Genomic DNA, 232,817 nt, shown 5'->3' on the forward strand with positions numbered 1-232,817 from the left:
AAGTTTCTCCCATCTCCACACCGGTTCTGCTGAGCTAAGCCAAAGTGTCCATTAGGTTTTTGGTCACCTCTCTTACAAGGCCCTTCTTCTACCACTGCTCAGGTCGCCAGCTCTAAGAATTTTGGAGGCCTCTGTGCTCTTGGGAAAATTTGAATCTGCAGAATTTTTGGAGCTTTCCCCAGATATGTTCCCCAACATGATCCTGTCTCTGAGGTCATTAGGCAATTCCTTTGACCTTGTGAATTGTTTTTTGTTCACTTGTGGGACTTTCCTAATCAGGGCTCTCCCAAGAAGATGTGGAAACATCTCAATGATGATCAATAGAATGGGATACACCTGAGCCGGCGAAAAGTCTGAATACTTGTGTCAGCGTGATATTGCAATTGAAATTTTCAAAGATTTCTGAACTCCTGATTTCACATTGTCATTCTGGGGTATTAAGTGTTGTTTGATGAGGGAAAATTTTATTTAAATTATTACACCATAAGACTGCAAGATAAAAAAATGTGAAGGGATCTGAATAATTTCTGAAGGCATTGCACACTTTAAAGTGCAAGTAATAAAGAAAAAAAGATGGGCTTTGCAAAACTGTAGCGATGAAACAGGGATTTTGTCCTTCTCTACTGTCTTTAAAATTGAATTCCTGACTTCTTTGATTTTCTCATAATTAAATAAAACCTTGTCAGTCAACCATTGCAAACTTTTTTTTTTTAAAATAATCTTTTAACCATTAAAGGCCCCCTCTTTTATGGGGTACTTCCTTAATCATACTTCCCTTTTTTCCAATTTCTCATTTTAGCATACCGTATTCAATACATAGAAAGTACATTGCCTTGTATGTTTACTTTATTATTGCATTCCATTGTCTCTTTTCCTTATTTTAGTTAAAATTAGCCTAAGGTTTGATGCTTATTTCATTTTTTTGTCCAGACTGACTGTTAGAAAGTTTTGTAGCCCAGCTCTCTTTTTTCATTTCTAGGTTTCGTAGTTCAACTGCTTAAAGTTCAAGTTCACCTTTATTTTATGGGCTTTGAATATTGCTGAACCATTTCTGACATAATGGATTTTTAGGCTGAGCTTAGCTAACCCTATCCCTGTCCCTACTCCTAACCCTAATTTCAGCTACCACAGCTCTGGAAATGTGCCCTCATTCCGGCTGGTGTTCGTGTGTGTGTATGTGTGTGTATATATATATATATATATATATAAATATATTATATATATATATGTATATATTGTGGAGGACTGCCGGCTTCCCATGCCGGTCCGCACCCCCAAGCCTGCCAGGAGGAGCTCCCCCGACAGCAGGATCGTGCCCCGAGGTCCAGCAGGGCCTTACGGATCTTGTAGTGTTTATACACCGCCCTGCTGGATACCTTGGGGGCCACCAGGAGTTGCTGTGGGGGGGCTTATGGGCTCTTTTGTGCCCTATGACCCGGGAGTACGTCACGGTCACGTGACAGGAAGGAACGACGTGCTCCTGGGTTGAAGAAAAGGACTGATTGCCCTGACCCAGAAGGAATAAGGAACTGTGGACTGTTGGGACAGAAACACCTCTGGGTAAGGGGCTATAAAAGGACGGTGCAAAAATATAAAAATATAAGTATAAATGAAAGCTGACATTTCTTACCAGTGGAGTGGCTCCGTATGCAAGGAGTTTTTCGACCATCATTAGGTCTCCATTGTGTACAGCAACATGCAGAGGAGTTGTCCCATTGTAATCACTTTGGTCAAAATTAACTCCAGCAAGGTGCCAGCTTTCCAGAGCCTTGAAATCCCTGTTTGCTACCAAACTGAATATAAGGAAGAACAATCATTATTTTCAAAAGTGTATTCAAATTCAGAAGACTAACAGAATGTTGGGTCATATAGCATGATGTGTAGAGTACAAGTCCAAGGGGGTTATACCTAAAGGATAAGTTTGGTATTTTTCAAGTCAAATTTATTTCTATATAAACATGCTATAGTATACATTTTACATGCACAATTGTGTTTGAAAGCTAAGCACTTTCTACACATTTATAGTAACATCTTGCCAACCTGGCCTTTTACAATGGAGGTTATAGAGCATGGAGGAAAAGCTTAGAAAGCTACCAGATACGTTAATTTTTCAATCCAAGTCAGCTGTCAAGCATTGATCCGTGCCTACCATGTTTCCGAGGCAAGTCAGATTGGATCTGAAAACAATTGTTTAATTGCATATCCCTGGTACTATTTTTCTTGTGTTAACCATACATTTTCTACTCACTTGTGCAAATTCTTAAAGATCTCAATTATAAAAAGGATTTCCAGATATTAGGGAGAGTTTAAAATAAAGTCACCACTGTAGCAATAGTGCCAAATGAGAAGAGACTTTGATGAAATGGAGTAAAAGACAGAGTAGGAAGATGTAAGAGAAGATAGATGAGCAGTGGGAGAGGGAAGTTTGAACACAGGTTTTTAAAGTTAGAGATGAAGGACCAGTACGGCTGGGGGCAATTTGAAAGCTTATGGATAATAGTGTTGGCAACTTACAGCATGTTCATCATTAGTCATTGATTCTATAGCTTTTGTTTCCTATATACAGTATATAAATATATATGTATACATTTAAAATAATTGATTCTACATATGGTCAGTTATTCAACTCCGATGATCAACTAAGCTTCAGACAGAAATTTTATCCTGCGGTGATTCCACACTTACCTGCAAAGTTCCAGTCCAATTCTCACAGGATGAATGGAGAGAACACCTCCATTCAGACGCAGAATTCTTACATTGGTGTTGTTCCTAAACAGAAGGAAACAAAAGTGTCCATTTTGTATTATCCTAACATGCTAGGTTAATGTTGCCTGAGGCTAATCAACGAGTTGTTGTGGTCAGTTAGCCCAGAGACTTTATCATTTTACACTCGTCATTAATATACTGTATATTGACAATTGAATAATTGAATGTTTTCTTTAAGTGCTTAACTTATTACTGAGAAAAAACATCTAGAGACTTTTTTGAATAAAATTAATGCATAATTGATTTTTAGTAGGCAAAGTATTACCAGGGGATTTGAAGACAATATTATATAGGGTGGTCCAGATCTAATTATGCAGATCCAGATCGTCTGGATGACTTTGATTTATGCGGGGACGATTCCAATTTGGCGCAAAGACGATTCTTCATGTCGTCAGTTTGCACACTTCTCGATGGTCCAGGATTTTTCGGGTGATTTTCTATTTGATAAACTTAATAATTTTTAGCGTAATGAAAATTGCATAATTAGATTTGGACCACCCTATAGTATCCTAAAGTTAATAGGATGCTGTCATCTGAAGGCAGGAGAGTTTGTCTTTGCTGCCATGTGCTGTATGTGGCTAAAGTTGCAGGGATGAGGGCCACTCGTCTACTTGGGTCTGAATATGCCGAGGACGGTGACTGCCTTTTTACAAGCAGTGCCACCTCCACATTAAGGTCAGTTGAGGTAAATTTACCACCATCTCTCAGCAGAAGGCACTGTAGTGCAGAAATTAAAAAAGAGAGTAAGCTTCCTTTCATCCACCAATCAATTTCCAAGCCTGGTTATCCCAATAGAGACCAGCTGCAGTCAGGACAGTTTTAGGCCTCGGACAGTTTCAGCGACCTGAGACATTCTGAGGCCCCTGTCAGCTGCGTCTCTCTTTTGACTCCACCCACTTTCCTCGACCCCACCCCGTGTTTGCGGTACACTTTTGTGCTAAATGTACTATTATAGTAATAGTGGCAAACTGAATGTGTGTATAAAAAAATATTTATTATAATAAAAAAAAAAAAGCTTCGCCAGGATAAACTGTTGTGCTAATGTAATAAATGTCTCTTGGTACTTGCTGCGAGGTCGCCAGCCATCACCAATGGGAATGCAAAGATGCTCGGCTATTAGCGAAGGTCTTAGTTGGGTGACTCAAGCGACTACTTTATGCCTGTTCATGCTTCTGAGGTTGAGTGCGCCATTCCTCTGGAACATAAACTCCGCCACAATTAATGCATCGTTAATATAAATATTCTGATTTTGTAATAATACAGTACTAGTGATATAACAAAGAGAGAACCACAAAGACAGTACTCTAAAGAGCTCCTAAATGTGCGGCACATATTATTGCATATTTTGACTGTTTACACAAATTATATGATTTATTCGATTCAGATTCTATAAGAAAATGTTGTGTTAATCGTAGCTGAGTGCAGCATATCATTTGTTCTTCTTCATCTTCTTCCATAGCATTTAACATTTTTATATGAAGTCAACCTTCTGATTGCCAGACTAAATCCTTAGCCACAGAGCCGCTTCTCCGTTGAGTTCAGCATATAACTAACGTATTAAAAAGTGCAGTCTCATGAATGAGACATGGCAAACGCAGATATAAAACGTATTATACAATAAAACAAAATGTTAAGAATTTTTGTTCAATTTGTTTCTAATATATACACCAAAACTTCTGCTTCGGATGCAGAACAGAAAGACCTCGATAGTTTAGAAGTTTAATAAATGTGGAATACAGGAACTAAAAGGAATTGAAATTGTCATGAGGGGAGTGTAATACAGACGTGAGTTCACCAGTGAAATAGGGGGAGTGGCTCAAGAAGGGGGTGTCAATTTATGGACCTCATAGTGTCTGAAGTGCTTGGATCTGTCCGAGGCCTAAAACTGTCCTGACTGCAGCTGGACACTTCTCGCTTATCCTGAAAAGGGTCACAGGGAAGTTGGAGGCTATCATCTCAATATTTTAACATGCATTAAACATTATACTAAAAAACTCTACTTAGACATCATACTCAAATTTTTTTCCAATTTTCCATAATATGCTCATTGTAATTTCTTATCTAGAAAAGGTTTCCGTTTGAAGTATGTGAAATTTTCGTTGTTTCTGGTTGCTTGGACAGACTCTTTAACCCTGCACTGTTCTCTCCATACCTTTCTCTTATGTATGCATGTGCAGTATGAACTTTTCAGCTTCATTTTGGCACCTAAAACCTATGGTCTTTTAAAGCTACCCATTTTTGGTGACACTCACTGTTTTGGAGTAGATGACAATTACTTATGTTAAATATGATTTAGCACTTTGCCTACTGAACAAAAATTGGAATTTTAAGAATATATTATATATTTGCATTTCTACTGTCTGTATCGAATATTTCATGTTGAATTTAAGATATTGTTTGATACTGCCCTCTGGTGATTGTACTTTGTTACAATATGATTATAGATCTTTGTGTGAAATTGTGTATGGCAAAATTCATTTGATATTCTGATATAATTAGTGCTGGTAACTTAATAGATTGTGAAACACCACGTCTCTCGCTTACGTCACAGTGCCAGTGATCTTTTATCTACTGAGCTCCCACCACACAACCAGCTCTGCTATGTGCTGCTCACTTGTGGTCAGAGGCAACACCATCTGGACTCGCTTTCCCCAACTTAGTATGCTGATCCAAGCCAGGATCCTTCCCAAGATTGCCAGTCATCACATAAACAGGCCAATGGATTGAAGCTGAGGAGCAGGTGTGTTTACATGCTTGATGATGTCTCTCATCCAACACATGAACACACACTGCACACCTTCTTAAGATGTCTCCACCCCTTCTGCATCTTCAGCATCTCTCCCGCACGCCTGTGTGGCTCCACCAGAATTTTCATCCCAAAAATGTCTCTGCTTACAAGTGTTAGTCAACTAGGAAATTCGTGAAACTTGATGCTTTTGCAATAACAACATGTCGGAAAATATAAAATCACTTATTGGTTTCACATTCAATAGGTAATCACTAAATTAGGACAAGGTAGCACTGACAAATCAATGTTTATCATTGCCTCATTTTGGGATATTCGGGCCACTTACTGAATGAATGTGCTCCTGCAAAAAAAAAAAAACGAGCGAGAGTGTCCTTCCTTAGAAAGCAACAGTCACAAAAGGCATACCATCAATAGTTCATGATAGATGAAGCAAACTAATCCTGAGGAGGATCATCCTCTGAGTAACGTAGCTTGATTTAAAATAGTACAGAGAATAACGTTTCACATTACCTAGTGTTAATAGCATATTGTAAGGGTGTTGCTCCAAAACGATCTGTCTGATTGATGTCAGCACTTCTTGCCAAAAGGAATTTTATAATATCACTGTGTCCGTTTCTTGTTGCAGCATGTAAAGAAGTAGTTTCATTATAGTCTGCATAATCAACGTCAACCTAGAAGCAAAAATACAGTAATCAAAAGTGAGGAAAGTGCTTGTGTTTACGTGAAGAAGCATTACGTCATAAAATAACTACTACTAATTATTCAGTAAAACCAAGAATGTTTTATTCATCTTCACAGGTCATTCTGGCAACATAAAGCACATGGCTGAGTCAACTGCAAGTGTAGTCATTTATTCCAGGGTAGGTTACAGCTGCCATGTTACCTAAACTGGTTTTCTTTGAACAGTGTGGGGGATACTGGTGAATGGTGATGTGTGAAATGATTGACACACAGTGACACAGTGGTAGCACTTCTGCCTCCTAGTAATAAGGAGACCAGAGTTTGTTTATCTATCTATCTATCTATCTATCTATCTATCTATCTATCTATCTATCTATCTATCTATCTATCTATCTATCTATCTATCTATCTATCTATCTATCTATCTATCTATCTATCTATCTATCTATCTATCTATCTATCTATCTATCTATCTATCTATCTATCGTCCCTGGTCCTCTCTGCATGGAGTTTGCATGTACCCCATGTATCTGCGTGGGTTTCTTCTCACTGTCCAAAGACATGCAGGTTAGGTTAACTGGCAATGCTAAATTGACCCTAGTGTGTGTTTGCCCCGTCCAAACTTTCGTCCTGACTTATGCCCTAGGCCAGCTGGGATAGGCTTGAGACTCTAACATGACAGGAGAAAATGACAGGACATGTATTATCTTGGAAAGAAACACAGAAGAAATCAAAATCATGCATTGTAATGCACTTAAGAATGTGGAAAAAATTTTGCAAAGTACGGTAGTGTGCATTATGTACTGTGAAATACGAGATTTCACAAAGTAGTTTACTACTTTATTCAAGAGAGGCATTGTTCATTCTAACATTATGGACACAGAGAGCAACAAAACAAGCAGGCGTTCGTAATTTTCAAAACTATAGATAAAGTTGTCACATACTGGAGCGTGTTAGTAGAAAGTACAGAAAAAAGTTGAAACTGAAGTTTGAAGCACTTAAAAGAATCTGAAACAAATTACCACAGCATGCAGCTGATAAATTACAAAGCACCTTAATGAGTTAACCACATTAACTTTGATGGCCTTCTGTCTTTTATCACAACTGCTTATGATTACCATGATTAATGTTTAAAAAAGAGGAAGATGAAAAAATTGGAACTATTTAAAATGTATCATTTCATCACCAGGAAAATCAAAACAATTCTCGCCAAGGTCACTTGCAACCATAAGTCACCAAACTGACTTGTTAAGCCCTAATCCTAATAAACCTAATCAGGTGCTATCAATGGACCTCCTTTTGTTTTACTATGGACAGATCTAATCATTTAGATACTGCAGAGAGAGAGAGACAGCAGAGACCTTAGCAGAGTATTGTTTTCCTAATATTGTTTTTTTTTTGCAATACAATCTAAAAGGAACCATAATAACACAATTGTCAAACCCATTCCAGGAGTTGTAGCAGCGACAACAAATGATTCTTCTTTGCACATTCAATGGTCAGTGATGCCAGAAGGTCATGTAGTAATCCTTTTTTCTCCTGTAGGGAAGAGAACAGTAACATAGATTATTATATATTTTATTTCTGTATGGGATAGCAAAACATAGCAATGCCTTTAGTAGCTCCAATTAACTTTGGCCCATGTTTTTAGGCTGCGGGAAAGCTTGAAGCCCAAATGACAAAAAGGAGAACACTTAAATGTCACATTAGATGACTTTTCCAGAGATGTTCAGCAGTTGTAGCCTTCATTTACATAAACTTAGTAAAATGGAGGCAGTGGACAGCACGCTTCAGTAATGGACTCGCGTGTCCAGCGAGTCAATCCAAATAGTCCACAACTTGCTCCGACAAAATCAGATTTAATGTTGTCTTTAGTTGCAGGGGTGGACATTTGTGCAGGAGAGCTGACAGTCAATGAGTTCTCATCCAGTAGTACGCTGCCATTCCAAAGTTAAGGGGTCACCCGGAAATTTTTATGCTACTGATAGAATTTGATAACCTTTTATTATCTACAGTAGATACTATTACATTGATTTAAAGATACAGATAGCCAAGGCATTACTAGTGTGTATAATGGCTGTTATTGCTTGAAATTAGACATTGTTTTTTTTTTAATTCATTTTTAACGGATGTCTGCAAGTCCCCATTTTCAGCAGCAGTTTCATCAGTGTCCTAATGGTCAACTTCTTTAACTTATCCTTAATTAGTCATGTGTACATTCTCATTGGGTATTAGAGAAACCTTTGCAATTGCATTAGCACTGCTGAAACCTATTTTTCGGTTCACTTAGGTTGCAAGATACTGCATTCCTAAAGCTCAGGTCTGGGTTCAAAAACTGCCAAAAAAATGAAAGAGCTTTCTCAAGAAATATGTCAGTCTATTATTTATCTTTGATAGAACGAAGGTTATTCCATGTGACAGATTGCCAAGCAACTAAAGATTTCATACAAACGTGTCTGTTCCTCTCTTGAGAGTAAAGGGTGAACTGATCTGACCAGGATAGAGAAAGAGGAGGAAGGTCCAGAGGGGCAACTGCATGCGAGGATAAGGACATCAGAGTCTGTAGTTTAAGAAACATTCGTCTTACTGCTCCTAAGTTAGCCTCTTTCTTAAACACACACCAAATCCCAATGGCATTTGCAACAGAAGAAAGGCGCCTCTGGGATACTAAGCATGATACATCTCTCCAGCCATCTTATGTCTGTGTTATTTTAACCATTTTAACATAAATCCATCCATTATCCAACCTGCCATATCCCAACCATAGGGTCACGAGGGGTCTGCCAGAGCCAATCCCAGGGTGCAAGGCAAGAAACAAACCCCGGGCAGGGTGCCAGCCCACTGCAGGGCACACATACCAAGCACACACTAGGGACAATTTTGGATTGCCAATGCACCTAACCTGCATGTCTTTGGACTGTGAGAGGAAACCGGAGTACCCGGATGAAACCCATGCAGACACTGGGAGAACATGCAAACTCCATGCAGGGAGGACCCGGGAATCAAACCCGGGTCTCCTAACTGTGAGGCAGCGGCGGTACCACTGCACCACCATGCCACCCTCCCCCCCCCCATTTTAACATATTCTTTTTATTTGCCAGTTTCTCTTGTGCCCTTTTCTTTGAAACACTTCCTCTACGGCCAGCATGCAGGAGTTGTCTTTTCTCTCTTGCAGATGACACTGCTGTTTGATGTTGACTTAACTGAGGACCTGTAAAGCAGTTGTTTCTCAGACCACAGGTTCTGCTGTCCTTCTCCTCTTATGTAGTTGCCCATCTGGACCTTCCCTTTGTTTTTCTATCCTGGTCAGATCCAGTCCGTCCCCTTCTCTCAAGACAGTAATAAACTCTTTTGTATGAAATCTTTGATTTCTTATTAATCTGTCACATACAAAAACCTTCATTCTGCAAAAAGATCAATAGATGGACATACTTTTTGAGAAAACTTTTTCATTTTGTCGATTTTTTTAACCCACAATTAAACTTTAGGAATGGCAGTACCTTGTAACCCAATCGAATAGAATAAGAGATTTCAGGGGTGCTAATGCAATTGGAAAGGTTTCTCTAATATCCAATTAGCATGTAAACACGGCTAATTAAGAATAAGCTAAGGGAGTTGACCTTTCAGTCGAGGGATTGCTGCTAAAAATTTTTTTTTTTTTTGTTATTTGTATGAAATGATATTTGTTATTAATAAAATCAATAAAATCCAAATAAAATTGCCTTTGGAGCCATATGTGAGTAATTAATTAAAAACTAGACATTTCAAGCAGCCATTATTAACACTGGTAATGTATTGGTTATATTTTAAAATCAATTTAATGGTATCTTGATAATAAAATGTTTCAGTTTCTATCAAAAACATGTAAAATGTCTGAAGGATGTGCAAATCATATATTGTAATGCAGAAACAAGAAATATGGAACACCGGTGCTTTGGACCACACAAATTAAAGAAAAGCTCATCTGTCTGATGGCTCATGTTTTACGTAACACAACAGCGTGGAAAAAAGAAGCAAAAGGGGCCAAGACTGACTGAACTATCCAAACCTGTTAACTCTTTGCACTGTGAACACTATGGCTGGCTGTCACTAAAGGGGCAATGCAGAACTGTGCTGGAAGGTCGGCACGGGATCACTAAATGTGACAAGTCCACTGATTTTCAGGCATGCAAATTGACATAAGCCGGTGACAAGGTTAGCAACTGCAAGTCTGACATACTCAACAATTAGAAATCGTGTAATGTGACATTGGCTTAAACTTCCCACAATTCACAAATGATTAAAGTGATCCTATAAAGCATTAATGAAACACTTACAGGAAATGTCTCTTAAATATTCTTTGCATAATACCATAAAAAGGTGTTTAAACACTCTCAGAAGAACAGTTAACTGTTTTTGATATTTTTTTAATGACATCAGGGCAAAGGTCAAGACCCCAAGCCATTTTTCCATCTTCTGTCTGTATAAAGGTATATATTTTAATAAACTAAAGCTCCCCACATCTAATGTCATAAACCATCGCTTGTGCTTTATAAACACACCTTGCTGCTTCTGTTGTAGTTGTAGGACCCTGAATATTGATAGGATTGAACCCCCCCCTCATAAATTATTACAGTATTTCAAAAGGCATTTATTGTTGTTCACATTTTGAAATGCATAATGAAATATCCGACTTTCAATGTGGGTTTTTATCTGGAAGTGACAAACCTGCCAAGATGTAATCTAGAGAACGGCTTCTTATTTCCTGTCTTGAAGACCAATAGTAAAAGATGCTGCTTTGTTCCATCTACTGTGGATATAAAAGAAAAAAAGGCTGAAGATGGTATTATAGAAAACTTATCCAGGAAAGAAGTAGGCCTTAAAAAAAGAAATTTAAAAAACTTATTTTTAATGTACTGTACTGGCAACATTTGATATATTATTAATAGCATGGTAGGTTAGATAGCCTCTTGCACACTTTAGTTCTCTTCAATAAATGAGCCTTTTTGACACAATATTGAAAAAAAAATTAAATGAAACAGATAGATATAAAAAATGGCTTAGGGTATCAACACAAGCCCTGTTTACTATTATAAAGGACCTCTTCCTTGAAAACTTTATTATTTGATGCCCACTGACATTTTGTTAACTCATTATTTTCCTTATCTTTATCTACACGTTATGTTGGTTTTGACTCTGCTGCTAGACTGGTATGAGTGGGTGGTCTTTTTGGGAGGGGCACTAAGCACCATTTAGGGTATATAACTTTCCCTTTATCATTTGATCTTTTGTATGTGTGAGTAAAATTCATTGAATTAACAAAAAATTGATAATGAAACACAAATCTCCCTATTTAAAACATGAATCAAGTATCACAAGACAACTTAACATTTATAGACCCTTTAAAATATCCGGAAATGTATTTAGGATATCATAAAATCATATCTCAATATGTGAAAATATGTTTATGTCAATGTATTTTACATGCATTTTGTGATTATCTCGAACAGATTTCAAGCAGGCCCGGTTCTGCCAGTCGTGCAAAGGGTACATGCATGAAGGCGGCCGAACATACCGCCCTCAACAAAACGCAGGCTCGGCGCGGGGCTCGTCTTTTCCCGTCGAATATCGATAACTTGCATCAAAGAAAAACGGGCAAGTCACAACATGTGAATTGTGGCAGCTTAAGTACGCAGCACATCATTCAAAAGTTTTTGTAGTGTTAATTGGAATTTTACTGATGAATTAATTAAACTTGTCGCTGATTTGTTAAATGCGTAAGTCAAGTTTTCTTCTGCCTACGAAGAAATTTTCTTACAATTTTTTTTGACATTAAGGAAATTGGAAAAAATTTTAATTTTAAATTCACTGGTTTAGAAAATGAGTGAAGGTATTCTAGGGTGAGGGGGCGGCTGAAATTAGATGGCATGATGGCAGCTTCGCCTCTAGAACCGGGCCTGATTTCAAGATATCTTGAGGTGTGACTGTGTTCATTCTTAGATATTACAGATGCATTGCAGATGCATACCTTTTGAGGTATCTCCAATACAATTTGAGATGGCTTAAATAGAGTCTGTAGACATTTTGATGTGCTGTATATACTCACATATAAGTCGGGTCTCGAAACCCGAAAAATCGATTATAAAATCAGGTCCCGACTTATACGCTTGTTCAAAAATGCGACACTTAATAATTTTTTTTTTTTTTTACATCTTCTTGCCTCCTCCAATCTCACACCAGTTTCTCAGACACATCAAATTTTGTTGCAGCAGCGCAGTTACCAATTTCTTTTGCCACTAAAACCAGCTTCATATTTTCTTCTGGTCCAACGCTCCATCGTAGATAAAGGATGCTCTTATGATAAAGGTGTATGAGGGTGTGAGGTACAAAAAACACAAATCAGTACAAACGTTGCTTCGGATATAGTTCAGGTATTACCGTGTGGTCACGTAGGCACAATACATAGAAAAAAAAAGGTAGTGTGCTCCGTGGTTACTCTCTCAGGTGGGCGTTAGCATATCAATCTCTTGGATCAATAGCGTGAGTTTTCTGCATTCGACTTATACGACCGACATTATAAAATACCGGAGGTTATACGGTAAAATCAAGCCCCGACTTATCCATGGGAGAACTTAAACGTGAGTATATACGGTAACTAAAATGCAATTCAAGATCTTATAAGAAGATATGTAAGGACACAAGAAATTTGATAAACGAGTGGAGATCACTCAGTCCATTAAGCTTGCTTATTTAACTCAAAGGTAAGCTGTCACAATATCTAATACAGATACTTTTTAAGGTTGTCAATGTTTCTGCTTCAACTCCTACAGTATGTCTCAGTAGTTTGTTCCAATGCACTTTCCCTTAATCTTCACTGACGTCCTTGTGTACGTGATTCACCATTCTGCTAGATCTACTTTGAGAATATTGAAGACCTGGATGAGGTCCCTATGCAGTCTCCTCTGCTCGAGCCTGTCAGAGTAGGAGATGTCCTTAAGTCTTGGGATGTATCTGATTGCTCTCCTCTGCACAGCTTCAAGTGCTGATACATCTTTCTTGTAGTGTGGTTGCCAGAATCACAAACAATACCCCAGATTCAGCCTCACCAGTACATTATACAGATAAGTATAATGTCCTGTGATTTGCATTTACTAAATTTTATGACAGAACCTTAAATTTTATTTGCCTTTCTAATTGCTTCTGGGCATTGCTTAGATGATAACATTGTGCCAACATAAATCCCTAAATCCTTTTGTGAAGTCTATTCCTGTACCTCAGTATTTTCCATCTTATATTTATAATTGACGTTACTTTAACCCATGTGTAGCTGTTTGCATGTTTCTGTGTTAAATTGAATTTTCCAAATGTTCACCCAGTTCTGAACTGGCTTCTTGTAAAAATGTCTGTTTTATAAATGGGATTTCTTGTCTTGCCTCACAGTTAGGAGACCCGGGTTCGCTTCCCGGGTCCTCCCTGAGAGGAGTTTGCATGTTCTCCCCGTGTCTGCGTGGGTTTCTCCTCCCACAGTCCAAAGACCTGCAGGTGAGATGCATTGGCGATTCTAAATTGTCTCTAGTGTGTGCTTGGTGTGTGTGTGTGCCCTGCGGTGGGCTGGCACCTGCCCGGGGTTTGTTTCCTGCCTTGCACCCTGTGTTGGCTGGGATTGGCTCTGGCAGACCCCCATGTCCCTCTAGTTAGGATATAATGGGTTGGATAATGGATGGATGGATTTCTTGTATGCTTTAAGATATTTTTACATAAATCTGGTATCTTCATATGAGCAGGAAGTCTCATGAGATATCTTAAAATGCATTTCAGATATCTACCTGTATATTAAGATCTCCTAAGTGCAACTGAATATGTTTTAGCTTACTGACTAGGTGGCTTTGGGTTTGTGGTCAACTTCTTCATATGAGGATTTCAAGCAGAGAAGGACAGGACCCTGAGCATTCCATCCCTGAGAACACTCTCCTGTCTTGGTCCTGCAAGTCATTAGTGGTTGAAGGGCTTTGATCCAACCACTGTCCACATTAGATGTTAGCTCCTGAAACAAGATCTTTTAATTTTCTGCCTTGTTAATGCTCTAATATTACTTGCTCAGAAATGTCTGCTATTTCAGGCTTTGCTTTTCTGACAGTATCATTAAGACAGGAGTCCTCTATCTCATTCCTGGATGTCCACAGTGCCTACTGGCTTTCATTTCATCTAACTATTGGATTGAAATTTCTGCTGTTATTTTAAAAATGCTTTGGATTTAACATGTATTAAAATAATTTCTTTACCTCTTTAGAGGGATGCAATTCTGCTTGATAAACCTCCTGCAAATAGCAAAGTAACTAGCAGCTCACCAACTAAGTTGGCCAAATTTGCGTCCTTGAGTCTTCATTATAAACTGACTTTTTTTTTTACTGGAGAACTTGGCAAAAAAAAAACAAAAAACATGAAAATAAGTGAACAACCATAAAGTACTAATCTGCTTTGTCCCACAAAACATTCAAAGCACATCACTTAAAGTACCTCTGGGCTCTTGCAGGCTAGCCATTCGAATTGCATTACTTCTTTGACCCAAGTCAGAAATGATTTCCCTCGGGTCACAAGTCCTTTGATTCCTCTGAGGGCAAAACCTCTCGATTCTTCTTTTGACGCATCCTCCATTGGCACGCTCCTCTCTTATCAGCTGTCACTGTCACTTATGATTTGGAAAATCAGATTGAAAACAAAAAAGGTCATTAAATTAGAAAGGGATGACAAAGATCAAGCAGCTAATAAAAGTAGAAGATGTTAATGTTTGGAGAACAAATCGTTGTTTTCCAAGATGGTTATAAAAAGCTTTTAAAAGGTGATAAACAAAGAAATTAAAAAGTTAAATGGATTCACTAGCAGGTGTAACACTGACAGTTCTACAGAATTGTTATGACCTGCCCAATAGCTCAGAGTAAATAAAACAATTTACTCCCCATACACCTCCAGTCAGGTGTCTTTTTACTTAATCCCCATCAATGGAAGTTACCACCTGTTTTTACACTCACTAGATACTGAGTTAGCCCATACCACACATACAGAAGAAGTATGACATTATGAACTGTGCCATGCAGATCTATTAAATATGGCATTTTTCTTCAAACTAACTTAGCATGAAAATGACATACGTTTATAAGAAAATCAGATTGTTGTCTCCGTTTAACTAACTCAATCAGGAAATCTTGCGATGGTCCTTTGTTTCATCTTAGCAGAATCGCTTTTCATGCTTCTCTTGTGAGTCGGGCCAGGAGCCTAAGAAGCCATTGCTTCCTTCTCCCAGGGCCACTAGTGCTGCAGTGATGACGGTTATCCTCTAGTGTAGGGTTAGAGAGGGGGGTAAAGCGAGAGAAGAGGAATGAGTGGTGAAAATAAAGATCACAGCAAACCAAAATAATTTATTTGACTAACTATATTTTATTTTATTTGTCTAATACCTGCAAAATATGTCAGATAGGTATTTTGAAGGGGTTCTTTTTAGTTTCCTTTTCTTTGAAATGGATTGCTCCGAGAAGAGACAGAACATCAAATCTCACGTTTTCTTACAGGTGGAAATTGCCTCTGAATGAACTCTTCTTGGATTAAATTAGTAAAATATCCATATAGGGTAAAGAAACAGACAGTGACGCTAGTGAATTTACTGTGTCAGCAAGGTGTGCTGGATAAACGAGGGACAAAAGCCACACAAACTAGAGGAAGAAAGGCATGCTGCACAAGTGAAGAGCACAAGCACTGGCAAGAAGAAGATGAAGACATTACATTTATATAACGTTTTTCTCACTACTCAAAGTGTTTTACATAGAGAGTGGGGAGCTACTTCATCCACCACCAATTTGTAGCATCCACTTGGATTATACTGGATGATGCGATGGGAGCCATTTTGTGCCAGTATGTTCACCACACATTAGCTATTAGGTAGTGAAGGGATGAGAGAGATAGTTAGCCAAGTAGGGACAGGACATGATTAAGGGGCCAGAATGACCAGGCTGAGGATAATTTAACCTGAACATTGGAAAACACACTACTCTTTTACAAAAGATGCCCAGTGATCTTTTGTGACCACAGAGAGTCGACCTTGGTTTTATGTCTCTCCCGAAGGACAGCACCATTTTTATAGCACAGTGATCCCATCACCGAGCTGAGGCATTGGGATCCTTCATCAGACCACAGGGTAAGCACCCCCTGCAGGCCTCACCAACACCTCTTCAAACAGCAACCCAAGCAGTATGGACACGCTGGGCAGTTGCCTGGGTACCCCATGCTAATCTATATACTGTATGTTGTGACTTGCTGAGTGGTTGAGTTGGTAGGGGCCCCAGTGCACTGCTTTGCCTGGGGGCCTATAATGCTGTTAAGACGGCCCTGAACCCAACATCTTCTTAGATGATCTCCCATCCAAGTACTGGCTAGGCCCGATCACACTTCGTTTCAGGTGGATTACCTGTCCTGAAGTGCATGTGGTACGGCAGCTGTTAACGCAGCAAAGTTACATGCTGTATTGCATTTGTCATTGTTCTTAAAAACATTTATTTATCAGTTGCAGACATTTCATAATCCGTAGCTATTATCTTCCTTTAGAGAAACTGCCTGCTCATCCAGTTCAGCTGGTGCTTATGCCAGCAACAGCCATGAGACAGACCCACGCCAACGATTAATTCTGAAATTAGAAGTTGTAGGTATTAGAGGTAACCTACAAAACTGGATCTCAAGTTGGTTAACCGGCAGGAGACGAAGAGTACAGATAAGAGGTGAATGCACCACATGGAGTGAGATTATCAGTGCTGTCCCTCAGAGGTTTGTCCTTGGACAGACCTCTTCTTCTAATTTATATTAATTACAGAATAGTTTGCAAACTTGTGAAATTCACAGATGACATAAAAACTGGAGGAATGGCAGACTTTGAACAGGCATTTAAAACAATTCAAGAAGACCTAGACAAGCTTCTGAACTAGGTAATTTAACTTAAGTTACCTGGTTTACAAAAACTGAACTATTCTTCGCGTAATTTCTATTTGTGTGCTACCCATATAGAAACCTCTTCTCTTTTCTCCACCTCCTTCTTTGTCTCTAACTCCCTTTCTAGTTTCCATACACCTTTTTACCATGACCACTGCCCTTCCCTATTCTTTGCTAATATTACCTATTATCTCAGTTTTTAAATGGCTACAAAGTAAAAAGGCAAATAAAATTTTACATTATAACAAACACTTTTGAATGTAAATCCTGAGACGTTCGACTATAAAATGCACCAGTGAGACCTCATCTGGGAGTATTGTGTGCAGTTCTGGTCACCACACAGCCAAAAAGACCTTGTAGCACTTGTGATGTTGAGAACATTGAGGTGAATCCCTGATCTTAAGGACATGTCCTCTTCTGACAGACACCAAGAATCAAATCGGTGTAGTCTCGAGCAGAGGAGACTGTGTGGGGACCTAATCCAGGTATGTAAAATCCTCAAAGGCACTGATAAAATAGATTCAGCAGAATTCTTTCAACTTCATGGTGATTCATGTACTCCATCCTCAGAGGAAATTAAGAGGACGTGAATTAAACGCCGGAGCCTGGAGCCACTTCTTTACTTAAAGAGGTGTGAGAACTTGGAACAAACTACCAAGACATGGAGTTGAAGCAGAACTCTTGACAATCTTTAGAAAGGATTTGGATGAGATTTGGGGGGCAGCTTAGTTATTAGCTAAACAAATGAGCTTAATGGACTGAATGGTCCATTTTCTAACCCTTATATCAGTCCATACTTTCACACTAGGTGTGCTACTTTGTTTATTCTTATTCTTTTGTCTTTTAAATATTATATTGTAGTAGGAAATGTATACCTTCAGTTCGGTGCTGCTTTTATTTCTGCCATGTTACTATGTCAATCACCATACATTCCTATCATGGAGTTGTTGGTAAGGGTGACCTTCCTATTTGGTATGTGCTGCAGTGTCCAACTTTCTCATTGCATCTTGTTGCCTAATCATATTGGCTTGACACTGAGTTGAGGTGGCAGCTCTTACCATAGGAAAATGTTACTTAATGTTATCTGTATAGTTCCTTTGGCCTTGTCTGTGTTGATGTTTGGGCCATAAAACTGTGTGATACGGGCCAATATCAAAGGGACCATTGGTGACCTTGGCGTCACTGTCAGCAAATATGGCGCTGTCATCCGAAAACATCAGGAGCCTCATGTATAAACGGTGCATACGCACAGAAATGTTGCGTAAGAACTTTTCCACGTTCAAATCGCGATGTATAAAACCTACACTTGCCGTAAAGCCACGCACTTTTCCACGGTACCTCATACCTTGTCGTACGCAAGTTCTCCGCTCGGTTTTGCAGACTGGCGGCACCCAGCGTCAAAGCAGTGCTACTGTTCCTGTGTGGTTACACCTTATTTTCCTGACGCGGCTTTATAAATACACTGAAACTAACCGCATATTGTTTATTAGTGTAACGCATCTGATTGTAATTCACTTGTAACAATATAATGGTCCAGGGAATAGCCATAGTATTCCAAATACCATAACTGTTTTAGCGTTGTTACTCTCACTGCACCTTCTTCTTCTTCTTTCAGATCCTCCCATTAGGAGTTGCCACAGCGGATCATCTTTTTCCATATTACTCTCACTGCACCACTCGGAGTATTTATATTATTGTATCTGAGTGTGACTCACAGCAGCAGCTGATCGGAAAGAGAATTATCGGTATACAGCTTCAAGGACACGCTGTCTCAGCCACGGCAAAACGTTTCAAAGCCTTTCTTGTACGGACCTCGCAGTTCAGACACAGTTACATCCCAAGAACTTTAAATGCACTCAATCAAGTGCTCCTTGTATAACTGTTTTTTACTTATAAGTACAATCACCCCACTGTAAACTTGCACTACAGTTATATCGCACAACCTGAGCCACTTTATAAAGAGCATATTTACATATGATGACGATATCATTTTTAAGGTGAAATGCATCAAAATATGTTTATTATATTATACAGATAAAACTTTAACTACATTTAAATAATCTATATTCTTCACTGGGAGTGTCGTGAAGGATAGAATAATTAAACATGTACTACGAAGATATTTCAATGTTCCTTAAACATTTTGAAGAATCGACGCTCTAAGCTTACAGATGTGTGTGTCTGTCCAGCCCGGAAGTGAGAAGTGGAGTCGGGTTTAGGGCTCAACCTCCAACCGAAGCCAGCATGTTGGCAAAAAGAAACATCCGAAGAGCGAGTCATTCGCTTAGCTGCTAATACAAAAGTGAGAGAAGCACATCGGCAAAACGGTATCCCTTTTACTTTTCCTCCCGCTGCTGAAACACTAGCAAGACGAGCGCGTCAGCAACACAAAGCCTCCTAGGAGAGAGATGCTCAGAGTAGTTCCTTTCAATTACCTGACATCTCTACATTTCAATTTTTTTTCTGACAGTTTCAATAGTTTCTAGGACACCCTGCTTTTTGCAGCACGGGCTTACACAGCTAGTGTTTTGTATAAAACAGCTTTAAAGAGTTTGTGCAAATTAAAATATCCTGAATTATTTTGATATTTACTAATTCATATGTTAATGACTTAATAATATTTAAACTTTTTAGTATATGATTTTAAGCAGTGTTTATTTTTCAATTAATGGACAGAAACTGCAAATGAATACAGTTAGTACGTGGACAAGATAAGATAAATTATGTAGTCTATGAAAATACCATTGTTTATAAACCCAACGCTTAAATTCCCCAAAGCCAATTAAAATGCCTCATTGTTATACTGTAGAACTGTGTGTGTTTATGTCTTTTATTGTTCTGTTTATTATTTTTAAGTTATTACATGGTATATCTGTATGTATTTTCTATTATGTGTATAGTAGTTATTCCTCCTTATTTTGTGTGTGGAGCCCCAGGAGGCGGGGCCACCCTGAAGCCTTTGCTCCTGAGCTTTCTCTCTCTGGCTATGTAAGTGAGCTGAGAAGGCTCAGGAGCAGCAGGTCACTCATTCACAGTGCAGTTAGTAAGTACTGTGTTTTCTTTGTTGTATTTTTCTGATTATTCTCACTCTGCTTTAAGGGTTCTCTTTATCTGGATATTGTACTGGGAATTGTTTGCTTTCTAAGGTGAACCTATTTTCCTTTATGTGGTGTTTTTAGTATTTTTACCTTATGTCCTCTTTTCATTAATAAATTATTGATGTATTAAAGATCTCTACTGACTATTTTCAATACAAGCCAAGGGTTTATGGACCCTTCACTGGAACCAAAGGGCCTAGCACACACCCTGACAAACAACTCCAGACCTCCTGGCACAGCCACCAAACCCAGATGTGCCCATCAGACGGTCAGATAGTGAAGAATGGTTATTCACTCCAGAGCTTCACATGCTTCCACTGCTCAAGAATTTAATGGTGGCATGCTTTATAGCACTGAACATTGTGATCTTAGGCTTGTGTGCGTGGAAACCCATTTCACGAGTCTCCTGGTGTACAGCTAATGTGCTGATGGTGCTTGCAGAGGCACTTTGGAACTCTGTTATGAGTAATACTACAGAGGATTTTAAAACTCGGTGGGCTTCAGCACTCTGAAGCCTAGCTCTGGAGTTTGTGTGGTTTTAAGATTTGATATTAAGCTTTTACAATTTGCTTTCGAGCTTTTGAAATCTGATACAGTATTTGGTTTGAGGTTGTTGATAGCAAATTTCAAAAGCATGACATCAAATGTTAAAAACTCTATCAAAAGCTTGATATTAAACTTGAAACGTGTCATTTCAGATTTTAAAAACTTGATAAAAATTTTCAAAAGCTCCATAACAAATTTCAAAAATGTGAAATCAGATTTCATAAAAAGGAAAATGGATTAAATGTTAAAACAACCTGCCATAATATACTGACATCTAAGCTCTCTTTTTTGAATTAAGTTTCAAAAGCACAATATCAAAACTCAAACCATTTCAAAAGCTCGATATCAAATTGTAAAAGCGTGATATCAAATTTAAAGCCAGACATGTAATCAGCGCAGGCTCCCAGCCTCTCTCACAGATCATCGTAACTACTGATATCAAGGAAAATGGATCAGATGTTAAAACGGCCTGCCATACGGAACGTATGCTTAGCAATTGATGTGGGGAGCTTGTAGACGTTACTGTTGTTAAACGATAATGACCTTTTCGAGCAGCTTTACCAGGTATGCAGCGGTCATCTGCCAGTAGATGCCGCCAATTAAGTGATCTGCAATACGGCGCAGGGAAGTTTAATTTATCAGGCTGCAGATGTAGGTTCCCACGCTTTTATTCATAAGCATCGGACTTACAATAGTTGTCGGGATCCTCCCGAATTCTAAATTAGTTTAAAATAAATAAATAAAAAATTGTAGAAATCGTGTGGATTTTTGCACATATTCTAAGAGACCAGAAAAGATATCTTGTCGGACCGTTGCAAAGGAAGACATTTGTACTTGTCTCCTGCAAGGAGTTTCTCAGAGATAGCTAAAAATCAACCAGACCTAAACTGACGTGTAAGGGTAAATGAATCAGAAGTTTAACCACATGCTATACATCAGGGGCTTCATATAATAATGAGAAAAGCCCTCACCGTATCGAATGCAAACGCAGGTGGTACACGTAAAATCGCATACGAGAAAAAGTAGGATACATAAATATAAAACGTCAGTCTGGAGATTAATTAAGCTCTTTATCAGATTAGATAGGTGGCTCTGAAAAGAGCCGTTGGTTTCTAGCAAACATTTCGCGGTTTACTTGGAACTGGTGTACTTGGTAACGGCCTTGGTGCCCTCCGACACGGCGTGCTTTGCAAGCTCTCCCGGTAGAAGGAGCTTTACAGCAGTCTGGATCTCCCGGGAAGAAATGGTGGAGCGCTTGTTGTAGTGCGCAAGGCGAGAAGCCTCACCGGCGATACGCTCGAAGATGTCATTCACAAACGAGTTCATAATGCCCATTGCTTTAGAAGAAATACCCGTATCGGGATGAACTTGCTTCAACACCTTGTACACGTAGATAGCATAGCTTTCCCTCCTGGACTTTCTACGTTTCTTTCCTCCCTTAGCTTGGTTCTTAGAAACGGCTTTTTTCGAGCCCTTCTTAGGAGCAGGCGCGGCTTTCGGCTCAGCCATATCTGTAGACTGTAACAACGAAAAACTGAATGTGGCAACTTCCCGGGTTTCTGGTTTTAAACTCAGTTATGCAAATGACCTGCATTTGAGTGTGAGGCGCAGCCACCAATGACGAATAAGCAGATGTTTCCCTCCCTTGTGCTGGGGAATGTGGGGGTGGGTTTCGTTAAGCTTGATTTTAGCGCGCGCGCACTTTTGTACTTGGCTTTCTGTTATCATATCATACAGTATATAGTTATCATATTAGTACATATCAATGGTATTTTTTTTCTCTAACACTACTGAGTATTTCCTCTTCCTTTTGAACAATAACTGGTTGGGGCGGATACATGTAATCAAATCATCAAAGGAGACAAAACACAGAAACGTTTACCTTGCACGTAATCGTAAAACATCAAATTCGCAGGGATTAAGGAAAGTAGCTCGGTAGTGCAATAGCACAGTAATTCGTATGCGAAGGGGATTCCGGTCATTTTGAGCAACGAAAATAAGAAAATGAATTTTCCGTATGGATCCTTACTCTTGTCGAGCTCTATATTGATAGATCACGAAAGTCGTAAACGTAGGGGGAACACAGAAATAAATGCAAGGTATGATCACAGTGCACACCGACCTTCGTGCTCAAAGTATCAAATCTTTTCTGCTCCGAATTACGCCTTAAACAACAAAGCCTATCAAATCGCCAGCGCAGTGTTTAAACGTTGAACTAATAAGTGCAAACGAATGAAGGAAGACAGGGGTAATGCACTAAAATGTCAGTACAATGAAATACAGAAAGAAGAGACGTAATGTGTAAAAATAAATAATATATATGTATGTATACATGAAGTACAAAGTTACAGTCAACATAATAAAAAGGCACGTTGCACTTTTTGTTCACGGCTGTTTTTTTTTTTAATTCGAAGCGTTGTGGGGGTCGAGCGCCGTGAGTTTGGACTTTCCGCTAGTCGAGTGACGTAGCAGCTCATGCAAATCAGCAGTCAGTTCGTTCAGGCCGTCACGCCCAAAGGGAGCCTTTATAAAAGCGCAAAACCGAGCTTCAGGACTATTTTATTGCAGAGTTTGGTTTGCTGTAATCAAAAATGTCTGGAAGAGGAAAAACCGGTGGTAAGGTACGTGCCAAGGCAAAGACTCGCTCTTCTCGAGCTGGTTTGCAGTTTCCTGTTGGCCGTGTTCACAGGCTTCTGAGGAAAGGCAACTATGCCGAGCGAGTAGGCGCTGGTGCTCCCGTTTATTTGGCTGCTGTGCTCGAGTACCTGACCGCTGAAATCCTTGAGTTAGCCGGTAATGCTGCTCGCGATAATAAGAAAACCAGAATCATTCCTCGTCATCTGCAGCTGGCTGTGCGTAACGATGAGGAGCTCAACAAATTGCTGGGTGGCGTGACCATCGCTCAGGGTGGTGTGTTGCCCAACATTCAGGCCGTGCTTCTGCCCAAGAAGACCGAGAAACCAGCCAAGAGCAAGTAAGCGGAGGAAAATACGATTTCTAACCCCAACGGCTCTTTTCAGGGCCACCTATCTGTTCAAGCGAGAGCTTTTTTTTCCATTAAATTGGGTGCACTTTGATCGAAAAATGCCTGTTAAAAGGCTCGGTTTCATTATGGATGAGGGAGACTGATGCTGTTAATTTTTAAGTTTTTTTTTATTTTGTGTGGAAGCCACCTTTTATTTAGGGGTAAATAAACCTGGCCGATGGGTCTGTAGTCTGTCTTGGACTGAGGTTTGGCTGCTGAGATGGCAGCTATGCTAGTAATTGCCTTGATATTCTCCCTCGGATAGCATAAACGTGGGGGTTTGCAGCGGGGTGAGAACAAGTGTAGACATTCATAAATATATTCTCGGGCGCTGCTATTGGTGACAAATGCACTCGGCACAGTTTCCTACAGTGAGGGGCAGCCACTAGGAGTGAATGGCTCAGTGTATTTAGAGGAAGGAGATGGGACATACTCCAGCAGCAGCATACTGATAAACAATATTAAATTAGAGTGATAAAGGTGCAGGTAAAACAGACTAATTTGTATAATAACGTTTAGGACTGGCATACCATCCATCTCATTTTCTTCTTGCCTTACCAGCAGTCTTTCCCAGCCTTTTTTCTTTGTTGCCACTCTTTGTGCAACCAAAACCATTTCAAGGCACACCACTGTTTTACTGATAAACACTTTTTTGTCTCATACATGTGCTGAACTGACCACAGGAGAAAGCAAATCTGAGGTCATTGTTCTCAGACATGACACTTACTGAGCACTTTGGTGGCATCTCCCAGCTGTTTTGTCCCTTTGCTTACCCCTCACTTTCTCAGAGGCAACTTATGCGCCCACTTTCAAACCAGCCTTTTTAGGTTTGCTGGCAACCACACACCCAGGCAGATGGACTCAAGTTGCCAGGATACAAGTGTGAAGTGCTCTAATGTAGTGATTGCAGAGCTGCTTTTAGGCCAGCTTCTCCAGACAGGTCTCGATCACCTACCGAGCTTGTCCCTCTCCTATTCAGACTCGGGTGTGCTACACTTTTTCTTCCATGGCACACCTGGGTAGCTCTCATGGTGCACCACTGTGCCGTGGCACACTGCTTGAACACATTGCTGCTATGATAATTATGGGGTCCCTGTGACCCTAAACTGGGTGGCTTTTACACCTCAGCATATGCAGAATTAAGTATATTCTTAAAAGATTAGTTCAGTTCTTGCAACTTGATTGCATGCTATGTACGTATTTAACCTCTTTCTTACCAGGTGTGACCAGACAGCCAGATCACATGCTTGCACAATGTTACCAAATAAACACAATACTTGTGTGAAATTACACATTCTTTTATTTTTTTTGTTTGCATTGTCAGGAATAAGCTAGCTTTGGTATTATATCTTTTTTTTTTGGTAACACAAATATTCTAATTTTAGGGCAGCAGTAGCTCAGTCGGTAGAGCGGGTGGTCCAGCAATCGGAGGGTCGCAGGTTCGATCCTGGCTCCCGGCATGAGAATGCAGCTGTTGTGTCCTTGGGCAAGACACTTAACCTACCTTGCCTGCTGGTGGTGGTCGGAAGGATTGGTGGCGCCAGTGTTCGGCAGCCTCACTTCTGTCAGTGTGCCCCAGGGCAGCTGTGGCTACATAGTAGCTTATCATCATCAGCGTGTGAATGGGTGAATGACTGTTGTGTTGTAAAGCGCCTAGGGGGGTTCTTGAACTCTAGTTAGGCGCTATATCAAATACAGGCCATTTACCATTTACCATTTAATAACATAAGTATTGTGTCAAGATATTCCTCACCTTAAAAAGTAATCTGACCATGTAACCCACATTACTTTAAGAACAGTACCCCCAACACTGACTCACAGATTAGATCATTCTAATCTGTAATTAATGTGAACCTCCAACTTCTTGAAGCAGTGCACCACCTCCACTTCCTGCACAGTCACCAGGTCTTTAGGAAAGCGAAAATCAATAAACAGGTTCCTTGGTTTTTGCTGAAAATCAGTAAAATGTAAAGTATCACACATTCTTCAAGTAAAAGACAAGATATGACTGTTCTTAAATTTCAAATAAACACCTGATACTTTAGCCCAATTCATGCCACACTCCTCTGTCGAATTGCGGGATGGTGAAGTGGCACACTGCTATGCTTCTTTCTAGGTTGACTGGGTTCAGATTTTGCACTAATCACTGTCGGTGCAGAGCTCACATATTTCCCTATTCCCTATTTGGTCCGCCGTTTCAGGTGGTCTTTTGGACTAGTCAACCTGCTACTGAAAATGGGCCCAACATGTCAATGAGTGTGGCCTGTAATTGCGTGGCTACATTTCGATCCATGCATTACACTTGAAGCTCGGCCATTGTCTTTATTATTTCCCAGGTTCTCAAGTTAGACTAAAGGTGGCTGGGAAACTGAAGTATGGATTATAATTGCTGAGAAACTGAACTGGATTGTGTGATTGTTTTCATTCCCTTGATTATACTTCATTATCTAAAATTTTAATTATACACACAGGAACCCGTAGGTAATATTTTGTTATCTCTATTTAAGAGTACAGACAGTGAAACCCAATAGGGATCCACCAGTATATCTGTCTAATGGAAAAGCTGAACAAAGAAGGAGAGTTTAATATGTAATGCAAGTCAGTGGGAATTTTGTGATGTCTTTCATTACTAAAGACGCATTATTGTGGTTTGCAATAATAGATAGGTGATATCTTAGACAAGCAGACTGGATCCTTCTAATACAGTCTTAAACATAGGATTGTTGAAAGTAAGTTGTTTCCTTTATATGTCTCTTTCAAGAAAACATGACAAAACTCAGATTCACACTGTTGCTTTGTGTGTTAATTTTAACTTGTAGAGAACTCAGATTTTCTATGGCTCTTTGGATCAAATATATACTTCTCGGCATCAGTTATGGACCGCTCTATTATTCACTGTGTTTCCACTGTCAAAGAAACTGCAGTTAGTGAGTATCTGTAACGAAATTCATGTTTGTCTTGTAACAAGTAACAGCCTGTCCTTTATGTGGCACCAAGTGCCAAGTTGCTTTGCCTGCCTAAGGTAAAGTCATCCCTTATGGAGGATCGCAGGAATCGTGAGAAAGAGGGGTCCTTTCATCGGATTACAACAACAACATTTATTTATATAGCACATTTTCATACAAACAGTAGCTCAAAGTGCTTTACATATTAAAGAATAGAAAAATGAAAGACACAATTATAAAACAAAATAAATCAACATTAATTAACATCGAATCAGAGTAAGGTTCAATGGCCAGGGGGGACAGAAAAAACAAAAAAACTCCAGACGGCTGGAGAAAAAATAAAATCTGTAGGGATTCCAGACCATGAGACCGCCCAGTCCCCTCTGGATTAGCACTATTTCAGCTGTGGAATGGCCAAATGGGGGAGGCAGCTTGGTGAATGAGGTCTCCAGGACTCAAAACAAATCCAAATCCTATTATGTGATATCATCTACTGTTAAATTCTGTTCCGTACTTCTAAAATTTTTACAATGTATTGTGTACTGTACTGTATTGTATTGACCCCCTTCTTTTTGACACCCACCCTACCTGGAAAGGGGTCTCTCTTTTTGAACTGCCTTTCCCAAGGTTTCTTCCATTTTTTTCCTACAAGGGAAAGTCAAGGCTGGGGGGCTGCCAAGAGGCAGGGCATTGTGGCACTTCCTGTGTGATTTTGGGCTATACAAAAAATAAATTGTATTGTATATACGTGGTGCCATTTACCCTTCTGGCCCTTAAGCGATACCTTTTTTAAGCGATGGCACGTGCCCTGTTTACAACATATCTCCTTCGAAATGTCTCGAGTTCAAAGCTTTGATTTCTACGTTCTTTCCTTCTGTAAAGGGGGATTTTGGGAGGACAGAAAGCACACTTGTCAGGTGTCTTGTGTATTTGCAGAGAGCTGGTTGAGTCTCTTCGGTTGTCACCAGTCTAATATGGGCGGCGGCTCGTTAATGAAACCTGTGAGAAATTCAAAACCCGTGTTTTCGAACCGCTCCAGCCAAGGCGCCGAAAAAGAAAGCGAGCTCAAAGCATAAGACGACCGGCCCTAGCGTGTCTGATTTGATAGTGAAGGTTGTGTCGGCTTCAAGGGATTGCCACGGGCTTTCTTTGGCTGGGCTCAAGAAGGCTTTGACTGCTGGCGGTTATGATGTGGAGAAGAAATGCCCGCGTGAAAAGCCTTGTGAGCAATGGCTCTCTCGTGTATACCAAAAGGTACCGGCGCCGCCGGGTCCTTTAAAATCAACAAGCAGCAATCGGCCAAGGAGAACTCGCATGTTTCCAGCCTTTTGGATAGTTGCTTACAGTGCAAAGTACCCGCAAGGTGGACATTCATTTGCGTACAATTTATACACGCTATAAAGATGTACAAAAATAGTGCGTATCTAAGCAAGTCCCGTCCAGTAATGGTTTTCAGGCTCGCCCTCTGCTACAGTAAGACGATTTTCTCAAAGGTCTCGTGGTAGTTTTCATAAGCCTATCCTTTAGGGATGTGTAAAATATCCTTATCCAGCTACCTGGACATTCCTGGGGACCGAGCACGTCTGTTCTTCGCCGAAGGCACAGAGCTCGTGCGCACTCTTAAATATTAGAAGAGATTGTGTGCTTAATTCTAATTGTGTAACTAAAATCAAACTATGGTACAGCGAGGATTTTATCCTTTGTAAGATTATATGGTGGCTCTGAAAAGAGCCTTTGTTCCCATGTAAATTACGTTAAAATTTCTTAAGCGCGTTCCCCACGAATACGACGAGCCAGCTGAATGTCCTTGGGCATAATGGTCACTCTCTTGGCGTGGATGGCGCACAAGTTTGTGTCTTCGAACAGACCCACCAAGTAAGCTTCACTGGCCTCCTGCAAAGCCATAACAGCGGAGCTCTGGAAACGGAGATCGGTCTTGAAATCCTGAGCGATTTCTCTCACCAGACGCTGGAAAGGCAGCTTACGAATAAGCAGCTCGGTGGACTTCTGGTAGCGACGGATCTCTCGCAAAGCTACAGTGCCGGGCCTGTAACGGTGAGGCTTCTTTACGCCACCGGTAGCGGGTGCGCTCTTACGAGCTGCTTTAGTGGCAAGCTGTTTTCGGGGAGCTTTGCCACCAGTAGATTTACGCGCTGTCTGCTTTGTTCTTGCCATCTCTAAACGTAGATACAAATGGTTTGCAACCAAACGAACGAATTGCAAAAAGAGCCAGGAATGCTCCTTATATTGAGGTCTTGACGCTTTCTGATTGGGCGAAAGGAAAAGGGTTGGGTATGGCAGTAGGCTCCTTGTGACTGTGCCGCTTAAAAAAAAAACAAAACTCTCGGCGCGCAATTTGACCGAAGCCTTTGTTTCTGTGCCCTCGCCGTCTAACGGTCGTTAACTATTCACAGAGAAGCAGCGCGTTATATACTTTTTACTCTCCTTTATTACAGTTTTGCGCTTCCCCCAAACACAATCAGTGTGGTGTCTCGACTTTCCCATAAATGTTGTATTATTGACATAACACACAGAAAAGGGGAAAAACTGAATGCTTTTTTTTTTAGACTATCAACACTTTCTTAAAATTAATTTAGGACAGAGCAAAGAAGTCAAGCAGAGTTACACCTTATATTGGTTAACTAAAAAGATTACAATATGAAGCTTTCAAGGCAGCTCAGATCCCTTCTTCAGGCAGAGGAAACATCTGACAGATGCATAAAGTACACAGTGTACTTTCTACTGTAATGGGTGGCTAAGGAAAGAAGAACCACCTAAAGTGCAAAACAATCAAGCACATTTTTAAACAGTAAGGAATGTAATCAGGAAATGGAAGACCACAGGCATAGTTGCTGTTAAACCAACCCAGGTCTCGCAGGCCAAGAAAAATAGAGGAGCAGCATATGCACAGGATTGTGAGAATGGTTACGTACAAAATCTATGGGATAATTTGAATCAGGCTGTCCATGCTTGGCAGCCATCAAATTTAACTGAACTGGAGAGATTTTGTATGGAAGAATGGACTACAATATCTCCATCCAGAATCCAGACAATCATCAAAGGCTATGGGAGGCATCGAGAGGCTGTTATATTTGCAAAAGGAGGCTCAACTAAGTATTGATGTCATATCTGTTGAGGTTCCCAAATTTATGCACCTGTCTAATTTTGTTATGATGCATACTTTTTGTTAATCCAATAAACTTAATTTCACTGATGAAATACTACTGTTTTCATGTCAAATATTAAAAGGAAGTTGCTACTTTATAAGCTCAGCCAATGATAACCAAAAATCCAAAGAATTAAGAGGGGTTCCCAAACTTTTTCATATGACTGTATATTTTCTTTCCAGCATGCTTTATAACAAGCATAATCGATGTGTTAGACTATTTCCAAAATAAATTTCAATTTCAATAAATTTCATCTTCTCTTGTAATGTGGTGGTCAATGAACAAAGAACCACCTAAAGTGCAAAACAATCAAGCAGATTTTTAAATGACAATAAATGTATATACTGTATATATACATTTTTTCATTCCTGCATGCTTTATAACAAGCATAATAAATGTGTTAGACTATTTCCAAAATAAATTTCAATAAGAGGAAGAACAACCATTCATCTTCCAAACTTGTTTAAGCAGGGCAAGGTTTGTGTGGTATATGGAACCTGTCCCAGCAGTCATCTGGCATAAGGCAGAAGTAACATCTGGAGAGGGCACCAGTCCATCACAGGGCAGACATACACACTCACTAGAGAAGCATTTCTCAACCTTTACGTATCTGCGACCTGAGTTTTCATAACAGTTTTAATTGCGTCCCCGTAACGTTTTTTTTGAAAGGAGCCCACTAATACCAATTTTGTCTTTTTTAATTAATGATATATCATAGATGTATATTTTATTATACCTACTTAACTTTTATCAACATTTATCTAACTTTAGATTTATTTTTCTAGTATCAGAATGTAGTTTAAGATAATTTGTTTTGGTCTCAATAGATGTATTTTTCATATTTTTGATTCTTGTTTTCTTTTTTTCACATCTTCAGATCCCCTTTTTGTTACTTCACGCCCCCTTAGGGGGGCCCGCCTCACAGTTTGAGAACCACTGCACTAGAGCCAGATTAGAGACTCCAGTTCTGTATCACTGTGTATCTTTGAGTTAGTGTTTCAAAATCATCTACAGAAAGAAAGAGCTGTGCTGACAGAAACAGGCTTTAACAACAGAGTTAATTTGTTTATTAAATTTAAGGGCATTATCAAAAAACACAAAAGATTTTTTGTGTAGGGTTTACAGTAGTTTGTCAAGGAGTCAAAATGAATTTCTTTACCACAAGTAAGATCAGAAGGTCCAAAGCATACAGTCTCCATTTTGTTGTCATTTAGATGAAGAAAATTAAGTAACAGCTCTGCAGTGGGCTGGCGCCCTGCCCGGGGTTTGTTTCCTGCCTTGTGCCCTGTGTTGGCTGGGATTGGCTCCAGCAGACCCCCGTGACCCTGTAGTTAGGATATAGCAGGTTGGATAATGAAAGGATGGAAATTAAGTGACATTTGAAATAAAGATTTAAGAGATTTTTGTTTCAATGGAAAATGATGCCCAGAATAGATTTTGAAGGACCCAACAGGGATAGGTGCTGAGGATGAGGAGAAATTCCTCAGACAGACTGGAAAGTTTCTGCCTCTGAGGTATGACCCGAACCATTCCAACGCTGGACTGCTAGCTGTAGGGCACACAAAGATAGAAATGTGTCCAACTTTGCAGAGTTGCCATTTTCATAGCTGCCCCTTTCATTGGTGATGTATTGCCACGTCATTCTTTTGGTAACTCATCCCTGACTGATACAACTTGTCCAGCACCATTGCAATATGGTTACTGTAAGGCCAGTTAGTAATTTTCTTGGTCCGACAGGAAAATACATTTAATATATTTGTGTTTACTTTAATTGTGTATATAGGGCTTATAAGTAGGGATGGGAAGATCGAAACCACAGTAATCGATACTTCGATACTCAAACTGTACCCATTTGGCATCGAGTACTATTCAAAAATACTGTTTACTACTTTTTTCCAAAAGATACAGTAGCAAGGTTCATGCAAAAGGCGTAGAATGCATTAACACACTTTCACGCTCACATACTGAAAGGAGCAGAGACGCTGTGACGCAACAGCACCATAAATCCACACCCCTTGCACAAGCGCAGACTGTACATCAATGGCTGGCCGAGATGTAAGTTGTATGCTGCTACTTTTTACAGATGGAAATGAAAACAGCCGCTTGATACAATATTTGTGAGAAGAATCAGGAATCAGCAGTACAGTATAGTAGCAAAACAATCAACCCATTTAAACAGTTAAAAAGCACACATGCTATCCAACAGAAAGACGCTTGTAAAACATGAAAGCAATGCAAATCTGAAGCCCGACGATTTAGCTGCAATCAGTGTCAGATAAAGGAGGTTGCAGGAGAGTGTTCAAAGATGCCCGACATGTTATTCAGGTAACTCTGCCGCTAGCAGGTTTATGTAGAAGGGGATTTACTGAAGACTTTTCAGTTGAGTAAAATATTTTACCGTTTACCACTTATTAATACTTATGAAACGGAAATCCAGTTGTTATCATAATGGGGTAAACACAAAATAGTGAAGCATAACGGTCAGAGCATTTTGTCACTGGTTCTGTCCATTTTGTTTTTCTAATTAAAACGAAGGGTACAGTACAACGAAATACATAAATAAGAATGTTAAATAGTCTTAACACTATGCAAAATACTTACTGGATATGCCTAATATGAAGATGAAAACTTTCAGTAAAGGTTGCTTTTCTTTCCGAAAAAATAAGTGCCTATGTAAATGTTAATCAAAATATTAATAATTTTGCAAGTTTAGTGGATGGCGGCACGGTGGTGGGTTCGCTTCCTGATGTTTGCATGTTCTCCCCGTGTCTGCGTGGGTTTCCTCCCACAGACCAAACACATGCAGGTTAGGTGCATTGGCGATTCTAAATTGTCCCGTGTGTGTGCTGGGTGTGTGTGTCCTGCGGTGGGCTGGCGCCCTGCCTCAGGTTTGTTTCCTGCCTTGTGCCCTGTGCTGGCTGGTATTGCCTCCAGCAGACCCCCGTGACCCTGTAGTTAGGATATAGTGGGATGGATAATGAACGGAAGTTTAGTGGATTTAAAAGTACTTTAATTACATTGTTAACAGCATCTAGTGTAATAAAATATTATTTTTCTGCTTAATTTTGTATTACATTATTAAAATTGTATTGTGCTCCTGTTTCCTCCCACAGTTCAAAGACAGGCAGGTTAGGTGGACTGATGATGTTAAACTGGCCCCTGCTCTGTGTGTGTGTTCACTCTGTGATGGTAAAATAGGATGAAGTATAAAAATGTCAGCATTATTTTTTCTAAATACAAATTTGAAACTTGACTAAATGTAAAGCTAATATGACAAAATCTTTCTCAGTAAAACAGAAGGGCAGAATATAATAGAAAATGCAAATGTGGGAATATTATTTTTTTTATAAGTGTTAGTGTTCTAAGAGGATCAGTTTAAGTACATTCGTGAATAACCAAATCTTTATAAAAGCATAAATGTTAATTTTATATTTATTATTGCGTTTTCCTTCTTTGCTACCCGGATCCACCCTGCGTGGAGTTTGCTTGTTGTCCCTATGGTTATGTAAGTTTCCTCCCACAGTCCAAAGATGTGCAGGTTAGGTGAACTAGCAAAGCTAACCTGGCCATAGTGGGTGTTTGCCCAATAATTGATGGGCATCCTGTCCAGAGTTTGCTCCAATCTTGTACCCTATGGCAGCTGGGATAGGCTCCGGCATCCCCCCATAATCCTGGTCTGGAGTAAGCGTGTTAGAAAATGACATGCCGTGTTCATTCTATTAATATAAATTTCTTAATAAATTTGTTATGGTGACCATAAGAGTGTATTGTGATATGAGTTAATTTAAATACAGACTAGCCCATTAATGTTAGTCATTCTAAACACTAGCATTATTTGAAAACAAATCCCAATGCTTTATTAAAAATACTCAGTATCGGTATCGAAAATCTAACACAAAATAATTGTATTAGTATCAATTTCAGAAACTGTGGTATTGCCCATCCCTACTTATAAGGCACTATAAGCGAAGAATAATTCAGTTCTTAATAACGTTTATAGTAGTTAAGTTTGTATTTTTATTAACCATGTAAAACACTACTGTAACGCGCTGCTTCTCTGTGAACAGTTAACGACCGTTAGACGGCGAGGGCACAGAAACAAAGCCTGGGTTCAAATTGCGCGCCGACAGTTGTTTTTTTTTTTTTAAGCAGTGCAGTCACAAAGAGCCTACTGCCGTACCCAACCCTTTTCCTTTCAGCCAATCAGAAAGCGTCAAAACTTCAATATAAGGAGCCTTCCTCGGTCATTTTGAAATTAGTTCGTTTGGCTGCAAACGATTTATATCTAATCGGAAAGATGGCAAGAACAAAGCAGACAGCGCGTAAGTCTACTGGCGGCAAAGCTCCCCGAAAACAGCTCGCTACTAAAGCAGCTCGTAAGAGCGCTCCTGCTACCGGTGGCGTAAAGAAGCCTCACCGTTACAGGCCTGGCACAGTAGCTCTGCGAGAGATCCGTCGCTACCAGAAGTCTACCGAGCTGCTTATTCGCAAGTTGCCTTTCCAGCGTCTGGTAAGAGAAATCGCTCAGGATTTCAAGACCGATCTCCGTTTCCAAAGCTCAGCCGTCATGGCTCTGCAGGAGTCCAGTGAAGCTTACTTGGTGGGCCTTTTCGAAGACACCAACCTGTGTGCCATCCACGCCAAGAGAGTGACCATCATGCCCAAGGACATTCAGCTGGCTCGCCGTATTCGTGGAGAACGTGCTTAAGGTCACGCGGTTTATTTAGCTTTGTAGAAAAAGGCTCTTTTTAGAGCCACCACATTTTCTCTTTCATGAGATGAAATCCTTTCGCATATTCTCAAAGGTAAATTTAGCACACCCTTGTCTCTAACCCTGCATATACCAAGTGTGTTCTGTATAGACTACCCGTGTATGTTTTCCCTAATAAATTGTCCAGCACCACTCTACTCGTATAGAAGGTAAACCGCGCATGGACAATATGCAAACTTAGGTGATGGGCATACCGTACAAAGGTGCGGCGCAGCGTTTCTAAAAACACTTGTCCATAAATGTAAACCTACTAAGCAACGGTTTCACGCGGAAACTGTGGCTACTGTATTAAATCTGTTACTTCTGCCAAGATGGGGCAAAGGGAATAAAAACATACACGTAAGCAATCGAATACAGTCAATAGCACACATTAACCATCTCCATCGCACTGATAAAGGCCAGACAATAGATTTGCTTCTTTTGATTTGGGTGGCTCTAAAAAGCAGTTTTTTTTTTTTTTTAAAGTAAACGTCAATTTACTATAGGATAATATAGCAGTAATCAATATGCGGAGCTAAAAATTGGGTTTAAGTATACTATTGCACCATCGTTCGGCTGTATTGCTCAAAACCGTTAATCTCAAACTTGAACTGTCTCACACTCACTGTGGCTACTGTATTGGAGATCGCGGCTACTTCTGCCAATATAGGCGAGGGAATTAAAAACAAAAAACGCACACACACACGAGATCAAATGCAGTCAGTTGCACGCAACCATTTACATCGCACTTACACAGCCCAGATAATAGATTTGCTCCTTTTGATTATTTGGTTGGCTCTGAAAAGAGCCGTTTGTTTAGGCAAACGTCAAATCAATTTACTTCTTTTTGGGTGCCGCTTTCTTTACGGTTTTAGGCTTGGTCACCTTAGCTTTAGGCGTTTTGGGCTTCTTCGGACTCTTGGCTGCCTTTTTAGGCTTTGCAGCCGGCTTAGCTTTCTTGGGACTCTTTGTGGCTTTCTTGGCTGCGGCAGGCTTCTTAGCCGCCTTCTTGGCAGCTGCAGGTTTCTTAGCGGCTGGCTTCTTTACTTTCTTGGCTGCTGCGGGCTTCTTCGCCGCTGGTTTCTTCTTCGGAGCCGCCTTTTTCTTTGCGACTTTTTCCTTAGTCTCTGCCTGCTTCTTGTTGATTTTAAATGATCCGGAGGCGCCAGTACCTTTAGTCTGAACGAGGGTGCCTTTGTTCACAAGACTTTTTACAGAAAGCTTCACGCGGGCATTATTCTTCTCCACATCGTAGCCGGCAGCCACAAGAGCCTTCTTGAGCCCAGCCAAAGAGAGTCCGTGTCGCTCCTTTGAAGCCGACACAGCCTTTACGATCAAATCAGATACACTAGGACCAGTCTTCTTGGGCTTGGAGCTAGCTTTCTTCTTTGGCGCCTTAGCCGGCGCTGAGGCGGGAGCTACTGGAGCGGTTTCTGCCATATCTAATGTTCTCGCTTCGATTCCTCGTAGATTTATCAGCGACAGCCGGCTCAGCCGTTGATATTAGACCGATGAGAACCGTGTAGACTCAATCAGCCTGTTACACCTACAAAGAGACCCGACGAGTGTGCTTTCTGTCTTTACGAAATCCCCTTGTTTTGGAGGAAGAAGTTTGAAAAATCAAATCGGTGAACTCGAGACATATCGAAGGAAACAATGTTGTTAACAGGGCACGTGCCAGCACGTAAAAGAAGGTGCCACTGAACGGCCAGAAAGAGATATGGCACCCCGTAAAAGACGGACTCTCACTCGTTACAAGACAAAAGCGAATTTCGTCACAAATACTCGGTGACTGCACTTTCCATCACACTGGAAGCCCACCGGACTAATAATAGAGGGGTCAGCCATTGATATTGAAAAGTATTTGTAACATTTATCCTCAAATCCACAGAAAATCCGAGCTCTCTACAAGTTCAAATTAACACACAGACTAGTGCAGAGTTTACCTAGTTTCTGTTAGACTTCCCGGAAGCACATATGTAAAATAAACAATTTCAATTTAAAAATCCTGTGCAGGAAACTGTCTTATGCCATTATTCCTATTAAAGTTGCCCATAAGAAATGTGTCATCAGACAGTTCCAGTCTGCTTTACTAAGATATCAAATAATGATAGAAGCCTGATTATTGCACACATCAAAATCTGTTTTTAGGATTCAGATATCCCAACATTCCCAAAGACTTACTTTATATGAATCTCTGCTTCCATTTTCAGCTTTTCCACCAGATAGACAGATTGATCAAACTCTACTTGCTGCATCTGTGTATACTTTTAACCTGAGATAACAAAGTGCAATGAGGGGAATAAAGACAGCCATCCAATCCGATTCCACTATAGAGCAGTTATAATTATCTACACATCAGTTTCCTGACCACCTTCAGGTCAACAACAGAGTAGAGGGGAAGCTTCAAGCGTGAGACAGGAATCGAAACTTCACTGTAAGCTACGCAATTGCTGGCCACCTTCACAGTGACACTGTGGGCCTATTTTGAGTAGGAGATGTTGAAGTAGTTTGACGCAGCATGGGCACCCCCAGCCCCAAAGAAGATGCTCGGAGTCTCAGGACAGGCAACAGAATTGAGATTTATGGTAAGATGTACAAACTGCTCAAGTTCTGCCCTTAATTCATTTCACCACTATCTCTCAGCTGGGTTGGTGTCAAACTCTTTGCTGTCCATCATAGCTGTCTGACAAGGCCTCCCTGCACTCCCCTCTTTCCCAGCGCTCATGACAAATTATTTACAACACAAGAGTTCACATTCCCCTTCTAATCAAGGGGCCAATCTCTTCTCAACTATCCTGCATGCCCAAATTTTATCTTGAGAGATAATGGTGGTCTTTGGCTTGTAAAGGGTAATTAAATATGCAGACATGAGCCTTTTAACTTCTAACTCTTGCATCTTAATGAAATATAGTGTCTGCTTTTCTCTTTAGCTTATAATCCTTTTCTAATACGTCGAAATAACCAAGTTTAAGAATACATTTTTCTACACAGGTTGTCCGACCCTAATGGACATCTGAAAAATAAGATCAACAAAATCATTAAGACATAAAGGACAAGTGTGAGTGCTGCGAGGACAGTGTTCTGAGGAAAATTTGAACCCAATCCTCTGCAACTGTGTTAGTGTACCGCTCCACAACCCCGCATGAGAGTGTTTCATGAATTGGACTAAGGTAGCCAGTTTTTTATTTGCAATTCTAAACATTATACCACTCCTCCGCAGTGCAGTAAAAAGGTGAAACAGAAAACAATGTGAAAGTAACATTTGTTTCAGTTACACACATCGATCGGGAGGCTTGCCAGTATGTTAGGTTACGAGTCCACCTCCAAATGGGAGGTCCTGTTTAATGGATTCTATGTGAGACAGAACGTAGTTTGTGAAACTGAAGAACGGTGTCTCTGGTGTGGATGTAGGGATCAGTGGAGCAGCAGAAGGAAGAGTCCTGTCTGCTTTTCACTTCTTCCTGGAAACTTTGAACAATAAATCTATCACCAGAGAGAATCGTTTGCAACTTGACATCAGTTAAACAAAGCAACTGTTTTTTGAAGTCGATCACACCAAAGAGGCTCTACGACACAAACCCTATTCAGGGAGTGGATGAGCAGGTGCTGCACATCTACAAGTACTTGGGGGTTCAAATTAATGACACTTGTGGACCGGTCTTGCAACACAGAGAGGAACTATATAAGCGAGGGCAAGGCAGAGCAGAATGTTTCTTCTTCGGAGGCCGTGTTTCTTTAATGTGGGCAATGACATCCTTCACATGTTCCATAACTGATGGACGACACAATGGCACAATTTCCGCACTGCTTGAGACTCAGGTTCAAAATGTGGTTGTTTCTGTTCCCTGTGTCGTGTTTGCATTTTCTCCGCATGTCTTCATGATTTTCGTTCGGATGCTTTAGTTTCCTCTCACAGTGCAAAGGCCTGCAGTTCCACTTAACTGGTGTGGTTTAATTGGTTCCACTAAATGGGTGAATTCCTCTGTTTGTCCAGAAATGGACTGGAACTCGGTCCAAGTGTTGTTCCTGCCTTGTAACAGAAGACTGCTGGGATAGAGTCAAGCTGCCCTGCCACCTTGAACTGAATATGAGAGTTAGGAGAGCGGATGGGTGGATTTATAGGAAGGCAGATAACTGTGATTGCCACTGCAATTCGCTTCAATGTTCAAAACTGATAAAGAGGCCCACCGAATCAACAGGCAGATTAAAAAAGCAGGCTCAGTTATGGGATGTACTATTAACCTACTGGAGACTGTGGCAGATGAGAGAATGAAGACAAAACTAAAGGCCATTATGAACATTGCTGCACACCCTCTCTCTATAACATACTGCCATTACGTATTTTCAGCCAATAAATTGTTCTGGAGAATTGTGTCAAGAAAGACTCATGCAGATATTTCATACTTACAGCAATATACTGTACCTTTATAATGCCATACCGTCACTGCAATTTAACGTTTAGCCAAGTCTCAAATTTCTATCCACCCATCCATCCATTATCCAAACCGCTATATCCTAACTACAGGGTCACGGGGTTCTGCTGGAGCCAATCCCAGCCAACACAGGGTGCAAGGCAGGTTATAAATCCCGGGCAGGGCGCCAGCCCACCGCAGGACACACACACCCACACACCAGGGTCAATTTAGAATCACCAATGCACCTAACCTGCATGTCTTGGGACTGTGGGAGAAAACCCACGCGAACACGGAGAACATGCAAACTCCACGCTACCCACTACGCCACCGTGCTGCCCCAAATTTCTATTCTTTTTTGTAATTCATATGTGTATTTGAGGAGGGTCACTCTATTCACCCACCAAGTTTGAAATGCATGAAGTGTGACTCCTATATATAAAATCAACTTGACTTTTGTAGATAACAAACGTACGACAGATCAGTTTTAGGTTTAGAACGTTCTGATCTGTATGGCTCTGCTCCTCTTGCCAAAATGCTGCAGAGAAAACACAGCTAATGACCAGAACGACTGCAGTCAATGATTGAGGGCAGCAGAGGACTTTTTCTTTGGCAAGTCATCTTTACCACAAAAGAAGAAACGTGAAAATCACGGCCACACTAAAACACGAAAAGCTACTTCTGCTGCATCTCTTAAGTCATTCACTGCAGTAAACAATAGAGAGAGAGAGAGAGAACAGAGACTTGCCTTTCTTATCATTTCCAAAGACAAGTGAATCCATCTTCTTGACCAAAGCTATATTTAATAGCAATGTTCCATCCAGGTGGAAAAAAGCAATGTTGTGTAGTAGCACGATACATTAGATAATCATCAGTTATCAACTGTTAGTGCTGCCATATCTTCACATGTGACAAAACTCCAGAAAAGACAGAGTACAGCCAACCCACATTGATTTTTTCCCTAATTGTATTGGTATCGTTTGAAGAAAACAGCATTCCATACAATCATATCAAACCATACTGAAAATTATACTGTAGTACGAGGGTGTTGTACCGTGTAATCCTTTCAGTTAGCCAATAAAAGGTGTCATTTTGCTTGGCTTTTCTCGAAACATATTGCATTTTATCCAAGGTGATCTTAAACTACGGGACATGGATTTATCCCCAAAAGATGCAAATAGGGATTGTACAGAAGAAGATCAATGTTCAGCTTGCTGTTTTGATTTCAGTTCCCACCCTCACCATCATGTGCATAACTCATTTTCTCGCTATAAAAAAATGCAATTGAAAATGTGATTGGGACCCTGGCAAACTTTAAAGTATTAGTTCAAGCCAGACTACCGTCCTACTATTTAGATTTCCGAAACTAGACCAAGAGACCCCTCAGATGAACCATTAAAATGACTCCAAAATCCGGGAGAATATTTTACATATCAAGGTAACATGCTGGAAGCGTCAGAGGTGGGCACTCACACATATGACAAGTTTCTCATAATTCGGAAACACGCAATACAGAGGTGTACGTTCAAGAAACAATATCTCAATGGAACAGGCTCTAGTTTGAACAGATGGGTGGCTCTGAAAAGAGCCGTTGGTTGTCATAAGCGCCTGAGCTTACTTGCTCTTAGCTGGTTTCTCGGTCTTCTTGGGCAGTAGCACAGCCTGAATGTTGGGCAGCACGCCACCCTGAGCGATGGTCACGCCACCCAACAACTTGTTGAGCTCTTCATCGTTACGCACAGCCAGCTGCAAATGGCGAGGAATGATTCTGGTCTTCTTGTTATCGCGGGCAGCATTGCCGGCTAACTCGAGAATTTCGGCAGTCAGGTATTCAAGCACAGCAGCCAAATAAACGGGAGCACCGGCACCCACCCGCTCGGCATAGTTGCCTTTCCTCAGAAGCCTGTGAACGCGGCCAACGGGGAACTGCAAACCAGCTCGAGAAGAGCGAGTCTTAGCCTTGGCGCGTGCTTTACCACCAGTCTTGCCTCTTCCAGACATCTCGAAATACTCAGAGCAATTCCTTGCAAGAGAATGATTAAGAAGGTCGGCGATGCGTTCTTATAAAGGCTTCCTTCGGGTGCCGCAAGCGACACAAACTGACTGCTGATTTGCATGTATTCTTACGTCACTCGACTGGCCGCGACTCCAAGGCGTGGCCTGCCTGCCAACCACATTGAACAATGCTTCAAGTTCAAAAATACAAATCTGAGCAAAAAGTACAAAGTGCCGTTTTATTATTTTCATCGTTTGAGTGTCCTACACGTATACATACACATATTCATTTGTATACTTTGACTCTTTTCCTGGATTGCATTGCACTGATATATTTTTAATTATACTGTATATTTAGTGTCATATTTATTTGTATACTTTATGACTCTTTTCCTGGATTGAATTGCACCGATATATTTTTAATTATATATTTATTACACCACACCTCTGTGCCATTGTCCTTTGTTTCATTGCACCGAATAGTCCGACGCATGAAGACTACAGTATTTGGCAAAAACGTTTCCTCTTTACAAGGTTTTGGTGTTCAAGGCGCTATACGGGGAAAACATAACTGTTTGAGCACGAAAGGCGGTATACACGGTGTCTCGTTCTGTATACAAACGTCTCGTTTTTTCCAAATGGCAGGACTCGCCTGCGCAAAAGGATTTCCGAGCTTCTGCAGGTTCTTTCCTTCAGCCCTGCGAATTTCATCTCGTGCAGGTTACTTTGTTAAATCTCATTTGATGAGCTGGTATCATACGTTGTATTCAGCACGCGTAGTAACTGTTCTACAGCACATAGAGGTGGTGGGCGGTAAAAGAAAAAAAGCCCCTGAAATATATTTTCGTGCCAATTTTGTCCAATTCAGTTACGCCAAGGTCGCTGGTGGCCACGCCTAACGCTGCAGCGTGTGTCATTTGCACGGCTGCCTTTAAAAGGGGGAAGCTGGGAAGTGTTGCTTTTCAGTTTTCTAAACTAGAACTTACACAGCAATGCCTGAGCCGAAAGCCGCCCCTGCCCCCAAGAAGGGGTCCAAGAAAGCCGTTTCTAAGAGCCAAGCCAAAGGTGGGAAGAAACGCAGAAAGACCAGGAAAGAAAGCTATTCCATCTATGTGTACAAGGTACTGAAGCAAGTGCACCCCGATACGGGCATCTCCTCTAAGGCGATGGGCATCATGAACTCCTTTGTGAATGATATCTTTGAGCGTATCGCCGGTGAGGCTTCTCGCCTTGCGCACTACAACAAGCGCTCCACCATTTCTTCCCGGGAGATCCAGACTGCTGTAAGGCTCCTGCTACCGGGAGAGCTTGCAAAGCACGCCGTGTCGGAGGGCACCAAGGCCGTTACCAAGTACACCAGCTCCAAGTAAAGGGCAAAACTACTTCAGCTAGAAACCAACGGCTCTTTTCAGAGCCACTTACCTAATCTGAAAAGAGCTCTAACACCCTGAAAACCGTTTTTCTGCAATGTTTGTGAAGCGTATTTGAGTACACTGCTGTGCTCTGTCTGCGTTCCACGGGTTTGCATTTGGCAGCAGAACCACTGACACCCCATTTCATGGCTGCAAGTACTTTCGGTTTTATTAGCAGAAACTTGTGCTTCTATCAAGCGAGTATAAAAAAATGGGTCGGTTACATAAACCTGAAAAGCAAAACCCCGCTTAGGACAAATTAGGCACGAAGACCCTCAACATTTCTACAAACTTACCTGTGGCACTTCAGAAATCGACAGGACCGCTGCTACCACAAGTCAAAATGCCTCTCACCCAGGAAACCTAAATCTTCTGTTCTATAGTAAATTCAGCTTCACTACTAAAGTAGTATGCAATGCAGCTCGAGGATTGCTGGAGACCAGTCGGTTCGTAAAACCGCTCGTGAAGGTCAAATTCTGTCAAGCGAACCCATACCGCTCTAATATTCCCCCAATGCACGGAAAATCAGTTTATAACGCTTTGCTGAGCAAACATTCCGATCAGTTGGTTTATGTACTATCGAGTCAACTGCTTTTAAGTGTCAGGATACAAGGAAAGCTCTCCAAACAGAAAACGTGGGCGGCTCTTAAAAGAGCCTTTGGGTGATGAGATTTACAACGTTTCACAGAAAGATTAACCGCCAAAGCCATACAAAGTACGACCCTGTCTCTTCAACGCGTATACCACATCCATGGCAGTCACGGTCTTTCTCTTAGCGTGCTCCGTATAAGTGACAGCATCTCGGATGACATTCTCCAGAAACACTTTGAGCACTCCGCGAGTTTCCTCATAGATCAAGCCAGAAATTCGCTTTACTCCACCTCGTCGAGCTAAACGGCGAATAGCTGGCTTTGTAATACCTTGGATGTTGTCTCGCAACACTTTACGATGACGCTTAGCGCCACCCTTTCCAAGCCCTTTACCTCCTTTTCCTCGTCCAGACATTATACCGTTTGCTCAGCTCACAAGTCGTGCGAATAATAACCAAAACGGCACATTTCCTTCCTGATATGGGTAAAACGACGACCTGCTTGAACACAGCATAGGAGATGTCTGCGCGGGCTTTCAGCAACTCGGGTTTTGAATTCTGTCTTCAGTTTCCGAGCGCAAATCCCGCGAACAAAGAATCTAATCCACCATGTGGAACCGAATTGGAAGAAGAGGCCTGGAAGCTGCTAATTGCGCGATACACTTAGGATTTCTTGAGTCATACATTTTTCCTATGCTTGCTCCTTGGTGTGAATATTAACTCTCACCGTTTAAGCCGCTTGTGCGTTGGGGTCGGTTTACAGTGCGGGCAAAGCTTCTATTTGCCCTATTTGCTTCTGATGAGAAAATGACAACTGCCCCAAAGGATTTTCTTATATATCCCCATTCACTCCGCTTGCCCTTACATGAACAACAATTTCTTTGTGCCGCTTCATTCACAATACAATCAAGTCATGGTTGTTAATTCTGAGGGTTGATTTCCACATCCTCGTGAAAACACAGAAAGGAATAATGATTTCCTTCGTTGTGACAGCTTTCTCACATAATTTCAACAATTGCATTTTCCATTTCCTTTGCCCACTTTTGCTTAAAGGGGTATTTCACCAAAAATGAGTGACTTTTTACAGTTTTTCTCAATTGCTAAAACACAATTTCTGAAACCTTGCTCCATTTTCTGAAACCATTAAATGCAAAACCTTATCTTCAAGCACTATTTACAAAACCTCTGACTCCTCTTGCAAAACGAAACTTTCGCCTAAAAACAGTTTTACCTGTGTTCAAAATCAAGCACTGCTCTCAAATCAAAAACAAAGTGATCAAAATGATATGCGCTATCAAGCAGTCAGTAAACGATACAACAAAAAACAGAAAACACATTGTTCAAAACATATAGTTCTCAGGAGAAGCAAATTTTAATCTCAATGTTTTGGGCCATACAATTTGTTCATTGTACAGTAAACAGCATACAATGCAATGCACTGTACTACAGTATACAATACTAAAAGGGACAAAAATCAAAGGAGTAAACGTGATCAATTTGCTTCTTCTCGTCTTTGGGCTGGGTTAGGCCAGAGCACTTCGTCAACATCACAAGCAATATTGTCCCTCCTGAGGCAACGGGGGAAGAAGCCTCTTGTGTGCCGTATCCAGCCCTGACAGGATTCCTCACCTATATCACCACAAGCTAAATCCATGGCTTGCAGAAGACTTACTCTGGTGTAGGGTTGCCTATTATACACTTTCCATCTCCAAGAGGAGAAAAACTCCTCAATCGGATTCAGGAAAGGCGAGTATGGAGGGAGGTACAAGTTCTTAAACTGCTCATTGATGTTAAACAATTCCCTTACGGAGCAGCTCGGTGGAAACTGACATTGTCCCACACTATCACATAGGTGGGAATGGGATTCTCATTTAGCTCTTGACCCTGATGGTGTTGAACCTGCAGCTCAAATAAAATCTCTTAGATTGGCAATAAATCTTAGAAGGTGCTGGGTGTTATATGGCCCGAGTGTAACATGGTGATGTAGAACACCATGGTTGCCAATAGCAGCACAGATGGTGACATTGCCACCTCGTTGACCAGGGACTTCAACAATGGCCCGCTGTCCAATGATGTTTCGGCCTCTCCGTCTCCTCTTTGTTAGATTGAAGCCTGCTTCATCTACAAAGATGAAGTCAGGGGTCTGTCCAAGGATTCCAAGTCAAATATTGTCTGTGTAGAAATACAATATACTGCATTTAGATTTTTGTAACTCGTACAGAGACAGTGCTATACTGTAGAGTACAATTAAGCCTACTGTATGCACTTCTGATTCAAATACATTGTATGTAATGAAGAGTAATGTCATTCACATAGTATGTGTTAGTACTGTAGAAAATCTGGATTACAGTAAATGTTTCTGAATGTACACTTACTTGCACATACTGAGTTCGCAGTTCTTTCACCCTTGGTGAGTTGCGCTCAAAGGGTACTTTGTATACTTGTTTCATTCGCATCCTGTTACGATGGAGGACACAGTCAATTGTGGAAATGCTCACACTGTTGATTCCCTGGAAGTGTGTGTTGTCTTGTATCACTCGTTCCTGGATTACTCTGAGTCGTATTACATTATCTTGAAGGACCATGCCCACTATAACGGCCTCTTGCTCTTGAGTGAATAAAGCCATCCTTCCACCTGCATGTGACAGCCTCGCAATTCTACAAAAAGTAGATGTGCAATCACAACAAATATTCATGCAGTACTATACATACAGTGATGAACTTTACAAATGTCTATTGAAACAGTTGCATATAGTGTAGTACAGTAAATTTGCAATTACAAAAATAGAGTAGTATACTGTACCTGTTCTCTTCTCTGAACGTCCTTACTATGGTGGACACAGAAAATCGGCTCAAATTGGGTTGCACTCTTAGTCCTGCTTCCCTCATTGTCAGTCCATGGACAAGAACATGGTCTATGACTGTTGCTTGAATTTCATCAGATACTTCAACTCTTTGTCTTCCTCCTCCTCTTCCTTGCCGCCCTCCTCCTCTTCCTCGCCCTCCTCTTCTTCCTCTTCCTCGCCCACTTCCTCTTTCTTGTCGTCGTCATCCTCGTCGTCGTCGTCGCCCACCTCGCATACGCACTCGTCCTCTCACATTGTTTCTTCTATCCATGCTCAGACTTTCTCCTTTCTACCTTCAACAACCTTTTTGCTCTCTGAACTGGCTTATATTGGTTGTGTCACATCATTTGAAACAGGTGACATCAATTTTGAGTGGTTGTGTTCAATCAATGACATGTTTTCTCTAATTGTATTTGAGCGTTGCTACTTGTGTTCACCAGCATGGATGACGTGTGCATTAGAGTGTAGAATGTGTTTTGAGAATGAGAATGTGTTTAGAGTTTTGTCTGAAAAGTCTAAGTAAGATCTGCATATTGTGTTTTACCATGTGAAATGGTTTAAGGTATTGACCACAGACTGCACAATTAGCTAAATGAGGTCAGGCAACTGAGAACTTTCTTCAGCCAATGGGTTTTAGTGTTTCAGCAATTGAGAAAAACTGTAATACTCAAAGTACACAAAAGAAAAATGGTTAACATGTTGCAAATTCTTAATTGGCATTAATAGACGCTAAGTTGCAATACTGAAGTCAGTCACAAGATGCCACTATTGCTACAAATGCACAATAGAGTAGTGTATATACTGTACCTTCTATTCACTGTATGGTATGATGTTTTAAAGGGAACCAAGCTGAATGCAGTTTTAGACTATCAACAGTTTCTTAAAATAAATTTAGAAAAGAGCAATGAAGTCAAGCAAAATGACACAATTTATTGGTTAACTAAAAAGATACAATATAAAAATTTCGAGGCAGCTCAGGCCCTTCTTTAGGCAGAGGAAACGACCGACAGATACATAAAATACAAAGCGTACTTTCTCTTGTAATGTGGTGGTCAATGAACAAAGAACCACCTAAAGTGCAAAACAATCAAGCAGATTTTTAAATGACAATAAATGCATATACTGTATATATACATTTTTCATTCCTGCATGCTTTATAACAAGCATAATACTGTAAATGTGTTAGACTATTGCCAAAATAAATTTCAATAAGAGGAAGAACAACCATTCATCTTCCAAACCTGTTTAAGCAGGGCAAGGTTTGTGCGGTTTTTGGAACCTGTTCCAGCAGTCATCTGCCAATAAGGCAGGAGTAACATCTGGTGAGGGCACCAGTCCATCACAGGGCAAACATACTGTGAGATGTGGCTGGCTTGTCATCCCGGCCAATACCCCCAGGCCGCCAGATGGAGACCTCCCTGCAGTATGGAGGTGCCCCGAAGACCAGCAGGGAGTAATGGGACACGTAGTTTTACACAAGACCCTAGGGATTGGAACACTTCCGGGTCAGGGAATATAAAAGGACTATGGAGTGGAGTGGAGGATTGTTTATTATTGTAGTTATTGTTATTTAATGAGTATAGTGGAGGAGAGGGTGCTTTGTGCACTGTGGCAATTTAATAAAGTCAGCATTTGGACTTTTACCTGGTGTCTGGAGTCGTGGACAGGGGTTGAAGGGAGCGAGAGCGCCCCCAATCTGTCACAGTGGCGTAGCCGGCAGGATACTCTAGCATCATTTGCAGAGGACCTGTATACAAATTTTCTGTGGGCAGAGAACCCCGAGAAGACAACGGCGTCAGGAATCACCACAACATCGCCAAAACCCGAATTACATACTCACTAGAGCCAGTTTAAAGGCTCCAGTTCTGTAACACTGCGTGTCTTTGCACTGGGGCCTACATGAACTTGTGTAGTACATGCAAGCTGAATGCAGGGAACACTCTGGAAAACGAAACCCCTGTCTCTATCTGCGAGGTAGCAGTGCTACCACTTTGCCATCCTGACACCACAGGGGAACATACAACCTTTAATTTTTGTTTTTTGTTCTTTGTCTTTCTTTTTTGTTGTCTTTTTCTATTTTTCATAGCCAATATGACATCTATTATACTAGAGAAAATCTACTTTAGAATACTTCAGGCAATCCATCATTTGGAAATTGTAGAGAGTCCTCAGCCACCTCAAGGTATGATTAAACAGGTTAATAGATTAGCATTGTTTATAAAACCTTCATCACCTAGTCTGGAAACTGCTTTAAAAATGAAGTCCCAAACTGATATTTGGTTACAAAATGTTTTGGGAGTATTAAGAGAACATTATCAAGAAGTTATACAATGCCTTTGTAAACAGTTACCAGTAATGGATGAGATGGCACAGGCCAAAGCAATTTCTATGGCTAGAAGGAAATATAGAAGTAAATTAACTTCTTTGGTTTCTTTCAGGCAGCACATTTTTAACAACTCTAAGGTGCAAATGGACTTACCTCAATTGGATGTACGGATGGTGCTCCAGGGATCTTCCTCTGACCTGGGGAGGTCGATGTCTACAGGGTTGGTGCCTCATACACCTGTGGTTTTGTCCTCGATAATCTCGGATCCTCCAGTGACAGATGGAGTTCCAACATCTAGTGGGGTAAATAATAAAAATCAACCCCAGTCTGCCTCTACGACCTTGGTCTTGGTGAGTGGCGCTTCTAATTCTAAGCCGTACCCTCTGCTTCCATCCTCCATAGACAATAGGACAACTCCGAAAAAACAGGCAGTTCAATGTGAGAAAAAAGTTAGAACAACTTCTCAGATTGAAAATATTAATTTATTAGCTGGTGGTGTTAACATGATAATGGATCTCTCTGATGAGTCTTCAGATGAGTTGATCAGTCCTGATGGCCCACCAACTAAGATCTGCCGATATAATAATAAGATGAAATACAGCTTTGAAGGTGATGATTAGTGAGCAGCAGTATGGTTTCATGCCAAGAAAGAGCACCTCAGATGCAATGTTTCTTCTGAGGATGTTGATGGAGAAGTTTAGAGAAGGCCAGAAGAAGTTGCATTGCGTCTTTGTGGACCTGGAGAAAGCATATGACAGGGTGCCTTGAGAGGAGCTGTGGTATTGTATGAGGAAGTTGGGAGTGGCAGAGAAGTATGTAAGAGTTGTACAGGATATATACGAGGGAAGTGTGACAGTGGTGAGGTCTGCAGTAGGAGTGACAGATGCATTCAAATTGGAGGTGGGATTACATTAGGGATTAGCTCTGAGCCCTTCCTTATTTGCAGTGGTGATGGACAGGTTGACAAACGAGATTAGACAGGAGTCCCCGTGGACTGTGATGTTTGCTGATGACATTGTGATCTGTAGCGATAGTAGGAAGCAGGTTGAGGAGAACCTGGAAAGGTGGAGATCTGCTCTAGAGAGGAGAGGAATGAAGGTCAGTTGGAACAAGACAGAATACATGTATGTAAATGAGAGGGAGGTCAGTGGAATGGTCAGGATACTGGGAGTAGAGATGGCGAAGGTGGATGAGTTTAAATACTTGGGATCAACAGTATAGAGTAATGGGCATTGTGGAAGAGCGGTAATAAAGAGAGTGCAGGCAGGGAGGAATGGGTGGAGAAGAGTGTCAGGAGTAATTTATGATGGACAGGTATCAGCAAGAGTGAAAGGGAAGGTCTACAGAACAGTAATGAGACCGGCTATGTTATATGGGTTGGAGATGGTGGCACTGACCTGAAAGCAAGAGACAAAGCTGGAGGTGGCAGAATTAAAGATGCTAAGATTTGCATTGGGCGTGACAAGGATGAACAGGATTAGAAATTAGTACATTAGAGGGTCAGCTCAAGTTGGACGGTTGGGAGACAAAGTCAGAGAGGCGAGATTGCATTGGTTTGAACCTGTGCAGAGGAGAGATGCTGGGTATATTGGGAGAAGGATGCTAAGGATAGAGCTGCCAGGGAAGAGGAAAAGAGGAAGGCCTAAGCGAAGGTTTATGGATGTGGTGAGAGAGGACATGCAGGTGATGGGTGTAACAGAACAAGATGCAGAAGACAGAAAGATATGGAAGAAGATGGATGATCCGCTGTGGCGACCCCTAACGGGAGCAGCCAAAAGAAGAAGAAGAAATACAGCTGTGAACGTCTGGCCTCCTAAAAATTTAACTACGAATTTCAAACTTAGGTGCTGTCTTTGTTGGAGTGAAGCAATGTGAATAGCAGGAAGGAACAGCAAAGAAAAGAAAAGAAAAGAAAAGAGCGTCCTTAATCTCATTGTCCATTTAAAGTGTTAGTTAGCCGTTTAGGATTTCAGATTGTTACAGAGTTCCTTATGAATAGTGTGTATCAAACAAAACAAAGTAAATTCGGTTTATCTGCTCTTGTCTATGGTAAATTGTTTGTATACATTATGACATCTTGCACACCAGAACACAAGGCTGAGTCTTATTCCACTCAAAACAGGAACAGTACTGTTATTTATTGTAGCAGAATCTAACATTCTTCTACTGTAAACTCAGACACAGCAATCAGACAGGGTCCTGGCCAGGTTAATGGCCAAGTAATGCTGTGCCCTGAATTTATAATGTTCCTTGCATCGACGGCAAACGCTTATAACACGACCATGATGGACTCGGATCTCCTTTAGCTGCAAGCCGCTTCCACATTTGGGAGCCCGCAGTCGCCCGCAACTGATAAACTGTCTTTTGCAGATGTGGCGATCAAACTTTGGGACACTTTTTGGCGTTTCGTCCTGTTGGGGGGAGTCCCAAACGAGTTTAGAAACCTCACAACATATTGTAACGCTGCATTGTGTCTGCCAGCGATAACCCAATGGATTCATGCTCATTTTATGCTCTATTACTTGCTTTATAGATAAAATCAATTTTATGTGATCCTTTGCTCACCTACAAGTGAACAGAGCAGTCTGGTTTTATGCCTAAGAAATCTACCATCGACCACATCCTGGCACTGAGGGTTCTCATGGAAAGCAAACGCGAATATCAGCAGAGTTTCTTTGCAGCTTTTATTGATTTTCGTAAAGCGTTCGACTTAGTTGATCGAGCTGCCCTGTGGGACATCCTAAGGGTTTATAGGATCCCTTCGAGGTTGCTGGATATGATCGCTGGCCTATACATTAGTACTGTGAGTGCTGTGCAAAGTGGAGGCAGATCCTCTGTGTTTTTCCCAGTTGATTCTGGTGTTCGTCAGTGATGTGTTCTTGCTCCTACTTTGTTCAATACTTGTATGGACTGGGTGTTGGGCAAGGTCGTGGGGTCAAGCAGCTGTGGGGCATCTGTTGGTGAAGAATGATTCACGGATCTTGACTTTGATGACAATGCTGTGATCTTCTGCTGTGGAGGCTCTGATCGGGTTACTCAAGAGACTGAGATCGGGGAGCTCGCGAGACTGAGCGAGGAGTCTGTGTCTGGGCTTGTGAGTGTCCAGGATAAAAATCAACATCCAGGCCTTTAATGACATCTTGGGCACAACCCAATGAAGTCCTTCCTATGAAGTCAGGAGATGGATCGGGAGAGCATGGAGGGTCATGAGGTCGCTGGAAAGGGGTGTGTGACACTCCCAATATCTATGCAAAAGGACGAAGGTCCAAGTCTTTAGAGTGCTGGCGTTGTCGCTCTGCTTGCCCTTCCTCTTCCCCATTTCGGACTTGGAAAATTCGGGTTTTGGCGATGTTGTGGTGATTCCTGACGCCGTTGTCTTCTCGGGGTTCTCTGCCCACAGAAAATTTGTATACAGGTCCTCTGCAAATGATGCTAGAGTATCCTGCCGGCTCGCCACTGTGACAGATTGGGGGCGCTCTCGCTCCCTTCAACCCCTGTCCACGACTCCAGACACCAGGTAAAAGTCCAAATGCTGACTTTATTAAATTGCCACAGTGCACAAAGCACCCTCTCCTCCACTATACTCATTAAATAACAATAACTACAATAATAAACAATCCTCCACTCCACTCCATAGTCCTTTTATATTCCCTGACCCGGAAGTGTTCCAATCCCTAGGGTCTTGTGTAAAAACTACGTGTCCCATTACTCCCTGCTGGTCTTCGGGGCACCTCCATACTGCAGGGAGGTCTCCATCTGGCGGCCTGGGGGTATTGGCCGGGATGACAAGCCAGCCACATCTCACAGTATGTTTGCCCTGTGATGGACTGGTGCCCTCACCAGATGTTACTCCTGCCTTATTGGCAGATGACTGCTGGAACAGGTTCCAAAAACCGCACAAACCTTGCCCTGCTTAAACAGGTTTGGAAGATGAATGGTTGTTCTTCCTCTTATTGAAATTTATTTTGGCAATAGTCTAACACATTTACAGTATTATGCTTGTTATAAAGCATGCAGGAATGAAAAAATGTATATATACAGTATATGCATTTATTGTCATTTAAAAATCTGCTTGATTGTTTTGCACTTTAGGTGGTTCTTTGTTCATTGACCACCACATTACAAGAGAAAGTACGCTTTGTATTTTATGTATCTGTCGGTCGTTTCCTCTGCCTAAAGAAGGGGCCTGAGCTGCCTCGAAATTTTTATATTGTATCTTTTTAGTTAACCAATAAATTGTGTCATTTTGCTTGACTTCATTGCTCTTTTCTAAATTTATTTTAAGAAACTGTTGATAGTCTAAAACTGCATTCAGCTTGGTTCCCTTTAAAACATCATACCATACAGTGAATAGAAGGTACAGTATATACACTACTCTATTGTGCATTTGTAGCAATAGTGGCATCTTGTGACTGACTTCAGTATTGCAACTTAGCGTCTATTAATGCCAATTAAGAATTTGCAACATGTTAACCATTTTTCTTTTTGTGTACTTTGAGTATTACAGTTTTTCTCAATTGCTGAAACACTAAAACCCATTGGCTGAAGAAAGTTCTCAGTTGCCTGACCTCATTTAGCTAATTGTGCAGTCTGTGGTCAATACCTTAAACCATTTCACATGGTAAAACACAATATGCAGATCTTACTTAGACTTTTCAGCAAAACTCTAAACACATTCTCATTCTCAAAACACATTCTACACTCTAATGCACACGTCATCCATGCTGGTGAACACAAGTAGCAACGCTCAAATACAATTAGAGAAAACATGTCATTGATTGAACACAACCACTCAAAATTGATGTCACCTGTTTCAAATGATGTGACACAACCAATATAAGCCAGTTCAGAGAGCAAAAAGGTTGTTGAAGGTAGAAAGGAGAAAGTCTGAGCATGGATAGAAGAAACAATGTGAGAGGACGAGATGCGTGCGAGGTGGGCGACGACGACGAGCGAGGATGACGACGACAAGAAAGAGGAAGTGGGCGAGGAAGAGGAAGAAGAGGAGGGCGAGGAAGAGGAGGAGGGCGGCAAGGAAGAGGAGGAGGAAGACAAAGAGTTGAAGTATCTGATGAAATTCAAGCAACAGTCATAGACCATGTTCTTGTCCATGGACTGACAATGAGGGAAGCAGGACTAAGAGTGCAACCCAATTTGAGCCGATTTTCTGTGTCCACCATAGTAAGGACGTTCAGAGAAGAGAACAGGTACAGTATACTACTCTATTTTTGTAATTGCAAATTTACTGTACTACACTATATGCAACTGTTTCAATAGACATTTGTAAAGTTCATCACTGTATGTATAGTACTGCATGAATATTTGTTGTGATTGCACATCTACTTTTTGTAGAATTGCGAGGCTGTCACATGCAGGTGGAAGGATGGCTTTATTCACTCAAGAGCAAGAGGCCGTTATAGTGGGCATGGTCCTTCAAGATAATGTAATACGACTCAGAGTAATCCAGGAACGAGTGATACAAGACAACACACACTTCCAGGGAATCAACAGTGTGAGCATTTCCACAATTGACTGTGTCCTCCATCGTAACAGGATGCGAATGAAACAAGTATACAAAGTACCCTTTGAGCGCAACTCACCAAGGGTGAAAGAACTGCGAACTCAGTATGTGCAAGTAAGTGTACATTCAGAAACATTTACTGTAATCCAGATTTTCTACAGTACTAACACATACTATGTGAATGACATTACTCTTCATTACATACAATGTATTTGAATCAGAAGTGCATACAGTAGGCTTAATTGTACTCTACAGTATAGCACTGTCTCTGTACGAGTTACAAAAATCTAAATGCAGTATATTGTATTTCTACACAGACAATATTTGACTTGGAATCCTTGGACAGACCCCATGACTTCATCTTTGTAGATGAAGCAGGCTTCAATCTAACAAAGAGGAGACGGAGAGGCCGAAACATCATTGGACAGCGGGCCATTGTTGAAGTCCCTGGTCAACGAGGTGGCAATGTCACCATCTGTGCTGCTATTGGCAACCATGGTGTTCTACATCACCATGTTACACTCGGGCCATATAACACCCAGCACCTTCTAAGATTTATTGCCAATCTAAGAGATTTTATTTGAGCTGCAGGTTCAACACCATCAGGGTCAAGAGCTAAATGAGAATCCCATTCCCACCTATGTGATAGTGTGGGACAATGTCAGTTTCCACCGAGCTGCTCCGGTAAGGGAATTGTTTAACATCAATGAGCAGTTTATGAACTTGTACCTCCCTCCATACTCGCCTTTCCTGAATCCGATTGAGGAGTTTTTCTCCTCTTGGAGATGGAAAGTGTATAATAAACAACCCTACACCAGAGTAAGTCTTCTGCAAGCCATGGATTTAGCTTGTGGTGATATAGGTGAGGAATCCTGTCAGGGCTGGATACGGCACACAAGAGGCTTCTTCCCCCGTTGCCTCAGGAGGGACAATATTGCTTGTGATGTTGACGAAGTGCTCTGGCCTAACCCAGCCCAAAGACGAGAAGAAGCAAATTGATCACGTTTACTCCTTTGATTTTTGTCCCTTTTAGTATTGTATACTGTAGTACAGTGCATTGCATTGTATGCTGTTTACTGTACAATGAACAAATTGTATGGCCCAAAACATTGAGATTAAAATTTGCTTCTCCTGAGAACTATATGTTTTGAACAATGTGTTTTCTGTTTTTTGTTGTATCGTTTACTGACTGCTTGATAGCGCATATCATTTTGATCACTTTGTTTTTGATTTGAGAGCAGTGCTTGATTTTGAACACAGGTAAAACTGTTTTTAGGCGAAAGTTTCGTTTTGCAAGAGGAGTCAGAGGTTTTGTAAATAGTGCTTGAAGATAAGGTTTTGCATTTAATGGTTTCAGAAAATGGAGCAAGGTTTCAGAAATTGTGTTTTAGCAATTGAGAAAAACTGTAAAAAGTCACTCATTTTTGGTGAAATACCCTTTAAGCAAAAGTGGGCAAAGGAAATGGAAAATGCAATTGTTGAAATTATGTGAGAAAGCTGTCACAACGAAGGAAATCATTATTCCTTTCTGTGTTTTCACGAGGATGTGGAAATCAACCCTCAGAATTAACAACCATGACTTGATTGTATTGTGAATGAAGCGGCACAAAGAAATTGTTGTTCATGTAAGGGCAAGCGGAGTGAATGGGGATATATAAGAAAATCCTTTGGGGCAGTTGTCATTTTCTCATCAGAAGCAAATAGGGCAAATAGAAGCTTTGCCCGCACTGTAAACCGACCCCAACGCACAAGCGGCTTAAACGGTGAGAGTTAATATTCACACCAAGGAGCAAGCATAGGAAAATGTATGACTCAAGAAATCCTAAGTGTATCGCGCAATTAGCAGCTTCCAGGCCTCTTCTTCCAATTCGGTTCCACATGGTGGATTAGATTCTTTGTTCGCGGGATTTGCGCTCGGAAACTGAAGACAGAATTCAAAACCCGAGTTACTGAAAGCCCGCGCAGACATCTCCTATGCTGTGTTCAAGCAGGTCGTCGTTTTACCCATATCAGGAAGGAAATGTGCCGTTTTGGTTATTATTCGCACGACTTGTGAGCTGAGCAAACGGTATAATGTCTGGACGAGGAAAAGGAGGTAAAGGGCTTGGAAAGGGTGGCGCTAAGCGCCATCGTAAAGTGTTGCGAGACAACATCCAAGGTATTACAAAGCCAGCTATTCGCCGTTTAGCTCGACGAGGTGGAGTAAAGCGAATTTCTGGCTTGATCTATGAGGAAACTCGCGGAGTGCTCAAAGTGTTTCTGGAGAATGTCATCCGAGATGCTGTCACTTATACGGAGCACGCTAAGAGAAAGACCGTGACTGCCATGGATGTGGTATACGCGTTGAAGAGACAGGGTCGTACTTTGTATGGCTTTGGCGGTTAATCTTTCTGTGAAACGTTGTAAATCTCATCACCCAAAGGCTCTTTTAAGAGCCGCCCACGTTTCTGTTTGGAGAGCTTTCCTTGTATCCTGACACTTAAAAGCAGTTGACTCGATAGTACATAAACCAACTGATCGGAATGTTTGCTCAGCAAAGCGTTATAAACTGATTTTCCGTGCATTGGGGGAATATTAGAGCGGTATGGGTTCGCTTGACAGAATTTGACCTTCACGAGCGGTTTTACGAACCGACTGGTCTCCAGCAATCCTCGAGCTGCATTGCATACTACTTTAGTAGTGAAGCTGAATTTACTATAGAACAGAAGATTTAGGTTTCCTGGGTGAGAGGCATTTTGACTTGTGGTAGCAGCGGTCCTGTCGATTTCTGAAGTGCCACAGGTAAGTTTGTAGAAATGTTGAGGGTCTTCGTGCCTAATTTGTCCTAAGCGGGGTTTTGCTTTTCAGGTTTATGTAACCGACCCATTTTTATACTCGCTTGATAGAAGCACAAGTTTCTGCTAATAAAACCGAAAGTACTTGCAGCCATGAAATAGGGTGTCAGTGGTTCTGCTGCCAAATGCAAACCCGTGGAACGCAGACAGAGCACAGCAGTGTACTCAAATACGCTTCACAAACATTGCAGAAAAACGGTTTTCAGGGTGTTAGAGCTCTTTTCAGATTAGGTAAGTGGCTCTGAAAAGAGCCGTTGGTTTCTAGCTGAAGTAGTTTTGCCCTTTACTTGGAGCTGGTGTACTTGGTAACGGCCTTGGTGCCCTCCGACACGGCGTGCTTTGCAAGCTCTCCCGGTAGCAGGAGCCTTACAGCAGTCTGGATCTCCCGGGAAGAAATGGTGGAGCGCTTGTTGTAGTGCGCAAGGCGAGAAGCCTCACCGGCGATACGCTCAAAGATATCATTCACAAAGGAGTTCATGATGCCCATCGCCTTAGAGGAGATGCCCGTATCGGGGTGCACTTGCTTCAGTACCTTGTACACATAGATGGAATAGCTTTCTTTCCTGGTCTTTCTGCGTTTCTTCCCACCTTTGGCTTGGCTCTTAGAAACGGCTTTCTTGGACCCCTTCTTGGGGGCAGGGGCGGCTTTCGGCTCAGGCATTGCTGTGTAAGTTCTAGTTTAGAAAAACTGAAAAGCAACACTTCCCAGCTTCCCCCTTTTAAAGGCAGCCGTGCAAATGACACACGCTGCAGCGTTAGGCGTGGCCACCAGCGACCTTGGCGTAACTGAATTGGACAAAATTGGCACGAAAATATATTTCAGGGGCTTTTTTTCTTTTACCGCCCACCACCTCTATGTGCTGTAGAACAGTTACTACGCGTGCTGAATACAACGTATGATACCAGCTCATCAAATGAGATTTAACAAAGTAACCTGCACGAGATGAAATTCGCAGGGCTGAAGGAAAGAACCTGCAGAAGCTCGGAAATCCTTTTGCGCAGGCGAGTCCTGCCATTTGGAAAAAACGAGACGTTTGTATACAGAACGAGACACCGTGTATACCGCCTTTCGTGCTCAAACAGTTATGTTTTCCCCGTATAGCGCCTTGAACACCAAAACCTTGTAAAGAGGAAACGTTTTTGCCAAATACTGTAGTCTTCATGCGTCGGACTATTCGGTGCAATGAAACAAAGGACAATGGCACAGAGGTGTGGTGTAATAAATATATAATTAAAAATATATCGGTGCAATTCAATCCAGGAAAAGAGTCATAAAGTATACAAATAAATATGACACTAAATATACAGTATAATTAAAAAATATATCAGTGCAATGCAATCCAGGAAAAGAGTCAAAGTATACAAATGAATATGTGTATGTATACGTGTAGGACACTCAAACGATGAAAATAATAAAACGGCACTTTGTACTTTTTGCTCAGATTTGTATTTTTGAACTTGAAGCATTGTTCAATGTGGTTGGCAGGCAGGCCACGCCTTGGAGTCGCGGCCAGTCGAGTGACGTAAGAATACATGCAAATCAGCAGTCAGTTTGTGTCGCTTGCGGCACCCGAAGGAAGCCTTTATAAGAACGCATCGCCGACCTTCTTAATCATTCTCTTGCAAGGAATTGCTCTGAGTATTTCGAGATGTCTGGAAGAGGCAAGACTGGTGGTAAAGCACGCGCCAAGGCTAAGACTCGCTCTTCTCGAGCTGGTTTGCAGTTCCCCGTTGGCCGCGTTCACAGGCTTCTGAGGAAAGGCAACTATGCCGAGCGGGTGGGTGCCGGTGCTCCCGTTTATTTGGCTGCTGTGCTTGAATACCTGACTGCCGAAATTCTCGAGTTAGCCGGCAATGCTGCCCGCGATAACAAGAAGACCAGAATCATTCCTCGCCATTTGCAGCTGGCTGTGCGTAACGATGAAGAGCTCAACAAGTTGTTGGGTGGCGTGACCATCGCTCAGGGTGGCGTGCTGCCCAACATTCAGGCTGTGCTACTGCCCAAGAAGACCGAGAAACCAGCTAAGAGCAAGTAAGCTCAGGCGCTTATGACAACCAACGGCTCTTTTCAGAGCCACCCATCTGTTCAAACTAGAGCCTGTTCCATTGAGATATTGTTTCTTGAACGTACACCTCTGTATTGCGTGTTTCCGAATTATGAGAAACTTGTCATATGTGTGAGTGCCCACCTCTGACGCTTCCAGCATGTTACCTTGATATGTAAAATATTCTCCCGGATTTTGGAGTCATTTTAATGGTTCATCTGAGGGTCTCTTGGTCTAGTTTCGGAAATCTAAATAGTAGGACGGTAGTCTGGCTTGAACTAATACTTTAAAGTTTGCCAGGGTCCCAATCACATTTTCAATTGCATTTTTTTATAGCGAGAAAATGAGTTATGCACATGATGGTGAGGGTGGGAACTGAAATCAAAACAGCAAGCTGAACATTGATCTTCTTCTGTACAATCCCTATTTGCATCTTTTGGGGATAAATCCATGTCCCGTAGTTTAAGATCACCTTGGATAAAATGCAATATGTTTCGAGAAAAGCCAAGCAAAATGACACCTTTTATTGGCTAACTGAAAGGATTACACGGTACAACACCCTCGTACTACAGTATAATTTTCAGTATGGTTTGATATGATTGTATGGAATGCTGTTTTCTTCAAACGATACCAATACAATTAGGGAAAAAATCAATGTGGGTTGGCTGTACTCTGTCTTTTCTGGAGTTTTGTCACATGTGAAGATATGGCAGCACTAACAGTTGATAACTGATGATTATCTAATGTATCGTGCTACTACACAACATTGCTTTTTTCCACCTGGATGGAACATTGCTATTAAATATAGCTTTGGTCAAGAAGATGGATTCACTTGTCTTTGGAAATGATAAGAAAGGCAAGTCTCTGTTCTCTCTCTCTCTCTCTCTATTGTTTACTGCAGTGAATGACTTAAGAGATGCAGCAGAAGTAGCTTTTCGTGTTTTAGTGTGGCCGTGATTTTCACGTTTCTTCTTTTGTGGTAAAGATGACTTGCCAAAGAAAAAGTCCTCTGCTGCCCTCAATCATTGACTGCAGTCGTTCTGGTCATTAGCTGTGTTTTCTCTGCAGCATTTTGGCAAGAGGAGCAGAGCCATACAGATCAGAACGTTCTAAACCTAAAACTGATCTGTCGTACGCTTGTTATCTACAAAAGTCAAGTTGATTTTATATATAGGAGTCACACTTCATGCATTTCAAACTTGGTGGGTGAATAGAGTGACCCTCCTCAAATACACATATGAATTACAAAAAAGAATAGAAATTTGGGGCAGCACGGTGGCGTAGTGGGTAGCGTGGAGTTTGCATGTTCTCCGTGTTCGCGTGGGTTTTCTCCCACAGTCCCAAGACATGCAGGTTAGGTGCATTGGTGATTCTAAATTGACCCTGGTGTGTGGGTGTGTGTGTCCTGCGGTGGGCTGGCGCCCTGCCGGGATTTATAACCTGCCTTGCACCCTGTGTTGGCTGGGATTGGCTCCAGCAGAACCCCGTGACCCTGTAGTTAGGATATAGCGGTTTGGATAATGGATGGATGGGTGGATAGAAATTTGAGACTTGGCTAAACGTTAAATTGCAGTGACGGTATGGCATTATAAAGGTACAGTATATTGCTGTAAGTATGAAATATCTGCATGAGTCTTTCTTGACACAATTCTCCAGAACAATTTATTGGCTGAAAATACGTAATGGCAGTATGTTATAGAGAGAGGGTGTGCAGCAATGTTCATAATGGCCTTTAGTTTTGTCTTCATTCTCTCATCTGCCACAGTCTCCAGTAGGTTAATAGTACATCCCATAACTGAGCCTGCTTTTTTAATCTGCCTGTTGATTCGGTGGGCCTCTTTATCGTTTTGAACATTGAAGCGAATTGCAGTGGCAATCACAGTTATCTGCCTTCCTATAAATCCACCCATCCGCTCTCCTAACTCTCATATTCAGTTCAAGGTGGCAGGGCAGCTTGACTCTATCCCAGCAGTCTTCTGTTACAAGGCAGGAACAACACTTGGACCGAGTTCCAGTCCATTTCTGGACAAACAGAGGAATTCACCCATTTAGTGGAACCAATTAAACCACACCAGTTAAGTGGAACTGCAGGCCTTTGCACTGTGAGAGGAAACTAAAGCATCCGAACGAAAATCATGAAGACATGCGGAGAAAATGCAAACACGACACAGGGAACAGAAACAACCACATTTTGAACCTGAGTCTCAAGCAGTGCGGAAATTGTGCCATTGTGTCGTCCATCAGTTATGGAACATGTGAAGGATGTCATTGCCCACATTAAAGAAACACGGCCTCCGAAGAAGAAACATTCTGCTCTGCCTTGCCCTCGCTTATATAGTTCCTCTCTGTGTTGCAAGACCGGTCCACAAGTGTCATTAATTTGAACCCCCAAGTACTTGTAGATGTGCAGCACCTGCTCATCCACTCCCTGAATAGGGTTTGTGTCGTAGAGCCTCTTTGGTGTGATCGACTTCAAAAAACAGTTGCTTTGTTTAACTGATGTCAAGTTGCAAACGATTCTCTCTGGTGATAGATTTATTGTTCAAAGTTTCCAGGAAGAAGTGAAAAGCAGACAGGACTCTTCCTTCTGCTGCTCCACTGATCCCTACATCCACACCAGAGACACGTTCTTCAGTTTCACAAACTACGTTCTGTCTCACATAGAATCCATTAAACAGGACCTCCCATTTGGAGGTGGACTCGTAACCTAACATACTGGCAAGCCTCCCGATCGATGTGTGTAACTGAAACAAATGTTACTTTCACATTGTTTTCTGTTTCACCTTTTTACTGCACTGCGGAGGAGTGGTATAATGTTTAGAATTGCAAATAAAAAACTGGCTACCTTAGTCCAATTCATGAAACACTCTCATGCGGGGTTGTGGAGCGGTACACTAACACAGTTGCAGAGGATTGGGTTCAAATTTTCCTCAGAACACTGTCCTCGCAGCACTCACACTTGTCCTTTATGTCTTAATGATTTTGTTGATCTTATTTTTCAGATGTCCATTAGGGTCGGACAACCTGTGTAGAAAAATGTATTCTTAAACTTGGTTATTTCGACGTATTAGAAAAGGATTATAAGCTAAAGAGAAAAGCAGACACTATATTTCATTAAGATGCAAGAGTTAGAAGTTAAAAGGCTCATGTCTGCATATTTAATTACCCTTTACAAGCCAAAGACCACCATTATCTCTCAAGATAAAATTTGGGCATGCAGGATAGTTGAGAAGAGATTGGCCCCTTGATTAGAAGGGGAATGTGAACTCTTGTGTTGTAAATAATTTGTCATGAGCGCTGGGAAAGAGGGGAGTGCAGGGAGGCCTTGTCAGACAGCTATGATGGACAGCAAAGAGTTTGACACCAACCCAGCTGAGAGATAGTGGTGAAATGAATTAAGGGCAGAACTTGAGCAGTTTGTACATCTTACCATAAATCTCAATTCTGTTGCCTGTCCTGAGACTCCGAGCATCTTCTTTGGGGCTGGGGGTGCCCATGCTGCGTCAAACTACTTCAACATCTCCTACTCAAAATAGGCCCACAGTGTCACTGTGAAGGTGGCCAGCAATTGCGTAGCTTACAGTGAAGTTTCGATTCCTGTCTCACGCTTGAAGCTTCCCCTCTACTCTGTTGTTGACCTGAAGGTGGTCAGGAAACTGATGTGTAGATAATTATAACTGCTCTATAGTGGAATCGGATTGGATGGCTGTCTTTATTCCCCTCATTGCACTTTGTTATCTCAGGTTAAAAGTATACACAGATGCAGCAAGTAGAGTTTGATCAATCTGTCTATCTGGTGGAAAAGCTGAAAATGGAAGCAGAGATTCATATAAAGTAAGTCTTTGGGAATGTTGGGATATCTGAATCCTAAAAACAGATTTTGATGTGTGCAATAATCAGGCTTCTATCATTATTTGATATCTTAGTAAAGCAGACTGGATCTGTCTGATGACACATTTCTTATGGGCAACTTTAATAGGAATAATGGCATAAGACAGTTTCCTGCACAGGATTTTTAAATTGAAATTGTTTATTTTACATATGTGCTTCCGGGAAGTCTAACAGAAACTAGGTAAACTCTGCACTAGTCTGTGTGTTAATTTGAACTTGTAGAGAGCTCGGATTTTCTGTGGATTTGAGGATAAATGTTACAAATACTTTTCAATATCAATGGCTGACCCCTCTATTATTAGTCCGGTGGGCTTCCAGTGTGATGGAAAGTGCAGTCACCGAGTATTTGTGACGAAATTCGCTTTTGTCTTGTAACGAGTGAGAGTCCGTCTTTACGGGGTGCCATATCTCTTTCTGGCCGTTCAGTGGCACCTTCTTTTACGTGCTGGCACGTGCCCTGTTAACAACATTGTTTCCTTCGATATGTCTCGAGTTCACCGATTTGATTTTTCAAACTTCTTCCTCCAAAACAAGGGGATTTCGTAAAGACAGAAAGCACACTCGTCGGGTCTCTTTGTAGGTGTAACAGGCTGATTGAGTCTACACGGTTCTCATCGGTCTAATATCAACGGCTGAGCCGGCTGTCGCTGATAAATCTACGAGGAATCGAAGCGAGAACATTAGATATGGCAGAAACCGCTCCAGTAGCTCCCGCCTCAGCGCCGGCTAAGGCGCCAAAGAAGAAAGCTAGCTCCAAGCCCAAGAAGACTGGTCCTAGTGTATCTGATTTGATCGTAAAGGCTGTGTCGGCTTCAAAGGAGCGACACGGACTCTCTTTGGCTGGGCTCAAGAAGGCTCTTGTGGCTGCCGGCTACGATGTGGAGAAGAATAATGCCCGCGTGAAGCTTTCTGTAAAAAGTCTTGTGAACAAAGGCACCCTCGTTCAGACTAAAGGTACTGGCGCCTCCGGATCATTTAAAATCAACAAGAAGCAGGCAGAGACTAAGGAAAAGTCGCAAAGAAAAGGCGGCTCCGAAGAAGAAACCAGCGGCGAAGAAGCCCGCAGCAGCCAAGAAAGTAAAGAAGCCAGCCGCTAAGAAACCTGCAGCTGCCAAGAAGGCGGCTAAGAAGCCTGCCGCAGCCAAGAAAGCCACAAAGAGTCCCAAGAAAGCTAAGCCGGCTGCAAAGCCTAAAAAGGCAGCCAAGAGTCCGAAGAAGCCCAAAACGCCTAAAGCTAAGGTGACCAAGCCTAAAACCGTAAAGAAAGCGGCACCCAAAAAGAAGTAAATTGATTTGACGTTTGCCTAAACAAACGGCTCTTTTCAGAGCCAACCAAATAATCAAAAGGAGCAAATCTATTATCTGGGCTGTGTAAGTGCGATGTAAATGGTTGCGTGCAACTGACTGCATTTGATCTCGTGTGTGTGTGTGCGTTTTTTGTTTTTAATTCCCTCGCCTATATTGGCAGAAGTAGCCGCGATCTCCAATACAGTAGCCACAGTGAGTGTGAGACAGTTCAAGTTTGAGATTAACGGTTTTGAGCAATACAGCCGAACGATGGTGCATTAGTATACTTAAACCCAATTTTTAGCTCCGCATATTGATTACTGCTATATTATCCTATAGTAAATTGACGTTTACTTTAAAAAAAAAAAACAAAAAAAAAAAACTGCTTTTTAGAGCCACCCAAATCAAAAGAAGCAAATCTATTGTCTGGCCTTTATCAGTGCGATGGAGATGGTTAATGTGTGCTATTGACTGTATTCGATTGCTTACGTGTATGTTTTTATTCCCTTTGCCCCATCTTGGCAGAAGTAACAGATTTAATACAGTAGCCACAGTTTCCGCGTGAAACCGTTGCTTAGTAGGTTTACATTTATGGACAAGTGTTTTTAGAAACGCTGCGCCGCACCTTTGTACGGTATGCCCATCACCTAAGTTTGCATATTGTCCATGCGCGGTTTACCTTCTATACGAGTAGAGTGGTGCTGGACAATTTATTAGGGAAAACATACACGGGGTAGTCTATACAGAACACACTTGGTATATGCAGGGTTAGAGACAAGGGTGTGCTAAATTTACCTTTGAGAATATGCGAAAGGATTTCATCTCATGAAAGAGAAAATGTGGTGGCTCTAAAAAGAGCCTTTTTCTACAAAGCTAAATAAACCGCGTGACCTTAAGCACGTTCTCCACGAATACGGCGAGCCAGCTGAATGTCCTTGGGCATGATGGTCACTCTCTTGGCGTGGATGGCACACAGGTTGGTGTCTTCGAAAAGGCCCACCAAGTAAGCTTCACTGGACTCCTGCAGAGCCATGACGGCTGAGCTTTGGAAACGGAGATCGGTCTTGAAATCCTGAGCGATTTCTCTTACCAGACGCTGGAAAGGCAACTTGCGAATAAGCAGCTCGGTAGACTTCTGGTAGCGACGGATCTCTCGCAGAGCTACTGTGCCAGGCCTGTAACGGTGAGGCTTCTTTACGCCACCGGTAGCAGGAGCGCTCTTACGAGCTGCTTTAGTGGCGAGTTGTTTTCGAGGAGCTTTGCCACCTGTTGATTTGCGAGCCGTTTGCTTTGTTCTTGCCATTTTCTCAAATAACGAAAAACTAAACAATACACACAGACTGTTATGAAATGCAGCAAGTCGTTTCGAATAAGGACAAGAGCCCTATGAGGCACCTTATATTGATATTCTGGTTGTGTATGATTGGCTACAAGAAGAGGGGGACGGATACATTTTTAGTTGGACTAATTTTGATTGCGCGTTTTAAAAGCACGGCGCGAATTTCGAACGCTTCCTTTGTTTCAGCGTCTTCACCGCCTAACGGCTATTTCTATCCATTTAGCACAGAATACCATTGTGTTGAAATAAATATATTCTTTATTATTACTGCATTGAGTTTTTTCCCGTATCCCTACTTAGTAAGGTCCCCCGAATTGGACGTATATGTTTTATTTTTGACAGAGAAAAGTAACAAACCCGAATATCTCATCTTGTTACATGAAGAAACAAATTTTATTAATATAAATTTAGGAAAGACCTGTTGAAAAGATTTACAAGTACATAAGGTTTACGACCTTTTAACTGCAGTGCTATGTCTGAGAAAAGAACGACATGAAGTGCAAATCAATCCAATTGATGTTATAAATGACAAGAATAACTGTTTCCAAAGATTTTTTATTATCATTCATGATAAACCTCATAACAATCATAGCAACAAATAAAACTATTTCCAGCATAAATTTTAATTGGAGAACAACCTTAATTTATCTTTCTGATCCACTTTTCCAGAGCAGCTGGAGCACATTCCAGCAGTCATCAGGCAGGAACAGATGATGGACAGAGTATCAGTTCATCACCAAGCAAACACCCACACACACGGCAATTCCATGTCTTTGGACTATGGGAGGACACTGTTACACCCTGAGGAAACCCACACAGACATGGGGAGAACAAGCAAACTTCAATCAGGGATTTCCTAGGACACAAGTCTCAGTCTCTTTGTTGCCAGGCAGCAAAGCCAAGTCTGTGCCATCCAAGGGGAAAAACAACTGATTCTTTCTTGTTGTGAGGGGCAGAGTGTGTTGATCTTGCTGACTAACAGATCCATGCTCGTGGGTGGGTTCAAAACCCATCCAGGAGGGTATTATTTGAGTGGAGTTATGGATTTTTCCACAAGTGTGCCCTCCCCCCATCCTCAAAAATTCATGATTGTTAAGTTCATTGACAGTCACAAACTAGGTAATCTCAAACCCCCTCCCATGGTTTGTCCCTTGTGTCCACTGTCTCTGTCATAACATTGTCTAACTGTCGGAAGTAAATATATTGAGCACACACTTGTATTGAATGTCTCTCCGACAAACATACACATCCATCAGAACATAAGTGTATGCTTGCCTCTCCTACTTAACCACAACCCTGTTTGCTCTATGATGACTAATGTCAAAAACGTTTTTGTGACACTATCCAGGCTGGTTTCTTTACCTCATAACTCTTACTGGTTTTAAAATCTTTATAATATTAATGGAAAGATCAGCCGGGAGAATGTCCTTTGCCATGGACAAAATTTACCATTATTTGAAATGTCTTTCATCTCCAACCCTTAACTTGAAAGAGGGCATTGGTGGGCTCTTTACTCATTTTCCCTCTTTAAATAACCCATATAACCAATGTTTGTTGTGTTGATCGTGATGGTTTTCTGGAGTTGGAGAGCTTGTTTGGTGATTTTCTGCTACCTTTTCCAAAATCACCTTCCAGTTGAGGGTCTGCTTCAGAATTTCTTATATCTGTCACTTGAGGTATTTACTGTAGCAGACAGTGCCTTTGGTTGCTCCTTAACAGCCAAATGGGCTGAGATTGATATTTTTGTTTGTTCTACGGATATAAAAGTAAAAGGTTTTGCAGGTTCTGAAATTTTAGTATTTCTGAGGAATTCTGAAAATTTCCCTTTACTTTGCTGAGGTGAAAATTGTGGTGGAAATGTTAGTCAGATTTGGAGAAGACATTGATCATGGTCTGTTAGAACAGTTCTGCATGCTCAGTAGGAGTTTGGGTGTCAGAATTCCAATTTTATAGCATGATTAAGTCCAATAAGTTTAATTATATAAATGTTCTGCCTTGTAGTATTTAATTTTTTAATAAGCCAATCATTTCACTGGTTTAATAGAAAGTAATAGTCGTATTTACAAATAGTTAAAAAAGTGTTTAATAAGCCAATCATTATACTCTTTACATGTAAAGTTCAGATCTGTTCTTGTTTAGTATTTATTTTACAAATACTAGTTCACCAAGTGAAGAAGTGGGCTGAATGCACCCAAAGGAGAAGCAGCCGCTCCTCTGATACTGCTCTTAAAAGGTGATACAATGGGAAACAAATACAGGTTTTTTTTACTTCCTCCTTGCTTGATCAACTGCTGGCTTGCTGATGCTGCTGTGCCACGTGATCTGCATTTTGTGCGGCGCTTCATACATTTAAAAGCCTGTACAGCACCTGTCCTTTTGTTTCACTGCCATATCTCTTTTCTCCCCCAGACATCCTCAAACACTATTCAATCTCTATTTGCTGTTCCATTATTTCACCGAGTAATATTTTCAGTTTGTTTGCGCTAATGCAGTGTTTACTCTCATTTTTTTAAACCTATCGAATTTTACCACTTCCATTATCTCTAACCTGCTCTGCATGTGTATCATGAGTCTTGCTTCCAAAGGTTGTAAGTATGACATGACTTGTCTGCCTTGCAGGACATGAAGGTGTCTCTCTGTCTCTCTTCAAAAGATCACGTCTCTTTGCAAGAAAAAAGTCTTGTATTGTCGAAAGATTTTTTTTTATAATTGAGAGAAATAAATCCCCTCCAATCATCAACTGTTTTACTAGCCTCACATTTTTAATGTAAAGGGCACTGTGCTGTACTTTTCACTCATTTAAAAAAAAAAAAAAAAATTCTCCTGAATTAACTTGCAGCTCATGTTTGCAGTAATAGGCTCAGTTGCATTGTATATGTTCACTTTCTCAAATATGAATGAACTTTATACTCTGAATTTGAAATCATTTTATACTCTAAATTTGTTTTTCTGTGGAACTACACTATGTTGATTCCACTTCATTGATCCTTTGTTAGGAATGAGCATGGAAACTGACTCATAGTTGAACCTTAAAGGGGGATAGAAAGATTGTGTTTTGATGATCTTCTGCTGCTCTCTTGCAGACATCCAACAAGGGATTTATTTGTTACAAGTACCTTTTTATGTCTTGCGCTGTGGATGATATAAGAAGTTGCCAGACAAAGAAATATTTTTCTTGTCTTTTTATCTTTTTTGCCCATAGTTTTTTTGGTCAGGGAAAAAAATAGACTTAAATATTAGAGTCCGCTTGCACTCAGTGATGGTGATGGATGAAGCTACACCCTCCAGCAACATCCATAACCCAGCAAATAAAAAAGAAAAAAATAACGAAATGATATATGTACTTTTTCACAAATCTCTTGATATAAATGTATTCATCATCCACGAAAAGCTTAGAGAATTGTAAGTTAACAATGAACATTTAGAAAAGAATGTAACCACCAATGGAGACATGATTGAATTGAGCTAATTAGATTATGCATCTGTCTGCTAGTCAAATATTAACAACATCGAGAAACAAAATAAAGTCCTTACAGAGAAAAATGTAGCTTTTTTAGTATGTCACATAGCATTTCAAATACTGCACAAACGTCTGAGTGACTGTCTGACACTATAAGTAATAGTATGTGGTGTACCACCTGTGCAGCTGGAGTTCATATTTGTTGTATGTGTGCACAGAAAAATATGAAAGACTGGAGCCCACTTTCATCAGGGAAGCAATCAGTACAGATTCTACTGTTGTTTCCGAAGATTTTTGCTGTCGTTGGTCTCTTTGCCTGAAGGGTTTATGCTTCCACTGGCCAAAGGTTATGAAACATCGTGACTAGTCAGCAATATGATGTAATGGCTAAGGGACACAACTTTTAGCCACAAGAAGGGGAGTTCAGTCCTAACATTCGGCTTGCTGTGCGACTGAGTTTTTGTAAACTGTTTGTGTTCCAGCTATGAACAATACATGAGAACATTATATTTCAAATAGATTCAGATTCAAACATAAATATGAACAATAATGTGTTATCAATCAGGCCTCTTCTTGATAAATCTGTAGATGTGCCAGACATCCACAGATCATTTTGTATTTTTTTTTTTTCATTGCTCAAGTTCTTCATGAAACATAAAGTATTAAATACATTTTGTAAAAAAAACACACAATATAAGGAAGACTTGTCACAAAATAACTCTTTATTATCCTGAGTGTAATGTCGGGCACATTTTCCCATTTATGTTGGATCCCATAATTGAACTCACTGGGTATCAGAGATGAGGGCCAGCCTGGGTCAAGAGAGAGGATTGATTTGTCAATTAATGCCTTCTATTTCACCAATTCTGGGGTAGCTGTGATGCCAGAGTTGAAAAAAAATGACAATCTTATGTCAATCCTATTGAAATATATTAAATCCAAATACTCTATATACTCGCGTATAAGTCGGGTCTTGAAATCCAAAAAATCGATCATAAAAAACACCTTGACTTACACGCCTGTTCAAAAATCCGACACTTATTATTTTATTTTTTTTAGATCTTCTTGCTTCCTCCAGTCTCGCACCAGTTTCTCAGACACATCAATTTTTGTTACAGCAGAGCAGTTACCAATTTCTTTCGCCACTTTTAATTTTAAACCAGCTTCACATTTTCTTCTGATCGAACGCTTCATCATAGATAAGGGATGCTCTTGCGATACAAAAAACACAAAACAGTGCAAACGTTGCTTCAGAATAGTTCGGGTATTACCGTGTGGTCACGTAGGCACAATACATAGAAAAAAAAGGCAATGTGCTTCATGGCTGCTCTCTCAGATAGCATATCATAATCTCTTGGACCAATAGCATGAGTTTTCCGCATTCAACTTATATGACCGACGTTATAAAATACCAGAAATTATACAGTAAAATCAAGTCCCGACTTATCCGTGGAAGAACTTAAACATGAGTATATATGATATACATGGAGTTGCACCCTTTACAATTCCAATATAAAGCATTCATCTCTTTAGAAAGCTTTACATTTTATTATTATATCCAGTGTTGCCACCCCTATGTTTTCCACCTAGATCTAAAATCTATGTGTTCAAAAACTGTATCATATTCATGATAAGCAGGAAATGCCAAAGTCAAGCTTGGGAGCAGAATATTAAGCTGGACTCATTCTCACACAAATCAACAACCTTAACTTTAAATTTCCCTGTTTGTACTTTTTCAGTTTCTCACAACACATTGTTTATGGCACCGTCCTTCTTTAACGACCTTAATAACAGATTTTGGGGGTTTCCAAATGTAGCTAGCAGTTGAAATTTAATTATCTTTTTTTGCTATCAGCACTTGACTGTCTGACATTAAGGCATGTACACTAAGCAGGATGTGACGTCAAGGCAAATGTCATCAGTCACAATCACCGAGTTAATTTGGTTACACACAGAGTAATGATTACATTTTAGAGTTGTGCAGAGTTGATAAGTTTTTGTTAAGATGTACAAAACAATAAATTTATGTATACAAAAAACCGTAGTTCAAGAATTGTGCTAAAAGAATAAATGATTGTGATGAAAAAACAGACTCAGAAGACAAAAACATAGACAGGAACAGAAAAACAAGATTTATTTGGCAGACTTGTGCAGCTGTTGTAATTAATTAGAAAATTCCTTGTATACCTTATTAAACATGTGCTTCTCTGTGTTTATTTAGTTACATAGTCTATATTTTCCCTAAAAGTTAGAGTGGCAACACTGGTTATGAGTCACAGGGGATTGTGCGAGGGAATTTGAGACGATTCATGCGTTCAACTGCTTGGCTTTTTTCCCCCCGTAGTGTGTTTTTTGTTTTACTTTTTTTTTCCTCTACGATTTCCTCAGGAACGCATTTAGGCAATAGTCACACTGTGCAATGAGGGTGGGTGCAGTAAATTGATCTTTTGGCAAGCATAAAAATCTCGCCCGTATACACAATTTCTTACAAGTAAACGCATTTTATACTAGAGTAGGATTTCTTCCAAGAGCGTGTGATTGCTTTTTTCTGCCTATCTGCAGATTACTGTAGCAACTGACTATATGACGTGCTTATTAAAAAAAAAAAAAAAAAAGCTTCAGCGAGCCATCCAAACAATATTCGACTTATCATAGATTTGGGGAATAAGATTTTTCTTTGTCAGGTAAGACACGCAAGAATAGAATGCTAAAGGATCCACCGTGTATGTTTGCGGGATGATCAGGTGTACCCCCTAAAGTATAATAAAGGATTTCATCTCTTGGAAAAAAACATGTGGTGGCTCTGAAAAGAGCCGTTTTATCAAATTTACACAATAACGCATGTCCTTATGCACGCTCTCCACGAATACGACGAGCCAGCTGGATGTCCTTGGGCATTATAGTAACCCTCTTCGCGTGGATGGCGCACAAATTGGTATCTTCGAACAGACCCACCAAGTAAGCCTCACTGGACTCCTGCAGAGCCATGACGGCTGAGCTCTGGAAACGGAGATCGGTCTTGAAATCCTGAGCGATTTCTCTCACAAGTCGCTGGAAAGGCAGCTTGCGGATAAGCAGCTCAGTAGACTTCTGATAGCGACGGATCTCTCGCAGAGCCACCGTGCCAGGCCTGTAACGGTGAGGCTTTTTTACGCCACCGGTAGCAGGAGCGCTTTTACGAGCTGCTTTAGTGGCGAGCTGTTTTCGGGGAGCTTTGCCACCAGTTGATTTACGAGCCGTTTGCTTCGTTCTTGCCATTTCGCCAAAAGACCACAAGTATACACTACAAACAAAGGTATGTATTAAGTGAAGAATAAGAAAAGAGTCGCACTTTGAGCCTTATATTGAGAACCTAGCGGTTACTGATTGGATGAAAGGGGTCAGGTGCGCTTTTCGTTTCGACCAAGAAGTCTCATTTTGATTGAATGTTTTAAAAGCTTGGCGCGAATTTTGAATGCTGCTTTTGTTTCGGTGTCTTCATCGCCTAACGGCTGCTTCCGTTAAGTTATTCACAGAATGCCATTGTATTGAGAAACATTTACTCTCCACTAGTGCAATGTTGTTTTCCCACAATCCCACTTATTATGGTCATATATAGTTTATTGCGGGCAGAGGGAGAGAGAGAAAGGGAACATAACTGAAGATCTATTTGTATGTTAAATATTCAAAGACTTTTTATTAATATGAACTTTGGAAAGGAACATGGAAAGATTTAGAAATACACAAGGCATATGGTGTGCATTTTGATGTAATGCTGCGGCCAAGAAGAGAAGAACTACCGGAAGGGCATATTACTTGAGTAGCTGGTGTAAAGGTTTTCAAATATTTATCTCATTCATGAACACCTCATAACCAGCATGATAATTACTGTTAGAGACTATTTCCAACATACATTTCAATCAGAGGAAAAAGTGTATGTCTTGTCTTTGAACTCTGGGAGGAAACTGGTACACCTGAAAAAAATCCACGCAGACGTGGGGAGAGAACATGCAAACTCCAAGCGGGGCGCACCTTGAGAGCGAGTCCCGTCTCTTTGTTGCAAAGCAGCAATACACTCAGTGTGCTGTTTCCCAGGAACAAAAAAAACGTTGTTGTGGGCGAAGTGGTTAGTTTTTGCTGACTTACACTTCAGGCTCATGGGTGGATTCGAAAGCATCTCCGAGTGGAGTTACTTATTTTACTTCGGGCGTTCTCTATCAGGGTTTCCAAGAGCGACAGATTAAGAACGCTTTAACCCCTAGAACTATAACCATTTTAACATTTCGTTCTTGTACAAACCTGATTCGAACCATTTCTGCCCTATATTGCGATTTGGCTTTTTTATTTCGTCGGATTTGTTCGCACTCCACTGCCGTAACGAAAGGCCGTATGGCATAAGAAAATCTAACCTAAACGGACTTATGCCCGAGTGAGGGACAGTGGTTCTGGCGCCAAATAATGCAAATCAACCAAATCCAATGTAAGCCAGTAGTCACACCAGAACGGAGAGAAAAAGGTATACGATACATTATCACAAAATTGCTTTTCAGGTTAACGGAACTCTTTTTTGAGATTAGATGGGTGGCTCTGAAAAGAGCCGTTGGTTTCAAGAAGCGGTTTTGCCGTTTACTTGGAGCTGGTGTACTTGGTAACTGCCTTGGTGCCCTCCGAGACGGCGTGCTTAGCAAGTTCTCCTGGTAACAGAAGCCTCACAGCAGTCTGGATTTCCCGGGAAGAAATAGTCGAGCGCTTGTTGTAGTGCGCAAGGCGAGAAGCCTCACCGGCGATACGCTCAAAGATATCATTCACAAAGGAGTTCATGATGCCCATCGCCTTAGAGGAGATGCCCGTATCGGGGTGAACTTGCTTCAGTACCTTGTACACATAGATGGAATAGCTTTCTTTCCTGGTCTTTCTGCGTTTCTTCCCACCTTTGGCTTGGCTCTTAGAAACGGCTTTCTTGGACCCCTTCTTGGGGGCAGGGGCGGCTTTCGGCTCAGGCATTGTTACAGAGAAAAAACTGAATGCTGCAACTTTCCGAGTTCCTGTTTTTAAAGGCTGTCAGGCATATGACAAGCGCTGAGGCGTTGGGCGTGGCCAGCAACAATACGCAGGCAGCTGTTTCTCTCCTTTCAGGCACGACCGTTGCGTTAATGAATGGGACAAAAATCGCGCGCCTACTTTTGCACTGGGCTTTGTTTTAAATTTTACATTTTAAGGTTTATATTTTTTTCTTTTCTTTTTTTTTTTCTAAAACCATCCAGGGTTCCCGCCAGCTTTAGAACAATGCCCGCTCGTGACAGGTACAATATATGTTCTCAACGTATCAGAGGAGACAACAAATTGTAATTTGCAGAGGAGGGACAGTAGTTTAATAATCTATATTTAAAAGAAATTTTGGTCGTTTTAAGACTGTAATACATTATACTTATTTACTTAAGTAATGAAAGTTCTACTTCACCGATTCGACAACAGCTTTGTAGCTCCTCTCATTTCTAAATGTACAATGAGAAATCACGAAAATCGTTCATGTGGGGGCTACGATGCAGTCTTTGCAGAATGACACACTCTATGTACTGTCCTTCGTGCTCAAAGAGTTAATCTTTTTTTTCCTGTGTAGCGCCTTGAGTAGCAAAGTATTCTAAACAGCAAATGCGTTTGCCAAAGCAATTTTCAAACGTCAGAATACATGTAGTTGCAATGAAATGAATGAACATTTACGTAACATATTAGAAATAAGTAGTACTGTATATCAATGCAATGAAATCCAGAAAGTGTTACTTAACGTGTAAAAGTGTATGTGTATGAGCTGCGATGAAAACAATAAAAATGCACGATGTATTTTTTTTTTATTTCGGAGATTTATTTTTGAAGTTTAAACGTTATTCATAGCGGTTCAAGGGTCAGTCGAGTGACGTAGGAGAACATGCAAATTAGCACTCAATTCTTTCAGCTTGTCGCGCCAGAACGAAGCCTTTATAAAAGTGCCACGCCGGCTTTCTTGCTCATTCAGTTGCAGAGCATTGTAGCGTTTATATCACGATGTCTGGAAGAGGAAAGACCGGAGGCAAGACCCGTGCCAAGGCTAAGACTCGCTCTTCTCGAGCTGGTTTGCAGTTCCCCGTCGGCCGTGTTCACAGGCTCCTGAGGAAAGGCAACTATGCCGAGCGAGTGGGCGCGGGTGCTCCTGTTTATTTGGCCGCTGTGCTCGAGTATCTGACCGCCGAAATTCTCGAATTAGCTGGCAATGCTGCTCGCGACAACAAGAAGACTAGAATTATTCCTCGTCACTTGCAACTGGCTGTCCGTAACGATGAGGAGCTCAATAAGTTGCTGGGTGGGGTGACCATTGCTCAGGGTGGCGTGTTGCCCAACATTCAGGCTGTGCTTCTGCCCAAGAAGACCGAGAAACCAGCGAAGGGCAAGTAAGCCGTGAAAATTTTTCTCGACACCAACGGCTCTTTTAAGAGCCACCATTTATTCAGTCAAGAACTCTTTCCATTGAGATATTAACCATACAGTTTTAATGAACTATTCTAGTAACCTTCTTCCGTTTAATATCCCAGGTTTGCCCACAAATATTCAGGTTCAGAAGCCTTAATTGTAAATTGATACATGTAAATTGTCAGTAGCTACTGATTACTGTAAGAGCCTGCTACACAACTTTGTTTTGATTAACCAGTTTTAAAAACTGCCATTAAATGTTTGTTCAAGGTGGTTTCACTTGTTTTCAAAAAATATGAATTACAGCTCTCTTCTTAGTGAGGGGTATCTATTGGGGGTGAATGGCTGGTAGAAATTTACAGGAGCTGAAGGAGACCTGTTTCTGATTTGGTGTGGCAGTGATTTTCACATTTCTTTTGACTATAAAGATGAAATTCTAAAAAAGTCCTGCTTTTCTCAGTCATGGATTGCAGTCACCTTGGTGATGAGCATTGTTTTCTCTGCAGCTGTTGGGTGAGTGGAGGAGGAGGAGTATACAGACTGGGCCTTCCTAGTCTGAAAACGAAGTTGTGAAATTCTTGATTGTCAACAAAAACTGACTATCTGATTTGTATAATACATATACAGTATTGAAGAATTTTTCATGGCAGGTACAAAGGTAGACAGACACCCCTAAACACACGTGAGAATTGCTAAAAAGTACTACACTTGTGACTTGGCCAAAGATACAATATCAATCACCATGAGGCGTTATGCTGGTGTATAACCAGAGGTATGAAGGAGCTCCAGTATTGTTTCTTGACACACTTCTGCTGAATAATTTGTTGGCTGTAAGTACCGAATAATTGAGTGTTATAAAGAAAATTTGAAATTTTATTCAGAATTGCTATCAGTTTTATCTTTATTCTCTTCAGCCAGTACTACCTCCAGTGCTGTGATGTTGCATTACTTAACTAAACCTGCTTTATTAATTGTTGATTCAGTGAGCCTGTCTTCAAGTGATGTTACCAGCTCAGCACAGTGTAGAACAGGGGATGCCCACACTTTCTTGGCTTGCGAGCTATTTTTAAAATGACCAGGTCAAAATGATCTACCTACATTAAAAGTATACTTTATGTATAAAATGTGTTGTTGCACCTTGCCTAACTGAATAAGTCTTATGGCACAATAACAATTCAATACATTTATGTTTACTACAGTATTTGGACTTAATAATCTTCATGTGGGAAAAGGCTGAATTGCATAAATAAGTAGAGTTGAATAATGCAGTCAAGGAGGTAGCACATTTCCTCATGTTTGGGTAATTTTCCTCTGTGAGTAAGTTCCAAAAATGTCCATGAGCCCCAGACTTCAGCTGAATGTTATCCTGTAGTGTCAAAATCTCATCCTCTACTGTAGAGTTTTAGGTGAAACATGCAGTGTTGCAATTTTTGATGTGAGTGAATCACCTTCAACATTTTCCCTAAATGGATAGCCCATAAATGTAGCAATTGGCTCAAGTAAAGCAAAGTCTTGAAAACCGTCTGTTAAAGTCTGACAGACAATCTTCAATCTGCTCTGTGTAGCTCACGCTGTCAAGTTGCGCACACGCATTCCATTGCGTCTCCAGCTCTGACGTGAGGATTTGGATGTTCCCCAAATCAAGGCACTGCAGCTTTGAGGACAGATGTTGCATTTTTCGTTTGAAAGCATTAACTGAGCTAATAATATTGACCATGGTTTTTCCTTTTCCTTGCAGCTGTAAATTAAGCTCATTCAACATGTTGGTCAGATCGGTAAAAAAAATGCCAAGTCTAGTACCCATTGATCATCATTAATTTGCTTGTATTCTGCATGTTTAATGACAAGGAGAAACTCCTTTATGTCCGGCCAGGGGTCTCGAAATCTCAGCAGGAATGTTCCCCTAGCCATCTGCCTCAACGAAGGCCTCTTTTATCATCTCTCCATCTTGGAAGGACTTCTTATGCTTAATGATCGAGTGACTCACCCGGAACAATGCTTCAGTGTCTGCCTTTGCTTTTGAATTCAGTGTGAAAAATTCCAGCTGTCCGATTAATTGCGATTTTAGTTCCCTCACGTTTTTCTTTCTCAAATCAATTTTTGGAATTAAGTCAGTTTCGTAGTTTTTATGAACAGTTTGAAAGTGCCTTTCCACATTTTCCCTCTTTGGAATAGCAATGATAGATTGACAGATCAGACAAACGTACTTTGATTGTGACATTGTGAGAAAAAAAAATCCTCTTCCAATCCCAAATGTCCAGCCCCCCCACCAATTTTTTTTTTAAATCCCTTCTTTAGTCGATATTAATTGGAAGACTAACTAGATCACTTAGATAGCCAGAGTTTTGCAGTAGCTCGCACGTTTGATCTTGCATGCAGGATGACCCGTGTGTTAGAAGAAAAGAGATCTCAGACTGGCCGCCCTGTATGTCAATCAAGTGGTAAATGCCATAGAGAGGATATATGATAGACTAACATCTAAAAAATTTTTTTTGAATGCAACATGATCTATTTTCACTACCTTTCCGATGTACTGGTCGATCACAATCGACGTATTGGGCATCCCTGGTATAGAAGATCACAGTGGCTATCACAGAGTTATCTATCTACCCATCCATCCATTTTCCTAATCCGCTTATTTAGGTTAAGATTGCAGAGCAGCTGGATCCTATTCCTTCAGGTGCCAGACAGGAACAACACCTGGACTGGGTGCTACTCCATTTCAGGGAAAACACAGACATACACCCACAGCCAATTAAGCCACGCCAATTCACAGAACCAACATGACTTTAGATTCTGACACAAAACCGGACCACCCAGCGGAAACCCAAGTGGACACATGGTGGAAATGTAAACTCTATACATTAGGTAAACCTCAGTCCATTACCGCCGCCAGGATTTAATTCAGGGGGGTGCATAAAGAGATTTTTTTCTTTCTACGCTCCCCCCCGCAACAAAAACTTTTTTTGTATATGTATGTGCCCATTAAATACCTGCCAATACAGTAGCTATCTCTGAACAGTACAGAGCAGTCAGTTTTTGCATAGATAGATTAACCACTTAAGGCATGACCTAATTTTTAATTTTCTGACAAAAAATCATCGACTTTTTTTTGTTATCATATGATCACTGGAATATAGTTAAAAATGTTATTGATGTATTCAGTGGCATAGGTAGTGCTTTTTTCCTTAAGTTTTTAATGTAATTTTGTAAGCACTTACATACAGCTAGACCTCTTTTTACGCCGGTTAATAGTTCCGATTTCTGGGAGAACAGTACACTTTAGAGAAAAATATTTCAAATAAAAATTGTAGACATTGATAAGTTCTACAACTTTTATGATAAATATTTTTCTCTAAAGCGTACTGTTCTCCCATAAATCGGAACTATACACCGCGTAAAAAGAGAGCTGTACACTATATACTTGTATGTTGGTAAAATAGATATAATTATTTTTCGGGTTTTAAAGTATTAGTGGCGTAGAAAGAAGGGGTTGGGGGAATTATAAATTTTAAAAAAAGTTTACATTTTTTTTCGCATTTGCATAATTATTTTGAAAATACATTTTGTAGCTATACACCTATACATATAATAACAATACACAAATAATAGCACGCTCTGAATGCAAAATATTATTATTTACGTAATAATTACAAAATAATGAATGCAAATGACAAAAATATACCACTATCGAAGCTTCAAATTATAATTAGATACTACCTTTTGCTTAAGACACGCCCAGTTGTCTTAAGCAAATGCAGTTGATTGGTTACATAATATGTATGCTCTTATATTATAAGAGCAACCACCGTGTCATACACGACCACGTGAAAATCGGACAGTATAAGCCGCCGCCGGTCGTCTCACACACGACGGCATGCCTTAAGTGGTTAATGTGAGTGTTAAACAAGAGTGTCAAAATAAACAAACGAACGAAAGTATATTCTAAACCGTATGGTTTTTCTCATGGTATAAATATAAAGGTATGTTCATAAGGGAACTAAAATATTATATGACGTTACTGTGAACAAACTTCTATTTTTCAGAAAGTTTAAGAAAATTTATTTTAAGAGAAAAAAGTACGCCGTTCTATATTATTATGAGTGACATAAGACGTTTTTTAATTTCAACCAAGAAGCGAAAGATCGATGATTTAGATGATGGTTTACGTACAACTGCAGATCCTATCCCGAGTACCAGCACAAGCCACGATCAAACTAGCATTGGATCAGAAAGTACCACTGATGAAACTTCGTTGGATGTCAATCCCAATCGCGTCGATATCGGGTTGTACACAAACACCAACTGTCATATTGATGACGAACTTCGTCTGAAGCTGCTGCAGGAATGTTGGACTCCTAGTCAAACGTATGATTTCAAGAAAGATGCAAACCCTGAAGCTAAACGTCTCTTCAGATTGGAATGGCTCAAGACATATCCGTGGTTAGCATATTCAGCCAGTGCAAGAGGACCTTTTGTCGAGTTTGCGTCTTATTTCGACCTCCAGTTCAACGTGGTCTGCAACAATTTATCCTTTCCCGTGTCTTAAATTTCACAAATTTCATGAAGTTGCACAATCTCACGCCAATTCCCAATGGCACATCAATGCAATAGCTTCTTCCATCCAGTTTCAGAAAATAATGAAAAAACAACAACTCAGTATTCGTGAAATTCTGGATTCAACATACCACAGAAAAATTGAAGAAAATAGAGACAAGCTTCGGTCAATTACTTCAACAGTTTTATTTATTGCTCAGCATGAGCTTCCTCTTCGGGGAAAAAGTGATCAAGGTTCTGTCTTTACAGATATGTTGCATTTCCGAATTCAATCAGGTGATCAAGTTTTAAAAAATCATTTGGAATCTGGACCAAAAAATGCGTTATACATATCCCATCAGATTCAAAATGAGCTGATCCAAACCTGTGCAGATATTCTCAAAGAACAGATAATCTCCAGGTTAAAAAGCATCCGTTTTTTCTGTGTTGGCTGATGAGACTGCAGATATTAGTGGAACAAAACAACTATCCATTGGTGTGCGATTTTTGCGTTGCGATGAAGGCACGGGCAGTTGACAGTGTGCGAAGAATTTCTGGGTTATACTCTGTTGACCAAATTGGATGCAGTATCAATCTCAGAAGCAATCCTTCAGTTTCTGAATGATTGTAATTTAGATTTGTCGCGACTTGTCGGTCAAGGTTATGACGGTTGTTCTACGATGGCAGGTAAAGAAGGTGGTGTTCAGAAGCTTATCAGAGACAAGCACCCTAAGGCTTTGTATTTTCATTGTGCCAGTCATATATTGAATCTCGTCATTAATGACTTGAACAATGTCAAAGAAGTTCAAAATGCCAGTGGCACAACTAAAGAAGTAATCAACTTTTTTAGAGAGAGCACTTTACGACGATCTTTGATTCCTAATATTCCTCTGTTTTGTGAAACACGTTGGTCGGCAAAGTATAAAAGTATCAGAATATTTTCTGAGAACTTTTTGGTAATTGTCCAAGCGCTAGAAAAGCTTACAGAGGACAGTGCGAACAAAAACACAAAGGTTAAGGCTCATTTGCTGTTCACTGCTATTACAACTCCAACTTACATTTTGACGCTTTTAGTAATTGCTACTTATTCGGCTAAACTCGAACCTGTGTGCAATCAGTTGCAGCAAGTAAATATGAACATTAAAGATGTAACTGCTCATATAATTCAATTAATAGATGTGCTGCAATCCCATCGAGACAATGTTTCTGAAGAGTTTTCATTGATTTTCAAAAAAGCACAATCGATTTGTGAAGAATTAGACATTGAATTAAAACAGCCACGGTTAAATAAAAGGCAAGTTCACAGATCGAATTTACTTTCTGAAAACGCAGAAGAATATTTTAGGAGGTCCATTTTCATCCCTTATTTGGATTCTATAATATCTTCTCTACAAATTCGGTATTCTTTTACACAAGAGAAAGCATTTTCACTTTTACAACTTCACCCAAAAGAAATGAGTAAATTGGATAAATCATCATTTTTAATAGTTCTGGAAGACATTAACAGTCTGTATGGTGATATTCTTCCAAACTTTATATCTGATGCTACCACATGGTATGAGATGTGGAAAAATAAAAACATTGCAAACGAAATTACCGATTGCATGAGTTTAATTGAAGAGGCTACGAAGTTTTATCCGGCTGTTTCCGAGGCACTCAAGATTGGCATGACACTTCCTGCAACAACCTGCAGTATTGAAAGATCTTTTAGCACATTACGGCGCGTCAAAACTTGGAACCGATCTACAATGAGTGACGATAGATTAAGTGGATTATGTATGCTTAGTGTACACAAAAAAAGAATAAATAATTGTCCAAAATTTATCGACAAAGTTGTAGACAAGTTTGGACAACAAAAAAGAAGGCTTGAGATGCTCTTTTAGAAACAAAGTGAATGATTGTTTATGTATAGTTGTAAAATGTAAACGTCTAATTGTAATTTAAAAATTTAAAATAAAAACTATTTTTTCGCGTTTTTTCTTATTATTGAAAGATTTATTTTTTTTCTCCATTTCCTTTTTTTTCAAAAGCTAGGGGGGTGCACGTGCACCTACTTGCACCCCCCTGCCGGCGTCCATGCCTCAGTCTCTATTTTGTGAAACAGAAGCATTACCATTGTGCCTCTGTGCCACCCAGCTACCCATCATACACTTTCTTATGTAGAGGAATAATGAGGACCCCCCCCACACACACACAGTACATGTAACCATTCACCACCTCTACATCCACTCCACTGAAAGACAGACATGTGACTATTCAAAAGCTGCACATAGACACCTGATAGTTTAGCGAAATTCAAGCCCAACACCCTTTCTGAACTGTGGGACTATGGCGTGTTACCCTTGTAGTATGCAAGGAGACAAGGTTCAAAATTTGCTCTATACACGGTTCCCTCAGAGCCCCACATGTCCTTGGCATCGTAACCATTTCAGGTGCTCTTTCAGGTTGGTTGATCTGCTACTCAAAATGGGCCCAGCATTGTGAGTGAGAACTGCTTGCAATGGCTTATTGTGAAGTTTCGATTCCTGCTTTATACTTGAAGCTGCCCAGGCCCTCGAATTGGATTTAAGATTTTTAAGAAAGTGATGTATAGATTGTATTTGCTATATAGTAAAATAGGATTTTATGACTGTCTTCATCCCTTGAATTAAAATTTGTTACCTCAAATTACAAGTAAATATTTTATATATATATATATATATATATATATATATATATATATATATATATATATATATATATATACACTGTGTATATATATATATATATACAGTATATATTTATAAATTGATGTATCTGTATATGTAATGAAAAAATTGAAAATGGAAACATGGGTTAATGTAGTAAATCTTTGGGAATATTGAGATAACCATTCATCTGTAAAGATGCACTTTGTTGTATGCTGAAATCAAACCCCTATTCAACGGTTATGTGACATCTTAGAAAAGCAGACTAGACGCCTCTATTGACACATTTCTCATTGAGTAGGTTTAATTTCTTACAGTTGTAAACACTGGATTTTTAAATTAAAGTTGTTTCCGTTACAAGTTTCTTTCAAGTGAACCTAACAGAAATGAGGTAAACGCAATTCCTGCGAGTGTGTTAATTGGAATTTGCAGGAAGCACGAATTTTCCGTAGATTTTTGCAATAACATATCAACAGTTCTTGGCATCAATTATGAACCTCTCTTTTATTAATCTCTCTTTTATCCAGTGAGAAAGAAAGTGTTATCACCGAGTATTTGTAATGAAATTCGCGTTCGTCTTGTAACGAGTGACAGCCTGTCCTTTACGCGTGGCCATTTCTTTTTTCTGGCAGTTCAGCGGGACCTTCTTTTTAAGCAACGGCACATGTCCTGTTAACAGCGTGTTTTCTTTGATACGTGTTGAGTTCGGGGGTCCGATTTCTCCAGTTTTTCCTACTAAAAAGGGATATTTTCTGAAAGCAGAAAGCACACTTGTCAGGTGTATTTGCATGTACAGCTGGCTGGTTGAGTCTTCACGGTTCTCACCAGTCTAATATGAGCGGCTGAGCCGCGGCTAGCAGAAGAATCCTTGAAGGAAATCGAAGCCTGTGAATTGAAAAATGGCAGAAACCGCTCCAGCAGCTCCCGCTGTCAGTTCGGCTAAGGCGCCGAAGAAGAAAACAACCTCTAAGCCTAAGAAAGCCGGCCCCAGTGTGTCTGATTTGATCGTGAAGGCTGTCTCCGCTTCAAAGGAGCGACATGGGCTCTCTTTGGCTGGACTCAAGAAGGCTCTTGCGGCTGCCGGCTATGATGTGGAGAAGAACAACGCCCGCGTTAAACTGTCTTTGAAAAGCCTTGTGAGTAAAGGTACTCTCGTGCAGACTAAAGGTACTGGTGCCTCCGGATCCTTTAAAATTAATAAGAAGCAGGCAGAGACCAAGGAGAAAGCCACAAAGAAAAAGGCGGCTCCGAAAAAGAAACCAGCGGCAAAGAAGCCCGCAGCCGCCAAGAAAGTAAAGAAGCCAGCAGCAAAGAAACCCACAGCTGCCAAGAAGGCGGCTAAGAAGCCTGCCGCACCTAAGAAAGCGACTAAGAGTCCCAAAAAGGCGAAGCCAGCTGCAAAGCCTAAAAAAGCAGTCAAGAGTCCGAAGAAGCCCAAAACGCCCAAGCCTAAAGTGGCCAAATCCAAGACTGCAAAGAAGGCGACACCCAAGAAGAAGTAATCCATTCATACTACTTTGCATTTGTACAAAACAAACGGCTCTTTTCAGAGCCCCCTAAATTATCGAAAAGAGTGAATCTATGGTTTGATCGGTTTTAATGGCGCAAGTCCGGTTGTACAGGGGTAGGTGAGTGTTTGACTCCCTTAACCCCTTCCCGAATTTGTTAGTTACTGTAATTATAGTAACTGTCCGAAAGTCATGTAAAGTATTGGCTTTTGTAGAATTTAAGGAGAATACTAAAGCGATAATACTCTGCAAGACAGTTCGGTGTGTATTACTGCTCTGCAATCTCTTCTCATGGAGGACCCAAAGCAATGCCTCGCAGTCCATCTCTAAGTCAGATTCTGGTTAACCTGTCTCATGACAATCCGTTTTGGGGTCGTGTGAATTACAGGATGGTTTGTGACTAGTCGTCTAGGATTGCCTTTGGGCTTGTCTTGGCATTTACTATATTGGAGAAACTAGGCGAAAAATGATTTTCTGAATGAACGCTTAGGGAACATTGTCTAGCCAGGGTAAATACAGCAGGGTGTACATACGCTGGTTAAGTAATCTGTTTCTAATGTAAAACAATCTTATGCATATAAAGGATTTTTGTCTTTTTCACGGAATCGTGTGGTGGCTCTGAAAAGAGCCGTTTAATCAAATTTACACAATAACTCATGTCCTTATGCACGCTCTCCACGAATGCGGCGAGCTAGCTGGATGTCCTTGGGCATTATGGTTACTCTCTTGGCGTGGATGGCGCACAAGTTGGTGTCTTCGAAAAGACCCACCAAGTAAGCCTCGCTGGACTCCTGCAAAGCCATGACAGCGGAGCTCTGGAAACGGAGATCAGTCTTGAAATCCTGAGCGATTTCTCTCACAAGACGCTGGAAAGGCAGCTTACGAATAAGGAGCTCGGTAGACTTCTGGTAGCGACGGATCTCTCGCAGAGCTACCGTGCCAGGCCTGTAGCGGTGAGGCTTCTTAACGCCACCGGTAGCAGGAGCGCTCTTACGAGCCGCTTTAGTGGCGAGCTGCTTTCGGGGAGCTTTACCACCAGTTGATTTGCGAGCCGTTTGCTTTGTTCTTGCCATTGCAATAATCTAACAGCAACCTTCGCAGAGAATAAAATCAAGGAAATGAATGGGGTTAAAGCTGCACAGGGAGCCTTATATTGAGACCACTGCTTTCTGATTGGGTAAATGCAAAGGGGCCGGGTTCTCTTTAACGCACAGTTCAGAAGTCCGTTTTCGATTGCCCAGTTTTAAAACTCGGCGCGATATTTAAATTCTTTTGTTTCTGCATCCTAGCCGCCAAACAACTACTGGCGTCAACTGTTCACAGAACACCCGCCTGTTCTACAGTAGTTATTCTCCTTTCTTACACTGCTACATTTTGTTTCTAAAAACCGATCAGTTTGGATTTACAAGTTGGCCATATATATTTTGTTACGGACGTAATCTCATAGAACGCGATCGAAAGGTAACAAAACTGAATATCGTTGGTAGATTATCAGCGGTTTCTTAATGTGAAAGGAAAGGAATGCGGAAACAACTGAGAAATACTTATGGTGCCTTTTCCTGTAATAAAAAGGAAAGAAGTGCAAATCAATCGCGTAGACTTGTTTTAACCTCTTATGGGTGTTTGGCATCCTTGCACCTAAATTACACACCTAGATGAACCTCACGCATTCTGCTTATTTAATAAAGGAGCTGACAATGGCTGAAGGGAAGTGAGTATAACACTTCCAATTAAGAAAAAAAAAAACAGTATTTATATCAAAGGAAAAACAATTTGGGGTCTTGTTCAAAAAGCGGAAGCCATTATACAACGCGGTTCAACTTTAAGATTAGGCACCCTTATACTATTTTAAGATTAGACACCTCATCTAAATTTTAAAATTAGGGACCTTGGTGTAACTGGCCTTATCCACATGAAGCTTAAGTTCAGGGTTTGTATTAGGGGAAGGCCAGTCTAAAACAAACAACAGGAAGGACAATTTTAAGATTCGGTGTTCGCTTTTTGAACAAGACCCACAATTTGTTTCACACCAAAAATAACAGACAAAACATTTGGCATATTAGGGCCGTTTATCTAAAATATTGTATTTTACAGTACATAGTCAAGTTCAGTTTATAATGCACAACCCTGGGGTTCATTTTCTTTTGTGTCCCAATCTATCAAGCTAACATTGTACCAAATTTAGATTTCATATCCTATGGCATTGCAAAGATACACTGTTTGATACAAGGCGTCCCATTTTGGTAACACTTCGTGCCATTTGGTGCAAGTAGTCTCATGCATTTAAATCTCTCAAAGCAAGCATTGCAGTTTCAGTTATTTTTTTTATTTCTTATAAATAATACATTTTCTGTCTTCCTCCAGTAATGACATGCACAACAGTTCTTTTAATTAATTGATAGTTTATTCAGATGTTAACCAACGGAGAATCATTATCCAAATTATCACCATTGTTAGAACTTAAAGAGATAAATATACCACAAATAAACAAAGATAAACTCTACCTTCCTTCTTGTTTTGAATTATGGTGATTCTCAAGCTCTGGATATAAATGTTAACTTTTTAAACAGAAACACAACCCTATTCAGAAACTGTTATCAGTTATATTTTCCTCTGAATCACATATAACTAAGTGTAAAATAATTCTAATTGAAATCCAAATAAATCCTCTAACATAAATAACGGAATGTACAGTATTCTGTTAAGAAACTTCTTACGTTCAGTCTTGGAAATAAAAGTCTAATTAAATAAATAGAAAATCTGTTTAAATAAACTATAACATACTCAATTCTTTACTTAATTATCAATCTCTACAACTCTCTTGAGTTATGTGGTATTGCTACTGATCATTAAGAAAACATACTTTCAAACAGCAGGCAGATACAAAAGAAACACGCTTTCAGGAAGCTTACACGTTTACATGTGTGGGATCAACCACCGACTACAATTACTCAGGTATCACACAGTGTTAAAAGGCTTTAAAGTCCATTTACTTGGGGCGTATGTCGTTTTCTGTCCTGTGCTGTCGGTTCACAGCTCGGCTTCTGCTTCGTTCAAGTGGACACTTCTGAGTGAGATCCCTTCGAGTGCTGTTAATCTGAAGAATCCGTCAGTGGAGCAAAACAAGTAAGAAGTGGTCAAGTTTGCTGTGGGTGTGAATAAAGCTCAGATACAGTTTCTTCAACCTGAACAATAAAGTCAAGTTTGTATGCAAGTTCCCTCCTGGCTGTCTTTTTGTGAATCTCAGAAGCCCTTATGTGACAAAATATGTAAACACAGACAGACAGACACACAAACACACACACACACACACACTATATATATCGCCTTCAGAACTGCCTTAATTCTACGTGGCATTGATTCAACAAGGTGCTGAAAGCATTCTTTAGAAATGTTGGCCCATATTGATAGGATAGCATCTTGCAGTTGATGGAGATTTGTGGGATGCACATCCAGGGCACGAAGCTCCCGTTCCACCACATCCCAAAGATGCTCTATTGGATTGAGATCTGGTGACTGTGGGAGCCATTTTAGTACAGTGAACTCATTGTCATGTTCAAGAAACCAATTTGAAATGATTTGAGCTTTGTGACATGGTGCATTATCCTGCTGGAAGTAGCCATCAGAGGATGGGTACATGGGTACATGGTGATCATGAAGGGATGGACAGGTAGCCCATGGCATTTAAATGATGCCCAATTGGCACTAAGGGGCCTAAAGTGTGCCAAGAAAACATCCCCCACACCATTACACCACCACCAGCCTGCACACTGGTAACAAGGCATGATGGATCCATGTTCTCATTCTGTTTACGCCAAATTCTGACTCTACCATTTGAATGTCTCAGCAGAAATCGAGACTCATCAGACCAGGCAACATTTTTCCAGTCTTCAACTGTCCAATTTTGGTGAGCTTGTGCAAATTGTAGCCTCTTTTTCCTATTTGTAGTGGAGATGAGTGGTACCCGGTGGGGTCTTCTGCTGTTGTAGCCCATCCGCCTCAAGGTTGTGCGTGTTGTGGCTTCACAAATGCTTTGCTGCATACCTCGGTTGTAACGAGTGGTTATTTCAGTCAAAGTTGCTCTTCTATCAGCTTGAATCAGTCGGCCCATTCTCCTCTGACCTCTAGCATCAACAAGGCATTTTCGCCCACAGGACTGCCGCATACTGGATGTTTTTCCCTTTTCACACCATTCTTTGTAAACCCTAGAAATGGTTGTGCGTGAAAATCCCAGTAACTGAGCAGATTGTGAAATACTCAGACCGGCCCGTCTGGCACCAACAACCATGCCACGCTCAAAATTGCTTAAATCACCTTTCTTTCCCATTCTGACATTCAGTTTGGAGTTCAGGAGATTGTCTTGACCAGGACCACACCCCTAAATGCATTGAAGCAACTGCCATGTGATTGGTTGATTAGATAATTGCATTAATGAGAAATTGAACAGGTGTTCCTAATAATCCTTTAGGTGAGTGTATATATATATATATCCATCCATCCATTATCCAACCCGCTGAATCCGAACACAGGGTCACGGGGGTCCGCTGGAGCCAAATTCAGCCAACACAAGGCACAAGGCAGGAACCAATCCTGGGCAGGGTGCCAACCCACCGCAGTGTATATATATATATATATATACGTATATATATGTATATGTAAATATACACACACTATATAGCATTATGTTTTGCACAATAGATACACAATATATATAATTAAAGCAAATAGTAAACAATCAGTAAGTATGTACATATAACTACCAAACTTTTACTGTCAAAATTATTTTTCATGCCAGTCCTTGAAGCAATTTCTGTTTACCTCTAGACACAGAGAAGCATTACATTTTCTACAATTGTCTAGGGGTGGAATGCAATGGGTGTGTGGGGGGGAGGGGGTCACCAAAACCCCTCTATGAGTCCCCCTTCCGGAAATTCCCATTGACCCCCCCACCCCCATATGTGATCACAAAGGCACCAATCTCCCCAAGGGGGACCCTACTTTGCATGTCTCTTCTTGGGTGCTTGCAACCAACACTGCGTAGGGGCACAATGTACCCCTGAGCTTGCCCAGTCTCCTGGCTTCTGTTGCATTTTCCCCACAAGAGTTTAGATTTTTTTGTGTTTGTGTGTGTGTGTGTGTGTGCGTGTTTCTTGCATTTCACATTTGCAGTAAACTAAATACATACATACATTTTCATTCCTTTCAATGCTGGGTCATGGGATTGGAGGCATTTCCTTTCTTATTAGCTCTGGGCACACAGCTGGAAAAGGCCCTAGACGGGACTTCAGAGCTAGTAGCACATACACATTTTGGGGGCACAATAATTAGTACTTGATGACATTCAGCTCCAGGCACATGGGTGGATTCAAAACCCAGACAGGAGAGCTGAATGGAGTTGTGTGTTTTTCTCTGAGTGTGCCATTTCGTTTCCCTCATCTGTGTTAGGTTCATCAGCGTCTCCAAACTGTACAAACTTTCTCCCCACCAAGGGATCATCCTTTGTGACCAGTGCTGCCAGGCCTGTTTCCAGCTCCAGTGACCTCAAACTGGATTAAAAGGTTTGTAAAATGAAGGAAAAGATTAGCAGTGAAAGTTACTTTCATTATGGACAAAAGGTACTATCATCTGAAGTGTTTTTCTTGTCACCCACCACCCCCCAGAGAAGGGCCTAGACCAGCTGTTTAGTACATTTTGGTAAATGACCTGGCCTTTATGGCCCAACCTCAATATGTTGAATATCTTATATTTATTTTCTCAACTCTAAAGACTAAACTCTAAAGATCCATGGGTGAAGTGGTGGCTCTGAGGTAGGGATCTGCAATGGTAATCGGAAGGTTGTGGTTCAAATCCCATAAAAAAGTGCTCCAAGTGACTCTACTTCATTGGGCCCTTGAGCAAGGCCCTTCACCTGCAATTGCTCCGTCCTGGGTATAATGTTCATCTGCATCCAGCCCTGCAAGTGGGCCCTCCAACCTGCAGGGAAAACCTAGGGTTTGTGGCAGAATTGGCACTCCAGCCACCATAAAAAAGCTCACACTGTTACATTCCATCTGAACGAGTGTGATGCTGAGGTGTCACTTGTTGCACGGCTGCACTCGGGGTCTAATCTGGGATCGTGAATTGATTTGTCATGTGGTGGGTGCGGCAATGTGTTGTATCAGTGAATGCTCCTAACTTCTCTCTTCTCTCTCTAAAGAACTGTATACTATGAGTGTGTACTATGGAACTAATATATGTTGCTGCCACTCAAATGATCCATGTTTCATGAATGTCACAGGAATGGCTGTGGAAACTACCTGCTATTTGTCCCTGAAGAGAAAAGGAGAAATGATCACGGAAAATATAGTTTGATGATCTTCTACTTCCTTCTTGTTGACTTCCAAAATTTGACTGCTTGTCATTGTTTCCTTTGTATTACTATCCACCATGGAAAGTATTTGCACCAGCCACATAAAGAAAGATATCTCTAGTTCTATTCTTTTATCATTTTTGCATTCAATATCCTTGTCCAGGCCACAAATAACAGTGAAATATTACAGTACACTTGCACTCAGAAACAGAGACTGGTGAAACTACTGCCCACAACCAGAGAACACATTAAAAATTTCAATGAATGAAATGTGTGCTCTCTTTCTTCAATCTCATACTATACATTGATCTACTCTCCATGTACAGCTTAAGAGAACTGCAAAATAACAGTGAATATTTAGAAAGAAATTAAGCACTAATGGAGAAGTGAATGAAATTAACTAATTGGATGCAGCATTCCACTTATTACAAAAAAAGTGAGAATAATTTGTGTGGTACTTGTAGAAAAAAGTCTTAAAGATCCCACCAGTTCTACTGGAGTTCATGTATATATGGATTATATGCCCAAAGGTAATGAATGATTACAACCCATTTTCCTCAGGGAAAGAAACAACCACTACATGTTCTGCTGTTATTAGAGGAGTTTTGTTTTTGTTATTTTCTTTGTCAAAAGTGGTTATGTTTCTACTGTGATGAGGATGTGAAGCACAGAGAGCAGTCAGCGCTGTATTGAAATGGCTAAGGTACTCAGCTTTTAGGCACAAGAATTCCAGCTCAGTCCTTATCTTCGGCTCACTGTGTGGCCCAGAGTGAGCTGCTTGTAACCTGCTTGTACTCCAAGTATGAAGGGTATATGGGAAAATTATTTTTCACTTGAAAATACTCATGTCATTCTAAGAATAACTAGCTAAATGTATTCTACTTTAGAGAGCATCCATATGAAAGACAATGTGCTAGCATGAAGGACTCTTCCTGAAAAACCTGCATATGTGCCAGACTACTGCAGTTAGTTCTCTTTTTGTTTTCCACTGCTTTAAGACTTCAGGAAACGTAAAGCATAAAATATGTAAAAAAAACACCATATAATAAAGGCTTGTCAAAGACCGATTCTTAATATCCAAACTGTAATGTGGAGCATACTTTTCAAGTCCCTTCCCCTCTTTGTTGAACCCTATAGTTGATGTTGTGGGGTTTGGATGGAAATCTTGACACTCAGCTGTGTGGCGAGATGAGCAAAAGCATAAGAATAAAGCGACAATGCCAAACATACTATGGCCAGTCTGAGCCGAATGGGTGTGATGTTGATGGATTAGGTCAGGGGTCCTCAATCACGGTCCTGGAGAGCCGCAGTGGCTGCAGGTTTTTGCTCCAACCCAGTTGCTTAATAAAAAGCACTTATTGCTAAAGTAACACTTCTGCTTCACTTTAGTGATTTTGAGCCCTTATTGCTTAATTTTGTCTTAAACAGCTATTTTAATTGCTCCTTATTATCAATAACATGCAAATGACAAGAGAGAGCAGCATTTCTCCATTTAGCTTATTTACATTTACACCTGTGTGTATTTATCTGCACTATTGGGTTTAATTAAATACTTGGAAGAAAAATGAAGAGAAAAAAGTGAAGGACTCGTCCATTTTAGCCTTCAAATCATTTGCATGATAGAAAGGGAAAGAAAATCTAGGATATGAGAATGACCTGACCTAGCAGAGTTAATTTAATTTCATAGCTTGTTAGTGCTTTATTGGCAAGAATTGCTTTCTAATTAAGCAACCAGGTCAGAACAAAAACCTGCAGCCACTGCGGCTCTCCAGGACTGGGATTGAGGACCCCTGGATTAGGGCATGGATGTCGAACTCCAGGCCTGGAGGACCATAGTGGCTGCAGGTTTTCTTTCTCAATCAATCAATCAATCAATCAATCAATCAATCAATCAACATTTATTTATATAGCACATATTCATACAAAAAAAATGTAGCTCAAAGTGCTTTACAAAATGAATAGAGAAATAGAAGACACAATAAAAGATAAACATAAGTCAACATTAATTAACATAGAATAAGAGTAAGGTCCGATGGCCAGGGTGGACAGAAAAACAAAAAACTCCAAAGGCTGGAGAAAAAAATAAAATCTGTAGGGGTTCCAGACCAATAGACCGCCCAGTCCCCTCTGGGCATTCTACCTAACATAAATCATCATATTTTCATGGAAGGACCTGATGATGATGGTCACGTAGACTTCTGGCTTTCAGTCCATCAATGTTGGTGTATCATGATGCTTTGAGTAGGTGGTGGTGGCGCAGGCCTCCACCACAAAGAAACCGGAAAAAGAAACAGAAGAGAGAGTAGGGGTCAGTACGGATTTTAGAGCCACCATGAATAGTTATTATGAATAATTGAACATACAGAGTATCAGGATTATGTTAAAGTGAAGTTATAGAAAGGCCATGTTAAAGTAATGTGTTTTCAGCAGTGTTTTAAAGTGCTCTACTGTATCAGCCTGGCGAATTCCTATTGGCAGGCTATTCCAGATTTTAGGTGCATAGCAGCAGAAGGCCGCCTCACCACTTCTTTTAAATTTAGCTTTTGGAATTATAAGGAGACACTCATTTGAAGATCTAAGGTTACGATTTGGAATATAACGTGTCAGACATTCCGATATATACGATGAGGTGAGATTATTTAAGATTATTTAAGGCTTTATAAACCATAAGCAGTATTTTAAAGTCAATCCTGAATGACACAGGCAACCAGTGTAGTGACATCAAAACTGGAGAAATGTGTTCGGATTTTCTTTTCCCAGTTAGGATTCTAGCAGCTGCATTCTGCACTCGTTGCAAATGATTTATGTCTTTTGGGTAGTCCTGAGAGGAGTGCGTTACAGTAATCTAGTCTACTGAAAACAAAAGCGTGAATTAATTTCTCAGCATCTTTCAATGATATAAGAGGTCTAACTTTAGCTATGTTTCTTAAATGAAAAAATGCTGTCCTAGTGGTCTGATGAATATGCGATTTAAAATTCAGATTACAGTCAACGGTTACCCCTAAATTTTTTACTTCCGTCTTAACTACTAATCCTAGTGCATTAAGTTTATTTCTGATAACCTCGCTGAATCCATTATTGCCAATTACCAAAATTTCAGTTTTCTCTTTATTTAGTTTGAGAAAATTACTATTCATCCATTCAGAAATACCAGTAAGACATTGTGTTAGTGTATCGAAAGAGTCGGAGTCATCAGGTGCTATAGATAAGTACAGCTGTGTGTCATCAGCATAGCTGTGGTAGCTCACGTTGTGCCCTGAGATAATCTGACCTAACCGAAGCATGTAGATTGAGAACAGCAGCGGACACAGGATAGAGCCTTGTGGAACACCATATCGGATATCATGTGTCTTTGAGATTTGATTACCACAACTCACAAAGAATTTTCTCCCTGCCAGGTAGGAGTCAAACCAATTTAAGACCCTGCCAGAGAGGCCCACCCATTGACTAAGGCGATTTCTAAGAATGTTGTGATCAATGGTGTCAAATGCAGCACTCAGATCTGATCCTTTCCCTAATCAGTGACCAGTTTTCACTGCTAATTAATTCCTTTGCCCTTCATTTTAATTGCCCTGTTTTAAGGATTCACTCCTCTGAATTGATTCTTTTCTTCATTAAATGGCAGCCAAACAGAAATGAGACGTGAAACGAGCCAACAGATGACCAGCTAAACTGGGGTTTCAAACTCCAACCAATTTCACTCCAACCAATTTTTTAATGAGAAACCAATTCTTGCTGTTAATTAAACCCGTTACTTAATTCCATGGCATGCAGCTTTTCTCATTTCTCAAACTGTTGATTTTCTGTTTCAGATTATTGACCTGAGAGATCAACCTTACCGAAATCCTCACCTTTCTTGATGTTCAGATAATGTGGTTAGCTGGTCACCTATTTGCTCATTTTGTGTCTCATTATAGTTTGGCTGCTAATTAAAGAAATAGAAGGAACTAAGGGGTCTGAGTCGAGTTAATTAAAAATAAGGCAAAAAAAGTTAACTAGTAGCAAAAACAGGTCTCTAATTAAGAAGGTGATTAGAATTAAAACCTGTAGCCATTGTGGCCCTCCAGGACCAGAATTCGACACCCCTGGATTAGGGGAAGACAGAAGAAGATCACGCTCTCTCTGTTCTGTAAAGGACTAGGCAACAATAAATGGAAAAAGACACACTTGCGATTGCTTTTATTAATATAATAAATGGAAGATTAATTCATTATTTTAGCAGTCACTTCCACCATGCGGCCACATGTGCATTCTACTGTAAAGTTATGTTCTCACTTGAGAATTAAATTAGAGGGGTAAATGTTAATTATATTAGAATGGGAATAAGAATATACCTACATTTAGACTTGCAATGTTCATTTCCCTATTAAATTGTAATGTGTTAGAAAATAGTATTAATAAAGTTAAGAATTCCAGATCTGGGAGGATATGTGAGAGGAAGCAAGGTTGTTACAGGCCCCATCATGTGCAAGCAGCTACAGAGGATACAGTTTTATTTATTTTGAAACAAAAATTTGCTTCCATCCAGTTCTTTTTGTTCCTTAAAAGGATTCCATCCATCTTAGAAAAGAGACCTTGTTACACTACTCTTTTCACCCAGTTCCTCGTCGGAGGATACGTTTAATGAAGCACAATCTCATTCTGCATTTCTCTGCCAAACATTCGGCCAGTACTATTAATCTGTCGTGCGAGGTACATCTAATAGAGCCTGATAGTTTACAGACTCAGCAAGTGCTGTGAAAAAGGCTGTCATGTCCTTAGAAATCAGTCAATTTCTGTATTTTCATGAAGAAATCCAGCCTCATCAAAGTAAAAGAAGACTTTAATAAAAAAACTTGCACATGTTCACGTAATTTTAAAGGACATGCGGAGTGTACGTGGATATGTAAGAATATGCTTTTGGGAAATTTTATTTTCTTATCAAAAAAGGGGATGGGGCGGGTAAGAAAATCACTGTGCACATATTAAACCAACTCGAAGTCACTGTCTGTTCAAACGGTTGATAAAGATTGAATTACATTCATACCGGCAAAAAAAAAAAAACAAACAGATAAAGTTCGAGAAATCATAGGCATTAATTTAACAGCTTCTCAATTAGCCTATTCGTTCGTGTGACTCGAGCTCGGCAGTTTTAAAGTGATTTCAAAACGCGATTTCCTAAAAGCCCGCGTATACGTTTTCTCTGCTGTGTTCAAACAGGTCGTCGTCGCTTTTATATAGAGTTAGAGCGCAGTCGCTTCGATCAACAGTTGTTGTAACTTGTAACTGTGAATATGTCAGGAAGAGGCAAAGGTGGAAAGGGTCTCGGTAAGGGTGGCGCAAAGCGTCATCGTAAAGTGTTGCGCGATAACATCCAAGGAATTACCAAGCCAGCTATTCGTCGCCTGGCTCGTAGAGGTGGTGTGAAGCGAATTTCTGGTCTGATCTATGAAGAAACTCGTGGGGTTCTTAAAGTGTTTCTTGAAAACGTTATCCGTGACGCGGTCACCTACACCGAGCATGCCAAGAGAAAGACTGTGACGGCTATGGATGTGGTATACGCTTTGAAGAGACAGGGTCGCACTCTGTATGGCTTCGGAGGTTAACTGACTGGATTTACGTTTTGAGACCGAATACCCAAAGGCTCTTTTCAGAGCCACCCACATATTCCACATGGAGAGCTTTCTTTGTGATCCATCATATGCTGGTTTGATCGGAACGTGTTCGTTAGCGCGGATTTTCTTCTTCCAAATCTTTCGAGCAGTGCATGTTTCGAGTGTTAAGGACACATTCGAGCAGTTTAGGTAAATGGTGTATAGCAGCTTAGTTTCCTATTTAGTTTATAATGGGCTTAAGTATACTGGCAACGTCTAGTTTCAGTGGTTTGGAGTTGAAGCAATAATATGCGTTCTATCCGTAAGGTAGAGTTAATTCCAGTCCTGGAAGTTCCATAATTAGTCCTTATTGACCTATGGTTAAGCACATACGAGTAGCATGTAACTGAACACGTTTCAAGATGTGCACCAGTCTCCCCAATAGTGCCTGGAAATCCTTATTCCCGCCACTTGTGTTATCTGCAAATCCGTGGGCGCAGATGTAGTGCAAGCCAAGACCCACGTATGCTAGAACTACCGTAGAAATCGTTATTTCAGGTTAATGGAGCTCTCTTTCGGATTGCGTATGTGGCTCTGAAAAGAGCCGTTGGTTTCAAGCAGGAGTTTTGTAGTCTACTTGGAGCTGGTATACTTGGTGACTGCCTTGGTGCCTTCCGACACGGCGTGCTTTGCAAGCTCTCCTGGCAGCAGTAGCCTCACAGCAGTCTGGATCTCCCGGGAAGAAATGGTGGAGCGCTTGTTGTAATGCGCAAGGCGAGAAGCCTCTCCGGCGATACGCTCAAAGATATCATTCACAAAGGAATTCATGATTCCCATCGCCTTGGAGGAGATACCCGTATCGGGGTGAACTTGCTTCAGTACCTTGTACACGTAGATAGAATAGCTTTCTTTCCTGGTCTTTCTGCGTTTCTTCCCACCCTTGGCTTGGCTCTTAGAAACAGCTTTCTTTGAGCCCTTCTTGGCTGCAGGAGCGCCTTTTGGTTCAGGCATAGTTACTGCTTATAATGACAAAACACTAAATGTAGAAATTTACCGGTTTTCTGCTTTTAAAGCCGCTCATGCAAATAACCTTCGCCGCGCCGTGAGGCGTAGCCACCAATGAAGAGCGAGTAGACGTTTCCCTCCTTTCAGGCACGACCGTTGCGTTTTGAATGTGATAACATTCGCGCATGCTCTTTTGCGCTAGGCTGTCTGTTTTCAAAAGTGCATCCCAAGGTGTTTTTTTTTTCCTAACACCACACAATCATTATTTCAAAGAAGTTTAGAATAATAATATTTGTGGCGGATAATATGCATGTTATCAGATCATCAAATGAGACGAAACAAAGTAACTTCCATATCATCGTGAGAGTTTAAATTCGCAGGAACGATGGGGGATTGCTCGGTAGGTAATCAGTACGTCAAAGCGATTATGCTGTGTGAGACTCAAGGACTGTGTTTCTGATACGAAGGTGAGCAATTAAGCCACCTGTGCCTCATGCCCTGTAAAACTGAGCATCACTCAACTCAATTTTACTTTTATCCCATAATGGGAAATTCATGAGGGTTGTGCATCCACCCTAATAAAAGGATAAAGTTTGTCTTTCTGGTTGTTATGTCTCTGTCATTTCAGCAGATTGTGCAACGCTAACATTTGTAATTATAAAATACATTGCATTTGTCATTCCAACAGATTTACATACATGTTTGTGATGCACCTATCGCCAAACTGAACAACACTGTAAGTAGTGTTACAGTCATTATCAATTACCTTCGCTAGCCAAACAATAAACATAACATACACGTAACGTTCCATTAACTTTTCAACCTTTTTGGAAAAACGTTTTGCAAACTGCACGCTTTTTATAATCATAATACCAATAATACTAATAGGTCATAGTAATAGTAATAACAACGAAAATACCATACTGCTTCCTGCCATCTTTCAATTTGCTTTGTACTTGCCTACAAATGGTCACATCACTTCCGTCCTGAAACTGCTGGCCTAGACCTGTGGTGACGTATGGTGCTGTGGCTCTGCAGGTGGATGATATTAGGTGGAACTGCAGTCCACAATACCTATTATGTCAGTCACATAACACCCACATCATCACGAAACACCTTTACTTATCTGAGTCTGATGACCCTCCCACAACCCAAATATTAACCGTAATGTATCTCGGTCTACTGCATATCTTCTCTAACAAAATGTGAGGTGACAACCCACTCAATAGGATGGAACTCTGGAGGTATGCAGCTTGACTCTGTTGGAGCATTGGCATTGTAGTGGGGGGTTGGGGGTGCGAGTAATGATTACCCAGAGGCCTACTGGGTAGGGGGGCCATGAATGAAGCCTAGAATGAAAAATTCGTTTTTTCAAGATGAAGGGGTCCACAGAGACTGCTTATGCATAGGGCCCAGAGCTCTGTGTTACACCCCTGGTTGGAGTCAACAGACACTTAGTTGGCATTATGTGAAGTTGTGGATGTTACATGACTGGTGTCATTGATATTGTGGGCTGCAGCTACACTCATTTGACACTTGATGGGGCTCAAGCCCATTGCTGGATGGACTAATTCTAAAATGATTTAGAGTCACCAAACAATATTAATGTATGCTAAAGCCCACCAATGCAGCAGAAGGCACAGGGCAGCAGCCTGGATAGACCACCTGTCCATTGGAGGGTACACATGTGCACACCCACATTCACTCCCAACAGAGGCCCGCTTTTGGGGTGCCAGTCCAGCTAATATGCAGGTGTTTGGGGGTGTAGGAGGAAAAGTGAAGTACGTGAAGAAAATCCATACAACGCTTAGTCTGAGATTTAAGAAACTAGTTCAAATTTTAGTGCTACGAATGTGCCCTACGTTTTGTAAATAAAAATACTGGTGAGCAGAAAAGTTATGCGAGTTGCTGACCATTCGTCAGAGGGAGCAGCTTTTAAGGTTTGATGGTTAAAGGTGAGGCCACTAACCTCACCCACTGCAAAGAAGGATATTTTTCATTGTTGCTGCTATTAAAAAATCTAGAAAATAATACTTACTTTAACTACTGCTTACTCTAAATGTACATATAGCTATCTTACAGAGATGGATTATCCATTAAGTAAGAATTTGGGAATATCCAAATCCCGCAGGCTGCTAACCTGCTCTTTACAGACTTAACCTCCCGCCAGCCCAGCCAAAGTAAAAAAAGGCGGCCGCGCGCATAAAGGAACGTCGGCGGCGTCCGTTTCCATGGTTACTACGCGCCGCACTCTTGCGAACAGGAAGTGTCGCCCACTCAGCAGCGCAGGACGCGCAAAAAAGGACTCACAAAATGGGTAAAGTGTAACGTTTAGCAACAAAAATCACTCGGTTTGTTAATGCACTAGCGGGGTATGCGACGTACCATTTAGCCGACAGCAGAGTTCGTTCGGGCGTTTGCACCGACCACGTACACGCTGGTCGTGACTCGCACCTGCCCGTCTTGTCTTTGGGATTTTTTTTTCAAGCCAGTAGAACTGCAAGAAGGGTCGACAGGGGTGCTACACGTCGAATTGAAATAGCATTTGAAAAGTTTTGTAAGCAGATTGTTTATACAGCGACACGAAGTATTTCAAAGCGCGTTGTCGCTGCTTGTGGCTTTCCTTTCAGCATTTAAAACTTCATTTGTTAAACGCGATGTTCAGGTTAAATGGGGGGTTGCAAACGCAGATCGTTTCAGCCACTTCCTTAACTATTACTCCAATTAATGAAGTGTACTAATGTGCCTTACCTTTAACAGATTTGTCTTTTAGAGATTCATAACTATTAATTATTTCTTGTTTTTACAAACGATAATGAGATGTTACCCCAGTCCAACAGAGCAGTTAACTCAGTGGACTCTTAACTTCGTTCCTGGTGGCCCACCATTTTAGTTCCAAATAATGTTTTGATTACAATACTATTTTTGCTGTTATTAAAACATACAATTTCATTTGACAGCTTATTAGAGCCAGACATTTCCAGCAGTATTAGTTTTCTTATTCTCTGTGAACACCTTTGGAATGTCTTGTGGACCAAAGCAGATGAACATTTCTCAGACCTTCACTTTGTTTTCTTTACAAGTATTATTTGAAACAGATATTTTATAATGCAGCGGTTCTCAAGTTTCAACCAGGCCCCGCACCCCTCCTCTGTGTGGCTGCAGGTTTTTGTCCAAACCCATCTCTGCTCTTTATTTAAATCCTATCTTAAGTAAACAAGCTATTGTTTCACGGTTTCTATATTCTTTGCATCCATCCCGACATGGAAAAACTGATCATGCTATATTTTTTACTGAATGAAGCAGGGATTTATGTGTGTTTGATGGGTAAGAATACATTGTTTTTCTTTTCTTTTCAATATTTTTTAATGTCCTGGTTATTTGGACAATTATTTATTAACTAGCTACAGTACCTGTCAAGGACAGGAAATTAAGTAATCTTAAATATTTGTTATCTTCCAGTGTTGTTGTGAGGTGTCACCCATTGCACGGCTTCACTTGGATCCCAATCACTGTGGTTTGTCATGTGATGAGTGCGGTGACACACTGTAATCGGCGTATGCTCTCAACCTCCTCCTCTTATGCTACATGTACCTCCAGAACCTTTCCTCAGTATTCATGTGTGTCTGAATGTCTTGGTAGTCCATCCCTCGAGTGTATTCCTGTAAAGCCTACTTATTTTTGAAATGTCTTGCTCACCTCCTGCCCAGTTCTATACTACCCATCTTTGAAGGCGACTCTCTGCGTGTTTCCTACTTCTTTATTCAGCTTCGTGCGTTTCAGTCTCCGAGGGAATGGATACAAACACCTTAGTGTTTTATTATATACCAGTAACGGCACACTGTACAAATTACACTTGACTTGAGCATTCATTATTTGCCTCCTCTTTCTCCGTACGTTTAGCATTTGTTTGCTCAGAGGTTGATGCGCTTGCTGCTTCCTGAGCAGCTCTTCTTTTCTCCACCATAGCGACTGCTTCTCTTCTTCCGGCGGCATCTTTTCGCATCAAAACAGATTAAGTCAGTGTTTGTGTTGCAATTATTTAGTATGTTTTCTTTAATTTTTCACTTAAGCTGGCAATTAAGTCTTCAATCTGCCTCAAGAGTGATTTGAGATATGAAGAGGTAGGGGAAGTGACGGCGAAGCTGGTAAGGATGAGAACGGCGCCTGTATGCATTTGCCGCACAGCTGCATTGCTGCGCACTGCCAAGAGTTGATTCTGCCATAAAATAAAATAAAAAGAGGAATAACCTTGGAGGTCAAATGTCACACCGAAAGCAGATAGTAGACATCACGTAGTGTACCAAATTTCAGGTCAATTGGTCAAACGGTTTGCGAGCTACAGGTGATTTAAAATACATGACAGACAAATGGACAGCCACGGTAGCGTGTATATATATATATATATATATATATATATATATATATATATATATATATATATATAATAAGATTTGATAAGCACATAAATAGGTAACAATAAACTAGCTGATCCTTTCAGAAACATTTTCTGCTCTACTGAACATTAATTGTCTATATTTGGATACAGTTAAGAAACAAAATCCACAGAAAAAGTGGATTTAAAAAATAATTAGCATTAAAAGGTACAGGGAAAAATATATAAAAATATAAAATATGTCCTACTTGCCTGTAAGTGTAAATATGACACTACTGGACTTTTCTAAATGTAAAATACAAGGAAAAGAGGGGTCAGCTAATTAAACAATGAGATCAGTGAGAGGTAACAGTGACTGACTGATTGAGAAACTGGTTGGAATAAAAGCCTGCAGCCACTGGGAGCCCTGAGGACTCAACATGGAGAAGAATGGGTGTAATGGCCAAAAAGGTGCCACGTGGAATCTGGTTAGGCTGTCACCTGTGGGCTGCCTTTGCCTCTCAGTACTGTTTGGTTGCTGGTCAAGGAAAAGCTGGACCGCGAAGGCTTCTGAATCCTAAAAAGGAAATCAATCAAAATTAGCGGTCATGCTACATTACTTGACTTTTCCAGTGAATTTCAATTGTAGCTGTCATTTCACGTAATTTTAACGAGTTAGAGGTAGTTGGTGGCACACTCATGTAATGTGACATGCCCAGTGACTCACGCCAACTAGTCCATGATTCGCTTTAACAAAATCAAACGGGTAATTATAGCGCACTCTGTGTGTATGAGAGCTGACGAGCAATGAATGCTCATCCAAAGGTATAATGCATATAATGCAGCAATGAGTAATGTGAGTGTTTTTGGACCTTACAAACGGAAGACAAGCTCGTTTGTCTGATGTCTTGTGATTTACGCACCACGGCTGGATGGAAAAAAAGAAAACGGGTCAACCTTTGCAGCTGAACTTGCCTTCTCTGTTATCCCTCCATACAGCACCAGCCCCATCTGGCAGCCCGGCTATTGGCTGTCAGAAAAAGGAGCGAACACGACTGTGCTTGAAGTTCAGAAAATAACATTAAATGTGATGTACTGAGTGATTTCCAGTCGTGTAAATATGACGTGGCCCAGCAATGAGATTAGCAACAGCTATTGGCATGTGTGACATACCTGACGACTAGAAGTTGTGTAATGTGACATTGACTTACTCACTTATCTTTACTTTTGGCAGCAGTTAATTAAGAAAATGGCTGTTATGAAAATCATTAGATACTGTGGCCCTCCAGGATCTTATTCTGATACCCCTGAAATAAAATGGGCAAACTTTTTCCTGCTTATTTCTGAATACAATTGGTAGTTGTGCTTGGAAGCTGCCACTGGATTATGTGATAACAGACTTAAAAATGAACCTTTTGCCTTTTTATCCAAATATTACATCTGTATAATTTAATTTTCCAGAATAAAATAGTCACACAAGTATTGATTTTATAACCTAGATATGCTGTAATGGTAAATGGCAGACTTTGTAAGTCTGCTTCGTTACTAATTATTAGCATATCTGATTTAAAAGGAAATATGAAAAATAAACAAATAATAGTTTTACTAATCTTAGACCAAGTCACACCAAATCAGACTAGTGAATGCATGCTGTTGTACAGAATTTAAAAGAATAATCTACCCAAAAATACATTACATACATTGGTAACCCCATGCAATTTGTAGTAGATGCCAGGAATTATTCTCATACTTTCATGGACAATGGAGAGGAAGAACAGTTTATGACATAATATAAGCCAATAGTGACCAAAGCTGTACAATGACAAACAATGTGAAAAACATTTCTGAAAAAAAAAAATCTCCCATTACTCATGTGGCATAATCCATATGTCAGTTATCCAGTTGTATGCTCAGAAGGTTGCAAAACGCATGATTTTTAGCTAAAATATTGTTAAATAGATTTTTCTGGAAAAATCAGTGCACATCATAAACAGGAAGCCTTATGGAAGTCACTTTTTGAACTGAAGACGGGACTCTTATTCAGCAAATGAGTGAGAGAGGCGGGTCTTCAGTTCAAGAAGTCATTCCCATGAGGCTTTAGTTTCCAGTTTATGATGTGCACTCTTTCTTCTGACAGCAGCACCCTTTTTCCATGGATGTTTTTCATACTGTTTGTCATTGTACAGCATCGGTTGCCATTATGTTCCATTATATCATACTTTTTTTTTTTCTTTTCATTCATTTACACTACAAACATTTTTAGTATTTCTTTAACACAGTTATCTTTTCTACTCTTGGCCAGCAATCAATGTATTGCTAGTTTTATTTTTCATAGTTTCGCTGACTCTACACATGTGTGTTACGTGTCATTAATAATAAGTGAAGTCATTTTTAAAGTTAAACAAACCAGGCTAGAAAATGTACTGATCAATGTATCTTTCTGTATTTAGTAATTAAGAAAGAAACCTTACAGGTAAATGCAAATATGAAAGTATATGACAGAATTTTACTGATGCGTCATTTAGGGTTGGCCTCTTCCTTTCTTCTGCTGAAATCCGGATAAGTCTTTGGCTTCTCAAATTCCTCCATCTGACAAATGGCTCAGAAAATGGAGGATGGATTTTGTTAATAAAGAAGTAATTGTCATGTAGATAAATCTAAAATGGTCATTAGCATTAGATTAATGTTGGTAATAAACTATAAAGTCAAAGCGAACTTTATTGTCATCTCGCCCATATAGAAGTATACAGACAGACAAAATTGCGAAATTCAGGGTCCACAGTGTAACAACATGAAGTGCAAATAAAAAATTAGAATTAAAAAAAAAATGGTGGCGGAATGGTGGCGCAGTGGGTAGCACTGCTGCCTCGCAGTTAGGAGACCCGGGTTCGCTTCCCGGGTCCTCCCTGTGTGGAGTTTGCCAGTTCTCGTGGGGTTCCCCCGGGTACTCCGGTTTCCTCCTACAGTCCAAAGACATGCAAGTTAGGTACATTGGCCATTCTAAATTGTCCCTAGTTTGTGTGTGCATACCCTGCGGTGGGCTGGTACCCTGTCCGGAATTTGTTTCCTGCCTTGTGCCCTGTGTTGTCTGGAATTGGCTCCTGTGACCCTGTAGTTAGGATATAACAGGTTGGATAATGGATGGATGGATTAGAAATTAAAATTTAAAATTAAAACACAAACAAAGTAAGACATTGTGCAAAGACAAGACAAAGAAGTGGCAGCAATATTGACGTGTAGTAAGCAATATGAACATTGATGCAATGTATGGTATTATGCAATCTAGATACATAAATATAGTGAATAAATATGTAATATAATACATAAATAATAGATATAGAAAATACAGTGTATGATAATAGTTGTTTAAGACGTGTAAACGATGACATGTCAGAATGTTTCATAGCAGAAGAATATCAAGGAATGGCAAAGTGCAGTGTGCAAAATTCTGAAAGGTCAGCATGAGGTTTTCAGTTCTTCTCTACATGCACACTCGTCTTTACAGGAAAGTGGCCTGCATGTATAAAAGTTCTGTTTTTAGAGGTGGTTGAGGCCGTGTGGAAGGTCCCAGGGGGCAGCCTGGTGTTAAGGAGTCTGACAGCTTGGGGGTAAAAACTCTCCTGCAGCCTGGCAGATCTGGCTCTGATGCTGCAGTATCTTCTCTTGGATGGCAGAATCGTGAAAAGTCCATGTGAGGGGTGTAAGGGGTCCTGCACAATGCTGCAGACACTGCGTTTGTAAAATATGTCCAGTAGTGAAGGGAGCAGCACCCCAGTAATGTTCTCTGCTGTCTTCACTATCCATTTCATGCACTTGCGGTCAGATATGTTGCAGTTGCCATACCAGACAGTGATGCAAAAAATACAAACAAAATTTCTACATATTCAAACATTTGAGAATCAGTTGCATGATTCCTTTTACTGCTGTCCTTTTGAAAACCCGCTGTGAAATGTACACGTGATGACTTGGTTAAAGATATTTCACATGGTGTGAAACTGCTGCAATTTTAATTGTGTGTTGTCTTTGTGGATTCATTTTTAGCTTTAATGCGTAGCCCAGTGGATACCTCTGGGACATCAGTGACTGACATGCAGGAGAACGCCTTGCAGGACACCCTACAGTCGGAAATCAGAGAGAGCCAACTTGTGCAGTCGGGAATCTCTACTGTAGCTGTAGCAACAGGTGACAATTTACTGTATAAAATATGGATAAAAGATTCAGTTTTAAGAGAAACAAACTGCATTACAAATACTAAATGAGAATTTCTTCACGATTTGTCTGAAATTATACTGGCAGTATTGATTATTTAGATGTTAATAATTATTTTTTTCTTCTGAGCAGGAACATATTTTATTTTAAAGAAATTATCAGAATAATTTGGTTTATAATAAAATTCAATAAGCCTATCAGACTGTCAGGAATTCAGTTCACACGGAATGCTCAGTATGTAGAAATTTGAATGTGTATGCATCTGTTCATCATTATTACAGTTAAAAATGTGACGCTTGTTATTTACAGCATCTTGTACTGTGTAATTTGTTTAAAATGTGATCTACAAAATTACATCTTCAAAAGAAAGATCCTCCTTTTTTGATAAAATTGAGAATGTAAATCATACAATCATTGTGTAACCTTGAAGCGGTCACTTAAGATGCCATTGGTCCTCTTGTATTAATAAAGTTTAAAAATGCCTTTGGATAAAAGTTTTAGTTAAGTAAATGTTTGCTGTAAACATAACAGCAGTGATAGCCAGAATATATTTCTTGGTCTAATCAACAATGAAACTTGCAAGCATTTGAATCTGTGGAGCAACCTGTCATGAATTTTTATAAGCCATATTTTGCAGTTTCAACATGTATGGCATATTTGTTTTTCTCGCTGCTAGCTATTTTTAACTTTTGATGTCTGATCACTGCCATTTTTTTTTTTTACCGCTATTGATGCCATTTTGTGATGCCTTTGTAGTTGTGGCCATACTCTATATGTCACCAACGTTGTTTGCCACTATGTGATCATGTGTCAACATGGTGTCATCCCATGACTATTTACGATGGCAGTGTGGGATTCCAGGCCACTTTGTAACGGCCGACCCCTTACACTTCCAAGACCTGTGGCCTGGATAAATTACTGAGGCTAATCTATAAATACCAAGCCTTACCTCTAACAAATAAAAATTTCCCCACAATCGACTGTTTAAACATAAGCACACAAAAGCAGATATGTAAAAATAAGTGGATAAATATATTAAATAAAACAATAACCAAAAATGCAAATTTCGCACATAGAAAATGTGTGTGTGTGTGTATATATATATATATATATATATATATATATATATATATATATATATATATATATATATATATATATATATATATATATATATATATAGTGAAAAGGCGCTATATAGCGCCCGACCCGGCAGAGACTACGCAAAGACACATGTTCACACTCAAGGGTTCTTTATTTTTATTTCTTCAGCCGTGGGCACACATCTTCCCCGTGTCCCACAGGCCCAACACAGTCCAAGCACAAATAAACCCACACAAACCACTTTCCTGCTCCACCACTCCTCCCAGGCAGCCTCGTCCTCTTCCTCCCGATTCTGGCCTCGAGTGGAGGTGGCTGGCCCTTTTTATACCCCACCCAGAAGAGTTCCAGCTGGTTGACCACCTGGTCCTAATTGCCCTTCCGGGTGGGGCTGAGAATTCAAGCAGCCAGGCTGCGGAATCCATACAGCTCCTCCTAGTGGCCACCCGAGCCCCCAACCAGGCTGTGGAGGACTCCATCTCCCATGGAGCCCTGCGGGTGGTTGGGGAATCAACGTCCGCCATGGAGGCTGCCACCAAGCGTCCCGGGGGAGGTACTGAAGTGTCCATGGTGGCTCCCCCGGAATATACATAAGAGGGGCGTCCCGGCCGGGCATGGGACCCGGCTGTCCGTCACAATATATATCCTGGTGGAAGTGCTGGGCTCCAGGGATATTCAGGCACCGGGGCGCCGCCTGGCGGTGGCCACGGGTCCCTACAGGGCTGGGCTTCCAAGCCCTTTACCCGTGGCCCCCAACATAACCAGGGCGGATGCCCCCTCGCGGTCTGGAGGAGGTACAAGCCCTCTGAGCCCCGGCCGGGTGCCACTATATACATATATATATATAATCATAATATAGTCATAAAGTTGAGACATACTTAAAAAAAGGTTTGGGGCAGCCACCCGTATAATCTCGTATCCCGGCTCCAAAGTCGTTCTTTGTATAAAGATACAGCACTGAAGTGCATACAACGAGTCTAAGACAAGACTGAGGGAAAAGGGAAAAAGGGCAGGCTTTTAAAGGGGAAGACAGGAAGTGAGGTCATAAGGATCGGGCATGTGTTCATCATTCATTGGATCAGGCCCAGACGTGACATCAGGGGGGCCGGAGGTGGTAAGGTCTGTTTCCATTGGTTCGGGCCCGGAAGTGATGTCAAGAGAGCCAGGTGGAGTCTTCCAGGAATGGTCTACAGGGAAGTGAGAAAAAGAGTCAGTGCACTCTGCCACATCCCGGCATGCCTCAGAACTGCCTTCACTCAAGCCCTTTAGCTGCCTCCCATGCGCACGCGTGTGACAATATGTATGTATGTATATATATATTATAGGATTCACCTGTGTATGTAGGTCAGGGGTCACTGAGCTTACCAAGCCAATTTGAGTTCCAATAATTAGTTCTAAAAGTTTTGGAATCAATAAAATGACAATGGTGCCCAAATTTATGCACCTGCCTGATTTTGTTTGAACAATTATTGCACACTTTCTGTAAATCCAATAAACTTCATTTCACTTCTCAAATATCACTGTGTGTGTCTCCTATATGATATATTTAACTGACATTTTTTATCGTAACAGCCAACAATTTATACAGGAAAATAATGACTATTAACAAGGTCGCCCAAAATTTTGCATCCCACTGTATATATATATATATATATGTGTGTATATACAGTGGGTACGGAAAGTATTCAGACCCCCTTCAATTTTTCACTCTTTGTTATATTGCAGCCATAAAATCATTTAAAGTATTTTTTTCACTCATTAATGTACACACAGACCCCATATTGACAGACAAAAAAAAATAATTTTTGAAATCGTTGCAGATTTATTAAAAAAGAAAAACTGAAATATCACATGGTCCTAAGTATTCAGACACTTTGCTCAGTATTTAGTAGAAGCTCCCTTTTGAGCTAATACAGCCATGAGTCTTCTTGGGAAAGATGCAACAAGTTTTTCACACCTGGATTTGGGGATCCTCTGCCATTCCTCCTTGCAGATCCTCTCCAGCTCTGTCAGGTTGGATGGTAAACGTTGGTGGACAGCCATTTTAGGTCTCTCCAGAAATGCTCAATTGGGTTTAAGTCGGGGCTCTGGCTGAGCCATTCAAGAACAGTCACAGAGTTGTTGCAAAACCACTCCTTCTTTATTTTAGCTGTGTGCTTAGGGTCATTGTCTTGTTGGAAGGTAAACCTTCGGCCCAGTCTGAGGTCCTTAGCACTCTGGAGAAGGTTTTTGTCCAGGATATCCCTGTACTTGGCCGCATTCATCTTTCCCTCAATTGCAACCAGTCATTCTGACCCTGCAGCTGAAAAACACCCCCACTGCATGATGCTGCCACCGCCATGCTTCACTGTGGGGACTGTATTGAACAAGTGATGAGCAGTGCCTGGTTGTTTCCACACATACCGCTTAGAATTAAGGCCAAAAAGTTCTATCTTGGTCTCATCAGACTAGAGAATCTTATTTCTCACCATCTCAGACTCCTTCATTTTAGTGGTGTGTTAGAGTGAATATCCAGACAGGAAAGACTTAAATAGAAACTTACTAGTTCGATAGTGTCGTTTATCCATGTTGGTGAGAGAGGGCTGTACTGCTAACACTCTTTTGTCTTTTTTTTCTTCTTCTTCTTCAGCCCAGAGAAGACACCCCTTGAGGACAACTAATCCCACCCTTCCAACCAGAGAGCTATGAAAGCTCGATGCCCCCAAATGTTGGCATGTCATTTGGACCCAAACAACTTTTGAGGATGGAGCTCAGTTTAAGAGTTTTAGAGCCATTCTTGATAGAGCCAGAAAAGGCAATTTATATTCTATTGCCCACCCTCAATCGACTGTTTTGTTTATTATTTTCCTCAGAAATTAAAAGTGGCAGCCTGACTGGCATTTCAACACTTCATATGGGCATCCTGTATTCCTTCCGCCCGTCCACAGTAATAAATTAACTTAAAACAAAATGTACTTGTTCAACTGAAAAAGAAAGTTAGTTTTGAGATTAGACAAAAGTTGTAGAGAGCAGAAGGGGTGAAGTTACAATTCCTCTACACTTACTTGAACCAAAACAGTTTAATTCATTGTATTTTAATTGGAGATTTTCTGAATTGCAGACCTAATACAGAATGTGATGTAACACTAAGTTATCAAATATGTGTGTAAAGTTTTCCTTTCACCATTTTTCACTAAGTGACCAATTGTGGTCGCTGGCCATATTGGAATTGGACTTCTCAGTTGGTTATATACTAGACATTCCCTTTAAATTTTTAAGTAGGGGTGCAATAAATAGAAGACAGATTAATTCAGTTCTGTGTATGAACTAATTCAGCCTTTATTCTATTACAATAAGAAAATGGTTCCATGTTAAGTTCATTTCTCTGTCTGTAACTTTTGATTTTCTGCAGATCACCTCGAGCTCCACAATGAACATGCTTCACTTCAGGGTGACACAATACCTGATGAGATTCTTAATGCTCTTACATCAGCCGTTGGCCAAAGTAGCCCTCCAAAATATCCCAAGGGTGCCAGACCTAACACAGATATAAAGGTTTGTCTCTTAAATCTCCTGTTTCTAAAAATAAATATCAGTATTGATTCATAAGAGGTCTACAAAGCTGCCAAGTCTGACATCATTAGAAACAAGATGCTATCGGTGATAATGGCTCATATTAATGAAAGGTTTTTATACTATACAATCCTGCGTAAGACCTGTTTGTCTAGTAGCTCAGTCAATTGCATTGCTATCGGAAAGGTATCACAGATTCTTTACTGAAATTATCCACAAATTGGTCTACACTTGAAATGAAATAATGTATTGACGAGCATTGGAGATCAGCTGGTCTCCTATTTATCAGACAATTATGGACCTAATATTGTGTTCCTACCAAGTAGAAAATCAGTCACTCAACGAAGAAAGAGGTGATGTTAACTTTCATCGAGTTTTATATACTTTAATTTTCATACTTTATGATAGTACATTTAATTTCGGTATGATAATAAGAACTGAATATTTCATTATTATTGAAGTTTTTTTCATAGTATACACCTTACATGAATCGTTTGTTTGAACCAACACAGTTTGCAAATACTGTATGAAGAAAGTACTAACTATATATTCTAAAATTGTATTAGGTGCACTTGTCATCTTCGTTATGTTTTGCTCATATTTCTTAGTGTCTGTTAGCTAATTTGAGTAGTAAGTGGTACTATCTTGTACTTGAATTGGGGGTTTTGGAAGTTGAGAATTTTTTTTTTCATTATTTGCTCTAATTTCATAATAGATTAAGTGCTGAGTTTTTTTTTTTTTTTTTATAAACGTAATGGACGCCATTTTAGGTTCTTGATCGTTGCCATTTTGATTACTTATCATTAGGTCCACGTCCTGCATTTCTAGAGGCTTTGTCTCAGAGGTTTTGACCTGTTTTTAATTGGAAAGATGGAATTAAAGGTCTGCGGTGGGTTGGCACCCTGCCCAGGATTGGTTCCTGCCTTGTGCCCTGTGTTGGCTGGGATTGGCTCCAGCAGACCCCCGTGACCCTGTATTCGGATTCAGCGGGTTGGAAAATGGATGGATGGATGGAATTAAAGGTTGGCTAAGGATTCTCTTCCTTAACCTATCTGTAGATACCATAACACTTTCAAAAAGAAAAACCTTTGCTAAAATTCTCCTTGCGAGTTTTGTTCGTTTTTGACTTCTTCTGTTTCCATTTTTGATTACAAATTTTGTCTTTGGTTACTTTTTTTGATTTCTCAGCTTTGACCCTTTTTTTTTCTGCCTTTATGTATTTCTTTCAGTTCTCGTCAAAAGCTTACCTGCCAGCTAACTTTCATGACATGGTGGTTACCAAAACTGACCTCTAAACCAGATTTTAAGTAAATAACAAAAGTCAATGGTAGTTGTATTAGTATTATTGTAAGCTTTTCTTGTTGTTCTTGTTCAGAAATAATAATCACAGCTTTTTTTTTTTTTCCTTTCCTTTCGAATACCTCCTCTACAGAGTCTTGGTCTGAAGGTCGCTGATCATGTGTGGCATCATCCAGTTCGACGCCACAAATTCAAGTACATGATAGACCAGCCAGTCACCGTATCCAGTGCTGGAAAGTAAGAGTTTTCACATTTGAAAAAAATGATGTTGTACTTTAATTAGTTCTAGTTGCTAGGATGGGATTTGCTATGATTGTGGTTCTTTTAAAATTATTTTTGGATTTCCTGGTCGTTTATATATGTATGATTTTTATTTAAAGTTTCACAACATCCAAAAGTTACATATTTTTTATGTTACTTACCCCAATGTAGTTTTTAGTGATGGCTGCAAAAAATGTAATCTTGTGTTTTCATGTAGAGTGTCAGTTTAAGGTTTGTGACATGATAGAAACCAAAGGTAACCCGCACTGTACAACAGAAAAAATATGAATAATTACAATGCAAAAATAAAACTAATTTTACCTGTGTTGCATAAATCTACATGTCAGTTATACTGTCGTCTGCTTAAAATGTGCAAAACATAATGCATTTTTTGCCAAATTATTATTAAATACTGTAGGTCCTTCCAGAAAAATCGACGCACATCTTGGACAGAAAATACAAGTGACATGCGATTGACTTTCGCAGTTGATGTTCAAAAGTTCTTCCCATCATTCATTGACATGAATCTTAATCTTCAATGCAAAAAGTCAATGCCATGTGATTTAATAATAATAATAATAATTTTTTACATTTGCATAGTGATTTACTCATTACTCAAAGTTCTTTTCATAGTAAGTAGAGACCCACTTCAATCACCACTAGTGTACAGCATCCAGATCATGCGACGACAAGCCATTATTGTGCCAGTACGTGTAGCACACATTAGCTGTTAGGTGGTGAAAGGTTGAGAGATAGTAAGCCAATCAGAGACAGGGAACACTTAAGGGGCCAAGACATTAGGATTTGCGCATGTTTGAAAATCTTTCTTGTGGTTTTATTGTAGTTTACCCAGATATTTTCAAATACTGAGGTCCGTCTTCGTTTATGACTTTGGGTTCATTTTGTAAGTGAAGAAACTACTGGCAAGTGATTCTTGTTCTGAGTGACCTGGTTTTCCCAGTGATAAGAAATGAAGATGATTATTATACTGATGAACAGTCAAAGAGGGGGTGAAGTGTATCACTAACAGTAAGAGGGAAATAAAATATACACAAAAGGAAATATCAGATGTTCTCCATTCATGTATTCCCCAATGTCTTTGCTTATTTAGATGCTTCAGCTTTTCCAGTAACTACAGGAGTAATTCTGAAATTACAGAAAGATCATTATTGCTGCTAGAGACTATCATATTAAAACCCCCATAATAAAACTAATAGTTTAAAGTACATCATCAATAAAGGAATATAAAATATTATTAAAACCAAAACTGAGCTGCACATATCAAGAACTGGTGTATTAATGAACATGTAACATGAGTTTGAGTTGAGTGTTTCAGTAATAAGCTAAAGCTTCATCAGATATTAACAAAGAACATTGTATCAGGGTATACAATATAATTTACATTCATTTTCAAAAAGTTTTTGCATTAAAAGAAGTGAGGATTCAATACATGACATACAGATGGGTGCTAGAGTGGTATAGTAGTTATGGTACTAAACTCTTAAAAAGAAAAAGGGTCGTATAACTCCTGTCTGTGTCTCACTGTGTGATCCCGAGAAAGTACCATAATATAACTTGCCGGACCTCCTGCTGTAAAAGGAAAAATGTAAACAGTTGTGATGTGTCCTGATCCTATATGTTGCCTGGAATAAAGTAATAATAACAAAATTGGTTTTAAGACAGGAAACAGACAAATTAGGTGATAATAAAAAAGTGTTGTCCTTCGGGGATCAGTACCGTTGCCACAACTTTTTGTAATTTATATAAATGATTTAGATGAGACTGTAACTGCCATACTGGTGTAGAATTACTGATGACCGTTAACTAGCAACCTGGAATCAACTACATCATTATAAGTGGACCATGATATAATTCAGAGGTGGGCAGTTAAGTGTCAAATACAATTGTATGTAAACCATTGTAACATTTTACACATAGGAAGGAAGAATATTATAGGGTGGTCCAGATCTAATTATGCAATTTTCATTAAGCTATAACTTATTAAGTTTATTACATAGAAAATCACCTGAAAAATCCCGGACCATCAAGAAGTGTGCGAACTGACAACACGAAGAATCGTCTTCGCGCAGAACTGGAATCGTCCCCGCCTACATCAAAGTCATCCAGACGATCTGGATCTGCATAATTAGATCTGGACCACCTTGTATATACAATATCATTAGACAATGGGGGGATCTTAAATCTGAAAGTCTTCCATGTAAGAAATAGTTATTGTTTTTTATTAAGCTAATTAGATGTTGGAGTACATAGCATAATGTGTAGAATTCAAGTCATGGGAGGTTATGTTTAAGCTAGACAACACATTTTTGAGACCTCACCTTGAGCACTATATATTTTTATTTTGTTTGATTTTTTCCTGCCTGATTTTATAATTTAGGTTTCTTGTATTTCATTTAAGGATCTGTATTTATTTAGTCTCTTGCACTACATTTCTTAATTAATTAAGTATTGCAATAAGACTCCTTATTAGGTAATTGCCCAAAGGTACTGTAGTTACGTCATTTTGTAGACCTTGATGGTTTGGTGTGTCTCTTTTTTGATTGGAGTGGGAATAGTAAGCATTTAGTTCATAGTCTGTTTGCACCCGTTGTGAGTTTGATGTGTTGAAGTTATGTTTAGAAGGCCTATGGACCATTCAGTTTTTTGTTTTTTTTTTGTAAATTTGACTTAGAAATGAATTTTGGTTTAATGTAGTTTTTTATGATTCTATCTTTGTATTTTTTATAGTTTTGACCCTCTTGAATTTTGCTTCTTTTGTTATTTTTCTTCCTATTTTATGTTTTGGTGTTTCTTTATTATGAGTTTCTTATCATTTCTTTTTTCCTCAAAGCCCTTTTACTTAGATTTATTAATTGTTTAATTCCTTTTCCCTTTAAATAGTATCTTATTTTTTGGGCTAATTTCTGTAAGTAGAATACATTTTGTAAATTAAGTGCTTTGAAGGGCTAGGGTTTCTCTCAATGGTTTCCCTCTCTTTTTGTATTTATGGTGGAGAATCATAACAACTTTATATTTTGGTCTCTCTATTTCAAATAAACTTTCAGCACTAGAGCTGCTAAGATGAGCTCCAGGGTATGATTTCTAAGAAAAGATAAAAAAAATAATTGAACATTTTCTGTGTAACTAATGACAATTAACGTGGCATATATTTGTCATTGTATAATAAAATTTTGAATAGAATTATAATAGTAGTTGCCAGCTTTTACCTAAAAATGATTTCTTTGACAGAAACCTGGGAACTCGGGTAAAATGTTATTAGAAGTAAATTTCACATTAACAACGGCAACAACAACATTTATTTATATAGCACATTTTCATACAAAAAAAAATGTAGCTGAAAGTGCTTTACAAAATGAAGAATAGAAAAATAGAAGACAAAATAAAAATAAGTCAACATTAATTAACATAGAATAAGTAAGGTCCGATGGCCAGGGTGGACAGAAAAAAAAAAAAAAAACTCCAGAGGCTGGAGAAAAAAAATCTGTAGGGATTCCAGACCAAGAGACCACCCAGTCCCCTCTGGGCAATCTACCTAACATAAATCAAACAGTCCTCTTTGTATTTAGGGTTCTAATGGAAGGACTTGATGATGATGGTCACGTAGACTTCTGGCTTTCAGTCCATCAATGTTGGAGCATTAGTGCTTGAAAGTATTTGTTCACATAGGCTAAAAGATAATTGGAGACAAATAGTGCAGAAAAGGTGAAGGATGGCACAAAGAGATTCTTTTAGTAATGTAGCTGTAAAAGAATGGTTAAGGAGGATAGGAGGAGGTGAAGAGTATTAGGAATGGTAAAGATGAGCCACAATATACAGATAGTGAGCTAGCAAATGCTTTGAACTTGTTCTTTATTGATTGCCTTTATTTAGTTGGCTCAGCTCTCTAAACACACCAGCATGAAATTACACCCTTTCATATTTTAATTTCTCCTGTTGAAAAATACTGTTGAAAGTTGGAATTTTCTTTCTTTCTTTCTTTCTTTATAACACCCTTTATTTTTTCAGTAGAAAAGCTTTGTTGATCATTGGATTTCATCTTAAAAGAGTTTTATGTAGGTAGAGTTTGATGTTTAAGATGATTGTCAGATTTCTTCTTATACATAATAATTTGCCAGGGGTGTGGTGAGGACTTGTAATTTCAAAACCTGCTTCTATGGTTATAACTTTAAACAGACAGAAATGACAATATCATATAATCAGTTCATCAGTGCCAGATATATACTGTATGAAACAGATGTTCTCTCAAACTGTTCATGCATTTTTAAGTTGGCTAATGTAGAAATGTAAAGAATCCTGATTTATCTAAACAGCACTGATAAAGCTGGAAGGAATAATAATAACAGTATCAATGCTTCACTTCAAAGGGCTCGTTTATACTTCACGCTCAGAACGTGTACGTGTCCACATCATGGCTGCCACGCGTTCCCAGCGTTCATTTGACGTGTCCTCTGAGCAGGTCCTCAGAAATGAACTCGACACGTGCGCGAGTTGCAGTACCAGAAAAAAGTCGGAGTGCGTTTACTATCTGCATGTGACAGAAAGCCGCTTTGCGAATTCTACGAGATGGATATGCGCTCTTTGATGTTTGATGAATGGTTCAATGTGGTGAAGAAAAATGCCTACATACAAAAACATTTGTGGTGCTTTTATATTCAAGCGTTGCATATTCCCAATCATAATGACACGATATATTTGAAAAGTCTCACATACCATCTTCTGTGCCGTCTTTTTTTTCTGGAGCTTCCTTCTGACCTGACAGCAGATAGATCACCACACAGAACACATTACATTTATGATATTCCAACGCTGCACATTTAGAATCCTAAGATTTATACTTGATATAACTTTCATGATAAAATGCATCAAAGTATTATGTTACATTTTACAGGTAAATTGTTAATTTCGTTTAAATAATGAATACTGTTAATAATTACACACATGGGGGTGACATGGTGGCAGAGCGGTAGCACTGCTGTCTCGCAGGGAGTCACGTCGCTGGTATTCTCTGCCTGGAGTTTTCATGTTTTCCTGCTGGGTTTCCTCAGTGTGCTCTGGTTTCCTTCCAAAGATGTGCAGATTTGGTGACACTACAATGAAGCCAGTGTGTGTGTGTGCGTGTGCTTGTATTCATCTTGCGATGAGCTGATGCCCCGTCTAGGGATTGTTTCTGCCTTGTGCCCAATAGTAGCTGGAATGGACACATCCCTGGATTGATGGATTTAATCATTAAACATCCTTTTCAGACATATTGTGGTAAGGTGTCATCGGAATTTAATTGCCATTCCAGGCAATTCACAATACAGCAAAGCCAAACCTGTTCTCACCGTGATAATATCTCACACTGCCACCTGGTGGATTCCTCCAGATTTATGTAAAGTACGCGCGCAAGTGTAAACAGTAGAATGCTTGTGTAGCAGGAGCGTCCTCTAGAGCATGTGACGCGTTGCGTGAACTATAAACCTAGCCAAGCAGTTCCCTTGATGTTCCCAGACTAAGATATGACCCTGTGTGAATGTACTCTGGATTGAGTGGATCAGAAATTAGATAAATCGTCGTGTATTTTAATAAAGTTTAAAAAATGTGAAAATTGTGGAAAATAATTGGGGCAGTACGGTGGCGCAGTGGGTAGTGCTGCTGCCGCCTCACAGTTAGTAGACCCAGGTCCTCCCTGCGTGGAGTTTGCATGTTCTCCCCGTGTCTGCATGGGTTTCCTCCGTGTACTCCGGTTTCCTCCCACAGTCCAAAGACATGCAGGTTTGGTGCATTGGCGATTCTAAATTGTCCCGTGTGTGTGTGCTTGGTGTGTGGGTTTGTGTGTCCTGTGGTGGGCTGGCGCCCTACCCGGGGTTTGTTTCCTGCCTTGCGTCCTGTGTTGGCTAGGATTGGCTCCAGCAGACCCCCTTGACCCTGTAGTTAGGATATAGTGGGTTGGATAATGGATGGATGGTTAGAAAATAGTTAGGTAAATAATATACAAGTAATTGGATTGAGCAAATTTGGTGTAAATAAAGGCCAGCTGGCTTGGGTTAACTTAGCATCTTTAATAGATGATATTTCATTACTGAATGTTGTCCTACTGCATATGTGTTTCTTCTTTCACAGGGATATTTCTTTCCTGTATAATGCTGTTTTGTTGAACCCTCTGTCTGCTGCAGGAAAAAGTGTAGGAACAAAAAAAGCTTCCACTGTGAGTACATCATTATTGTCTTTGGAGTACTGTGTTCTCTTTGTTTAGCTTAATATATATCTCATCTGTTATGAAGGTGACGACCGATCAGACTGTGCAAACTAGTTATAATTAAAACCGGTTATGTGTCATGTAGCTCTTGTATGCATATAAATGAGAGAGGGTTTTTCTATGGGCAAGGATAACCTTTTAGCTTATCAAGATCTTGGTTCACCAAGAGTGGACAATAAGACCTGGTTCAGAGCTGGTGTACATTAAAGCCTTAGGACAGGGGTCCTCAATCACGGTCCTGGGGGGCTGCAGTGGCTGCAGGTTTTTGCTCCAACTCAATGACTTAATAAGAAACCCTTATTGCTCAAGTAACACTTCTGCTTCACTTTAGTTGTCTCACTCGTAAAAGAGTTTGAACACTTATTGCTTATTTCAGTCTTAAACAGCTGTATTCTTGGTTTTTAATTGCTCCTAATTAACAATAACATGCAAATGACAAAAGAGAGCAGCATTTCTCCATTTAGCTTGTTTCCTTTTACACCTGTATGTATTTATCATGCACTGTTTGGTTAAGTTAAATACTTGGAAGGAAAGTGAAGAGAAAAAAAGTGAAGGACTGAGAATTACTCATCCATTTTAGCCTTTAAATCATTTAGATGATATCCTTAGAAATGGGAAGAAAATCTAGGATATGAGAATGAGCTGACATGGCAGAGATAAAGCACTTACAAGCCATGAAATTAAATTATTGGCAAGAATGGCTTTCTAATTAAGCAACCGAGTTAGAACAAAAACCCGCAGCCGCTACGGCCCTCCAGGACTGTGATTGAGGACCCCTGTCTTAGGAAGTGGTTTGATGACACAATTAATGATACAAAAGAGGTGAAAAAGATTATTAAGCTGGCAGCAGAGTGTTTTGAAAAGGGTGGACAAGAGCGGCTTACCTTATTCAAGCCCAGAAGGTGATCCTCAGACGACCATACATTAAAAAGTCTTATTTTATATTACTTTTCTCTGAGGGTGGCACAGTGATAGCGCTGCTGCCTCACAGTCAGGAGACCTGGGTTTGCTTCCCGGGTCCTCCCAGCATGGAGTTCGCATGTTCTCTCCGTGTTTCTGTGGGTTTCCTCCGGGTGCTCCGGTTTCCTCCCACAGTCCAAAGACAGGTTAGGTGCATTGGCTATTCTAAATTGTCCCTAGTGTGTGCTTGGCGTGTGGGTGTGTCCTGTGGTGGGCTGGCACCCTGCCCGGGAATTTTTTCCTGCCTTGTGCCCTGTGTTGGCTGGGATTGGCTCCAGCAGACCCCCGTGACACTGTGTTAGGATATAGTGGGTTGGATAATGACTGACTGACTGACTTTTCTCTGAAATTTATTTGTGGAAGATATTTCAGTATGTATGTTTTCTTGCATTACGGCAGGCAAGCTTGAAAAAATCATTTTATTTTCTTTGTCACTTACTATAATTAAGTTTAATTTAATTATTGATCTGAGTGACTTTTTTAATGTCACAGTTTTTTGTTCATTCCAGAGCATTCATCAACAGCCCCCACACTAAGCACTTAATAGAGTCAGAGAGATAATATTTTCAGCTACACGAAAAGTGTGCTGCAGTTAGATGTTCATTATTGTATTATGCATTCAAGACTAGAACAGAAATCAGTAAAGTACTGTTAACATATACAAATAAAAAGCAACAAATGCTATAATTTGAAAACATAACACATTAGAGCCTATGGCCATATCTGTGCACAGGAATCACAAATAGTCTATGGCTCAGTTCAGGGGTATAAAAGAATTTGGTTTGTGACTGTTTTATGCTTTAAAATTAAATAAAAATGAGTTGAATCCATGCGAGGGGCATAGCAAATGGCACCTATAGATAGTGTATAAAGTAAGTAAAAGACATGACAAACAAAGCTGCAATTGGATTCACGATAATACATAATTGTTTTCAGCAAATTTTATTTTTCTTGTTAGCACTATTATTAAGTTTAATTAATATGATAATACAGTAATCATAAACTTTTAGGGAACTGAGTTTGGCCTAATAAACAATTATGTAAAATCACACTGGATTGTTTTAAATAATGTGATTTTTAACAAACATTGGCTTTAAATTAACATTCTTTGCTTTGCCCTAGGAGCCGAGTCTGCCTGAAAGTTTGATTCCAGAGGATTATCACGTAGTCGAAAACAAAGGAGTTTTGGGCTTGAAATATTACGAAGAGTAAGTTTGTTACTGGGAATAATGTGCATGGGGATTCATGGAAAATATGAGAGACTGGTAGACCAGAGATCCAAAGATATTGAAAAGTGTGATTGAACATTCTTAACAGCTTTTATAAGTTTTTTGTTTTGCTAAATTACACATATGTAAAGTTGGCATAATTGTAATGCTGGAATCTTCATTTTTAACTCTTCATGTACGCACAATCAGACACTTAAGAAAAAAAATCAAAAAAAAGTCTCAGAAAATTGTTTTTTTGGCCACAGACCATGTTACTAATGTGTTATGTATGAGGGGTCTTGGATTCTCCTTTCAGCTGGGATGCCAGGACTATGAAGAGATTGATACAATTTATAAGTCCACGTTAAATAACTTTCTCTGTTTGTGGTTCACACGTGGTGATAGACTATTTTGCAATCAATAATCCAAACAAACTTTCTGTAAGGTCATTCCATGTCAAATCAACAGATTTTTCCAAAAATCCCACAAATTTTGGTGTTTTGTGTATGGGAGACTCATGAACAGATGTGTTATTTGGTTCCAATGATACCTTCAAGCCTTTAGCTGTTATTCTAAAGTTCTCTTTTACCTCATTGAGCATTCTGTGTTACACTTTTCAAGTCATCTGGGCTGGGCCAGTCCTATTCAAAGGAGTGACATGTCATAGGAGTGACATAACAAAGGAGTGGAACCTCAGATATAAATTTCAAAGGAGTGACAACCATCCCACCAACCATTCAAGTGGTAGGTGAGGCGACAATGATTTTTTTGGTGAGCGTACTTTCAGTTGTGTGTGGTAGGTGACTCGTTACATCACGCCAATAAAATGTCACTCCTTTAATACGGTATTTATGTCACTCCTATGAAGTGTCACTCCTTCGATACAGGCCCAGGTTGGGCACCCACTTCTAGGAGAGAGTACTCACAGTACTAAGTCATCTCACTTTTCAGTATCAGTTTATAGTGCGTCTAACTGTTGACTAGTGAGATCTAAACTCTTTGAAATGACCTTCTAATCCTTTCCAACATTTATGCAAATCAATAATTCTTGGTCATAGATCTTCTGAGATCTGTTTTTTTTTTTTTGTGTGGTCACTTCACATGAACAGATGCTTCTTGTGAATAGTAAATTCAAATTATTTGCATAATTTTTATATAGGTCATAGTATCTCTAAACCAAACCGAAAATCTTGTATGATTAATTGGACTCCAGGTTTACCAACTTCTGACTTCAGTTAACGTTTGTCGTAGACAACAACCTTGGGGTTCACATACTTTTTTCAACATATATTGTGAATGTCTGAATGTTATATTCAAAATATGCAAGAACAATGCAATAATTAGTTTGTAAATAGTTAAACCAGATTGTGGTAATTTATTATTGTAATCTTAGATGAACAGACCATATTTTAACACATATTATACATTAATGCAGTTATTTCTGGATCTTGGTTTTTTAATGTCCTCTTAGGCCTCTTTAATGACCTCTTGGGCACGGCCATCAGCAGTGTGTGTGTCTGCGGAGAGAGTGTCGACCTCGTCGAAAGGTTTACTTACCTCGGCAGTGACATTCATGTCTCTGATAAATCTTCCTATGACAGATTGGGAGAGCATGGGAAGGTCATGAGGTCGCTGGAAAGGGGTGTGTGGCACTCCCAATATCTCTGCAAATGGACAAAGGTTCAAGTCTTTAGAGCAATGGTGCTTCATGTCTTGCTATATGGTTGTGAGACATGGATGCTATCCAGTGACCTGAGATGAAGACTGGACTACTTTGGTACTGTGTCTCTTCGGAGAATCCTTGGGTACCACTGGTTTGGCTTTGTGTCAAATGAGCAGTTGCTTATGGAGTCCCGAATGAGGCACATTACCTGCATTGTGAGGGAGCATCAGTTGCAGGGAGATCCGGCCACATTGTTCATTACCCAAGTGGCTGGACCAGGTCAAGTTGATGCCCAGGTAACACCTGGTTGTGGCAGATAGAGGGTCATTTCTGGAGGGTGGGACTGGACCGCGTGTCTGTCTGGGGGTGTTGCCAACCAGGATCCCAAGCTGTTTTAACGTGTGGTGGGTGCAGCAACATGCTGTACCAGTGCATGCTTCCCAATCTGACCTGACCTGCAATTATTTCCAAACAGCTTGAGTTGTCTATAGAACTTAGAATACACAATATACCTGTAGAAGAGGCCTTCATGACCAAGAATTGGGATGAGCAGTTTTGAGAGTTATGCCATTCAATGAAACTAAACATTCCTTTTTATTATCTTCTACTCATGTTTTGCAGGATATTACATTCTGTGCTTTGCAAACATAATTTTAGCAGTAAAATCATTTTCTAAATCCTACTATTTACTCAAGGTATCACAGGGATATACTCTTTAAATTATTATTTTGTTTGTTTTTTCTTCACAGTAAATACACTGTTCATCTGGAAGATCAGGAAAAAAGACTGAAGGCTTTCCCTTCCATGTAAGAAAGACATATATGTCACTTTAATATCAAAACTGGTAATGACTTTTAACACTCAAATTCTGTAAATGTTTAGGGTAAAAAAAGAAAAAATAAATATTTATGCAGATAGTTTATAGTGTGATAGATGGCAGGGGTGGACAGACATCAAGGTTAGGATGAACTTTGTTTCCAGTCTCAGCCTGGAGGCCGGCATGACATGCTATGATGGATGGACTGGGAAAACCGGTGGTGTTCAACAGAAGGGCCCTTACCCAGCTAGAAGGCCAATATAATGGGAAGATGGGGGAATACTCTCCTTCTATGTTCTCCCGTTACACTAGGTGGCAGTGTACCTGGACCAGTTCACCCATGCACACCCTTGCAGGGCATACAGGGAACTCTAGTTGCATTGGGCAGCCTTGCTGGGATGCAATCTGTGCATGTGAAGCTGCAAGGAGGGACTATCTCTACTTTGGGAGACTTTTTGCCTGACCTGGAAGTGCTTCATTTGGAGTATATCCTGGTACTGGGATTACTTCCAGATCCAGCATGAAAGGGGCCTTCTTATCTCACTTTCTGAGTTGGAGTTGGGAAGAAGAAGACAACATCGGGAGTGTAGGAAAAGAAGACAACAATAAGAAAGAGTTGGGTATTGTCAAACCTCTCAAAAAGGTGTTTTGGTTAATAAAAACAGCTGTAGGTGAAGTGGAAATTCATAATCAGCTGTCTTGCCACCACAAACTTGTTCTCCGTGGTGTAACTGGGAAACAATCCTTGTAAAAGGCTCACTTTTCTATCATATATGACAGTATACTTAAAATATTCAATCTGTGCTGTCAAACAATGTTAAGCAAGTTTTTCGTCCAACTAGTTCAAACTGTATTTAAGAGGTACAGTAGATGGTGCAGTAGTTTAAATTGAAATTGCCTTTTTAACAATGCTTTAATTAGACAGACAAGCTTGAGATCAGATCTAGTAGATGACTGCTCCATTATGCTTAAACAGTATATTGTTAAAGGAATATGTGTAGACATTGTCACTAGTAATTCGTGGAATTGAGTCTGACAGTACAATTTTTCAATTAATCAAATAAGCTACTCTTAAAGTAAAAATCACAGTTGGCCTTTAAGATTTGTTATACCGTTTAATGCTTTAGCATTGTGTAGATTAGTGACCTTCCGATTTTATTCCCTTTTTTATGCTCTTATTTTTCAGTTCTCTATTTTTTACGAAACAGTGTAGTATAATTAAATCACAATGCCGCTCTTTTCACTTTTATTTCCTATTTTGAGACGAGCTGCCACATCTACTGCCTGTTTTATTATGAGCTGCTGTCATTTCTCATGTAGTTTACATTAAGTCATCTCATAGTTTAGTATTTATTTTCTTATTAGCTATTTCCAAGTAACTTCTAAGCCTTGTTTCTTCGATTATGAACATTAGGAAACCCAGTGGGAGATTAGAGGCCATTCAGCTAATGAAAACAATGGACGCAATGTTATCCAAAGCTGGAGTAGATGAGAGTCTTACTGAAGTTAAAGGACCAACAGAGGTATGCCATGTTCATTTTTTTTATTTTTATTTTAGCGGTGGCAAAGATGTTCAGATTCTCATTTAGTTTTATTTAGTGATGCCATGATCACACCCAGCCTTGACTTGGCTTGCTCACGTGGCTCACATATAGAGACATGAAAAAGGCAGGAATGAGGAAATAATAAAGAAGATATTAAATAAAAAAAAGAAGGAAAGCTAATTAGTAAACGACTAACACACAGGTGTCAAACTCTGGTCTTGAAGGGCCGCAGTGACTGCAGTTATTTATTTTAACCATCATCTTAATTAATGACCAGTTTTGGATGCTAATTAACTTCCTTTTCCTTAATTTTAATTACCTTGACTCAGGCTCCTTTGTTGATTTTTTTTCTTTAATTAGCAGCCAGATAATAACAAGATATAAAACAAGCCACCACACGACCAGCTCACCTGTGCCCATCACTCAATATCTGAAAATAAAGAAAGGTGAAGGTCTCAGTAAGGCTGATCTCTCAGGTCTCCAAAACATTTTGACGGTGCTCTTAGAAAAAAACAATTGTCAGTTTAGGAAATGTCTGCTGTGGCAGAATGAGAGCAGCAACAAGCCATGGAATTAAATAACGGGTTTAATTAACAGCAAGAATTGGCTTCTCGTAGGAGTGGAATTGGTTGGAGTTTGGAGCCCCAATTTAGCTGGTCATCTGTCAGCTCATTTCGTGTCTTATTTCTGTTTGGCTGTCATTTAATGAAGAAAAGCATCAATTCAGAGCACTGAATCCTTAAAAACAGAGCTATTAAAATGAAGGGAAAAAGAATTTAATTAGCAGTGAAAACTGGTCACTGATGAGAAAAAGGGTTAGAATGAAAACCTGCAGTCACTGTGGCCCTCCAAGTCCGGAGTTCGACACCCCTGAACTAACACATCCCCAAAAGCCTACCTGAATTCCCCAGATGGCGATAATGATTAACTAACATGGTATAAAACACCTACTATAAAATGATCAACTTTAAACACTCACAAACAGTAGGATTCCACTGGTGAAAATGAATTGAGATGCCAAGTGATAATAAACTTATGAACGCTTTGTCCTACTGTTGTAGAGCGATGGTGAAGAAGTGCAGGCAATGGGAGCACTCCACAGGTGAAGACGTTTACCAACTCTAATCTGACTGACTACATGAACATCAGGCAGAGGACACAAACACACATCCAGAAAGTGCAGTAATCCGATATCAGGGTGAAGTGTCGAGCCACAAAAACCAAACAATTGACCTTTTTCGCCACCTACTTCTGCCACACCTCTACAGCCCGTGCCATACCTTATTTCCCGTCGCAACCCTAGTGGCAGCACCTGCAGCTGGATAATCATGAAGTACTACCAGGGCTTCTGAGATTCATAGTTAGTTTAAGTGGTACTGCTACCTCTGAATCTTCGAAACGTTCAAGCATAACTCATGCAATAATCTCTCCACAATCCCTTGTCAAACCTGCTTAAATTAATTATTGGGTTTGGGGTAAAAGCATATCACTGAAAGAATTATATATCACATTAACAGAAACAGTTAATGGTGTTATTTATTTTATTTTTTTATTAATTATATAGGCACTTGAAGTGTTAACTTAGAGGAGGGGAGAAGACACATTTCGGAGATACATTTTTCTAACTTGTAACTGATTCTTATTGAAATAGCCATTTTAAATTAGGTCAGTTAAAGTGAGTAAAGCATTTCTAAGGGTGATGGGTAAGGCCAGCCTGGTTTAAATAAATCTGTGTTTTCTTACAGGATACACAAGTATTGTCTCTAATGAGTACATATCTACATACGTATATTAAACTGAATGTCTGTCTGTGTGTTCCCAATTTAATTCTACACCCTTTGACCAAATTTGGCATAGTTGCTCTTTAGGACCATATAGACCAGATATACTACTTAGGAACCCGAAATTTTGACCCTGGGTGTCCCAGTGAGTTTGATTTTTTTTTTTTTTCTATGCACTGCAGTTTGCACTCCGGTTCCACCTGCTAGCTCAGAAAAAGTGAGGAATCTGAACAAACTGAAGCCAGCTGACTAGCAGACACAATGACCAGAGCTTAACATTATTTGCTTAGGCAATGCTGCATGCTGCTTCTATCTACTGTAATATAAAATGCAGTATTGTGTGCTTTTGCAGGGGAGTGTTTGATGAGGCTTGACCGAGAATGGAAGTATAGTGTAACATAAAGGAGAATCAAAGGGTCGTTGTTTAACTCCTGCTTTGTTGGCTTTTCTTTATAATCAAAGCATTATAACCTGTACAAGCTGAACTAAGGATGAGCCAGACATGACAGTTTACATGGTTACATCCCAATAAGAACTTCCTGCAATTCTGGAATCCAGTGGGACCCACAAAGAAGAACCTTTCGAGTCAGTGCATGCTGCTTCTATCTACTGTAATATAAAAGGGAGTATTGTGCGTTTTTGCAGGGGGGTGTTGGGTGAGGATTGATTGAGAGTGGAAGTACAGAGCAACCCAAAGGAAAATCAAAGAGTTGTCGTTTAACTCCTTCTTTGTCATCTTTTATTCATAATTTAAGCATTGCAAACTGTCCACCTTGAACTAAGAAGATGAGTCAGACATGACCGCATTCATGGACAATCCAGTAAGGAGTTCCTACAATTCTGGAATCCAATCATACCCAAAAAGAACACATTTTTGATTCACGAGAGCAGAGACATTGAAAGAGAGTCAGTGCGAATGACGGATGGGACAGCTAGGAAGAACAACAGGGTCACCATTTTAAAAGAAACACATAAACCTTTGTTTTCTTTGATGCATTGATAGATTAAAAGCCAGAAGTCCACATGACCGCCATCATCAAGTTCTTCCATGTGAACCCTGAATACGATGAGGACTGATTGAGGTCATTTATGTTAGGTAGAATGCCTAGAGGGGGCTGGGTGGTCTCGTGGCCTTGGAACCCCTGCAGATTTTTTTTTCTCCAGCCGTCTGTAGTTTTTTTTTTTTTTTCTGTCCTCCCTGGCCATCGGACCTTTCTTTACTCTATGTTAATTAGTGTTCCCTACTTTTATTTTCTTATTTATTTTGTCTTTTTTCTCTTTCTTCATCATGTAAAGCACTTTGAGCTCCATCATTTGTATGAAAATGTGCTATAGAAATAAATGTTGTTCTTTCCTTAACCCATTCTACATACATACCCAGGAAACACCAGATACTTTGGCCAGTCTCCTTTCTAAAGACATACAGTGCAGCCTAGTGGTGGGGCTGCTGAAGTCAAACCCATAAATATGCTGATTTAACCCTTCGAGGGCTGAATATTTTTTCCAAAAAATGCAATTTTCTGAAGAGCACACAAAGCAATAGTTTCACATGTAAATCAACATAAAATGTCTGTTGCCATGTGCACCAGTTTAGCGTCTCTTGTGACTCGAGCCACTCACAGGCGGTGTGATGGCTGGCAGGGGTGTGCGGCAGGCTGGCTGCCAGGTTGTCTTTGCGTGGCGAGGGTGGCGGCGGCAGTCACGGTCGCAGTGCAGTGCAATCTGTTTTGTACCTCTTATAAGTGAACAGGAGCATGTTCAGCACCCCGATCTCCTGGGGAGTGATCAGCTGATGCAGATACCTCACTTTCGTTTTTGATCTCGATCTCCAGATCACTTGCATCCTACCATTTTTGTTGTTGTTTGCTCTTCACTACTCGCGCGAGCACAGGGAATCTCAGTCAGACCAACCAAGCTAACTTTCCTTCTGGTAAAGAGAGACGAACTAGAATGTAACGGCAGGTTTTATCACCGTTTTCAGTTGATTACCACCCTCAACCCTTCCTTTCGACAAAATTTGACAACCGGCCTAAAAGCGTTAATTCTAACCTGAAACTCACTAGCAGTTCCACATAGGCCAGTGCTCCATCTGGGAAAAAAAAAAACTGCACAATTTTTCTGTACCCTGATACTATATGTAACCTTGGTTAAAAACATCTGGTAAATTATAAAGTAGTAAAGGAGTGTGAAATACTTCTATTAAATCTTAAATAATAAATCATAATTTATTCATAATTTTTTAAGTACACCTCTGTTATCTGGAAAGTTTAAACAGGTGGCTGGAAGTGTATCTTTTGCAGATAACCTCAGAAATTCATGAGAATTATTATAAAACAGTAGCATTTGAAAAAATGTATATATTTTTTTACATAAAATAATTTCCTTTTACATCGAAAAATATTTAGATTTCACTTTATAACCAATTAAAAATTGCAAAGAGGTAAACATAATTATAATTGACATTCATACCCATTGATAATGTACATTTTTATTTTAATCATCTGAAAATAGCAGCACTTGGTGAAATATTTCCTACTTTTTGTTTTGCAGATGCATAACCTGCTTGATTTGATCAAGACAGAGCAAAACATCTACAATATTATTTTCCATGAGCTCATTCGGCAGGTTTCTGTTGAATGTGCAGAAAGAGGAGAATTGCTGGCAAAACTGAGGTCAGTAAGCATTATTTTGATGTTCATTTGTGGTATTCTGGAACAGAAAGCAGTTTTCTAATGTCTATAACTATTCACCAACCCGGCAAATCTTCCGTTCTTCACTAAGACAACTTGTCTATACTGTAAATAAATAAAAAAAAAAACTCTGCATTGTCTTAGGTTATGGAAAGTCTCTGCTTTAAACTCACCATTTAAAAAACAATGATTTCTGTATTAAAAAACACTTGATGACAATGTTGGGAGTTCTTAAATGTCTGTTGTTCGTTTATGTGACATGGTATACCTCATTTGTATCATTTTTGTAGACAGAGGTACGTGATGCTGCTAGACCGAGTTCCAAGGCATCTGAAAGGCTTGTACATGGAGACTCTAGCACAGAGAGCATTTGACAGACAACTCACAGAAGAACTCATTCATTTCAAAACATCCATTGGACAACTAAACAAGTAGGAGGCAAACGTTTTTAACGGGTTATTATTTTCTAATGAAAAAATACATATCAAGCATCTTATTTAGATTCTTGTTGCTTATCATTTGCTTATTTGGCCTAACAAACTTCAAACACCTCTCTACCTCTTTTGACCTGTCTATCTTATGGGTAAAATTTATTTTTCATCCTCTATAATTGTTGTATTTAGTTTCTACAGGTGCCGGTCATAAAATTAGAATATCATGACAAAGTTGATTTATTTCAGTAATTCCATTCAAAAAGTGAAACTTGTATATTAGATTCATTCATTACACAAAGACGGATGTATTTCAAATGTTTATTTCTTTTAATTTTGATGATTATAACTGACAACTAATGAAAGTCCCAAATTCAGTATCTCGGAAAATTAGAATATTGTGAAAAGGTTCAATATTGAAGACAACTGGTACAACACTCTAATAGCTAATTAACTCAAAACACCTGCAAAAGCCTTTAAATGGTCTCTCAGTCTAGTTCTGTAGGCTACACAATCATGGGGAAGACTGCTGACTTGACAGTTGTCCAAAAGATGACCACTGACACCTTGCTCAAGGTGGGCAAGACACAAAAGGTCATTGCTAAAGAGGCTGGCTGTTCACAGAGCTCTGTGTCCAAGCACATTAATAGAGAGGCGAAGGGAAGGACAAGATGTGGTAGAAAAAAGTGTACAAGCAATAGGGATAACCGCACCTTGGAGAGGATTGTGAAACAAAACCCATTCAAGCTGTGGGGGAGATTCACAAAGAGTGGACTGCAGCTGGAGTCAGTGCTTCAAGAACCACCACGCACAGACGTATGCAAGACATGGGTTTCAGCTGTCGCATTCCTTGTGTCAAGCCACTCTTGAACAAGAGACAGCGTCAGAAGCGTCTCGACTGGACTGCTGCTGTGTGGTCCAAAGTTATGTTCTCTGATGAAAGTAAATTTTGCATTTCCTTTGGAAATCAAGGTCCCAGAGTCTGGAGGAAGAGAGGAGAGGCACAGAATCCACGGTGTTTGAGGTCCAGTGTAAAGTTTCCACAGTCAGTGATGGTTTGGGGTGCCATGTCATCTGCTGGTGTTGGTCCATTGTGTTTTCTGAGGTCCAACGTCAACGCAGCCGTCTACCAGGAAGTTTTAGAGCACTTCATGCTTCCTGCTGCTGATGAACTTTATGGAGATGCAGATTTCATTTTCCAACAGGACCTGGCACCTGCACACAGTGCCAAAGCTACCAGTACCTGGTTTAAGGACCATGGTATCCCTGTTCTTGATTGGCCAGCAAACTCGCTTGACCTTAACCCCATAGAAAATCTATGGGGTATTGTGAAGAGGAAGCTGCAATACGCCAGACCCAACAATTCAGAAGAGCTGAAGGCCACAATCAGAGCAACATGGGCTCTCATAACACCTGAGCAGTGCCACAGACTGATCGACTACATGCCTGCCACATTGCTGCAGTAATCCAGGCCAAAGGAGCCCCAACTAAATACTGAGTGCTGTACAGGCTCATACTTTTCATGTTCATACCTTTCAGTTGTCTAACATTTCTAAAAATCCTTTTTTTGCATTGGTCTTAATTGATATTCTAATTTTCCGAGATACTGAATTTGGGACTTTCATTAGTTGTCAGTTATTATCATCAAAATTAAAAGAAATAAACATTTGAAATACATCAGTCTGTGTGTAATGAATGAATCTAATATACAAGTTTCACTTTTTGAATGGAATTAGTGAAATAAATCAACTTTGTCATGATATTTTAATTTTAGGACCGGCACCTGTATATGAATATAGTGTTATCCATTGAAAATTTATCTTCACTCTTCATAAACTATACCACTATAGCAAGAAAACTGTTAAACTGTGGCGTTATTTTCCATGCTTCCTTTATTTAAAACTTTGAGGTACCTTATAACAACACAGACACACAAAATATGTTGAGAATCTTTATAAAGGAATTATGTAACCATTTGCTGCTACATATACTTCAGGTACTTTATACACATTTCAATTATGATTGGTTTGATTATAGTATATTGTTAGAAAGACAAAAGAGACTGCGTAAAAGGTTGGTGGTTCAACATGCTGAGGAAACCTTCATTCTCAAAAAAAGGCAAAAAATGAAAAAACAAAAATGTTGCATTGCTTAAAAGGTTATAAAAATAATTGTGATGGCAGCATTGGTGTTTCTTCCTGGTAACATCATTTTGAGAGAGTATTATCACTAGTTGTGTTCTCGATTGAATTTTTCAAGGTTGATGGGTGGAAGGAGAAGACAAGTTAGAGACTGTTTTGAACCCAAATCCTTGTCCTGTGTACCTCTAGGATCAGTCCCCATAACATGATATTCAAAATTCCTCGATTGCAGTGCAAGGCTGTAGAGTCGGAGTAAAAGTCGTGGAGTCAGAGTTGGAATTAATTATTGGGTTAGAGAAGTTGGTAAAAGTCGATCATCGACCTGAGTCCTAGGGTGTCCTGGTGCCAAGTGCACATATGAACACCCTTATGCTTGAACATGGTGTTCGTTATGGACAATCCATGACGAGCACAGAAGTCCAATAACAAAACACCGCTCGGGTTCAGATTGGGGGGGCCATTCCTCCCAATCACGCCCTTCCAGGTCTCACTGTCATTGCCCACGTGAGCATTGAAGTCTCCCAGCAAAACGAGGGAATCCCCAGAAGGTATGCCCTCTAGCAACCCCTCCAGAGACTCCAAAAAGGGTGGATACTCCAAACTGCTGTTCGGCGCATATGCACAAACAACAGTCAGGACCCTTCCCCCCCACCCGGCGGAGGGAGGCCACCCTCTCGTTCACCGGGGTAAACCCCAATGCACAGGCTCAGAGTCAGGGGGCAATAAGTATGCCCACACCTGCTCGGCGCCTCTCACCGGGGGCAACTCCAGAGTGGTAGAGAGTCCAGCCCCTCTCAAGAAGATTGGTTCCAGAGTCCAAGCTGTGTGTCGAGGTGAGTCCGACTATATCTAGCCGGAACCTCTCGACCTCGCGCACTAGCTCAGGCTCCTTCCCTTCAGATAGGTGACATTCCATGTCCCAAGAGCCAGTTTCTGTAGCCGAGGATCAGACCGCCAAGGTCCCCGCCTTCGGCCACCACCCAACTCACACTGCACCCAACTCACACTCAGGCCCGTCGCGACAAGGCAGGCAAACCAAGCAATTGCTTGGGGCCCCAAGCTGGCCTAAGACAACGACTGGTTAAGAATAAAATGCAGCGACAAACTGTGTGAGTGCCCCATTGATAGTGAATGCAGTAAAGTGCAATGACACTGTTATCGGGATCCCCCTCAAGGGGGCCCCCCTCGCTGACAGCAGCCAGCCAACCACACGATCTCTGCTGCCGGCAAAATACAAAACTTCCTCGGCAGTCATGAAGCGGAATTATGCTTCAGGAAGCCAAAAAGAAAGAAGAGAAAGGAAGAGGAGGATAAGAAAAAACAAGACAGTGGTAAGTGATAAATTACACACATAAAATAGCTCTACTTGTCTTGTACAAATGGTGCAATTTTGCAGCAGGTAGGCTAGCAGAAATATGTACAGTAATCCCTCGCTATATCGCGCTTCGACTTTTGCGGTTTCACTCTATCGCGGATTTTAAATGTAAGCACATCTAAATATATATCACAGATTTTTCGCTGGTTCGCGGATTTCTGCAGACAGTGGGTCTTTTAATTTATGCTACACGCTTCCTCAGTTTGTTTGCCCTGTTGATTTCATACAAGGGACGCTATTGGCGGATGGCTTAGAAGCTACCCAATCAGAGCATGTATTACATATTAACTAAAACTCCTCAATGCTATAAGATATGCATCCCGTGTGGAGCTTGATTGTTTGCTTGTCTCTGCCTCTCTCTCTCACCCTCTCTGACATTCTCTGCGCCTGATGGAGGGGCTGTTTGCACAGATGCTCTTTGCTTAAAAGATACTGACGCTCCTCTAAAAAAATGCCGCTTTATTGAGGTGCTCGGCATACTTAAAAGCACAAAAGCACGCGTATTGATTTTTTGATTGTTGCTTTAATCTCGCTCTCTCTCTCTCTGACGTTCTCTGCGCCTGACGGAGGAGATGTGAGCAGAGGGCTGTTTGCACAGAGGCTGTTTGCTTAGAAGATACTAACGCTCCTCTAAAAAATGCCACGGAAAACTTAAAAGCACAAGTATTGATTTTTTGATTGTTTGCTTTTCTTTGCGATCTCTCTCTCTCTCCCTCTGAAATTCTCTGCTCCTGAAGAGAAGATCTATTTGCATTCTTTTAATTGTGAGATAGAACTGTCATCTCTGTCTTGTCATGGAGGACAGTTTAAACTTTTGACTAAAGGGTGTTATTTCATGTCTAGTGGGCTCTAATAATGTTAACAGTGTGGGAGAGTTTATAAGGGCTTAAAATATATAAGAATAACTACACAAACATATGGTTTCTACTTCGCGGATTTTCGTCTATCGCGGGTGGTTCTGGAACGCAACCCCTGCGATCGAGGAGGGATTACTGTATGGCTATGCTGTGGTTCCTTTGCGTGCGTGCGGGGGGCCTCCATGTCCATTTTGCTTGGGGCCCCCAAATTCCTTCAAACGGCCCTGCTCACACTGCACCCAACCTCCTTGGCTCCTCCCATAGGTGGTGAGCCCATGGGGAGGAGGACCCATGTTACCTCTTCGGGCTGTGCCCGGTCGAGCCCCATGGGTGCAGGCCCGGCCACCAGGCGCTCGCCATCGAGCCCCTCCTCCAGGCCTGGCTCCAGAGGGGGGCCCCGGTGACCCGCGTCCAGGCAAGGGAAAACGTCGTCCAAGGTTTTTATTCTTCATTAGAGGTTTATTGAACCGCTCTTTGTCTCATCCCTCACCTAGGACCAGTTTGCCTTGGGTGGCCTTATCAGGGGCATAAAGCCCCGGACAACATAGCTCCTAGGATCATTGGGACACGCAAACCCCTCCACCACGATAAGGTGACGGTTCAAGGAGGAGTGGTCGTGTCGTCGGACTTGCGGCCATATGTCTTGGACACTCGGGTGAAGAGAGGGGCGGAGCTGTCAACTGATCACCACCTGGTTGTGAGTTGGCTTCGATGGTGGGGGAAGATGCCGGTCAGACCTGGTAGGCCCAAACGTGTTGTGAGGGTCCGCTGGGAACGGCTGGCAGAGTCCCCTGTCAGAAGTAGCTTCAACCACGTCCCGAGGGAGGTGGGGGACATTGAGTCCGAATGGGCCATGTTCCGTGCCTCTATTGTTGAGGCGGCTGACCGGAGCTGTGGCCGCAAGGTGGTCGGTGCCTGTCGTGGCGGCAATCCCCGAACCCGTTGGTGGACACCGGTGGTGAGGGATGCCGTCAAGCTGAAAAAGGAGTCCTATAGGACTTTTTGTCCTGTGGGTCTCTGGAGGCAGCTGATAGGTACCGCAGGCCAAGCGAAGCGGCTTCGTTGTTGCTGAGGCAAAACTCGGGCATGGGAGGAGTTTGAGAGGCCATGGAGAACGACTTTCGGACGGCTTCGAGGAGATTCTGGTCCACCGTCCGCGCCTCAGGAGGGGAAGCAGTGCAGTGTCAACACCGTATATGGTGGGGATGGTGCGCTGCTGACCTCACTTCTGACGTTGTGGGTCGGTGGGAGGAGTACTTCAAGACCTCCTCAATCCCACTAACATGCCTTCCACGAGGAAGCAGAGCCTGGGGACTCTGAGGTGGGCTCTCCCATCTCTGGGACTGAAGTCACCGAGGTGGTCAAAAAGCTCCTTGGTGGCAGGGCCCCGGGGGTAGATGAGATACCGAGTTCCTTAAGGCTCTGGATGTTGTAGGACTGTCTTGGTTGACACGCCTCTGCAACATCGCATGGACATCGGGGACAGTGCCTCTGGATTGGCAGACCGGGGTGGTGGTCCCCCTCGTTAAAAAGGGGGGACGGAGGGTGTGTTCCAACTATAGAGGGATCACACTCCTCAGCCTCCCTGGAAAAGTCTATTCGGGGTTCTGGAGAGGAGGGTCCGCCGGATAGTGAACCTCGGATTCAGGAGGAACAGTGTGGTTTTAGTCCTGGTCGCGAACAGTGGACCAGCTCTTCACCCTTAGCAGAGTCCTGAGGGTGCATGGGAGTTTGCCCGACCGGTCTACATGTGTTTTGTGGACTTGGAAAAGGCATTCGACCGTGTCCCTCGGGAATCCTGTGGGGGTGCTCGGGAGTATGGGGTACCGGACCCCTGATAAGAGCTGTTCGGTCTCTGTACAACCGTGTCAGAGCTTGGTCCGCATTGCCGCAGTAAGTCGAGCCCGCTTCCAGTGAGAGTTGGACTCCGCCAGGGCTGCCCTTTGTCACCGATTCTGTTCATAACTTTTATGGACAGAATTTCTAGGCGCAGCCAGGGTGTTGAAGGGGTCCGGTTTGGTGGACTCAGGATTGGGTCACTGCTTTTGCAGATGATGTTGTCCTGTTTGCTTCATCAGGCCGTGATCTTCAGCTCTCTCTGGATCGGTTCGCAGCTGAGTGTGAAGCGGCTGGGATGAGAATCAGCACCTCCAAATCCGAGCATGGTCCTCAGCCGGAAAAGGGTGGAGTGCCCTCTCAGGGTTGGGGGAGAGATCCTGCCCCAAGTGGAGGAGTTCAAGTATCTCGGGGTCTTGTTCACGAGTGAGGGAAGAATGGAGCGTGAGATCGACAGGCGGATCGGTGCGCATCCGCAGTGATGCGGGCTCTGCATCGGTCTGTCGTGGTGAAAAAGGAGCTGAGCCGTAAGGCAAAGCTCTCAATTTACCAGTCGATCTACGCTCCTACCCTCACCTATGGTCATGAGCTATGGGTAGTGACCGAAAGAACGAGATCGCGAATACAAGGGCTGAAATGAGTTTCCTCCGCAGGGTGTCTGGGCTTTCCCTTAAAGATAGGGTGAGAAGCTCAGTCATCCGGGAGGGGCTTAGAGTAGAGCCGCTGCTCCTCCGCATCGAGAGGAGTTAGATGAGGTGGCTCGGGCATCTGATCAGGATGCCTCCTGGACGCCTCCCTGGTGAGGTGTTCCGGCACGTCCAACCGGGAGGAGGCCCCGGGGAAGACCCAGGACACGCTGGAGGGACTATGTCTCCCGGCTGGCCTGGGAACGCCTTTGGGATTCTCCCGAAGAGCTGGAAGAAGTGGCCGGGGAGAGGGAAGTCTGGGCCGCTCTGCTTAAGCTGCTACCCCCGCGACCCGACCTCGGATAAGCAGAAGAGGATGGATGGATGGAAGTTGGTAAAAACGTACCAAGTCTGACTAAATATAAATTTTAATATAATGTGTTAAAATGTCTAATTTCACATATGCTAATTTGATTAAATTATTTTTTCTTGTAGCCTTTTGATAAAAATGTAAATTTTGTCTTATGTTTGTTTTTCAATGTTTGTAACATCTTTAATAACTAATATAAAAAAAGCCACAATGGCATTACTACACCCTTTAAACCCAAACTTTAACATTTTATGTTGCTAAAAAGAAGCCGGATGATTCACATTGGCAGTAATGAAATACTTTGTATATAGGATGTTATGTGCTTTCCTAGTAAATATATTAATTTAATTACAAATAGATAAGTTGGAGTCATGGCATGATAAATTAAGCAGTTGGAGTCAGTAGCGCAGTAAACTGAGGAGCCAGAGCCAGTGGTACGATAAACTGAGGAGTCGGAGTCGGTGATACGATAAACTGAGGAGTCGGAGACAGTAGTGCAGTAAATTGAGGTGTTGGAGTAAGTGGTGTGATAAATCGAGGAGTCAGAGTTGATTTACCAAATTAATTTACACGATAATGCCAAGCACTTTCAGCTAATTATTCAGCAAAAGTGTGTCAAGAAACACTACTGGGGCTCCTTTATACCAACAGCAATTCGCCTGCATAATGCCTGACTGTGACTGCCAAGTCAGAAGTTTTCTTTTCTTTCTTTTTTTAAACTTTTCTTCCTTTTCAGTCATTCTGGTGCATGCTTGGATTTGTATATATATTTGTTTATCTATGTATTTATTTAAAGAGATTCTGTAAAAAGCCACATTTTCCCCAGGGAATAAATAACGTTCAATCTTCTTCTTTTTCACCTTTTTCTTCTTAATTAAATAGTTTGGTTAGGCTCCTACTTTATTTTTCTCACCTTGCTCTGCTGTAGGATATGGTCTTCGGCCCTTAGACTTATATCAAGATCACTGGTGGACTTCCCTGGTGAGGAGTGCAGTTAGTTTTGTGTAACCTCTATTGATTGAACAAAAAGTCACTTCTAGTTAAAATCAGTGCGTTCTCATTGGCGTGTTATTTTGGCTTAATGCCTATATGTTGCCTTCTGGCCTAAAAGAGGCCTCTGCAAAGATGTCAGTTAAACTCTAATTTACATGTTTGTTATCAGATGAAGCACGGGCTGGTCCTGGTATGAAGAGTTCAGCCACTTCCTGGAATGTAGGCTAGGGGAAGGTGAAGAAGGATGTCTGCTTAATTATTAAGTCTGTTTTCTGCTGTATTTGTCTATTAATTGTATTTATTGTCTTTGGTCCATTGATTGTGTTTTTCTGTCATACCTTGCACTTTGTATGTTGCTGTATGTTACACCGTGGCTCATGGAGATATGTTGTCTCATGTCATTATGTATGTGTACACAGTTGCTGATGACAATAAAGTAACCTTGACCTTCTTAACAGGCCTTGTCTACAAAAGCCTAGCAGAAATGGCCCACTCTATCCTACACCACATATTTGTAATGATTTATAAAAAGCTGGGTTTTCCAACTTTGGGTATACCTGATTCTAATTTGAGATATTTGATTCAAAGATGAAGTTAGGGGTGTACTAACTTTTTTTCTTGAAAAATTGAATGTATGTTGATTTAAATAGTACAAATGGGTTCAATATGTGATTGCATTAGATTGACTTCATCAATCAGTATTGGTGAAATGACAGTCAAATATCCTTTTACCAAAATAGAAAAAAAAAAGGTTTTAAAAGGGTTGTACTTTTTCATTCTACTGTGTGTTTGAAGTGGATAACATCCTGATCTGTAGTCCAAAACAGGTAGTTTTTATATGCATGTATTAACATGAAATATGAATATGGTAGATGTGTCAAAATTAGTTAGCACAGTTTCCTCTCGTATCCAGGTGAAGTGGTGACTACAAACTGGTAATGTGTGAGATGTGCTTATGTGTCTGAATTTGTCCTGTGGTGGCATTGCATATTAAGCTACAAGGATAGGGCCCTGCACTAAATCAGGTTGGTTTTGTCATAATAGATCAGTTGGTGGACACATAGTTGCATAGTAGTTTATACATTTGATATAATTGATATATTCTTCAGATCAGTACCATTGGTTTGTTTCAGTGAGCTGACCCAAGTGAGACAGCATGACCTGCGAGTGTCGAGAGAAGTGGAACAAGCTCATGAGGAAATGGCAGTGGCTCTAAAGGAGGCCAAGAGAAATGCAGAGTGAGTCCTCATCTTTTAGTGCATGTTGTCTTTGCATTCTGTACACTTGCATACATGATTTATACATAGTTTTAATGAAATAATAAAAAAAACTTGTACTAATTTTATCAATCATAAATCCAACTGATGACTGCATAGTGACTCTATGGGTTATAATTGGTCACAGTAATTAAAAACAGCACAAACTTCTAGATGTTCTGTGTGAGAGGAAGTCCTTATTATCATTAAAAAACAGTTTTTGAACACTAAAGTAATTATTTGAAATGGTAGAAAACAGATAAGCTGCCTCCGATTTTTGCTTTACTATAATATATTCCTGAAGAAACTGGGAAAATTTTTGCCTCTTAAATAAACATCTTTAAGTGCTTTACACTCTGTTGCTGAAAATTGTACTGACTGCATCTTGGTCTTTGTAAGCCATAAAATTTTGTTTTCAACTTTTAAGTGCACTGAAGGCAAACATACTGAAGATAATTATTTTTAACTTCTATTTTATGTTTAGTTTTTTAATTATAACCCAATAGATATTTAGATTAATGCATTTATTTTAGGACTGTAAGTGTATTGTCTTTTCTGGGAGGTTAGGTCCCAGTTCTTTATCAGTTTTTATTTTTTGGGTGGGACCATAAATTATGAAGATGTTTGCCATCTTTACAGCCTTGTTGCAGAGTATCATGAGCTGTATGAGCTGCAACGGCGCCGGCTTGAGGCACAAGTGTCCCGTCTTACTGAAGAAAGAGATCTTTGGAGCCGAGTAACTTACAGTTTAGCATTAAAGGTAAACGACTTTAAATGTCTACCAAGTTTATTTACGCTATTGAACTGCAGAGTGATTGGGATTATGTGTTTTGTAGTTAATGTTGCATATATGTGAGTTTAGAAAAGAATATCTCTGTATCTGTCAATCTAATATAGTGCATTTTAGTGTACCTATTTATTATACAGTGCATATCTATCTATCTATCTATTATGTAGTGCCTTTCATATCTATCTGTCTTATAGTGCCTTTCATATCTATCTATCTATCTATCTATCTCTATCCATCTATCTTTTACATAGTGCATTCCCTATCTATCTATCTATCTTATAGTGCCTTTCATATCCTATCTATCTGTTTGTCTGTCTGTTATATAGAACAATTTTGTCTATCTGATATTTAAAAAAAGCTTTGCAAAAGATTTAAAGCCTGAGTTTACAATTAAAATTTTGTATTCTTTGATTTATTGTGTATATTGTGTGCTGAAATTGATACTTACAGGTTTTCATTTGCCTTACTGTTTAATGAATATGGCAGCACATTTCCAAATAAGCCATTATCTCCTCTTCCCATCCACTGCTCCCGGTGAATGTCACAGTGAAGAAAATCTATTATGATTTTATTTTTTTTTTCTCTTGCTTTGTTGTCCCACTGTTGGTACAATAGTTCATTTAGCTACTATAAACTAATTTCCAATTCCTGAGTCAAAACCACAAAAAAGCATTTTGGATTACAATGGTAGGCTCAGTAAAGTCAGAAATTCAAAAGGTACAAATGTTCTTGTTCCAGGTGATTGATAAGAACAAGCTTCATTTGGCTAGGAAGCTGAACCTCAGTGATATTTCTTGGACAAGAATTTCATCTCATTTTGCTGTGCTTTTGGCTTCATCGGTAAGACTGATCTTAATGGTATCGTTGGTGTTTTTTGAGGGTTACCTTTTACTGTAAAGTCAAATTAGATGATTATTCACATATATGCGGTGTGTTTGTCATCTTGTTGAATATGTATCTGTTTAAATGTTGCTGTACTTTGAAGATTAGGAGACTTTTGTTAGTAGGATGGCACAAAAGTGGTAATGTGTAAGACAAGTGGACTGAGAAGAGGGAAAAATGAAAAGGCCTTATGGGTTTTTGTTTTCCAGCCAATTTGATAACAAATTGAGGGATAGAAATTTTAAAAGTAAGACATTAAATGTGTTCAGTGTGGACCTGAAGACCTGCCTGTCAGGTTTCAGCCAAGGTTACTCCCATGGCTGGGGATGAAGTGCTGTTTATATGACTGTCTTGTTCATTTTTTATTCCTTTATGTTAATGTTGATGGTCATTTAGCTTCTGTGTATCTCTGAATTTTCCTTTATGCACCGTTTGTTTTGTGGGTGGTCCCCCAAGAGGTGGTCCACCTGCCTATCACCAATAAGGAGCTGCCCTCAGCCCTATGAAGGCTGGAATATCCCAATGTCCTATTGTGGTTCATTCTAAATGCTATTGTGGCATGGCAGGATTCTTTAGTTATTATCTTATTGGGCTTTTTGTGATTTTTCTGGATTTTTTAGCCTCTGTGCTCTGTAATTCAGCTACTATTTGGATCTCCGATTGGCACTTGTTTGCCTTGGATTGCATTTTCAGGTATTCCCTACAATCCTTTTGATCTCATCAGAGCTTCGTGGCTTACCAGAGATTTTTCTGAAAATAAATCTGTTATTGATTCTACATTGCTTTTTGTGCCCACTAGTCAGGATTTTGATGCCATTTTCCCCTTTAGTGCACATTTTGAGTATTTTTGGGACTTTAATGCTTGGCACCTCTCTAGTTCGAAACATCACTTCTGCCCTTCATTGATTGGTCAAGAGTTCCGTCTCCATTTCTAAAGCTTGGTCGTGTTTGAACACACTTCCTATTGATACACTACTCTGATATTCCAGAAGTATTTATTTAACAATATTCAGCACAAACATGCACGCACTTTGGATGTTGTAAGGATAGCTAATCCCGTAAACATGCGATTGACCTCCTTGTCACGCCAACTTGCAATTGACTGCCATCCCATCTTTGGTTGTTTCCTGCTTTGCAGAAGATAGGCTCCTACCCAAACAAACTTAGATTCAGTTACGAGCATTTGGTTTGGTAACATTATGTTTTCAAATTTAAAGTTAACTTGACACACAATTTTGTTTTCAAAGAGGAATTTTGCTAAGATTAGGTGTCATCAAAAGTGTAATGATTTTAACACCAAATAAATTTTCAGTTTTTTGCTGTTTTCCAGGACACTGAAGACCTGAACAAGGTTATACAGCTTGTAGATAAGTGGAAGGATCTTATCTATCAATGTAATAGAGAGCTTGAGCAAGCATGGGACTCGGGCAGAGAGAAAATAAAGCTTATAGAAGCGGGCATCACCAAGTGGCACGCTCACTTCAATGAAAGCAATTCGTAAGTCACAAAAATGTGCTTTGCCATTTTCATGGCAGTTTTTCTAGAGGTTTTTATCAAATTTTGCAAACTTAATCATTTAAAACTTCAATTACAGCAGCGTGAAAACAGCTCTGTTTATGTGGGAGAATTTTACATACAGTGGTGTGAAAAACTGTTTGCCCCCTTCCTGATTTCTTCTTCTTTTGCATGTTTGTCACACAAAATGTTTCTGATCATCAAACACATTTAACCATTAGTCAAATATAACACAAGTAAACACAAAATGCAGTTTTTAAATGATGATTTTTATTATTTAGGGAGAAAAAAAAATCCAAACCTACATGGCCCTGTGTGAAAAAGTAATTGCCCCCTTGTTAAAAAATAACCTAACTGTAGTGTATCACACCTGAGTTCAATTTCTGTAGCCACCCCCAGGCCTGATTACTGCCACACCTGTTTCAATCAAGAAATCCCTTAAATAGGAGCTGCCTGACACAGAGAAGTAGACCAAAAGCACCTCAAAAGCTAGACATCATGCCAAGATCCAAAGAAATTCAGGAACAAATGAGAACAGAAGTAATTGAGATCTATCAGTCTGGTAAAGGTTATAAAGCCATTTCTAAAGCTTTGGGACTCCAGCGAACCACAGTGAGAGCCATTATCCACAAATGGCAAAAACATGGAACAGTGGTGAACCTTCCCAGGAGTGGCCGGCCGACCAAAACTACTTCAAGAGCGCAGAGACGACTCATCCAAGAAGTCACAAAAGACCCCAGGACAACATCTAAAGAACTGCAGGCCTCACTTGCCTCAATTAAGGTCAGTGTTCACGACTCCACCATAAGAAAGAGACTGGGCAAAAACGGCCTGCATGGCAGATTTCCAAGACGAAACCACTGTTAAGCAAAAAGAACATTAGGGCTCGTCTCAATTTTGCTAAGAAACATCTCAATGATTGCCAAGACTTTTGGGAAAATACCTTGTGGACTGGTGAGACAAAAGTTGAACTTTTTGGAAGGCAAATGTCCCGTTACATCTGGCGTAAAAGGAACACAGCATTTCAGAAAAAGAACATCATACCAACAGTAAAATATGGTGGTGGTAGTGTGATGGTCCGGGGTTGTTTTGCTGCTTCAGGACCTGGAAGGTTTGCTGTGATAGATGGAACCATGAATTCTACTGTCTACCAAAAAATCCTGAAGGAGAATGTCCGGCCATCTGTTCGTCAACTCAAGCTAAAGCGATCTTGGGTGCTGCAACAGGACAATGACCCAAAACACACCAGCAAATCCACCTCTGAATGGCTGAAGAAAAACAAAATGAAGACTTTGGAGTGGCCTAGTCAAAGTCCTGACCTGAATCCAATTGAGATGCTATGGCATGACCTTAAAAAGGTGGTTCATGCTAGAAAACCCTCAAATAAAGCTGAATTACAACAATTCTGCAAAGATGAGTGGGCCAAAATTCCTCCAGAGCGCTGTAAAAGACTCATTGCAAGTTATCGCAAACGCTTGATTGCAGTTATTGCTGCTAAGGGTGGCCCAACCAGTTATTAGGTTCAGGAGGCAATTACTTTTTCACACAGGGCCATGTAGGTTTGGATTTTTTCTCCCTAAATAATAAAACCATCATTTAAAAACTGCATTTTGTGTTTACTTGTGTTACATTTGACTAATGGTTAAATGTGTTTGATGATCAGAAACATTTTGTGTGACAAACATGCAAAAGAATAAGAAATCAGGAAGGGGGCAAATAGTTTTTCACATCACTGTAAACTCATTTGTTGCCAAAACTGTTGAGTTGTTGGTCATAGAGTCAGTTGATACTGATTTTGGTTTCATGGTTCCCAGTATCTGCAATCTGACCCTTTTTAAAATCCTCATAGGGTATTTTTTTTAAAGACCTGCCTCAGTCTCCTTACAATAATTTAAAAACTGGTGATTAGAGATGTTACTGTAGTTTAGATTCATACACCGGTATGTACAGTTTACACAGGTAGTAGGAGATTTTAAGTGTAAGAATGGAATCAGTACATGGCTCTTGAGGGCCATCCTGTCTCGAAGCATTAAAGCAGCCAAGCAAGAGGATGGCAAGAAAACTCATAGCCACTTTCAAGACACCAGAGACCAACGACGCATGTAGCAGGGAATCCAAGCCATTACAGACTATAAGACCACACAGCTTGCCTTTGATAATAATGTATTCCTTCAATCTGTTTATTAACATGACCAAGACCATTGAGATGATTGACTTTAGGAAGACCCATGCTATCTCCAACCCACTGCACATAGGGCAGTCTTAATGTATGGGTACAAGGAAACTGGCTGGGAGTTCCAGGAGCATGGGGGTTCACAATGTTTCTGATGCCTGCATGTGTTTCTGTTTTGCTATCAAAACTGGGCCCCAGTGCACTACTTTGATGCTGTTTTAGACAGCCCTGAGCACATCATGGACTCTGCAATGGACATGGTCAAGAGTGCCAGATTCCTTGGTGTGCACCTAGAAGCTGACCTTACTTGGTGCAGCAGTGTCTTTGGTGGCTGTGGAAATCAAGCCAACCACTCCACATTCTCACAACATTCTACAGACATATTCTGACCAGTCACATCACCAACAGAAAAGTGCAGTGTCTGTTTCTGTAAGGTCCTACAAGCACATAGTACATACTGCAGAAAAGAACATTAGGACCTCTCAACCCTCCATTAAAGATATCTTTATCAAGCATTGTATCTGCAAAGCATACAATATTGCAAAAGACAACTCACACCCTTCCATGGTCTCCTAATGTCCTAATTCCATCTGCCATAAGATACCATAGGATCCACACCAGTTTTCCAGTTTCTGGAACAGCTTCTACCTCTTGGCTGTCCAGACTCTGAACTCTGTGCTGCTCCCCTGCCCTCAGATCTGCTCCTAGTACTTTATTTATGTACATTACATCTTGTAAAGCCTGTGGTGCGTACGGCCGTCCCAACCTGACACAGACAAACACAGGAGACACAAGTGTAAGCACACGTTTTTTAGTTAAAATTGAGTGTCAAGCACAAATCCCTCTTGCTGCCAGTCCTTCCACCTTCATTCCTCCTCAGGCTTTGTTCTCTTCCTCCTGACTATGGCCGTCGAATGCTGGGGACTGGCCCACCTTTTATAGGGCACCAGGAAGATCCCCAGGTGCCCAACAAACTTTTTCCAGCAGCACTTCTGGGTGTCTCAGAAGTGCTGCCAAATAAGGCCTTGAAAATGCCCATGCACCCCCGGCGGTGGCCACGGGCCCCAACAGGGTTGAGCGTCCATACTCACGACCTGTGGCCCCACAAAAAACCAAGGAAGCTGCCTTCTGTCGGTCCGGGGAAGAAGCGGTCTTGAAAGTGTTCTCTCCCCCAGTCCTTCCCTACTCAGGGAGTATCTGCCAGTGAGAGTTCCGGCCGTCCACCACTATCTGTTACTACGGTTGCCTTTATTATTAGTTGTTGTTTTCATGAATAGTATAGTATAGTTCTCTCCGTGTCTTGTACTTGTCCTGTTTGTATGCATATTTTGCACTGTGGTCCTGGGGAATGTTATATCATGCGAGTGTGTGGATGGTATGACAATAAAGCTGCTTGACTTAACTATGCTAGAAAGAACTTTATGGTGGAAAAATTGGGCAGAGATAAGAGAAGAGTGACAGTGGCACTTTTGTCATGGAATTAAGGAAAACATTTCAAACTGCTGGCATGAGCCTAAAATGGATGCACTCAAGACGCATGGCTTTACACTGGAATTGGGGAAAAAAGGAAAGAGGAGCCGAATAGGATTCATTATGGCAAACATAATTCAGTAAAAGCAGATTTGGTATTTGTCAGTAAACATTGTTCTAGGTGTAAGGATATCCCAGCTTGCAGCAGCAGAAAAATGCATTTTTAGAGTCTTGTAGTACTGTGAAATTCTTGATTGTGTTTGCAAGCTCTAGGCAAAGATTTAATTTAAAGATTAAAGGAATATAGGGGAGCTGGACTGTCTCTGTCAGTTTTCAAGATTCATCTGTATTGGCCATTTGCCCCCCCTACCTTCAAAGCGGCTACTGGGGAACTTTCTCTGGTCTATTTTAATTGCCTTCTGTGACAGTCAATAAGGATGATGGCGCAGCTCATAGTGGTAAAATTGGGGATAAGGTTAGTTCTTGATTATGTTTTTTGGATTTTACAGGTTTATCAACCCTTTCTATAATATCTAAACATCTAAAGGTTTCAAACGTTGATGTGTGATGTTTAACCAAAGTCTCAAAATAGTGCTGTCTTCTGTAAAATGTTTTACTAGGTTTTAGCAGTTTTGTTCATATATTGTACTATTTTTCTCAAAAGACCAACTGATTGCTGGTTTTACTGCCAAACATGGACCCATTTAGATGTTCAGTCTAAAAGAAGACGGGTGAATGAAAACATATACAGCACATGATAAAGACTAATATTTTGGTTTTTTTTATTACCTTGAACTAAAGTATAACCTAAACAATATTAGTATAACACGTGTATGGCCAGTGTATACATTTGCACTTTGTATTTTTGTGAAATTTGTTTGCCAATAGGTTGCTCATAAACCCAGTTCAAAAATGAAAACATAATGGTTTATGTTATTAGAGCCATGGAGCAACAAGGATATCAGAGGGGACCAGAATTTCTGCTACTACAAGACCTTAAGCAGTGGGAGGAGGTGAGAGAGATTTGTTACCTAACTCTCAGCAGGCCATGTATTCATTTCTAATATCTGACACTTGAATTCTAACTACTTCACGCGACGCATGCTGCAGCGGACGCTCCTGCTACGCAAGCGTTGTAGTGTTCATACTTGTGCGCGTACTTTACGTAAATCTGGAGGAATCCACCAGGTGGCAGTGCAAGATATTATCACGATGAGAACATGTTCGGCTTCTCTGTGTTGTGAATTGCCTACAACACCTATTAAATTCCGATGACACCTTACTGCAATATCTATGAAAAAGGATGTTTATTGATTAAATCCATCAATCCAGGGATGTGCCCATTCCAGCAAGCATTGGACATGAGTGAGAAACAGTCCCTTGACGAGGCTTCAGCACATCGCAAGGTGAATACAAGCACACACACACACTGGAGTTATTTTAGCGGCACCAAATCCCCAAATCTGCATATCTTTGGAAGGAAACCGGAGCACAGTGTGGAATACAAGCAGGAAATACCAGCAACATAACTCCCTGCGAGACAGCAGTGCTATCGCTCCACCACCGTGACACTGTAATTATTAACAGTATTCGTTATTTAAACGAAATTATATGTAAAATGTAACATACACACTTTAATGCATTTCATCATGAAAGTGATATCAAGTATAAATCTAAAGATTCTAAATGTGCAGAGAGTTGGAATATCATACATTTAATTTGTTCTGTGTGGCGATCTATTGCTGCTTTCCGCTGCTGTCAGGTCCAAGAAGCTCGTAGCGATTAAAAACTGGGATGACATCTACGATGGTCTGCTTTAATGATAAAGTAAACTATGAGGTTAAAGTGGACATTTCGAGATTAAAGCCGAAATTTCCACTTTAATCACAAAATACACGTTTTCACTGTGTCCTTTATTTTTTTCTCAGTGGCTCAAATATAACGCTATACGTTATGTTGCTGTTGTGAAGTTGCAAAAATAAAAAGATGGTATGTGAGATTTTTAAAATGTATCGTGTCATTATGTTCGGGAATATGCGACGCTTGAATATAAAAGCACCACGAATGCATCTGTATGTCGGCATTTTGCTTCACCACATCGAGGCATGCATCCCGTAGGATCTGCATAGAGGTTTTCTGTCACATGTAGATAGTAAACAGAGACACTGATGTCACGTTCCGACTTTTAGCACACTGCACCCCCCGACTTTTTGCTGGTACTGCAACTCGCCCACACGTCACGTTAATTTCTGAGGACCTGCTCAGAGGACACGTGAAATGAACGCTGGGAACGTGTGGCAGCCTTGATGCGGGCACATACGCGTTCTGAGCGTGAAGTATAAATCGGCCCTAACAACTAACAAAAATTTCCTTCTGCAAATATAATAGTCCACTTTAATGTAAAGAATTCTGAAAGTCTACAAAGAACAGTATGATATAGTTAAACAAACTAGTAAATTATTGCATTGAATATCAACCAAGAATAAAATTGAAAGGACATAACTCAATTTTGCTAATAATTCTAAAACGAAACATTAGAATAACTGAGATGAGAACAGGCCATTCGGCTAAACAAGCTTGCTGATCCTATTCACCTTAGGTCTCCAATATAGCGTGAGGTTAAGATCTGATGGTCCCTAAAGTCCTACCAAACTACTTGGTAATTTATTCAATGTGTCTATGGTTCTCCATGTGAGGAAAATATTTTTAACAATTCTGCAAAATTTTCCATTAACAAATTTCTGTGTTATTGAAGAGCCTATTTTAAAGTACTAGCCGAGTTTGATCCCCCTGGACTAATTCCCTTCCTTATCTTAAACCACGGATGATCAACATCGGTCCTGGAAGGCCACAGTGGCTGCAGGTTTTTGTTCCAACCCATTTTCTCAATTAGAAAGTAATCCTTGTGAATAATGGATCTTATTTAATATCGCGACTTGTTAGTGTGTTTAACTCTGCAATGTAAGGTTATTCTTAAACCGTAGATATTTTTTTTCTTTCTAATGATATAATCCAAATGATTTGAAGCCTAAAATGGATGAGTAATCTTCCATTCTTCACCTTCTCCTCTTTTGAGTATTTTGTTTAAACCAAATACTGCCTGATGAATACACACGGATGTAAAACGGAAACAAACTCGATGGAGAACTGCTGGTCACTTTGTCACTTGCATCTTATTGGTAATAAGGTAATAATTAAAATAATTATAATACAAAATAAATAATAAAATAATAAGGTAATAATTAAAAACAAAGAATGTAGGTGTTTAAAACTAAATTACGCAATTGTGTTTAATATCTTAACCAGTGAGATAACTAAAATGAAATAGAAAAATATCACTTGAGCAATAAGTTCTTCATTAGCAATAAATGACTTCTCACGAAGAAACTGGGTTGGGACAAAAAACCTGTAGTAACTGCTGCCCTCAGTGACTGACGTTGCTCACTGCTGACTTAAAGGGTCTGAGTCTTAAATAGCAGATCAATTAAATAAGTTAATTAGCAGCAAAAACTGATCACAAGTTAGGAAAATAAGTAGAATGATAACCTCTAGTCATTGTGGCCCTCCAGGATCAGGAGTTGGGTACCCCCATTTTAAATCCTTCAGTCATGTCGCCACCTAATCTCATTTGCTTAAACTGAAACACTTCAATCTCCCCTCATGGCTCACACGTCTCAGTTCCAGAATCAGTCCAGTCATTCTTCTGTGGGCTTTCTCTAGTGCTGCTATGTCTTTTTTACTTTCTTGTATGCGAAGTAAAGGGAAAGTATTGCAATCGTCCAAAGATGCTGTGTCAACATTTTGATGAATCTGAACGTTTTAGACCTCACTGACTTTCTGGTATACGCACTAAAGGGAAAGTATTGGAATCCTCCAAAAATTAAATTTCAAGGTTTTGATGAATATCAATGTTTTAGACATTTTGTGAATTTCCCCTTGGGGTTAATAAAGTATCTATCTATCTAGACCTCCAGGAGTCTGAAATACCATTTTAGGAATTATGTGTGAATGTATAAACACGATAACTTGAGTACACTTTCACTTAGGTCAATCAAATTTTGCATAAAAGTAATAGGTACAAAATGTAGATTTCTATCAACTTGTGTGCTATTTCTGTTAACTGAAAGTGGTATTTTTTATATTCATGCAGCTGCAGAGTCCAAGTTATTCAACTTTACTTTTATAATAATTGATCAATATATTATTAATTTGATTTGATTTGTTGTTGATGGTTCTTGAAGGTACATGATATAGAAATATAATCATTGTCTTGCGGTTTACTCCTCAAATATCCATCCCCATATCTAAGTATACGAGAAAGTCTAGGGGAGACCACTTCTGATTTTTGTAATATGGAGACCAACACGGTCACAGTACTCCAGATGATGTCTGACTAGTGACTTGTGTAGCTTAGGTATGATCTCCTTTGACATGTACTCCACACATTGAGATTTATATCCTACAACCCATTAGCTTTCTCGAACACCCCTTTACACTGGATGTAGATAGTGATGTGTCCACTGTGGCTCCTAAGTTCTTCTCATAAAGGATACTTTCACATACTAATTCAAATAAAGTATTTTTTCTAGCCTTTTGATAAAAATGTAACCTCTTTATTTAATTTTGTAAGTTTTGCCTGTTGTTTAATGTAACTTCTTTAAAAAATAATATTGAAAATCCATAGTGACATCGATACAGCCTTTTACCCCAAACTTCAACAGGTTAGCGTGCTACAAAGTAGCTTAATGATTCATATTGGCAGTGATGAAATGCATTGCATCTTTTATGTTGTGTGCTTTAAGTTACTGTCAACGGTGTTAATGCAATTAGAAAGGCTTCTCTAATAAACAATTAGCTTATAAACATAACTAATTACGGATAAGATAAAGGAGTTTACCATTAGGACACTGAAGGAATTGCTGCTGAAAATGGGGCTTTGCAATAATATTAGAATAATAAATAAAAAAATCAGTCATTTTAAGCAATAATAGCCATTAGCAACACAAGTAAAGCCTTGGCTAATTTTTTAACAATAATCTTTAATAAGCATGATGATAATATAATATTGATTATAGAGAAATGACGCATTGCTTTCAGGCAATGCAAAGTGTCCTAGCCAGTTAGTGTGATTTTATTTAACTCACAGATGCTTACTGTTGAATCCACACGCTATGGGGGAGAAGAATTGCTTTCTAATCAGGAGAACGTCAAAACCATGACCCAGCTCCAGCAGGAATGGAATGAGATTCTTCTTACCATACTGGGAAGACATCCAAATGTAGAACAGGAAAATACCAGTGTGCGAGAAACTATGAAGGAAATTACCAGAATAGTACAAGACTTGCACCAGCAACTAGGAATTCAAATCACTGGTGAAAATGGTAAGTAAACTACCAACACCTCCATTTCCTTTCAGTATAGGATATTTGACCGGACAAACTTAGACTGCACAGTAGATGATGGACACCTCAAGGAGTTGTAAGGGTGTCTGCATTGGAGGTGTGGCTGCCAGAAATAATAGCCATGGGCACTGTAACACACAAACCAAAACATTTGAACCCCCATATGTCCATGTAGTGTACAGTGTGTGAGCAGCTATTGTGTATTGTGTGATAAGCCTGAGATACTTGGACTGATGTAGCAATAAGGTAACAGAACTCTGAAATGGCACATTCTAAACAATTCAAGTTGTAACATTGACCTGCTGCATATGGTGGGTAACTTAGCACGGTATTGCAGATCCATGCAGCAGTAGAAACATAAAAAACAAGGATATAGACGCACTGGGCACACAGTATAGCCAATCAATCAATAAATCCATCAATAAGTTAATAATGTATAATATATAATAATAAAACACGCTATCAGTGCAGTGTGGTAACAACACATGGAATATCTTTTCAAAGTAAATCCACTCCCCTGTGTCTGAAGGGTTGCTGCGAAGGAAGACGTGCAATGAATTGAAGTGCATGGCTGGTCTCCTTTTAAAATGGCTGAATTTCACAAAAGTATTTTGCTTGTTTATCTTTCTAAAGCAACATGTTGAGTATATGCTGTTTTGCAGTATGTGTACAATCTCAAAATACGGCTCATTACTCAACAACACAAAATTGATTTTAAATTTTAAGGCTTCTTTTTATGGTTTGACCCTGGCCCCATCTCCTCCATATTAAAATGCAAGAGCAGGTTATGAATGTTTTTTGTAATTTATAGTAAATGCTTCAATCTACGACACAATTGTATATGGAAAATTGTTATATTATTGTATAAAGTGATTGTGAAGAAATTACCTTGTCTTGACAAATATCAAATTTTTCCTTCAACCCTTTTTAGATGAGTAGTATATGTGAAAGTTCAGACAAACAGCAAAAATGCCTCCAAGTCATGAATAATATTACATAGTACTAAGTTTATATAGTAGTCAATATTTTAAAAATCATGATTCAACCCCAGGCACATGCTTGTAATGGATAAGCACCTAAAGCTTGGGAAAAGTGCTATATAAATAAAATGCATTATTATTATTTATTATTAGGTGGGTTTGTCAAGTGTGTGGATCATGATAATAAATGTATCATAGTTCTATATAGATAACATTGTTATAATTATTATTATTATTTTAATGGTCTTTATCGAAGTGAGTATAGCTGTTGACACTGACTTCTACAAACCTACCAACAGGTGCCTGTAGATTTCTTGTGAGTTTAATTAATGACATTGAGTCCTGGACAGCAAGACGTGCAAACACCAGTGGTGTGACTAGAATTCCTCTCTACAGTGACTGTACAAAACTATTTGAATGTGTTTCTGAGTGGCTCAGATTATGGAAGGAAACCTTACAGGTGCCTAAATCTCTTCAACATGACAAAGACCAGCTGAAACCTAATGTGCATGGAAGGTAAATTTAGTTTTTTTTTTTTATATATATATTTTTTTTCATAACCACAAATGAAGTCTCAAGCAGCATTGTGCATAACAATTATTAATTGTGAGCCTAATGCAGGTTTGATTTTTGTGCCAAATTGTAGAACTTTTTTTTTTTCTTTTGGATCTCTACTTTGACTTCCTGTAGCGGTGTGTGTTAAATTCAACTCCCTGAGGCTCACCTACAGAGTAGTTAGTGGGTCAGCATCTATATAAAGCAGTCAGGCCACATGCACTTCAGAACAGGTCATCCACCTAAAGCTAAGCATGTTCAGGCCAGGCAAGTACATGAATGGGAGACTATCTAGGAAAAGCTTGCAGTGCTTCTGGAAGAATTATTGGTGAGGCCAGCAGGGGGCGCTTACCTGTACAGACAACCCTCGTTTATCGAGGTTAATCCGTTCCAGACTCTGCCGTGATAAATAAATTTCTAAGAAGTAGGATTCTATATTTATAAATTGAATATTTTCACAGTTAGAGCATAGAAAACCTGTTTAAGACCTTCTAAATACATTTTCTAACATTATTAGAGCCCTCTAGACATGAAATAACACCCTTTAGTCAAATGTTTAAACTGTGCTCCATGACAAGACAGAGATGACAGTTCCATCTCACAATTAAAAGAATGCAAACATATCTTCCTCTTCAAAGGAGTGCGTGTCAGGAGCAGAGAATGTCAGAGAGAGCAAGAAAAGCAAACAATCAAAAATCAATAGGGCTGTTTGGGCTTTTAAGTATGCGAGGCACCGCTGAACAAAGCAGCTACAAGAAAGGCAGCAATGTGAAGGTAGTCTTTCAACATTTTTGAGAGGAGCATCTGTATCCTCTAGGCAAACAGCCCCTCTGCTCACACCCTCTCCGTCAGGAGCAGAGAATGTCAGAGAGAGAGAGAGACAGAGACAAGCAAACAATCAAATATCAATACGTGCTGTTTGGGCTTTCAAGTATGCAAAGCACCGCACAGGAAGCATATTGTATATCATTGAGGAGTTTTATTTAATATGTAATTCGTGCTCTGATTGGGTAGCTTCTCAGCCATCTTGCAATAGCGTCCCTTGTATGAAATCAACTGGGCAAAGCAACTGAGGAAGCATGTAGTACCATAAATTAAAAAACCCATTGTCGCAGAAATCTGCGAACCAGCAAAAAATCCGTGATATAGTGTATATTCAGATATGCTTACATTTAAAATCCGGAACAGAGTGAAGCTGTGAAAGTCGAAGCGCGATATAGCAAAGGATCACTGTATTCTGAATGTAGATCCTAGTGCAGTGACGGGGACACTGTGTTGTAAATATGGCACCGTCAAACTGAGGTCCTGATCCTCTGTTGTCATGAAAGATCCCTGAGCATCCTTCATAAAGAATGGGGTGTATTCCATTCCTAATCATCCCTGTCTCTTATTAGCTGACCGTCTCTCACCACTTCACCACCTTCCAGGTAATATGTAGTGCACATACTGGCACAAATACAGTATGGCTATCATTGCATCATCCAGGTGGATGCTACACATTAATGTAGGTTGAAGTGGCTCCTCACTTACTATGTAAAATGCTTTGAATAGTTAGAAAAAAGCTATGCAAATATAAAGAATTATTATTGTTATTATTTGGAATCACTCATGAGATCCGATACTCCTATTCAACCTTCTAGAATGTCTGGTGATGCCACCTCTGCATGGCATCAGATCTCAATACAGTGTCTTTTAATGTGTAGCTTCTAATTAGTTTAATACACTGACCACCTACATTTGAAAATAAGACACCCTCAATGCGTTCAAGAAGCATTTTAAGACTGCCATTTGCTGAATTTCTGCCTAACTGATATTAGTGGTTAGGCTTTATAATCGAGAAATTGTAACAAGCTGTTATTTTGTTCTGAGCTCTTTACTTATCATGATTAGTTTTGTATTCTGCTCTTGTAACACTTGTTTCCAGACAGTCCCCTAGTTCAGGGGTCCTCAATCACGGTCCTGGAGAGCCGCAGTGGCTGCAGGTTTTTGCTCCAACCCAGTTGCTTAATAAAAAGCACTTATTGCTAAAGTAACACTTCTGCTTCACTGTAGTGATTTTGAGCCCTTATTGCTTAATTTTGTCTTAAACAGCTAGTTTAATTGCTCCTTATTATTAATAACATGCAAATGACAAGAGAGAGCAGCATTTCTCCATTTAGCTTATTTACATTTACACCTGTGTGTATTTATCTGCACTATTGGGTTTAATTAAATACTTGGAAGAAAAATGAAGAGAAAAAAGTGAAGGACTGAGAATTACTTGTCCATTTTAGCCTTCAAATCATTTGCATGATAGAAAGGGAAAGAAAATCTAGGATATGAGAATGACCTGACATAGCAGAGTTCATTTAATTTCATAGCTTGTTAGTGCTTTATTGAAAAGAATTGCTTTCTAATTAAGCAACCAGGTCAGAACAAAAACCTGCAGCCATTGCGGCCCTCCAGGACTGGGATTGAGGACCCCTGCCCTAGACTGATGTTTACTTGAATATGTTGAACTTGTTTATAAGTCATTTTGGAAATAAATGTCTGCTAGGCAACAAAAAATAAATGTACATAGGAAATCATCTGTTATTTTCACTGACTTTGCTTTCGAAGGAGGTAATTTAAGATTTTTTTTTTGTGATCATTATCAGTAATTTCTCCTAAACAATCTCCCATTTTCTTGTAAAATCCAGCATAGATGAGGTGTATGTTAGGAGCTACTTGGTTAGGCAGGCACTCAATACTTGTTCAGTGAAGCTCAAACCCTAATGGGCTAAGTTACAAAACCTCCACTATAGCTGCAATTTTTATGAATTTGATTTTTGATGCTCTTTAGGCTTAGGAATTTTAGGAGAGTTAGTGTCATTTTAATATATATATATTCTGGAAAAAGGTCTTGTGATCAGACTGGACAATGATGGGCCTGCATCAGAGTAATGGAAAGACCAAACTGTGGAGACGAACAGGAACTGCTCAAGATCCGAAGCAGACTACCTCATCTGTTAAACATGGTGGTGGGCTTGTTATGGCTTGGGCATGTATGGTACAAGCACTGGTACACTAATCTTCATTGATAATCAACTGCTGATGGCAGTGGCACAATAAATTCTGAGGTGGAGAGGAACATCTGCTCAACTGTTAGTAAATGCTTCCAAACTCATTGAATTGTCCTTGATTCCACAGCAAGATGATGATCCCAAACATACTACTAAGCTTTTTGTGCTCTATTTAAATCAGTAACTTACCAGTAGATTAGATTATAGGATGATTGTTGTCCCAATGATTTGTTTGTTGTTTGTCTTCTCCCCATCTCATTTTATGTGGACTGGAGTGTAGTATTCTTGAAAAAAAAAATACACTGATAAAACCGTTATGAATGATGAAATGTAAATCTTCTACTCCTGGCTAAACATTCTATTATAACACACTTTCCCATTGAATCTTTTAGTATTGCTCCCCTTGAGGTATTCCCCCGCCTTCAAGATTTCTTGTCCGCTTTTTCATACTTTGTGGAGTGCGATAATTCCAGACTTAGCGAAGAGGTGAGTGTCATTTGTTTCTCCTCTTTTAGCAGTCTATATAAATAATAAACAATTCACTCGAGACATTCCTTTCAAAAACACCGTATGCAGTTTTCGTTTCTCACATAAATGACTCTAATAGGTTTATGGAGTCGTCATTTTCACGTGTACAGAGTACCGTAAAATTCTTACTTGTATGTGTTAATTAACTTGCAACCCGCACCTCCATCAGTGGGAATAATAACCTTATCCTCCAGACATATGTCTTCTTCCTTACCTCAAAATGTTTATTTTACCTTATCTGAAATAACTACCTTACCTTGACTTTGTGTAGTTCTTACACCCAAGTCTTATTTTTGTTTGTCTGTTTTTTCTTTGATAGGTAAATACCTTACACAGCCGACTTACACAGTGGATGGTGGACCTACTTCTTTATGTAGTGCCTGACCGAGGAGACTTGCTGCCTTCTTCAGATGATATCGAGCGAGAACAAGCCTGGCTAAAGCTAAAAGATGAGTCGCAGACTCTAGCTCACGGTCTGAATTTCTTTTCTGAATTCTTAACATGGTAAGTAAGATTTATTGAAGTCACGAATGTTTTGATCTATAAAGACAAATAAAGAAACAAAAAAAATAGAATGCAGGCAAATGGAGGCAAAGTGCTTACCATAACTACATCACAGCAGAGATGGAAATGTCCTTTATAGTGACGATCAAGAAAACATGTGGTAAGTTACATTTAAGCAGAATACTGTTTTTTGGGTGGAGTATTCCTTTTAATATCGCTGCCTTACTGTGTAAAAGGAAATGAAGCTGTGAATTTGAATGATTCACACAGTATTGTCTATAAAGAAAGCACTACCTGACTTAAATATTTATATTTTTTATTATTCTCATTATTTGACTTCATTCGCCATCCCCCTTGTTTGTCATAAAAGTCCACTAAAGGGGGTTGGTGTCAGGAAGGACATGTAACCATAAAAATGTTTCCTCCGATGCCCTCTTTGATGTATGGAGCAGGCTGAGGGGGATTCAACCTTGTAGAGCACAAGGCAAAGAATGACAGGAGGTGGAGTAGTGCGGTCCAGCGGGAGGCCAAAGAAGATGTGGCTGGAGGAGCTGACAGATGACATACAAATGGGGATACTTACCACTGCAGAGAGTGGAGGAAAAAGATTTGGGTGGCAACGGGCTAACCCACAAATGTTTGTTAAACCGGTTGATGACTGTTTGTGATTATTACATACTGAATTTGCCAAAGAAGTTTAATAATAATACATTTTATGTAATGTACCATATATGGGCCTTTCATAACACTCCAGGACACAGTTAATAAATAAGTTAAAAACAAAAGGTGCAGAAAAATAAAATGGATAAGATAAAACAATTGTAGAAAGAAAGAAAAAAAGGTTGGGAGCATGCTGGTATAAAATACAATCAGCACATAAAACTCATTCTTTAAGTTACTTTTAAAAGCAGCAGTTTCTAGAAGACTGTCAAGAGGCAGGGTGTTCCATAGCTTGGGAGCCGCAGTACTGCATGCTCAGTCAACTAGTAGTGACCTGTGTTTAGGTGGGAGACAATTAAAATCATTAGAAGTCTGCAAATTGTGAACAGATTTGTAATAGCGTGACCTTTTAAACAGATATTTAGGACCGCTGTCAAGAAGAATTTTATATGTAAGCAAAAGAAGCTTAAAGGATACATGAAGTGATGACCGTTATGCCCCCATAGTTTTCATTATCTTATACAATAGTTTATATCCATTTTTTAAAAACATATTTTCATTTAAAGAATGCAGACATTGCTCTCCGTTTTTGCCTTTCATCCACATGACGCTGGCGTTTTCACTTTCGAATACGCTTCTGTATACTTCTGAAAACACAGCCTCCGTGTAGGGGGCGGCAGTTACCAGTATATGTGGACTGTATAAACTTGCGTGTGAATTTAATAAAAAATAATGTTAACATACACCAGATTCTCTCATTACAGTAATCAGCTAAATTTTTGCAAGATAACATGCAGACTTTATCAAAATATAACAATATAATCTATCAAAAAAGTGCGCCACGATCTCTTCCACTCATGGCATCAATAGCGATACTGCTAAACCCGTAATAAAACGTTGCTGCGTGTTCCTCTACCAAACACTTCCTTCACTGTTTCAACTAGGCCTTCTGTAGCAAACTGAACCAAAGACTCGACTAAGAAATGATGGTAGGCTCTCCAGACATGAAGGAGTCATAAGCGACAAGCCATTAGTTGTTTCCAAGTCAAAACAAAAGCCAACCCAGCAAGTAATGGGCTATACCTATTTTAGGAAGGGATTATACTGGTGACCCTTTTCGGGCGATGAAGGTGGACTATGGAATGTTTTCAGAGACATACATGTATGGAATTTGACCTTGAGGGATTTTAAAAGGGTTCCTCTTAGAAGCATCTCAAATATATATATACTGGACAATATAACTTGACAAATCCGCTTGAACGGGACACACAGACCTCAAAAGTGGGGCCATCTTAGGTGCAGAGCCTGGGGCGGTCACCCCACTTGCCACCCCCAAACGGCGCTCTTGCTCAGTGTTGTACCATAGATGGGTGAAAGCACAGAATTTTAAAAATGCAGACTCTAATCGAGCTCTGATTTGCTTTGTGCACATTACGTAGCACTTCTCTGATTTAATCTGGCTCATTACAATGTCTCATTTTCTGATTGGTCATTTTTCACAAAGGATTACCATATTCCAACATGGCTGGCATAAAAGAATTACTATCCATGGTGGTTGTTGTGTTGCGTACTTTTTTTTTTTTGTACAGTTTTAATGCTGCATATATTCACAAAAAACCAATAATTTACTGGTTGCTATAAATCCTGCGGTCAGTCAGTGTTATCATCCCTTCAAGGGTTTTTCCACCAGTGTATGTATTCCAGCTGTGTAACTGTGAGTATAGGCTTGAGTGGGCCTGCGAGGGGCAGGTGCCCGATTCAGGGCTGTTTCCTGCCTTGTGTCCTTTACTGCCAGGAAAAACTCGGGACCCCACAAGTTTGAGCGATGAGTGAAACAAGTAAATTACGACTCGTATGCAGTTTCATGAAAGTGACCCTAAAATTTGATCCATAGGTGATCTCACAATTGTGAAATGAAAAACTCACTGAAGAGGTTTTTGTTTTTGGGATTTAAAGGTTTATTTATAAGAGTGGAAATTAAGGAATTATTGCTTCCTGAAGCCTTGTTCATACTTCTGTGTTTACATGTGTTTTTTTTTCTGCAGCAGTTAAGTGTAATCCGTACCACAATGTCAAAATCAATTGTTTCTTCCTCTCATTCACTTCACTGTGGAGGAGTGCGGTTCACTTTTTAAAGATGTAGCATGCTACATATTTTGCACGCCTTATGCACATTACTGCATTTTCTCCACAACAAAATCTCACTATAAGGGAAGCTGCCACTGCCAAACTCCACCACATTTTGCAACCACCTTATCCTAGTTGAGGATACGCACACAAAACTCAAATGACAAGCAGAATTAATACATGAAAACACTTCCAGACAAGAACTAAAATGCATTTCCTCTCGTTGCAAATAGCACAGATTTCACTGGAAGCAAAATGCACTTTGTTTTATTTTTTTTTTTTCGTTTCACTCCAAATTCAATTTAGTGTCAATCATTTTACCCATTAGGTTCATCGTTATGCTTTCCATCCATCTGGTTAGTACAGTTAACAATTCACATAATGGCCTTTTGTTCTATGGACAATTGGTCTGGGCTTATATTTTTTGTGTCTTTTACAGCTCATGCAAGGGAATTATTGAAAACGTTGTTCAGGAGAGAAGAGCCAAAAATGAAGAGAATCCAGAACAAGAGCTACATGAGCTAGAGAAAATCCAGGTAATGATTTATGCGGTGTGTTTCTAAGTTTCAGGCTATTTATTCATTCAGCCAGTCTCTTCATTAGTTATTTGGTTAATCAATTACATTTGAGGAAAAAGAATTTGTACACATTTTCTTTTATGCTATTTGATAACCTAATTGTAATGTTGCTAAAAAGTCAATCATAAGAATTCAAATATTGTGTATATGAGTTGCGTGCTATGTATATTTTTAATGAGTTTGTTTTCCTTGTATTTTTGTTAACTGTTCTGAGGAGACATGCAAGTAATAATTTCATGTCTGACTACACATCACAATAAACTTGACTGCACTTTAAAGATTATTTTTCTGAGATGGGATGGTTTTCATGACATGAACTTTAAGGGTCCGTGTGCGAGTAGTACCCGTGCTGCACTCAATATTTACCGTCAGCAGTGTTTCCCAACCTCGGTCCTGTGGCTGCAGGTTTTTGTTCCCACCAGCTTCTGTTTTTAATTGAGCTCCTGGGCTAAATAAGTGATGTGTTATTTCCCAAGTTCTGTGTTTTGGGAACAATATAGAAATTAGAAAACAAAGTTTGGTAATATATATATATATATATATATATATATATATATATATATATATATATATATATATATATATTAAAATGTACCAAGCAGTTATACGGGAATAATATATTTTTTTCTTTATAACAATATTTTCATCTTGATTTTCACTCTACTTTTCTAGGTGTTCTAATTGTTTAATTAATCCATTATTTACTAATTAGTGGGTCTGATGCTGGGGAGGATGAAAGCCACTATCTAAATCAAGTGGACTGAATGGTAAACTGGTGCAATAAAAACTCTCTCTCTGAATGTAAAAAAAGACCAAAGAAATGTTATTTGATTTTAAGAGACAGAAATCTGTATGTTCACCTGTTGTAGTTCTGGGAGAGGAGGTAGAAATAGTGACTGAATATAAATACTTAGGAACTTACCTAGATAACAATCTTAACTGGAATACAAATACAAAGAAAATATTCTCTAAATGCAAGCAGCACTTATTTTTCCTCCATAAACTCAAACTATTTAAAGTAGACAAAGGACCTCATGTTGTCCTTTTATAACAGTATGATCCAGTCTGTGATCACTTTCAATTTAATAGTCTGACAAACCAAAACTCAAAAAAGCTCCAGCAGATTACGAAATATGCAGCTAAAGTTGTTGAGGCTGATGTAGATGATCTGACTAGTGTCTGTGTGTCAGAGGGCAATGTTAAAGAAGCTGGAAATCATCTCAACTGATGACAGACATCCATTGCATGTACAGGGTGGTCCAGATCTAATTATGCAGATCCAGATCAGCTGGATGACTTTGATTTATGTGGGGACGATTCCAGTTCGACGCGAAGACAATTCTTCATGTCGTCAGTTCGCACACTTCTCGATGGTCCGGGATTTTTTGGGCGATTTTCTATGTAATAAACTTAATAAGTTATAGCGTAATGAAAATTGCATAATTAGATCTGAACCAAAGTTCAGTAAATCAGGAAGAATAGTCTCTTTGAAAACCCACACAAATCGCTCCAGGAACTCCTTTTTCCTAGTGCCATTCAACTTCTCAATAAGAAATATCGGAGATAATGATTAAGGTTTTGATATATATCCTGTAACTTTTTTTTTTTTGTGTAAATATGTATTATCTAACTGCCTTACCTTAACCTTATCGTGTTTCTATTTGTCTGTTTTATTTCATTCTGTCTGTTATTAGATGCAACTGAGAAGGCAAATTTCATGTTTCTTGTGTAAACATGACTAAATAAAGAAATATTAAACTATAAAGTAGTTGCATCCTTTGATTATTCCGTGTTGTTTGCTAGCGTGTCTGCTCAGCTCATTTTAAATTGTCATTAATAAGATACAACGAAGGAGGAAAAACTGCACAAAGTATAATGAAATCAACAAAAGAGAGTTAAGCATTTAAATCAATAGCAAAACCAGAAATATTTCTAAATGTCTTATAAATATAAAAATCATGCTACTGTGCTTTTCTGAATGTAGAATAAAGGAAAAATAATAGCAGCTAATTAAATGAGCTCAGTGCTACCAGATGTTGTCACTGATTAGGAATCTGGTTGGAACAAAAACCTGCAGTCACAGCGGACCCCCAGGACCGAGTCTGGGAAACACTGAGCTAACGGCACTATGACGCTGAATTGGATTTATCAGATGTGAGAAAGTTGTTGTCGGATTATATATTTATAAAGGAGTTAGTGAAGAGCTGAGTCAACATGCATCTGTAAAGGGAAATAAAAGGCTAAAAGTTATTTCCAGATGGTGGACTTTCAGGAGGAGAGTTTCATTATTGAGGCTCCTCTTAAGAGTGGATGATATGAGATCTACTCCTAGCTTTATGGAAGGCCCTGTCTATAGCATCAGAAGGGTATCCTCAATGAATGAAGAAACTCCTCATTAAAATATATATATATATATATATATATATATATATATATATATATATATATATATATAATATAAATATTGTTTTCTTTTCTAAAAATCTTTGTAAATATTAAAAAAAATAAACTTATGACCTAAAAGTTCCACACATTGTAGATTACCATAATTAATTGTTTTATTTGTTTGTGTTTAATATATCCAATTCTTTTCCAGAATGAATGCAACGATTGGAAGGAGACGTGCCAGATCCTGTTGGTACAAATTAAAGATTCTCCAGCTACTCTCTCTGAAGCTGAGTCTATGGTGACCGAGTCCAAAGCAGACTTGCCACCTTCCCAACCCACAGTAGCAGCAGAGGTGAGTTGAGAGTCTCCCGACAGTCAAGATTGTTGTACAGTTTGCTTTTGGAATGGAGTTTCTTTGGTCAGTTTTGGACTGTGTTAAATCTGCTGCTAGACGGCACAGTGACACAGAATTTAACGCTGCTCCGGCCCTGTGAAAGCTTGAATCCCATGCCCGGCCACTGTCTGGGTGAAGTATGCATGTTCTTCCCATTTTGTTGTATGTTTTTGTCCAGAAACTCAATTTTTCTTCCCACCAAAATGTGTTTTGAGCTCATACAGGATTACAAAATGGCCATTGTGAGAATATGGACATGTGTGAATGACTAGCTTTTATGATATACTGACTCCGTTCAGGACTAATGCTTTGCACCCAGTATTGCCAGGATAGATTCTGCCCCCATATGACCCTTAAGTGGATTATGTGGGTTGAACGCTATAAAATTTGCAATGGCAAAAACGTGACTGAAAACAAATGTATTTAAGTCCATCCATCCATCCATCCATCCATCCATCCATCCATCCATCCATCTGCTTCCGCTTATCCGAGATCAAGTCACAGGGGCAGCAGCTTTAGCAGAGATACCCAGAATTCCCTCTCCCCGGCCACCACTTCTAGCTCTTCCGGGGGAATCCTGAGGCGTTCCCAGGCCAGCTGAGAGACATAGCCCCTCCAGCATGTCCTGGGTCTTCCCCGGGGCCTCCTCCCCGTTAGACGTGCCCGGAACACCTCCAGGATGCATCCTGATCAGATGCCCGAGCCAGCCACCTCATCTGACTCCTCTCGATGCAGAGGAATAGCAGCTCTACTCCGAGTCCCTCCCGGATGACTGAGCTTCTCACCCTATCTTTAAGAGAAAGCCCAGACACCCTATGGAAGAAACTCATTTCAGCCGCTTGTATTCGCAGTCTCGTTCTTTCGGTAACTACCCATAGCTCATGACCATAGGTGAGGGTAGGAACATAGATCGACAATGTATTTAAGTAATTTTACCAAATGTTTGATGGATGCCATTAGTTAGCTGGTTGTCTTATTGAATAAGACAGAAAAATCTAAAATTAAGCACAAGATAACAACTTCCAAATTTTAAACTAACTCAAAACTCTAAGCAAATTCACAGAAAGAAACCAGAAATACAAAGAGCAAAAATCACAGGAAACTCTGCCCTCTGTACAAATGACAACAAGGACCCTACATATAAATATGAGGATGAAGAATATATTGATCCACACATTTTCTGTTTCCACTTTTTCCAATTCACTGTCCAAGAGATCTAGAGCCTTACCTAGTGTAGAAGCAACAGGTCTATTTTATAATACATTGTATAAATATTATAGTGATATAAAAATTAAAACGTGTAAATTACTATTTATTGGAAATGTATCACATAATTCTTTTTTTCTTTTTTTTAAAGTTGGATATTAAATCAGAGGAAACCGAGAAGTCATTTGAAGAAGTAGGTGAATCCACAGACCATGAAGCCATCAAGGAGGTCAGAATATTACATGTTCATTGTTGAACGTATTTATGTATTCACTGAGTGACCAAATTTAGAAAGTACGGCCATCAAATAGTAAGTTAGTCCTTCATTAACAGTCAGTAAAGGGCAAATTAGCCAAGCTGTGACCTTAGCAAGTGTCAGAATGGATTATGTCCATCAAGTCGGTGGTGGACTTTAACTCTGAATGGCTGGCTTTAGCTCCTTCTACACATGCTTGCTTGGGTTGAAATGTTCCTCCGGTGAGGTCAAAGCTTTAAGCTAGATTTACTCTTCTCTTCCTAGAAACATGCCAGGGTTTTCTTAACCTGTTTTTTCATAAACTTTGCCTACTGGAAAAGTCATTTGCAAATGACTGCGCCCATAAAATAATACAACCTGAATCGAAGAAATGATACTATGAAATGTATAAATTGTACTCCTTACGAGTTCCATTTAATGTCTTGACAACACACGTTCGCCCACTCCATCACCCTGACATCACTTCAGTGCATTCAAGTTTAGGCCATCGTCATGTCTGCTAAGTACAATGAAATTTTTATTTACATGTCACCTCAGAATAGTGATAGTAATACTTCATAATCAGATATGTTAGATGCAGGGATTTGAGATTCTTTTTGTATTCATATTTAAATCTCCCATCAATGGGAATCAAATGTATTGTATTCTTCTTTTTGTTGATCTTCTCTGTTCTGTATTTATATTGCATTGCCCACTGCAGTCAAATCTTTTTAAAATTCATTGATAACAAGTGAAACCCAGTCACATTGCAGACTGCATTACAGTCTGTTCTGGCAGTGCCTGGACTAGAGTTAGAAACGGGCATGGCAGCCCTGGTAGACATTCAACTGAACTGTCCGATTCCCTCAGTTCTGGACAAAAAGATTTTTGAAATCTTTGACTTATTGAACTCGTACTTTGACACCATGCCACCACTTCACTGCACTTCTACTGAATTTACACAACAATTGACAAGCCTATCACTGGTTGGACAACATCTGTGTCAATGGGCCCGCTTTATCCATGTGCATATTGTAATCCAAGACCTCATACATTAGCTGATTGTGCTGTTGAGTTTTCTGACATTAGAAAATGGATGCATGCAAACAATAATCATCATCATAATAATAATAGGCCAAAATTTGATTCTGCTGTGGCCCAGCCAACTAAATCTATCAACTCAATCGCAGTGGAAGGAAGGAGTTGAGCCAAATCATTCTAGAATGCATCTGATGATCTGAGAACATTAGAAATATTTTGAGAACAGGCCATTCACCCTAACAAAGCTCTCCATTCCTATCCACCTAATTCCCCCCAAATGACATCAAGTCAGTATAACTTCATGCCAATGACAAACTTGTGTAATTGTTTCAGTGGGTATAATTGGCTTGCGTACTCACGCAAAGCTGATGTGGCTTTTTATTTTCGATGTATGAAATTTGGAAGGAACCATTTGATTTTTTTAGGTTGACTGGTGTGTTGCAGCTTTACTGTGGGTCTGGGCTGTGCACTTGAGAGACAGAGGATCTCACAAACACACCCAGAATCAGCATCAACTAGACAAACCCCATTTTATGTACCAGAATGTTCACAAGAGAAATGAAAGTGATTACACAAAACACAAGTAACGTAGAACGACACCACCAACCAGTTTAGGTAACCATAAACTCCCCTATTTTAATAACATAAATAGCAATTAAAGCACTAGAAATGAATGAAATGAAGATTGCACAATATGGACAGCTAGCTTAAAAACCAAAAAAAAAAAAACACAATTTTTTGCAGAATATCGTAGTCAAACCTAACCCTCCATGTCTTGCTCTGTGGAATACAAGTCCTCTCCTTACCTCCCAAATAAGCTTCTCTTATAATAAAAACTTTGATTGTCCAATTACAAAAGAACAATTGTGCTCCATTAAGGAGCTAGTGTGCCATGCTAGACATGTTTACTGATAGGAACCGCACTGTGGAAAGCTTGTTCCGCTTACAATTCCATCTAAAAGAAAAAGGGTGACAAAATAACCAAAAAAAAAAAAAAAATCACAAATCAATCACAACGTAAATGATGGGTTTATACTTTGCTCGTATTAAAAAAAATATTTCAACATACAGATAACACAGCCAGGTTTTGTCAGAAGACCCAAGGTAAAAGTCAACAAAGATGAACACAGCAGTTAGCGGAGGTGCTCTTGCTGTTCCAGCTGTTGTCTTCTCCAGACTCTGTAGGAGTTTGCAGACGTTTGGAGTGTGGAAGGTTAAAAACGTATAATATAAAGGATGAGCATAATCATCAGAAATAAAAAGTATTGTATATCAAAAGATGAATATTTCATAAGCAGGCTATTTATAGGAGTACAAAGCTTATTAACTTCCTTGGCTTAGAATTCTGTGTAAGTACGGTTAACCCCAAATGTCTCTCAAAGTTTAGCTGTTATATTCCAATGTTGGCCTAGTTGTTCCTGCCCCCAAATCATCCCCTGTCCCTTATTGGCTAAATATGTCTCTCACCCCACCTAATAGTTAATATGTGCCGAGTACACTGGCTCAAAATGTAGTGAGAAAAAGCGCTATATACACATACAGAATTATTAATGTTCAGCATTAAGCCCAAATAATGCAAAGGGAACAGTTTTCTGCTGCCACCTAGTGGATAAAATTACATTATGCTGTAAACAAGACATGAATATTTTTATGCATTTTACCAACCTAAGCTTATTCATCAGCATTCAAGAGTGAATTGGAGCCTTCAACCGTAACACAATACTGTGTGAACAAGAGGCTGTAAAGTCAGTGTTAGAGCAAACTGAAATATTAGCCGAGTCAAGCAATAGTGATGATGATGGGAACTGGACATAAGATGTTGACAGAGACAGTGAAATTAATGCATACGGCACTGCACGACCACACCGCTGTGATATGCCTGCTGAATTTGGTTACCTCAAGGTTCACCAATGTAGTGAGTAGGTGTGTGGCAAAAAGGCAAAATGACTGGGATCAAAACAAAAGAACAAGACAGACGTTATCGCCGTAGGCACTGTTCACAGTGGAAGTCACTAAGCCTTGTGCTGTGGTAGGCTGCAACAACCTAAGGGGTGCATCAGTCATGTGGATTGGGCATCAACATTCTACCCACTCGTGCTCAAACAGAACACAATAATAATAATAATAAAAAAAAAAAAACAAGTGTGCAAAGAAACGCACTTTTATTGTCCTGGTTTTGACATCAGGCTGTGCTTTGCCGACTGTTTCAAAACATGTCACACTCAGAATGTGTACTAATCTGCATCAGTACAGCAGTGGACACTAGACATACTGTAGCTTTCTAACTGTATTTATGTTAATATTTTGATATTTACTTGTTTCTTTTACATGTAACAGCATCTTTTCTTATTGAAAAAACTCTTTTTTTGCCTCGTGTTTCCAGTGGTAAACATAATGCTAAGGAGGCGACATATGCAGTGTGTCATAGTTGTCCGTGTATCACTCACCTTCACTGCAGCTAACAGCAACTCAGAAGGCAGGCAGATGGAGGAGGCCTCTTAACTGCTTGGAAGTAAAGCACAAGTACATTTAAGCGTCTGACAGACAAAATCAATAGGGCATCAGTTAAGATGAAAAACCACAAACCACCATGGAAAGAGAAAACAGTCCGGGTATAAGGAAATGGAAAATAACCAGACCCGTCAGATCTAAGGGACCCATACTCTGCTCATTCATAGCCCAAATGGCTTGTCTACATGGGACAAGATAAAGGCAAAGTGGTCATAGACTGAAGTTGCAATGTAGACTTCAGCTTCACATCACTAAAACTGATACATCATCCAAAGAAAGACTATTAAAAACTAAACAAATAATTGACTCAAGAAGGCAGCACAATTCACTTAGGTTATGTAAATGAAGGCTACAATGGACAACTGCTGTCAAAGTTGTGTAGTATGATATTGATAGATGAAGGGTTCAAAACCAAATCAGCGTATATCATCCACATATGTGCAGCATATTTATTTTAAAAAAGTAAACAAACAAATTTGACCAGTATATACATGAATAATTCTGTTTCTGTTACAGGCATCTTGCAGCAAAGAATCAAAGCAGGAGGAGGACGTCATGGACTTTAATGCCAAAGCTTTAAAATTTATTGCTCACGACTCAACCATACAAGAGAAGCTTCTTAAGGAAGATCTAATTCCTGTAACAGAGGTGCAGACCTGTGTAATGAAAGAAAAACTCATTTTTAGGTCATGTATGTTTGTTGCTCACTATTCTCTTAAAAGGAATGCTTCACATGATTATTTATTTTTTTTTTTTTGCATGTACAAAGGGGGACCCACAAATTCACAAAATTGTTAAAACAAAATTATTTATACAGTTTACAGTGATTGTTTTTTAGTCACAGTCAAAATACTCACCAGAGACGCAGTCCACTTGTCCCAGTGCTTCTTCCATTTCAGTTAATATTTCCTGTGCTCCTCTTTTGTTACCATATCTAGTGCCTCTTGCGATTTTTCCTGTTTTCTAAACATTGTAACACATAGTCTTGTCTTCCCTTAAGTCTCAGTTTAATTACTGAAGCAAAAAGAAGTCACAGGTATGTGGGCACGTGTGCCATGTCAGAATAAAATACAGCCTTGCACGTGGCACCGCTCAGAACACTTTTTCCTGCCCATTGCTTTCCCACAGGCACTTCCATGTAATGTCAATGATTAACAAGGTTGTACTTGCGGAAACTTTTCATTAACAAGCCCATTAATGCAGAAAAACGTGATCAGCATCGTTTTGATGTTCGATATTGACCTGACATGCCTTTTTCGGCTAAAAAGCAATAGTCAAAGTCATGCACATGATTGTGGAATAAATATCATAAATACGTATCTCGATCAGCTCAGTACATTTCCATTTAGTAGACAGGTTACCAAGATTATAGGTATACGATCCATATCGGCATAGTCGATAACTTCACCTTAATCATGCGCTATTGACCGATTCTGGGAATTTTTGGGGTTTCTGCTCATACTTTGTATTGGTCCCTGAGAAAAAGAGTTTAATCTAATGTTTTCATGCAGAATGGAGAGAAAGAAGTTTGTTATAACAGAAGCCAGTAGTGACAAATGCTGTACAACTGCAAAAGATAAGAAAAATGCCGATAGAGAGAAAAAAATAAAATCTTACGTTACTTGTGTCACATAATTTACATCAGTTATCCAGCAGTATGCTTGCAGCATTGCAGGCCTTTTTTGCTAAAATATTATTAAACTAGCTTTGCTATCCATTTAAGATGGGTTGAAATCTAAATAATCAACACAGACCTCAGCGTTAACCTTTGCACTGCACCACGCAATGTATGTCTCTGTTATATATTTAGTATGGGATTCGTAAAAGCAGCAGAATGACAGAGACATAGCAACCAGATGGAGACACAGGCACTTGTACCTTCATTAAGGATGGTAGTTACTTCTGGAACTGTCCGCACATATCACAAACAGGAAACCTAAAGCCAGGTGGCAGTCCCTTTTTGAAATTAAGACACGCCTCTCCACCTCATTCATTGGTCAAGAGTCCGGTCTTCAGTTCAAAAACGAATGAATTTGGTGGTCCTCGAGTTACAGTTGTCAGAAAATATTGGAGGAAAATTTGCATTCCTCAGCCCAGACGCTGTACATGGGGGGCGCATTTGGACTTTGCCTCAGTGGCTGCAGCATAAACGAAGTGGCCTTCCCAGTCTCATGACCTTATCATCATTGAGCCGCTTTGAGAAGATCTCAGACATGGAGTTCATGCAGGACAAGCAAACAATTTATAAGACTTGGACCCTTTTTGCCGATAGATGTGAAAAGCACAATAAGATAGATCTTTGTCACTGTCACTTTTACAATGGAATGACGAATTTGAGGGTGCAGTCGACTCAGTGTGAGGCGTAAGAGTTAAAAAGACAAGAAGAGAGAAAATAATAAACCTGAATAGTAATAAAAGTACTTTACAAAATATACAAATTGCACTGATTGACTTAAGGTCTATATTGCACTTTGGGAGAATGATATGGAGCAGAGTTATTTACCACCTTAGAAAATTAGTGGCCTTATTCACAACTGTCACAAAAAAACTGCAAGCCGTCATTGCATTTTCAGAGATCTTACAGTAAGTCTGTAGTCATTTAGAGATCTCTGAAATGCAACTTCCTGTAAAGCTGCCTATGTTTTCAATGGGATTTTTGGGCTATTTTAAGATATCTCGAAATAAGTAGGTAACGATTGTCAAGATAGGTTATGAATGGACCAGACCTTGCATTAGACAGAGAAGGGGGAACCGCTCATGTCAAAGCCCCAGAGGATAACCTTAAAGCTGTGACCAAACTCCTTTCCCACAGGCATTTGTTTTAAGTCAGATTTATAGAATTTTGTCATTCATTTTGTAAATTTGTCACTAATTTTTGTTTATTGGGGAAAAATTGTCAATTTCAAACCTACTTAATGCAAGGTTGGGTGCTGGGGGCTGCAACTTGTCTCAGCAGCACAGGGCAGAAATCAGGCCTGGACTTTACATTATTAGACCATCACTGGGCTCCCACCTACAAGGCATTTTGAAATTGCTAATCACCATAACGAGCACATCTTTCAGGATGCGAGGGGAAAAAATACATTGACAGGGAGAAAAAGCTTACTGTGGTCAGGCAAACAGCTCTAGAAATAAGAAAATGACCCACATACTGTATTAACATTGAAATGAGTGCCGAGAATTTCAAATCATGTTTATCGTTGCAGAGTGAGGCGATGGTTTCCCGACCTCAAACACCCAGGGCAAGAAGAGCCTTTGAAGCACTGGCTGCAGTTGAAATTTTACAGCATCAACTCTTGTAAGTATGGCAAATTAAATAAAAATCTGACAGATAAGCACACAGACACATGAGAGTGCTTCTCCATCTCAAAACTAAATATGGCATCGATTAATCTGACTAACACAAAAAAATGCTCAGTTAAGTTTAACCAAAATTTTATTTTCCTTACCCAATGTTGTCTGTAGTGGTGGCCGAAAAATTTTTTTTCTCTCATGTATGCAGAATGAACATAACATTTTTGGCAGAAAAGTACCCAGTGGTGATCAAAATTGCAAAACTGTCCACGTTACTCTCATCCAATAATCCACATATCAAGTCATCGAGTTGTTTGTTCATATTGTGCAAAAAAATTCTGTATTTTTTTTTTTTTTACTAAAATATTGTTAAATAAAAATCTAGAAAATGAAAGTTGTGCACAAACAAAGAGGCCCCTTTACACGTTGATGTGCTTTTAAATAGAAAATCCATCCCTGCCCCTCATACTTTGATCAAGAGTCTGGTTTTCAATTTAAAAAGCTCATTCCTGTGTGAGGGGCTTCCTATTTCAGGACTACTTTCATTTTCCAGAGCCATTTATATTTAACAATATTTTAACTAAAACTACATGCATTTTGCATGCTGTGAGCATACGACTGGATGAACTGACATATGGATGATATGATACGAGCAAAACACAGTTTTTTCCAGAACGTTATGGATAATTGCTGTTGTCCAATGGTGGCCACCATTGGGTCACTTTCCAATAGAAACTTTATCACCTTTCTCCACCAAAATACAAGATACATTTTTTTTTCCCCCCACATCTATCACTACAAACGGTATGGGGTAACACACATAAAAAACATTAACCCTAACCCTAATTGGGTGGAGTATCCCTCTAATTACAATTAAACTGTAAGAAGTTACCATTTTTATTCATACATAATACACATTCATGGACACATATGGCATATATAAGCTGTATATGCATGCAACAATTTTTAATATTAGTTTCTTGCATGAATGATTTATAAATTATATTTGTATCTATACATATAAAAGGCAAAGCCCTCACTGACTCATCACTAATTCTCCCACTTTCCATATAGGTGGGAAGCTGAAATTTTGCGTGCTCATTCCTTGTAGGTGTACCCCCTAAAATAAATATCTATATCTATATCTAGAGATAGAGATAGAGATATAGATATATAGAGATATAGATATATAGATATAAGATATAGATATAGATATATAGATAGAGAGAGAGAGAGGAAACCTCTCCTCACTACTTCTACGACTTCCAATACACATAGAAAGCCCAAATTTCCCATGTTCATCCTTTACACTGCACTTACAAACGTTAAGTATGTTTTATTTCGGGCCATGCCCCGTAACGAATTTTCAAAAATAACGTCTTTTTGGCGGTTCTCACCGTTATGCCTTAAGGAACTTTCAATACTGACCTCTTCTATTGGCAGTTTCATTCCATATTTCTGTTAACAGAGGATATATTTCACGGCATAGACGCACCTACCACGTGTTTGGCTCCCTGCCTAAATACATTAACGACATCCCGCACTCATGTGCCTCCTCCCTCACTTCCTTACTTTCCTCAGCTGTTCGTCGTGGTCACTGCTCTCTTCTTCTTTACTCCACCGCTTCAAGCCTGTTATTGTTCGCCATGCTTCAGGTCTTCCTTCTGGAGACTTCTGCCTTTTCATTTACTCCACCGCTTCAAGCCTGTTATTGTTGGCCTTGCTTCATACATTGACAATAATTCTTCCATCCATCCATTCACTAACCCGCTGAATCCGAATACAGGGTCACGGGGATCTGCTGGAGCCAATACTCTGACAGGGTTGTCAGAGTATTTCCTAACAGAACTGGCTCAAAAAGCTCAAACTATTGAAACTTAAACCTTTCTAGAACCAAAAAGTAAACCAATTCATTCCACTCATACACACCCAGTTCCACTGGGTGAATTTAAATACACCAGCTAAAAAAAACCTAAGTGTCTTTGGGACGCGGAAGAAAAACCAAAGTAATCGAAGACCGCACCATATGGACATGGAGTGAACGTGTAGACTGCACACAGATAGTGACCTGGCTAAGATTTGAACCCAGCCAACACCACTACACACTGTGTCACTGGGCTCATTCCATCTTAGACATTTAGTAGCTAAACCAATAGCTAACCAGTAGCTAAACCAATTTACTATTCACTTCATCTTTACTGAAACTGTTTTTATGCTAACTTTATGAATCGAAATTTGTCATGTGTAATGCATTTATTTCCCATTACTTTATATAGTGCTTTGTAATGCTTATTCTAATTGATTGATATGCATCGACACATGTACATTATATACGGTGCATATATAAAAAGAGAACACTTAAAGTTATACACATATATGCACAAATACGGTGATAGGATTCCCAGCTATGAACGAGTACAAAGACACGACAAAGGCATCCTCACTCATAAGGAGAAGGTTATGCTAAATACCAGTGAGAGTAAACAGCTGTCATAGGTACGATGATCAGTTTCCTTATGTATGGTTACAAAAATAACCCAAACGTGTGCACCACTGGCTGGCACATTTTATATGAGATCATATGCAGGGTTAGGTCAGGTCAGGGAGCATGCACTAGTACAGTGTGTTGCCACACCCACCACATGACAAAACAGCTTGGGATCCTGGTTGGCAACCGCATATTGTTTATTAGTGTAATGCATCTGATTGTAATTAACTTGTAACAATATAATGGTCCAGGGAATAGCCATAGTATTCTAAATACCATAACTGCTTTAGTGTTGTAACTCTCACTGCACCTTTTTTTTTCCTTCTTTCAGCTGCTCCACTTAGGAGTTGCAACAACGGATCATCTTTTTCTATATCACTCTCACTGCACCACTCTGAGTATTTATATCACTGTATCCAAGTGGGGAATCACAGCAGCAGCTGATCGGAAAGAGAAATATTGGTATACAGCATCAAGCCCACGCTGCCTCAGCCACGGCAAAATGTTTCAAAGCCTTTCCTGTACGGACCTCGCGGTTCAGAAACAGTTTCATCCCAAGAACTATAAACGCACTCAATCAAGTGCTCCTTGTAGAACTGTTTGTACTTATAAGTATAATTACCTCACTGTAAACTTGCACTACAGTTATAATATTGCACCACTTTATAAAGCGCGTATTTACATAGGATGACGATACCATTTTTAAGATGAAATGCAGCAAAATATGTTGATTATATTATACAGATACAACTTTAACTTCATTTAAATAATTTGTATTGTTAATAATTAAACATGTGAGGACACGGTGCCGCAGCGCTAGCAAGTTCACGTATTGTTCCTGCCTTGCGCTGTATATTTACTGAGGCTGGCGCGACACTGGAAGGATAGACGGATAGAATAATTAAACACGTACTATGAAGATATTTCAATGTTCCTTAAAAGTTTTGAAGAATCAGCGATCTAAGCTTACAGATGGCTTAACGTCTATTACAGAGCTGATTGTGTGGCGATTGGGTATTTGGAGAAAGAAAAGTAAGGACAGGAATCGGAGGATAGTATGTTTGAAAGAGACAATACTGCTACAATAATTTCATCGAAAGTCGCACACAATCACGCACCGTATTCCCCTGTTTAATAACATGTTTTAACTCCTATCATTGTGAAAAAGATATCACGCATACATCTCAGTATTTCAATTATTTAGAGAGCTGTAATATCACGAATGTAATGGATTCTGTGTCCTGTCGGAGAAAGGGAAAGAACGGAAGCACGTAATGATTCACACACCGAGCACATTGAAGATCAAATACAAAACAAAGCATTTAACAGGCTACTTTAGTTACAATGGGATTTGAGAAACTAGTAAATCATACGATTTTAAGATGAATTTTATGATGTTCTACTTTAATGACAAAATAAACTATGTGATTAAAGTGGATGTTTCGAGATTGAAGTTAACATTTCGTGCTTTTTTCCTACTCTGTGGCTTTTTTTTTTCTCTGTACCCTAATAAGCTTCCATATGACATTCAGACGGTGGACTACATCTCGCCTTTTCACGGCGACTTTGATACGTGACTTCTTTTTTATGTCGGGCACTGTGCGACTTTGTGAACTTGAACTTGTTTTTCCAACACGCTATGTCACTCGATCAACTTCCTTTTGTTGATTATACCACTGTATAAACCAACAAATAGTACGTTTTTCTTTACCTCCACTTGGTACTCACTGAAATTCTTATATTTTCCCTCTTGCTTTTGCCATTGCCTTTTCACAGAATGGGGAGCTTAAGGTCTATTTATATTGGATTTGCATATTCAAAGAGGTGTAATTCTGGGAGGAGACGGGGCGGGACAGAAGGCGTGTGCATGTGTGTTAAGTTTTCATACTGGTCGAGATTTACAGAGCGGAAGAACACGGAAGTTGGAGTGCGCACAGATTCCTGCATCTGGAACTTTCTGTGCCTAAGAACATTTCGGCGTTTGTGCTTACGCCATGTTATAGCGCAAAATCTACGCACGGCGTTATGCATGAGGCCCCAGGATTCTAAAGACTTGGACCTTCGTCCTTTTGTATAGATATCGGGAGCGTCACACACCTCTTTCCAGTGGACCTCATAACCCCCTATGCCCTCCCAATCCGTCTACTGACTTCATAGGAAGAGTGACCAGAGACACGAATGTCGCTGCTGAAGTAAGTAAACCTCTCGATGAGGTTGACACTCTCTCTGCAGACAGACATGCTGCTGATGGCTGTGCCCAAGAGGTCATTAAAGGCCTGGTTTGATCCCTAAAATAAAATAAATTCACTTGATCATGCCCTGTACACATTTTTCCAACAGGAAGGCGGAGGAGCGCGCACAGAATGCAGAACAGCAAATTGTTGACATCAATGAACGTCTGCATGTGGCACATGAGAAGATCCATGACTTGGAGCTACAGCTTAAAAGCAAAGGCAGCAAAGACAATGCAGGTGAGAAAATTGGCTTCATATTTTAAATTAAACCTTACTGTTTTGTACTGATAGGGTCCTAGGGTGACCCAATGGTATCATGGCAAGCTGTAATTGACTAGAAACACTTTAGTGCCAAACATATTGTTTAGAACGCTACACTCAACAGTGACCTACAGTATAAATTTACAGTAACACAGTGGTTCTCAAACTGTGGGGTGGGCCCCCCCTAGGGGAGCGTGAAGTAGTAAAAAGGGGGGCACAAAGATGTGAAAAAAAGAAAACAAGAATCGAAATTATGAAAAATACATCTATTGAAACCAAAACAAATTAACTTAAACTACATTCTGATACTAGAAAAATAAATATAGAGTTAGATAGATGTCGATAAAAGTTAAGTAGGTATAATAAAATATGCATCTATGATATATGATTAATTAAAAATTAACAAATTGGTATTAGTGGGCTTCTTTCAAAAAAACGTTAGGGGGCGCGATTAAAACTTAAATCGCAAATACTTAAAGGTTGAGAAATGCGGCAGTAACACATCGTGGATATTTATTCAAAATACAACTTCTATAATCTATTTTCTAACTGATATGTAACTTGTGCTACAATAGTAGGTGTCAAGTTTCATTTACAAGAAACAAACTGTACAATGAAAGAAATTAGCAATTATTAAAAAAAAAAAAAATGTACTAAATGTGACCTATTCAGCAGGACCTGGTAAAAATGCTAAAATAAGTTAATTAAAATTAAAACCCACCTCAAAATCTGAATACGCATTACTATACAATGTACATACAAAGGCAAAAAACCCAAGCGAAAACAGCAATACTTAGCCAGTGTACATTTGGTTTTTAGGAATATTCAATTTCACACTTTAGGTGTAACAATGAGAAGATTCATCACATCACCACTGACAGGCAGTCACAAAGTAATGAACGAACTGTTAAAGTACATGACTGGACCAGCGTTATCTACTCCATAATAAAACACTAAGGTCTGTGTGTCCAGTTCCTCCGAGCAATCTGGTTGGTCAATTTGGAGTTTGTGACGCCACGAAAGAAGTGCAAGCGTGAGATAAACGAGGAGGAGTAAAGACGCACGCTGAGAAAGTCTGCACAATTAATTCAATTCTACCAACTTCATCGAATGATCTAAACTGCAATTATCTAAGCGAATTCTCTTGATTAACTCCGACATCACTGGAGCTTGTCATTTTTCCGTATGAGCTCTCTTCCCATACTTTCATTAGCATCAGGATACAGAATTAAACAATTGCATAAAAGTATCAGAGGTAACTAATGTCCTCAAACTAAAACAAATAGAGGAAAAATTAAGAGAATATTTTAGTCTTCAGTATAAATGAGGGTTAGTTAAAAAGTATCCACAATATATTTATAAAAATGAATACAGAATAAATACATAAGAGCTTTGAATGTCATTTTTCAGGCAAGTATTGTAATCATCCAAAGCAGGGGTCCTCAGTCACAGTCCTGGAGGGCTGCAGGTTTTTGTTCTAACTCGTTGCTTAATTACAAAGCAATTCTTGCCAATAATTTAATTTCATTGCTTGTTAGTTGCTTTAACTCTGCCATGTCAGGTTGTTCTCATATCCTAGATTTTCTTCCCCTTTCTAAGGATATCATCCAAATGATTTAAAGGCTAAAATGGAGGAGGAATTCTCAGTGCTTCACTTTTTTCTCTTCACTTTCCTTACAAGTATTTAATTAAATCAAATAGTGCATGATAAATACACAGTGGTGTAAAGGGTAACAAGCTAAATGCAGAAATGCTGGTCTCTTTTGTCATTTTCATCTTATTGCTAATTAGGAGCAAAAAAAAAAAAAAAAACGAGAATTCAGCTGTTTAAGACTAAAATAAGCAATAAGGGCGCAAAATCTTAACGAGCGAGACAACAAAAGTGAAGCATAAATGTTACTTGAGCAATAAGTGCTTCTTATTAAGCAATTGGGTTGGAGCAAAAACCTGCAGCCACTGCGGTCCTCCAGGACTGTGATGGAGGAGGATTCGATGTTGAGATTTTGATTAATCTCGACATTTTAGCAGTAATGGCTGCTGGTAGACAACCCAATCAGAGACATTCACAGTGACATTCATAAACTATTCATAAATTCCATACTTTGCAGAGGCAAAACATTAGTTCTATACTTTATTGATGATTGATTTCTGCTCCTGGCACACCATCAGCTCACAAAAACTAGACAGCAACACACTTTTGTTCATATGGAAAGGGGACTTACCATAACAATAATTATAAAGCACTTTTACAACCTTCATTACCCAGGCAGTGAGGAAACCACTTCAATCACCACCAAGGTTTAGCATCCACATAGATGAAGTGACGACGGCCATTCTTGGACCAGTACACCCTCCACACATTAGTCATCAGGTGGTGAAGGCGTGAGAGAGGTAGTTAACCAATAAAGTATAGAGGACGAATGGGGGACAGAATGATCAGGCCGTGGTGGGACCTCGAGAAACATCCTGCTCTTTTCTGAAGGATGCCCAGTGATCATTTTTGACCAGAGAACCAGGACCTCAGTGTTACATCTCACCGGAAGGACAGTACCAGTATTTACAGCAGTGTCCCCCCATCACTGCACAAGAGGACTGGGACCACAAATACAAACCACAAGGTAAACACCCTCTACTTTCCTAACCAACACCTCTTCGAGCAGCAATCCAAGCTTTTCTGGTTGGTCTCCCATCCAAGTACTGGCTGGGCTCAAACATGCTTAGCTTCAGACCAGTTTGAACCAGTATCACAGCAGCCCATACAAAAAAAAAAAAAAATAAAAATCACACCAACGCACATAACTACTGTTAAAGGCAACCATACAGAGGAAAAAACATTATTGTGGATTCTTTAACTTACCTTGCACCAGGAAGGTTGTGTTGTCCATTTCTTGGTACAAACATCTGTACAGTATCTTTGTTTTCTTAAAAGTTGTTTCTTAATAGAATAAACTTTCAGTATAAATTGCTTATTTTTGTATTCACAGGTCTATGACCTGGGTAAACAACTTTGTCAAAATATATAATCATTATCATAAAAACAAGGTTCTAAATTCTAAATACTGACCAACGAGAACTGCATATGAATAATTAAACGTTTCAAGGCAAAACACACATTTCCAGTGAGGGCTTTAAAAAAAGGTAAACGTGATAGCGTATTTTGCTTTCTGTAATCAGTTTGCCTTAAAATGTGATTTTAGAAATCTAAATTACGCTTTAGTTTAGGTATTGCCAAAATGCTCCTATTACTCATTTACTATTATGTAGCAAGGTCTTATCATACACCTCTTTGGGTCTTCATGACACTTACAGAGCATCAGTAAATTCATTTTGGAATGGTCGGAGGAGGCTTAACGGAGACACGTTTCTCTCGATATTCTACATTTAGTACTAGCCTTCCCCCGTGGCACTGCCCGTATAGTAGTGAAACAGGACAGTGAGGAGGGCCCTGCCCAGCTCCCTACTCCTGACATTACACTTCCTTCTCCCTTCGTCCCACAGCCTCTGTCTCAGATTAGCGTGAATAAACCGCTCCTGCACTCAAACTATGATTCTTAACGCAATGAGATAAGTCAAAAACATCAACCAAAATGTTCAAGCAAATTCTAGAGAAAAAATCCGATCTAAATCCATTGTTTTCTCGTTCGCTAGATAAGCGGATATAAAAGATACACCCTGAGGCTGGTGCGCGAGTTAAGGGCCCCGCCCCCCTCTCATCAGCCCGCTGCGCCTCTCTCGGATTTGTGCAAATAAGTGGGTACCGCAAGCAAACTACGATACTTGGTGCAAAGCGAGAAGTCATAAAATCAACCAGAATATTCGAGCAAATTTTAGGGGAAAAAAAACGCAATCTAAATCTGTTAAGTAGTTTTCTTGTTTGCTAGATAAGTGGATATAAGATACACCCAGAGGCCGGTGTGTGAGTGAAGGAGGGCCCCACACCCCTCCATAAATAAATCGGTAATAAACCGCAAGTGAGCTATAATACATAGCACAATGATGATACGTCGCAAAATCAACCAAAGTGTTCAAGCAAATTATAGAAATAAACCCAATCGAAATCCGTTAAGTTGTTTCTCTTGTGAAAAGCGGACAGACATACATATTTATATATATACATATAAAATATAAATCCAACAATAAGTCTTGCCCGTGCCCCACAGGCCCAACACAGTTCCAAAGCACCTTACTTTTAACACAGCAATCCTTCCGCTGGCGCTGGCACTGGCACCACCACCACCACTCCTCCTCCTCCCAATTCTGGCCCCAAGTGGTGGTTGCTGGCTCCTTTTATGGCCCTCCCGGGAGTGCTCCTGGTGCTTGCTCACCTGTTCCCAATTGCACTCCCGTGTGGGGCCGATGATTAGACCAGCTGGGCTTAACTATCTCTGCCATGCCCCCTGGCAGCCATCCCATGTCCCCACAGGGTTGAGGAGAACTCCATCTCCCATGAAACCCGGCGGGAAACTGACACATCATCATCAACCAGGGAGGCTGCCACCAAGTGTCCCGGTGGAGGTACTGAGGAAACCATGGCTGCTCCCCCCGAACATAAGCAGAAGGGACGTCCTGGCCAGGCAGGGGGCCCGGCAGCCCATTACGATCGATCGATAAGATCTACAAGTCATTCATATCAACCAGTCATTTTACCATCATTTCAATATGCCATTACAGCACGGAGATGAATAACCAATCTCCTCATGTTTTTTAACCTTGGTTAAGGTCTTGTTGCATAACAGTAAGTAAACAATTTGCAGTACATAGTGTTACCCAGCTTTTTTGAGAATTGTTACACCTTGATGTTTAACAACGTATGTCTTTTGATTTCTTTGTATAGATGAAAAGAGGGTTCCTTAGCAAAACTAAATGACATCAAGAGAGCATGAAGCCTTACCTTTCATCATGGCATCATAGATTTGGATGCAGTAGGAATGGAAGTACATGGCTGGGCAGCAGATATGAAAATGTATATGCTGGTTGTTAAGAATGTCACACGCTCGTCATTTCTTTTTTCCATCCCAACCTATTCCTTTCTTTAAGGAATACAAGTTAATATGTTGTACTTGCTTCAAGACAAAACTTCCTGTGGGGGTCTGGCTACATCCATCACCAAGAATAAATAGGTAACGCCATGTTTGGTTCTCAAGAGGATGTAAAATAGAATTTGAAAACAACAAGTATAAAAGAACACTTCCACGCATTAGGAAATGTCCTCAAAAGCACTCAAATGTAAGCAAGACTCTGGGTTAGTCAGCGCAGAACATCTGCTGCACAACAAATCTGCATGATCAGCCTATTAGAACACTGAAGACCAGCTTAAGATGGAACATTTCCAAAGAAATCAGAAGATAACGAGATCAAACTTCAGATGTGCATCACTCGTGCAAGTCCATGGGCTGCTAAACCTGCTCAAAACATCATTCTCACACTTAACACCTCCATCTTAATAAACATACTGCTCATGGAGTTGATAAAGATGTGGAAGAAATTGGTCCCCCAAGGACCTCAGAGTCAGAAATCAGACAGGAAGAAGCCTGTTCATGCATCTTAAATTTCTCTTCATGAAGAGGGGGCCCACGTTACAACCGTCTGTTAAGGGCAAGTACCACGAGCAGAGGTGTTAAGGAATGGTCCCAGAGCAAAGACAGACCCACATTTATAGACAACTGAATTTACATAAGTGTTGAATTAATGCTTGCATATAACCTGACATTTACTCTGATTGGTTCAAATGCTTACATACCCAAATAAACACACTTAAATTAAAGTCTCATTCCACTAAATTCTTGTCCTTCTCAATCTCTCAAGTTCAGCTCTTACCCTTTAATGAAATTTCTAGTACATGACATCAGCCAATTTATTAAACCATCTCCTAGAACAGTGGTCCCAAACTCCGGTCCTGGAGGGCTGCAGTGGCTGCAGGTTTTCATTCTAACCCTTTTCTTAACGAGTGACATGTTTTTGTTGCTAATAAATTTTGTATTGAATTCAAAAGAAGTTAAACTATAGGGTGAGTCAAAATTGTGTTAGCACTAAAGGATGATTTTTATCTCGACCACACAGGCTGTGGTGGACCAATGCCATGGCCTCCACACTCCACTGATTTGACACCCTGTGATTTGTGGTTATTGGGTATAGCAGGAAAGTCGCGATATCAATGACCTGAAGGATAGCATACGGACTGTGGTATCATCAATTCCACGTGAAATGTGTGTCTGGGCTTTAAATGGTACTGTTGCTCGTTGGTTTTTATGTGTTGAACAGGTTTGAGACATTCCTGTAAATCATCTTGCACATATTGAAGTATGTTTTGAGAATAAATTGTTTCCGCCATTCAAATGTTATCATTCTGACTCACCCTGTATTACATTACATTATACTGGCTTTACCTTATGGATCAAAGCTTTGTTCAACAACCCCCCCATGTCCCATGATGCTTTGCAAGGCAGGCATGACATCACAGAGCTGCAGCAGCCATACTTACTGTAAGGTTGTTGCCAGTATGAATGTTGGTGGGTCTCAAGCAAACAAGGGGGGTTCTTGGGGTTGTATAGCCTATTGCACCACACTCATTTCACCAAGTGAAAGCCCCGCTTTGCCACTCTCAGTTATGTCAACACCCCCTCAATTCCTTCCCACATGCATTTAAAAAATAAAAATAAAAACAAGCAGCATTTTCATTTTGGGGGTACATTAGCTGATTAGGAGTATTGTAACCAGGTATTGTATATGTGTGTGTGTGTGCATATGTGTATATTATATATACTGTATGTATGTGTGTATATATACACATACACACACACATATACAGTACCACATACATACATATATACACATACACAGTGGAACCTTGAGATACGAGTTTAATTCGTTCCAGCACTGAGCTTGTATAGCGAATTTTTCGTATCTAGAACAAACTTCCCCATTGAAAATAATGGAAATGCAGTTAATCCGTTCCGCACCCCCAAAAATAGCAACATAAAAATCAATTTTCCTAACAAAACACTGATAAATAATATATACAAGTGGAACCTCAGTTTGCAAGTAACTTGGTTTACGAGTGTTTTGCAAGACAAGCTAAATTTTTTAATTAATTTTGACTTGATAAAACGAGCGATGTCTTGCAATACGAGTAGTATGGATACACTTTGTCTGCTGAGTGTCATGTGATCACAACTGAGCTGATTGTTCTTCTCTCTCGTGTGCATCTCTCTCTCTCTCAACCTCCCCCAGGGCAATCGTCTCCTATTCTCCGTCTGCATGTCAGCGATACTTTTGGATACGCTTATAAGGCGAACTGCTACAGCGAAACAATGAAATCACAAGTGCACAAACGAGTAAATCCTCACGCTACGGGAGAACAAGGAACACTGAGTGAGCTGACGGGCTGGCAGTGTCAGCTTGGGTGAATCCCCGAGTCGAGGCGGATCGGGAAACACGTCACGCATACCCACAGCCTGGCTCTTTATGCGAGCCAATTGCTCGTATTTAGATCCGAATTTTTCGATTATACTTTACTCTTATCTTGAATTTCTCGTATACAGAGGTGATCGTATCTCGAGGTTCCACTGTATGTGTGTGTGTACACACATATATATATATATATACATATATATATATATACACATATATACATATATACATACATATATATATATATATATATATACATATATATATATATACATACATACATATACATATATATATACATATATACATATACATACATATATATATATACATATATATATATATATATATATATACATATACATATATATATATATATATATATACATATACATATATATATATATACATATATACATATATACATATATATATATATATATATATATATATATATATATATATATATATATATATATATATATATATATATATATATATATATATATATATATATATATATATATATATATATATATATATATATATATATATATATACATATATATATATATAGTTAGTACAGGCCAAAAGTTTGGACACACTTCCTCATTCAATGTGTTTTCTTTATTTTCATGACCATTTACAGCACTCCATCACTCTCCTTCTTGGTCAAATAGCCCTTGCACAGCCTGGAGGTGTGTTTGAGGTCATTGTCCTGTTGAAAAATAAATGATCGTCCAACTAACCTGACTTCTGCACAACACAACTGCTGGTCCCAACCCCATTGATAAAGCAAGAAATTCCACTAAATAACCCTGATAAGGCACACCTGTGAAGTGAAAACCATTTCAGGTGACTACCTGTTGAAGCTCATCGAGAGAATGCCAAGAGTGTGCAAAGCAGTAATCAGAGCAAAGGGCGGCTATTTTGAAGAAACTAGAATATAAAACATGTTTTCTGTTATTTCACCTTTTTTTGTTAAGTACATAACTCCACATGTGTTCATTCATAGTTTTGATGCCTTCAGTGAGAATCTACCAATGTAAATGGTCATGAAAATAAAGAAAACACATTGAATGACGAGGTGTGTCCAAACTTTTGGCCTGTACTTTATGTGTATGTATGTATACATACATACATACATACATACACACGCAGTGGTAGTTTGCAGTAAGGAGACTGTGGAAAACTGTGGGTTCGCTTCCCGGTTCCTCCCTGTGTGGACAGCGCTTGGAGTAGTGAGAAAAGCACTATATAAATATGATTATTATTATTATTATTATAATAACACTGATCCCCATAAGCTGGCAGCAAGCATATTGGCCATGTGCCCAACCGTGATCCCAAAACAAGCTTTAAGGAGCCCTACCTCTCCCCTCATCTGAAACACAGGACACACTATAAAATAATTAAAACAAAAGATTTATTACTATTTGCAAGACATTTCTTTCTTCTTGATGAAAGCATCTTCACCGTGGGTAGTCATTCCAGCTGTGTCCGAAGCCACATCAGACAATGGAACGTGCCAGTCCCATGGGCAGTGTGTGCCCCAACAGAGGAACACCGTGACAGCCATGAGCTCTACTTCACTCACTTATTGCTAGTTTGTGGTAATTCTTCCCTCCGAGTCTTTTGTTTGAGACATGATGGCGCAGCGGTTAGCACTGCTACCTCACAGCTTATATCTCACATTTAGCCACCATAATCAAGCCGGCACAGTAAGCAGACTTTTTCCATGCCTTTAGTGATACTTATAAGGCCCACAAAACTGAATCAGTTTCCCCTTCCCCACTGACTTCAATGCATTTTGCGGAGTTCTGTGATTTCACCAAACTCGTGGCAAAGCAAACTTTGCAGGACTTGCACATCACTAATTCAAAATTGTCTTTGTGTTATTTCATTAAAGGCCAATGTATTTAATATTTGATACCTCTGCATTACTAAAATCAAGTTTGGTTTTTTTTGTGTAAGATTTATTATCAAAGATATTCACTGGTAAAACACTTCATAAACTGTACATGGATTCAGAGCCAACTACAACTCACAAATAAAGTTTTCAAATTCTAACTACACTATATGAAAAAAAAAAAAGCAACTAAAAAACAACTTCACCAAGATCAACAATGGTATCTTCAGTGATGCATTGTTACAACATTGAACACTGAATACCAAGATTATATGAAAACCACAAAATCAGAAGGGGGTGGGAGGGTAGCATCAAGCAGAGTTTTTTTCCCCTCAAACGTCAGACTAAAGCAGTTAAAATAACAGACCATTATCAAAACTAATTTTGCTAACAACCAGAAATAAAGCATGGGTACAGGTTTTCATACTAGTCTTTTCTTTTTACATTTACTTACAAAGAGTTCATTCGTTTTAAAATGATCAATTAGTTGTCTATTTGTATACCGTCTACTTACTTTCAGTGCTCCGAAATATAACTGTTAATGTTAACTATGACATACATGCTCTTAAAGCACAGAAATTGTAGTCTGTTTTTTTTTTAATTTAATTTTTGTTTGAACAGATTGGGTGATAGGGGTATTTACTGTTTGTAATGAAGAAAAGAAACAGAGAGAGATGTTAGGAGAAAAGAAGTTTGGGCCAATGACATATCCCCATCTTGCTTCCCAATAAAATTCTTTAAGGGGATTAGTTATATTTAAATATGAACATGCATAAATTGCATGAGCAGTAAATAAACCTAAAGGGCATATCCACAGAGCTGTACAATAATGACTGGAGCAGAAGGATTTCTGAAGAACTGTACATTTTTCAGTTAAGACAGATATTCACCAGCTGCAAAATCAGAGGCACCAAGTACTCTTCCAAAATAATAAAAAAAAAAAAGGAATGGTACTGCTGTTCACCACAATAACCGGCAACTGTGCACTTTTAGTCACTCATATCCATATCTTCTTCATGATGATCATCACCATTAACTTTGGATTCTCTTACAGCATCTCCCATTACTTTGTCTTCAGATGTTTCCTTTACCTTTGGAGAGGAAGAGTCTGAAACTTTTTTGTCCTCTTTTTTCTCTTTTTCACTGTCATATCCTTGTTCTTCTTCATCGTAATCTCTTGTTACCTAAAAAAATATATACATATAAATGACTTCTTCCCAATTAGTAACAAGGTTACAAAGATTCAGAGAGCAAATGCAGACTGAAAAGAGATATTGCTATCAAGTTTCATGCATTGTTTATATAACTAACAAATAAAAGCAATCTATTTCTGCAGATCACGAGTTATTCAAAAATAAAATACAGAAATAAAAACGCCACTGTACCTCATTTAATTCTCTCTTATTAGTCATCTCTGCCTGCAAAAGCACAAGTTTAAAATACTGTTTTCAAAAAATAAGGACAAATTAACATCCAGCAGCTATCTGGTCTGCAGAAATAATTACTTACAAAATCAAGATTAACTAAAACTTCACATTACCATTTGGGATGCTCACTAGTTGCACCTCAATACTCACATGGCAGTGCACTTTGAAAGATTTCCTTTAAAGCATCTACACTTGATACCTTTCTAGTTCTTCAGTATAAAAACAGCTTTCAAAGCTAACAATTTCAATAATTAGTACCTTTAGAGAACATACCTTTACATCTCCTTTCTCACCATCAGACTTTCTTTCTCGATCTTTCTCCTTGTCTTTACTTTTTTTCTTTTTGCTGGTTGACCTCTCTCTCTCTTCTCTGCTTCTGTCTCTGTCCTTTTCTCTTTCCCGGTCTTTCTCCCTCTCTTTGTCCTTCTTCTTTTCTTTCTTGTGTCTGAAAAAGTAATATTTCAAAACAAAAAAATACAATGAGAATATTTAAGCCATACTTGAACATGTCTCACTATTAAACATGTGGCTTCAGGAGTTACGTGACAGGATTACTGCAAAGCAAGTCATACTGCTTACAACTGATATCTAATTATATACAGAACTGTGTTTAACATATATGTTCATTTCTTCTAATTATTGCTCTGTTCACACTTAAAAGGTTTAAAAACTAAACATGCACGTGTACATGTTTTTTCTTTTTGTTTCACACATTCCACAAAAATTAACTTGCATTTTTCTAATACAGTAAACCATCGTTTATCGTGGTTAATCCATTCCAGACTCTACTGCGATAAATACATTTCCAAGAAGTAGGATTCCTTATTTATAAATCTAATATTTTCACAGTTAGAGCATAGAAAACCTGTTTACGACCTTTTAAATACGTTTTTTTATCATTATTAGAGCACTCTAGACATGTAATAACACCCTTTAGTCAAAAGTTTAAACTGTGCTCACATGACAAGACAGAGATGACAGTTCTTTCTCACAATTAAAAGAATGCAAACATATCTTCCTCTTCAAAGGAGTGCGCATCAGGAGCGGAGAATGTTTGAGAGAGCAAGAGAAGCAAACAGTCAAAAATCAATACGGGCTGTTGGGCTTTTAAGTATGCGAAGCACCGCCATAAAGCGGCTGCAAGGAAGAGATCAATGTGAAGGTAGTCTTTCAGCATTTTTTTTAGAGGAGCGTCCATATCCTCTAGGCCAGTGTGCGAACAGCTCCTCTGCTCACACCGCCTCCGTCAGGAGCAGAGAATATGAGAGAGAGAGAGAGAGAGAGACAGACAGAGAAAAGCAAACAATCAAAAATCAATACATGCTGTTAGAGGTTTTAAGTGTGCAAAGCACCGCGCGGGAAGCATATCGCATATCATTGAGTTTTACATAATACGTAATATGTGCTCTGATTGGGTAGCTTCTCAGCCATCCGCCAATAGCGTCCCTTGTATGAAATCAACTGGGCATATAAACTGAGGAAGCGTGTACCATAATTTAAAAGACCCATTGTCCGCAGAAATCCGTGAACCAGCAAAAAATCCGTGATATATATTTAGATATGCTTACATTTAAAATCCGCGATGGAGTGATGCCGCGAAAGTTGAAGCGGGATATAGCGAGGGATCACTGTATCTTAACTCTTTACATTTTAATCATCATCTTCAGCATTACCCAATAGCAGAGGGAAAGTTATATTTTTACACACTAGAAGAGGTTTGTTTTCTTTTCAAATGTCACTGCTGCTAACATGATATTATTTAGTCACCCTTCTAATACAAGTGTTTGCAAAATCCTACCAACTCGTTCCTAAGGTGCTTTCCAATTGAGTAAATACTATAAATTCTGACTTCCTCATCTCTACATTTTCATTAGAACAAATAATTATGATTATTTACGAAGTACATATGGGGAATGTAGGTGATACACAAAAATTGCATAATAGAAAAAACGCAGTACAGGGGTGGCAGGGCAGAGCAGTGGTCAGTAATGGCACTTCACAGATCCAACATCCAGGGTTCAGTTTCCACACCCAAACATTATCCATGTGAAGTCTGCGTACTCTCCCCATACAGTCCCCTTCTGTATTGGAACAGCAAGGTCAATTAATTTCGTTTTGCTGTACAATTAATCCATTTGTGTTTGAAATCAAAAGATGAGCAGAACACGAGATTTCAGAATTTCAGCTTTTATTTCCTAATATTGACATCTAGACGTGTTGAACAATACAGAAGATAGCACCATCTATGGCAGATGACCCAAATTTTTAGATGAGCAAAAGTATGGGAAAATCCTAGCAATTACCTCACCCACACCACACTCTCCTTTTTAATGAGTCACATAATGCACAAACAAGTGCCATCCTTTACCAAAAATTCAAGCCATGACATCATACTGATGCTACCTGTGCCAAGATTACTAACGAATATTTGTAATTTCTAAGTCAACCAACCAGCCACATTTTGCAGTATTGCTCTATTTTGGCTTGAAGATATTTTAAATCAAAGGTCAGTAGTGTCCGAGTCAGATAATGTTTCTACATTGTTTACAACCAAGCAAAATAACCAAAAGCTAAGATTCACTAACCTTCTAGGAGAAGGTGACCTGGAGAGTTTCCGCTTTGGAGATCGTGACTTTTTTGGAGATCTGGATGCGCTACGACTCCTCCTCCTCCTTCTTTCCCTAGAATATACATATAAAAATTACTTCAGCTTTGTTTTAATTCTCTCCTTTGCTACTACCTCAAAGAGGTTGAGAAGCAATCCCATAATTGTGCCAGCCCTTTTAATTAGCTTGTCGATTCAGTGGGCCTTTCCAGAAGTGACACTACTGAGTCAACACACCATTGTGTACAAAATCACAGTGGCCAGAGTGGCAGATGAAGGATGTCACTACCGACATTAAAGAACAGTTTGCTTTGCCCTTTCTTATATAGTTCCTCTATGTTACAAGACCAGTCCAATCTGACATTGACCCATAAGTACATGAAGAAGTGCACCACTTCTATATCCACTCCTTGAACAGTAACCACACATAAAGGCAATATCCAGATCTTTGCTTTTGCAGATTTAAGAATTGTCTGCACCTTTACTTCATCAAGAAACAAAGTTCTCTAACTGACTCTTGTACTCTGTCTCATCTTCCTTATCGATACCTCCCGTAAGTGCAGAATCACCCCAGAACAAACTTCTAATCTAAGGTGTACAGTGTGAAGAGGCAGGACTGTTACTTTTGGTGCTCCGGTGTTGCACACATCCATATCAGAGGCGCAGTCTTCGACTTTCACAAACTGCAGTCTGCCTGACAGACTATATTACTACAAGAGAGCATTTAAATGAAAGCCTGCATGCATGGACATGCAACGCGGATAAAGCAGCACAAGATGTAAAAATAAAAAGCAAATCAACCCTAACTGCACTGCCACTTCTAGGCTCCCGATTTCCATACAATTAGATATGGTTTAAATTGACCAAAATTAAAATAAGCACTTTTGTTCTGCAAGTGTGTCTGTCTGCAGCATTCAACCTGCACTCACCTTTATACCCCTTTAAGCCAGCCGAAGCCATCACTCTGCCTTAATGCTCACTGGCTCAAGTCTGTGTTGAAGTTTAGCAAAGAGTTATATGGAATTACAACTAATGATCTACCATGATTTGAAATACATATATTTTACGTGGGTTCCGAGTCTACAACAGTCTGTGTAAATGTAGGAGGACATGAGATGCGAGGCAAGAAATATTGAACAAAATAGCTAAAACAGCTCATTTTTCATATGTTATAGTAATAAGGACAATGCTGATGTGCAGTGTACACTGAAGTACAAATCTACACTATATATATATATATATATATATATATATATATATATATATATATATATATATATATATATATATATATATATATATATATATATATATATATATATATATATATATATATATATATATATAATCCTAAGCCTAAAATTACAATGAATTTGTGTAACGATTATGTGACTTATGTCCACTTTTTTGCCACGATTAAAATCTGGCTTATTTTAAAACCTACATACATAGGTTTAGTATCATTCTTTTCAGAATTTATCCAACTTTAATGTGATGTTGTTCGATTTTCAGATCCTTATTCCGTTTTTAATTTATAAACTAAAAAATATCAAGAACTCACGTCCCGCGACATAAGACTTTGTGCCAAAAGATTTAACCACGCCCGGGGCCGGAAATAAAAGACAAAGAGTAACACAGCTGCTGTACAGGCTTTTAAATGTTTGAAGTGCCGTGCAAGATGCAGATCACGCGGCACGGCAGCATTAACAAGCCAACAACTGATCGAGTAGAGGTTTACAAAAAATCAAACAATTTCACAAGGGGTATAACAAAAAAGTATGCATTTATTTAAAGACAAAACTTAATAAAAAATCATTCAAAATGACACGTTGCTGTGAATGTCTTGAAAGTGAAGTCTAAATAGAGTTTTCCTCACATAGTAATCCTATTCCAGACACTACTATGTCTGCTCACCAAGATACCAAGAAGAAATGATTCACCTGCACTTGTGTGTCTGTTTGTATCCCTTCAGTGCTAACTTTTACAAGTATCCTAAATTTACACCGACTGTTACAGATTCAAATTAAATGTATGCTTTTATTGTATAATAAATATATTTGTTCTCTACTCAATCTGCTCCACACGGAGAGGACACGGAAATCAAACCTCTTAACTGCGAGGCTGCAAATTAACTCTGCATAACCTGCGTGAATCTGCGAAGAAGCGCCATCACTACTGTGACAACTGCATGCCTACAAAATACAACTAGTTAAAAATGAAACACACAAATGCATGCAAACATCTTTATTTCGCATCAACTATTTGGAGTTTTTTTTTTCTTTCTTTTTTTTTTTTTAACACATTCAAAGCAACTTGTCATTTGAATGATTTGGTTTTACTCAGTGTGATTCTTGAATAAAAGCACACTTGTTTTGTTATACCTTTTGTGAAAGTGTTAATTTGTTATTTGGACTTCAGTCTTTATATAATTTATACTTCACATCAACATTATGCTACTATTACTATAACATGAAAAAAAAAAATCTTTTTTAGCTATGTATACATTTCTTGCCTCACATCTCATGTCAACCTACATTTACAAAGATCATTGTAGACACAGAACACACATGAAGTGTATGTATTTCAAATCACAACACATCATTACCTACATAATTCCTTACAACTCATCTATACTAATAAAAGGCAAAGCCCTCACTGACTGACTGACTCACTCACTCACTTATCACTAATTCTCCAAATTCCCGTGTAGGTAGAAGGCCGAAATTTGGCAGGCTCATTCCTTACAGCTTACTTACAAGTGTTAAGCAGGTTTCATTTCGAAATTCTACACGCAACGGTCGACAACGTCCGCCATGTTGAACTTTCTTATTTATGGCCCCATCTTCACGAAATGTGTTAGGCGGCTTCCCTGTGCTAACCAAAACCGATGTACGTACTTATTTCGGTGGTATGACGCCATTGTCGGCCGCCATATTGAATTTTCCAACGTCACAAATTTTCAAACTTCCCGTGTAGGTAGAAGGCTGACCCCATCTTCACGAAATTTGGTAGGTGGCTTCCCGGCGCTAGCCAAAACCGATGTACGTACTTATTTCGGTGGTATGACGCCATTGTCGGCCACCATATTGAATTTTCCAAACGTCACTAATTCTCCAACTGCCCGTGTAGGTAGAAGGCTGAAATTTCGCAGGCCCATTCCTTACAGCTTACTTACAAAAGTTAAGCAGGTTTCATTTCGAAATTCTACACGTACCGGTCATAAGGGTCAACGTCGTCCGCCATATTGAACTTTCTTATTCATGGCTCCATCTTCACGAAATTTGGTAGGCGGCTTCCCTGTGCTAACCGAAACCAATGTACGTACTTATTTCGGTAGTATGATGCCACTGTCGGCCGCCATATTGAACTTTTCAACAGTCTTTGTTACTTATGGGCCCATCTTCAAGAAATTCTATCGATCAAAGAACTGTCTCTTACAGAGTGGTTTCCATGCCCGGAGATAGCACCTACCTTTTCCATTCTCTTTGTTACATATTGCACGGCAATATCAGGCTCATTCTTGATATCCGCAGGAACATTCTGTCTTATGTATTGAATGACTGGGACAGGTTCAAGGTGTGGACTGATGACGGTACAGGAGATAATTATACTACACAGGAGCACTAGAAGAGTGAAATGCTTAAGCCCTTCACCTATGGTTCTGCATGCGAGTTGATGGCTGCCGCTGAATTGTTTGGTTGTCGCTTTCAAGTGTACCGAAATGGCCAAATATTTTACACCTTTCAACAACCGCCAATGCCTCTTAAACTTCTTAGATTCACAGGTGACGATTTCAGTAGTGGACACTTTGATGTTTATGAATGTTTAAACTCTCAAAAGCTGGATGTGATTTTATCGATGAAACCGGTTGTGTGCTTACAACGCTTGACAGATGCCAAATGTCACTTCAACACAACAAATCCTGCAAATACTGTCGTAATTGAAACAAACCATGAAACTCAAACCGATTATGACAGCAGCAATCCAAGCTGTGAGATTTGAGACAAGATTACTGTTCACATGGCCAACTGTAAGTTACATGCTCAAGAGTAAGCTCAGCGCACAGCTTGGTCATGTTACAACCGGAGGGCCGAACTGACAACATGGTATACAAAGAGATCCTTAACAAATAATTATTGGCATATTGTCCCACAGTTTAAAAAGGTTTAATTTTCTTCTTAATAAAAATTTGAATGCAGTACTTCACCGCTGCGAAGCGCGGGTATTTTGCTAGTTGCTAGATAAAATCCTTAATACAGACTTGAGCTGTGAGAACTGTGGATGGGTAACTGCTTCAGCTGCCTGAACAGCGGGATGGGCAAGTGCAGGCTGAGTGCCGCAAATTGACACATTTGAAAAACAAAAAGTGCTTATTGGTAGAAAATTGGTGCAGTGATAAGGACCTACGAGATTCTTCATGTATTTTAGGAAAATTAGTGTAGTCAGGAAGAATTATTTTCACAGGCTTTTTGGGAAAACTAGTGTTAATTCAAAACCCAGCTGAAGAGAGAGTGCTGAAAATATGGCTTGGACACACGGAAAATTTTAAAGTAGGTGGAAAATGGTGCAAGAGATTGTTACTTGGGTTATCAACAGACCTGCTTAGACTGCGTGATCTTCTAGCTGTACTGTAGCTCTTTGGTGGCGTTTTAGATCGTTTTTTTTCTTTTTCTTCTTTCTTCCTGTCCCTGTTATAGGAAATTGAGACTATTAGCACATCACCAAAATTACCAATTTTATTCTTTTAGTTTGGTTTTAAAAGGTACAGTAGAAATTTGCAAATATTATAAAACACTGAATACAGAAAGCAACTGTCAGCATTAATCCTGTTACATTACTAAGGATATCACCAATTTAGACAATGCAGTATTATATAGCAAAGTTAGTTTCCACATATCTGCACTATGATAAGAATCAAATCAGTTTTCCCTCACAAGGTAATCTATCTCAACCATAATCATCACCATCATCATCAGGTCCTTCCATGAAAACCCTAAATACAAAGAGGACTGTTTGACTTATGTTAGGTAGTTTGCCAAGAGGGGACTGGGCAGTCTCGTGGTCTGGAACCCCTACAGATTTTATTTTTTTTCTCCAGCTTTTGGAGTTTTTTTTTGTCCACCCTGGCCATCGGACCTTACTTATTCTATGTTAATTAGTGTTGACTTATGTTTATTTTTTATTGTGTCTTCTATTTTTCTATTCATTTTGTAAAGCACTTTGAGCTACATTTTTTGTATGAATATGTGCTATATAAATAAATGTTGATTGATGGATTAGAAAAAAAAATCGATTTCCCTTTACAATTAAGTTATATATGCCTTTAAACTCCAAGTCCCACTGTTAGTCTGCTTGTTAATTGAAACATCAATACAGACTGGGCATTGTAAAAGATGGGTCAGATTTATCTCTAAATCAGTATAGTTAAACACCCTAACAGTTTAATAACAACAGGCTACAAGACTTGGGGTGGGGGTCGGGGGGGTGATGTTTTCTGAGAGAGAAAAAACAACACCACACAAACAAACAAACCTAGATTTGCTCCTTGAACGCCTGCTTCGGTCTCTAGAATGTGATCGGCGACGTCTTGGACTTTTAGAACGTCTTCTGCTTCTTGACTTAGAATGAGACCTTCGTCTTGATCTGCTCTTTGAACGTCTAGCGCAAAGAAGAAAAAAAAACAAAAAACTTTGAATTTAAAAAAAAAAAAAAAAGCCACACTAACATGTAAATGCTAAAATTAAAAAAAGAAGAGGATGGTACTTTAGAAATGTCACACAATTAGCTTCTAAAAAATACACATCAAACTCTCATAACATTGAATATTTTTTGTTCATCATCTATTAGGTCTGTGCAAAATGTCTCGAGTTCAAATACTTGTCCTCTTTTATTCTAATCCTGTTTTAATTAGTGCTCTGTTTGCAAGCTCAGTGTATATAGAAGGCAGTGGTTCTAACATTTTGCTATTTTGACAGTTCTCTACCGATTTTCTGTTTAACACTTTATTCTTTCCATTACCATGCCTCTAACTTAAAGAACAGGTACCTATATAAAGCTTTATTATTTAACCGACTTTCTTCATTAAGTCTCACACAGTACTTCCAAAAATTTAAAATGACCTATTTCATCATATCTCATAACTGCAATGAAGACAAATGCCCAAGTCTAGCAAAACAACCCATGGAACAGTTAGAGGAAATTGGTGACAGCTTAGACAAAACTTCTAGGTGTAATATAAATTAAGAGGGCACTTAGTATTGACAGGGATGAAAGTTCATATTCTAAATGTAATCAAATACCTGTGTCTAGAGCGAGAGCGAGACCTTCTTCTTCTTGATCTTGACCTCGATCTTGAATGCTTTCTTTTATCATCTTTTTTATCTAAAGAACAAGCACATTTTTTTTTTATTTTAGAACTGAGGAAACTAAAAACCAAGAAAAATGTACACCATTGCAGAACTATTTAAAAGATGAGCATACAAATTAAATGGTTGGAGATTTGTCATAACCTTAAAAAGGATGGTTTCTAAAAACCATGAAATATTTCAAAAGTGGCATGAAGAAAATAAAAGTATGTGGCACAACTGAAAGTCTAGAAGCTGAGTGAGTACACAGAGCAAGTGAAGACTTCGAAGAATTTGACAAGAACATTAAATGGAAAGAACTGAAGAACACCACATCAAAGAGACACCTGGAACAAAGGTCAGCTATTGGTGGAGGGAAAAATGTATAACCCAAAAAAGACGACATGATGTTAAATCTTTTAAAGTTATAGATGTTAAGGGGGGTATTTAGGATAAGCAGTATTTTTTTTCTTTAATAAGTAGTAGGTGTGAAGGAAATAACATGACTAATGTGATGCGCATGTCCTATCAAACAGGCAAGGAAAGAGTTTCATGAGAATGCCCTAATGGAGTCAGGTTTTTTGGATAAAACAAAGCTGCCTCAACTTTAAATTGTGATGCAATGTTAGCCTTTCATCTCAGTCAATTTTATAAAATAAAAAAATATAAACCTGTTCAGCCAGAAAAGAAATTTTGATGATTGAATTGCATTTGTAACAAGTTGACAAACCTCAAAAGACTTTTTGTTTTCTCTATTTTCATGAAAAAATAAAATTGCAAGTAACTGATAAACAGTGACACCATGTTTTGTCCCCAAAATCCAACCAGAAACTCATGTGAATGTACTGAAGTGGGAGGATGCAACGTGTCAAGACGGAGATCCAGAGTCTAGTGTAGCATAAGCACAGCATAATACCAGTATTGAATAAATCTGAAGACTTAACTGTGACACTCCACGTCAAGGGTTTCAGTGGAAAGATGGGATATGCCAGTGCAGATTGAATCAGTTAAAGACATTTACAATTTAATAATCGGCATAGCCTCTTATTAGTCGCACTGGGAGCAAATTAGGGTGACGCCCATATCGTGCAGGAAAAATTCAGTGAGTGAGTGAAAGGAGAGAGGAACCAGTTTAGAGTATCAATTTGAATGAGAGAGAGTGAGGCTGGTTTGAATGATCTCAAGCAATAGGCCATTTCCTTTGTTGAATGAAGCATAGGATCTTTGAGGAGAGCAAGGCGGCAGAGGAGATGGTGGATCCAGAATAATCTCTGTGGATACTGATCGGAGGTAGCAAAGAGTGCTCCCTGTGACCCCGTCTATAGGTTGCAGTGTTGGAATAGGACGAGCAGCAGAGTTTGGGGCAAATTGTGTCAGGTCAGCGTTGATATTGGAGATTCGCCCGGAAGTAGAACTGTGGTCGCTATGGCCATTGAAGGTACCATGCAAGGACTGAGTAAGCAGGGAAACAATTTATTGTTTGTGGTACTCATTGGAAAGGTGGCAAGTCCATTGATTTGTGTCACTGTTTGTAGTCTACGTGTGAGTGCATGTTTCTTTGAAGGCTGAAAAAACAGAGGTGATATTCACAGAGATGCTGCTGTAGAATTTTAACTGGTTAATTTATTTACTTCCTAGACACTTCCTTTTCTTATGCCCGGTCTTAACGAACATATATTTACTGAATATATGAGTACACCTGGGGCATTTTCTGGATAAAAAAAAATACTTCTAGGACAAACAATCTTGTCGCATCTCTCAATCACCATTTGTCCATCTTCGGTTATGAACTACTACAGAGTCAACGGGAAAGTAGGCTACCAGGTTCATATTCCTGAAAGTGACCCTGACATTAACGGAAAACACAAAGTTAAAACTAAAACAAGCCATTTGAAATAATTTTGTATCTGACTACCTTAAAATATTACATTAAGATTGGAATACGCAAAAAAGAAAACAGGACTTAATCGTAAGGTAGTGGGATACCCTTTGATAAGAAAAAAGAAATCCTGTGGTAGTTCACATGGACCTCCAGCTGTGTGATGATGCACTGCTACTCAAATTAAACTACTTTGACACATGTATGCCGCCTTATATCATTAATAACACTGTTAAACTATTTAGGTACACATGCACACAGACTGATGAGGTTTATTATGAATTTACTGATATTTGTTAAAGTTTGATATGGCAACACAACCCCTGAAATTACCTAGTAATTTGTCGGTTGACTGTTCTCAGGCACATAATGACTTGCTCTATCATTTGTAACCATGGAATAACAGAATGGCTCCAGAATTTGTCACAAATGGAATGCAAGAATACTGGTTACATAAGGGTTAAAAATAATTCTCAGGAATTACTGCAAACAATGGGGGAAATAACGGATACAAAAGTTATTTTGGGTGACGTGCTTAAGAAGCTGGCAGCTGACCATTCAGTATAGTAAATACATAACCCAATATTTTTCAGGGTGGTTTCATTTTTTTTTTTTTTTATTTATTTAATCTTTAAGTGTTTCTTAAGTGTTTGCTTAGCAACTTTTAAATAAGTTACAGAAGTACGGAATTTTTGATTTACATTTTGATCTGTAAGTCTGGCCAAAAGCTTTAAGTAATTTTTGCATTTTATTTCCAGAGAATTTTTTTTTTCAAAATATTTAACATTTTAATTAAGGAACAAGAAAAATATATCAATAAAAGTAAACACATGATCTGAATGATTTTCCAATAATCTGAAGATGTGTAGCTTCTAATTTAAATTTATTCCGAAATCTCAAAAACAAATCAAGTATTTAAAAATATTTATTATCCACTCCAGAAATGTTAGTATATCACTTTCAATTGTTACTGTAATATCAGAAAATTAAAAGGGGAAGGCACATTTAAAAATTATGCAACTATCTGATATTTACCATAGATACCCTTGGGAAAATAACCAGAGTGTTACAAATTTACTACTACAAAAGCCAGACCACAGACATGGCAGATGAGGGATGTTCTAAATGAGCCATCTTAATAAAATAAATAAATAAACCCTGTCAGGTCAGACTCTCTCTCAGAAGGTTCCCACTTCAGACAGGTTACCTACACCACAGAAGTTGAGTATCGATGCTTCCAATTCCAAGTTTACTTCACATATTTAAGTAGAAAAGCAGGGGTTTGTATTGGGCAGATAAAAGGGTAGGTAATCTTAACAGGAAAACAATAAAACTAAAGGATGATGGAACTCAATAACACTGAAACAAAACAATTAGAATAACACCTCTAAGGGGATCACATTCAAGTTTGGAATAAGTCATTGCTTGCACAAATGATGATTGAATTCCTCCTGTAGTATCAAACGAAACAGAGCAGCAGGCATTCACAACTTTCCTCCAAACACTGAACTAAGCAGAGGAGTGCTTTCTGTGATAGATATTTGAGAGCTCCTTTGTTCACCAAAGAGAGAAACAAAAAACAAAAAAAACAAAAAACAAACGCATACAGTGATTATTTTAAACATGTTGGTATAGTATTAAAAACTTAAAACTGTTAATATAATAAAAATGCAGCAACACTTGATTCATCATAGGTGCCACAATATTTACCAATCAGACACTTACTACCTGGCTCAATGGCCGCAGATATTAATGACTGGGCTTCTCTCACTCTCTTCATAGCCTCCTCTATCTCCTTGCTGGAAGCATCAGCTTTCAGTGATGGTGTAACCAGTCCCGCAGCTACATGATTCAATCTAAAATAGGAAGAATTTTATTATCAATTATCTATACTGTACATAAGAAAAACACTAAACCAATAAATATCTATGTAGAGCTTTGATTAATATGTAGGTAACCGCTAACTGTTCTGATAATTATGATATAAATTAGATTAAATCAGATTCAACTTTATTGTCATTGCACAGGTACAATGTAGTTTAGCATCTAACCAGAAAGTGACCTGCAGTAAAATACAATGCAATAGACAGTAAGGTGCAATAAGGCAGCATACAAGTAACAAAACATGATGAATACAGATATGTGAAATATTTTTATGTACAGAACAGATGTATGTAAACATGTGAAAGTATACAGAGTATAGTCAGATGTTATTGACATTTAGAAAAGTCAGCTATTGAGGGTTAAGGGCTGAGATTTCAGAATAGTGATGGTATTATGAAATAAACTGTTACCGAGCCTTCTGGTGGAAGGAGAGTAAACAGTCCATGGTTGGGGTGTTAAGCACCCGTGATGATGCTGCGAGCCTGCCATAGACACTATGCCGGGATGCCGATGACGTGCTGGGTAGTTTTCAACACCCGTTGTAGGGATATCCTATTAGCTATGAAGCAGTTGCCATACCTCATCGTAATGCAGTTAGTCAATATGCTCTCGACAGTGCAACAGCAAAAGTTCAACAAAAATGCAGACAAAGTTATATGTTTCTGAATAAATGCAAATATAAAACTAAAGGAATAATAAAAGAAAGCAGAAAAAGGACACACAAGGAGGGAAAAGAAAATTACACATATGGTTACCACTAAATAGTTCTAAACATTACGCATTGGGACAACTTATAGGTGGCATTTAACCTAATAAGTAACCTATTGACATGCGGGTAGGAGTATACAAGGAAAAAGCACATGGAAAGGAACATGGAAAAATCATAGAAACCACATTTCAGATTTTCTATGATCAACTTAAGCAAGAATGAAGGTCCAGAGGGGTGTCAAGGGAAGAAAAAAAAAAACCACATGATCATACCCTATTTAGTGCAAGGAAACTACAGTAATCCACCAATAGGTTTATGCAGTTATTACTGTCACATGCAAATTTTACAAAACAGTGGATATTATTAGTCAGGGTCCTAAAGAAAAACTTTCAATCAGTTTTAACTTTACATATTACACAAACAATTTGTTAAATAGATATAGACAATGTTTCAAACTGACTAACGTGTTTGACTATAGCTGATAAAGAACACCACCACATGAGCACAAAACAGAAATAACAGTACAATCAAGGATGGTGTGTTGTGAAGCAAACTGAATAACTCCAGCCAGTATCAGATTTTCTAGAACAATACAAATGTTTCTTTTCCCTGAATCAATGTGTACAAATCTGTTTAGTTCTTAATTAGAATGTTCAGAATGACATATTCCAGTTTATACTTTTGGGACATTATATTGGATTAGGCAGGTTAAGTGAATTGTTCATTGTTGTTGTAGACCAAAGAAAGACAGACAGCCTTATATTCAAGAATTATGCTACATAAACTCACTTAAGATGTTCAGATAATATAAGATTGAAAAACAAATATTTCCAAATTCAGATATTCAAAAATATAAAATTCAAAATATTTTTTTTTTTATTTATTAAGAGTTAGCTTGACTGTTTTTAAGTGGAACCACCACGGCATTAACAAAACATATTGTGACTTTGGTGAAATTTTCTCATACTAAAATTTAATTAAAATGTAGTTAAAAATTAATTGTCAAAATCTGTAAACATTCAGCAAGATCATGGGAAATACCTCAGGCACTTACAGATTCATAAGTTAAAAAAAAATGGTCAACAAAGGACAACAATGTCTAAAAGTTAGCTTGTTGTTTTGGTCAAAATGCAATGACAGAGTAGGCAAAAGTATGGAAACGGTGGGGTAGGCTTCTGTCATGTAACATGTTTTTACTGAGAGTAGTGTGAAACTGAGTGTTGGTGTTAACTATAAAGGATTTCACCAGTCCTAAAAATGGTTCCATAAAATGGGTGTCCTTTTTGAAAGGCATTTAAATGTCAAAAGGAAGAAGAAAAAAACAAAGAGACATACAGCAGTCATTTCCCTCATAGATGAGACAATAAACTGCATAACAATCTATTGCTATGATAAAGGTTTAAATATATTACCATACATCAGGTATACATCAGGCATTAACTCATGTGCCACTGATAAAGACCAAACTAAGCTAACATTCACAAACACAAAAGTGACAAGTAACCTAAAATTCAAGAAACTAATATATTCAACAACAGGACATCGTTTCTGGAAAAGGTTTTAAGTTACACAGAATTTCATCACTCAGAGGCATGCCTTGTACTGGAAGCCATGTTTAACACAACTTAATATTTTGTGTTATAGCACATCATTTTAATGCTGCAAGCAAGACAGGATGGGACAAAGGTGGGGTACACACAAAAACAGGCATAGGTAGGATGAGAGGTTAAGAAAGCAGGCTAGACAGGGGATTAAAACAAAAAGTCCTGTAAAACAAAAATACTGTATTTGACTGCAGGTCTTTTCTATAACAATTAACAAAAGCCTCAAAATGTAATGAATACAACTACAACTACTCTAAAGTCTTCAGTTCAGAAAGCATAATTTTCATGTTTCTGAGCTATGTTTATGACAACAAGCTGGCCGATTCATTTTTTATCAGTGATTCTTGGCACGATCTACTGAGGAAAGGATGTATTTGTTTCTCTGTTTACAGCAACTAGCGTGGGTGGAGTTTTCATGTAAACAATGGCCAGTATAACGGAAGCTATGATGGAGTAGAATATCATGAAATAATAAGGCATATGACTGTAGCTGTTGAGCAGGTTACTGCATTTCAATTAAAATATTTTGAAAATGCACATATCAGCAGATGGAATTAAAAAAATGGAAAGGTATACTGTAACAAATAGGGGAGCTTAGGGAAAACCCCCACAAAATTATTGCACAATCTCCAAAATTCACACTTGGATTCTTGAGGCATCAGCACCAAGCAATGTGCCATTCCAACTAACAAGTTCAATAAGCAATCTGTTCATTTGGTGGTTCTGGCTTAAATCACTTTTTATTCTAATGTCATAAAACAGAGGCATATCTCCAGAACTCAATTATTAATGATGTACGAGAACTTCATCCTGATCATCAACATAAATGCCAGCTTTACATAATAAAGTGGAGTTATTCCCAAATGCATCTAGGTATTATAGTGGCAGTAGCTATAAAGCCCACTCTTGGCAGCAAAGGCATTTATTCTCAACAGGCATTATTTTACATATTTGTTTCTCTCTACTTAGTATGTTGTTTGGTCAAACTAATCACAAGTAAATAAATAATAAAAAAGGTGTACATTTATTTTAAGTGGTCAAATGCTATGAGATCATGGGAGAAATACAGGCTCAAAGCCTGAGTAAGTGTCCACACTTGCTGTGTTTGACTGTTGCTCATAGTTATATAAGTTTATTGTTTACAAAAAATAGAGTATGGTGAAACTCTTACTTGCACAAGCTAAATCACACGGCCACCACTTTATAGTGCCCTGATTATTATGCAAGCTGTTATTTTTTGTTAATGTGTTACATGTGATCATTTTTAAAGGAATACTCCACCCAAAAAATTATGATACTTTTTATGTTACTTATCCCATGTAGTTTGTACTGGTGGCCTAAAAAAATTTTAATCTCATGTTTTGTGGTGAAAGGACAAAGTTTGATACTTTGAACCAACTGTGAGCAACACTGGACAGAAGCAAACAATATCAAGAATATCCATGAAAAAAAATCATGCATTACTCATGTTGCATAGTCCCTATGTAAAGTCCTTAAGCCGTATGCTCACAATGTGCAAAATGCATGTATCTCTGGAAAATGAAAGCAGCCCTCAATTCACCATGCTAAACTGTGCACACCTTTCCAGATATTCTTATTACTCCCAACCTAAGGAGGCAAGTCTTCCACTAGCACTATATAGCCATCAAGTGTTAATCTTTCAAACACACCATCCACGTACTACAAAGATGCTGTATATTCCAAACAACAAATAGGTACATAAGAGCAAACAACAAAGTGTTTTCTTGCTTCTCAAAATACTATACAGTAATTGTTATTTCCTCTTCAACCTTTCAATCAGTCTGAGCCAACCCATTCAAACCCAGGAATAATCTAAGTGCAGGCCCTGGAACCTTTTTAAAAAAAAGAAAAGTTTAAGCTAGGACCATGATTATTCTTCAATTAGGAAGAGTGCTTCCAGAAACAATTCTATATTTTCCCTCCAAAAATGCCTTTTTTTTTTTTAGTTACTTGAAATAGGTTAAATATTTTTTTTATAATGCTACTAGATGCATGTTAAATGTTGATATCGTGCCACCAAAATTGATTACAATTTTTGATTTTAATAATAAAAAACATTGACGGGAGAAGGCTATAATAACTGCCGAATATCTTTTACATCTGTTAATTCTCATTAACAACTTATTAACCTATAACATACTCAAAATGGAAACCTCATGCCAAGACATTACTTTCTAATTTCCTACTTCTAAATAAAACACTTTTTCAGTCAAAACTGTCTCGGCAGGTTTGGGGGGCTTGACAGAACAGTCTGGGTTACCAAAAGGTGCCCTGGTAAGTAACAACAAGAGCAAATATAAATACACAAATAGTGCAAAAGTAATGAGCTTCCTCCTTAAAGTTTCATGCTGTGTTTTATAAGCCTACATACCTCTTCATGTTTAAGACCAGCCACTTCCAGCATTGTAAATTGTAAACACAATTTCAGCAACTACATTTCAAACCTAACTCCCAACAAGTACTCAAGAAAAAAAAAAAGCCTATTTTTAATAACACAAAAATAAACTTACTTGGGATCCACTGTTGTCATAAGCTTCAAAAGCTGATCAGCTGCCAGTGACTTGGGGGAGAAAAAAAAAAATGAAACAATCAACACATAAAAGCCAATGACAAGTGGGACTAAGATTTATATACAATGTTGCAAAAGAAAATAACTTGATTATAAAAACTATCCTCAGCAATGAAGCACCAGTTTACAGCATCAGCTTGGATTGACAAATTGGTGTATAACTTAATGATCATTAGCCAGTTGTGTGATTTTCGGGCAGGGAATTCAGATATGTGCATGTGTACTATGTTACTAGTTTTACAGTTGTGCCAGTAAAGTCAGTTAAACAATCTTGTGTTGGACTGGTTCTAAAATTTTGACTTCAGTATTGATACCAGCTTTCAGACGTCAGGACTGGTACCAAACAGTTCCAAAGCAAATAACATAATTCTAAAAGCCCCTTCGTCTCACTCCATCCTCACTGGTGTGCCACACCATTATACCACATTAAGCACCAAACCCCACTTGATTGCCTGAAGTATGCAATTTGAGCTATACTGGTGTATGAAAATGTGCCATATAAATAAATGTTGCTGCTGCAATTGTGTAACCCTCAAAACAACCCGTGTGCAGGGTTGTTACTATACAATTCTAAAATGTGGGTTTTTCTGTAGTTTTCCAGCACTGTTACCCCGTTATTATTTTTTACAGAGTAGAAGTAATTAAACATGTTCAAATTTCTATTGCAAGCATCATTACAGAGATAAAAGCAGGAGATTCCTTCTTCACTTCTGTTGCCTGTAAATATTATATTAATGAGTTCACGGTTCACTAGATTAGTAAGACATTCTCAGAAAAGTATTTTTGTTGGTGCACTAAAAGCCACCAAGGAGTCAAGTGTGATAGTTATCTGACCATAGTAAAAACAATGGAAACACACAATCAAAATGATCAGAAAAGATCAAAACTCCTACAGACGTGAATGTGCGAACACCATATGCTAACCTATCCAGGGATTCCAGCAGCAATCATATCACAGCCCCAGTTCTAATGGGTCACATTTGAACAGACCACACGATAAAAGAAATGGCTGTGCAAGAATCAGTGATGAGCTTTGGTCCAGAAAAACCTAATCGGTGCAACTCTAATCCTCAGCATTTCTTTTAATGTGTTTTGCAACTGGAAAAATATAAGTCTAAACTGCAAACCAAACTACTTAGTGTTATTAAAACAGAGAGAACCATAATTCAGTTGACCATTTAAAACCAGCTTTTTGATGTGGCTACAACCAAAAGTATTCCTAGTAGTTGCTGCAATTTTTTTTTTTTTATAAAAATCGCAAAGTAAGTCTTCCATTAACTCGCATAAAATAATGCCCTTCGTTATTTACACAGTGTAAATCTCACCATAATAAATGTACATATGGCACAATCAATGTCTGCTTTACATCAGCAGCAAAACCACTTCCACCCCCACCGACCGAGCAACAGGGGAAGAAGTGGGAGGACTTAACCAAAATGAGTATCAGCATGTGTAGACTGCTGCTAAATTCGTTGTACACCATCTGAATTAGCAAGAGAATTTAAAATCATCCATCTCTAGATTATATCTTTAGATCTCTTTTGTCAACCACCCCCATTTTCTTCCATTAAACCACACTACAAAGGCTTTTTTGCAAGAAAACTAAAGCAGCTGGATGCCCCCCTTTTTTCCAGGGAGCATGGAGCAGACAATCCTGTGTAAAGACTAAGCAGTCTGTATATCTCTGTGCTCAAAGATAACGGACAAACCACTCACTGTTTTTTCTGAAAGCAGTACGAAAACACTGTCTCCTTACCATCATTATATGTGGCATATTTTCCAACGTCACTATCATGAATACACTTATTGTCGCTTTCTAAACTGCTTCTACCAATAATGAGTATTAAGCCTGTTTAAAAAATGTATTTACAATAAATAAGCTTTGTTCAATCTCATAATTATAAACACATCACTTATATTTAGAAAACAGATGGTTTAAAGCCTGTGGAGGTGGAGTTTTACATTTGGAACAGCAAACATGTACACAACATGACTGAATCAAGTTCAACACTGGCAGTTTTAAATATGTTATTTTTTGTTTCAGGTTACATATTATAGGCATTTAATTAGGAAAGGGCTGATCCTACGGAAGTGTGAAGTAAGTCATGATGCATTAAAACTCAAACCTCAAGGCTTGTTTATGATAACTCAGTTTCAGATTATAATTATTTTTACATTAAATTTCAAACCCTACCCAAGAAAGATTGTTTGATATAGATAAAAAACAATTTATGATACTAGAGCTTACCTGAGAATTTATATTTGATGCTGGCAACCCAAGGGCAGCAAGAGTTGGGTCAAGCGTAGGAGCTCCAAGAGCAGCCAATGGAACAGCTCCAATCTGTGTGATTATTTGACAATTTAAGTCTTGTTCATATAAAAAATATCTTAGATTTTAAAATATGCAAATACAAAGTAGTGCTGGGCGGTATACCGGTTCATACAGAAAACCATTTTTTATTTTTGTTATGGATTTTTCTTATACCGCAATATCAGTTTAAATTGAATAAACAACGTTCTGAACTTGGCGCAGCGGGAAACTGTTTAAGAGGGGACCTTTTTCATTGCTACACCGCTACAAAAGCATGCAACTGAGTGCATGCGTTAGTGGAGGTATTGTGCAGGGGCCCTTTTTCACTGCTACACCTCTAAACACGTATGCAACGTAATACATGTGGTAGTGGAAGTATTGTGTGGTGAAAATGGACACACAACATTCTGAAACTGAAGCTGTAGCAGATGATAAAGTTAAACATGATGACACAGAAGAACTTTTTCCGAAATAAAGGAGTCATGTTTGTTGCCTGGAGATACTTTGGTTTTAAAAGGTCGGATGTGGACTATTATGTTCAAATTTGTGAATACTGTTTTTGTACAGCTGGATAATACTGCAAGCCAAGTTGTACTTAAATTTTTTTTTTCAATATTGTGTAATGTACCTTGGTACTGTGTAATAGTGTGACAACATGTTGACTTTATTCTCGACATTTAATTTTGACGCTTAGGACGCGAATAAAGTCAAAATTTCTACTTTATTCTCACCGTTTATGTCGACACGTTGACTTTATTCTCATAATTTGTCATTAAAATAGAACAATGTAAACTAAACTTCATCTTAAAATGAACATTTAATGTACTAGATTTTCTCAAACCCCTTCATAAGTTATGTAGCACATTTAAAGCTTTGTGCTAAATGTTCCCCGAGCCATGTTAATCGCTACATGCTTCTTAAACTGACTTCCTCTTGCACTAAGAGGAGGCACAGGCAGCACACAGAATACATTAATTTCATGATATTCCTGCTCCCTGAACATTTAGAATGCTAAGATGCATTAAAGCATGTATTAATCATGTGGAGGCACGGTGGCGTGGAGGTTGCACTGCTGCCTCGCAGCAAGGGGGTCTCAGGTGTTCCATGCCTTGAAATTGTATGTATTTCTGGTGGGTTTACTCGGCGTGCTTCAGTTTCCTTTCAAAGTCATGTAGGATGTGGGGTTTTGTTATACTATAATGACGCTGCTAGTGCAAGTACTGCTCATACCAGCACTACCGCCACACTACCGTGTATGTTTAATACCTGCTTTAAAGCATTTTATCCTGAAAATATCAAGTATATATCTAAGCAGTCTAAATTTTCAGAGAGCAGGAATATCATGAAGTGAATGTATTATGTGTGGTGATCGCTGCCTGCACCTCCTCTTAGTGTAGAGGATGTCAGTTTAAGAAGCGCGTATTGATTAAAAACTGGGTCAGGGAACATTTAACACAAAACATTTAATGTGCTACATTATGACAGTTTAAGAAAATCTAGTAAATTAAATATTGATTTTAGGATGACGTTTAGTTTACAACATTCTACTTTAATTATAGAATAAACTGAGAATAAAGTGGAAATGTCAACTTTAATCTCGACAAATGTGAGAATGTGAAAATGTTGCGAATAAAGTCAACTTATTGACTATTCTTGACATATAGGTTTTTTTTCCCTTCACTGTGGCCCTAATACGATTCCATAGGGCTATATGATAGATCGATACTTTATTAATCCCAAGGGGAAATTGCATTATAAATGCAAATAGCTGTTTTATTACTTATGTATATAGCTTAGGTTGAGGCAAGGTCCATATTAATGCAATTTGCCTAAATGATGGTTCAGTTGGTAAAGATGTCATCACCAAGCTGCACTTGTTTTATTTTATTTTATGTTTATTTGGTGAATATTGTGTAATGCACCTGGGCTTGAAGTCTTGAAGTAATAGTATTATTACTGAAAGCTGCATTATTATTTATTTTATTGTTATTTATTAGTTTAAATATTATGCAGTTTAATGATGGGAAAGTTGTTTAAAAGGTCACTTTAACGTATCAGTGGACAGAGGTTAACATTAACAGAAAGTGTAGTTGGTTTACAAAAAATATTTACTATTTATTCCTTTTCTAAGACATGTTCAGTGCAATACAACCTTTGACAAGCACCTCTGGATATTTTAAGTCTATTTTAAGTTTAAGTCTAAATGCCAATTTGGATGGTGGAAAATATGTTGTCAAAATTTTAATTTAAGTTGTTTGTAAAATTTGTTCAATAAAAAGGTATTTTGACTGCAACTGTCATGCAATGTGATTCATTCTCTTCATTAGTGCCACTTCCTTTAAAACTATCACTTCATGGGGGCCATGCAAACCTGTATTAATACTTGTGTCCACATTAAAATGTTTTTTTGTACAATGTACTGTACAATTCTCATGACACTGGAATAGGTTATTCTTAAGTAATTGCAGTGGAAAATGTGGTTAATATCCACTCACGCATGGGGAAAAAAATACCATTGAATACCATGAAACCGGTATAATTTTGAAAAATACCGTGATATAGAATTTTGGTCACACTGCCCAGCACTAATACAAAGAATTAAAGAAGAAATAGAATATCACTTTTTATATTTAAACTTACTGATGCAAGTGGATTTGGTGTAGGAAGAAGACCCCCTCCTGGTAAAAGGCCTGCAACAGCATTGGCTGGCGCCAACAAAGACAAAGCTTTGGCCTCATCAGGAATTACTCCTGCAGGAAAACAAACAAGTATTAAACAAATATAAATACACTAGTAACATATTTAAACACAAATACACCCAGAAACAGAAGACTCCATCAATTCAGCTCCTACATATCTTCAGCTATTTTAATTTTGAAAAAATTAAATAACTGTACTGTTATCTTTAAATTATTTTTGAGGTTGTGCAGATCTGAATGGTTTCTCGTCACTTTATGCAATACTGCAGGATACTAATAGCAAATAAATATCACAATACACACTATTGTTGGTTAACACTGCCAAGATGTTATCACCTGTACTTGATTTTTAAGTCATGAACCAAACGTAAGCAAGCACAGTCGGTTCTCCAGTGGGGTGTGCTCTCAAGTTTCAAAAGATGTTTTATGAACAAGCGACTCGCGTTGGCTGCTTCGCTATAAAGCACACAGAAAAATCAAGATACACAAAACAAAAGAGTTTATGATTTTTGGGGTCAACAGCATGGTACAGTTCATTATGAATCGCATAAACTTACCATAAACAGGTATAATACATTGAACATAAAACAAAAATTTTATCAGTTCTTTTCTTGGGCTTTTGCTGGTTACTTTCATATATTTTAGCTTTGCAAGAAAGCAATATTTGATCTATTATCCAACATGTTGGTTATCTACATCTTACCTCATGAAATTGCATTTGATCTAATATAAAACTCACTGAAAACTAGAGACCCTTTTTAAAAGGTCATAAAAAATTAAAATGAACTGCAAAAATATATATCAATGGTTTGTTTCTTCATGTGAACTTGCTTTCACATTTAGTTCCAGTTTCACCAATACAGGGCAAACAAAGCTGAATACCCTCATAAAATTTCCTGCCAGCAAAAGCCCTTAATATATAAGTATAGTTGTGCCCAATGCCCAAAATAGTGAAATTCTATTATTTAAAACCATAGCTGCTTAGAAAAACCAGCATCTATATTTAAACAATGAAAACTGTCTACCACCTTAGCAAACAAACATACAACATATAAAGGGCACTTGAGAAACTGGATTAGCTGCAGAAGACAAAACTGTCGAGTGGTTTTTTCAGCAGGGTCTGGTAAATAGTTCTGGCTGAACCAGGAAAAAGAACTGTAAAACACAACAACAAAAAAAGAAAAGCCACTGTTAAAAAAATGTATTGAACCCTTCTTCCTGTAGGCTACTATGTGGTGTGGACTTTATTAATACATTCTGTAGTGCAATATCATTAGTACTGTGCTCATGTTAAATATAGAAGTGTAGCTTGTACGGCAAAAGAAAAAAAAGCAGCTGACAAACCACTTAAGTCCAATGCTGCTTGTTCTCCCTGTAAATGTATTATATGAAAGAGATTATTCTTGTCATAATTAAACAAGGAATACTCATTAGCTTGTGGAACACCAGCGATGGGCATGTGTATTAATGTAAGGCTACAAATAAGGTAAACTTAAAAGCAAATTAGAATCTCAAACAAGATGAAATCTGAAAACATTCTGTTATTTGAAGTAACGTGTCTAGGTACTATCCACTTTCCAGAAACGGAACGTCTGGATTTCTCGATTGCAAAAATGTAAACGCTGAGTTATATTTAATGACTGAATTTTTAATATGTCAAAAGTGGTATCCCTACAAGTGATTCCAAATAAATTTACCTTAAATGTGAACTCATTTACTTCCATAGAAAAATATGTAAACAATATTCTGTTAAACTAAAATAACCAGTTTTGAGATGTTAAGTTGCTATAATTTCTCCCTTTGATTAAAAGTCCTAAAACAAAAACAAACCAAAAAAAAACAAGAAAGAAGAGAGTTATTAAGTGTTTACACAGGAAAGGACAGGGGGCTTGAATGCTTGCTGGCCTTTTGTAAATGTCTACAATCCCCTGTTCGCTGCAGAGAACGCACTGTTTCAGTCATCAAGGAGGGGGCTCTGCAATTGCCTTCTCCACTACAAAAATCACACACACAAATAACAGAGAGAAAAGTTTAATAATGATAATCTAAATGGGAAAATCATGGTCACAAATGAATTTAGTTTTTAAAATGAAGTCTCTGCTGTTTATATTTTAATGATCTTTGCCACCCAACCACCACTGCAATCAACCCTTGGTATACTGTATGGAATCCCTCAAAAGTATATTACAATTTGCTAAATATTATTATTGCATTTGCATCACTAAGTGGTGCAAGTAAGAGAATTTACAAAATACTGAAAAAACAGACATTTTTTTACTTTTGTGCATTGCAAGCAATTATAGACTTTTCAAGCCAAACACAAAGTTTCACTGCACAAAAAAAAAATATATATATATATCCCTAACACAGTTTACAAATGGTCCAATCAACAGTATACCAATGGACTGTGCCAGACCGTCTTAGTTTTGTATTGCAAATATCACAGGGCATATTAAAGAAAATTAAAATAGAAAACTTGAAACACAAACCTTCTGCATATGGTACCACTATCAAGGCTCTGTCCACGAAGACTGTGTTTGTCAAATGTTGGGACACTCCAACTGAGTCGGACTCATGGAACTTTACAAAACAGACACGTGAAGTCACTGGCAAGGGAGAATCACTGGAAAAAAATACAAACTAGTTGTGCAAGAAAAACAGATAGCCATTTACAAGAATCTAAATTAATATTTTAAAAAAACAATTGCATATTTTATTATAAAATCTGTGTTCAGTAAATATTACATTTATCATCAGCTTTTTTTCTTTTTTAAGCAGATGCCTATTAAACTGTAGATTTACAAAAAGATAACACAATGAACTGTGAAATATGCAAATTTTATTATTGCAAATGAAATCAAATCTTAAAATGTCTAATGCTCAGTTTTTGTTAATTTTAGGAATCTAGTACAAAAGCATCAAGATAACATTGTCTTGAGCCTCCTACCTTTAACTGCAGTTGCTATGTGGTGTAGCCAGGAGTTATTACACAGGTGAAAAACAGCAAAAGCACAGAACACAGAAGTTAATATACCTTGTTACAGCACGTCTATCGCATTTAAAAAAAAAAAAACACATATTGAAAAAATAAAGTAACCAAAGGTCGCAGCAATTTACGTACATTCTCTAGAAATATTAATTAGATAATTCATTTAACTTAACATTTGTAGGGCTTCTGATTTTAGGGTATTACCTGACTTCTGCAGATTTCCTTAAGCCTACATATATTTATATATATTTTTTTTTTATATATAAAGTTAACCACATCAAGTAACAAAAAGAAAAAAAAACAAATTATTGACTGCAGCGTTTATAAAGGTATCACATACACAATCTTAACAGAAATTATTGCATTATTAGAGCAAATATTCAAATATCATGCATTATGCGTAACAAGGACTTAGATACGCAGAAGACAAAAAACATTGCTGAAACAACATGACAATTTAATACGGTGCTATCAAAAACTGACGTGTAGCAAGCCAGTCATATAAAATATTTTGTAATTAACAAATACTAAAAGAGGAAAGCACCAGGCTTTAAAAAAATAAATCAATGTTAATATTTTAAAAGGAAAGTAGACTTTACAAACAGAATAAGAATTGGCAGATATGGGAGGAAAAGCTGCCTGCCTGATTGGTTGGCATAAGCTGCCAGTTAGTTTACTAGCAACTTTTAAGTGTGAGGTAAAAACGAACAATGCATATTGCATCAAGTTTTGTGATGGGAGAGGCAGAGAGAGGAAATTAACAGATCACTGTGTTCCTAGGAGTAACGTAAATGTCACACATTTGTACTGTTAACTAGATGATGAAGAAATCACTAGTAAGCATACTAAACATTGTACGGACATAACCAGATCAGGAGACTGCAGGCTTCTGGGGTACATGTTGAAATCAGAAGCTAAAGAAATTTATGAAACATGCACTTACAGTGATGAGCAGCAGTCTTTTTTTCTTTTTTTAAATAGGCTAATTAGTATACTGGAGGAGGGGGGGTTTCATTGCCACATTTAGCATGACATATTACTGGTACAGTGAAAATAAGAACCAGGATTTTTCACCCCCTCTTTATAAAGTTGTTTTTCCTTTTTTGCCCATTCTGGCACTATCATAACAAAACTCATTACAGTACTTCTAAAATCAATACAATTTTTCTGTTTGTGATAAAAGGAAATGGCATTGAATTCCATTCCATCTTCTAACCCTGACGTTCTGTCCAGGATAACAGGGCGCAGGTGTCTAGGCTGGCAGAAATGGGCACAAGACTGGAATCAGCCTTGGATAGGGCGCAATTATACACCATCCTTGGAGATGCCAATTAACCCAAAGTTCACTTCCTTTGGAAGTGGGAAAAAAACCCACATAAATATATGAAGGTGGAAAATATACATAGACAGTGGCCAAGTTAGGATCCAAACTGAAGACTGTGTTATCATAGCCTGACTATGATACTAAAACACTCTGTCCATGGTAAGTGTTGTTTTCAGAATATTGCAGGGAAGAAAGAATGTCCAATGAAATATGAATTTATATGCCACTGCTTACAAATGTAAGTACTACAACGCACTACAAACAAGGGCACCAATTCATATTAAAATGTGCATTAAAGTTAGAATTTGAAGAACTAAATTAAAAACTTTGAACATCTACACTCAGAAACACATTACTCCACATGCTGTACGCAGTTTTTTTTCCCCAGATCATCATGTCACCTTCACAACTTCTGCATGATGAAGAGAGCAACAATTTTATTTTTAACATACAAAAAGCCCCATCACGGGCTTTGAGAGATGTTACCCCTTAGAAACGAGCCAGTTGCCATAGCTCTTTGCCCTCTATATAAAAGGTAAGATATAACTTCAGATTCCTCATGTATAGTCTCATGCAATGAAAGGGAAAGCAAAAACACATACATTTGTGTAATGTGAAATTTAAAAATGGACTGTGTAACAAAATGGACTGTGTGTTTTGGAAAAAAAACAAAATAAAGGGAGAGACGCATACCCCTGCCACCCATACAGCATGGTGCTTTAATCTGTATTAAACCTGCATTGGTCAATAGTTTTAACTACTTTATTATTCTAAAATCAGTGCCACAATCTGATGAATAGGAGTTTACTAAATAAGAAGAAAACATATTTGAAAAAAATGAATTTCAATTACTGAGTGATCACCCTAGTGCAAACGCAAAGGGTCACCTCAGAAAGCATCTCTAAGAGCTAAGGCAGGATAATTACTGACATGTTTTACGGACGAATATGTGCATTGAGTATTATTATGTAAACTGTTAAGTTACATGAAATCCATTTCCACGATTAAGAAATTTAAATGGGATAAATGCTCCCAAAGAGTTTGTCTTGCACATAGCGAAAGTGTGACATATTTTGCTTAATTGGTACACGATTTCAATTTCTTTACATACTGTATAGAGGATATATATATTATACAACAGAACAACTAATTTGCTTAAGTCATCAGAACCATGTCTTCTGTTACAGCCAAACGTGGATGCCCCATACATTTTTTCCTTCGGTAATTGTTGTTAACCAAAGTTTGTGTTCCTCTCCTCTGCCATCAAGTGGTCTTAACCCAATTACAAAAGAGAACATTAAATTGTGATGATTTGTTTAGGTTAATCCAACTGAAACTGCTCTGCCTTGCTTTTTGTTGAGCAGTTTACATGATCATGTATGTGAATGTTGTAAAGCTTAGCAATTTACCCTTATACATTATAGTTGTAAATTTACATGTACACCTTTGAGCCTGAAAAAATAGAAACAGCACTGCCCACAACAAAAATGAAAACTGAACTTTTAATTTGAGACCAAAAACGGCAATAATAAATTTAAATATATTGCCAAATCTAACTGCAATACTTAATACAAATGACTTTAAAAGTCAATATATATAATAATGTGGTATCAATGGCTTTCCACTCCTAACACTTAAAAGAAGAAATGTATGCAGACTACAAACCGTACTTGTTTTGCCACCTGCATGATATGATCTTCTTACTTCGAGTTAGCCTGCTTTCCTCTTATGTATCATGAAGCCAAATACTTAAAACATGTTCATATTAAACTGAAAAAATGCTTAAGTTACAACCTAGTTTAATGACTTCACCCTCCATATTTGTATTTTCGAATCCTCAAAAGAACATTTTGTTTCAATAAGATCACTGTACACTTAAAATTTAATAGGAAAACTTTACTTCTAGAAACCCAAAGTAAGACTTCTAAGACAGCCAAAGTAAAAGACAAAATCAATATGGCATCACCTTACAGGATACAGTGGTACCTGTGGTCACGACCATAATTCATTCCAAAACTCTGGACACGACCCAAACGTAATTTCCCCATAAGATTGTATGTAAATACAATTAATCCATTCCAGACTGTACAAATGGTATGTAAATATATATTTTTAAGCACAAAAATAGTTAATTAAAGCACAGAATGCACAGTGTAATAGTAAACTAAATGTAAAAACCTTGAACAACAGAGAAAACTAACATTGTAAGAGTTTGCGCTAGATTCTTACGAACCGCTCGCTGTGAAAAACTTTTGAGTTTTAAGCACAGAGGAAAAAAAATGAAATGCCACTTCTGTTGCGAAACTTTTCGAATTATCCTCTACTGGCTTTAAATTCCTCACCTTCGCCACTCAAAGAAGATTTTTTTTTTTTCAGCAAATCGCCATGAATCTTCCTGGCTTTCTTGCATATGATCGCCTAGCTTAAGCTATCCCCTGCAAGTTCCTTCTCATTCAACCACACTAGCAACAGTTTTTCCACCTCTTCCAGCACTTGAGGCCTCTGCTTGGTTAACATTGTAACTCCTTTTGCAACATCAGCTGCTTTGTTAGGCCCTGTATACGCAAACAAAAGAAAATGGGAAACGGAGAATGGGAGATCATTGGCGCGTACGAACGCGCAAAGGGAAACTGGCCACCAGTGTTTGTTTGCCAACAGAGCGGGTGGTCGTGAACAGATGCAAAATTTTGGCAATATTTTTGATCGTTACCCGATTTGTACGTGCTCGGAAACGTTTGTGACCAGAGGTTCTACTGTATATGGGAATCCAGGTGAAAGAGTTAGCCTACAGCTAGCTGATACCAATTCTAAATTAATATGAGTTTTCTATTTTACTTTAAACACTACAAAACTGCCTAATGTAAAGAGATATAAAAACATCAATGTTTTTAACTAGTAATTATTTCCTTGTAATAAATTTAAGATTTTGCAAATTACACACTAATGAATATTGATCTTACACATCACTTACAGTGATACGCAAGGCACCATAATTTTTGATATAAAAATAAAATACACTGGGGAAAAATAAAAATCAGTAAGTTTTTACTTCAAAGTTGCACAACTGCAACTGACAGTTTTTGGAACATAATGCAGCGATCTAATCAGAATTTGTCGATGATGGTTTAAAAGCGCATCATCAGATATCAGTAAAATTCATTTTTGCTTGACCAATGTTTTAAACATGTATGGTCGTTTTGTCTGTATTAAGTATGATTTTGCCTTCAAAATAGTAAGATAAAAAGTCATATGATGAGTAACATGCAAATGTATGCACTTTGGCATTAGAAAGGGCCAACAATGACTTACAAATACAGCTTGAACGTTACTAGAACTTACTTTTGTATGCCACAGATCAGCCACTGTAGATCTACTCTTGTTCATTATTTAAAAAATAAGATTAAAAATGCAAAACTGAGAAAAGGTAAAGAACTAAGCAAAATATATATATATATATATATATATATCTTCAATTAAAAGCAGTGTATAAAGTGGTAGATGATATAGTAATTACACCAGTGTATAGACGATACAGTAATTATACCAGTGTATTTCCAAACACAGGTACTTTAATACTTATAGATATATAGTCTCATAAACAGTACTTCTGTCTCAATACTTGTTAAACTCAACACTGGTAATTTAAGAGACCAGCTTAAGGTCTTACGATAGAAAAACGTTAACACTAAAATGCTACCTTATAGCATTTCAAACGTGTATATATAACGACAGTGCAAAAGTTGATATCTGAAATGAGAATATTTGTTCTCAAAGTAGTAGCACGGATCTTGGGATGTATAATGAGATGCCGTGCAATGAATCTTAAACGGTATCATAAAATATAGATGTATATAAGCACACTGTATAGTCATTCATCTATATATTGACCCATCATAACACAACTCTATGGTAGCCAGACCCTACTCCTGCAAATTCACTTAAACAAACCGTGCTTATTTACTTCAGGCCAACCTAGATTCACTAGTTAAACTTAACTGCACATACTGTCACATGAAAAAGTACGTACATCCATTGATAATGTTGACTTGTCAACATATTTAAACAAGAAAACACTACATCTTTATACCAACAGTGCCTACAGATAAAGGCGGCATACTTGAAAAAATTACATATGAAACTGACATGATTTATTCCTTTCAATAATATATTTTATCAAAATTGCCGATTTGTCATATGGGGAAAAAAAAAAAAATCATCTCTACATTAACCAGCATTTCAAATACATAAAATTAGAATCAGGTGTTCCAGATGAGGTGTCAATGATTAGAACCTCCTTATGGTGCAGGTATGTGGAACAGGTGTTATTTAAATCACAGGTGTTGGGTCATGGTGATCTGTCTGTTATTGATGTGTTATGTCATCGTGTCAAGACCGGGAGAGTTCGTTAAGGCCCTCAAAGGCAGAGGAGGCATTTGAAGAGGTCGCTAAATTACACAAAATCTACCAATTCACTGTAAGGAAAAAGCCCAAAAGCTGACCGTGTGATACGAAGTCTCCGAGAAATCCTACATTTCATCAATGGATCTGCAGGTAACTCTTGCAAAAGTTGTCTTCAAACTAGATGTAGAGATGGCACAAAATCAATCTGCACGTGTGATTTTGGTGTGCCAAGAAAAAATCCTTTGCTTTTCAAAAAGGAACATTAGAGCAATATTAAAGTTTACTACTGAACATCAAGGCAAACACTGGGCCTTCTGGAGCAATACACCTGGACTGATGAAACAAAAACAAGTTGTTTGGATGCAGTAATAGTAGACTTTTTTGGTGAAAGCTAAAGACATCATTTCAGGAGAAGAACCTCATTTCAACTGGTGGAAATGTCCTGATTTGATGTTGATTAACTGCCCGAGTGTTTAGGCAGCTTGCAGTCATTGAGTTAACTATGAATTCTGAATCATATCATAGTGTGCTGGAGAAGAATAGGAGACAAGTACTTCTTGCAAGTACATGCAAGAAAATCCACAAACATCTTGCAGCTGAAGACATTTTACATGGAATAGTGTGCAGAAATGTCACTGATTCAATGTTGGACACTGGTGAACAGTTATACAAGACACCTGCAAGGAGGCATTTCTGCTACCAGCGTTTGAGGCCAAGGGCATACTTGGCAACATTTGTAAAAATGTTTTAAATCATGTAAATTTTTCATTTTTGCTTTTTCACACTCCAATATCATGTAATTAGCAAAGGAAAACGGCGACTCATTTTTCAAAAAATATAGTAAGAGGTACATGGTTTTAAGTTTCTTAATTTGTCTAGAACACAAATTTTGCTTTGTAACAAGCAATAGACGTTTCGGTACTTTTCTATTATCGTGACACAAATTAAGGCGCCATATGCGGGAAGCCTTAGAGACTAATTTTAATATTAGGGTTAGGTTCTGGAGGGTTTTTTTTAAGATTAGAGACCCAGGTTACTGTTGCTGCCCGGTTTGTGAAGTTAAGTTTAGGATTTGGGTAGGGGTAGATTGTCTGATTTTAAACAATACATCCCTATAATAGAAAAGTACAGATGATTCTTTTGAAATACAAAGTTTGATATTTCGACATGTTTAATTTCGTTCCTTACTGTATATGAATACGCAAAACAAATGAAAATTTTTTATATTCACGTTGTATTGGCATGATGTAATTAAAGTGTAACAATGAAAAGTATCTAAAATAAGTAAGTAGTTTTAAAAAAAAAAAAAAAAGGCTATGGACAAATTTAGGCCCATTTCAGTCAATGGTGCATGAGGAAACATTTCAGTCTGGTTATTTAAAACATGATATCTATGCAAAATTCTACTTTATGTTTTATGGGTGTTTCAAGTACAGTGATGACAATTTTCTTGACTTCAGATTCAAATGGTCTACAAACTACAAGGGCGCTTGCACTTTTGATATTTACAGGTAAACCTTGGGCATAGCAATCTGTTAATGTAATTAAAAATGGTAGTGATCAACCATTCCACATTCTCACGTGAGCTCATTTCCTTCACTCCATTTAACTTCCACAATAAGCTGCTAATTGCACAAAAACGAATAATATTTTTTAAATCAAGTGTTTACCGAAATTCGCATGCAACATTCCTTCCCAAAACTAGAACCTCTCAGAACATTTCATAATTTTTTTTAAAGGTTCACCTTTGATTCAACTCAAATTTCTATGTACTTAGCACAACGATATTCAGAATTTATCATGTAAAATTACAATGCAGTACTTGTTGATTAAAAGATTATTATAATACTATATTAAAGCCCACTGAATATGACATCGTCTCTCTCTCTCTCTCTTGGATCACGACATTAAAAAAAATCATTAGAACAACAAAAATCACTGCCGATGTGATTTCCGTCTCAGAATATACTAATGTTAAGATTTATATATAAATAGTATTCACCAGCGCATCGATGCATATTTATTTGGCTTTAAGATCTACACATGCACTGAAAAGTAGTAAATACAAATAAACATGGCTTTTTGACTCAATAGATGCATACAGATGTCTACCTGGTTAGTGTTGTCTATTCTAGCGCGGCATCCTTCAACAATTGCACTTGCTTGTTTCTGGTATAATAATCGCCAGCGTTTAATCGTTACTTTGACTTTCGCAGACGATTTACTACATAATGACTGTATCTGCTTGAAAGTCTTTCTATAGAAAAAAAATCATGGGCCAAAGTCCAGCAGCATGCTCTAGCCGAGCTCACAGTCTTACGCATACCACGCTCCAGCCCCCGCCAACTAATGCGACACCGAGGCTTCATGCCGTTTTCAAAGGCCTAGCGGCCTTGTGCTGCCACCCTCATCCGTTCCCGTTTACCAAAACTAACAGAATGAGCGCCATTAAGATCTCCCCATACTTACTCTGGAGGAAACAGTTGTAACTCGTCGATTTTGCCGAGAAATCCGAACAAAGTTCGCATCTGCTCCGAAGTGGTGCTGGGAGACACGTTTGTCACTTGGATCACGTTCGTGGTGGTACTCATTTCCTATTCTCTAACCCTGCTTCAACACATTAAATACAGAAAAAACAAACAGTAATGAAAGAGGCATTAAATGTTTGGCGTATTCGTCTTTTTTCACTTCAGCATCCGCACTTGACGTCGAAAATGTAATGTATTTTTCTCTCTCTCTCTTCTTTAACAACAAAGCGCCAGCGCGGCCTCTGAAAGGCCACAACGACAGTCAAACCGCTGTGCTTCTGCTTTCAGACGCCCCACGAGCCTTTAGTGCGCATGCGCAGTGCATTCTGCTGCGCGTGGTTGAGGCTGCTCGGGTAGAGGGATATGCGCGCTCTCGTTTCACATACACACATACTGCTCGCTTCACTTCATCTGTAATTTTATGAAGCTAAACAGTCCAGCATGGGGTTTGATCACATGGTCATTGCAGCATTCTGACGGTATGTGTGCTACAATAAAAACTAAATGACCCGCAGTAAATATTATGCTCGCCGAAAACGTTGACTACCTGTCTGCTCAAGCCCGTCGTGCATAACTTTGATTACACATTCATTTATAACGCAATCAACATGAAGGGACTTGTCCGTTTTGCTCCGTGTGCCTGAACGAGGTTTTAAGGACATCTTTCGAAGAAGGCAGCTAAGTAACAAATAAACAATAACAGAATATTTAATTTTTATTCAGTGTTCTCCTTCCATTTACAAGCTCAGGTTTCAGGACACATTTAGTACTAGGTTGTTGTACCGTGTTAGCCATTATGAATGTAGAGAAAAGCCACGCAAAATGACACCTTTTATTGGCTAACTAAAAAGATTACAATATGCAAGCTTTTGAGGCAACTCGGGCCCCTTCTTCAGGCGAGATGTAAAGAAGGGGCCTGAGTTGCCTCGAAAGCTTGCATATTGTAATCTTTTTAGTTAGCCAATAAAAGGACACATTTAGAAATGCTTTATAAATGCTTTATGTATTTTTTAAATAAATACCAGAATAATATTGTCAAGGCGAAAAAAAACAGAACTTCTTTTCCCATCATACAGACAAAAACAGAAGTCGGCTAAGCAGGTAATAAAACATTGCATAAGTGGACTAGTAAGGCCAGGAGCGGGATTCAGCATTTTTACTACCATAGGCGAAGCTGTAAATGGCACCCTGTTACCCTATTTGCTTTGAGTGGAATCATCACTGGCAGAGCTGTACGTAGAAGCCTGGGGTCTCATTCCTAAAACTTTTCACTAATTTGAGCATGAAAATATGCATATCCTAAAAAAAAGACAGGAGAATGCGTACACCGAGAATTTGATTTCTAAAACCTGGCATACGCAGATTTCTTTGCAATTAACCTTTGTAAATCATAATCATCTTGTAAACTAAGGGGCTTGGCATTGTGAAGAGAAGAGTTGAACGCACCTCAAGGAGACACGATCACTCCTCCGAAACCCCCACTTAAACGGTGATACAATGGGAAAAAAATACTGTTTGTTTTTTTTACCTAGTCTTTGCTCGATCAGCTGCTGGCTTGCTGCTGCTGCTGTGCTCCATGATCTGCACCTTGTTCGGCACTTCGAACATTTAAAACCCTGTACAGCAGCTATTATTTTGCCTCACTGCCTTGTCTCTCTTCTCCCCCAGACATCCTCTGCTCCTGTTGGGGGTCCCGCTCCCGAGGTGTATCCCTATGAAGAGGAAGATTTTCTATTCTTTTAATTGAGAGATGGAACTGTCCCCTCTGACTACACACAGAGCTCAAATCACTCCTGAAAGAGACTTATGTTTGTTTGAAGTGTTTGAATAACGTTTGTCTCTAAAATCTCCTGAGTATCTGTGCAACTCTGTGACCCAAGCGTGACGGCGTATGTGGATTTCACTTTCACCTCTTAATTAGGAAGAAACAGTATTCGATCTCTTTTCGCTTTTTTGTTATTTCACCGAGTAATAATTTCCGTTTGTTTGCGCTAATGCAATCTTTACTATAATTGTTTTGAGACTTTCGAATTTTCCTACTTCCATTATCTCTAACCTGCTCTGCATGTGTATTGCGCCAATGTTTTTGATTTCTTTACGACATTCTACGTTGTCATCTAGTCTTTGTCTTTCATTTCCGGCCCCGGGAGTGGTTAAATCTATTGGCACAAAGTCTTGTCTCGCGGGACATGAAAGTGTCTTTCTGAGAAAGTCATGTCTCGTCTCTCTGAACAGGTCTCGTTGATCCCAAGATGAGTTGTTATATACTGTATAATAGAGAGAGTGAATACACCTCAAACCCCGCCTTGTTGCCACTCTGAAGCAGCCATATATGGACTATGCTAAGCAACCTCGTACATAACTACAGAAACTTAATTAGCTGATAAATTGGCTGATACAACAGCTCCCCTCTTAACGTGTCGGTTCCTATGCTACACTCCGCAACTGAGCATGTAAAAGCATGTGCGGCACCGATGCACCTCTCTCCTACATTCTTCAGAGTCAGTTAAAGGGGTAAGGTGGTAGTGTCTGTGTGGGTAGCCACTGTAACTGTGCAGATGAAATGACATGAATGCTGGTACAATGAATATTATAGCGAGAGTAAGAGAGGTTGGAAGCACGCACTGATACTGTTGCTGCAACCACAACAATACAAACCACCTCAGGATGCCAAATCAGCGCCTGAGTTTAATCGTGCAATGAGTGAGACCTTAGCACCACACTAGTCTGAATGGAATGGAACAGTGAGATGTCATTATATGGTGGCTGGAGTGCCATTCCTGCCACCATCCCCTACAGGCCACATGAAAAACTTAGGATACATCCAGTTACCTTCCCAGCAAACCAGAAACTAGTACAATACTATCAAGTCTACCAAAGCTACTTTGCCTTAAAATAAATGAACGATGGGATGACCCAGGCCACTAAAGCCGTGACATTTATCAGTCATAAGCTGGCATCACAGATGACTTGTGCATTAATGGAATGTAACTGCTTGCAGCTAACAGAAGAATGAAAAAATGAAATATAATAATCATCTTCAAACATTTACCCAGTTTTGTGTATTTACCAAATATTTACTTTCTAGGTGTAAAACATTCCCTTAAATTTCATCTGCTAAACCTCATTAATAATGATTCTGTCAATTCTACCCTCTGCTCAAAAAATGAAGGGAACACTCAATCATCACAGTTTAACATCAAGTCAATGAAGCCTCAGGAATATCAGACTGTCCAGTTAGGAAGCAGAAGTGATTGTCTTTTTATTGTAAAAGGGGCTGTACATGTGCCCGACCCGACACGGACTGACACGGAGGCACGTGTAAAACCAACAAAAAGATTTATCTTTCTTCAGCTGAGGTCCATGTCTTCCCCGTGTCCCTCAGCCCTAACACAGTCCCCAAAGCACACCAAATAAATCAAAATAAAGCACACTAGACTCTTCTTCTTCCTCCACCACCACTCCTCCCAGGCAACCTTGTCGTCCTCGTCCTCCTCCTCCTCCTCCCCCCCCCCGACTCAGACTTCCAAGTGGTGGCCGCTGGCTCCTTTTATTAGGCATCAGGAAGTGCTCCAGGTGCTTGATTGCCGAATCCAGGCTGCACTTCTGGGTGTGGCTGCGGAACCCAACAGGGCTGCACCACACTCCAACTCCCATGAAGCCCTGCGGGAGTCTGAGGCACCGCTGCAACCCAGTTAGGCTGCCATCTAGCATCCAGGGGGAGGTATTGGGTCTCCCATGCTTGCTTCCCCGGCACATATGCTGAAGGGGTGTCCCGTCCACCACATTAGACAGTCAAGGGTGGGGGGTATGTAAAAAGCCCATTGCAGCACTTCTTGTGGGATTTTGGGCTATACACAAATAAATTGTATTGTATTGTATTGATTGTGAATCAACTTCACCTGCTTTGGTGCAAATGAAAATGACAACAGGGGCACTGGAGAGGCAACAACAAGACAACCCCAAAAAGGGAATAGTTTTGCACGGACAGTAGCTCTCTCGTTATCCTTCCTGACTGATTCTTCCCTAGTTTCGCATTTTGCTAGTGTACTTCTCACTACTGGTACCATGAGGCGATACCTGCAGCCAGTTCAGATTGCACAGGTAGTCCAGCTCCTCCAGGATGGCACATCCATATGTGCCATTGCAAGAAGGTTTGCTGTGTCTCCCAGCACAGTCTCAACAGCATGGAGAAGATACCAGGAGACAGGACATTAACAAAGTATATCAAATGATAATAAAAAATTTGTGGTAGCTGCTAGTCTTTACGAATTTCCATGTCATTTAATGATTTGAAAAAGAAAAAAAAGCATAAAAGGTTAATAATGTGGTAGGAAGAAATAGAGCGTGGTGCACATGGGATATTATGTGATAATATGTGGTGTGCACCAGATTGTTTTCCATATTATATAGAGAGAGACATAAAATTGTGTTTTTTCATCGTACCTTTTTATATTCCCCAGTGGCAAAAAAAGTCCAAGTGATCGCCAGAATCAATGGAGGTGGTCCTCCCACTCTCCATTTCTCATCCTCAGCAGACAACCTTGCCATAAACTCAGGGGTTCTGAGTCAACAAGTGACAACTTATCCATTTGAGCTGAAGGAAATGACTTGGAGGCTCCGAGTTATGTTGTGCATTTTTAGGCCACCCCCTCCCACCGACAAAACACCATCCTTCCTCTGGCAAAACTGCATCCTTTCTCATAACTCTTTCAAAACAACATTCATCCTCCAACCAAAACGGCATCCACATTCTAGTATCTGACAGAACATTGGGTCTCCCATGCTTGCTTCACAATGCTTGCTGACAAAACACCATCCCTAACTAAAAAAAAGCTCTGTTGTCCCTCCTACCATCAGACCCAAAAATGAGAAAAACACTAGCTGGGTGCTTTGTAAGGGGTTGTGGTAGCAGTCAATCATTTTTACATGCCATGTAGCATTTTGCTTATACAGTCAAATGAAAAAGTTTGGGAACCCTTCTCAGCCTGCATAATAATTGACTCTCCTTTCAACAAAAAACAAAAATAACAGTGGTATGTCTTTCATTTCATAGGAACATCGGAGTGCTGGGGTGTTTTCCAAACAAAGATTTTTAATGAAGCAGTATTTAGTTGTATGAAATTAAATCAAATGTGAAAAACTGGCTGTGCACAAATGTGGGTCCCCTTGTAATTTTTCTGATTTGAATGCCTGTCACTGCTCAATGCTGATTACTTGCAACACCAAATTGGTTGGATGAGCTAATTAAGCCTTGAACTTCATAGACAGGAGTGTCCAATCATGAGTGGTAAAAGGTATTTAAGGTGGTCAATTGCAAGTTGTGCTTCCCTTTGACTCTCCTCTGAAGAGTGACAGACAGCATGGGATCCTCAAAGCAACTCTCAAAAGATCTGAAAACAAAGATTGTTCAGTCTCATGGGTTTAGGGGAAGGCTACAAAAAGCCATCTCAGAGGTTTAAACTGTCAGTTTCAACTGTAAGGAATTGAATCAGCAAATGGAAGGCCACAGGCACAGTTGCTGTTAAACCCAGCAGGTCTAGCAGGCCAAGAAAAATACAGGAGCGGCATATGCACAGGATTGTGACAATGGTAACAGACAACCCACAGATCACCTCCAAAGACCTGTGAGAACATCTTGCTGCAGATGTATCTGTACATGGTTCTACAATTCAGCGCAATTTGCACAAAGAACATCTGTATGGCAGGGTGATGAGAAAGAAGCCCTTTCTGCACTCACGCCACAAACAGAGTCACTTGTTGTATGCAGATGCTCATTTAGACAAGCCAGATTCATTTTCAAACAAAGTGCTTTGGACTGATGAGAGAAATTGAGTTATTTGGTCATAACAAAAAGCGCTTTGCATGGCGGAAGAAGAACACCGCATTCCAAGAAAAACACCTGCTACCTACTGTCAAATGTGGTGGAGGTTCCATCATGCTGTGGGGCTGTGTGGCCAGTTCAGGGACTGGGGCCCTTGTTAAACTCGAGGGTCAGATGAATTCAACCCAATATCAACAAAGTCTTCAGGATAATGTTCAAGCATCAGTCACAAAGTTGAAGTTATGCAGGGCTTGGATATTCCAACAAGACAATGACCCAAAACACAATTCGAAATCTACAAAGGCATTCATGCAGAGGGAGAAGTACAATGTTCTGGAATGGCCGTCACAGTCCCCTGACTTGAATATTATGAAAAATCTATGGGATGATTTGAAGCAGGCTTTCCATCCTCGGCAGCCATCAGATTGAACTGAACTGGAGAGATTTTGTAAGAAAGAATGGTCAGAAATACCTCCATCCAGAGTCCAGACACTCATCAAAGGCTATAGGGGGCGTCTAGAAGCCGTTATATTTGCAAAAGGAGGCTCAACTAAGTATTGATGTCATATCTCTGTTGGGGTGCCCAAATTTATACACCTGTCTAATTCTGTTATGATGCATATTGCATTTTTTCTGTTAATCCAATAAACTTAATGTCACTGCTGAAATCCTACTGTTTCCATAAGGCATGTCCTTGATTAAAAGGAAGTTACTACTCTGAAAGCTCAGCCAATGATAAACAAAAATCCAAAGAATTAAGAGGGGTTCCCAAACTTTTTCATTTGACTGTATAATGCAATTTGTAAAGTGCATTTTTGTACTCTGCTTTTTGCACAGCATACATTATTTAAAGTGTAAAACAATAACATTTACCTCCTTGATTTTTAAACCATTATTCTTTATCCCTTTTCTACAATTTTAAATTGGATCACGATGTAATACATGCACATTTTAGGGGACTAATGCATTTTCCTACTGTTTAAATCATTTGGAATAACTTTGCATATTTAAGTAAAGAAAGTGCATCCCATACCAAATTTCAAAATACAGCAAAACAAGTACATACTTTAAGCAGATATTTTGAATGTAGTGTCATATACAGTAAACAACATCATAAACGATACCCTTTAAATTTGTAGAAGAGAATATTAAATAGGTAAAAGTTGATTGATTCATCCATTATCTAACCAAAATATCAGATTCTCTTAAGCAAGATGCTACAAGAAGAAATTAAGCCGCAACGTGCAGGAGTTTGTAAGAAAAACGTTTAAAAGCAAATTACGTGATTCTAAATTATATTCTTACCCATTGTCACACACGTGCGCATGGAAGGCAGCTACAGGGCTTGAAAGAGGGTAATTCCATGCTGGACCAGGGGGTGGCAGAGTGCACTGATCCTCCTTCTCTTTCTTCTGCAAACCAACTATGGGACCTGGGCCCGATGACGTCACTTCCGGTTCCAGTCCCGATGACATCATTTCCTCTAACCTGCTTTAAAATTGCCATTCTGTGTTTTCAAATCAGTTCTGTTTTGGACTTAAGTCTGTAAAGACCTATTGTTGTTATTTTTGATTTTTTCATCGACCAACTTTCAAGTATATGGAGTGGCTACCCCAAACCTTTTTGTGGCGTCATTTTGCATCATTTGACACCATGGGAAAATGATCGGCGGTTACTACGTCGTCTTTCTAAGACCCCAGCTTGCATTTTTCTCATTTTTGTGACTCAGACTGGAGGGAGGAAAAAGATTTTGGTGAAGTTCGGAGGCAGAGAGGGGGATGCGTTTGTTGGACGGTGGAATGTGAATGGCTTTTTTGTCAGAGGTCAGAAAATGGAAGCCATTTAGAAGGGAGGATGGAGTTTTTCGGAATATGTACATTTAGTCAGATTACGGATGCTATTTTAAGAATGTCAGGAGGAAGGATGTTGTCTTAAATTGGGCAAAAGTGAGAAAAGACAAGGTTGGAAAGGCAAGACAGCATTCATTCTATGTAGCTCCTATGCCTGGATTTAGTTTTTATCTTAAATGTTTAACTAATGTACAATTTTTAATTAATGATTATAATTATTGTTTTAAATAGGACTGCTATGGATATATTACAAAAAATACTTTGGTGTTTCTTTACAATATTTAGCTCTTATTCTCTTAAATGTGCAGGCGAAAAAATCAATACAGCATATACTTGCGTTTAAGTTCTCCCATGGTCATATAAATCGAATGTGGAAACCTCACGCTATTCGTGCAAGAGATTATGATATGCTAACGCCCACCCGAGAGAGTAACCACGAAGCTCACTGCCTTTATTTTTCTATGTATTGTGCCTACGTGACCACACGGTTATACCTGAACTATTCCAAAGTGACGTTTGCACTGTTCTGTTTTTTGTATCTCTCACCCTCATACACCTTTATCGTAAGAGCATCCCTTATCTACGATGGAGTGTTCAATCAGAAGAAAATATGAAGTTGGTTTTAAATTAAAAGTTGTTGAAGTGGCGAAAGAAATTGGTAACTGCGCTGCTGCAATGAAATTCAATGTGTCTGAGAAACTGGTGCGAGATTGGAGGAAGTAAAAAAAAAAAAAATTGTGTCACATATTTGAATGGGCGCATAAGTCGGGTCTGATTTTATGATCGATTTTTTGGGTTTCAAGACCCGACTTATACGCGAGTATATACGGTAACTGAATTGAATTAACGGATGTCCTTTGAGACGTCTAAAAAATATTAGAAAATCTATTTGTAAAATTGCAGTGTTGTTCTTCACTACATGCTAGTTGAGACATGTAAAAATCTTACCGATGAAACTTTTCAAAGGTATACATTGGGCCTTTTTGTTATGGTTACATCATTATTTTATTAAGCACATTTGGCGGTGAGTACCACTACAGGGCATTTTACAGAGTAATTATGAATAACTTATCAAGATACTGAAAACAATAGTCCATATGTTTGCACTCAAAAGTGTGACCCATGGCTGCCAATCCCTTTTCCAATAACACAATGTTTACTCACCTGTTCTTTCCAGTAACATGGTACATTTAGACTTGTTTTCTTATTCGTCCTCCAGACAGTGCAACTGCATTGTTATTTCTATACAGGATCTGCTATATTCTCTTCATTTTCTCACTCCTCACCAAATAATCCAAAGTACATGCAGTCACAAAGAGGTTCCACCGGAGATGCGGGGCTCACTCTTTGTAACTGAATAAGAAGCTCAGAAACACAGCAGAGCCACTTCTTTTCTCAGTTGAACAAAGCCAGTTGGGGTGATTTGGCCATGTAGTTAGAACATCAAATTGCAGTCTTCCAAGGATGGTTCTCAATGAATTATGCATTGGGAACAGACTTAGGTGCAAACTCAAGAAAGATCTGAAAGGATTAGAACTCTCAGTTGGCTTGGCAGGGTCTGGGTATTTCCCAGGAGAAGCTGGATGGACTTGCCAAGGACAAGGTGACCTAGTCAGTCCAGTTCAGCATTATGCTAGCATAACCCATATTAACATGACGGTGAATGTTACAGCTCAAGGCTATGGTCCCTGCGATAATGATAAGAATCATAAGAAGATAAGAAGATTTCAAAATGAACAGATGAACAAAGCTTAAGGTTTACATTTAAACAGAATGTCATAATCATGGATGACATCGATATCCAAGATGATTTAAAAACAGAAGATACAGTAAAATTGTTTACACAGGTTATTTTTTTTTTTCTTTCCAACTAGAGCTTAAATGAATTAAGAAAAGCACTCAGGATTACACAATAAGTTAGAGGTGGAAATTGAACCAGCAACCTTGGGGTTTAAGATCCAATGGCATAGCAACGTTGCCACATTTTTACAGTGCAAAGTACATCAAGATCATTTTCATGCTTCACCAGTACAGTATGTTTAAGATTAACAAAGTATATCACTCTCTATTGTATTAAAAACGTTTTCCGTTGTGACCGTGTTATTCATCCTTGACCACTCTCCTCCACAGTGCTTGCCCAATCATTACTCCTACTGCACAAATCCCCCTTGTTCCCCTTGTAGTTTTGAACGTGTTTATAGAGCGAAGGGTGGAATGTAGGGGATACAGTGAGAGGTGCTGGTTTTCAGCCACTCAAACAGAATACCAATCCACTTCAAGCTCTGGCTATGACACTTGGTTTTATGATCACTTTACCATAACCATAACTTTACTATAAGGCGGAGTGGTGGCTCTGAGGCTAGAGATCTGCACTGGCAATTGGAAGGTTGCTGGTTTGAATCCCGTAAATACCAAAAGGGACTCTGCTCTGTTGGGCCCTTAAGCAAGGCCATTAACCTGCAATTGCTGAGTGCTTTGAGTAGTGAGAAAAGCATTATATAAATGCAAAGAATTATCATTATTATTATAACCTGCTCAGGCCACCATCCTGTATGGAGGTTTAACAAAATGTGATGTTTGATGATTAAGAAACAAAATACTTACACTAGAGGAAGAATCCTGAACATCTGTACCGAATATGGTGTTCTCTGTTACAGCAGAAGCCTCATGAGGTTTACGTCTCATCTGAAGGACAGCGCCAGTTTTTCCAGCAGTGTCCCTGTCGCTGCACTGGGACATAGAGATCCACACACAAACTTTGTGTCAGCCAGGCACAAAATCATAATCTGAAATGACTCCACCACATTAAGTTCTGGTGGACTACATGAAAGAAATATCTTAAAAGAAAGCACAAACATATTTTTCATATACATAGGCCAAGTTTTCTTCTTTTGAGCAAATTGCTACTTGGGACATTAGGAAAATGTAAAACATCTTGACTGAAAGGAAACCTGAAAACAGTCAGAAGTTGGCACTAGGGGGCAGAGGTGAGGCAAAACTGGCTGCGTTTTTGGAGAGTAAATTTAAATTAAACAAGAATGAGCTGATAGCTGAAGAGAACATATCCACAGATAAAGACATTTTCCTAATTACAGATCTCAAATATGCTTGCCTCAGTGAAGAATTCAGGAAGCATCCTTATAAGCTACAGGAAAAATCTAGCAATGTTATAAATAAGTAATAAATAAGAGTTGGGGGCCATTTACTAATCATATCAGATATTCCAGAACAGTAAATTTACTTGGGGCACATGTTCACATATAGTATAAAATAAAAAAATGTAAAAAAAAACTTAAAAGACAATGTTTTATCTGAACATTGCATTTTTAAAAGTGCTTTTCTTGTAGGTATTATAAAGGATGCCCCATACTTTCAGGACACGGTGCAGGGAGTGTTAAATTAAATGTGCAGTAATTATTATAAGTAGCGTTACAATCAAAGGATACAGTCTCAATTGCTTCATTCATTTTCTAAAACCTTTTAACAGCCCTATTTCAGATTTCATCACAGTTTTAAGGGCATTTTCTAAACATCAATCATAAAAATTCAAATATATATACAGGGTGAGTAAAAAGTATGTTAACATTTAAATGGCTGAAACAATTTATTCACAAAGCATACTTCATATGTGCAAGATGATTTACAGGAATGTCTCAACCTGTTCGCCATCACGTTCAACACATGTACCATATGCGGTACATAAATTATCAACAAATATTGTATACAAGTATATACTGTACATAGCAGTACCATTAGTGTTAACATAATTTTGACTCACCCTGTATATTTATATGTACAATCAATCACTGAAACTATAGTAATACTGGGTTGGTCCTCCTTTAGGCCCCAAAATAGCCTTGAAGAGCCTTGAACAAGATGTTGGAACCATTCCCTTGAGACTCCCATCCATGCTGACATGATCACATCACGCAATTTCTGCAGATTTGTCAGCTGCACGTCTCTCGTTCTACCAAATCCAAAAGGGTGTTCTATTTGATTCAGATCCAGTGACTGGGAAGGTCACTGAAGAACACGGAACGTATTCTGAAGTTCATGAAATCAGTAGGACTTTTGTTTTGTGACATGGCACATTATTATGCTGGAGGTAGTCGTTAGCAGATGGGTAAATTATGGCAATCAAAGGATCCACACAGACAGCAACAGTACTCAGACAGGCTGTGGAATTCAAGTGATGTGTGTCAAAGGAGGAGGTTGAGAGTATGTGCCACTGGGATCGGGACCCGAGTGCAGTCGTGAAACAGCCACTGGGATCGGGACCCGAGTGCAGTCGTGAAACAGGTGACCCCTCAGCACCACACTGGAACAGTGAGAGGCCTTTTACGGTGGCTGGAGTGCCAATCCTGCCACCAACCCCCAAGTTTTCCCTGTAAGTTGGAGGACCTGCTTGTAGGGCTGGATGCAGATTAACGTCATATCCAGGATGGAACAATTGTAGGTTAAGGGTCTTGCTCAAGGGCCCAACGGAGTGGAGTCACTACTGGCATTTACGAGATTCGAACCAACCTTTTCGATTGCTGGCGCAGATCCCTAGCCGAGAAAACATTCTCCACACCATTGAACCACCACCCTGGTTTGTTGATAGAAGGCAGTTGGGCACTTGGATTCATGTTGTTGGCTCCAAATTCTGACTCTAACTTTATGCCTAAACAGAAATCAAGATTCCTCATAGCAGGCTACACGTTTCCGGTCTTCACTTGTCCAGTATTGGTGAGCCTGTGCCCACTGCAGCCTCAACTTTCTGTTCTTAGCTGACAGGAGTGGAAACCAATGTGATCTTCTGCTGTGGTAGCCCATCTACCACAAGGTTTAACGTGTTGTGCATTGTGAGATGTTTTCCTGCTCACCACAGTTGTACACAGTGATTATCTATGTTACCACAGCCTTTCTGTTAGCTCGACTCAGTCTGACCTTTCTCATCAAGGCAGTT

The 232,817-nt window shown here is 39.3% G+C and overlaps 20 protein-coding genes and 1 pseudogene across 25 annotated transcripts; 10 read left to right on the forward strand and 11 right to left on the reverse strand.

Moving 5' to 3' along the window:
• Positions 1 to 21,878: 21,878 nt before the first annotated feature.
• Positions 21,879 to 22,317, reverse strand: LOC120536323 (histone H2B 5-like). Its single transcript, XM_039764648.1, has one exon. It carries the CDS (start codon positions 22,300 to 22,302, stop codon positions 21,925 to 21,927), a length of 378 nt encoding a protein of 125 aa, XP_039620582.1. The 5' UTR covers positions 22,303 to 22,317; the 3' UTR covers positions 21,879 to 21,924.
• Positions 22,318 to 23,363: 1,046 nt separating this feature from the next.
• LOC120536322 (histone H2A-like) lies at positions 23,364 to 23,820 on the forward strand. The gene has a single exon (XM_039764647.1). It carries the CDS (start codon positions 23,385 to 23,387, stop codon positions 23,769 to 23,771), a length of 387 nt encoding a protein of 128 aa, XP_039620581.1. The 5' UTR covers positions 23,364 to 23,384; the 3' UTR covers positions 23,772 to 23,820.
• A 4,707-nt stretch (positions 23,821 to 28,527) lies between these two features.
• On the reverse strand, positions 28,528 to 28,938 carry LOC120538316 (histone H3). The gene has a single exon (XM_039767777.1). The coding sequence runs from the start codon at positions 28,936 to 28,938 to the stop codon at positions 28,528 to 28,530; it is 411 nt and encodes a 136-aa protein (XP_039623711.1).
• Positions 28,939 to 34,200: 5,262 nt separating this feature from the next.
• LOC120538334 (histone H3-like) lies at positions 34,201 to 34,690 on the forward strand. Its single transcript, XM_039767794.1, has one exon. The coding sequence runs from the start codon at positions 34,228 to 34,230 to the stop codon at positions 34,636 to 34,638; it is 411 nt and encodes a 136-aa protein (XP_039623728.1). The 5' UTR covers positions 34,201 to 34,227; the 3' UTR covers positions 34,639 to 34,690.
• A 799-nt stretch (positions 34,691 to 35,489) lies between these two features.
• Positions 35,490 to 36,158, reverse strand: LOC120538331 (histone H1-like). The gene has a single exon (XM_039767792.1). It carries the CDS (start codon positions 36,118 to 36,120, stop codon positions 35,518 to 35,520), a length of 603 nt encoding a protein of 200 aa, XP_039623726.1. The 5' UTR covers positions 36,121 to 36,158; the 3' UTR covers positions 35,490 to 35,517.
• Positions 36,159 to 40,666: 4,508 nt separating this feature from the next.
• On the reverse strand, positions 40,667 to 41,145 carry LOC120538335 (histone H2A-like). Its single transcript, XM_039767795.1, has one exon. The coding sequence runs from the start codon at positions 41,094 to 41,096 to the stop codon at positions 40,710 to 40,712; it is 387 nt and encodes a 128-aa protein (XP_039623729.1). The 5' UTR covers positions 41,097 to 41,145; the 3' UTR covers positions 40,667 to 40,709.
• A 926-nt stretch (positions 41,146 to 42,071) lies between these two features.
• LOC120538339 (histone H2B 8-like) lies at positions 42,072 to 42,509 on the forward strand. The gene has a single exon (XM_039767798.1). The coding sequence runs from the start codon at positions 42,083 to 42,085 to the stop codon at positions 42,458 to 42,460; it is 378 nt and encodes a 125-aa protein (XP_039623732.1). The 5' UTR covers positions 42,072 to 42,082; the 3' UTR covers positions 42,461 to 42,509.
• A 686-nt stretch (positions 42,510 to 43,195) lies between these two features.
• On the reverse strand, positions 43,196 to 43,507 carry LOC120538317 (histone H4). Its single transcript, XM_039767778.1, has one exon. The coding sequence runs from the start codon at positions 43,505 to 43,507 to the stop codon at positions 43,196 to 43,198; it is 312 nt and encodes a 103-aa protein (XP_039623712.1).
• A 12,350-nt stretch (positions 43,508 to 55,857) lies between these two features.
• On the forward strand, positions 55,858 to 56,169 carry LOC120538318 (histone H4). Its single transcript, XM_039767779.1, has one exon. The coding sequence runs from the start codon at positions 55,858 to 55,860 to the stop codon at positions 56,167 to 56,169; it is 312 nt and encodes a 103-aa protein (XP_039623713.1).
• A 683-nt stretch (positions 56,170 to 56,852) lies between these two features.
• LOC120538338 (histone H2B 8-like) lies at positions 56,853 to 57,323 on the reverse strand. Its single transcript, XM_039767797.1, has one exon. It carries the CDS (start codon positions 57,277 to 57,279, stop codon positions 56,902 to 56,904), a length of 378 nt encoding a protein of 125 aa, XP_039623731.1. The 5' UTR covers positions 57,280 to 57,323; the 3' UTR covers positions 56,853 to 56,901.
• An 894-nt stretch (positions 57,324 to 58,217) lies between these two features.
• On the forward strand, positions 58,218 to 58,697 carry LOC120538337 (histone H2A-like). Its single transcript, XM_039767796.1, has one exon. The coding sequence runs from the start codon at positions 58,268 to 58,270 to the stop codon at positions 58,652 to 58,654; it is 387 nt and encodes a 128-aa protein (XP_039623730.1). The 5' UTR covers positions 58,218 to 58,267; the 3' UTR covers positions 58,655 to 58,697.
• A 4,494-nt stretch (positions 58,698 to 63,191) lies between these two features.
• LOC120538332 lies at positions 63,192 to 63,878 on the forward strand (annotated as a pseudogene).
• Positions 63,879 to 64,681: 803 nt separating this feature from the next.
• LOC120538333 (histone H3-like) lies at positions 64,682 to 65,198 on the reverse strand. The gene has a single exon (XM_039767793.1). The coding sequence runs from the start codon at positions 65,142 to 65,144 to the stop codon at positions 64,734 to 64,736; it is 411 nt and encodes a 136-aa protein (XP_039623727.1). The 5' UTR covers positions 65,145 to 65,198; the 3' UTR covers positions 64,682 to 64,733.
• A 6,237-nt stretch (positions 65,199 to 71,435) lies between these two features.
• LOC120538319 lies at positions 71,436 to 84,904 on the reverse strand. Its single transcript, XM_039767781.1, has 4 exons — positions 84,465 to 84,904; positions 73,250 to 73,664; positions 72,919 to 73,064; positions 71,436 to 71,978 (listed from the first exon to the last, which is right to left on the reverse strand). Exons 1-4 carry the CDS (start codon positions 84,865 to 84,867, stop codon positions 71,488 to 71,490), a joined length of 1,455 nt encoding a protein of 484 aa, XP_039623715.1. The 5' UTR covers positions 84,868 to 84,904; the 3' UTR covers positions 71,436 to 71,487.
• Positions 73,198 to 73,657, reverse strand: LOC120538342 (histone H2B 8-like). Its single transcript, XM_039767802.1, has one exon. It carries the CDS (start codon positions 73,621 to 73,623, stop codon positions 73,246 to 73,248), a length of 378 nt encoding a protein of 125 aa, XP_039623736.1. The 5' UTR covers positions 73,624 to 73,657; the 3' UTR covers positions 73,198 to 73,245.
• LOC120538341 (histone H2A-like) lies at positions 74,613 to 75,095 on the forward strand. The gene has a single exon (XM_039767801.1). It carries the CDS (start codon positions 74,662 to 74,664, stop codon positions 75,046 to 75,048), a length of 387 nt encoding a protein of 128 aa, XP_039623735.1. The 5' UTR covers positions 74,613 to 74,661; the 3' UTR covers positions 75,049 to 75,095.
• On the forward strand, positions 83,165 to 83,843 carry LOC120538340 (histone H1-like). Its single transcript, XM_039767800.1, has one exon. It carries the CDS (start codon positions 83,186 to 83,188, stop codon positions 83,786 to 83,788), a length of 603 nt encoding a protein of 200 aa, XP_039623734.1. The 5' UTR covers positions 83,165 to 83,185; the 3' UTR covers positions 83,789 to 83,843.
• A 10,512-nt stretch (positions 84,905 to 95,416) lies between the features above and the next one.
• Positions 95,417 to 95,728, forward strand: LOC120538320 (histone H4). Its single transcript, XM_039767782.1, has one exon. It carries the CDS (start codon positions 95,417 to 95,419, stop codon positions 95,726 to 95,728), a length of 312 nt encoding a protein of 103 aa, XP_039623716.1.
• A 575-nt stretch (positions 95,729 to 96,303) lies between these two features.
• On the reverse strand, positions 96,304 to 96,770 carry LOC120536324 (histone H2B 8-like). The gene has a single exon (XM_039764649.1). The coding sequence runs from the start codon at positions 96,725 to 96,727 to the stop codon at positions 96,350 to 96,352; it is 378 nt and encodes a 125-aa protein (XP_039620583.1). The 5' UTR covers positions 96,728 to 96,770; the 3' UTR covers positions 96,304 to 96,349.
• A 2,205-nt stretch (positions 96,771 to 98,975) lies between these two features.
• Positions 98,976 to 181,864, forward strand: axdnd1 (axonemal dynein light chain domain containing 1). 2 transcript variants are annotated; one of them, XM_039767804.1, is made up of 26 exons: positions 98,976 to 99,038; positions 105,138 to 105,278; positions 109,798 to 109,940; positions 111,391 to 111,494; positions 117,642 to 117,726; positions 119,860 to 119,945; positions 122,358 to 122,414; positions 123,840 to 123,948; positions 128,301 to 128,422; positions 128,731 to 128,871; positions 138,203 to 138,307; positions 138,965 to 139,085; positions 139,854 to 139,955; positions 141,328 to 141,494; positions 146,096 to 146,168; positions 150,302 to 150,536; positions 151,837 to 152,053; positions 155,526 to 155,619; positions 155,981 to 156,165; positions 159,392 to 159,488; positions 162,127 to 162,270; positions 163,670 to 163,747; positions 167,822 to 167,953; positions 170,512 to 170,603; positions 175,428 to 175,558; positions 180,417 to 181,864. In XM_039767804.1, the coding sequence occupies exons 1-26, from the start codon at positions 99,035 to 99,037 to the stop codon at positions 180,434 to 180,436; spliced, it is 2,985 nt and encodes a 994-aa protein (XP_039623738.1). In that variant the 5' UTR covers positions 98,976 to 99,034; the 3' UTR covers positions 180,437 to 181,864. The 2 variants fall into 2 exon arrangements, with proteins under 2 accessions (XP_039623738.1, XP_039623737.1); XM_039767803.1 differs by lacking the exon at positions 180,417 to 181,864 and having other exon boundaries at positions 175,428 to 175,806.
• A 3,585-nt stretch (positions 181,865 to 185,449) lies between these two features.
• On the reverse strand, positions 185,450 to 220,506 carry srsf11 (serine and arginine rich splicing factor 11). Of its 5 annotated transcripts, none has more exons than XM_039767806.1 (13): positions 220,137 to 220,505; positions 211,443 to 211,576; positions 208,895 to 209,004; positions 206,192 to 206,284; positions 203,885 to 203,934; positions 198,885 to 199,012; positions 195,233 to 195,314; positions 194,466 to 194,591; positions 193,532 to 193,621; positions 188,914 to 189,009; positions 186,602 to 186,773; positions 186,287 to 186,319; positions 185,450 to 186,085 (listed from the first exon to the last, which is right to left on the reverse strand). In XM_039767806.1, exons 1-13 carry the CDS (start codon positions 220,256 to 220,258, stop codon positions 185,891 to 185,893), a joined length of 1,431 nt encoding a protein of 476 aa, XP_039623740.1. In that variant the 5' UTR covers positions 220,259 to 220,505; the 3' UTR covers positions 185,450 to 185,890. The 5 variants fall into 5 exon arrangements, with proteins under 5 accessions (XP_039623740.1, XP_039623739.1, XP_039623743.1 ...); XM_039767805.1 differs by having other exon boundaries at positions 198,882 to 199,012; positions 220,137 to 220,504; XM_039767809.1 differs by lacking the exon at positions 188,914 to 189,009 and having other exon boundaries at positions 198,882 to 199,012; positions 220,137 to 220,506.
• Positions 220,507 to 232,817: the final 12,311 nt, after the last annotated feature.

The sequence above is a fragment of the Polypterus senegalus genome, chromosome 10 (assembly GCF_016835505.1).
Source record: "Polypterus senegalus isolate Bchr_013 chromosome 10, ASM1683550v1, whole genome shotgun sequence".
Taxonomy (NCBI): Eukaryota; Metazoa; Chordata; class Cladistia; order Polypteriformes; family Polypteridae; genus Polypterus; species Polypterus senegalus.

Excerpts from the sequence above, each read along its gene's own strand:
- LOC120536323 (XM_039764648.1), bottom strand. The coding sequence starts at position 22,302 with ATGGCTGAGCCGAAAGCCGCGCCTGCTCCTAAGAAGGGCTCGAAAAAA.
- LOC120536322 (XM_039764647.1), top strand. The coding sequence starts at position 23,385 with ATGTCTGGAAGAGGAAAAACCGGTGGTAAGGTACGTGCCAAGGCAAAG.
- LOC120538316 (XM_039767777.1), bottom strand. The coding sequence starts at position 28,938 with ATGGCAAGAACAAAGCAGACAGCGCGTAAATCTACTGGTGGCAAAGCT.
- LOC120538334 (XM_039767794.1), top strand. The coding sequence starts at position 34,228 with ATGGCAAGAACAAAGCAGACAGCGCGTAAGTCTACTGGCGGCAAAGCT.
- LOC120538331 (XM_039767792.1), bottom strand. The coding sequence starts at position 36,120 with ATGGCAGAAACCGCTCCAGTAGCTCCCGCCTCAGCGCCGGCTAAGGCG.
- LOC120538335 (XM_039767795.1), bottom strand. The coding sequence starts at position 41,096 with ATGTCTGGAAGAGGCAAGACTGGTGGTAAAGCACGCGCCAAGGCTAAG.
- LOC120538339 (XM_039767798.1), top strand. The coding sequence starts at position 42,083 with ATGCCTGAGCCGAAAGCCGCCCCTGCCCCCAAGAAGGGGTCCAAGAAA.
- LOC120538317 (XM_039767778.1), bottom strand. The coding sequence starts at position 43,507 with ATGTCTGGACGAGGAAAAGGAGGTAAAGGGCTTGGAAAGGGTGGCGCT.
- LOC120538318 (XM_039767779.1), top strand. The coding sequence starts at position 55,858 with ATGTCTGGACGAGGAAAAGGAGGTAAAGGGCTTGGAAAGGGTGGCGCT.
- LOC120538338 (XM_039767797.1), bottom strand. The coding sequence starts at position 57,279 with ATGCCTGAGCCGAAAGCCGCCCCTGCCCCCAAGAAGGGGTCCAAGAAA.
- LOC120538337 (XM_039767796.1), top strand. The coding sequence starts at position 58,268 with ATGTCTGGAAGAGGCAAGACTGGTGGTAAAGCACGCGCCAAGGCTAAG.
- LOC120538333 (XM_039767793.1), bottom strand. The coding sequence starts at position 65,144 with ATGGCAAGAACAAAGCAAACGGCTCGCAAATCAACAGGTGGCAAAGCT.
- LOC120538342 (XM_039767802.1), bottom strand. The coding sequence starts at position 73,623 with ATGCCTGAGCCGAAAGCCGCCCCTGCCCCCAAGAAGGGGTCCAAGAAA.
- LOC120538341 (XM_039767801.1), top strand. The coding sequence starts at position 74,662 with ATGTCTGGAAGAGGAAAGACCGGAGGCAAGACCCGTGCCAAGGCTAAG.
- LOC120538340 (XM_039767800.1), top strand. The coding sequence starts at position 83,186 with ATGGCAGAAACCGCTCCAGCAGCTCCCGCTGTCAGTTCGGCTAAGGCG.
- LOC120538319 (XM_039767781.1), bottom strand. The coding sequence starts at position 84,867 with ATGGCAAGAACAAAGCAAACGGCTCGCAAATCAACTGGTGGTAAAGCT. Across the intron at positions 73,665-84,464 it reads TCGCCGCATTCGTGGAGAGC|GAACTCGGAAAGTTGCAGCA; the intron begins GTGCATAAGGAC and ends CTTTAAAAACAG. Across the intron at positions 71,979-72,918 it reads GCAGAAATGGTTCGAATCAG|GCTCAAAGTGCGACTCTTTT; the intron begins GTTTGTACAAGA and ends TCTCAATATAAG.
- LOC120538320 (XM_039767782.1), top strand. The coding sequence starts at position 95,417 with ATGTCAGGAAGAGGCAAAGGTGGAAAGGGTCTCGGTAAGGGTGGCGCA.
- LOC120536324 (XM_039764649.1), bottom strand. The coding sequence starts at position 96,727 with ATGCCTGAACCAAAAGGCGCTCCTGCAGCCAAGAAGGGCTCAAAGAAA.
- axdnd1 (XM_039767803.1), top strand. Across the intron at positions 122,415-123,839 it reads CTGAAGGCTTTCCCTTCCAT|GAAACCCAGTGGGAGATTAG; the intron begins GTAAGAAAGACA and ends TATGAACATTAG. Across the intron at positions 139,086-139,853 it reads CTTACAGTTTAGCATTAAAG|GTGATTGATAAGAACAAGCT; the intron begins GTAAACGACTTT and ends TTCTTGTTCCAG.
- srsf11 (XM_039767805.1), bottom strand. The coding sequence starts at position 220,258 with ATGAGTACCACCACGAACGTGATCCAAGTGACAAACGTGTCTCCCAGC. Across the intron at positions 206,285-208,894 it reads CACCAAATCCACTTGCATCA|ATTGGAGCTGTTCCATTGGC; the intron begins GTAAGTTTAAAT and ends ATAATCACACAG. Across the intron at positions 186,774-188,913 it reads AGGTCACCTTCTCCTAGAAG|ACACAAGAAAGAAAAGAAGA; the intron begins GTTAGTGAATCT and ends TTACTTTTTCAG.